Below are 277567 nucleotides of genomic sequence, written 5' to 3'. Positions count from 1 at the left end.
TTAGTGTTCTGCCTGACTAGTCAAAACCAACTTCTTTAAAGCAGGTCTGGTTTGTCTAGGATTTCAAAGATACATTGTGGTAGAGGGTCATAACATATTAATTCTATTTATCCATGTTGTCTTACTATATATTATATTTTTGTAAAACTGTAGTACTCCATACAACACCACTTTATTCTTGCAACCTATTTCTATCATGGGCACAAATTCCACAATCAGTGATGGACCCTCTGGCAGGAAATACATTATAATCTTCAGCCTATACATTTATTGGGTAGTTGCAAGTTGCCTGCTGTTGTCTAGTGAATAGAATTTGATAAATGGGTATTTTGAAGTACAGAACAAATCTTAAAAATGACCTTTAAAGAGATAATAATAACATATTTTTCAGTTTAAAATAATAAAAAAATTTTTTAACTCATGAACTTTAAGAAATTACCAGAATTTTGCCTATTGAAAACTAGTTCTTCTCTGCACATAAAGAAACCCAAAAGCCAAATTTCAGCAAGGCTGGAAGATTGGAGTTGAAGAAATGTAATATTGATCAATGCGCAAATGAAAGTAGGAAGTAGTGCTTACAGACTGCAATTTAGGAGTGCTTTTGTACACACTGCTATGCTTAAAGTAGATAAGCAACAAGGACCTACTGTATAGCACAGGGAACATTGCTCAATATTCTGTAATAACCTAAATGGGGAAAAAAACGTGAAAAAAAACATAGTATTCAGTATATGTATAACTGAATTACTTTGTTGTACACCTGAAACTAACGCAATATTGTTAATCAACTATACTCCAGTGTTAAATAAATAAATAAAATGCACACAAAATGAAATAGTAACAAAAGCTGCTCCATTGTGTTTAGAAACAAAATAAAAAAAGGGAGATAGATATATATTCAAACTTTGTATTCTTATTGCTGTTGTTTACAGGAGAGGCCTTCTCTGACCTGATTTGGCTTTTGATTTACTAATTGTGCCTTGGAGGTGCCCTTCAGGTACTGAAGTTATTCTAGCCCCACTGTGTGCCCTAAACCTACAAGTGGTCTGTCCTGCAGGGCAGCACTGGAGTCAGGGAACTGCCACCAAGGGTTGTGTTCACCCTTGAATTTAATTATTTTAAAGGTACTTTCCAGAATCACACTGCATTTCATGTTACTGTTTCTTTTCCTGCAGAGTATTTGGGATGTTTACCCACACAGAAGACAGAGAGACTGTATATGCCTGGTTTACCTTTTCACACTGGCTTGTATATGCCAATAGTGCTGCGAACCCAATTATTTATAATTTTCTCAGTGGTGAGTTTTCAACTGTTTCTTCTGTACAAACCACAGGACAGGGTGAGGGATTGATGACCAGAAGGTCTGAACACTTTTGAACGGTATGAAGATAGTAGTTGCAATACAATGAGAATATTTTTCCCTGATCTGACTGGTCTTGAGTTTTTTCCCTTATGAGAGGGAACATGTGTTACCTAACGCATCAGAAAAAATTATCTAAGTAATTTTTTCCATAAAATTTAGAAGAAAATTTGAAATAGGAGGAAGGTGAGAACTGTGAGAACTGAATAAGAGAATCTTGCTTGTCATACATTAAACTTATGATTTATAAAGATGTAAAATCATTTTATTTGAAAATAAAACAGCCTTGCTTGTTTCATTTCCTTTGCCAACATTTGTAGCCTAATTGAAATGGAATTGGAACTTTTCCACTTTTAGGTATTTCTATGTATTTACAATTCTCTTGTGGGTAACAGCTCTTGGGTTTATCTCAAGATTTCTCACTGACCATAAAAAAAAATTATATTCCTCCTAAATAACACATAAGCTAAACGAACCACACATACACACCTCTGCAATTGATTTCACCCATCTGTTTATGGAATCAATATAATTATAAAAATCATTTAACTAAATATTTTTTTATCTACCAACATTTTGTCTAATTAAGTTTTAGAATTGTGTTTTAATTAGCTATATCTTTACATTGCCTTCTTTCCAACTGGGTTAGCTATTTCTTTTATTATTTTTTTTATTTATTTATTTTTTGCTGTGTTGGGGCTTCGTTGCTGCGTGCAGGCTTTCTTTTTCGTTGAGGCAAGCGGGGGCTACTCTTCATTGCCGTACGCAGGCCTCTCATTAAGTTGGCTTCTCTTGTTGCAGAGCACGGGCTCTAGGTGTGCGGGCTTCAGTAGTTATGGCTTGCGGGCTGTAGAGCACAGGCTCAGTAGTTGTGGTGCACGGGCTTAGTTGCTTTGCGGCATGTGTGATCTTCCCAGTCCAGGGCTCGAACACATGTCCCCGCCATTGGCAGGTGGATTCTTAACCACTATGCCACCAGGGAAGCCCGGCTATTCCTTTTTTATTTCCATCTCCAAATATATGATGATTTTATATGAAAGAATAAGCAATTCATTTTATTGCATGCTGAATAAATTGTGTGCATTTTCTAACTTCATCTTTGGCCTTCCAGTTTATATAGGCTATTAAAAAAGACAATCAATTAGGCTTTTTGTTTTAAACAACTTTTTGTTTTTCAGTCATGGCATGTACCCTCTATATACCTGCTTTATTTCACCTTTTGGTGAATCAGGTGGTGTATATGTGAGGGGTGGTTTGTATTCAGTTGCCACTTTCCATGCCTTCCTCTGACACATTCAACCCCAGTCTCCAAAATAAAGACTACTTTCAGACTGGGATAAGCAGAGACCACCGCCCCAGTGTTATTTGAAGGGAGAAGTGCCTGAGGAGCTGTGGCTTAAAAAGCAGTGGGGTGGGGCTTCCCTGGTGACGCAGTGGTTGAGAGTCCACTTGCCGATATAGGGGACATGGGTTCGTGGCCCGGTCTGGGAAGATCCCACATGCCACGGAGTGGCTGGGCCCGTGAGCCATGGCCGCTAAGCCTGTGCGTCTGGAGCCTGTACTCCGCAACGGGAGAGGACACAGCAGTGAGAGGCCCACGTACTGCAAAAAAAAAAAAAAAAAAAGTGCAGTGGGGTAACACTTGCCTTGGGCTTAGAGATGACTAAGGCCCTGAGCTCTCACTAACCAGGGAAAATCTATTAGAGGGTTATAAGGAGAATTATATGAAGTAGAAGCCACAGAACCAAGTCAAAGTGCCATGATGGGGGTTAAGATGAGGCAAGAAGGCAACTGATAATCAGTGGGCAACAATTTTAATCACTCAACAACTCAGGTAGGTAATCAAAGCTTAGAGAAAAGAACTGGTGATTTCCAACACTGCCATTTACCCTTAGAGGCTTAAAAGGTCCGTGTCTCATCCTTATCCTTCTCCAATGTCACATCAATAATTTAAAGATAAAGAAAAAATTCTAAAGTTGTTTATTTTTCTTTCAGTTTGTTCTGCCTTATGCAGATTATGAAACATTAGAAAATTTCTAGATATTTTGTTGAACTGATTGTGTCAATAGAACAGTTTTTTCAGAGTACAATGCAGGGATAATTTCTGTGTACTTTTGACCATGTATAACTTAGGTTTCATCATTTTTTAAATCGTTAAATATCTCTGAGTACCTTTCTGCTGATACTCAGCTTTACTATAGTTATCTAGTTAACAATAACCCACATTCACAAGTATAGGAGGTTTGCCTCTAAAGGCATGAAACAAACTCCAAACATTGGGCATGAAAAGCAGCCTCACTATTTTATGGAAATGTGTCAGTGTTTCAAGAGTGTACCAGGCATTATTTCATTCTTTTTTATGGCTGAGTAATATTCCATTGTATATATTTGCAGCAAGATGGATGGACCTAAAGATTATCATATTAAGTAAAGTGAGTCAGACAAAGAAAGACAAATATCATATGATATCACTTATATGTGGAATCTAAAAAAAATTATACAAATGAGCCTATATACAAAACAGAAATAGACCCACAGACATAGAAAAAAAAATTATGGTTACCAATGGGGAAAGGGGCGGAGGGAAGATAAATTAGGAGTTTGGGATTAATCTATACACTACTGCTACTATATATAAGATAGGTAAAGATCAAAGTCCTACTGTATATCACAGGGGACTATACTCAGTATTTTGTAATAACCTATAAGGGAAAAGAATATAAAAAAGAATATACATATACATATGTATACATATATGTATATATATGTGTGTGAGTGTGCATATATATATATATATATATATATATATATATATAGCATTCACTGTGCTGTACACCTGAAATTAACATGATATTGTAAATAAACTATACTTCAGTTAAATAATTAATTAACTATTAAAAAAGGGTGTACCAAGCTTCCAACAACTAATTTCCTTTTCTAAAATAGGAGCCACTCAGTTGTATTTTATTCATGATTGGTTAAAACATGTTGAATTATTTTTCCTTTCATTGTCCCTGGTTTGCCAGGAAAATTTCGAGAGGAATTTAAAGCTGCATTTTCTTGCTGTTGCCTTGGAGCTCATCACCGCCAGGAGGATCCGCTGGCCCGGGGACGGACGAGCACTGAGAGCCGAAAGTCCCTGACCACCCAGATCAGCAACATTGATAACATATCAAAACTGTCCGAGCAGGTCGTGCTCACGAGCATTAGCACACTCCCAGCGGCCAACGGTGCGGGGCCACTCCAAAACTGGTAGAAGATTGATGCCTAGGACAGGGATGCCTGAGTACCACTCTTCTTTTTTTAAATCTCTGTACACAGAAATTTATTACTTTGTGGACCCATTTTTTTTAAAAAAGAAAATGATCTCTTACTCTTTGGAAATAAAGTCAGTTTAAAATCATTTCTCAACTTTTGATTGAGATATGTTAGAAGTTGAAACTTCCACTGAACTTATTTTCCAGTTGTCTCATTTTTAGCTTCATGTATTAGAATTTGTGTCAATTAAATGTATGAGCATTTCCAATTCTAATTGTTATTTTAATCTTACCTTCAAATTGGTGGCTAAAAGTTACCCAAACTTATCCTTTGGTTTTCTTTTGGCTACTAAAAGAAGTAGCAATTACTAACTCTGGATTAACAAGAGATATGTTAGTTGACTTTATAGTTTTTAAAAAATCACTAAAGAGAGTCATTATGGTGTGACATTTGAGAGTATATTTATATACAAAATAACATTATATTAGATAACTCAAAAGCTATCTTTCAGAACTATATAAACATGTATACTAGTCAACTTTATTTTCCATTAATTTTATAACTCATTTACAGTTTTCCTGGGTTTCTAACCTTACCATTGCTAACATTTATCATTTCAACATATGGCCAATAAGACTGTGTATTCATGTAAAAACTGTGGAGTAACTATAAACACACAATTTCCATCTCTAAGGAAAGATTTCAACATTTAAGACTAAGATATCCCATTATTGTATTCTTCTAACCAATAAAAATGAGGTAACTGGCTTTGCTAGATGAAATTAAGAATTCAATTTACAAAGAAAAAGGGTAGTAGAATACCAAATCACCTCTGGGTCCCATATTGGACATGGTAATGTCATGGAGATTTGATGGTAAATATTTGCATTTATTTACATTTTGTAAACATTTATCAAACACCTCCCAGAAAGCACCCACTGTGCTAGGTGCTAGGGTGTGAATGTGCCTTCAAGAGAGCTCCAGTCCACGGAGGGGGACCTGTTGGTAGAGGCTGCAGAGCAGCAAGGCATTCTGGGAGATGTTTCAGACTCAGAGCAGGAAGCAACCAATGATGGTGGTCCTCACCATGACATGGACAGGGAGGTTGCACTTTTTTGGTTCTATTGAATTACAGTGACTCTATTGATGTTAGTGAATTCTACCTGGGCCTGTGACTGAGAGCCAGGTGACTAGGAGAAGGGAGGGGTTTGCTCTTACTCACACACAAATGAACAGGAGTGCAGTACGTTCCATAAAAATGTAAGATCTGGGGTTCAAAGCACTGAATATTTTCAATTTGCTTCTCTGCAAAATTATTCTGATTCAAATAGTCACTTTAAAAGTAAAAGAGATGTTCATGGAAAGTTGCTCTTCTTCTTATAGTATAGTAGCAGGCATTCTTATGTTATTGAAACAAAAGGTATGGAGAATATTTAAGAAAGATTTTCATAGAACATAAAAATTATCTTGCTCTTTTCTTACTTCTTTTTTTCCCAACTCATCACTTTCAGAAAGAATATAACCAAATTATCCACAAATGTTTTTTGTGCTTTAGAACTGGGGATTACCTTGTGCTTTTTACTACTCAAAGCAAAAACTACCCTCAAATATGAGGTTTATTGAAATTATATTGCTAATTATCAGAACAATATCAATGAAAGCAAAGTATTGTAACTCTCTGCTTTCTCACCTTTGTACATCTGAGAACTTTTTTTTTCTTATTTATGCTGCATGAAAGACGAGTTGTGATTTTCACATTGCTATGGATGTTAGCACTTTCGTTTGAGGATAATGTTAAATAATATTGATCATATGCCTTAATAGCTAAGTAGATTTGTCAAATCAGAAGTTCTGAGATCAGAGTAAGAGCTAAATGTTTTAGATCCTAATATATCTAGTTATTTGTCATTTAAGAAGAGAGATTGAGGGAGAGAGAGAACAAGAAAGTGAGAGCCAGAGCTGGAGAGACAGAGAGAGAGGCTCAGAGAGGCAGTAGTTGTGTGATTTTATGAAGAACAGACTCAGAAGTCAGAATTCCTTTGCTCTAAATCAGTGATTTTCAAAGTGTGCTTCCTGAGCCATCAGATTCAGCATCACCTGAGAACTTATTAGACATGCAGATCTTCACCTTATCCCAGATTTACCAAATCAGAAGCTTTGAGGGTGGTACCCAAAGTTTGTGTGTTCACAAGCCCTACAGGTGATTCTGAAGGGCCTTAAAATTTGAGAACCACTGCTCCAGAGACTACCACCTGGCACTGATATACTAGCCCATGTGAAATAAAGCATTTTACTGCCCAGGTATCTACAACAGGGACCACCGTCATCACTACTGTCAACCTGATTGGAGGTCAGAAAGAAGAGGCTGAGTACCAATGTTGAAAGTCACTCAGCATTATCTCACTCAAAGAGGTAATGCTTTATGAAATAGTGTCCCTGTGTTACAAGTGCAGTTTGGAAGAAGGCAGGTTTTAAAGCCCTGGCATGCTTTATGGCTACTTGGATGATTTGAGTTTCTTTATTTTTTTTTTTTTAAGATTTTTTTGATGTGGACCATTTTTTTAAAGGCTTTATTGAGTTTATTACAATATTGCTTCTGTTTTATGTTTTGGTTTTTTGACCCCAAGGCATGTGGGATCTTAGCTCCCTGACCTGGGGTCAAACCCACAGCCCCTGCATTGGAAGGCAAAGTCTTAACCATTGGACCACCAGGGAAGTCCTTGAGTTTCTAACTAAAACCTTCAAATCTCCAGTTTTATTTACCCTTACAAAAACCTAAGTTTGTAGAAGCAGACAGTTGCCAAGAATGAGCATTGGCCGGAAGGAGAAAGCAAACACACATCAGTCCTTACAAGAAACTGTGGGAATGAAATAGCAGCTCAGGCACACTGCTGTCAACTTGTTGATACAGGAATCCTCCTAAGAGGTCTGGATTTAGTACTGACCATCATAGGGCAAATGGGAAAGAAACAGGTGTTCCCCAAACCTGCCAGTCTTATGGAACAAAGGGTCAACTACTTACCTCCTTACGTGCTAATAACACAAATTAGAAGACTTCTTCTGAAAGCAGTGTGTTGTGACTGTTTGATGCTACACATAGAATATAGATCTCTCTTGTTTTGCTATATTTCACAGATTGAATGTAAAATGTCATTAATTTTACTGAAATTTTGTTATCAATAAGAATGTGATAATAATTTTACCTAATATAGAATCCATTTGAACTTCATTATTTCTGAATTTCTACAAACCTATGATAATGTTGATATTTGAATTCATTCATTCTTGGCAAAAAGGTGATTCTCAGTTTCTGAGGAAAATGGCTTCTAAATTCTCCAAGGCTTGGAACATTTCTTAGGTATTAAATAACTGTCACAAATCACTGATAAGTTAATTGCAAAACTGTCAGGTACAATGATAATGAGCTTCACTCCCAGTGTACATTGTTTTAATGAAGATAAAGGAAAATATGCTTATAAAATGTAATCTGAATATACATAAACCTGAATGACAATATGAGAATGACAAAACTCATAGGTACTTTTGGACACAAATTGTGAAGAGGGCTATTACTATTTTAATGCTAGTGTAATAATAGATGTTTTACATTTGATATAAATAATAATAATCAAATGCATTTCAAAAACAATCTGGGCAGTCATTATAATTTAGAAAACTTTTCAATTCCAATTAATTTTACAACAGAAGATTTTTCTACTTCCTACAAGTTACAAGTGAAAAAAGAGTAAATTCTATTAGGTTGTGTGCAATTAGCTTTCAAATGGCATGAAGCAAAATTATAGATATTTTTTAGAGACAATATATATAAGCAGAAAATATTGTTAATTTAAGTCTGTTCTCTTATCTTATGCACATAGAAAGTGAAATGCAAAGGCACGAAAAACACTGTTATCTCCTCAAATTCAAAGGGGATTGTTTTCTAGAGAACTATTGCAATTAAAGAGGGAGAAAATTACTCCTGCCCTCTTGCCACGTATTTCTATGATCTCAAAATTTCTTTGTAAGTTTTCGAGTCAGAACGCCTTTTAAGTTTTTCATGAAATGTATTTCTATAATTGTTGTATGCCACATGTGTAACATCATGTCACTTGTTTAACAGTTATTTTATACATTTAAAGTTCTTTATGTCTGATTTACTGTGTCTTCAAGATGAAATTTCTTATCCAATCCAACGCGATTGCACACCAACTACCCTGAAAGATGCTGCTTACGTAGTTTTAAAGTAAAAACTATATCGAGAATTCTATAATCACATTCACACTGCCCTCTCTATTGTATGAAAAATCTTGCTCTTGTTCATTAGATAAGTTGGATATTCACTCATAACTAGTGTCAAGTCTTTGCAGTTAAGAATTGAATTAAGCCCTCTGGTGCAGTATTTAATGACCAAAATATTTTTCCCAATAAGTTTATATAACCAGGGAAAATCATGATATAAAAGGTTTTTAATGTTGTTTTTAAGAGCAGGTACTATAATAAAGATGGTTAGAATTAATAAATATTTCATAAAAATTATGTAAAACTGCCTACATAGAGCATTAAATTTAGGAGTTTTATCTGAGTTAAGAGATTTACTTAGTCTTGTTTTGACTTAGAGGAAATGATGACCTTGTGGTTTTCAATTTGTTATTAGAATAGTAAGTATGGCATTTACATAAATAAGCAATTTTTTCTTGGTCATTTTATCTAAACTTTTAGGACTATTTTAAGTTCATTGATAAATTTTAAAATGTATATTTTCTGCTTTCCATTCACCTAAATGATTCTGATAAATTGCAGAATCAAGGGCTAAGGATTTTAATTTAAAAATCCTTTTTTATTCAGCACTGTTGTTTCTAACTTTGATCAAAATGGAGCCATAGAAACTGGGGAAGGTCAATGCTTGGCTCCTTCCGGGAAAATAAGATTTGAATGTGGGGCGGTTTCAAAACATATAGTGAAACCTTCAGGGTGAAATCCCAGGAAAGACCAGCTGTTTTAGCAGTGAGGATTTTTGCTTTGAGTTATCCATTTCACAACCAGGTGCTTAGCCAAACCTCCTCCCAGAGTCATGAAGAGAGGTCACTCAGCTTCACTTTCATCGGGGCCAGTGGCCAGGAATGGGAAGGAAGTAACAGAGGAAAGTTCTCGAAGCGCCTCTTGGGCCTTGCCCTTCTGACGTTGCTGTCCCATTATCCAGCTGCTGTCCTTCCCCCAGGCCCACCCTAGACAAACAGGGCCAACCTCCCCCCACCGCTTGCCAGCCCTACATACCTCCCTGACCTTCTCCAGCCCAGCCCTAGCCAACAGGTAAATAGGTTTGACTCTTGTCTTGGGTCATCTCCTGAAGTGAATCAGTGGCAAGTGACTCATTTGAGAACAAATGAAGCAAAGCTCAAGAAAAAAGAAAAAAGAAAAAACCTTTACATTTCTATATATACAAATATTTACAATTTTACATCTCCCAAAACCCCATTTTTGGTCGCCAATATCTGTGTATCTGTGGTCTTCTGGATATGTGTTAGCTCCCTTTTCAAGCCCCCGCTAAGCTCGCTGCCTCAATTTAGAAGGGATCCCAACGTTGAGACTCTCAGGCCAAGGCCATAGCAGGTCACTAAGGATGTACACCTGATCAGGGGCTGCTGCTGCTGCCACCTTTGGAAACAAAACATCTCTTCCATTACTTTTCCTTGGTTTGGCCCCTGTGCAATGGCAGAAACATAAAACTCAATTTAAAGCAAACAAAAAACACGGTTGTTTATTAAGTAATCAATTTCTAATTAATTTCCCAATGTTTGAGTTAATATGTTAACTCAAAGGGAGAATAGTACAAACAAAATATTTGTGAGATTGGGAAATCCTCAGCAGACCATGGCAACATGAAGATTAATTTATTGCAGATGTGATAACAAGAGCATCTCCAGAAAGAAGTGCTGTTCCCTTTCACAGGGGCACAGATTTGGAAGCTCCCCTTATACAGTTCAAGTGGACAGAGTGGAACTTGTTTATAAAGCTGTGTCTAGATCATGTACAATATCCATTAAGGAATAGGAAAAATGGTCATTTTAGAGTATTATCAACACATATACATGCATTTATGCATGTATATGTATAACTGAGTGATATATACAGTACATCTTGCTTTGACTTAGAGGAAATGATGACCTTGTGATTTTTAATGTAGTATTAGACTAGTAAACATGGCATTTACATAATTAGGCAATGTTTTTCTTGGTCATTATATTTAAAATTTTTAGGACTATTTTAAGTTCAATAATAAATTTAAGAATGTATATTTTATATATATACATATAAGTATATATATGTGTATATATATATAAATATATATATATATATATATATATATATATATATATATATATATATATATATATATATATATATATATAACTGACCTTGAAAGACACAGATTCAAGCTATACAGGTCCATTTATGCTAGGAGTTTTTAATAGTAAATTCTACAGTTTTAGATACAGAAGACCGACTATAAAGTTATATGCAGATTTCCTACTGAGAGAGGGTGGGCACCCCTAACCCCAGCATTGTTCAAGGGTCAACTGTATATATATAGATAGATAGACAGGCAGAGAGCTAATCTCACTGAGTTATTTATTCTGAGAGTATTTCACGAAGTATATTAGTTTCATATTCCAACCTTTTAAAGACTTCCCTTCTTCATCTAGCTTACCCCTCTCTTAAATTATACCTTTTAGTTTGGTGGCTAGTTTTCCTCACTCTTACAAATATACAGGTTTCATTTCCCTGTTATTCTAGACAGCCTTTTACCTAAGATTATTATTTTTTCTTTGTTTCTTCCTTTGTAATTCCTTCCTTCCTTCCTTCATTCCTTCCTTCCTTCCTTTCTTTCTTTCTTTCTTCTTTCTTTCATTCTTTCTTTCTTCCTTCGTTCCTTTGTTTGTTTGTTTCTTTCTTTCTTTCTTTCATTTATTATTTGTTTGTTCATTGATTTATTTTACTAGCACTCATATAGTTATACCAGTTTGGGACAAGTGAAAAGAAGTCTGTAAACTATGTGTAAATTGCCTTTAAAATAATCAATAAGAATCTAAAGTCCTTGAAGCCACAGACCTTCTCTGTGTTTCTTACGGCTATATCACTTATTCCTGGAACAGTGCCTGCCACAGAGAAGTCCCCTGATAAATAAATATCTCTTGAATCAATGAATTAATAATAATTGCGTGGAAAATCTTTCCCCAGCTCATTCTTGTATTCCATGTTGTCCCAGTTCTTTCCATAGAAACTCCCTTTCCACTGTGAATAATCAATGCCCTATATTTTCAGTGTCTACACCACTCATGCCTTTTTTTTTTTTTTTTTACCAAAACTAAACCACATATTAAGGTTGACAGCATTGATTCCCATTCTCCTACCACCACTGAAGGGGGAGGTGACAACAGAACTGTCTTTTGTATCAATCCTAGGCCCATATGACTCCCCTTCCATCTGTAAGTGAAATCTAGCCCTTTGGAGAGCTTCATCCCTGTGGACCTCCCTCTGTTGCTGCCTTGTCCGCCTCTTGATCTCTCTTCCCTTCACTCATACACATTAACACTTGGATCTGTGTGGGTGATGCATCCAGGAATCCAGCTTCACATTTCCTGTTCTCGTTAATGTGAAAGGCTTGGTTTCCACACTTTTTCAAATCGCTCCCACAGTCCCGCATAGTGCATATCACAGGCTCCACCTTGTAACTTACTGTCTCCTAATACAATAGATCCTCCACTGAAATGCAAAACCCTCGTCATATTTTGAGCCAAAAATTGTTTATCCATCTTTCCATCTCAAACGACAGTCTCCCTCCTCAACCCCAAAGGGATGACTGGACTCTTTACCCTTATATTTTATCCCAGTTCATCTGTCTCATCCTGGACTTACCTTCTTCCCCACCCAAAGAAAAATAAGACCACCAGGTGGTACTGCACTCATTAGGAGACTTTTTTTTTGGTAGTAAATCCAAATTATTATTTTTTTGAAGTATAGTTGACTTATAGTTGTGTTAATTTCTGCCATACAGCAAAGTGACTCACTTATACACATATATACATTCTTTTTCATTTTTTTTTCCATTATGGTTTATCCCAGGATATTGAATATAGTTCTCTGTGGTATACACTAGGATCTTGTTGTTTATCCATTCTATATCTGTAGTTTGCATCTACTAACACCAAACTCCCAGTCCATCCCACCTTCCCTCCTTCCCCTTTACAACTGTGAGTCTGTTCTCTATGTCTGTGAGTCTGTTTCTGTTTCATGAGTAAATTCATTTGTGCCATATTTTAGATTGCACATATAAGTGATATCTTATGGTCTTTGTCTTTCTCTTTCTGACCTTACTTCACTTAGTATGATAATCTCTAGGCCTATCCATGTTGTTGTAAATGGCATTATTTCATTCTTTTTTTATGGCTAATATTCCATTATATAGATATACCACATCTTCTTTATCCATTCATCTGTTGATGGACATTTAAGTTGTTTCCATGTCTTGGCTATTGTAAACAGTGTTGCTATGAACATAGGGTGCATGTATCTTTTTGAATCATAGTTTTGTCCAGATATATGTCCAGCAGAGGGATTGCTGGATTGTATGGCAACTCTATTTTTAGTTTTCTGAGGAACCTCCATACTGTTTTCCATAGTGACTGCACGAATTTACCCTCCCACCAACATTGTAGGAGTGTTCTCTTTAGGAGACATTATTTACTTAAAAAAATATTCTTACATTTTGCCCTGCTGAAGATCATGACTGTTTTTATAAAAGAGAGTCTGTGGTCCTACAGCTTTGAGAATAAATGAGTCAAACAAGGCATAAAAGCCTATTGAGTTTGGTTGCTAGGCAGCCACTCCTCTCTCACTGGGGATTGCACTCCAAAGGTTTACATCTCCAGGTGGAAAGTGGGCCATGGCATTAATTACATCACCTTCTTTACCCTGTCTCTGCTATCATGAACCCTGACTGTTTTTCCTCCTGCGTCAGAAGCTGTTCTGAAAATAATTTCATTATTTAGAAATGCCTATTAAGACTGTATAAATTTGCTTCATTTGATCTTGCAAATCATCTCCACTCTTCCTTCTCCTTGTCCAATCTTCCCTTATCACCATGTGTTTGGGTCATCGCATTTTCTCCTGAGCTAGCTATGAATAATTTCCTAATTTATTCATCTTTTAAAAATAGTAGATTATCCTTTTCAAATGCATCTGTGGCTGGGATGCTTTTACTTTCTAAAACCTGCCTTCGTTCTTCGCGCTGAGCTGTTGTCATAGTGGAACTTACCTTACCATACACTGTGGCGTGACAAGGCAACAGTGTACCCTTCATCTGATTATAAAGCTAATCATGTTGCATTGTTTCCTACTCTAAGGGAAGTATTCTCCATGTGCTCTGTCCAATGTTTTGGCTTTTAAGAACTCACTTAATTAATTAAAATGTTTTTATTCAAAAACTGTACTTTTTTCTTTACAAATTATGCATCTTCCCTTGCATCTGCCAATTCTCAAATCTTACTTTCCTCATGTGAAAATATAGTCTAGGTCTTTAGCTTGTACTATTATAAGGAAGTATCTGTAAACCCTGTTTCATTTTGTTTTGTTCTACTGATAGAATCTGATTATTTCGTTTCAACTATTACTCCCTGGTTGTTATTCTCCTCTTGTTGAAAGGGGACATCTTTTCCTTACCTTCTTGACCCTAAATGGTGCTCTTATAATGACTTATTTTACACATTACTGGAATGGAGTGAGAAGGTGGAATTCAGAAGATTGAGAAAGACAAAACTGTTTACTCATTCTATTAGCAGAAATCTGTGGTTCAAAACTTAATAACATTCTAAACATATTAAAAGTAGCAAGGGAAAAACAACAAACAACACACAAGGTAATCCTCATAAGGTTAACAGCTGATCTTTCAGCAGAAACTCTGCAAGCCACAAGGGAGTGGCAGGACATATTTAAAGTGATGAAGGAGAAAAAACTACAGCAAAGATTACTCTACCCAGCAAGGATCTCATTCAGATTTGATGGAGAAATTAAAACCTTTACAGACAAGGAAAAGCTGAGATTTCAGCACCACCAAACCAGCTTTATAACAAATGCTAAAGGAACTTCTCTAGGTAAGAAACACAAGAGAAGGAAAAGACCTACAATAACAAAACCAAAACAATTAAGAAAATGGGAATAAGAAAATACATATCGATAATTACCTTAAATGTAAATGAATTAAATGCTCCCACCCAAAAACACAGACTGGTTAAATGGATACAAAAATAAGATCCATATATATGCTGTCTACAAGAGACCCACTTCAGACCTAGGGACACATACAGACTGAAAGTGAGGGGATGAAAAATGACATTCCATGCAAATGCAAACCAAAAGAAAGCTGGAGTAGCAATTCTCATATCAGACAAAATAGACTTTAAAATAAAGACTATTAGAAGAGACAAAGAAGGACACTACATAATGATCAAGGGATCAATCCTAGAAGAAGATATAACAATTGTAAATATTGACGCACCCAACATAGGAGCACCTCAATATATAAGGCAAATACCAAGAGCCATAAAAGGGGAAAGCGGCAGTAACACATTCAGAGTAGGGGACATAAACACACCACTTTCACCAATGGACAGATCATCCAAAATGAAAATAAATAAGGAAACACAAGCTTTAAATGATACTTTAAACAAGATGGACTTAATTGATATTTATAAGACATTCCATCCAAAAACAACAGAATACACATTATTCTCAAGTGCTCATGGAACATTCTCCAGGATAGGTCATATCTTGGGTCACAAATCAAGCCTTGGTAAATTTAAGAAAATTGAAATTTTATCAAGTATCTTTTCCAACCACAACTATGTGAGACTAGATATCAATTATAGGAAAAGATCTGTAAAAAATACAAACACATGGAGGCTAAACAATACACTACTTAATAATGAAGTGGTAACTGAAGAAATCAAAGAGGAAATAAAAAAATATCTAGAAACAAATGACAATGGAGATGCAATGACACAAAACCAATGGGATGCAGCAAAAGCAGTTGTAAGAGGGAAGATTATAGCAATAAAATCATACCTTAAGAAACAGGAAACATCTCGAATAAACAACCTAACCTTACACCTAAAGCAGTTAGAGAAAGAAGAACAAAAGAACCCCAAAGTTAGGAGAAGGAAAGAAATCATAAAGATCAGATCAGAAATAAATGAAAAAGAAATGATGGAAATAATAGCAAAGATCAATAAAAGTAAAAGCTGGTTCTTTCAGAAGATAAACAAAGATGATAAACCACTAGCCAGACTCACCAAGAAAAAAAGTGGGAGGACTCAAATCAATAGAATTAGAAATGAAAAAGGAGAAGTAATGACTGACACTGCAAAAATACAAAAGATCATGAGAGATTACTATGAGAAACTCTATACCAGTAAAATGGACAACCTGCAAGAAATGGACAAATTCTTAGAAATGCATAACCTGCCAAGACTGAATCAGGAAGAAATAGAAAACATGAACAGACCAATCACAAGCACTGAAATTGAAACTGTGATTAAAAATTTTCCAACAAATAAAAGCCCAGGACCAAATGGCTTCACAGTCGAGTTCTATCAAACATTTAGAGAAGAGCTAACACCTATCCTTCTCAAACTCTTCCAAAATATAGCAGAGGGAGGAACACTCCCAAACTCATTCTGTGAAGCCACCATCACACTGATACCAAAACCAGAGAAAGATGTCACAAAAAAAAAAGAAAACTACAGTCCAATATCACTGATGAACATAGATGCAAAAATCCTCAACAAAATACTAGCAAACAGAATCCAACAACACATTAAAAGGATCATACACCATGATCAAGTGGGGTTTATTCCAGGAATGCAAGGATTCTTCAATATATGCAAATCAAGCAATGTGATACACCATATTAACAAATTGAAGGAAAACAACCATATGATCACCTCAATAGATGCAGAGAAAGCTCACGACAAAATTCAACACCCATTTATGATAAAAACCCTGCAGAAAGTAGGCATAGAGGGAACTTTCCTCAACATAATAAAGGCCATATATGACAAACCCACAGCCAGCATCGTCCTCCATGGTGAAAAACTGAAACCATTTCCACTAAGATCAGGAACAAGACAAGGTTGCCCACTCTCACCACTCTTATTCAACATAGTTTTGGAAGTTTTAGCCACAGCAATCAGAGAAGAAAATGAAATAAAAGGAATCCAAATCAGAAAAGAAGAAGTAAAGCTGTCACTGTTTGCAGATGACATGATACTATACATAGAGAATCCTAACGATGCTACCAGAAAATTACTAGAGCTAATCAATGAATTTGGTAAATTAGCAGGATACAAAATTAATGCACAGACATCTCTGTCATTCCTATACACTAATGATGAAAAACCTGAAAGTGAAATTAAGAAAACACTCCCATTTACCATTGAAACAAAAAGAATAAAATATCTAGGAATAAACCTACCTAAGGAGACAAAAGTCCGGTATGCAGAAAATTATAAGACACTGATGAAAGAAATTAAAGATGATACAAAGAGATGGAGAGATATACCATGTTCTTTGATTGGAAGAATCAATATTGTGAAAATGACTCTACTACCCAAAGCAATCTACAGATTCAATGCAATCCCTATCAAACTAAGACTGGCATTTTTCACAGAAGTAGAACAAAAAATTTCACAATTTGTATGGAAACACAAAAGACCCCGAATAGCCAAAGCAATCTTGAGAATGAAAAATGGAGCTGAAGGAATCAGGCTCCCTGACTTCAGACTATACTACAAAGCTACAGTAAATCAAGACAGTATTGTACTGGCACAAAAACAGAAATATAGATCTATGGAACAGGATAGAAAGCCCAGAGATAAACCCACACACACATGGTCACCTTATCTTTGATAAAGGAGGCAGGAATGTACAGTGGAGAAAGGACAGTCTCTTCAATAAGTGGTGCTGGGAAAACTGGACAGGTACATGTAAAAGTATGAAATTAGAAGAGTTCCTAACACCATTCACAAAAATAAGCTCAAAATGGATTAAAGACCTAAATGTGAGGCCAGAAACTATCGAACTCTTAGAGGAAAACATAGGCAGAACAATCTATGACATAAATCACAGCAAGATCCCTTTTGACCCACCTCCTAGAGAAATGGAAATAAAAACAAAAATAAACAAATAGCACCTAATGAATCTTAAAAGCTTTTGCACAGCAAAGGAAAACATAAAGAAGACCAAAAGGCAACCCTCAGAATGGGAGAAAATATTTGCAAATGAAGCAACTGACAAAGGATTAATATCCAAAATTTACAAGCAGCTCATGCAGCTCAATAAGAAAAAAATAAACAACCCAATCCAAAAATGGGCAGAAGACCTAAATAGACATTTCTCCAAAGAAGATGTACAGATTGCCAACAAACACATGAAAGAATGCTCAGTATCACTAATCATTTGAGAAATGCAAATCAAAACTACAATGAGATATCATCTCACACTGGTCCGAATGGCCTTCATCAAAAATCTAGAAACAATAAATGCTGGAGAGGGAGTGGAGAAAAGGGAACACTCTTGCACTGCTGGTGGGAATGTGAATTTGTACAGCCACTATGGAGAACAGTATGGAGGTTCCTTAAAAAACTACAAATAGAACTACCATATGATCCAGCAATCCCACTACTGGGCATATACCCTGAGAAAACCATAATTCAAAGAGTCATGTACCAAAATGTTCATTGCAGCTCTATTTACAATAGCCAGTAGATGGAAGCAACTTAAGTGTCCATCATCAGATATATGGATATAGAAGATGTGGCACATATATACAATGGAATGTTACTCAGCCATAAAACAAAATGGAAATGGAGTTATTTGTAGTGAGGATGATGGACCTAGAGTTTGTCATACAGAGTGAAGTATGTCAGAAAGAGAAAGACAAATACCGTATGCTAACACATATATATGGAATCTAAGAAAAAAAAAACATGTCATGAACAACCTAGGGGTAAGACGGGAATAAAGACACAGACCTACTAGAGAATGGACTTGAAGATATGGGGAGGGGGAAGGGTAAGCTGTGACAAAGTGAGAGAGTGGCATGGACTTCTATACACTACCAAACATAAAATAGATAGCTAGTGGGAAGCAGCCGCATAGCACAGGGAGATCAACTTGGTGCTTTGTGACCACCTAGAGGGGTGGGATAGGGAGGGTGGAAGGGAGGAATATGCAAGAGCGAAGAGATATGGGAACCTATGTGTATGTATAACTGATTCACTTTGTTATAAAGCAGAAACTAACACACCATTGTAAAGAAATTATAGCCCAATAAAGATGTTAAAAAAAAACAACTTAATAGCATTTTAGTATTCTTGTAGGAGATTTTTTCACACTTGTTACTCATCAGCAACTTACATGCATGTTAAATCAGCCCTGAATGCAGTTTGTTCAAAAAACAAAATCATCTCCCTTTCTATCAAAACTACAGATAAGGCTGCTACTGATGCTTTACTGGCTCTGAAGATGAATATTTTCTTGAGTCAGGATATGGTAGATGGTCCCCTCACACGATTTTCCAATGCAATAGCATGTTAGTGAGTTCTTCCTCCTCCTTTAAGTATTTGAAAAATTTAGTTTAATACAACATTTACATCTAATAGAATATAGACTCCGTTTCCCTGTTACAGAGCACAGAGTAAAAGCCAATATTGTACATTCATGTGCCAAAATCATGTTGCCAGTAGGAGTATCCAGAATAGATCACTGAATCCGCTTTCCAACTACCATCTAAAGAGGCTTTAAATACAGAATTTTAAATAAATATCATTATTTTGTATAGCTATGCCCAAACAAGTCCACCAACCAATAGTTGCACAATTCAGTGCTCCTGCCCTAAGATTTTAGCTGGTGTGAAGCATGGTCATTCATACAGCAAGACACCTTATCCAATCATGTTGGTGTTTATTTTTCAACCAGGTGGTCTTGGAGCGTATATCAAGGTAGTGATGCTTAAAGAAGCTGGGCTTTCTGTGAATGATTTACTAGCGTGTTTTTAAATGGCTGCAGCATTTGATTATCTTTTGTTACAAAGCTAAAATTATTGTGGCTAGGCTTTTTGCTTCAGAATCCCCTGAGATTCTTGTTAAAAATGCAGCTCCCTGACACCACCCTGATACACCATTTTAGTTGGGTGACACTCAGTTTTTCTGATTCAGCTGGTCTTGACTGGCATTTGACCACTGAAGTATTACCTGGGACCCTCAGGGGTCAACTGCTCATGTCTGTTTTAACATTGACTCCATTATGTCTTGAGATTATTTGTTATCTGTGAGCCTGTCGGCCTGGAATGGGCAGCATTCATTCAAACCATTGTCTTTTTTGGGCTTCTTATTTGCAGAAATGTCAACACAATCCCAGTTTCATGAGAGCTGAAGTATACGGCTCTGTTCTTTTCTGGTTAACAAAGCTGCATTCCAGGTTCTTATCAAGATTTATGGGTACTTTCCTAGTTACAAATTTTCAGCTAACAATATTTGATAATGAAAAAGATATAAGCCAAAGCAAAACTTATTCTGCCACCACCAGATAGTGTTAATTTGGGCTTACCTATAAATATACTTCCGAATGGCCTTTTAGAAACTAACTGGAGATAATTAGAAGAACTTACAAAACTCACTACTCTCCTTTTCATATCAAATCCTATGACAGGAAGCAATACCTTTAGAGAGTTTTCTGTTGGATATGCAGTCTTTTTTTTTTCTCCAGTTAAATTAAAATCTATCCTTATTTTATTCCCGGTGGAACTGTGTTCTCTTATTCCATTGTGTGTGTGTGTGTGTGTGTGTGTGTGTGTGTGTGTGTGTATAGATAGATAGATAGATAGATAGATAGATAAAATAAATGGTAGGTTTGGGTCTTTGATTTAGGCATTTTCTTCCCTATTATCACATAAGATATCTGAAGGCAGGAGCTGGGCAATATCGTAAGATTTGTGTGACAGCCCCTGGGCTGAGCAGTCCCTCATAAGATGTAGGCACTCAATAAACCTTCATCGACTAAACCAGTAGATGAAGAACCCCTATTCAACATTGTACTTTATTTTGCTCAATTCTGAAAAGTGTTAGTAGCAATATGACACTTTGTTCAGGAAGGAAAAAAGATTCAGTTACTACTTACCTAAATACTGTTCTAAGAAGGGATATACAAATGAAAAGAATTCAACCCCTGCTCCCTGAAGTTAACCCTTCTGGGAGAAAGAATGTAAACAAAGTTTAAACATCACTTTTCAGGGAATTCTCTGGTGGTTCAATGGTTAGGACTCAGTACTTTCACTGCTGTGGTCCGGGTTCAATCCCTCGTCCAGGAACTAAGATCACACAAGCCAGGAAGCATGGTCAAAAAAAAAAAAATCACTTTTCAGCTTCTAGATATTGGGATGAAATATTGGCTCTCTCTAGAGAAAGGAGGCTTTGGAAGGAAAAGGCTTTGCTGGCATTTGAAGGCACAGCTGAGGAAGGTGTTCTGGGCAAAACGGACAAATCCACAGTGAAGTAGATGTGGTGGAACAGCATGAAACCTTCGGGGAACTGCACATAATTTAAAGGGAAAGAGGAGCCCATGGCAGGAAATGGTGGTAAATAGCTGGGAAGGGGTGGATAATAAAAGTTTTTATAATATTCAAGGAAACTGGAAACTTGTGTTATGTAATGGAGAACAATTTAGGAATTCTAGCCCAGGGAGTGTTATGATTAGATTTGGATTCTGAATAGTATAAGAATAACCCTGTAGCTGAAGAATTTGAGAGCCAGACATTGTAAGTTTATTTCTCAGATAGGTTTTTATGGAACTACTCATCTTGAAGAATAATGATTGGATCTAAACCAAGGCAGTAGCAATAGGGCTGGAAAATACACATTAGATTTAATATCTAGATGAAGATTTGGAGGGGAAAAAAAGGTCACATTCATGTTTAATTCTATTTACAATGGATCTGAGCCACCATCAACTTTAACAGAAGTGGTGCTGTTCCGGTAACAGTGGCGCTTTAAATGCATTTGTGAAATTGTCCTCCCCTTCTTACCATGCTTCTTCTGACTGTGTTCATGCAGGAAGCAAACTTAGGTGGACTTTCACGCAGTGAGCTGTCCTCTTTTATCCTCAGTCAATGACCCCCACTCCCTCCTTCTGGCATATGTTGCCTTGTGCATCCCAACACTGTTGCCAATATGCCAGTCTGACAGTCATGACTCTGCCCCCACCTGGACCACCACAGCCTGTTCTGCCAGAGGCTCCCCTGCTTGTGGTCGCCTTACTCTACAAGCACGATTAATGAGGATTCTCTTCTCTCCCACTCAATTTTCCAGTGTGTGTTTGTGAAGGTGAGGTTGTGAGTGTGGTTGTGTTTACTGTAAATAGGAAAGAACAGGCCACATTTTCTTCTCTTATGATAGGATCATCCAGGGCTGTTTCACATCAAAACTTGCCCCAGGCCCAAGTCTTAGAGCCTCTTTTGTGGTACAGCCTACATTTGGGCTGCTATTTATCAAGAGGCTACCCTGCTGTCAATTGAAATTCAACATCCGATTTCAGTGCTCCAAGTCTGTAGTCCCTCAGACCTTCTTGAATTTCCTGCCTAGACAGGAGCAGAAGTCAGGAGTCTGTGGGTCCCAAATCCAGAATGGATCAAACCAAAGCAAATCATTATGGGACATTTTAAAGAGTCTAGGAGAATATTATCCAGGAAGATAATTTTTTTAAATTACTTAAAGTAAAATTACAATTAAACTAATATCTGAAAACAGAGGAAAATAAAGATGAGAAGAAATGAGCTGAGCAATAAAATAGAAAAAGCATTTGTAAAATATTACATCATTTCATGATAAAAATCCTCAATGTAATAAGTGCCGTATATGAGAAACCCATAAATGATAGTCAATGGTGAAAAGTTGAAACCATTTCCTCTAAGGTTAGGAGCAAGACAAGGATGCCCACTCTCATCATTCTTGTTCAACATAGTACTTGAAGTCCTAGCCAGAGCAATCAGTAAAAATAAAGAAATAAAAAGCATCCACAAATGAAGCAACAAGGGATTAATCTCCAAAATATACAAACAGCTCATGCAGCTCAATATCAAAAAAACAAACAACCCAATCAAAAAATAGGTGGAAGATCTAAATAGACATTTCTCTAAAGAAGACATAGAGGTGGCAAAAGAGCACATGAAAAAATGCTCAACATCACTAATTATTAGAGAAATGCAAATCAAAACTACAATGAGGTATCACCTCACACTGGTCAAAATGGCCATCATCAAAAACTCTACAAACATTCTTTTATTTCTGACTTCACTTAGTATGATAATCTCTTAAATCAACTATGTTTCAATAAAAATAAAAATAAATCTACAAACAGTTAAGCGCTGGAGAGGGTGTGGAAAAAGGGAACCCTCCTACACTATTGGTGGGAATGTAAATTGGTACAGCCATTATGGAGAACATTATGGAGGTGCTTTAAAAAAACTAAAAATAGAGCTACCATATGATCCTGCAATCCCACTCCTGGGCATATATCCAGATAGAGAAAACCATAATTTGAAATGATACATGCACCCCTATATTCATTGCAGCACTATTTACAATAGCTAGGACATGAAAGCAACCTAAATGTCCATCGACAGAGGAATGGATAAAGAAGATGTGGTACATACTATACAATGGAATACTACTCAGCCATATAAAAGAGTGAAATGCCATTTGCAGCAACATGGATGGATTCAGAGAGCATCATAGTGAGTAAAGTAAGTTAGACAGAGAAAGACAAATATCATATGATATCACTCGTATGTGGAATTTAAAAAAATGGTACAAATGAACTTATTTACTAAACAGAAGTAGAATCACAGATGTAGAAAACAAACTTATGGTTACCAGGGGACAAAGCAAGTAGGGAGAGGGAGGGATAAATTGGGAAATTGGGGTTGACATATACACATTACTATATAGAAAATAGATAACTAATAAAGAACTGCTGTATAGCACAGGGAACTCTTCTCAATACTCTGTAATGACCTATATGGGGAAAGAATCTAAAAAAGAGTGGATATATATATATATATATATATATATATATATATATATAACTGATTCACTTTGCTGTACCGCAGAAACTAGCACAACATTGTAAATCAACTCCAATAAAATTTTAAAAAATGAAATAAAAGGCATCCAAATTGAAAAGGAAGACATCAAATTGTCATTATTTGAAGATGATAGGAGTTTATAAAATCCTAAATATTCAAAGAAAAAGCTGTTGGAACCAATCAACAAATTCAGTAAAGTTGCAGGATTCAAAATCAACATATAGAAATCAGTTGTGTTTCTATGCACTAACAGCAGAGCATCTGAAAAAGAAATAAAGAAAATTATCCCATTCACAACAACATTGAAAACAATAAAATATTAGGACTAAACTTACCAAGAAGGTGAAAGATATGTACCATAAAATCTTCAAGACTTTGATAAAAGACATTGAAGGAAGCACAAACAAATAGAAAGATGTATGTGATCATGAATTAAGAATTAATATTGTTAAAATGTTCATACTACCCCCAAACCATCTATAGAGTCAATGCAATCCCCATCAAAATTCCATTAATTTTTTCGAGAAATAGAAAAAAAAAATCCTAATATTTGTATGGAAACACAAAAGACCCTGGATAGTGAAAGCAATTCTGAAGAGCAAAACTGTAGACATCACATTTCCTGATTTCAAACTGTATTACAAAGCGGTAGTAATCAAAACAATACAGTACTGACATAATAACAGACACACAGATCATTGGAACAGAATAGAGAGTTCAGAAATAAACCCACACATGTACAGTCAACTGATTTTTTTTTTTTTAGAATTTCAAAGTAATTTATTTTACAAAGAATAGATATTAAGAGCCAAGAAAGGTTTGACAAGAGTAAAATCCTACTTTTAGTACTAGTGACTTTTTAAAGTGGGCAATGCTGATACATCTGCATGAGTGAATTTCAGTTATTACACAGTAAAGTAGTAAAAGATGTCTCAACTGATATTTTCCAAGAATACTCAATAGGGAAAGGATAGATTCTTCAACAAGTAGTGTTGAGAAACTGGATAACCACAGGCAGAAAAATGAAATTGAACTCCTATCTTACACCACTCACAAAGATTAACTCAAAATGAATTAAAGATGTAAATATAAGATCTGAAACCATAAAAATCCCAGAAGAGAATTAGGAAGGAAGCTCCTTGACATTGGTCTTGGCAATAGTTTTTTTGATATGATCCCAAAAGCACAAGCAACAAAAGCAAGAATCAACAAGTGGGGCTACATCAATCTAAATTTGTTTCATACATCTGAACATAGAAATATTCTTCCTTATGAAATAAACATTTCTAGTGACTGGTACTACAAAGAGAATTCTTTGGCTTGCTTCTTCCACATAAACCTCTTCATGAAACCTCTATGGATGATGTGCTGGATGAAACACAAGCCATTTCTACTCTGGGCTTACCATATTTATTCAGAATGAATGGGGAATATTTTTAACTAGTTGACAAAGAGTACTGCTTGGCAGTGTCAAAAACTTTGGTTGAGAGTGAAAATTAATAATAATGATGATGATGATGCCAGAAAACACATTAATGTAGTTTTCTCCAGAAAGATTCAGTAGTGCAGAAGCAGAGATCATTTGATTTGGAGATTGACATGTTTAATGTGTTTTGGGATCACAAGTAGAAGGCATCTGAGGGTACTAAAAAGTGTGAAAAAATTCCTTAGCATTAGCTTCGGGGTGGGAGGCATGGAAGTGAAGCCAGGCGAATAAAGAAAATAAGAAAATCATTCACGAATGGAGAGTATGTTGAAGCATAAGGCAATAATTAGAAGGAGGAACAAGATTTGAAAAGAAAGGAGATCGGCTTTCAGATAACATTTCAAAGATGGCTGCATCAATATATTTCCAATTCCACATGCTGTTTTTACACTGCTGTCTTGACATTCCTCCATCAGGAGGTGGGCGTCTGTGTTTTCTCCCCTGGAAACTAAGCAGAACTTTGTAACTTCCTGGACCAATAGGATGCAGGGGGAGTAAGGCCGCATGATTTCAGAGGCAGACTCATGAAAGGCCATCACGGCTTCCATCTGACTCTCTCAGGACACATGCAGCGGGAACCCGGAACTGGCATGTAAGAAGCCTGGCTATCCTGAAGTTACCCTTCTCAAGAGACCACGTGGAGAAACTACATAGGGACAAAATCTATGTTCAAGAAATCCCAGCTGTTCAAGTCTTCCCAATTCAGACTCCAGACAAGTGACAAAGGCTTCGAGAGCATCCCTTTGAAATGATGGTCTGACTGCAACCTCAAAGGAGTCCTGAGCCAGAATCACCCAGCCAAGCTATTACCAACTCTTGAGCCACAGGAACAGTGGGAGACAGTAAATAATTATTGCTGTTTTAAGACACTAAGTTTTGGAGTGGTTTTTACATACCAATAGAAGAAATAATGAATTGGAAACATGAAGAAAAATGCCAGGTTATGAGAAAATGGGGGGAAATAAAAGGTGAGGAAACTAATACTCTGCAGAAAAAGAAAGTGCAGTGGCCTCAAGAGGAAAGTTTGCTCTGAGCATCTCAATGAACAAAGGACCACATGACATGGAAGCTTCGGGTTCAAATACCATTAATCCCAGGCTCTATTTGTAGTAATTCAACTATAGGGAAATATGAACTGGAAATGAACTTTATATCAATGGAAGCGTTGCAGTTATTTAGAATTCTATAATAGGAGGGGGGAAAAAGCTGTTGGAAAAGTTTTTTATGATGACTTCATTAATTAGACAAAGTCCTTTTCAGGAAGGAATTAAAGGAAAGTGAAGAGAAGATGATCTGGTTAAAATGATATTTTAACAGTTCCAGTAACAGCAACAGACAGATGTAGAATACAGTTGAGAAAGAAAAACTAGGAGTAATACCACAACATGGGAAGAGAAAGCTAGCTTCAGTGGGGTGCTTCTAATTTAGAGACAGTAGGGCTGTAAGAAACAGCCAGTTATATTATAGATGTGACCCAAAAAGTTATTTGATTTTTATTTGCAGTTAGGAAAAGTGCTTTAGGGTAGAACAAAGATAATCTAATATCTCCAATATCTCCCCTTTGACCTCACGTTCTTCTCCAGATACTGTCCCAATTATCTGCTTCATTTTATAGTAAATTTCCTTGAAAGAGGAAATACCTATTACAAAAAATTATTCTGCTTTCATTTTACCATGAATCTATTCCATCTAGATTTTTGCCCCCAAAATACTCCTCTTATTATCATCACTTATGACCTTCACATTGCTAAATCAGTACTCTGTCTTCGTTTTACTTGAGCTATTGGTAGATGATTAAATACATATCTCAGAGGTACTCTAGACTAGTGGTACCCAACCTTTTAGGCACCAGGGACAAGTTTCATGGAAGACAACTTTTCCACGGACCAGGGTTGGGGGAGGGATGGTTCAGGCAGTAATGGGAGTGATGGGGAGCGGCAGATGAAGCGTCTCTGGCTCATCTGTCACTCACCTCCTGCTGTGCAGCCTGGTTCCTAATAGGCTGCGCACCGGTACCGCTCCACAGCCCAGGGGTTGGGGACCCCTGCCCTGGACCACAGCAACAAAGCAAATATCACAATAAAGCAAGTCACAAAATATTTCTGGTTTTCCAGTGCATATAAAAGTTATGTTTACACTATATTGTAGTCTATGTGTGCAATAGCATTATGTTTAAATTGTACTCCAATAAAGATGTTAAAAAAAAAACCTAATGTGCACACCTTAATTAAAAAAATACTTTACTGCTCAGAAAAATGGTGTCCTAGGGAATAAGGAGATCCAGAGAGAGGCATGGTATATAAGGTATATAGCTATGTATGTAAAAAAACCTAAGAAATATAACCAAATATTTACGTGTTACCCATATGTAGTAGGATCATTGTGACTTTTTTTCTTGACATTTACAGTCAGAAAAAATGACAGATACTATTAACATTTAAATTACAAGAGTGTATACAAATATGATAGCAATGATGCTTTAAAGGTAGTAAATAAAGTAAAACATTTAAAGAAAATATACCAAGAGATAAAATAGTGGCTACCTCTGTGTGATTTAAATAAAGATATTTTTATTTGTTGTTTTTCAAATGCTGTACATAAGTACCAAACCTTATAAAATGAAAAAAATTGTACCTTGCAAAGGAAAAGAAGGAAATTTAAACAGTATAAACATGTCTCCACTGGCCTCAACAACATATTAAAAATAGTAGACCCTTGTATGTTATTGCCAGCCTTCTCTTTCATGGGGTGTCCAGAGCCTTTCTTCCATACTTCCCTGGGGGATTTGACCTTACAAAATACTCCAGTCTAATTCAGCAGAAAACATCTTCTATTCTTAAGAATTCATCTCTGTAGAGGGCGATCTCTGCACAGCAGATGACCACATTTCAAAAACTACTAAGTCCTATCATAAAGGAAGAAAATATTAAATTTAAACATAAACGTATGTTGAAGTCATCTGATAACAAGTGGTCCCTTCTTCATTTAATAATAAATTTGCTGAACCAGCAAGTGCGTGACCTTTTTCCCAGAATGATTAGAATGTGCAATAGGCTCTATTATTAATATGAAATGTGAAGCAGAGAGCCGATATTAAGTTAGGAAAAGGAAATTTGAAGGAATTAAGGATATTTGTCAACAGTTGGTGTTTATAGTTTTTAGAGGTGCCACAAATTCCTGAAAAATCAGACTCAACAAATAGAAGTTCCAGAACAGTTCAGAGTCGGATATAGAGCTGCTCTCTTCAGATAGGAATATTAGCTGCTTTATAGATAAAACCTTGCATGGAATACATTTTTGTAGGAAAGGACATGATTTGACCCTTATATTAGCTCAATTCTAAAAGATATTCTACTATAATAATGTATAAATTATCTGTGTCAAAGAAGAGGATATTATTAGAACATTATATAACTATAATGTTGTTTCCCACGAGCTTGGAAGGAAGATTATTCTCCCAAAACTTAAAATAAAAGGTCAACAAGATACAATGCTGGAGAGATATTCAGTTTTATTTTGAAGAGGTAACACTGTGAGCCAGCTAAGATGCTTATGATTGAGGAGATTAATTTACCCCAAAATAGCAAGAATGTGACATACACTTCATTATCATTAACAGTGATACATGGGGGCTTTTCTAACCTGATGCCATTAAATATTAAGTCTATATAAGTTTAATTATAGATCTAATACTCTTTAATCAAAATCTCTTTTCATCTGTTGGCTTTCCCCTGTTGATATGCTACACAAAGAAAATAAAATGGCCAGCAGTTAGATTTCTTTTTATAAATAAAACAATTGGCAATATGATTAATATTTCCATTTCTCAGATCTTTTTTATTGTTAGTGAAGTCCTAAAGGATGGATCTAGTCTTGATCCCTTTAGACAAAGAGCCGGAACTTGTTCAACAATATCTCCCAAGGTGATGCTACCTGGTGGAGTTGTTTTGATCCTGTTGGGGACAGCCAGCCTGTCTTCCCTAATGACATGTGGACATAGCTCATAGGAGCTGTTGTTTCATTTTTTTAAATTTAATTTTTACTTTATATTGTAGTATAATTGATTTACAATGTTGTGTTAGTTTCAGGTGTACAGAAAAGTGATTCAGTTATTCATATACATATATCAATTCTTTTTCAGATTCTTTTCCCATATAGGTTATTACAGAACATTGAGTAGAGTTCCCTGTGCTATACAGTAGGTCCCTGTTGACTATCTATTTTATATATAGTACTGTTGTTTCATGCTAATGTTTAACCTCTTCAATGGACAAAATTCTACCAATGGACACAATTATATTGTATTTAGAGCATTGAATTGTGAGTCAAGTGCCTGGGTACATGTTAACAACCAACCAACACCAAGACACACAAACCAGAAGCATGGACATCTCCTTGGTTCCTCCTTCCCATCCCTTCTGTATCTCAAATGGTCCCCACATCCTATAAGTTCCAAATCCTTAAATATTTTGAATCTACCATATCCTCTCCATTGCCGTTACTTTTCAGTTCAGGCCTTACCCACATCTCTCCTAATCTACTGAAATAACCTCATAACTGGTAATTATCCTGTTTCCAAACCATCTTCCATAGTATTGCTGAGGCAATGTTTCAAAATACTGACCTGGTTGCTTCCTTTTTAAAACTCACCAGTGGCTTCCCTTTTCTCTGTGAATAAATTCTGGTTTCCTTGGCAAGGCATAAAGGCTGCCTATCATTTGCTCATTTGTCTATTTCCCCACCCACCATGAGTTTCAATGAAATTAGTTCACCTGAGTTCCCCCCGAGTATACCTCACAGTCCCATTTTTATGCTGTGTCTCAGCTTCTCCCCATCCTGTACCCCCACACATGGCCACTTCCCACGAGTTTGTAAGTGAGGAGACCAGTCCACTGGGAGGAGATTAAGTACATCAGCAAGTTGACCTTTTTTTTTTTTTTCTCCTGAGACCCTCCAGGAACAGGCTAAGAGACTCTCTGATTTTTTTCCCCCCAAATACTGGATAATGTCTTCCTTTATTACCAAATGTCTTAGAGCACTGTTTCCAGGCTTTATAGCTAAGTAACTCATCACTCTGTGTATGTGTATGTTATATTACATATATTATGTATTCTATATTCTACGTATAGCCTCTTTCTAGAGCTCTCAATTTCAGGTTGACTCTAAATCTGAGACTGTTCAGATTTTTTCTTTCCTCCAGATATAAGCATCTTACAAAATTTTAAGTAGACAAATTTAAATGCTAGTTTTTTTTTTTTTTTTCCCAGGGCAAGGCGGGGGGAGTCAAATGTCATTAAACACAAAGTAGTTGTCTTATGCTCCAAAAAGAAATGTCTTCTAATATATTTATTTTTCACTCATTTACTATGTTTTTATTTTGTTAACAAATTTTTCTTTCTTTCTTTTTATGTAGTTTCTTCTGCACCCTGGTTTATCTGATCCATGAAACTAGGGACCATGCCTCAGTTTTATTTTTTCATAGAGCTCTATGTAGGCTTTTAGTAAGTGTTGGTTGGATAGAAATCATAGTGTTTTCTGCCCAGTGATGAGGCTCGAGGTCTAATGTATTTCATTTAACTGTTATGAGAATGGATTCTTTACATGACAAAAAATTTGCAAACAGGTAAATGAGATAGGTGATTTTTGAACAGGCCTTCTGGAGTCTTTGGATGCCTCAATGGCAGCTGTGGATGGTGATGCAAAGCTCCCTGACCAGAGCTTGGGGCATGCCACCCAAATTTCAACCAGAGCAACTCTATTTTTTTCTGATTCATTTATTTGAGAGCATTTTATTCAAAACAGAATACATGATAAAATCACACACCCATTATCACTGGAAACTACTGAAACCAATCTTTTTATCATTTTCTCTCACCTCTAAAATATTCTGATTCAATTGCCAGTTTCCACGTCAGTAAATAATTGAGTTGAAGGTACTGTTTATTAATCTAGTGTGTCTATACATTTGCTTGGGGCAAAATTGTATTCTATTTTTACTAAACTCTAATTTAAAATTCAGTACTTCTTGTGCTGTATTGTCACAAAGAGAAATTACAGATATTTTTACATAATAGTGCATTAATGGAAAATATCTCAAATTAGTATCTATGGTCATCACTACACTGACATTACAGTCTTATTTGACCTGACTGGATCTTGATATTTGCTCTCTTAATAAAGAAGCATATGTATCACTTTGTCCCAAATGTGTTTAAAAATATTTTGATGAATATATTTCATATGAGTAATTTTCTTTGTAATACATTTTTTTTTAAATCTTCATGCTTTTTTAAATTGTTTTTATTTTATTTATTTATTTTTGCGGTACGCGGGCCTCTCACTGTTGTGGCCTCTCCCATTGCGGCGCACAGGCTCCGGACGCACAGGCTCAGCGGCCATGGCTCACGGGCCCAGCCGCTCCGCAGCATGTGGGATCTTCCCGGATGGGGCACGAACACGTGTCCCCTGCATTGGCAGGCGGACTCTCAACCACTGCGCCACCAGGGAAGCCCTGTTTTTATTTTATATTGGAGTATAGCTGATTTACAATGTTGTGTTAGTTTCAGGTGTACAGCAAAGTTATACATATACATATATCAATTCTTTTTCAGATTATTTTCCCATATAGGTTATTACAGAGTATTGAGTAGAATTCCATGTGCTATACAGCAGGTCCTTGTTGAAGTAATACCTTTTTTTAAAAACAAAAACTGCCTTTAAAAATATTCTAACTAGGGGGCAGTCTATGGAGAAAGGAGATTGATGGCACAATAAAATGCTAAAAATCCCTGCTTTAGATGGTGACACAGCTGACAATTATTATTTTGAATTAAACAGGAATATGACCACAGATGCTTTCTATACCTGTAAGCAATAGACCTCAGCAGCTGTACCTGTTTGGAAAAGATTAGCGCCATTCACCCTATGCCCTGCATTCAGTTCTGCATAGCACCACTCTCTAGAAAGTTATAACTAACCTTCCTTGAACAGGAAATAGTATTTTGGTATTCTTTTCTTTTGTTTCATCAGTTTATTTTTCTTGTGGTAGCCCCACATAAATTCAACATTTATATGCTTTCCTGAGTATGTTTTTTTTTTTTTTTCCTACCCAGGATTCCTTCACATGTGGCTCCTAACACCACAATTTTCCTTGGTAATGCACCCCTCTCCAACCATCAGTTCTAGTGGGTTCAGTGGGGCTGCTTCCAACTGCCTCTATGATGCTGGGCACCAAGTGAAACCAGTTCCACTTGGCAAGATTGATCAGCATGGGACCCATCTAGAACTGATGTGACTCAATTCTGGAATACTAATGGGAAGAGCCCCACTTCCCACTCTGGCTTCTAAGAGAGAAGGATGCAGGCTGAGAGCTTGACAGCATCTTCCATCAAGAGGAAAGAAGCTGCCTGTGAATAGAGCTGACAGAAGAAAGCAACTCAGAGGCGGGAGGGCAAGCCCTTCAGACCTTGAAGGTTTAAAACATGCAGGAAATCAGCTCTACCACTGGACTCTTCAACTAACAGAACCTCTTGGAGGAGGTCATCCAGCGGGTATTACTGCAGTTTGATCTATGAGCTGGACCCAGGCAACTGGAAGATCCTCCCTGCATCCTCTGTCCTCCGAATGTATGTTCTGTCCACTGTTCCCACAGCGTGGCTGTTCTGAAGGACTCAGCCTTGAGAGAGCTGTGTGTGGTTGAGACCATCTGGATGGAGCACATGACTGAACTTAGTTAAGGACTTTCTATAAAATTTTAAGATTCTGGTGGGTGGGTGAGAATATCTAATTGTCTGTTGTTCACCCCAAACAAGTTCTTTGTATGTAAATTCCTTTGCTTATTAAACCTGATACCTACCTATCTGGAGCGATCTGCCCCTTTTTGCAGATTCTCCTTGCCCTTTGTGCAAGGGACCAGTTTGTAAACCAACAGAGCCACCGAATCTTTCTTGAGCTGAAGCCATTTTTAGTCATCTTATATCAAAAAGAATAACTATCTCAACAAAATTTATAATGTAAGCTTAGTGACTCATTGCCTTTTAAAAGGAAATAATTGATTAATGTTATGACATTATAATTATTGGTTAAATAATAACTAAGCCAGTGGGTGCAATATAACTGCCATTTGTTTATCTCTTGTAATATGAACCTCATATACATATTTAACATTTATAGCAACCATGGATACAGTCAGCCAATTTTACAGAGTAAATATAAATAACTTCTGATGGAAAGTCATTTACATACACCTACAGAGAAAAATAGGGTTAAAATTTCAGTTTTTTGGACTCCAGAATCTGTACTCTTCCATCATGCATTCTGAAAACAAAATACGCTATAACTTATTTTCTAGTGTAAATTAAATATGGACAAATGCAATCAACAACTCTCTCATTATGTAACTTCGTACACACAAATGCTCCTCCCCCATCTCAAGATAGTTATCCATGCCTGTCTTTTCCTAATTTCCTGTTATGCAGCATTTTTTTTTTACTTCCTAAGCGTTCATTACAAAAATGTCTCAGGCTATTTTAAAAGTCAAAGCCCCAGGTAGATGATGTGCTCTAGATTCTGGTGAGGAAGAGCACAATCTAAGTAAGAGAAGATAAATACTGCCTGTCTAGTCCACTAAGGCTGTTATAACAATATACTGCAGACTGGGTAGCTTACAAATAACAGAAATTTATTTCTCACAGTTCCAGAGACTGGAAGTCCAAGATCAAGCTGCAAGCGCAGTAACGGTCTCACGAGGACCCTCTTCCTAATTCATAGCTGACAACTTCTCACTGTGTTCTCACAAGGTGGAAGGAGCAAGGGACTTTCTGGAGTTTCTTTTATTAAAACATTAATCCCACTCATGAGGGTTGCACCTCATGATTTAAGTAACCCCCAAATGCTCTACCTAATACCATCTCCTCTGGGGTTTAGGATTTCAACATATGAATTTGAGGGGACACAGGTCTTCAGATCATAGCAATGCCTCTCATTGAAGCTCAGAAAAATAGTGTCGAGTGGCAAATGTCGAGGAGTCATTTCGTACACATTGCCCCGTTTGAAGTGTCAGAGGAACTGTGGCTAGAGCTGCACAAGTTTTAGGCACACTGGGGTTTGGAGCACCTGTAAAGAACATTTCTTGTTTGGAAAGATGAAGTACACTGGTTTGATCCTAGTGGAACTTGAATTCCCCATACGTTTTCCTGGGCTTTGCTTATGCCTTTTCTCCTTTTTCCTATCCTCAAAGATATAAAATTGCCTGAATGATGCTAATTAATGAAGTAGAAACTGAGCATTCTCAAGTGTCTAGGAAAATTTTGAGTTATAGCTGGGAGGCTTGTACACAGTTTAGCATTCTAGTTGAATGGAAAAAAAACCCACCTTTTTCCTGATTGCACAGAGTATGTATCATTTCTTAGTATCTGGCTCTTGGGTTTTCTTGGAAGCATAATATCTCAGATCAGTACACTCAGAAGAGAATAATTGAATTTGGACCTATTTAGGAAAGTTCACAGCTCAGGAAAGATTGGTGAGGAAGTGGTGACAGGAAGCCGACTTGAATCAGCGATGTTTTTAGGAAGCAGGAGTAGAAGCTGAAGCCTTGTTGTGGATAGTTACTGTTAAGAAGGTGGTTGGAAAAAGATATCTGCTTTTCTTCCGGGTGAACAGCCCCAAGCTGGCTACCATGATAGTTTTCATTTTCTTCGGTAAGTGAATTATGCTTCCGGTTTATCTGAATTCATAACACCAATTCTCAGTGAACCAAATGTTGTCTCCTGCCACTTAACTGTCAAGCTAACAAATGTTTATAATATAAAGTATTAATTACAAATTTATACTTTAACATAGCTTCTTAATTTTGCAAAAATGTGCACCTACTTTTACTCATTTATAGATCTATAGAAAATGCACAATGTGAGAATTGCATTAACAGCTCAGGATGTTTCTTTTTTATATATAGAATAATACAATAACTTTAAGTAATTGATCAGGATTTATAGAATTGACATCTGTACTAGAGCCTTTTAGAAATGAAACCTTCCAGTACCTATTTACAAGTTAGAAGATGACAAATTTTGAATTATTATCTATTTTTCTTTGGTATTAAATTGAAATGAGATTAATTTAAACCATTCAATTTCCCTGATTTTAGGTGTTAATATTTAATAAGAAGGAGGCAGTTAGTAGAGTAACACAACACAACATCAAATGCTTCTTCACATTTCAGTCAATTTTTGTAACCTAGAGATAAAGTGTGAACTTATCTCTCTTGTCTTGGGTAGTGTGGATGCATTGTAAGATGTTAGTAAAAAATAATGTATACTTAAAAGTAGACTCTATGAATATCTACTTGCTATATGTGTTATCGGAGAAGCTATTTATATTTTCATCAGCACACAGTAGAATCTACAAATTGCATTCAGAAAAAGGGGTAGTTATAATTGTAGCTGAATATTAATAATTTACTCATTAAAACAAAGCCAGTGTATTTTCTGCTTACTCTCTGCTAATAGATATTGATGAATAAAGGCACACTTGTGGGCAAGAAAACAAAGAAATTTATTTCAAATTATGTTGGAAGTCAAAATAAATCTAGTCAAAAAAATAAAGGCAAGAAAGAAGAAATCATTTATATATTTTCAGGTTTGAGGGGGTTTAAGTAATCGTTATTCAAAATTTTGTTCCTTGCATTTATTGCTAATAATGTTTCCTTATTTCTATCACTTATAATAAGGAGAAATCTAGGAAACTTTAATTTTTGTAGATCAGGCAGCAATATAATGAAACACACAAAATAAATTACAACCTCATTATGGCCCCCATTGAAAAGGTAGTGATGACCTCTTGTTTTCAACTTTCACTTCTAAATTAACCTAGACACTAGGTTGCATGAATAAGAGAAATCATACCTAACACTGTTAGGGTCAAAATTGTGCTATTTGATAGGTTTAATCAATATTTCCCATAGTGCTTGCTTCAGAATATTTGTTCAACATCATTTAAATAGGCTTTGTGATGCGGGACAGTTCTGCAGCCAAAGAAATGTGAGACATAGTGAATTTTTAAAACAAAGCATTTAATAGCCTAATGAGTGTTATGGATCTTTAAAGGGTGATAAAATGTGCAATATTCTCCATCTTATTTATTTAAAAATAGAACCTGTTTCTCACTTAGCATTTCAAGATGATCCTTGAATACTCCTGGCTTAAATACATGGCCAGAAATCATAGTCAGGAATGGATAAGATTCTGGAAAGCTGAAGTTATTTTGAATTTTATGGGCCAAACCACTGAAGTGGTTTTCCTACTTGATTCAGTATTTCTTCTGAGTGGAAGGTGTGGGAAATCACGTAAAACAATCAAGATGATTATTCAACTTAAAATTTTAAATATGCAAGAAAATAAAACACAATTGGGAAAGATAATATGTAGAATTCATTAATGATCATTGCACTGAGGTACAAGTGAGGTTTGATGATATACCCAGGAGACCATCACCTATAAGCTTCCCGAGAGAAGTATTCACAAGATAATAGTGATCAATGAAAAATGAAACTCTAGTTGCTTATAAATTTACTTTCTGACATGAAATCCCTACTTCAGGATCTTTGGCAAGCTGGATTGAAATAAGTAACCTTGGGCCAGAATGGAAGTGGCTCTTTCTCTTTCTCTAGGCTTGCTAACTTAGAACAGGAGCTTGGCTAGATGAGGTTATCCGTGAACACATGAAAACACAGAAATCTGATATGTCAATTTCCACTTTAGCCCTCAACAAGAAAAATGTGACCAAGTCACATGCATGGGGTTAATCTCCAAATGCAGTGACTCAACCAGTAATACATATGATCCAATCAGTTTTCATGTATTCTCCTTAGGAGAAGAGGTTTGGAAAGAGGTAAGATTTAAAAAAAAAATATGTTGTGGCTTTACTTGAAGCCTATATCTCTATGTTGTGACAAGTCGCTCATAATAACATCATCTTTTTAAAAATTCAAATAATTTGGCTCTGATTAAGACATAGCTTGAGGTCTCTTGATTATAGTTAATATACTGTCTCTAGAACTCAATTGTAATTTCCATATTTTTCTATGGATTGATTAAGCAAGTGTCAGTTTGTATACTTGCAGAATTAGTTTGAGTAATTGGTACAATATACTAAATTAACATTGGTACTTTCTTGATATTTTTAAAAACTTGCTGGAACCTTTTCTCTTCTATCCAAAATAACTTGTAAATATCTGGAAGGTGTTATATTTATTTAATATTAAGTGTTATTTATATATAACTCATCCATAAAGAACGATTCAAGTTGGTTAAGTCAACATGCATTAATTGAATATGTATGATCCATCACTGAGTTGTTGATAGGGATATGATCATGAATTAATGCCTGCTGAGTAAAACCCCAGAACCCAGTGGTAAAGACAAAAATATATATACACTTTCATTATGGAGCAATAAATGCTATAGTTGGGAAATTCCCAAGATTGTAGTGAAACAGATGAGGGGTGTTGAATTCAATTTGAATGTAGGAAAACAGGTATTGAATTCAGGGAATGTTTCCCTTAAAATAGGTTGTTATTGTGTCGAGTCTTAAGTGACAGAAAAAGGGTTATTCCAGAGTAAAAAGTAAAGGAGTGACATACAGTAAATGCTCAGAGGTACAAGGCAGCATGGAGCATCTGAGAAACTATAAATGCTCGAGGACCTCCAGATTGCACATGATGAAGAATAGGAGAGTCATGCTAAGAGGAACCATTCAAAGGATGAAGCAGAGAAACAGCAGGACTAGAATGGTACATGAGGCAGATTAGGGGGTGTAAAGAACCTACCTGAATAAGATAGAACTGGAGGCAGACTGACTAACTGATGAGTTGGTCAAATATTCAAAATGGGAATCAATGAACTATACAAGAGTGGATATGGGAGAGTAAAGCTGAGGATAGAGAAGGAGCCTATCATGAACCCAAGGTTCCCAGTGTGGGTGCCACTGTGAATGATGAAACTGCTAATGAAGTAGGGTGGTCCAGCAGGGAGTGGTGATGAGCAGGACACTACTGATGATAATATTGTCTGGAAGTGTGTCTGGAACATTTAGGTGGAGATAACATCATCTGTAACTAGAATACTGGAAAATAACAGGATTGAATTAGATATTTGAGAATCATCAGTCTAGATATTTTAGATAAAACCATAAGTACATGGAATTGTCCACAGAATGTGTGTAAAATGAGAATAAGAAAAGTCTAAGGACAGAACCTAAGCTTCAAATATACTTTAATAGAAAAGTAAGAGGATCCTGGGAAGAAGTCTAACTGTGGTCAGGAAATATCAAATGAATAAGTATCAAGAGAATTAGAATAGAGGGTTGCCAAAAGAAAAGAGTTTCAAGAACAAAATGACAATGAAATGTCCAATGATAAAAGTAAGCAAGATGAAGTCTTAAAACTATTAAATTTGATGCTATGGAGGTGATTGGATCATTTTTAAAAGTAGTTTCAATGGATCAATAGAAATAACAATAAATTATAAGTTGAGAAATGAATAGGCAGTAAGAAAGAAAGAGGGCAAATACAGACTTTTTATTTAAGAATCTTATATAAGAGAAACAGAGATCTGTAGCTAGAGGGGAGGTTAAGATCCATTCCAGATTTGTAATGATTTTATCACATTTCAGTTTTCATAATTCTGGTCTTGATCATTAATAACTTAGTTTTGAGGTAACTGCCATATTGCTGTTGTTTTTGTTGTTCTGTTATTGTTGTTATTCAAGCTGTGGGGCTATGCTTGGACAATGAGTCCACTTCCCAAACCATTGATTGCACATATTTAAGAGAACTCTGCCTAAGTGATGCAGATGGATGTAAACATGCCTGGAGAATAATGGAAGATGCCTGCAATGTGTCAGGTAAAACACGCTCTATACTAACATAAAAAGTTTAAAACACACTCAAATAATTTCTTTTTACAGAGATTAAAAATAGAATTTGTTCTTTTCTTTCACTATCCTAGGAACTAAGTTTTTTCTCTAAATACCTTACTTAAACTTGGTATTCAAGTGATTCACCTACAATTACGTATTAGTGAATTTAGATACAAAAGACTGTTCTTAAATTACTCAAGGGCCCTAATGCATTGACACTGCAGGCAACTTTATGCAGGATTTCAGATTATTCTTTTACTTATCTCACCAATGATACAATTATACACATGCCTCTCAGAAGCATGGCAACAATTTTTCAAATAAAATGCTCTTTTGCTTACATGTTACTATGTCAGGATAACATAGGAAGATAACATTTGTCATAATCAAACACATTATTTATTTGCATGTACATAACATGAGTTTTATATTTTTGCAACCTATACACTATTTTCCATTCCAACTGTGTCAAGAACAAGTTAAAACATATTTTTTATTTTTAACTAGTCCTACATTCCAAACATTTGAGAGGATGCCCAATGGGTAGAGAGTACGAAGATTGGAAAGTCACTGTCATTTGTTTAACAGAAAAAAAAAAAGTACTGAATATATCAAATAACTGAATATATATTGAATGAGAGCATTATAGTAAGACTCCATTCACTAAAAACAGATAAACTTATTATGTAAGGGGACATTGCCCTAATATTACTATGACATAACTTTTCATAAAATCTTATACTAACATAAAAAGTTTTATCAACTTGTATAATGAATATGATAAAACTGTAAAAACCCAATAAACTTTCTGGCATATTCAGTAAGAGAAATCCAAAGTGAAAAATAAAAATATGTTCTTTCATGACTCACTTTGCTACTCCAACCATTTCATGAAGAATAAATTCTCTACTGCTCATGACCATTTCCTATCTGCCTGTGCTTCCTCCACTTCCCAAAAATGTAAGGTGGAGTGTGTTGGGTTAAGAGGCAACCACCCATAGTTCTAAAAATTTCAACATTCACAATCTCCAACATTAGAGCTCCTGTCCAGCCACAAGATTTCAAGGAATTACATAGGATGTAGACAAAGAGCAAGATTTCCTTTTCTTCCCTGCCCTTGAAAGGAGTGCATGCAATGTTCCTACGCCAAAGAAAGTTATAGGTCTCTAACCCAACATCCTCATTACAGTTCAGGAAAAGAATTTCAATTGCAAGTTTTCTCAAATAACATAATAATATTAAGATGAGAATAAAGGACAATGACAAAAAAAAGTCTGTTATTTGTTTTGATGATGAAGGTCCTTGTTACATTTTATAAGGAAATTTAAAATATCACATTCAGCGTGTCATGAATTATAACATATTTATTGATTTCAGTATGCAAATAGCAAGTCATTTGCAGTGAATGGTAAATTTGCATAATTATACCATGCATGAAGTTGAAATAGAAATATTTTCAAATACACAAATGAAATGTACTCAAGTAGTTTTATTCAGAAAATTGAATAAAAGAAAATTGTTGGGTAAATGAATATGGCCTTTTAAATTAAAGCAGAAAATGAAATATTTATATTTATGAAAGACGAACTATTCAATAATATTAAGTGCTTTCTAAGTGTCAGGACCACATTTTTTTCCATGACAAATTTAGAGTCACTTGCTTGTCTCTTATTACTATCTTAGAATGACATGTAAATAAAATAAGATTAAGACCAAACAGCTAATACAATTGCTAAACTGACAAAATAGCTAAGATTACAGAGCATTCTGGTCACCTCGTGTAAGGGCAGCCTAGATTATTATTAAAGAGAAAAAGTTGACATTCTAAGTGGGGACAAATCTTCTTTAAAATATAGAAAGTTTTATTCTATTTTAGAAAGTAAATATTGGGGTAGAAAACAGTAGGAATAGTTTTTGCTTGAAGTCAATTATATGGACGTGCTGTAGCAACCCCAGATAATTTCACTCTAATAATGAATTACTAAAATTAATACATTAAAAGCTTTGGGTAGGGGGATGCTCCTTAAAGCTTTAATGTACCTTGGATAGGAGGCCTCAAAAATTATATTCAGATTAATATCTAGAGTGTTATATGTTTGACTGTGAAATCCAGGCAACCCCTGCCAGATGAAGGATTCATCCATCTGTAATTTAAGTATTCAGCCTTTAGCAGAAAGCAATTTCCAATTTAAAAATTGTCTCTGCTCTGATGACCTCTACTGTACCATTAAGAAATTGCTTGGAAAAAAATGCATCAACAAATCAGGTAATACATTGTTATATGAAACATTTACTGTCATTGAAATGTACAACGTCAAAATGAACCACATCTATGTAATTTGATGAACTCTTGTTTTTTCTGGTGACTTGATTAATTCTTCATGTAATTTAAGGTTCTGTGAGCTGTAGATCTCAGTAAGTGCATAACATATTTCTGTAATTGCTAACCACAATTTCAAGTTTCATTATACTATAATTCATTAGTATTATAGATTCACTCGTTCACATATATTTGTGAGGCTCACTATGGCTTTGCACAAGACTTAAATGATAGAAGATAAATAAGGTACCAGTTCTGTTGGTAAAGAATACAGGGTCTGGCTTCCCTGGTGGCTCAGTGGTTGAGAGTCCGCCTGCCGATGCAGGAGACACGGGTTTGTGCCCCAGTCCGGAAGATCCCACATGCTGCGGAGCGGCTAGGCCCGTGAGCCATGGCCGCTGAGCCTGTGCGTCTGGAGCCTGTGCTCCACAACAGAAGAGGCCACAACAGTGAGAGGCCCACGTACCACACACACAAAAAACAAAAACAAGAATACATGGTCTCCTGAGGAAGACCAAAGTATAACCACTTACCCACAATTATGCTTGCCTTTGGATAGGAGAACTTGATTATTTAATATGCATTTATTTATTGTTTACTCAAAGTGCCAGCCTGATGGTGAAATAGTGGTGATCAAGCTTGTCGACATGTGTCCTGAGCTTACAGAAAGTTTTTCCAAAAGACACGTGGGATCCAATAGTCCTAATGTAATCAATTTCCATATCCTCAGTGTCCCTATGTACATTCTCCGAAAAGTGGTCAGCTTGGGAATGCACCTGTTTTCACAGAGTTCTCACCTCTTCTTTCAGAATCCTCCTTCCCCCACTTTGTAAGAGAAAGGTTTACCTCTTATCTATTGTGGATGGTTTCATTGCCCAACCCCTCCAATCATTACTGGACAGTTTTCTGTTCCATAATTTTGCCTTTACCAGAATTTTATATAAGTGGAATTATATCACATGTAGCCTTTTGAGCCAGTGTTCTTTTATTTAAAATAATATATTTGCTATTCATCAAAAAATTGTTCTCCTTTTTGAAGAGTAGTATTCCATTGTATGGTTATTCCATAAATTGGTTATCCTTTCACCACTGAAACTCATTTGCATTGTTTCCAGATTTTTAGAGATTATAAAGCTGCTATAAATAGTCACATATAAGACTTGTATGAATATAAGTTATTTCTCTTTGGTAAAAAAGTATTGGGTCATATAGCAAAGTGTATGTTTAACTTTATAAGGAGCTTTAATACTGTATTTCAGATTTGAAGTCACCATAAATGTATGAAAGTTCCAGTTGCTCCACATTCTCAGAAGCACTCATTTTTTTTTGCCATTCCAAAACATATTTAATGGTATCACACTGTAGTTTTAATTTGCACTTAAATAATAATAATGTTGATCATATTTTCATGTGCTTATGTAACACCTCTATATATTATTTGGTAAAGTCTCTCTCCAAAATTATGTAGTTTACATTCTATATTTAGGTCTATGATGCATTTTTTTTTTTTTTTTTGGTGGTATGTGGGCCTCTCACTGCTGTGGCCTCTGCCACTGCGGAGCACAGGCTCCGGACGTGCAGGCCCAGCAGCCACGGCTCACGGGCCCAGCCACTCCGCGGCACGTGGGATCTTCCCAGACCGGGGCACGAACCCGCGTCCCCTGCATTGGAAGGCGGACTCTCAACCACTGCGCCACCAGGGAAGCCCTATGATGCATTTTGAGTTAATTTTTTATATGGTGCAAGCTATGGGTCAGATATGTTCTTTTGCCATATGGATATCTAATTGTCCCACCACATTTGCTGAAGATATTTTCAATTTCACTTTTCTCAAAAGATCTCTAGGCTGTATATTGTTGGCTTTACTTCCAGATTTTCTTTTCCATACCAATTATGTATATTTCTATACTTTTGCTAATATTCCACAGTCTTATTTATGGTAATTTCACGGGATATCTTGAAGTAAAGTAGTGTAATTCCTTTAATTTTTTTCCTTTTAAATAATTGATTCAGCTAGTCTTCTTCTTTGCTATCCCATATAAATTTTACAATCAGCTTGTCAATGTCTACAGAAAAATCCTGCTGGCATTTTGATTTGGCTTACCTCAAAACTATAGATCAATTTGGGTAGCACTGACATATTTACATGTGAGTTTTCAAATCCATGAACGTGGTATATCTCTCCATGTATTTAGGACATCTTTGATTTATTTTATCAATATTTTGTACTTCTGAATATAACAGTTCTTACATTTTGTTAAGGTTTACAGATATGCTTCACTTTTTGATACTGTTGTAAAGGGCACTTTATTTTACATTTTAATTTTCAATTGATCATAGCTAGTATATAGAAATACAATTGATATCTTATATGGACATTTTATAGTTCTAGGGTTTTTGTTTGTTTTGTTTTTTGTAGAATCTGTAGGATTTTCTACATAGATAGCCTTGTTATCTACAAATAGAGAATAAAGAAAGTTTTATTCTTTGTTTTCCAATCAGTAAGCCTTTATTTCTTATTCTTGCTCTATTGTTCTGAGTAGAACTTCCAGTATAATATTAAATAGGATTGTCTGGTGTGGCCATTTTTTGCCTTTTTACCTATTTTAGGAGGGATGCATTAGGCTTTGCACAATAAAGAATGGCTTTTGCAGTAGTTTCTTTGCAGGTTCCCTTTACCAGGCTGAGGAAATTCCTTTCTATTTCTGGTTTGCTTAGAGAATTTTTATCATGAATGGATAAGTAGATGTTAAATTTTGCAAATGCTTTTTCTGCCTCTATTGAAATGATCATATCTTTACTTCTTTACTGGTATTTGGCAAATTTTATTATTGATTTTTGAATGTTGGATATAGCCCTTCATTCTGAGGCTACATACTGCTCAGTCATGACGTATTATTCTTTTTATATATTGTTGGATTCAATTTGCTAATATTTTGTTGAGGGTCTTAAATCTATGTTCATGATGCATATTGGCATGTTATTCTCTTTTCTTAGAAAGTATTTGTCTGATTTTTTTGTCTGGGTAATGCTGTCTTCAAAATGAGTTAGGAAGTATTTCCTTCTCCTCTCAATTCTAGAATAATATACAAAGAATTGACATTATTTTTTCCTTAAGTGTTTAATTCAATTTACCAATGAAGATATCTGTGCTGTTCTTCACTGGAAGGTTTTTAAATGTTCAGTGTGTTTGTTTCAAGACTGTTCTATTTCTTCTTTTGTAGTTTGTCTTTTAATGAATTTGAAAGACATTTGTTGGATTTATGTTGAATTTTTACTTTTAGAGTTTCCATTTTACCCTTTCATTTAGTTTCTATCACTCTGCTAAGTTGTTCCTAATATTCCCAAGTTGTCCTTTAAAAGTCTGAAGAAGATCAGGTGATGTCCTCAGTTTTGTTCAAGTACTGGATATTTGTGCCTTTCTTTCTCTCTCTTTCTGTGTCTGTTTCTCTGTATTTATCTCTCTGTCTCTGTCTTTTTTCTCTCAGTCTTTCTCTCTCAATTTTGCTCGACATTATTTCTTTTGCATTTGATTTGACTGGAAATTGATCATCACTTTTTAGGTTCTTAAGATGAAATCTTATCAGTGATGTAAGCATCTCATTACATGAATTTCCTTCCAAGTGTTATTTTAGTCACATCTACTAATTTTAATATCTTGTGTTTTCATTTTTATTTATTACAAAATATTTTCTTATTTCCCTTCTGACTTTTTGTGTGTGTGTGTGTGTGGTATGCAGGCCTCTCACTGTTGTGGCCTCTCCCGTTGTGGAGCACAGGCTCTGGATGCACAGGCTCAGCAGCCATGGCTCACGGGCCTAGGCGCTCCACAGCATGTGGGATCTTCCCGGACAAACCCGTGTCCCCTGCATCGGCAGGTGGACTCTCAACGACAGCAGGGAAGCCCCTGACTTTCTTTTTGATTCAAGGTTTATTCATAATACTATTGTTTAATTTCCAGATATTTGAGGATTTCTTAGATATCTTTGTTAATCATCTAATTCTAATAGCATTAGAGAACATATTTTGTATGGTCTCAATTCTTAATGAAAATGATAACTGCTAAATATCACCTATACAATGTGATACACGTGAGGTGATACACGTGAGATTATACACACACAATTACACACTTGAAGTTATACAGGAAGAAATAATGGAGACTTAGAAGCCTTCATAGAAGAAATAACAGACTTGGGCTTTTTAGGGTGAACTGGTCTCAATAGGGAGATGAAGTAAAATGGATGTTCTAGACAGAGGAAGTAGAATGAAGCAGAAAATATTGGAGACCAACACGTTCTTGGTAAAGCTGGATTATAGAACACAGGAGTCTTAGGAGATACTGGAAAGAAACCAGATGTTAATAAGAAGGAAGAACTTATTAAACTTACATATCTTTCTAAGGAGATTAGACTTCAAACTGTTGTTTTGAGGAACTACTAATGCATTTTAGACAGAAGACTACAGAATCAGTATTTTGAAGGATATCGTTTGTTGGCAGTGGTGTAAAGGATGGAATGGAGGCAGGGGAGGATGCAGGCCAGGGATATCAGTTAAAAAGCCATCAAAAGAGTTTGGGAGAGAGGTGACTCATGCTTAAACTACCACACTGGTGCTGAGGACTGTAAGGATAAGAGATATTTAAGAAATATTTGTAAATTACAAGCAATAGTAATTGGTTTCCGTTGGATATGAGGAGTATGGAATGTTGTTAAATGTGTGGTAGAAGTTGCTGGCTTGGTACAAGGATATTGCTGTACATGGAGACAGGACTGGGGACAGAAGTGGTGAGTTATATTTGGAGAGTTTGCATTGGGAGGGCACACTATGGCACATTCATGTTAGAAATGTTAGTATTTTTTTTACATTTCACATGATGAATATATAGTTTAAAAAAAGCAGTGATGGAGTGGACCTCAGCTGGCTGGCATTTGGAAACATGGGTCTTGCACTTAGGAGAGTATCCTAAATGGACATATAGATTTGGGAGTCAATGGTTTGTAAGAAACAGATACAAGCATGCAGGAGGATAAGATTGGCCAGGAAAAGATATGACATTAGAATATAAGTATTTTGATAACAACATTTGCAATCTAGTTGATGAAACCAAAAGGAAGTTTTTAAAGACAGGAAAAAAAAAAAACTACAGGAAGAATTTTGAAGCCAGTGAAAGAGAGAAAGACACAGAGGAAATAATTGACAATTATAAATGCAGAGAAGTCAAATAGGATAGAGACTAAAATGACATTAGTTAGCTAATGAGTAGGTCTTTACTAGTTTTAGGTTGAAGTAGGCTGAAACGAAAGTGTATAGAAATACTAAAAATATTTATTGACTTTTGTTTCAAGATAGTAGGGCTAGTTCATTTATATCTCCATTACCATTTCTATCAGACCAAGATGCTGGCAAAATGTAGTTACCAGCCACAGGTACATACAAATTTAGAGCAGTTAAACTGAAATCAGTTCACATTTAAACCATTTTTTTCCATAACAAATACTTGTTAAATGCTATTCTGTGGTAATGTTGATAAGCCAGGAATATAGAAACCCTGTACAGAGGACCTGAATGATCTCACAAATGCACTTCATGATGGACCTGGCCTGATCATGGTGTTTACCCAGAGCATCAGCTGCTTGCTTATAATTTAGCTCAGAGTGGAAAAGGAAATGATAATTGAAATCTTATTATTTCATCCTATTTCAACTGCAGCATCCTCCACCAGCTCTTTGGTCATCACTCCAACAAGATAAGATGTCTCTCTCTCTCTCTCTCTCTCTCTCTCTCTCCCCCTTGCATTTCCAAAACATTTCTCAACATATAACAGATGTGCACTTTTATATTCTTTATTATAGATTGTAAACTTCTTGAGTAAATCAGCTTTGACATTTCTTCCTTTTTTTTTCTTAATATGATAAATTTTCAACATAGTGCCTGACACCTAGTAACTGATCAATAAATATATCATTTATTTTTAATTTTAAACACATTTTGAGCATCTAAATTCTATATTCATTCATAAGATATTTATTATTCAGTTAATATGTGTAGATATCATATAAATGTTGGAGGATGGAAATAAAGATGGGTTAAGAGAGTCACTGTTCTTGGTTAGCTAAAACCATAGCAGAGTAAAATTGGCATTTAGCCAGATTATTTCATTTAGCCTTGATTAGTAAATATAAATATATATATAAATACTCATACATATATGTGTACTGTAAAAGAGATTGACATTTAAACAGATTTACAAATTATTTCAAAATATATAATTACCAATATAATAGAACTAATTATATATATATATATATATATATCTTATTAATTATACTAATTAATTCACATACATCCCATACACACAAGCCTGCATATGCTGGCCAAAAGGGGTAGGAGAGATGTTCTCTGTTCCAGTAGAGAAGCCTGATTAACTAATTATAGCAATCCATGTGAGCTGTTGTTTGATAAACGTGCAAAAATTTATCACAGTGCGTGTCTCCAAACCCATGCAGTACAGAAGCTGTACTCTGAACAGTGCTTCTAAGAATGCCCTGGCAGTTTTTAAGTAAATATTTTCATATCATGAAATAGATTATATTATCTTTATGTTGCATGAGGCATTTGTAAAAACTAAGGTATAAGAAAGCTCATTTAACAAACAAAAGAGAACAACATTTTTTTTTTTTAAGAGAAGAATACCCCAGGGTAAAAAGTTACTTTGGGAAGAATGGTAGGGTCAAGGAAGTTTTCATTGTGGAGATCCACATGAAGGACCTCAGAGGAAGATGAGACATTTTAGAATTAGTTGGTATACTTCTGAAAGCTTAGGTTAAGCAAGTAAGGATTCTTATACTGAGGTTGTTTTCTTATCTTTTTTTAATAAATTTTATATAATTATGTGCTTATTGGAACTCTCTAGTAGAACATGCATTCTCTATGAGGATATAACCCCCAAGGGGTGAAAATTGGTTCTTAGGGGTGAGTAGAAAACCTCTCACTTATATATAAAGCATAGATATACATACAGTTCCTAAACAGATGCACGATATATCTGTGGAATTAAAATTTCACGAGGGGGTAAGGGAATTAGGAAAAAAACTGTCTAAAAATGCTTCTTAAAGGGGAAATAATGAAAAACTGTGGAGAAACACTTTAGTATATGTACATATCTAGGATAAAATGGAAATTCACAAAAATTTATACAAGAGAAATAATGGATTATAAGTATTTTAAGTTACACATGATTTCTACCAATCATCATCAAAACGTAATGAAAAGACAAAATAAATGAGGATAAAATATTAAATGAAATTGAGCATTACCATTATGTTTAGTTACATAAACTATAAATAATCAATATTTTAATTTCAATTTTTTAAAAGAAACCCAGATCATTTGTAATAGCTCTCTTGCAATATTGTTTTCAATGGCTTTTGAAAGACAATAGATATTGGTATATTTATAAAATATATGTCTATACACTTTTTAGGAAACATTAAGAGGTCATAATATTTAAGTTTTAGTCATTTTTTATTTATAGAAGAATCAGCACTGTCCTCATATTTGGCTGCACAATCCAACATCACACAATGGCTCCATCAGAAAGATACATCATTAACGATTGAAAAAAAGATCTACTGCGTCATTGCAGAACATATATGCCAGGAATCTGAACATTGTGCTCTTTTGTATGAATATTTTAAGAAAGCCTGTGGGAGGGAATCAGAGCAATGCAAAACCCTTGATGGAAGCTACCTGTGTGCAGCGTTAAGAGAAAGTCTGAAAGAAACAATCTTGTGGAATTGTCAATGCAATGACTCTTCAGAAGCAAAATGCATTGAAATTTGGAAAAGCTTGTTTGAGGACATTTGTATACAGGATGCTCAGATGAATCCAGTTCCAGCCTTCAGTGAAGACAATGAAGATGAATTCAACCTAGACATTGTTTCAGGTCAGTATTCAAGGGAGGAATTTGGGAACCTTAAGTATAATCACAAATATGAGTTGACTAAAGACTTTGCCATTTCTGCCTGTGTTTCTCTTAGACAATGAAAATAAAAAAATGTAATACTATGACTATGTCTAAAAGGGATTATGAAGAAAGACATAAATGCTAAAAGGTTTTAGAATAATGTGAATTTTATTCATTCATTGAACAAATACTTATGAGACATTGACAATGTCCTAAGTCTTAAGTCTGGTGCAGCAGGATCAAAACAACACAAAACTGTCCTTCATTTAAGAAGCTTCTTATTTTTTAGGGGATTTTTAAAAATTAAAGAAATAGATAATGTAGTAAGGGATGATGATTTATTTACTTAATAGATATTTCTTTGAGTGCCTACCATGTCCTAGGCTATGTTCTACGACCTGGGGAAAAAGCAGTAAAAAAAGCGAACAAAAATCACAAAAACCATTGCTCTCTAGGGCTCTCAGCTGAGGAGTGTCTTGGTGAGTTTCCCTGGAAACAGACTCTGAGACAGAGGTTTGCATACAGAGTAGTACTGGGCTGAGGGCTCAGGAACAAAATCTAGAAGTGAGAAAAACAGGATTAGGTGGAGGGAGAAATTGAAAGGCAAGACAATGACCACAACAAACAGTTGATTCCACAAGACGTTTGGCTCTGTAATGGCCTTTTAGAGATGTTGTCCATTGAGACACGGGAGCTCCTCCTTTGAGCCCCTCTCATGGACGAGCTCTTTGATAGGAGCTGTCCCCTAAAAAAGTCTGCCCCCTTGGATGTGGCAACTTCCTTTGGATGAGGCAATGCTGGAAAAGGACAAGCAGATGGGGAAATGAATACTGGAATCACCAAAAGGGGGGTCTTAGTAGTAGGCTGTAACATCCAGTAAGAGGGAATTAATAGGATAAAAATTTGAAGATGTATATCTTAAACAGTATGAGTGCTACCAAAGGGGAAACATGGGGGGTGGGGAGCAATAAATTAAGACCTTGGGATTAACATACACACAGTACTATATATAAAATAGATAACCAGCAAGGACCTATTGTATAGCACCTGGAATTCTACTCAATATTCTCTAATGGTCTATATGGGAAAAGAACCTGGAAAAGAATGAGTATATGTATATGCATAACAGAATCACTTTGCTGTATAGCAGAAACTAACACAACGTTTTAAATCAACTATACTCCAATAAAATTTAAAAAAATAAAATTAAAAAATAAACAGTATGAGTGCTAAGGAGAAAAATAATACGGGTAGGGGAAAAAAGAAGTCTGAGTTGTTGGTTTGTAATTTTAATAGGATGGCCAGAAAATTGATCTGAAGAAATTAATGTTTGAGTAAAGATGGAAAGAGGCAAGGGAATGAGTCATGTGGGTATTTAGGGCAAGAACACTTCAGTCAGCAGAAACACAAGCTCAAGGTGAGCTGGGGATAGTCTGGAAGGTTGAGGAGAGCAAAGAAGACACTAGAGGTAGAGTCGAGAGATTAGGGGGAGAGATGCAGGAGATGAGGCCAGAAATAAAACAGGGGCAGGATCATGAAAGGCTTTGTAGGTCATTTCAAAACTTTCGGCTCTTATTCTGAGTGTTACAGGAAACCACTGAAGGATTTGAGCCAAGGAAGTGTCATGGTCTGATCTACATCTTTAACAGGATAATTCTGTTTTTTGTGTTGACAACTGACTGAAGAGAAATAAGGCCCAAGTAGGAAGACCAGTTAGGAAGCTTTTGTAATGATGGGTGATGGACCAGTGTGGACAGCTGTCAGATTCTCGATATGTTTTGATGTGAATGGATCATATGGGGATGCAAGGGGAAAAAAGGAACCAACATTGACTCCAAGGTTTTTGTCCTGAGTAGTTATAAGGATGTGGTTGCCATTATTTTCATTGACTAACATGGGAACAACTACAGAAGAAGAGGCTTTGGTGTGGACAGAGGAGAGGTCAGGATTCAGTTTGGGACATGGCAAGTGATAAATGTTAGATATCCAAGTGAAGAGATCAAGTAGACAGTTCTAGGTATAGAATTGACATCTAAATTCATTGCATGACACATAGAAGTGAGATCTGTACTGTAGGTATAAACTGGGGGTCATTCACTGATGGATTGCAAATGAGACCATGTCACTAAATGAGGTCAACAGAGAAATGCATGGTGTCTTGGACGAGAATGGTAGCAGGGTGAAAAGATATCAGAGTCTGCATATATTTTGATATTAATGGATCAAGAAGCAGGAACAGTGTGCATTTTTTAATGTGTATGATCTTACAATGCAGATGAAGTTCTGGTAGGTGCATGTTTTTCTGTGTTCCCATGACATAGTGCCCTTTAGCTCCTTTTCAGCAATTAAGCTACTGTTTAAAATATTCTCCAGAAAATGTGTATATACCTATGTATGCACCATACATTAGGATTTAATGTGGATTAGGATTAAGATTTAATGTGAATTAGGATTTAATGTGCAGATAATTTATTATAATGCATTACTCATATTATATAAATAGCATGGGTCCATGATAGAATTTGTTTCCCCATGGTAAAAGAATTGTTTTGTTGTTTTTGTAATAATTACTCATATTGTGAGTGTATTAGGCTGCCCTAGTTAAATACCAGATGTTGGGTGGCTTCAACAACAAAAATTAATTTTCTCATCATTCTAGAGGCTGGAAGTTCCAGATCAAAGTCCAGCAGGGTGATTTTCTGGTGAGAGCTGTCTTCCTGGCTTGTAGATTTCATGGCTCCTTGCCATGTACTCACAGGACATTTCCATTGGGGGGCAGTGTGTGAAGAGGGAAGAGTGAGGAAACACACTAATATCTCTTCTTACAATGACACAAATCATACCAGATCAGGGTCCCACTCTTAGGACCTCATTTAATCTTAATTACTTCCCTAGAGACACCATCTCCCAATACAGCCACACCAGGATTTAGGGCTTCAACATATAAATTTTGGAAGGAGACAAAATTTAGTTCATAACAATAAGTGAACTCAGTTTCTTGAATATGTTTTAGTCAGTGGCACAGCCATACCAAACAGTTCCAAAGCAGAGCTATTAACCTAACATAGAAGGTCTAGCCTAGACTTTTGTATGTTACAAAGGCTGTAGAACTCTCTGAAATTTGCTCATTGGGATTTCATTCAATATGGAATAGTAGCACAGAAGAAAAAACATCCCAGAAATACAGGAGAGTGTGTTCCAGAAGAGACAGTGATTCTTGAGCTGAGAATTAACCAGTAGAAAAATGAAAAACCATGTATAATGAGAACAGATGGAACAAGGAGTCTAGAAAGGCTGTGACACACCGGGAGGTAAAAAGAATTTTCCTATGATTGTACCATCATATATGTGCAGTAGATGGGCAGGCAGGGAGTTTGGACAGACAGCTCAAGTCAGGACAGATTGAAACATGAAGAGACACTTATGCCATAACAGAAATCAGTATCTTAATAGCCAATGGCAAAAATTGAATTTTTATTTTAAAATGAAAATCTGATAATTCTATTCTATCACTTTATGCATATGTCTATTAGTGCTCCATCTATTTTATTTTGATTTTGTTTGTGTGTCTCTATTTCCTAATAGGTTTGACAATAGGGACTGCCGATTTGTCTTCAATATGGCACCTGGTATATAGTAGGGGCTCAACCAGTGCTTCTTTTCCTTTCTTTATTTTTTATAAAGTTGAACGTTGAAAGAAAGAACAATTAAATGAGATTTTTAAATGTCATTATTTTAATTGAAGTATAGTCAATCTCTGCTATACAACAAAGTGATTCAGTTATACACATATATACATTCTTTTTTAAAAATATTCTTTCCCAATATGGTTTATCAGAGGATACTGAATATTGTTCCCTGTGCTATACAATAGGACCTTGTTGCTTATCTATTCTAAATGTAACAGTTTACATCTACCAACTACAAACTCCTGCTCCATTCCTCTCCCTCCCCTTTGGTGATCTAGTGGTTAGGATTCAGCTCTCTCAACCAATGCTTCTGGAATGAAATGTTTTAGCAGTAGATGGTCACCAAGTTCACTTCCATCAATGAGAGTCTTCAATTCTGTACTTACAATTCCTAAAAACTCTGGGAGGCTAAGATAGAGGTGGAAATAGTCTTTAAATTGCCTTTTAATCTAATTAAGACCTTACTGGGAAGAGTTTTTTGGTTCAGACAATATTCCTTCTGTTCTTTCTCTCCAGACAGACTCTTTGTTTACTTCTGAGCACATGGCCTAGTCATTAGCATTTGTTTAAATCTTCCAGTAACTGGATACTCAGAGCAGGGCTGTTTAACTGACTTGAATGATATTTCAGGGGTTTATTTTTCTTCATCTGTACCTCACTAATTTTGTGTATCAAGGGTTAAATAAGGGGTACATGAGCTTATAGGTACTTTTGCTTGATTATTCACTCATAAAGGTAGTCCACATGCTCCTATTAAATTTAGAACATTGTTCACTAATAAAATAGTCTCTTTGTTTTCCTTCTAGATAACATGAAAGAGGATAATAAATTCAAGAGGAATCTAACTACTCTTTCTTATCATGGTAATGTTTATAAATTGTTATTTTGATCTGCATTGTAAATACTGGACAATATAATTTAAAATGTAGTTACTAGGTTTCTTAAAGATATGCCATTACAAAATAAATTGTGTGGATATTTTTATCATTCTAATGCATACGAAATGCAAGAAAATCAAATCAACTATACTCCAGTAAAATTTTAAATAAATAAATAAATAAATATAATTTTTAAAAAACAAAAAAAGGCAACAAAATCATTGCATTTCTTCCACTCATGTGACAAGACATCTGTTTTGCCCATCCATCATTTATTCATAGTTATGCTGAAGAATATTTTACAATTAAGACCAAAGACTAGGTCTTCATTAAATGTCATAGATATTTTGATCACGTAAATTAAATTGAGGTCTTTTTGTGTATATGGATGTGTTGGGGGCGGGGCATTCACACATACCTGTGTTTTCCAGAATGTAAACATTTTTATATGTTGGAATAACTACAGCCTTTAGTCAAGATTTCCCCCCCCATATAAAAAGTGCAACAGAACAAGAACATTTTGATTCGAGCCACTGAACGCACCATTAGCTATATAGCTGAAATGCAATTTCTGAAGATTTACTGTTTACATTTGAGAAACTTGGACTCAAGAATTTTTTTCTGCAGCTCAGTTTTGGCCCTACACACTTCCCATCACTTCTGGATCACAATATGTAGCCAGTGTAGATGAAAGATGATTCAAATAGTCCACTATTCAGGTCCCAGTAAGTTCATACTAACTCTAAGGGGAAAAAAAAAGGAAAGTTTGCCAAAAATAACATACGGGTACATCAATGTATTTTGCTCATGGACTTCTCACAGTGTTTTGCAGATTCTGTATGTACAGCTTTTTGTTTACTTTTCCACGACCTGGGCATATCATTGCTTTTAGGAATCAGAGGGATCAGGTCCTGTTTGGAAGTGGTGGAGGAGTGTGTGGCGGATGTGCTCTGTAACACACAGTTGGCCCTTTACCTGAAAGCTTGCTCAGCAAATGGAAACCTGTGTGATGTGAAACACTGCCAAGCAGCCATCCAGTTATTCTATCAAAATATGCCTTTTAACACTGTCCAGATGTTGGCTTTTTGTGACTGTGCTCCTTCTGACGTACCTTGTCAGCAGTCCAGAGAAGCTCTTCACAGCAAGCCATGTGCAGTGAACAGAGTTCCAGCTCCAACTTGCCTCGATATAATTCACAGCTGCCAAAATGATGAATTATGCAGGTGAGTAAAAACATGCATACCTTACTTTCTGATTTTGGCACCTTATTTGTTACAGTCTATTCCCAACACTTGATCTCATTACATTAGCTAGAGTTCCCACCATCATCCAACATGATGTAAATAAAGCCAGACAATTCATAGTTTTGAATCCATGGTACATGTGTAGTATCCTTTTCAAAATTCAAATGCAGAATATGTTTTTGGAATAAAAGCAATTCAGTTTGTCAGGATTGGGTAGTCACGAAATAGCATTATTAAAATTTCATATTCAAGTGAGACTCATGAATTGCTTAACAGACCTGTCTTGTATGTCAGTTTTATTATTGTTTTTTGGGCATGTGATTATATAAGGCTGTTAAATGTCATAGAAGTTTGACGAGGTGACTCTTTAAACTTCAAAATAAATATTTTGTGTCTTAGGCTGGAAATGAGGAAGGAGCTAGAGTTTGGATTTCCCCAACACACGTGTGCCATGGTGTCAGGAATGCACCCTTTTTCTCTTCCCAAACTCTCACCCTTAATTCTCGAGGCGATGATGTTAGTCATGTATTTGTTCATTCAAAAAATAATTACCAGGGGCTTCCCTGGTGGTGCAGTGATTAAGAGTCTGCCTGCTGATGCAGGGGACACGGGTTCGTGCTCCAGTCCAGGAAGATCCCACATGCCCTGGAGCGGCTAGGCCCATGAGCCATGGCTGCTGGGTCTGCACGTCCAGAGCCTGTGCTCCGCAATGGGAAGGGTCACAATGGTGAGAGGCCCATGTATCGCAAAATAATAATAATAATAATAATAATAATAATAATAATAATTACCAGGCACTTACTATTATTTTAGGCATCAGGGTACAAGATACAAAAATGCCTGCCCTGTGGAGCACACACACACACACACACACACACACAATAAGGGGAAATGTGAATGGGCAAAAAGAGTGAAAGAATTGCAAAACAATGGGGTGGCCCCAGTAGAGACATTTTAACAGAGTCGAATAAGTGAGAAAATGAGCTTGTCTCAATAAATATCGGAAAGAAGAGATACCAAACAAAAGGACGAGCCAGGGCTGAGTAAGAAATGTGTGTGACATGATCTCAGGCAAGGAAGGTAGAGTGCACAAGGGGAAGAGAAATAGGAGAATGGATTTACTCAGAGAAAGAAGAGCAGTACTGGGAGATTTTGAACAGAGGTGTAAATGATGTGCTCAATTATTAAAATTTCCACTCTGGCTGCTAGTTGAGACTAGACTTTACCTTTGCAGGTAACTCCTCTTGGAAACCATAAATTGAAACCAACAACTTCGCTTTCTCTTCTCCTCACTGTGGTCTTCGTTAACACATTTCCTTATATATACAAGGTGAATTGATCTTTTGTGTGGTAAGAAAGCCACAGTTAAGTGAGCCTCTTTGGACATGAGTCAGAAGATGGAGGAAAGAAAGAGGATACTGAATAAACTTGATGAATCAAAACTACCTGTAACATTGATATTACCACATTAAAGGAGATTTATTTAACAACCAGCATTAATTGGGATGAAGCTTCTGCTTCTTCTTGGGATAATTATCCCAAGAAATTCATATTAATTTGTTTGCCCAGTACCTTCTATTAGGGACTATTTATTTAATTGTATTTAAATGAATAAAACTCCATATATAGCAAATTTCTTTAAAGGTCAAAATAAACGTTTAGTGTGGAGAAGTGGCTAGGTGTGATAGCTCAGGGCAAGATTTGTCACATTTGTCACCTTGCTTGAACCACTGGCAAATGAGATTTAATGACATCACTTCCTGAATGGGCTGATTCTTGGTGAACTGTTTTCCTTCCACCTTTTAACTATCCTCACACCTTTACTGTCAGTCATTCCAACTTGCAAAGTAGCTGCAGATCTTGTAAACATTTGTCAAGAAAAGAGAACTGCTTCCCTATAACACACATTCTGTAAGATAAAGGGTAAAGGTCTCAGCAGAATGCTAAAGCATTGACTTTTTTTTTTTTTTTTTTTTTTTGCTTCAACTTATATAGAATGTCAAAGTTCTTAAGAAAGTTTTATTTGCGGATCTTTTCCTGCAAATGTTTATCAGTTATTTTAAGTTTTACTAATTATTTCTCTTGAATGAATAATAAAATTAATAATAAAAATATTTTTACAATGAAATTAAAAATTTTCAAACTCATTTATATCTCAAAAATCCTTATTCAGTGTACTATTATATTTCATTGATTCAAAGACGCAAAATTTTTGTACATTTTAATATCCCTAACATGTTTGGAATGCATCTTAAGCTCAGTGACCAAAAAATATATATATATATATTAAATTAAAACAATAACAACTGCCAACAAGTGATTTTAGTGATTTTAGTTGTAATAAAATAATGGTATCTCCTATAATCAATTAAATGTGGTAAAAACATTTGATTGCACTATTTTTCTCATATCACAAATAAAATATTACTGTCTATCATCTATCTTCACTAACAGTGAAACCAAATAACATTTTACCCAGCCAGAGGACACTTTTTTTTTTTAAGTAATCCCTGTAAAAATGCCAGATGTCTCCATGGACGGTACCAAGCTTTACCTGATTCCAGTGCCAGAGCCCCGGATATTCTACATCATTATCTTTGAGTTATTAGTACTCAATTTTCTCAGGATGATATATCTAAGTTTCCCTATCAAATACCATATTTTAATGTCAAGTGATGGGATCTGCTGCTACAATTCTTGAGAAGCCCTGTGATGGATTCTGAAACACACACTCTTGCAGGAACTTTATTTGGCATCAACACCTCCTCAGACTGACTGACACAGAGTTGGTGATTTTCCTCCACAAGAACTCCTGGGTTTCACAACCTCTCCAAAGTGCTTGGTCCAGGGTCTGGAACATGATATGCTCTCAAAAGACTTCATCTCATTTCCCTCCACTTTTGAATATCTGTACTTTCTTAATTTTTATAATGTTTTAATATACAGATACATGTCTCTTCTTATGTAATTCCTGTTTTTATATATTAATTCAGGGAGTAAGGATTGTGTGTCTTTTTCTTTTCACCATGTGCAAATAGTCTCTGAATGAACACTTTATAGAGGTGATGGAAATATTATACAATGTTAGTTGTCAAGATGAAAAGACAAATTCTGTCATTTTCTCAAGCAGATTTTGCCTTAGGGAGATTTCCAGTATTTATATTAAATAATCCTTAATGTAATTCAGATGGAAAAAAAATCTCCAAATGAAAAACAACTTCTTCAGTGAGAATGTTAAGACTTTATCATGGATCTTTCTTGCAGAAGCACTTATACATGGGGCAAAGCAGAGCAATTGGATTTTAAAATACAACTTCTGTCCCTGTACCCGCTTACTCTTTTCATGATTGGTCTTGAAACTCCTCTGTTTATTTGAGAAGGCCAAAGAAAGTGATATAAAGAACTATTTTTTCAATTAATTTGCCCAATACAGATACACGCTGGGAGGTAAGATTATATTTTGCCAATTATAAATGTTTAGGAATTTACAGGAAATTACAATACACTGTTTTTCTATATGTATGAACTCCAGAAAGTACTGAAAAAAAGTAATTGCTTACAGGAAATTTTACCTACTTTTTAAAAGCAAAACTCTACAATAGACATATTTAAGTGCCAAGGAATATTCACAAAGTATGACTATATATTAGGTCACAGAGGCAAATGTAATACATTTTGTGTGTAGAAATTACACAGACCATATTCTCTTACATTTTACAATATAACCATAAACTTATAGCAAAACTAAAAACAAAATAATCAACTCTATTTTAAAAATTACTCTTTTAAATACTTAATGGTTCAAGTAATAAACCAGAAAAAGAAATTTCAGTATATCGAGAAAATAAGGATAATGAAACAGGTACACAGCAAAACATTTCAAACATAAAACAAAATTTCTATAATATAAAATATTTTGCCATATTTAATTTTTTCAAATAATTTAGATAGTAAGTATTCCAAAGTATTTTTATAATATTTTAATTTTTAATTAAATATCCTTCAGTTCATCATTTTTGCAAAATTTCACAACTACTTTTTTGAATGAAATAACTTTTATGAGGAGATAAATCATGCAACTTAAACTTTGTAAAACATATATTTAAGAAAGACTAAATGGCACCTGTCAACCTCATAGATGACAACCAATACTGCCAATGTTTACATCTAGATGACATCTTATATATAAAACCCTTAATTGCATTAAAGGAACATATTTGTTCCTCTGGATTCAGAATTATATGCTCAAAAACTTTGTAGTATTTTATTAAATATAAATTTTAATATATTAATTAAATTTTACCACTATTTAAAAGCTGATTCCTTTAAGATGACTTAAAATACAAGATTATTGAAAATAATGTGATTTATGGATTTAAGCAGAGTAACATCATGAAAGCAAATAAGCGCAGGACAAATGACATGTACTCAGAGAGTTTTCATGCATGTTTGATGGTGACATATTCAAGACAGGGAAAAAATAATTATACATAATAAATAGGAAGATTAATATTCTTGGTTCCACTAAGTAGATATTTTCTTACTGTGAAAGTTCCAAATATGAAATTATTGTACACTATCCAGATTTTATTCAAAGCTAATACAGCAAGAATGATATATGTAGTCAGAAAAGTTATGAATGGATATGGTTCTAATGTATTATCTCGACCATTAAATCAACTCATGTTTTGCTTTAAATTAGCTCATGCTGCCAGAGAACCTCAGAGCATTTTGTTTACTCTAATTAGTCTGCCTAGAAATATTGAGAAAGAATACAGTACCTCCCATCCTGTGGGAAAACTCTCTTGAAAAGTCAAGAGACTTTTCTGAAATCACTTGGTAGGAGTCAATGGCCAAATGCTAGTCTCAAAACCACATTCTGCTTCAGAAATTATTGTTAAAAAATCTCCCAAGGAGTTCTTACTGCAAATCATCTCCCAGTGAAATAAAATTAGTAGTGAAGGAAGAGTCATCCAGGGAATCCTAAACTTAACCTCTGTCTTTCAACACAAAAGGAAAATAATTCACAAGTTTTCTCTATGTTTTCTTCCACACTCTCTGTTGGGATGTTTGAATGTACAAACTTAGTTTTCAACTATGTTTAGAAGCATCTAGAAGGCATTTTGCTTTATGTCAATCTTTTGTTAGGTGAGGCAACACTACATGTTAGTGTGAAATAATATTATTCAGAGACTAATTCCATCTCTTGACTCTTTCTAGGAGGCGCTATAGAACATTCCAGGCAAAGTGCTGGCAGCGTGTGATAAGAAAGTGCCATGAGGATGAGACCTGTATCAGTACCTTAAGCAAGCAAGACCTCACTTGCTCCGGAAGTAATGACTGCAAAGCTGCTTACATTGGTACCCTTGGGACAGTCCTTCAAGTGCAGTGCACCTGTAAGACCGCTACCCAAAGTGAAGAATACTTGTGCAAGATTTTCCAGCATATGCTTCATAGAAAATCATGTTTCAGTAAGTTACCCAACTATATGTATATATATATATATATATATATATATATATATATATATATATATATACACACATATATATATACACACACACATATATAATATATTTCTTGTTTTTGCCTATACAGCACAAAGTAGTAATCCAGCACAGAAAATTTGGTCACAAAGTCAACTCTATATTTTTAATCTTAAAATTTATTTTCTGATTATGCTTTGCACATTTGCTAATTTACTCTTTTATCTGCAAGTGATACATGTTGTTAATTTATGTGAATGATCACTCCTAGGTGTCACATTGACTTCAATATCAACAGCATAAAAGGTTTATCATACCAGATAACTGAGTGTAACAGGTATCTATTGCAAGTAACAAACCAACCCAAATCTTGGTGGCTTGAAATAATTGTTTATTTATTCACAATTCTCACTGGGCTTGGCTCAGTTGGGTGGTTCTTCTGATGGTCTTGTTTGGGGTCTCTCATGAAGGTACAATCATCTGGTGGTGAGACTGAGGCCAGTCTGTTCAGGTGTTGTTTAGCAAAGACTGTTGGCTGGGATGGCGTGGTTCTCTTCCACATGACCTCTGCAGCAGTAGACCCTGGATCTTTCATGGTGATGGCAGCATCCCTAGCAGCTAATCCCCAGTGAACAAGTACTTTTCAAGCTTCTGCTATGTTTGCAAGTGTCCCACTGGACAAAACAAGTCACATGGCCAATCTCATAGTCACAGTGAGAAAGATGTGTATATCCAAAGCTGGATTCATCAGGGGGCAGTTAATAATCTACTATATGGCTGTCCCAACCTAAGTAAAATGTATTTACCCCTGGATTTAGTTATCTCCCCTTGGTCTTTAATATGTCTGCTGATCTACCTGTATGAGGGAATGGAAAACACATTTTCTAAAGTTATATGTACAGTATTTTAGGGATAAGAAAACAGATTTAGGAATTTAAATAATTTGTCTACAGTCTCAAAGGGAACAAATGGTTGAGAGGGATTTGGCTATTAAGTCTTCTAGGAAAAAGCCTGACGATGTGATCACACACTAATTCAAGACCTCTCCATCATCTACCTTCAAGGTTAATCCATGCAACTATGTGAGTCCCAAAACATCCCAGGCTCCTAAGCCCCTATGTGTAACCACCAAACCACAAGCACCATTTCCAGGAAGGAATAATAGACATTTACCATTTCATTGCAAAAAAATCTTTATATTTATATAAATTTTGACAGATATAGATCTGTATATATCTTACATATATCTATCTAACTATAAACAGATATGCACATTTTTTAAATTTTGTTCTATTTTTCTTTAAAGATACTAAAGCGATACACATTAGCCAATATGAGCAAATTGTGATTTGTTATGTATTAGATAATAAACATATGACTCAGACTGTATGGTTTGATTCCAACAGAGCTCTCTGTGGAATTTCTATAATTAGCACTACAGACATATTTCAATTGAAATCATGATAAAAAGAGGAAAATCGCATGATATATGTTGAGCCATATTTTCTAAATAATCTTCCTCTCTGATTAATACTTAGTGGCTAATTCTGTTGGAACTAAAGGTATTTGTAATGAATGGCTCATAATATTACAAAAGGAAATACCAAATAAAGTAACTTAAACCAACAACAATATATACAATTACACTCTCATGATTATTTATAAGTGGTTTTTCCATATTAAATGGTGTCCGGAAAAAAAAATGTAGTTTCTACAAGTTAGTGGTAATCAATTCCTTGGGCATAAATTCCCTAAGAATGCCAGTGCGAGCAACCTAATTCTACTTCCAAACTGGGTTTTCTCCCATGTGTTTTTAATAATTCTTATGTTTTGCTTTCATTGTATTTCACTACCTGTATAGAGCAAAAATACATATATATATTCATGAAGAAACAGTAGAAATGGACACAAAAATCCATAAACATTGACATACTTTATAATGTTTTAGAAAAATAAAAATTCAAAATGATTTCACTTTTCTTCACTCACTTCGGAAGACTAAACACGATGAGGTTTTCTCCTCAAACATTACTTACTAAAAGTAGGAATTTTAAGTGATGCATTTATAGAATTAAAGGAACCTTAAAGGCCTTCTGTCAGGGTTCTGAGTACTTGAATTAATAGGAAAAGTTTCAGACAAGAACACAAATTAAATCCTTAGCCTGGCTAGTTCTAACAAACCCTCATCCCCTGCCCCATATACTTGGGAAGTGGTAGCACATGGAGAGTTTTGAATGAACTCTAACCACTGCCTCTGAATTTTCACATCAGCCCAGCATGCTCACACTTTATCAAAATACACCTGTATCTAGCACATCATTGTTAATCAACTATACTCCAATATAAAATAAAAATTAAAAAAATATTAGAACATTTTATCAACCTCTCAAAAAAAAAAAAAACAGCTCTCATTACAGCTGGTTTCCAAAGCCCTTCACCTTCTGCTCATTTTACCTGAAAGGGGCAGAACTGAATAGAACAGAGAGGACAGTTGGAGAAAATTTTCCATTTGTCACTTTTGTTTGGCTTCAAGTCATTGTTTTTCAAACTCACTTGACCTCAGACCACAGTAAGCAATGCATTCGACATTAGATTTTTACGTGCTGTGTCTTCGGTTTTTTAAAAATTATTATTTGATTGCATTATATTTTTTCAATGCTGACTACCTACTAAATTGACTTCATGACTCAGTAATGTGCTGCTCTCGGAAGTTTGAAGAACACTTGCTTGAAACAAATCTGGAGGTCATCTACCTTGATGTATCCAAGTCAGAGTCTTATAATAATTATAAAAAATGAGAGAGTTGCTAGAATGAGTGCTTATCTGGGCTCACGTTCCTCATCTAACCTTAATCATTCCATGAGCTGGACAACACTATTTCTGCAGTTTCACACGGGAGATAAAGGCAGCTGAGAGGTGAGCTGGGTCACTTGGCTTCCATGTCCAGGATGCAGTGGATGCAGGATCCCAGCCCTGGCTGGTTGACTGCAGCCCACACTGTTCTCCTGCCTGTAACACCATGAGGACAACAAGCTCGTGTTCGTTCAGGATGCTCCACAGCCCTCTCAGGCAGAACCTCTTCATTCTTGTCTCAGATCTGAGCTTTGAAAACATGTTGAAGAGTGTGCCTTGGTTCCAGTCTGAAGGACCACATTTGGGCACTGAGCATCCTGAAGGCGCTGGGTATTTGGCCACCAACTTGCACTCACCTGTACACCTCTGCATCCACAGACTCACTTCTCTCTGGCATCCTGCAGCCCAGAGTAAATTGTTGACAGTTAGAGCCGAGAGAGGCATGAGAGAAACGGAAGAGAAAAAACTTGGTTAAGACAGAGAGGACCACAGAAATGGAAAGAATTAAGAGATTGCTGTTGCCTTTCCCTGCTACACTGAAAAATTCAATCTATAGATGTGTGTGTACCACATGCTGACAGGAATATTCTCTTTTCTCCTAGTGCAAAATTGTCTTTTTATGCCAACTGTAGACAAATCTCTTAAAGAGGTTTGGAAATAAACCCATTCTGCCCCTGAAGGCTCAGCTTCTTTTTGAAGAATTTTTTTAAAAAGAATAAATACATAAAAGGAGACTACCTATTTCAATTAAATCTTATAGGGAACAGAAAACATTATAATTGGGATACAAGCTTAAACAAAATTTAAAAAATATAGGAACAAAAATAAGTTAAATTCTTCCCCCAATCTCATTCTCTAGAGAGAGCCAACATTTACAAGATTGGTGTACATTCTTTCTAACACTATTTTTTTTTTTGGCTTGTAAGATATACGTACCTTATACATTTTGTACACACTCAAGCAGTGCCTACCTCTCCCTTACACACACGCACAGATATTTTTTAATGGAATCAAACTATACATCCTGATCTACAGCTCCCTTTTTAATATAAGAATATATGATGGACCCATTTGCAAGTTTGTACACATATGATGGCTTTATTCTTTTTAAAGGCTGCATAGTAGCCTCTCTCTCTCTCTCTCTCTCTCTCTCTCTCTCTCTCTATATATATATATATATATATATATATATATATTTTTTTTTTTTTTTTTTTTTTTTTTTTTTTTTTTTGCGGTATGTGGGCCTCTCACTGTTGTGGCCTCTCCCGTTGCGGAGCACAAGCTCCGGACGCACAGGCTCAGCGGCCATGGCTCACGGGCCCAGCCGCTCCGCGGCACGCAGGATCCTCCCAGACCGGGGCACGAACCCGTTTCCCCTGCATCGGCAGGCAGACTCTCAACCACTGCGCCACCAGGGAAGCCCAGTAGCCTATATTTAAAGGACCAGCCTCTTCCCAATGTGTGTCTCTTTCTCATGACGGACTTCAAAGCCCTCTCCACTCAGCTGGAAAGAGGGTACGACAGAATGCAGAAAGCAACATAGTCACAGAGGAGTATTTTATGGTTTGGTAGTGGAAGCCGTGCACATCACCTACACCCACGTCCTGCTGACCATGACTCAACCACATGGCCACAGCTGTCTGCAAGAAAGGTGGGAAACTGTAGTACAATTTTGAACCAGAAGAAAAGGCAACTGTGGTTATTAATTGACAAGTAAGGCTCTGCCACAATTCACCCAATGTCTATTTCACTCTTCTGTCTACAAAGAGAATGTACTTACCCTTTCCCCAAGGGAGATGACCCAGTGTTTCCCAAATGTTCATCCAGCGACAGTCACTAGCTCAAAGACCTGGATCTTGGGTGATGTGCAATCCAGATGATGTAGCACCATGGAGTGGACAGGCAGCCCATGAACTAGAAAGAGCAGTTATTCCCTACCATCCCTCCAACACAAATAACACACACACACACACACACACACACATGCATGCACGCATGTTATAGGTATATTAACAGGGACAGCATAACCTCAATAAAGACGTCCATTCAAAATAAGGCAAAAAGGGAGAGTTATAGCACCCAGTAATGAAATCCTGCCTGGTAGTCATTTGAAGCCTCTCTGACAGATACCAGGGAAGAACAACCCTTAAGGCTCCCATCTTGCCCTCTGGAAGCTTTTTCCTTATCCACCATCCTCCACAGCTGTATCTGCAGTAGGCTGGGGGAGAGGATGCCCTCCTTCGGGAACAGGAGCTCTCTTAGGGTCCATATCCTGCTCACGAGGTTTGAGAGACCGTGAGTTGCTTTAACATTTAGCAGTCACAGACTCTTTGCAAGCCAACCGGTGGCTTCCTTGGCAACATAATCTCTTTAAAATGTGTTAGGTTTCTAATATATTTGCTTTCAGTCAGTTCCATGTGCCAGTATCCACAATAAAAAAAGTGTTTTCTTGACTAGTTCCCAAGTCTGCCTTGTTGCCTGGCTTCTTCACCCCCATTCATCTCTCTCTTATGCAATGATTTAAGCTAATCTAAACAATGGACTTGGGTGAAAATGTATTCCCCTCAATCTGATTTTTGCTGCATAGCTGAGTCAATTTGTTTAACTCAGAAATACTGGGACTTTTATGACGGGACAATCTTGTTCAGTCGTATCTCTTACTATTTGGGACCTAAGACAGTCAGATTTTATGTCACAGGGTCCTCATTTTAATCTCTCTGATCTCTGCTTGAAAACCAGCCAGTTTCTACGTGAGCTCATATCTTTATTGTAAAACTCCGTACAATGCAGTCAAGAGGAATCAACTCACACTATCACTCCAGCTCTTTCAAGTGTTCCTGTTCCTTTTGGGACCTTCCAAGGTGCTTTGAGATATGCATCTCAGAACTGTCTTCATGGCAGAAGGACAGGAAAGACATCCTTTGGATTCTGTGTCCCATTTATCAGGGGTGGTCCCATGAACCTTGATTCCCTGGAAATTGTGTATTGTACATATATAAATGCTGAGTGGAGCCTAATGTCCATCTCATGCTGCAGGGACAGAAAAGCACTGAAGAGGGAAGGAGGTGTCCAGGGCCAGATCCAAGGGGAAGCACTGTCAGGTTGCATCTGCACAAAGATGGACTAGGCATTGGAGGAAGTATTTGATGGTAAGGAGCAAAGGCAAATCCATACCCAGAATAGGTATAAATTCCAGCAGGAATGCATCGCTGCCTTCTTCAGGGTGGAAGGGTTATGGTATCATCAGGCTGCCACCCACCTGCCAAACTGTGGGCTCCATACAGGTCTCTGCTGTTGCTGGGCTGTTTGGCATTCAGCACTGGCAGAACTTTGATGGGCCAGCCTGAGGGAGAGGGAGTCCAGTCTGTGGGGCCACGCATGACTGCCATCCTTGCCACCACATGCTCAGTGCACAGGCATTGCGTGGCTGAAGAGGGCGTGGTTGGCCTCCTCTGGGCAGGTCACCAGTTGACCTGGTTGTTGAGGGCCTACTCCATGGTGCATACTATCTGATCTGCCCACTTTGTGCTACTACCACAGCACCTTCCATACGCCTCTTCCCCTCATTCCCTTGTCTACAGTCTTTCAAGGATACTCCTTCCATCTCTCTGATCAAGCAATCTACCACTGCCCACCAGTCTTAACTTCTATCCATGTCTGTCTCTGCAAAGTGGGCAATCAAGAGCACTGCTCATGCTCTCCCTTGGAGAGGATGTCCCCTCACCACTGGTCTCTCAGGCCACATCTAGGTGGGTCTGTGGTGTGACAGCTGTCCATTTAGTTAGCAATGATATCCTGTACTCACCTTTCTGGGAACCAATGACTTAATGAATTTCTTAATACCCAGCAGCATGTTAGGAGCTATATTTTAAATGGCAAACGGGCTTCTCCTACAGAGGGTGGAGCTTTGCTCTAGAATTCAAGGGGTCTGTGCTGTACCTCTATTAGGGCTTGCCAGAGATGCCATATGCATCCAGACAGCTTGAATGAGATTAAGTGTATAAACTGACTGTTACATAGCAGATATTCTATACATTTTAATCACCCTGACTTTAGATACCATTGTTTTTTGGCCCTGGATTCAGGACTGGACTATTGGGTTTCTTTTTCTGATGTTTAACAAAGGCTATACCCATGTTTAGGAGTTTCTATATTAATGTTTCACTAAAGACAGCTGGTTCCCCAACTCTGTTAGGAACAATCTTTTCATTATTAATGAAGAGCCTGATTATCACAAAGAAAACCGCAAAGTACTGAGAAGATGGATATGGAATTCTTGTCCCTCAAACCTGTTCATCCTTCAGAAATATCTAAAGGTTTTGTTTAAAATATAGATATTTGATCCTAACCTCAATTATTCTAATTCAGTAGGCCTGAGGTAGATCTCAGAAATCTGTATTTTAAAAAAGTCACCCAAGTGTTTCTGATTTTCAACCAAGTTTGGGAACAACTGCTCTACTCCACATGTGGGAAAAACCCAGGCACTGGCCAGAGAACCCAGAACCTCTTTTAGCTCACACCTCTCATGGAATGAGAAACTCCTGTGCACAGAAAGGCAAGACTAATACCATGCAGCTCTTAAGTTGGCCTGCTTCACCCCAGTGCCTAGAAACACAGTTGGCACACATTAGTTACTCAGTAAACAGTGAGTGGATGGATGGATGGATGGATGGATGGATGGATGGATGGATGGATGAATGAATCAACGAATCAACTCTATCTCTATGGCAGCACTGCCTTCTGAATACCATTGTTCTTTCCCTCCTTATTAGACCTCTCTTCATAATATAGCTTTCCTATTAAGAGCCTCACTCATTTCTGTTTCCACTTAAGCTGGAATTTTCAATTCAAATATTTGAGCAAAAGAATCAGGAATTAATAAGACTGGGCTGCTACTGCCCACTTTAATAAAAACATTTCAGGCTCCTTATATTTTCCAATACTTTTCCTCTTCACAGTTCTACTTTCAAAAAGTCTGAATAGTGGGAAAATGTTTTACAGTTGACTCTTGTGTGGTGTCAACACTGAAACAGGCAATTGGTTCTAACACATTTTTGCTCTTAAATGTGTGTTATCCCCTTAATGAACTCTAGGATACAGGTAGCCCTGTCCATTAGCAACAAGGATGAGAAAAGACAGTCTCCAATAGATTTACAAAACTACCTGGCTTTTGTGAAATATTCATATAAAAACTCCTAAACATGGGTATAGCCTTTTAAGAAACTTGGAAAAAGAGCCCTCAGATTAGTAAGTATTTCTACAACTTTATTTCTTCCTGTAGCCACACTTCTCACCCATCTGTCTATTGAGGTCGCGTCTTAGATATCAACATTGCCAGTAAGACTGTCTTACATATTTGTCTCTGTTCAATGGATAGATTACTTATTTCACTGTTTTATCTTGCCTTACAATATTTCATCTGTCTATTTCCAGTGAAGGTCTTGATCTAAAAGTAACATTCCATTAATGAGCATTCTTATAGAAGGTCCTTTAAACACACCCACTTAGGTATAGAAGTGCTTAACACATAGTTTTGTATATTTTTCCTAAACTGCATAACATTTTACACTTATTTTCAGGAAAATAATTTAAAGACTGTGCAAAGTGGATTAATAGAGGCTCAAACTCACTTTTTTTCAATTCTTGTTTTAATTTTTATTATCATCTGGTCACTGGCTGTTTGAGAAAGTAAGGTTATAGACTCTAAATAAAACAGTGAGTGAAGTGAATTGTGAAAGACATTTCCATTACAAAAATCTCTCCCTCCCTCTCTCTCTCTCTCTCTCTTTCCCCCTCATATGCTCACACATATGCACACAGACACACAACACACACACACACACACACACTCACACCACTTTCTCTTATAGCCAATTCGTATAGGTTGGTATTCCAGGAGCTTTATGTTAAGTTTTGGCTTTAAATAAATCACTTCATCTAGCCAAAACCACTGACTTTTTCTTGGTTCCTACACAAAACTCTAATTCAAGTCCAGTTTCCTTCAAATTCAGTCCAGGTGCTAAAAAATCTCTTGGTTTTCCAAGGAACATTCAACATAATTTCTCTACTCTGTATTCATATTTATAACATAGCCTCTAAATTGTCCAGTATTTTGTATTTTCGGGATTAAAGTGGCTCCATGGTGAATTTGTAGTACATCCAATTCGTAGACACTCACTTATAAATGTATGTTTTTCCCCTTAAAAATTATTCCTTTAGGAACCTGTTTTTCATTATTTGCAAACTCTTTAGAACTCTTTAGAGAACAGCATGTGTGTTATAAGTTAGCAACATAAAGAATAATAAAAACAAATAAACCATTTCTTTAGAATGACTTAAGTTACCACCCAATGTAAAAAAATCAGACCCATGGTAAACTCTGTAACTCTAGGCTTTTATGCTACTTAGAATTCTGGATATTTCTTTGGCTCTGGGCCTCAGAGGTAAATCAGTGCATTAAACCTTTATTAACTTTCAAACCTAAAATACACACAGAGCTTTTTTCACCTCCCTTCTTCCTTGGCCCCAGCCTTGATTTTTTGATTAAAAACCATGATCAACAACAATGCCTCTAATAGTCAGATGTCATGTTTGGAAGTGTTAATAGACCTTATTCTAGAGCCTACTCTTAGAGAGGCAATATGGCACCAGCATGCTGGTTTGGATAATTTCTCCATCATTTACAGGATAAGTAACTGTGAACAAGTTACTCACTTTTGGCCTCAATTTCTTGTCTGTGAAATGGAAAATCAATGCTAACCCAGAATGTTAGTGCAAAGATTATATCAGTTAATTCATGTAAAGAAATATCCGTAACAATAGTAAAATTCAGCAAATATAAACTCTTACTATAGACTTTGAGGGATTTGGAAAATCACACAAATCAATAATTTTTCCATAACCATTATGATGTCACACAGATGATGTGGGAAACAGACTAATTTCCAGAAGTTCTAAGGTGTCATATTTTCTCAGAATAAGTGACATCTTAAATATATGTTTGAATGATTTTAGGTCAGATGATGAAGTTGGACATTTGATCTTAAACTTTAATGTGTATAAGAATCACATAGTTTCTAGTTAAAATGCAGATTCTGATTCAGTTGTTCTAGGTGAAGGCCTGAGATTGGCATTTCTAACAAACTCCCAGGTGATGTTAATGCTGCTGGTCCAGGGGTCATACTCTGAGTAGCATGGACCTAGATAATCTCTCAAAGACCTTTAAGGAAAAAAAAAGTATAATTTAATAAATATCAAATAACTTACATATCTCGTAAACTGTCTGCTACTAAGAAACAGATCAACATAATCAGCGTGGTATATTGTGTCAATCTAGTAATCAGTAGGCATCATAGTGTCATGAAAGATTCCAAACAGATGTTCTTATCATTCCTAAAACTTTTATTGAGATAGTGGCTTAGAGAAGTGGTTCTCAAACTTTAACTGCAAGAGAATCACCTACAGTGCTTGTTAAACACATTGCTGGGTTCCAACCCCAGAGTTTCTGATTAAGTAGTTCTGAGATGAAATTAGTGCATCAGGTGTTGCAGATACAGCTTGTCTGGGTACCATATGTCAAGAATGTCAACCAAGAAATGCTGAACACTGCAAGTAACAAAAATAGTTTGTTTGCGGTCTTAAGCATTGCAGTTTTGGAGGCACTGATTCGTGTAGCAACCCAAATGTGCTCTGAGGGAAATATAAAATGATCAGTTTCATAAAGGCAACAGACAAAGGTATCCCAGAGAAGTTACATAGGTTATTTTTACGGAACTACGGGTCGATGTCGGCAGGCATTCAGCCACTTGCTGGTAGTAGATTGGCTGCTAAACTGTTGTCTCTAGGGAGTAAAGAAGACAGGTTCCAAGTGGTCTTAGGATGCCTGGGTCAAAAGTATGTTGCGTTCAGGGCTGGATGTGTGTTTCACTTCCTTAATGGCCTTCCACCTCCACTTTAGGTTTCTTTGACATAAGTGACTACATTTTGCTCTTCATGGTCCACAAGAACACTGGCTTGGAGTACTTATTGCATTGATTCTTTTCTGAAGTCAGCCAAAGTTTACCAATGTTTTCTTACATGAGTCATCTATATAAGCATACACTATCTGCATTGGAGGAGCTTCAACGTTGGTTGTTTTGAGATACTGTGACCTTGTGAATTAGAATAAGCAATACATATAGCTGTCCTTCAGTATCTACAGAGGATTGGTTCCATCTAAAATCCATGGATGTTTGAGTCCCCTGCCTAAAATTGTGTATCAATAGTATTTGCATATAACCTACACACATCCTCCCATATACTTTAAATCCTCTCTAGATTATACTGTTCTGAAACAAATAGACTCAGATATTTCTTCCACAAACATGGGTTTATTAGGGATCAGCAGAAAATTGAAATTTGGGATCTACAATCACGGCAAGCCACATGCAAGTTCCCAAATGGCAAGGGAAGGAGAAGGCTTTTACAGAAGGGGAAAAGGAAGTCAGGAGGGCTGGAGTAAATAGATTCCATGGCTTTTCATTGGCTGAGTCCTTGCCAGGAAAGAAGGGGAGTCTTTCTTCTTCTTGTGGCCTCTGCTGTTGTAATAGCGTGTGAGAGCTCCCCATCCTACTCTCCCAACTCTATTTAATTGAGGTTTTTGTTTTTTATTTATTTTCTTTTTACAATTACTTATAATACCTAACAATGTAAATGCTTTGTAAGTAATTGTAAATACAATGGAAATGCTATGTAAAAAAATGGTACCAGCGTGCATCAAATTCAAGTTTTGTTTCTTGGAATTTTCTGTAATTTTTTTCCAAATATTTTCAATCCTCAGATGTAGGACCCAAGATACAAGGGTTTTGTCTCTACTGTATTTGGTCTTCAACCTGGACTCTGCTCTTGGCACAGAGCTCCTAAAACCCTGTGATAAGAGCAATAAAGGTGTCCTTTGTTATGTTAATGAGAAGACTTTGGGAATGCCCTTAGGTAATCTGAATAAGGGGCTGGTGGCCAGGGGAGCCAACCAAGGGATTAGAGGGTTGGAACTTCCAGCACCACCCCCACAATCTCTAGGGAGGGGAGAGGGGCTGGAGGTTGAAATCACACCCATGGTCAATGATTTAATCATTGGTCATGTTTATGTAATGAGGCCTCCATAAAAACCCAAAAGGACAGAGTTTCTATAGCTTCCAGGTTGGTGAGCACATGGAGGTGATGGAGAGTGATGCCTGGAGAGGGCATGGAAGCTCCGAGCCCTTTCCCCACACCTTCCCCTATGCATCTCTTCCATCTGGCTGTTCCTGAATTATATCCTTTCATAATAATCCAGCAATCTAGTAACTAAAATGTGTCTCTGAGTTCTGTGAGGCACTCTTAGCAAATTAATTGAGCCCGAGGAAGAAGTCCTGGGAACCTCTCACTTATGGCTAGTGGGACAGAAGTACAAGTAAAAATGTGGACATGTGTGGGGGGGAGTCTTGTAGGACTTTTGGAATCTGACGCCATCTCTGGGTAGATGGTATCCGAATTGAGTTGAACACTAAGACACCTCTCTGGTGACCCAAGAATTGCTTGTAGGTGTGCAGATCACCTGCCCATTGGAATTGGTTTCAGAACCAAAAAGAAAAAGAAAAGAAAAGAAAAAAAAATGCCATCCCTAGAATCATGATTCCTAAGTGTGTTTTAGTTTGCTTACCAAGCCAATGGAACAAAAGATCTCATCACCTCCCATTTATCCCCATGAGATAAGATATCCCAAGTCAATAGCAAGAGAGGTGCTGGTTTTGATTAAAGAATGGTGAGGTGATGCCTGTTTCTTATTATGAATAAATTATTAATATACCCCAGATGTATTAGGACAAAGATTGTCATGTTATAAACATGAAAAAGCAAACAGGGATCCCTGGAGGAAGTCTCATTGGTCCCACAATTTCACTGTCCACAGTGATAACCACTGATGTGATGGATAAAAGTCACAAGTCAGAAAACCTCAGAACAGTGTCATCACTTGAGTTACTGCACACAACACCCAATATTCAGAAAATAGTGCAGAACTGAGTGAAATTGTGTTTGGAGGTGAAGAGTAACCACGGGGAAGGGGGCGGGGATCAGCTAGATAAGGTTACTTGTTTGAAACTCCAAAATGAAACCTGAATATATATGAATAAGTCATATTTCCCACACTAACCTCCACACAGAAACATCTCAGGTTCCCTAAGTTCATTATCGCAAATTAGTCCTTGCCCCCCGATGCCAAATGAGAGTAACAAGGACTAGGTTTTGAGGACAAAGGAAAGAGAAATTTATTGATTTGCCAGCAAATGAGGGTAACGGACTAGTGTCTTGAAAACTACCTTCCTGCCTTCTGGGGAGAAAGCAGCAGTCTTAAAGGAAATTCTTGGTTTTCTATGGTTAAGATGAGAGAAACAAGCAAAACCAGCAAGAATGCCCACCCATGTTAATCAGTAACAAAGAATGTAAGTTTTTGTTCCCAGCAACGGAGGGAGGGATGGGCAAAACAGTTTCATATAAAAATCATCCATCAGTTTCATCCTTGTGACCTGTTACAAGTTCGCCCTGGATTTGCCCACCCTCCCAAGGAGAGTGGTGAGTAAGCAAGACTCAGTTTCCAGGTTTGACTACGTGGGATGCTCGAACCTCTCTGATGGTGTCCTTGGGGCTGCCCTGGAAGGCACCATCTTTAGAATAGGGATGTGGAGCCTATAGATGAGGTTTTCCTGTGCATTTGGCTCTATTGACATCACTTGTTACAGAAAGCAATGGCTATCAGGTGTTGGTGCTCTCCAAGCTCATTATCACATGCCTCAAAGAAACTGCAGAAAGAATGACTGATAGCCAGAAGCAGATTCCTACAACAGGGTGTTAAGATTGTCAGGATCTGGACCAATGCTTGAAAATAATCCTCCCATTTGACAAACTACAAAGAACATTTTAATGGATATGTTTGACAATTCACTTCAACAATGTGAAATAATGACATGGAGAAAACTGAAGTAATATAAGATACAATATCTTTAAGATGAAGGTTTAGGGAGAGGAATAGATTGAGAGTTTGGGATTGACATGTACTCACTGTTATATTTAAATAGATAACCAACAAGAACCCACTGTATAGCACAGGGAACTCTTTTCAAGATACTGTAATAACCTAAATGGGAAAAGAATTTGAAAAAGATTAGATACATGTATATGTATAACTGAATCACTTAGGCTGTACATCTGAAACTAACACAACATTATTAATCAACTATACTCCAATATAAAATAAAAATTTAAAAATAATTTAAAAGAAAAATGAAGGTTTAATAAACATCTAAAAATACTGCTTGCCAGTTTAAACCTGTCCCCTGACTATGGACACTAGTTTACTTATCTTTTATTTCCTTGGAGCCTTATGACCTAATTGAGGGCTTACTGTGTGTTCAACACTAGTCTGGTCATTTGATGTCTTGTTTAATTAATTTGTATAAGCAACAGATGAAGGAGATGCTTGCTCTTTCACCAAAGAAAAAGTTGGGGCAGCCAGAAGTTAGTAACTTGCTCAAGGTTCCACAGAAGGCAACAGAGGCAGAATTTAAACAAGGCCATTTGGGGCACCAGAAATTGTGATTTTTATACAACCATAATGTACTTCTCTCATGTAATGATGTGAAATTTATAATTGTCATTGATTATAAATGTTACATTTCCCAGGGAACATGTGTATAGAACAAAAGCATCCTTGAAAGTGTGTTTGATGGAAAGGGAGTATGTTGTAATGTAAAGAACAAGAGCTTAGGAAACAAGTTTGATCCCTAATACCCCAGGTGGTATGGAGGAAATCAGTTACACTCACCCTAGACCTCAGGTTTCTCACAAATTAAATTTTGGTAACAGTTTAACAGAAATAGATGATCTTTGATATTAGATGTACCCTAATATTCTTGGATTAGGTGACATGATATTTGAGGCCAGTACCTTTTTGGCAAACCTCCCTGCTGCCTATGTATAGGACCAGCTCTGGAGAGATTTTTTTTTTAATGTCAAAAAAAACAGTAGTCTGCCAAGAATTTTCCTTCCTATGATTATACTAAAATCTTATGAAAGCATGTATCCTTTCTTTCTTTGCCCTTGGAAAAAATGCTCATTCTTTCAGAGATCTAAGTTGAGATTTGGAGTAAAAGGGATTTCCTCTAGTGTTGAATTACCTTTTATTGCTTTGTTTTCCAAATTCTAAATAGCTTTATAAATAATGTATCCCAGACTTAGTAAAAAATCATCATCCTATGGGTTTCTTTGCTTCTATTCTTTATATGTTTAAATCTATAAAATTGCATGTTTTTAATGAGGAATACGGTAATTTTCACTTAAGACACAGTCAAAGTAGGATGTGAAACTTTTGCTATATACAAATCCAATAAGTAAGTCATTATTTGCCACTCTGATCAGGCACGTGTGTGTGTGTGAGTTTAAGTGAATGTGTGTGTGTTGGCTTTTGTGTTTGGAAGTACTTGTCTGGAGGGAATCATTAGCTGGTTTAATTGGAGTAATTTAAAATAAGGTTTCAGAGAGACACACAACTTCTCATCTCTGAAGATTTGGCTAAGAGAGACATCAGACCTGGTTGTACCTTCCATCTTCATTGGCTAAGGTTCCAATCAGATACTCTATGGAGTAACCAGGCAGATTTCTTTTAGAAACTTTCAAAATTCAAAACTCCCTTAAGGAAAGCGACATGGGGTAGGGGGGTTTTCCCTAAAGATGTAGCCCATTCCAGTGGAGACAAATTCTGGCTTGAGTTTCACCACTAGGTTTACTTGCATGCAAAAGTTCCCAATAAAATCCAGCTGGTTTAAATTTTGTCTGCAGACCTGAAAACCAGCAAATTTGGCTTGGCTTTTTATTTTGCAAAAAATGCTTCACACAGCTATAATCTGGATATACTGAAGTGTCCAAACCCTCCACAGAAACAACAGAACAGCTGTCCCCTACCTTCATTTTTTCCCAGCTCTATCCTTAAAGGCTTAGGTGTTAAGGGAGGGGAAAGACTGCCTCTGAGCATGATTCTATGAATCATCCATGACTACCTTTGTCGTTTGCTCTAAACCAAAAAGGGAAGATTAAAGAGTTGCCATTGATGAGTGAGACAACTCACATTTTGGCATCACTAGAGAAGGAAGGAGCATTTTAGATCATGGAGGGAAATGAAACAACAAAACAATACTGTTACAATTTGAAAAATCACAGACTCCAGTATGTGAAAGCACAGTGTTATCTTTTCCATTTTCCACCCTTACGCTTTCATTGGCTTCATACAATCCCCTTGTTGCCCATAATTGGGGATGGAGTTAGTGCCAGAGCTATATAAAACAAGCAGTCTTTCCTTTATACTTTCTTTGTATCATGATTGTGTATGTGAAGTCATAAAAATCATTTATTATGAGCATGTGTATTCCTGGCTTAAAGAGCCAAGTATTCTTGTGACAACAATATAATAGCATCAAATGTATTCCCATAAAACACCACATGTGGACACTTAATAGTTATTGCCCTGGCACCTACATGCTGGGATATCATCTTAAAGGAGGACTTCTTCAAAAAACAAACGTTTGGTACTTACACAGATAAAATCACCTAAGTGAGACAGGTTAGTAAGGGGTAAAGATTTAAGAATCCATTGATAATGACAATCATTCATCTTCTGTTAGTAACAGATTGTCTCAAATCTTCTTCTTGAGTTCTTTTCATGGGTTCAAGAAGACCCTTTACAGCATTGCAAACATCAGTAAATATTCTTCCAATCTCAAAGTTGCAAGAATGCCCTAACACTACATTGGTGTCTAGTAAACATAATTCTTATTCTTCTCAACCATTACTCTTTGGAAAGCATTTACTGGGGACTTGTGGTACAAATCATAGTAAACAAATTGGTTTTCAAACTAGGTAAAAGAATGTGGAATGGATAAAAGCTGATTTGTTGGGCAGTGTGAGTGTTTGGTGATGTTTTTAAAGTGTGTGTCTGTGACAGAGATTATTTCCACTATCTCTTGCATTTCTGCTGGCTTCCAGCTTAGGGTGGAATGGCTTCCTTTGGTTTCCACTGACACTGAACCCTGGGCTTTCCCAATTTGCAATACACTCAGAGTTTGCCAGAACTCTGGGACTGATGTTTTACTCTTGCATTAGTACCTGGGTCAGCTGGTCAGACACTGTAGGCATATGGTAGGGACTTTCAAAGCAACTCAACTTCAGAAAGAGGCCAGAGCCCACTAGTCCCTGATGGTACATCTACTTCAGGTGGGAATCAAGGCAATCTGAAAGGAGGGAAGTCATATAAATCAGACTGCAGAGCTTTTTTCAAAGGGCACCTTATCTTAGGGATACACTGCTGTGTGTCCCTGAGGTCTATGTAGGAAGATGCTGTGGGTGATGTTTTAAGTTTCCAGACCAGCCATCATTCCATACCTGCATCTCAAGTCTCTCACTCTTCCTAGTGTAGCAGACAGCCAGAAATGTACAATGGTATTTTGTTTGAAGTCCATATGGTAGTTATTATATTAAGAATGTACACTAAGCATATGTCTACAATCCTAATAGCTCCTTCCAACACTTCTACATGGCTGCATCAACCCAGTTAATTTTTCTCACTGTTCTTTGGCCCAAACTTCCATTCCAACACCCCTCCTCTACAATGAAAATATTGTTGGTTTTAACTGTTTTTGTTCTTTTAATGCTGCCAGGTAGCTGAAAGGGAACTTGTGAGGTGGTAAGGCCTCTTACTGATCCAAATATAGTTATTTTCCATTGGTAAAACTGGCTCGGCAGTGACTATCCCTATATCTGGTCATGCCCACCCATTCCTGATTGTTTTCAAAGCCGTGATCTATTAAAAAACATAATTCTCCAAACTCTTCCTCTCTTCCTCTCTAACAACTTCTATTCCACTAGCTCACAATACTGTGATTTACAATATGGTCTGTTTCTTTCACCTCCAAAACCATGTGTTTTCTACTCTCTACCAATGGTTCTCTATCGTGACCAAAACACTGAAAGCATCTAGAGAGATTTTGAAATTAAAAATGTCTACTACTTTAATTCTCTCTTCTCGCTTGGCCTATTAAATCAAAACCAATAGTGATAAGGACAAGGAATCTAATTTTAAATGATCCATAGTTAATGCTTATATGCAACCACAATCAAAACATACTTTTCAAATTAAAAAAAAATTATAGGTTCTATGTGGACCTTCTGCAATATACTTTATATGTCTTGTCTCACTTAATCCTCACAAGTCAATAAATGTTATTATTCTCATTGAATAGAATAGGAAAGTGGGTACAGAAGAGTTTTTTTGTTTAAGTACCTCCAGTCACACATTTAGCGAATTTTAGAGCAAGGACTTGAGTCTGTGGCTTGAAGCCAAAGGCTGGTCTCTTTCCACAATGCCATACTGCTCCTCACTATATTGTCTGTATTTACTGGTAGCCTCTCTTTATTTTCAATTCTCATTATGTCTTTGTGGGATTATTTAATGTGAAGAAACAGCTGGAAAATCCATATTAACAAAGTCCTACTATCTTGTGTTGTAATGCAAGTCAAAGGAGTTTAGGAATAAAAATAATGGGGCCCTATTTGATTTGGGTATAATTTAACCCCAGTAGAGATAATGATATTGCATCTCACACTTACTTTTAAGAATATGGTGAATGTGACATTAGTATTGGTGCATGAAAGATAAGGAGAGACTGCATGACTATACATCCCATGGTCCCATATTTCCCCCAAAACAGAGAAAAGCATTCTCATCCCCAAAATGAAGACCATTCTTCAATGGTCTCACCACCTTTCTCCAAGTGCCCTCTCCTCATTTCTCACCTTTCTTTAACCTTTTTATCACTTTTTTTTCTCCCTCTACCTACTATTCAATTGAGAGTTATAAGAGAGGAGAGAAGAAAAAGAGGTAATATTAATTAAGAAGCTACCATTTGTCAACAATTTTCATTTGTGGTACATTATTACTCCTGAATTAGTCAGCTTTTGCAGGGTTAGGCAGTTACATACAATCTCCAAGCTTCAGTGACTTACAAACCAAAAGACTGATTTCTAGGTTATGCCACAATTAGGCAGCTCTGGGCTGGCAGCTGAGGCTCTGCTCCCCATTTCTAGACTTAGGTTAAAGGCACAGCCACTCTTTGGAACATGACATTTTTGTGGTAGAAACAAAAACTAAGTGACAGAATCACTCAGACTTCTGCTTGAACATAACATACATCATTGCTGCTCACATTTTTTTTATATAAATGTATTTATTTTTTATTTATTTATTTTTGGCTGCATTGGGTCTTTGTTGCTGTGCATGGGCTTTCTCTAGTTGCGGTGAGCGGGGGCTACTCTTCATTGCAGTGCATGGAATTCCCATTGTGGTGGCTTCTCAGGTTGCAGAGCACAGACTCTAGACACAAGGGCTTCAGTAGTTGTGGCATGCAGGCTCAGTAGTTGTGGCACACAGGCTTAGTTGCTCCACAGTATGTAGTATCTTCCCGGACCAGGGATCGAACCTGTGTCCCCTACATTGGCAGGTGGATTCTCAAGCACTGTGCCACAAGGGAAGTCTCAACTGCTCACATTTTTGACTAACTCAAGTCAAGGTCAAGCCCAACGGCAGGGGGCAGTAAAACGGACTCTTCTCATGGAAGGTGGTTCTCTAAGCCACATGACATTGGGTGGTAGGAGTTTAATTCATTACAAAGAAAGAGGAGTGAATCCTCCTACAAAATAATACAATCTGGGGGGAGGAATAAATTAGGAGTTTGACATTAACAGATACACACTACTATATATAAAATGGAAAAACAACAAAGCCCTACTGTATAGCAAAGGGAACTATATTCAATATCTTGTAATAACCTATAATGGAAAAAAATCTGAAAAAGCATATATATATATATATATATATATATATATATATATATATATGACTGAATCACATTGCTGTACACCTGAAACTAACACAACTTTGTAAATCAACTATACTTCAATCTTAAAAATAAATAAATAAATAATATAATCTATTTCAACTCCCTTTCTACATGTGAACAGCATGAGGCTCAGATGTTAAACTAACTTGTCCAAGGCTACTGCAGCCAGTGGATGACTCAACTAAGATTGTGATGGAGTTCTGGTTCCAAAGCCAGGGTTCTTTGTTATGAGCAGTCAAGTTGAAAAGTAGAGAGGTAAACGTTGCAGTTCTCCCCTCTATGACTCTTTCATCTTTCACATCAAATCTATTCCGATCATCGTGTTGTCTCAAGAACCTAAGGGTCATCTTTGATTTAACTTTGCATTTTTAATATGAAATAAAACTCTAAATTATATAATATTTTTAAATGATGTAATTTATTGAGCACTTATTTTGTGCCAAACACAGTTCCAAACTCTCTTTATATATTGTCACATTTTATTTTTAATTAAATTTTGTGGTTGGCATTATCCGACTTTAAAGCTAAGGGAATAGAGGACCAGTAAGTTGCCTAAAATGACAGCTCTTGGGGGAGACAGAATCCAGATCTGATTCTGATGCTTCTGCTACTCTGATTTCTGATCATTCTGCTTTCCAACAGAAAGCTCTTTGTTTTAAATATGGTCTTACACTTCCTCTCTTCTCTACTCCAACTTCTCCCACCTATTTTTAGTTTTCATCTTCCCATGCCTAAACTGCTGCTGTAGCTTCCTTATTAAATCTCCCCATCATGGATAGACTAATTCTCAAACTTTAACTTGATCTTGTTATTTCTGTGTGCTCTCCACTGCCCCTGCTTTCGTCTTTCCCACATCTGAACGCCTTCATCCAATTTTCAAGGACACCCAAAATGTAAATCAGCCTTATTTCCCACCATTCATCAAATGCGTACCTTTCCCCTAGGTGTCCCTTATCAATTCCCACTGTGCTTGATTCACATTATTCACCTTACCCAAAATTCCATTGAGAACTTCATGAGAACAGGGCCACGTACCATCCCACGAATGTATCCCATGTTGATTGTCATGGCGCTAGCTTTGAAGTAGGAAATATTTACTCAACTGGAAAATCTTTACTTGGGTCCAAATATGCTGGTTTCTGTCCCATGGTCCTGTGGACATTTATAGGTGATTAGGTATAAATGATCCATGAACAATTAGCTCTGCTGGAATGGCTCTCCGAAGTAGAGGACAGACTCTAAATTCTCCATATCCCATGAGGACACATTGAGAAATTGAAGAATAGCAGATTAACTAGCAGCAAACCTGGAATTAATGTTGCATCACACCAACCACTCCAAGAGGCAATAAGAGTAGCGTTTGGGAGGTCAGACGTCTCCCAAACCACAGGGTGAAAATTTTGCTTGACTCCCAGGAGTAGAGAACAAGAGAAATTATGGTGTCAGGTGCTTGTGAATATGTGTGCTTAATAGAGGGAAGGGTTATAAATTAGAGCCTACATTGATGGGCACAAAATATTGTTCATATGGTGTTCTCTGAGTTTACATTGACTAAGTACAAATAAGAATCCTTAATAAATATTTGTGCCCACCCAAATACATAAATATTTGCCTCTAAGTCACATATGCCCCTGTTTTGCAAGATTTTTAAATGGATTCCCAGATATAACCCATGGAGAAAATAAATGTAGGTAAAGTATGCCCCACTAGTATAGTATATACTTGCAGCAAACAAGCACATAGTTTATTTTGTCTTACCTAGAATTTTACAAAGTTGTCTACTTCTGGTCTCTTTGATTTTTCTAGCACATAAAAGTATTCTGCAGAACTAGTGTTTCATGGAACAGCTTAGAAAACTCTGCCTCTTCTAACAAATCTGGACTTTACTATGTCTACCTGGAATCAGGTTTCTGAAATAGAAAATGACAGAAGGTTTTACTTCAGTCAGTTGGCCTCGGGAGATCTTTCTAAGGAAAGGGGACAAGGGAGAAAGGAAGGAAGGGAAAAGAGAAGGAGATAAAGAACCATAAAAGGAACCCCTTCTCTTATCCCTGTTTCCCTTCTCTTCATCCCCGCCTGTGCATATTTCTTCTCATGGAAGTTCCCAAGAGCTCTGTTATTTTAATAGTATTTTTCACTCTCAAAAATCTTGCAAACATAGGTATTACTAGTCTCATTTTACAAATGAGAAAACTGAAACTCAGAGAAATTCTCAAAATTCTCCTCATCCGATGACCAAGATGCTTACTCTTCGCCCATCAATGAACAAACTTGACTGTTAGAATTAATCACCAGGTGAAATAGTTTCTTAACAGATTTTTTTTGATTGGGCAACAATATGCATGGCAGTTGGGACACTGAATTTACATTTTAAGAAGTGGTGATAATATGTGAAAAATATGTGATTAATGTGAAGACCCTTGGCTAATGTCAGTTAAAGATGAGAAAGAACTAAACATGATATAGCTATATATTTCAAAATGTATGTCACTGCACAGGGACGGATGTGTTATTTCAGACATGAAACTTGCTCATACACACTTTTCGGCCATCAGATAATCACATGGGCAAGACATTGTGTCATCCATGTTATACTGTGAATTAGATGGATATGATGTCTATTCTCAAGAAGGTTGCTGTCTAAGAAGAATTAACAGTATATCTCATACTTTGATATTCAACTTTTTGCTGAAGATTCGCAAATGTATGTGCATTGAAAAAATACTACAAGTGTATACTTTTTTTATCATTTTAAAACTCGGTAACTTACAAACTTTTCTGAATCACCTCATCATTCCAAATGACTCTGAAGACTCTCCAAAAATGTACCTCTACCCTTTATTTTTTTCCCTAGCTCTCTTTTCCTTGGTGTTTTCCATCAGTGTATGAAAAAATTGTGTACACCTGCCAGGTAAATTCTTGTACATTTCCAAAAGTGTGCACACTAGTGAATCACTCAGTTCCAAACAAAGACATCAGAAAGCTATCTGGACAATTAATGGTATTGTCACGTATACTTTTTCATTAAAAAAAATTCTGTATGTTAAAAACCTCCAAACATGAAAACATAAACTTTTAAAATTGATAAATATAGTGTAGATTATTCCCATTCTTAGCTTACATTTGTCTTATTACAAGACTTCCTATATAATTCAAGGTAAAAATTCAAGATCTCCTAGAATGTAATTCACAGTAAAAATTACTGTTCAATTTTGGAAACATATTTTTGTCTATTGAACTCATTCCAGATATAGGCAGATTTAAACTGTGGGATTACTTTATATTTTTCATCTGAGACTCAGGTTGTATTGATGTAGACATACATTACAGCAACAACAAAAAATAGTTACACTGCTCTTTTGTGTATTATTCTTTGTATGCCCTTTGCCTGGTGAATACTCTGGAAAGCTTTACATATGGTCATAACTCTGCGTCTGTAAAAATGGAAAATACTCATATTGATATCATAGTCTAAGATATCACCTTGATAATTGCGGTATTCATTTTTTTAAATATTTCTGTTAAATGTCAAAGTTAAAGTGGTTGACTTATTTGATTTGAAATTGAAAATGATGAACGTATTTCAGAGGTGTGTGCAAGTTGAAAAATCCTACAGGTATATGTGAGGCATTTCAGATGCTTTAGTTTTTAGATTTTATGTCTTCTATTGTGATTTTCATCAACAGAAAATTATATATATGTATATTATATATATAACCATGGATATTTGTGATCAGATACTACTACTAAATGCTTCTTATTGTATAACACTATTAAACTCAACTGGTCCCTATTATTTTTCAAATCTATTTCCTAATCCATATGGCTGCCACATTAGAAAAAGCTGAAAATGTTTTACATGCTTTTGTGGTCTCCACGACATTTTTTAAAATATATATTTGGTAGAAAATTTTGCTACAAATTACATCTTTACTATTTATCAACTCTGTGATCTTGGACAAGACAGCTATTCTGAGTCTGAGTTTCTTTAAGTTGAGCTAATAATTCCTATGTGGCTAGTTGTTATAAAATTTAAACAGTGTTTTTCAAAGTGCCTTGTAAAGTATTAAGCACCATATACATGGAAGTAAGGCATTTTGTATGTTACATGAGTACGTACATGCATCTCTCTCTGCCATTCTGTATACAGATATATGAATATATATATTCTGACAGTATCATCATCATCACCTAGGAAGCTTTAAGAGATTCAGAATCTTGGCATTATCCCAGACCTACTGAATCAAAATTGGCATTTTAAGATAAACAGAAGATTCATATTAATGTTTGGAAAGCATTGCTCTGTGTGGTCTAGTGACAGTGAGACCTCTCTCTATCTATCTATCTATCTCTCTCCCAACAAACACACATATACATGTAGCAGCCAGAGAGCTATGCAGTGATACCAACAAAGGAAAGTAGATTTATTATCTTGAGTTGATAAAAGAACAGCCTAGAACGCTACTTCTTATTTTAATTAGAACTGACCTTCAATAGTAATCGAAGGGTAAAAAGTATTAAATGGCTCATTCCTGGAATGGTGATGACAGTCCAGAATGAGGCAGAATGGATCACTGCACTGAATTTTTGACTAAAATAATCTAAGAAGTCCCATCCAATTTTGTAATTCTACCCTACATGCACACTTGCGTATTTATAGATATATACCCTAACCACAAATATTCTATTCCTATTTTCGATCTATATCTTTAGATCTATTTTGTATGAGCCCCAAACTACAGATGACAGATTTTTTTTCTTACTTTCAAGCTTTAAAACATGGGCTTCTAAAACAATAATACTATATTGATCAAATCTAGTGTTAGTTTTCAGAAAGAGTATAATTTGCATTCCAATTGCCATCTCAGTGACTATTTCATTATTTGCAGAAACTATTAAGAAAAACATAGAACATTTGAAATATTTTAGTAGTGCAATTGAAACTCACCATAATCACCAAGCAAATCCATTAGACATATGAACACCGCTGTCATTCAACCACAGATATAGGAGTGGTTACCAGGCTTGTCAATGCAGTCATTTACTAACACTGAGCTTTTGGCTCATGACAAAAGATCTAGGCAAATATTCTTGAAGGTATACTTATTCATTTATATGTTTTTTGGGTTTGTTTTGGTTTTGTTTTTGATATACATAAAGCTGTACATATTTAATGCATACAGCTTGATGAGTTTGAAGATAAGTATACACCATGAAACCATCACCACAATCTATACCATAAGCATATCCATCACCTCCAAAGATTTCCTGCCATACTCTATTATTATTTTGTGTGATAATGTAAATGATCAGGACCCTATGGGGCTCTCCTGGGACAGACCCCTCCCCCATACCCTCTGCTTTAGCTCCTAGCATCTGATGCATATTTCCTGAGTTTTTCAGATGTTTAAACCACCACCAAATGGAAGAAATTAACTACTTGATGATCATGAGCATGTAGTCTGAAACTTCTGATGCCTAAGGATTGATAATGTTAACTGCCCAGTTACCTCAATATCAACCAATCAGAGAATTGTGCATGAGCTGATCACATACCCTGCAACCTCTCCCCTCATCTGGCCTTTAAAATGCTTTTCTGGAACCCTGCAGGGAGTTCAGGGTAATTTGAGTATGAGCCACCCGTTTTCCTTGCTGGTCCCTGCAATAAACCTTTCTCTGCTCCAAACTCCGATGTTTCAGTTTGTTTGGGCTCACTGTGTGTTGGGCACACGAACTTGCATTTGGTAATAATTTGAGCACTTAACCTAAGATCTACCTTCTCAGAAAAATTGTAAGCATACAATTCAGTATTGTTAATGATAGGCACTATGGTGTACAGCAGATTCCTAGACTCATTAATCTTTCATCACTGAAACTTTATACCCGTTGACTAATAACTCCTAAGTTTCTACTTCCTCCCCGCCCCTGGCAACCACAGTGTGTTTAGCCACAGTGGAAGAAAATAAACCTAAGACATGCTTTTATCTTATTTGAAGTTTGTGAACTAAATAAAAGAATATGCCTCATTGATGCATGCTATGACTGTTTAGGGAAAGCATATTATTTAGTTTGTTTAGTTTTTACTACATACATTTTAGTAAAAATGATGTTATATCCATGTTAGGTGTTTACACCTTGATTTATCGTATTACCAAAGTATTGGTTTTTCAAATTTGTAGATGCTGATATGTTTTCCCTTCTTCCCAGCAACAATGCTCCTTAGATCCACTTCAGCAGGACGTTTTCATACACTGATGATCAAAAGAGTCCATGATACATGGAATCTCAATCCTGATCATTAGGTGAAACAATTCAAAACTCACTTCTAATTTACATACCTTCAGATGAGACAATATTGACAAAATTATAAATAAAACTGACCCTGGGATACCCAAGAAGATCATCCTTGAATTTTCATTCTCACTAAGATGTTGCCATGGTATTGGTGCTTTTATTTAAACTTAGAAAGAAGACAATAGAATTTTAACTATGCCATGAGATGCATTAATGGGGATAAATTAGGATTTTGGAATTAACACATACACACTACTATATATAAAATAGATAACCAACAAGGACCTACTGTATAGCACAGGGAACTATATTTAATATCTTTTAATAACCTATAATGGAAAAGAATCTGAAAAAGATTTTATATATATATATATATATATATATATATATATATATATATATATATATATATATATATATATAACTGAATCACTTTGCTGTACACCTGAAACTAACACAACATTGTAAATCAATTATACTTCCATTAAAAAAAAACAGCTACAAGAATATATTTTAAAAACTGTTCTATGAAAATGTTCATTTTCATCAAATTTTTCCTCCAATGAGACTCTTCTAGATTATGATTTATTTAAATTTTAATTGAAGGTTTACAGATTTGCAGTTTGTGCTAAGTTTAATTTCTGTTTAAAGAATTCTGACACTTATTTTTAAATCATTACTTTGTGTCTGATTTACCACATTTTTTACAATGCATTTACCACTTCATATAAATTATACAAAGTAGAGGTTTGGTCTGCATCAGCTCTCAGCCACTGCTGTACAAGGCTTCTGGAAGAAAAAAGGAGAAATGATCCCATCTCTGAAGCTCATTTGGGGAGAATACTATATAAATTTGTTCTTACTGTAAGGTTGAAATTAATCTTGATTTCCTGTCAAATGTACAGGGATTTTACAATATAGTTCATAATAATGTTTAATTACTCTAGGGTAGGAGTTAAGATAAACAAGTCACTGACAGTGTTTATCTATAAATATAGCAGATGGTGTGGGACTGAGGTTGGTTATTAACTCTGCCGACTTTAATTTCATGGTTATAAAACACAGTAAATCTCACTGTTTATAAAAGGTGGGAAAGAATCTCCAATGGGCTTCAGTAGCCAAGAAACCTTCTGCAACATTAATCTCTCTAACTGATATTTGGTATCCTCCTAGGGTGCAATATTTAAGATTGTGGAGTGACTGCTAGTCACATTAAAATTTTCACTGGGATCATTAGCTAGCATTTCTGTCATTGATCTATTATAACTTTGTTAATGAGTTCCATGTGAGTGAAATTTAGTGAATGAGACAATTCTTTCTAAGCCTTGCTAGGTGAATGTTTAACAGTTACTTTAGGCAGTTATATATCTAAAAGATAGCCTAATTAATCAAAATCATACCTTTTTTCTTATACAAAGATGAATTGTAATACCTAACTAGGCAAGATGTACTGAATAATCAACCAGTGTACATTATATACATTTACATTTAGGTCATAAATCTGCCTAAAATATCACAAAATGCCATAAAATTTAAAAAGAAACAAAATAATTTATTCTTAATATTCCAACTTATTTAAATATAAGAGTTGATTATGATCACTTACTTCACTAAAAATCTGTACGCTTAATTTGATTGAAATTAATTCTTCCCCCCAAAAGGACCACTATTATAAAAATGGTATTATTTGAAATAGCTCAGTTTTTCCATTCCGACTTTCTAGTGAATAACAGAATTATTTTATAACCACAAAAGTGAAAAAAAATCACAAGCTCTACCTCTATTGTTTTTACATTCAGAAGAAGTTGATTTTTCACTTCCCAAGAAGGTCAGACTTTTATAAATATAGGATAATCTGATATATGAGTTGGGGATTAAAACAATCTTGAACTAAAAATGTCTTAACTGTGTTGGAGGTCAGACACCTTGAGAATGAGTTTCAATGACAAAATCCTCAGTAACTTTTCTAGCTCTTGTATTGGGCTGCTTCTCCTGGACCCGCCCTGAGAGTTTTATTACTGATCTGAAACAGTCTGGCTCCTGTGCTTTCTACCAATTAGTCTCAGCACAGATCTCAAACCTTGGCTTCCAAGGAGCTGGCTTCTGAAAACATCAGCCCTGGGTGGAGAGAGGCTGAATGGAACTGTTGGTAATATACCTTCTCATCTCCTTTCCTGCTCAGAGCCTCTTGTCACTCTTGTCATTGGATGCAATACCCCGCTACTTGATACACTCACTTCCACAAAAAACTCTCCACTCAGACTTAGACTTCCAGGTCTCAAAATGCATGAAACATCTATAAAAGACAGCAAAGGCTCTCTCAAGTGGAGGCTTTATCTGTTCCCCACCTCATTTTTTTAAGCCTCAAAACCCACCTGAACAAATTATCATCAAAGAAATTGGTTATTGTGTTATTGGTATGTTTGACAGTCATATATATGTGTTGACTTGAATCAAAACTAGGGAGGATTTCACTTCAAAGTTATCAATAAAGTCACCTAAAATAGATCTATCAGTTAAGTCTACAGATTACATCTTCTTGTCTTATGTGTTGTGAAGTGAGGGTGGAAATGTGTTTAGGAAAACATGGTCGAGAAGACAAGGGCCACAGAATGGCCAAGAGGATCCCTTCGGTAAGGCAAAAATAGGTAAAAACAATAGAAAGTGAAGGGGCTAAAAAAGGGAGACAGAATAGGGGAAATAACAAAACCAGATATTGAAGTGTCTAGGTAGAGAGGCAAAGAGTGTGATTTGTTTAGGGAGTCTCCTTTATGTACTTTAAGAATTCATAAATACTGTGGGTCTTAGGGAAATGAGATATTATTAAAAGCACATTCATACAATCACTCTTGTAAAGAAGGACTCTTTTTCTGTATCACAATGTGTAGCCTTAAATTACTGTGGTTTTTTTTTTTCCTAGTCTATGTATAAGGTACAATGAGCTGTCTTATAAAATGTAATCATTTTCCTAGTCATGGTTTGGGAAAAACAAACAAACAAACAAGCACACAACTTCTATTATGAAATTATATGATTAAAGGGTGAAAAAAAGCTGTTAAAATTGAATAAAAGTACGCCCCGTTTCACCCAAATCTATCATATTTTATTAAGATAATGTCATAGAAATAAAAATTGTTGCCTTATAATACAAAGCAAATTACAACCCACAGGATAAAGATAATGCATGACTTTTAAATAATTTCATCTCATTTTCATTATTTTCTTTCAGATTATGTGACACTGCATAATGTCAAAGGCATTGCACTGCATAAAGGAAAACATGCAAAGGAAATAACTCTCAGCCGATTTCATTCCCCCTTCAATGGTCAGTGAAAAATCCATCCCCTAAAATATTTTTAGTATTTATTCTCTCTAAAAATCCAGTAATTAAAAAAAATCTTTTGTTTCTAGAAGTCATCTATGCTGTCATGTGCATGACAGTCATCTGTGGAATTCTTCTCTTGGTGATGGTCAAACTGAGGTAACTGGATGCAATTCAGAAGGGAAGGACTAGAAAGGGACCAGCCCTGTGAAAGCACATTTCACAATGGCAGAGCTTACAGGGCTGAGAAGGAAAGCTTCTCCATTAAGACTTAGGAAACCATTCTTAATGTGGGATGGGTACATGAAAATGTTACTCTGTCTTCATATGTAAGGTAAATGTGATCACAGGGATTCTTTCATGTTGCATTTTATAATCACATATGCATTGTTCTCCCAATAAAATGGCTCCCAATCATTTCCCTGGTTTTCCTACAAAACCCAGATTGAACTTTGCTGCATTCCTTAATCAGATCACTTGCAGGATTAATCAGCTCATATAATGGACCTGCTGTGTACTTCATACACTTTACACTTAACTGAAAATTTACTCTTCACTCTAATTTCTTATATGCTAATGAGCTTTATTCATATTTTACCATGTAGTTATTAAATGAGACATGTAATGAGGCCTCACTGGGTATCCTTAGAAAGACGTATTACTATTGCCTGATGTTAATTCACTCTTCCCAAATCTTCTGTTTCCTTGGCTGCCTTCATTGTGAATGTGAGACCTCAGGTTAGAGACACATCAACTTCTAGATTTCTACATGTCTAGGGTTTAAAATATTTCTACTTATATAACACTTACAAATAGATATAAAGTGGTGTTCAGTTGCTTAGTTTTAATGTTAAAAAACCCTCATATTTAAACATCAATGCTGTTCATTTGCTTATTCATGATACAAATGTATACATTTTTGTATACAAAATGGAATACAAATATTCCATCACAGAGGTATAATTTGAGTATCATAAATGTTAATGAAGAACTATATATATTAAGTGTGTATATACATATATATTATATACATACACATAAAATATTCTTATCAGTATGATTAGGCCTGAGGGCAGCAGAGGTGGTGGACATTTCTCTGATCTCATGATGCTCAGAGAAGAAGTCAATAAACTTGATGGTGCTTGTACACATATGGTTCCTCAGACTCCAAGGCTTTGACGACCAGACAGATCAAGTGCAAGATTTAGTGGGGAAGGTGTATGGTGGTATCAAAGAGTTGGGCAGGTGATGAGTGTGTGCTCTGTCTACAGACATTCAAACTTACTTATTTTTAAAAGTAATCCCAGCTAAACATATTCCCTTGTTGGATCCAGCTTCTCTAACTGTTTAATTTAATGCTGACCAATATCAATACCAAACACACTGCGTCTCTCCAAGGCCTTAAAAGTTGTATTTGTATGAAAAGATATTCTTTGAGTTCCAAGATATAGTTTAAAGGCCAACAAATAAGAGTCAGTTTCAAGGGGGAAAAATAGCATTTGGAATTTATTAAACTTTCTTTTATTTGGTTTAAAATATTTGCGAGCATGGTTCAGTTACTGGGCCTGCCTAGATATTCCATCACAGAGGTATTGCTTGAGAGAAGCACAAAAAACTTTCTAGCTTAGGAAAAATCTTCAAGGTTTTCAATCTTTATTTTTTAGTCACTCACTTAATGTATAAAGTTCACATCTGCCACCTTGGTTTTTTTACAGATTACTGTTGTGCCCCAGGTAGATGAGGCCTATATGGCTACTCAAAATTTCCTATATATCAGCTGTTATTTAACCTCCTTTCTTGCCTGTAGAGAAAGACACATTTCTTTACTGGATGACAATGGGAATGTTAAAGGCAAAAATCTTGAATTGACTCTAATATGTATTTAAAAGCAAATCATTCATATTATATATTATAATATTTTTATTAGTTATAATATCACATTGTAATATATTATAATTATATTATACCATTATTATTATATTACATTTAGTTATCAATTATTTTCCATGCAATTTAAATTTGATCCTTACATGTAATCTGAAAGATCCAGACCCAAGGTTAAGAAATGACAAAAGTAAAAGCCATCATGGAAAGAAGGAACAAAACAAAACAGAAGCATCAGTAACAACAAAACAGAAGCATCAGTAACAACAAAACCTGTGTTACCTCACATTGGAGATCAATAATACCTTTTTCATAAAGCAGGCTGCTTGCCACTCACCTGGTGGGCAAGTCTAATCCATGTGAATACCTTCTGCAGTAAAGATGAAGGATTTTGCATTTGCTCCATGTTATGCTAAATTAAAACAGCCCTAAATCTTCAAAGAAATTTGCAGTGAAACCAATCATTAAAGTTTAAATATTTGAGAAAGAAGACTATTTTTCTTTTCGAAAATGGTTACTTGGAGATCATAGTTAAGTGCATGATACTTAGAAAGACCATAGAATATTCTACTTTTGAAACTTTATATTCAAAAACTTAATTATCTTCCCCTCCATGCATAGAATCCAACCAAAAAATAAGCACAGACGCATTTGTAAAATCCTTAAAATAGCTTATTGTTAACTTTTACTTTTATACAGAGCCTTCAGAATATCAAGTCAAAACAAGAGACCCTTCACCAATCCAAATACCTGGAGGACTCATGATTCATTGAGAGTCACGAATCATTAACAATCACTTTCTTTAAAGCAAGTCTTTGTAGCCAGTCAACAGAATATCCTATCCATTGTCAACAAAGAAAATATTAGGATGGATTTAATGATACTGGATCTTTAAGTATGTTCATGTAAGGTATAATAATTGGAATGATGTTAGATTTGTTTTTTCTTAGGAAAAAATTCAAGTATAAATTTACAGTGGTATCTTTGGACACTAGTATAGAATTACAGAATCACCCTTGTAGGCAAAAAATAGTGTTATTCTAAGCTACACTCTACGTGATTTGTTTCATAGTAAATTTGAGTCCATATAAGAGTAATTGGTTGTATCATAATATAACATTTTATAGTTAGCAGAGTATTTTCTGATCAATTTTATAAATACCTATTAACTGGCCAAAAGGAAACTGCTAATAAAAATAACCAGTATATGTGTCATTTGTATATCCATTTCTGAATCATCAACTATATCATTAGCATTAACTTTAAATTTCTAAGTATATTTGATTAGATGATTAGTCTTAAAAATCGGAAGTGATATCTTTGGACTTTTGTAATTTGAATACTATTGAACTGTACTTTGTTAACTTGATGTTTTTATGTCATGTTCATAAAGATGTAAAGCAACTACACTGGCCAAAAAAATCCATGTGCATTTCAATGATATATTTCATTTGTAAATTTATTTTTTCCTATGCTAATTATGATGAATTTCTGCAATAATAACATAACATGATAATTGTGACTTTCTATATTGTTACTATAATGTTACTTTTGGCCTGATTTGACATCAGAATATAAGTGTGAATAGAAAATTGTGGAAAAGATGTTTGTTAAGTTTTTGATACATATGTGTTTTTAACTCTCTGCAATCACATTATACCCATTTCTAAGAACACACATGAGTTAGTTTTATCTGTAGTGACACAGAGACTCAAATATTCAAGAACAGGAACATATATTTAGTGATCTATTTACAATTAAATATATCACTATTTAAATAAAACATTTAAAAGAAAACATTTTCTACCTGTTGGTATCAGATCTATTGCTCTTCACTATACTTCAGATCAAATTGTCTACATTAAATCAAATTTAAAGTTAACATTTGGCTATATTTACTTGGAATAATGGAAAAGCCATCCTTTGTCTTTCCAAACAGGGAAAAATAATTTGGTGAGTCACAAAGCTCCCTCAAGGAGCTCTCCATATTCCAGTGGCTTCTAATTCTCTTAGTTATGTGAAGAGAATGTAGGTCTTGCCATCTCAAAGTCACTGCCATTTGTTGCAGGCTTGCTAATGCCTGGGAAAAGAACTGTGCCCTAGAAAACAGAGGACGAAAGTCAAGTTGCTTTTAGAAATATGTTTGTGTTGAGCAGAAAAGGGGGAGATGGAGTGTGAAGTAATAACTAATAAAGAGATTAAGCAATTTCTCAGTCTCACACTAGTCAATATAAAAATTAGTAATTGAACACAGGTATAGCAGATTTTAGAATCTTTTATCTTAATTCCTAAACTCTACTGCCAATCACTTATCCCAGCTGTAATTGTGTCATTTTTGTACATAAACAACCAGGAAATACCTGTTTTAAATATTCTTCTCTAAAGTACCATCTATATCAACCTAGATTACATGTCTAGTAATTAGATGCTTTTACCTGTAATAAAATGTCTTAAACGATAAGGAATACATAATATTTCCTATATCAAGAGGTCCAAAGCAGAACATCTCAAAGGTCGGTTGACTTAGCAGTTCAGTGATACCTTCCAGGACTCAAATTTCTCTTTTCCATCCTTTTCATAGTCAATGAATGACTGGCACAGGTCAGACTTTATAAGAAGATGTGGAAATATAGGAATTCAAATTGCCATAATTGATAGTCTAATCCCTGAATCACCTGAGGAAAGGGTGAATTTCCAAGTAAAATCAGAGTTCTACTTAGCAAGGATGAACAGGAGAGGGATCTTGGGTACGTAGTCAACAGTTTCTGCTACAAAAGTCTAGACTATCTCCTTTGTAAATTAAATGATGCCTCTCATGACCTCAAACAAATAAACTAAACAGTTTGGGCTTAAGTTCTATTTTTCACTGGGCTCTTTGCAACTAAAGAGCCCAAATCTAAAACAGTGTTTCTCAGGCTGTCAAGGAGCTCAAGTTCTCCCAATTCAGGATTTTTTTTCTATTCATTAACGAACACAGTTTGTCTGGTAGAAAACAATATTGTTTGGTTTGTGTAGGCAAGAACATTTCATCTTCCAGTAAATCTTTTTCCAGAAACATGGAGATCATCCATTCGTTGGCAGGGGAAACACTTGAAGGCTGTACTACTGACCGTCAAGTTACAGGATCCGGTGAGTGATGATGTAAACACTACTGTCTGGGTTTTTTGTAGGAACTGACATCCAAGCAGAGGTGCACTTCAGAGGACTCATCTGTGTTGGGAACCTCTGACTCAGTAGCACTAGAAAGGTTAAATAAATGTTTCCCAGATTAGTATTAGTAGACAATGTATTAGTATACAATGTTTCCAGATATAATAAAATAAAACATCAGGGGTCCCTGATGCCAAATAAGTGTACCATCAGGACAGAAGGGTCATGCTTAGAAGGTAAAGGTGAGATACAAGCTCTGAAGAAAAACATTGGGAAACAAAATTTCCACAAAGAGGAAATTCAGAAGTTATAGATGTTCTGCTAAGAGCAAGCTTCAGAGACACCTATTCTTTTGGGATCATGCCATCAAAATTTTTCTCTGCAAACAATAAACAACTGGACTAAAACAGTAGAATTTAAAGGTATTTAATAGGAAACCAAAATTTGTTAATGCCCCTGAGACCTCAATAGTAGAGGTCTTCCGATGTTTGAAGATCAGTTTTGAGGTATTTGGAAGAGTGAAAATGTTGATGGGAACATGTTGTCTAGCATTTCATGTTTGTATTGAACCTTGTTAGAACTGGGGGCGTGCAGAAGGGGGTGTAGGAGTGAGGATCAGGAGTGAGCAGAAGGGGGAGTGCTCAGCATTGTTGGCAGAAGTATTGAAATTCACGAGGATTGTTCATTGTACAAATTATAAGGTGTATTCCACCCATGATGGTAGTTCTTATTTCAAGTGTACAACTAGGTAATAAAGAAAACAAAATATCATTTTACACATTCATCTGGTTGTCTTACAAATACTGTAAATTTCTTTCATCACAGGTATTAATCATTTTCCATATTTTCTCCCTCCACTCCTGCCATCTTTCTTTCCTCTAATGTTTTCAAGTTTCATAAAGGACGGGAGGGAAAGAACTTCAGGAAAGGAGAAATCAGCAGCAGAATGCTGTAAAATGGCTAACAAAGAGACACTGCCCATAAGAACATTCAGATCCACGCTTTTAGTCATTTCACATCCCATTCTCTTTCACAAATGCATTTCAAGTGAAATAACTTATAAAGTAACATAAGTACATTCCTTATCTCATAAGCTATCAGCCTGAAGACAATTAGACATTGAAGGTGATACCACCTCACACTTCTGAGAATGGTCATCATCAAAAAGAAAAGAGGTGAATGTTGGTGAGTATGTGGAGAAAAGGGAACCCTCCTGCACTGTTGGTGGGAATGTAAATTGGTACAGCCACTATGGAGAACAGTATGGAGGTTCCTAAAAAATTAAAAATAGATCTCCCATATGATCCAGCAATCCCACTCCTGGGTATATACCTAAATGATATGAAACCAGAATCATGAAGGCATATCCACACTCCCATGTTCATTATAGCATTATTCACAGTAACCAAGATATGGAAACAGCCTAAGTGTCCATCTATAGATGAATGGATAAAGCAGATACACAGACACAGACACACAGACACACAGACACACAGACACACACACACAGGAATATTATTAAGCCATAAGAAAAGGAGAATCCTGTCATTGGCAACAACACGGAGGGAACTTGAGGGCGTTATGCTAAGTGAAATAAGTCAGACAGAGAAAGACAAATTCCGCATGATCTCACTGATATGTGGAATCTAAAAAAGCTGAACTTATAGAAACAGAGGGTAGAGTGGTAGTTCCCAGGGGCTGGAGTCTGGACAAAATGGAGGCATGGTGGGCAAAGGGTACAAACTTCCAGTTATAAGATGAATAAGTTCTAGGCATGTAATGTACAGCATGGTGACTGTAGTTAACTATTCTATATGTTATACTTGAAAGTTGTTAGGAGAGTAGATCAGAAGAAATGGTAATTATGTGAGGTGATGAAGGTGTTAATTAACCCTAGTGTGGCAATCATTTCTCAATATATAATTGTATCAAATCATCACATTGTACTTCTTAAATTTACCCAATGTTTCATGTCAATTATATCTCAATAAAGCTATGGAAAAAAAAAGAATTAATCTTGATTTCCAATCATGTCTAAAAATACATGTTTGAGTCTTTGAATCATTCAGTAGAAAAAAAGAGAAAGTAGAGAGAACTATTAGCAAATAACTTATATTTTTATATAAATATTCAGAAAATTGGTAAGAATAGCCAGATTTTGGTTATGGGACTACCAAACCTATGGACTAAGCATGAAGGGAACATTGTTAGTGTGGGTGTCTGATGTAATGCATGTAACCCATGTTTGGACAGGCAACACCTAGAGAAGTTGCCTTCTGCAAGTTGTATTTCAGCTTATTCATCTTCTTTGAGTGACTGGGAGGCATAAGTATACAAAATTATAATCTAAATATTTTAGGGGTTGAAGAAGACAAATAGTCCCTCTTATCTGTCAGGATACCATTTTATAAAACCACATTCTCATCCTCTGCTGTTCAGAGTATGTTTCTTGGGGATATTCTTTGTTATTAAGACTAAATTTACGATAGTGGCAGCTCTAATATTTTAATTGGTAATTGGTCTCACATAGGAACATAGGAAACAGGTCTGAGTAACCAAAGCCACTTTAAAAACAGGAAAGGATCCAAACATTATACTATTGCCTTACAACATATTATAGCATGTATGTAATGGTAATGGATATTTACGTTTATTTATGCATGGTCTGGTCTCATTAAGCCCCAATGATGAGAAACATATCTTAAAGTTGCCAAGAAAGGTAACCAAAATGCTTATTCACCTGAACTCGGTCCTCTTGGAAAATGAATCAGCTATTTTAACTTTGAATTCCCAGTTCGAGGACATCTCACCTCTTTCTCTCCTCTCCCTCTCCAAGAGGGTATATTTATGAATGTAGAGTATGCTTTGGTATATGCGTGCTGCCTTCTGTATCTTTGCTAGTGTCTGCTGTGAGTGACCATCCTGTCTGGTCTCTGGTCACACTGCAGCAGAGTCTGCTGAGGATGGCTGGTCCACCCTGCTACTTTGGGTACCGTGGTTCCTTTTCATGGCTTTCAGTTTTGAGGCTCCCATATATGGCAGCTTTCTTCCTCTTAGGTTGGGCCTCTTCTGGCTCCCTAGAGAGGGCCTCCGCATTCTTGCATTCCTCTGAGGAGCAAAAAAGCCATCTACTTTCTTTGCACATAACTATATTATGCACCATGTTGCTGAAGCTAACTTCAAATCCTTCCTTCAGTCATGGCTCCTGTCCTGCTAGAGTTCCAGTGCAACTATATTTGGCAATATAATTAGTGTACAACTTTGCTGAGACAAAAGAAGTAAGGCCTCTTATACTGGGATTTTCCCCAAACTTATATGGGTGTAAACACTGTTCCTCATTTCCGCCCTGGTCCCTAACACCCAGTGAGATCTCTCATGGATGGGATGGGATTGTGACGGTGTAACGCGGGGAGTGGTGGTTAGGAAGGAGTTGGGGCAGGATGCCAAAGCTTAAACTCTCACCTATGCCTTTCTCTCTCCTCCATCTCTCCAAGGTCACCATCTAAAGTGGCCTTTTCTTGCCCTATGCCCTCCATATTTTTTATGCTATATCTTTTAGTGCAACTTTACGACTCAAGTTTGCCAGAGTTGGATCATGATATATACAAGGACGGTTTTATCAATAGAACTTAGAAAGCGTATTCTCTTCACAAAGCCTGGCTTTCAATGCAATTGTTCCTTTAAGTACTTGAAAAGGCTAGATTTTAAGCTCCAACTGAACAATGACTCCTTTGTTCTAAGACTGTACCCAGTCTTTTTCAGGAGTAATGGAGACTTGTTGCTTTACTGGTTTTGGAGCTGTAGAGAATCACGATTCAAGGAAAATGAAAAAAAAAATGTGATGGCTTAAGATTTTCCATTATGTTTCTATCACAGACATACAATGTTTCAACTAAAAACTAAAGTTATTAGAGAGGAAATAAAGACAAGGGAAATGAGAGGAAAAGAAATGAGGTGATGAGAAGAAATGAGAAGAGAAAAAAGAAAAAAAAGAGAACAAGGTGCCAGAGGGTTTGACAAATTGGCCCTGTTTCCCTCTTTTTCCATTTTCTGAATTATCTCCACTCTGTTGCAGGCAGAAGACAAGAGGGTGCCTATTACAGGGGAGAACCCCGAATATAAAACCACCTATGAGACCATGCTTGCAGGTCTATTCAGATTAGGCCTTCGGAGGTTGTAGTTTTGTAGATCACTGGAATTATCATCACCACAGGTCAATCAGAGAAGCCCCCAAATCAAACAATTTCCCCACATTGGATTTAATTTGCTTGTCAAATGTAAAATTTTTTTGTTAAAGTCCACAGGGCATAGTTGAGATTTCTGAACTAGAAGTAGTGTGATTCCCCTTAGGAACTGATTTACGTTTAAAGTACCTCTGGTTATACAGACTTTTATGATATTTTTATTTTCCAATATATATTTGAATTTGCCTTCATTATCTACCTTATTTATGATAACACTCCTAGTAATAAGTGTAGCAAACAGGATAGGTTGGGTTATCCTACAGTAACAAGCAATCATGAAATGTCAGTGGATTACAATAACAAAGGTCATTACACGGAAGCTCTGACGCCATAATGGGGAGGTCCAGGCTGACAAAGCAGTTTTTCTCCAGACTGGTACCAGAGGTAAATTAGAGATTGTAACAAAGTACATATTGGGTCTTAAACGTTCCATCAAGGATAATACCTGTCATTTCCACTCACATTTCATTGGCCAAAACAAGTCATATAGCTGCCTGAATCAGTGAAGTATAATCTTCCTCCAGAGAGGCCCAGGGAATATTTGGGGGTAACAATACAGTCTATCAAAATAGGTAGCATTTATTTAAATAATTCTTCAGAACCTGGCATTCTTCTAAAACAGGCATTCTTCTAACCCTAACCCTAACCCTAACTTTAGACACTATTTTATACCAGGTCTTGTGGTGGACCTGGACATGACAGCCAAGGGCTGAAAGTCAAGTAGGGGTGACTTAGACTAAATAATAATTAATATCAATTGAGGCAACATTAAAACATTTTGGCAACACATCCCTTTGCACTTTCATTACTTGGTATCCTGAATTTGACAGGAAAGCAACATGCAAATGTATTCATTTCAAGTTTACTATCAACAGAATGGTTGAATCTCAATGGAATGGTTGTATCTCCCCCAAACACATATACTGGAATACTAACCTCCAGTGTGATGGTATTTGGAGGTGGAGCCTTTGGGAGGTCATTTAGGTCATGAGGGTGGAGTCCTCATGAGTGGGGTTAGTGCCCTTATAAAAGAGACCCAGAGAGATCCCTAGCATTCTTTCCCCCATGGGAAGACAAGGCAAGAAGCCAGCAGGTTGCAACCTGGAAGAGGGTTCTTACCATAATCCAAACATGCCAGCACTCACATCTCACAATCCCAACCTCCAGAGCTGTGAGAAATAAATTTTTATTCCTTATACATCACCCAGTCTATGGTACTTTGTTGCAGCAGCCCAAACTGACTAAGACATATTATGATTAATTTATACTATATAATAGAAGGCAGGCATTTGGAGTCTTGTAGATAACTATTCATGCCCAGGCAGGGATATGGAAATATTTTTTATCAGAATTGAAAACTTATATCTTGAAGCTGACCATTTTTGAAGGCTTACAATTTTTAAAAATTTCCTCATGAAATTAAAAAAAAATTATACTTAGTACTTAATAGATTACACATCAACATTCAAAAATAATTTCATTTGTACTTATGAGTAAACATTAATGTAGAAAATATCTTTTGTTAAAATTTCTTCTTATGAGAATTGAAATTATGTTATAATAGACTTCTTTTAAAGTCTATGAAAATAAGAAGTACTATAAATTTAACTTTACTATAATAAAAAGCCTTACATTTTCTGGTTTCCAGAATATATAACCATACATTATGTTCATCCTTGAATATCTTGAAACATACATACTAGGAAGTTTAGCATGAAAGAAACAGGCCCTCAAGCAGGTGGATAACATAATTTTCATTGTCCTAATGTATACCAGAGTCTAAATTGCATCTTGCCTTCATTTGAAACCCAACCATTCAGTTTATGGTAAACTGACTTGATGGGAAGTTTATCTTAAGACTTATGTAATCTTTGCCCCTTGTGTATCGTGATATTTGGGGGAATATATTTTCTGGGGATAACATATGGTGGAGCAATCTTTCAGGTTACCACTTGTGACCCAGAGTTTGCTTTATGGGGGAAAAATATGCTTCCAATTAAAATTGTCATATAGGGACACTATTCTTTATGAATTCAGAGTGAAGAATAGCTAAGGACTCTGGTCCGTGTTTGACAGCTGGTGCAAAGCACCTTGAATCAATAAAACTGTTATTAATTCCATCCTAAGTACTTGTTATTTGTTCACCTTGACATGATTCTACAAAGAACTGCAGATTTGAAAACCTCTAATACAGGTTATTGTCCAGAATAAGGCCAGTATTCCTGAAAAAGGCCAACATAAAGACAAAAATATTATAACATCATATAAAGAAATTCACAACAGCAGTTTGTGATCACTGTTTTAGGTACTTTGAGGGTCACAAAGAAATTTAAAGACATACTTTATTTCCTTAAATGATACTTCTAGAAAACAAGACATAAAACTTTAACTTAAAGCTATGTAGACCAGGGCTTATAGATGTTCTTATCAAATACATAAATTCACTTTGTGTCAAATGATTCAACCATTCTTTAAAGATCTCCTAGGTTGAACCCTGCATAATGCTAAGTCTACTAAACATTCTTCAGAGTCAAGTAAAATCTAATTATGGGATAATTTATCCTTTTTTTTCCTTACTGTTCCCAAAACATAGTCTTTCAAGTTCTTCCATATTTAGTTTATCATCCAGTGCAAAGCAGGACAACACAAAGTCGTGTTAATTATTCATCATTTCAACTTCATGACACATCTCTAGTTTGTTACTATACCCTATTTGTTTTCTGAAACATATTTTACAATTTTACCCTCCGATTCATGACTGAGTATCCAGATCCAAAGAGAACATAATTTTCTCTTGTGTTACTAGAGCATCTCCAGGAAAAAATCAACTTGACAGGCAATAATGGGGGAGGAGTTGACCATTCATTCCCTTCCTCCCATTACAGGAATATCAAGGTAACTTTAAAAAATTTAAAAGATATGGTTCTCACTCCAAATGCTTCTTAACAGAAAGTCAATAGGAGGAAAGATACATCCGTCTCTTTTTTATATTTATTTAGACCTAAGGAATTGAGTGCGGTTTGAGAAACATTTACTGGAATAATGACATATCACATGGCAAAATTAATTCCTCTTAAGTAATTTAGCCCTTTTTAAATGTCTGCCTTCTTTTACCAAACAAATACATAGATGCAAAGATTGATTGCTATGTCTTATTCATGAGCACCTGGGTGTGGAAGAAGTTTGAGCCTCTAAACATAACTCCCAAGTATCTGCCCATCTGAATTTCTGCATATTATAATTTCTGAGCTCTTTATCAACCAGCTGCGTCCACACACCCACATTCCCCCATTTTCCCCTGTGCTTCTGCCATATTCTTTGAGTTTCCCAGATGCATCCTTCCTTCCAAAGGGTCTTTACACATAGTGTTCCCTTCAACATGAAATGGTCTTTTCCCTCCTCTTCTACTATTTAGCAACTTAATTCTTTTTTCAGGTCTCATCTCTTGAATCATGTCCTACAGATGGAAATACTTGACAAGGTCATACCTTCTACCATACAAATTTAAAGATTAGTTTCTCCTTCATGGCACTTATTACACATGTAATTGACACTTGATGATACTTTCTATGATCCCCGCCATCAGACAGTTCCATAAGGGACCACTGGTCATTTTGCTCATTATTATATCCCAGGCTCCTCTTTAGCCTGGTTGATATAGACAGTTGCTTTCCCGGGATCCAGTCTCATGCATGTCCATACAGAGAATTATGATTTTGTTTGGGGTGGAAATATACTCAAGTAAAATGCTTGAATTCCCTGACTTTAGCAGCTAAGCACAGTGATGTGGCACAGTTCTGGCCAATGTCAATGAGTAAGTTACAATTTTCCTGAGAAAAAGAGACAGATGCTCCAAGTCTTTTATTGTCTGTCCTTCTGGCCTTGAATGTGAATATAAAGACTGGAGCTACAGAAGCCATATTGGGACCATGAGGAAACCAGCATAAAAATGAAAAATAATCTGCTTTCACTGTGGTGAAGCAGGAAGATAGCATTACAGGGTGTAATGCTATCTACTCACATAGATGGGATGGGCCTCCACCAAAACGAGTTCAGATGTGGAGAATGATAATGCCAAACACACCAAGAGGGCATGAAGAGATGTATTTCTCACACAGGGATTCTTTCTGAGAAGATCAGGGAAGATATTCAAGCAGGTCTGAAAATGGCTTCTGGAAGGAAGGGGTGAATGGCCCTGGGCTTTACTGTGCTGGGGAGTAGAGCCAAGGGGCGGGGTGGTTCCTGCGCAGTTTGAAATTACCTGCTGGTGATGGCATGGTTTGAACTTCCCCTCCAGCACCAATGGACAGAGCACCAGGGCTTTCTTAAGAGCTTGACCAGATCCGGCACAGAAGGATAATGGGGTATGGGGGTACTTAAATGCTATCAGTGGTCATGTGTAAAAAATGGAGTCAGACATTTTATTATTTAAGGCATTAGAAAAATAACTGCAACCATGTACCTCTGTATTCTCATTAGTCACAGACATATACAATCCTAATTGTACAGTAGGTGCTCAATAAATACTTATTATTTTTTTATTGAGGTATAATTGACATTTTAGTTTCAGTTGTACAACACAATGATTTAATATTTGTGTATATTACAAAATAGTCATCATAATAAATCTAGCTAACATCCATCACTATACATAATTACAATTTTTTTTCTTGTGATAAGGACTTTTAAGATCTACTCTCAACAATTTTCAAATATGCAATACAATATTATTAACTACTGTCACCATTCTGTACATTACATCCCTATGACTTACTTATTTTATAACTGGAAGTTTGTGGCTTTTGACCCCCCTTTACCCATTCTGCCCACTCCCCATTCCCTGTCTCTGGCAACCACCAACCTGTTCTGTGTACTTATGAGCTTAATAATACTATATTATATACTTGAAAGTTGCTAAGAGAGTAGACTGTAAATGTTTTCATCACAAAATAGTAATGGTAATTATGTGACATGGTGGAGGTATTAATTAACACCATGGTGGTGATCATTTTGTAATATATCAGTGCATGAGGTCACTTCATTGTACATCTTAAACTTACACAATGTTACATGTCAATTATATCTCAATAAAGTTGGGCGGAAAGAAAGCAAGCTACCAAAGATAGGTGAGTACAAACAGAAATGCACCCAGGGCTAAACTTACAAAACCATGACTGAGGTTTTAAGTCCCATCCACCAATTTCATAGAAAAGGTTTTATTGAAATTCACTAGGTGGCTGCCATGTATATATCAGTTATTCTTACAAAGTTACCAGAAGAAATTGGACTTTTATATCTTAAGCAAATGGATTTTACAAAGAAAACTACTGGGGTTCTTGTTGGAAGGTTTTTAGACAAAGTGAAGGAGTCATTTTCCAATGTTGTCTTATAGTGAGAAGATAGGAAGTTTTTATGGGGGAGGCATATATTGTTTTTAGCAAAAATAAATCTAAAAATGGAAACATTTCCAAATAAACTATTTTCAGAAGGAAAGAAGGAAGGAAGGAACAAAGAAAAAAGAAGAGCCAGACACTGGTATTCCAATTTCATTGCTTCCCCTCTACTTTGGAACATACACACATTCAGAATATGAATTTTATCAGCTGACTCCCAGATGATCCAGTTACATCTAGATGAAGCTCTTGGGGGAAAAAAGAAAAGCAGGTGGTGCTTCTCAGAAAGCTTCCAGAATATCTGCCCAACAATCCAATATATTAGCATCCATGTACAGATAGAGAGGGGCCACTGTGAAACTATCTGATTGAGAGACAGCTCTTCAAGATTCAGACGACTCAGGATAATGGTGTGGTTAGCCGTGACATGTTGTTGGTCTACTTTACCAATGATCTTAAAGAACTAGCTGTAGAAAGGAAAGTTCAGATGAAACAGTTACCAGAAGTTGTAAGATATTACCATTTGATTCCTAGGAGGGTATAAGCCCTTCCCTAAGCCACATAAGCTTGGTACTATGGCTCAGGTCAGAGAATGGATGGCTCCCATGGAACCAAACAATAGTCTTTTTCAGCAAAGCTCACGACTTCATGATCAAAACATGTAGAATGATATTCTGTAGAATAAGGAGAAAAGAGAAGTCTGCCTAACCTGATAACCCACCAAGGAAACACTGGCAGCTCCAAGGTGGCAATAGACACCAATCCAATCATGCAACCATCAAAAGAGTAGGAATAAATTCCTAATGTTTGTGAAATTTCTGTCTTTAGGTGATTTAGGATATGGAGACTAAGGCTGTTATGATGTTCTTTAGACAGGGTTACTCAGCAAAAGTCTCATAGTAAGTTCCTACAGTAACTACAGTCCCATGAAATACAGAAAAGTCAGCTCAGAAGGCATAGTTCAATGATGTAGTGTAAGAAGTGAAGCATGGAAATTTGGTGCCAATTTAAGATTACATGGTTCTGGGGTTTAATGGTGAGCTGTCTCTTTTAGGATCATGGCAGACCTTTTAAGACAATGCACCCTTTTCATGGAACAGAATACAGGATGATCTTTTATGAGAGCCTCCATGAGGGTCAAACCACTCATAAGGGAGGAGGAGTTCCATTCCAGGGCAGTGCCCTAGAAAGGGGCAATAAAAATGATGATAGTTAACATTTATTGACCACTTATGGGCACTTTGCCAAACACTTGTAAGCATTATTTCATGAAATCTTTCCAACAGCTGTGTAAATAAGTGCCATTATTATCCAAGTTTTATATGTAAAGGAAGTGAAGTTTGAAGTGAGGTTTAAAGGGATTGGCAAATCGACTGAGGTTGCACAGCGGTTAAGTAATAGATCAGATGATGCCAAAGACAACTCAGGACAGATGGATGGGCAGTAAGTCCAGTACACCTCCTCTCTTCTGGGGCTGAGCATTTGGGTCAGTGTCTCCTTCTCACAATTGATGTGTATATTTTTATTTGCTGTTATAATAAGCTTGAGGGACACCACATATAGAAAATTGGTGAAATCTGTCTCCGATCCAAGCATCCTGGAGAAATCCGGATGATGAGCCTATACAATTGGATCTTTCCAGGAAACAGAGTCAAGGGGAGGAAGGTGGCAGGGGATATGACATCTGTGTCACATACTCCCCTTCTTCTCCTAACCACCATGTAATAGATAGCTATTACACCAGGCCCTAAGGAAGTAAGAATGTTAAACACAGCAAAGACCCTGCCCTCTTAGAGCATGTATTCTCTTGGGGAAAGAAAGAAAATAAACAACTAAATAAACAAGTAAGGAGTTAAATGAAACAAGTTGATGTGAGAGAAAGTAACTAAAGCCTTACTTTAGTTGGAGTTGTCTGGGAAGACTCACTAAGGAGGTGGTATTTATGCTGTCAGGACCTGAGTGACCAGAAATCACAGCCAGGGAAGGAGCATGACCCATGACTGGAAGAGAGAATAACCAGGTAAAGGACCTGCAATGGGTCCCAGGCTGGCTTGTTCCAGGAGCAGAGAAAAGACAACAGGGTAGGACACAACACACAAGGGGAAGTGCCACAAGGTACTTGGAATACATGGAGCTTCCAATACCTGTTAAATACCGGAGAGGAGGTGTCAAACTGGCAAGTGCTTCTCAAACTTTAATACACATATGAGTCCTGCAAGGATCTTGTTAAAAATGCAGATGGTGATTCAGTCAGTCTGGAGTGGAGCCCCAGATTCTACTTTTCCCAAAAGCTCCCAGGTGATGACAACCCTTCTGGTCACAGAATACATTTGGATGAGGGGGCGGGGTGTAGGCAATTTTGCATTTGTGAGTCTCTAGTTAAACACAATGGAGAGAGGAAGGAGACCAAACAATGAAAGAGGTGGTAGGACCTGGGACCAAGGATGTAGTATGGCCCAGGAGAGAGCAGGGTCACAGAAATCAAGAAGTGCTTCAAGTAGGGGGAAGTGTGTGGAACACAGATGTGTAAAGGTAGCATGAGGACCAGGAAGTGGACTTAGATTTAGCACATAACAGCCCCTGGAAAACTGTTATAGAGTAAGTTAACTTCCTTTTTTTAAAAATTGAAGTATAGTTGATTTACAATATTGTTAGTTTCTGGCATACAGCAAAGTGATTCAGTCATACGTATATATGTATATATCCATATTCTTTTTGTTCTATTCTTTCCCATTACAGGTTATTGTAAGACATTGAATATAGTTCCCTGTGCTATACCATGGATCTTTGTTGCTTGTTTATTTTACATATGGTAGTGTACATCTGTTAATCCCAAATTCCTAATTTATCTCCCCTCCCCCCACCTTTCCCCTTTGGTAACCATAAGTTTGTTTTCTATGTTTGTGAGTCTGTTTCTGTTTTTGTAAATAAGTTCATCTGTACTATTTTTTTAGAGTACATTAACCTCTAATACTGCTCTGGGTGGGTTTCACACGTTACCATTCTTCTCAAGCCCTCACTCCACCCCCAGTTGAAATGCTCGCAGATCTCACTTCCTACCTTCCTGAAAAATATAGAGACCAATTAGCAAGATGGACTACCTTCCCCTTGAAACCTACTCCTCTCACGTTTGAAACTTTTTCTATTTCCATCCATTCCTCCAGTTTCAGAGAACTTGGATACAACTCCTTCCTGAGAGGTGTCAGCTCTTCTGCCTTCAATTCTCCCACCCTGCCTCACCAGGAAACGTGCTCCTACAGGGTCCTCTTTCCCCACCACTGCACGGATCCACTCAAGGTCACCCATAACCTTGGCTTGTGTATCCTAATGGTCTATTCCGCATGTAAGTGGTTAAGGGAGGGGCACATGGTGATGTTCTGCCCAGTGAAACAGGAGAGGAAGTTTGAGATGGGGTGGGGGAAATGCTCTTCATTGATTAAAAACAGGCATTCCAGAAGAAAAAGCCTTCAGCAGAGGCTGAGCCCTGTGGGAAGGGTGAAGCCCAGAAGTGCTACAACCATCTTGCAACTCCCAGGTGCAGGAGCCCAAAGGTGCCAACAGGGAAATGGGCAGAAACTCTTATCTTGTAACATAAATGAGTCACGAAGCTAAATGATGGTGGAAAAGCAATATTTCTGAGATATCTGAGAAAACTGTTGCTGCTTAAGCCCATGGAGTTGAGGTTTTCTATTGCCTGCAGTTTAAAGCAGCCTAACTGATGCTTCTACCAGAACAGGAGATGCCTTCCACTGGAGCTGCTCACAGGCAGGACATAAATACAGTTTCTCAGCCCTCTCTTTCTCTCCCTCCCTCTCTCCCCACCGTCTCCTCCTCCTTCCATCCTGCATCCCCCCTCCCTGCCTTCCTCCCTAGCCCACCCATTCCTCCCGAGTTCTATACCTCCAAAACTATTCTTTTTAAAGTTTTAAACCTGCCCCACACAAGCATAAAACTTCTATCTTCTAGTCCACAAAAGCACTTTGCAAATGATCATGGGTATTCACAGCAATTCTTCACGTGCCTATTTAATACAGATTTCTGGAGGGTTCCCAGGCCTTATTTTATCTCTCCTTTACTGCTATGATAGGGATATTGGTGGCTTACGTATTCAATGCTAAGTAACCTGTCACTTTCATGTCTGGAGTTCATGCACATAAATAGAAATGAATAGCCATATAAGTGTAGCTAAAAGTGTATTTATTAAATGTTATAGTGATCAGAATAGAGAGCATAAAAGGGCATTCTGAATTTTCTCAGCAAGTCATAGGCAGTTTCCGTTTCTTTGCTTTATGAATTTCATGAATCCAGAATTTAGAAAATTTCTACGTTTTACAGTAGTCTTAAAGGGCAGATGCCATAAAAGTTTACTTCTATATGTATTTCATAATTTCTTTGCCATTCCTAAGCTTTCACCCAGAGCAAACCCGGGTGTGGGTTTATATGTGGGTGGGTTGTTTGGGTAGGTCCTACAACAATTCCAAAGTTTTCTGGTTAGTGGAAACATAGCTTTGAGGGGATTCTGCCTATGGACTTCAGGCAGATTTACTGATTATGTGATTTTTTCCCCCCAAACCAGAAAAGAAGCTCTCTTTAAGTTAGCAGAAGGGTTTAGATAGTTTGGGTGGAGAAAGGATAACAGATACCTAAAACACAAACTTTTCCTGTGCTGCATGTGATTAGGAATCTTCCAGGTGTTCTGGGATACGAACTGGTAGACTGATGTGTGTGCCATGTAAGTGTGTGCTAGGCTGCACCTGGGGTTCTCACAACTTTGCTCTGCCTTTTGGAGAGTCCGTGGTTTTTATTTCTAAACAACAAAGTTTGGTCCTTCACTGTTTCTATAAGCAGTTTGCATCAACTGATGCTTTGCCGAACATCTCAAAACTAAGAATTCCACAGTTGCATAAGAGAGAGGAAAAGTCAGTCTCCTCAGAAGATGGGTAGGTATCCTGCTGTGCACACTAGGGCACGTGTCCCACCCCTGCCCCCGGGTGCAGTGTCATGTTCTTCCTTTAAAAGAGACGATGTAACAGATCCACAAAGAGCTGCAATTTTGCTTGCTCTCTGCACTGACCCTGCCCCAGCACTAACCCAAATGCAAAGAGTCATTCAGTTCTGGTGACAAGCTCCTGCTCTGTCACCCATCATGACCTGAGCGTTAGCCTTCTCCATAGGAACTTAGTTTTGGTCAATTTCCAATACGCTTCCCTTGTGATCCTTTTCTTATGATTGTGTATCTTTAAAGTTAACGTAGTTATAATCAGTACTTCTCTTATTTTCTTGAATTTCTTTTTATTTCTGTGGTTTTGATGAATATTTAATAGAAAGCCCACAATGCTCACTTTCATATTTCAAATTCTATTCAAATTTATTCAAAGATAAGATCACCGACTATCGTTGGAGAAGTCTACATAAATAATAAAACTGACGATTCAGATCCACATGGAATAATACTGTCCCCATACGATCTGCATAGGTTACAGAAATGTTTCTTTCTTAACATAGCCGTCCTGTGCCTCTTCTCAACTTTGATATATTAATGTTTGCTATTTCTGGCAATGCTATTGCAAAAAGATATAATTTCAGCCACTTCAACATTAAAAGTAACCATAAAAAGCCAACCCCAAACAGATGTGATTTAATCAAACTGAATCACTGGAAAAGTTGTTTTTTTTCATGAATTTTAATAACTGCCTTAATATTCTTAGGATCACAGTGACATTTCTTGGACAATTTGGAAGTGAGCTGAAAATGATAAAAGTACATGTATCACTCTATTCTCATCACTGCAACTTAGACATTGGGATGAAAGTTGTACCTCTTGTTTCTCAAAAGCCGTGTAACATGATCCTGGTTTTCACTACAGCTCATGAGAGGGAAAGCAAGGTAAACTGGATGCATGTGACAAACATGGAAGGTAATATGTTTCCAGGGTGTGGCATCTTGTCACTGACCACAGCCTCTTGGAACAAGATAAAGCCACTGAAATAATTAACAGATTATTGAAATATAAAAGTTCTATCACTAAAAATTATGTAGGGTCAGATGGAGATTTGGCACTTTGTCCATAATTTAACTGACTTGGCAAATGGGACTTTGAGATCCAGAGGCACATAACATATAATATGGAGGCCACACACTTTGCACACCATGCAGGAGCTCATAAACTACTGATGATATGTACGCTGTGCTAAGCCAGCTTGATTAAGTATTAACACAGTTTTTGATACTTAGGGAAATCTGAAGCCAATTTTCACGTTGACTAAATTAAAAAGTTATTTCTATAAGAGCAAAAGAGTAGACTTTTCTTCAAGTTCAAAGCATGTCCACAAATTTTATTATTTAGCCTCGGCTTGCAATTCACCTGATGATTGGTGTATCTTCCCATCAATTTCATAATCTATCCAGCCTATTCTTTTTCAAAGTATCTCTTTTTTTCCCCCACTCTTGTCTATTATTTCACATTTCAGAACAAGTTGGCAGTAATGATTTTCAGATGAGTATCTGTAGCTGAAATGGAGCTTCTCAGCCTTAACTCACAAATACATTCAAGTCAAGCGTTGAATGAGGCTTGTGCTACTTTAGAGTTTGTAGTTTTATTCACAGCTTTGCAGATGAAGTCGCCAGCTTCCATCACTTTGTAAAGATTCACACCCTGGTGAGACAAAGATGACAGTGATACCAGGTGGGAAGGGGGGTTAAGGAGAAAGAAGACAAAACGGATTCCTTTTAATTGTATTAGTAGTTACTTAACCATTTAAAATTACTAAACAAAATGCTGTTCATTATTGATGGGGGGTGGCCACATTTATCTCCGTGAATTATGTAGATTTAGATTTTTCTGCTTTATTAAAACATATCTTGAATCTGACCCTATAAAACCATAGGCTAGTCACACCTGAATAACTCAGTGTAATTCAAGCTGATACCTAAACTCTACAAAGGACAACAGTGGAACCAGAAACATTCTACAAAATATCAGTGAAGGGCAATTAAAATGATAATCGTTTGGAGGAGTTCAAAGATAAGGACTTGGTGGGGGGACTCCTCTTAGTATATAAAGAAACAAACCTGATAAAGCTGTAAGAAATATGGGACAGATGAATGTATAATTTTTAATCATGTTTAGAAACACTCTTACTGGCATGAAATTGAAGGAGGTAGTCCAATAAAATGAAGTAGTATTTAGTACACATCTGGAACTTTTTTGCCTGAGAGCTTGTACTGTTTGAAAGCATAAGTAGGATCAACAAAGGCTTTGGTAAATCCATGGATGACAGATCGATAGTTGGGTATGAAGGCCAAGTTCAAGGCAGGCTCGTCATCTTGGGCTTGGTGGAGCCAAATATCACCATCGAGGTTTCCACCCTGCACCTGTGCTGTCACTGGTGGGGGAGGAGGGTGGAACGGGGGCACAGTGTTAGGTGGATTAACCAGAGATTTGCCCCATGTAGTATTTCATAAGCTCCTATGCCCTCCGTCTACACAGACTAGAAACAACAGGGACTTAAAATCAAACAGACTCAGGTTCCCTTGCTATTAAGGAGTAGTTTTTAAAATTTATGTAAGTTTGTCATTTTCTTAAAACACACAAGTATAAATACTCATAGGGGCTTTTCATACAAGTGATCAAAAAGAGGTCATCATTTTAATATAGGTAGTCATTTCTCTCTAGAAACTTTTAGGGCACTGTTTTCTTTGTAGTTTACTTCTGTTTAAAAATCATCAAAAATATTTTGTAAAATGACAGGTGAGTAATTTTCACTGTTTCTTTTTATTATGAAGTTGTTTTTAGGGTGCTAACATGTGCTTTGGTTTTGTCATGGTAATGGTTTTGGGTGGAGTATCTGTTAGGCAGATTTTGGTTTTACATCCGTAATCTAGTAATATGTAAATTTTGTAAATAATAAGCTACATGTATGTCTTTCATTTCTGAATAACATCTAACAAAAGATAACAAGATTTTAGTCAGCAGCATTCTTCTTTGCTTTCCAGTAATTCCATTTATAGTAATTATGCAGTGGGACATTTATAGTAATTATGCAGTGGGATTGGTTGGTATCATACTAAAGGATTCTGTTTTGGCCTTCCTCTACCGTTTTATTTAATGAACAGATACCTTTATGAAATAATGTTGCATTTATTCTTGAATCTTTTAGCACTTAAACCAGGTGCTTAAATATGTCTCATGTACTATGATCCATTTTGGGGTTTCAAGAACTTCTCGCAGAATATGGTTTCTGTCTTGAGGGTACCTGTGGTCAAGCAGGCAATATGGAGCCCTAAACAGGAAATCCAGCATTTCCACTACTAAAGTCACTGAGAGAGAGAGATGCTCGGATGATTGTGAGGGCAGAGTTGCAGGGTAGTCAACCCACTGAGGAAAAGGGTATGGAAACAAGTGGAGAGGAGTGTGTCAGGGAAGGGTGCCAGGGAGGTAGATCCTGACCTGAGGCTTGTACAGACAGTATGAGTCCTTGAGAAGAAGTAAGAGGAATGAGGCACTGTCAGCAGAGAAGAGTACGAGACATCTGAAAAATACCATGGGATACATGGAAAGTAATGGGCAGAGGTGACTGGAAAAGTTATAAAAGGTGTAGAACACAGCCTTGCTTTTCAGAAAATGGGAATCCACTGATGAGTACCCAAGTAGGAGCAAGGCATATTCATATTTGTATTTTAGATAAAATCTTTTATGGTAGCATGGAGGATGAATTTAAAGGCAGCCTGAAACCAGCAGACCAGTGTGGAGGATGAATATCCAAGAAAGAGATAAGAACTTGTGCTGATGTAGCTACAGCAAGGATAGTAAGGAAGGAACAAACAACCAGAATATTTTAGAAGTTGAAGCAGTAGCTCTTGGTAGTTGACTAGGAATGGGAGACATAGTGATACAGGTTGTACAGAGAATCTTGGCTTGTTGGCTGATATCCAATGTAACAACTGTCCTTGAACTGTGAAATTCTTAGGAATGGAAACATGGCTTATTTGCGTTTGGACCCACATGGCCTGACACATATGAAGCAGAGTTCATATGTTGACTCAGCTGAGTTCAACCAAGTCACTTAAATGTTCAAGAAAGGATTTCTATGAATTGGGAGTTTAGGATCAGCAGATGCAAACTATTATATAACGGACGGATAAAACAACAAGGCCCTACTGTATAGCATAGGGAAATGTATTCAATATCCTGTGATAAACCATAATGGAAAAGAATATTAAAAAGAATATATAGGGCTTCCCTGGTGGCGCAGTGGTTGAGAGAACGCCTACCGATGCAGGGGACACGGGTTTGTGCCCCGGTCCAGAAAGATCCCACATGCCTCAGAGCAGCTGGGCCTGTGAGCCATGGCCACTGAGCCTGCGCGTCCAGAGCCTGTGCTCCACAACGGGAGAGGCCACAACAGTGAGAAGCCCGTGTAACGCAAAAAGAAAAAAAAATAAAATAAAAATTTTTTTTAAAATAAAAAATAAAAAGAATATATATATATATATATAACTGAATCACTTTGCTTTATAGTAGAAATTAACACAACATTGCAGGTCAACTATATTTCAATAAAATAAATTTTAAGAAAAGAAAGGATTTCTACTTCTGTCACGGTCATACATTTCTAATGGAAATGACAAAAGCAATCAGGCTACTTTGTAATAGCCATTTCTAACCAGAGAAGAGAGGCTCCTGGTGTTTAGTGCCAAGTGGTATCAGTCTTTTCACTGAACATTATTGAGGGTCTCTAGGCAACAGGCACCTGTGAATCAGCTGCCATACTATATTTCTGCCTGCAGGGGGACCTAGACACAGAAAGAAGATTGTTCTACAACCTTGTGGTAGGTTCAGCGGAAGACACCAAAGTAGCCTGGAAACACGGAGGAGAGGAACCCAACAGTGTGGGCCTGGGAAATCAGCAGGGAGATGCTAGAAGGTGCGTTTTTGAGGATGGTGGTGCCTCGCTTTCCAGGTGAAATCGAGTATGGGCAGTAAGGCTATTCCAAGGGGTGGTGAAAGCAAGAGCAAGGGGTGGAGGTGAGAAACCGAATGCCACAGGGAAGGAGACTGCAGACAAGTTGGCTGCTGCAGGAGCATCACTCAGTAGAATGAGGGAAGAGGAGAGAGAGGAGAGATGGAGAGGACAATTCCATTCTGTAATCCAGGTGATGCTTTACATCTCAGAAAACGTTTTGAACTTCTGATAATCTGTGAACAGTTTTTTGCCTTTTATATTTTATCCTTAAAAAAAAAGAAAATCTGCCTTAGAGACTAGTAGGCCATTTTAACAACATGTGGCAAAACAAGGTACTAATTTTGGTGGGTTATTATAGAGCATGTGACTTTTTCAGGTAGCACTTGTAAAGAGAGTATTCTTGCTCACATGCTAAGTATTCTTAAGCTCTGGTCCTCCACTGGCCATTTTAAAAATGCCCTGGGCTCTCTTCCAGAAGCCCTACTTGTCACCATGAGAAAATCAAGATCTTAGTTTTCCTCCAAGGAAAACAAAACAGCAAAAACAATAATCATAATAGCAAAGACAGGCTCAAATTCACAAAGTGTGTGAAATCAAACTGGATACTAGATGAAAAAGGACTTTGGAGATCATGAAGCCCCATAAAAATGTGAAATGGTAGCATTATTGGTGATCTAACTGTAGCAATAAGTTACTTTATAAAACCCACCCCAAGAATTTTTTATTGTATTTTCCCACTATGCATTTTAGCAAAGAGCAAAAGTGTAGTAAAATTTGACCTCAAAGTTGCTTCCCAAATCCAAGAAGCATTCCAATTTGAATCTGCAAGGAATGTATGAATATTAAAATATGCTAAGTTAACTTACTGTCTTGACCCCCAGGCCATTAAGCATGTAGATCAAATCCTCAGTGGCTACGTTCCCAGAAGCACCTTTTGCATAAGGGCAACCACCTAATCCGGATACTGCAGAATCCACCACATTAATCCCCATCTGGAAAACAAACCCAAACACCCAAGGTTTGTCTCTTTATGGAATGTAAGTTGTTGCATTTCTATTTAACCTGTTCCAAAGAGCAAATAAGGAAAATCTGAACCATGATTCCAATCTATTCATTTACCCACCTACTGCTAGAACAGTCCCCGAGGTGCTAATTTCTTTTCTGACTAATCTCATCTTTTAGGCTAACAGACACTCTGCTAAGGATCTCGGGAATGAGAATAATCTTAGATCAAAATTGAAATGGTGTTTTCATTGATAACAGAACAAATGTAGGGGATGAAGACTGAAGTAAGATAAATACACACATGGGGTGTATTTTCCAACCTAATTTTGAGCTTTAGTCTAAAAACCTTATATAACCAACAGGAAAGATTTCCAACATCCTGACTGAAAATCAAGGTGCCTTCGAAAACAGACGGGGGGGTGGGGGGGTGGAGAGCTGTCCTTATGTCTGAACTTGTATTTTGTGAGCTCAACGTATTCACTCAATTCACCCAATCTTTATTGAGCCATTACTTTATTTTGTGCACAAAACCCTGCTGTTTTGGGAGAAGTGAAGAGACACTTACTGGGTCCTCACTAAGTGCTGGATATTATTATTAATACCTTATGATACTAACTCACAACTCCCACAAAAACCCAGGAGGTAGATACTCTTCCATCATCCCCAAATCACAGATGAAGAAACTCAAGTACAGAGGGATCACACATTTCGCCCAAGGTCACCCGTGTCTCCAGAGAATTCACATTCTGTTATGATTTGTGGCCTCTGGAAACATGCAAGTTGGTTCATGTTATGAGTTTGGGGATATCCAAGGTGGAGATCTCTGTGGACTGGAAAAGTTGTGAAAGACATGAGCACAAAAGGGTCTGAAAGGGACCCTGGGGATCAGATTTGAATAGCATAAGAAGAGAGGCAAGCAGATCAGCCCTCTGTGGAAAGGGACAATTGGGAAATCAGAAGCCACTAAGAGGCTAATCTGACTCTTAACTCCTGGACATTGAAGAAAAAGTAACATGACCTCATCTAAAATGAGAAGTGCTGGGAAACAGAGCCCTTGGCCAATCTGCTAGATCAGCAGTTCTCAGTCACAGAAGCAGAATCACAAATGGCTGCTACATCCCCAGAGTTTCTGATTCTGGAGGTCTGGGATGGGCCCTGAGAATTTGAATTTTTAACAAGATCCCAGATGCTGTTCTCACTGCTGCTCTGGGGAATCACACTTTCTTTCTTTTTCCTTTACTTTTTTGATAAACTTTTTATTTTAGAATAGTTTTAAATTTTCAGAAAATTTGGGAAGAAAATACAGAGCATTTCCATACATTACACACAATTTCCCCTATTGTTCACATCTTACATCATTATGATATATTTGTCACAACTAACAAACACATATAATATGTTTTTTTTGTTTTTGTTTTTGTTTTTTGTGGTATGCGGGCCTCTCACTGCTGTGGCCTCTCCCGTTGCGGAGCACAGGTTCTAGACGTGCAGACTCAGCGGTCATGGCTCATAGGCCCAGCCACTCCATGGCATGTGGGATATTCCCAGACCGGGGCATGAACCCGTGGCCCCTGCATCGACAGGCAGACTCTCAACCACTGTGCCACCAGGGAAGCCCTAATATGTTATTATTAACTGAAGTCCACACATCATTCAGATTTCCTTAGTTTAGAAGCTAATGTCCTTTTCCTTTCCAGGAACTCATCCGGGTACCACATTACATGTAGTTGTCTTATCTCCTGCTGTGGCTGGGACACCTTCTCCAACGTTCTTTGTCCTCATTGACCTTGACAATTTTGAATTGTTACTTGTCATGTGTTTTGCACAATGTCTTTCAATGTGGGTATGTCTGATGTTTTCTCATGGTTAGACTGGGCTCCTGAAGTTTTGTGAGGAGAACAACACAGGGGAAGTGCCAGTCTTAACACATCATATCAAGGGTGCTTACTGTATGGTTTACAACTGATGATGTTCACTTTGACCCCACGCCCCCTTTTCCATATGGTACTTTTTGGAAAAAAGTCACTATGTGCAGCTCACACCTAAGGAGTGGAGAATACCTACCTAAATTATTTAGAAATTTCCCATATGAGAGATTTGTCTCTTCTCCCATATTTATTTATTTATTTAAACATTTGTTTATATCAGTAGAGACTCATGGGTATTTACTTAGTACTTTGGGTTGTAATCCAATGTTCCTTTATATGTCTTGTCACTCACGTTGTTTGAGATTCAGCTTTTGGGAGCTCTTCAGGTGGCTCCTATCTCCTTTGACATGCCAAGGGGGCTGCACATTTTTTTAACTGAAATATAGTTGAGTTACAATGTCGTGTTCATTTCTGCTGTACAGCAAAGTGACTCAGTTTCATATATATGTATATATATATGTATATACATATATATACACACAAACATATATATATACAGATATACATATATATATACACACACACACACACACACATTCTTTTTTATGTTCTTTTCCATTATGGTTCAAGGGACTGCACAATTTTACTGTTCTGAATTTTCTCTGGTGAGACCTAAAATGTTTACCAAGGCTCTCAAGGGCAGAACCATAGTCCAAAAGCCATAGATGCCTTTGGGACTAATGCAAAGTTTACAGATATAATTGGTTTGCTTCTGTACCTCCATTTCTCCTCATTATACTACTCAACATGGGAAGGTGGCAATGGCCCTTCTTCCTTTATCACGACCTCTCTCAAAGCTCAATCATATTTGGGTGTTAATAACTGACCAGCTAAACTACTGCTCCATTTAGGACAGTCTACATTTGCAGTGAATCAAAATAGTAAGTTTAAAGAATTATGCTCTAGGAGTGAAATCTGTGGAATTGTCCAGTAGTTGGAAAAGACAAAGGTTCAGACACTGAGCTCATCTCTGGAAGTCTGCCAGGACATCAAATAGACAGAGGCATTTTTCACCTATAGGTTAATATTTATCTATTTAGTAGAATTGAATCTATCACTCCAGGAGAAAGAGGTTTCAGTAGTTCTCAATCCCTACCAATTTTAATCACCCGGGGACCTTTTAAAACTAACAGCCAAGTTTCTCCCCAGAATCTTTGTCTGGGAATGGGGTCAAGCATTGGTATTTCTTTAAAGCTCCCCCCTGGTGATTCTCTTGTGTAATTAAGTGAGAGAACCCCTGAGGTAAGGTTCTCATCCATCTCAGACTTTATCAACTGTGGGTTTGAGTGAGCTTTCATTTAGAGATGCTCTGTACCCTGGGGCAGCAAAGAGTTAATCAGGACAGATCAGCTTTTCAAGAAAACCTGTTTTTGAAAGAACACCCCAAAAAGTATGAGGTAGTGAATGTCAGCAGTACCAGCATGAGAGGTGAAAGATGGCTTTAGTCTACCATGAGGGCTTATGATTTGTGCAATTTTCTGTATGTGCATTAGACTTTGATAAGCATCAATGACAAAAAGCAGGTGTTGTTGGAACTGAAGGTAAACAAGAAAACTTAAACTGGTAGGAAAATAACCTGGAACACATTTTCTGTTGAGGAATTAACTAGTAATTAGTCTTAATTGTCAATATCCATTATCCTAGAAATTCCTATCAAAAAGGTACTTCCTAGGAATACTTCACAAATTCTAAGTAAATAATTAGGTAAGAAATAAAAACAAATAGATATATATGGGTGAGTGTATGTGTGTCACACATGAAACACACCCCTTATATATAGATTTATTACAGTATGTTTTATATGAATAAAAATTTGAAATCCATCCAAATGTCTGTAATAGGGACTAATTTAAATTAATTAAGGTGTAGCTGTAAAATGGAATGATAAATGCTATGTAAATGCATAGTTAAGGGAAAGAAACAATTTACAGGACATTATAATGGTGTATGGAACCATAATCCCATTTTCTAAAAAAAAAAAAGGTAGAATTTGGATGATATACCAAAATGCCAACAGCAGTGATCACTGGGTGGTGTGACTATAGGTAATTTATTTTATTTTAATTCTGTTTGTCTTTGTTTTCTAATGGCCCCACAATGAATGTAATTACATATATAATCAGAAAAGGAAAAAGAAAGGTTTCTGCAAACTGTAGCCTGTCGTAGAATAACAGTAAATAAATGAAAATGAGAATAAATAAACCTATGACTGAGTTTATTGACCAATTTATTTTGAAACTAACTGATCTTTATAGGGTGTAAGTGTGCAGGGCTAATCTGTGTGCATAATTTCGTAAAGGCAGACATGATCTGGGTGAAAGCCTCCCTGGAAAATGGTCCTTCCCTCTTTTCTACCATCACATTCGCTCTGGAACAGATTATATTTCTGTGAGTGCTAGTCACAAATCAATTGAATCAATTCTAAGAGCAGTATGTGGATTTAAAATTTCAATAAGCAAATTTAAAGAGAGTTTATTAAAATATACCTTAGCTGTGAAGGAGAATATTAAGATATGTGTTCCTTTTAAAGTCTCTCTTCAAAAAATAAATCACAGTACTTTAAAAATAGAACTTTCTACGTAATATCATCTCAATTCTGTCCTCTATCAAATATGCATTTCTGTTCCCCAGAGAAACATATCTTCTCAATGGATAGTGTTACCCATACACTAAGTTAGATGACTGTATTTTGGAACAAGCTGCTTTGTAAATTGCTAGTCATAGTCATATAAGAAAATTTGATTTCACTGTGTATGTTTTCTTTACCTCGACTTCCCTATTCCATTAGAAATGGTACATATTATGAAGTAAACAAGTTCTTAACAGAGCAGGAAGAAAAACATTATTTCTTCTCTTTTCTTTATGGTAAACAGAGAAAACATGTTTTTACTTTGCTACTGAAATCATAGTATTATAGAAAATGCATTGCTATAATATCCTCGTGTATTTGATAATAGTAGATGGGTTGCATAGCTGATTTTATCATACAAGAGACTGCATTAAAAGATTATTCTTAGATATTTCCTTACCGATGTCTCCAAATCTAAAACACTGCTTTTCAGATGGTCAGATTCCTGGCGGGTGTGTGTGTGTGTGTGTGTGTGTGTGTGTGTGTGTGTGTAAGCACACAAGCACAAATGTTTTTCTGCACCATACAGTATGTTGCAAAACAAAGCATTTGGATTTTGTTTTGAAGGAAATATCTTCAGATCAATAACCACAAGATGGCGATGTAACACCAAAATCCACCAAGTTAAAGTCAAGCATTGAACTGCCACTGTGTTCCTACCCAGAAACAGCAAATACGTAAGTAAATAGCTTTATATTATGCAAATAAATATTTTGTTACCTTTAAAATAAGGAAACTTTTACTAATGGTGCGTAGCACATCATCTGTGGTTCAATGTAGTCAGTATATTTTTTATTATTCTTCCTTTGACTTGAACATGTTTATTGAGCATGTTCTACATGCCAGGGACTTAGAATACATACAAAGCTCTGTAGCTCATGGAGATTAGTTTTAGAAATTAACATTACTATACATTTTGTCTGTCGCTGAGAAATAGTTCACTATTGCCAAATGAGAAACGATTCTCTCTAGAACTCAGGGAGCTAATTCTCCCTAAAATGAAACAAATACAGAACTCAAAGGGTGGAGGTGACTTTGGCTTCCACTTTCCTCAAAGCTCATGACCAAAGCCATTAACACAGTGACCCAGGTTATGAAAAGCCTGGTGAGTGCGGTTATGGGCTCCATCTGCTTGAGCTCCCAGATGTGTACTTGGACTTAAGGCTGAGGAAAATGGATAAAATATGAATGACCACTTCTCCTGGAAAATTGCAAATTAGCTGTAGATATAACACGAGCATTATCACTCTGTACTACAATCTCAGGTGAGCTATGAGGAGAGTTAACTTTGTTAATTTTGCATAGTGCTTAGATGCCCAGATCATGCTGATACAATAACTGAAAGTATCATCCCGACTTTTTCTCATGCTGTAAGAGCTTATTCTCCAAACAAAACTGAGAAATATGATAAGAAGAGGAGTCAAAGAAATCATTTTCCAAAACGTATAATCTTCTATATATGTCTGACTTCAAAATATTTAATGAAATCTACAATTTTAGGTATTGAAGTTAGTAAAGTATTAAGGAATATACAGAAGAATTTTGGCAATGTTATTTTTTGAAGTGACGTCTACTTTTTTTGCCAAGACCAAATTTTTCTTTAGAAATCTGTAATAATGTTACATTTGAATTAAAATAACAAGTAAATCTCTGACAGGGAAATTACTCATTTTGGGATTTAAGTTACTCATGAGGAAAAAGACAAATATTCATGTAGGATAAAATATTACAAATATACTAATTTTTCTAATATTTTTCCCTTCAACTTGTTCCTCACAGCTAATATTCCCTCCAACAGAGGATTGTAATTATCCACATGTGATGCACTACTTCTCCCCCAGCAGCCAGACCAGTGTCACTAGTGGGTCACAGCACTCTTTCCAGGGAGCCCAGATCTTGCTCTGAGATGCTACTCACCCAGCACTCTAAAGAATTACCATATATTGAGTTTTGGTACCAACTACTTGCCATTCATGTGTACTGTGAACATACCATGCTTTGTAAACCACAGATAGTGAACTATTGGCATGCATGAATAAAGCCCAGTGTTTTCATACACTGAAGTTATACACCAAAATTGGTGCGTAAAGCATGATACCTTGCTGTTGGGGGTGAGTAAGCTAACGTGATGGATTACTAATGCTTTCATAGACCCTCTCTCGTCTTTGAAAAGGGTTTCCTGCACGTTTCACTCCTCCCTGCCTCACCACACATGATGAGATAGATTATATCCATACTTTCATGTAGTATATTTCAAACTGAGATAGAAATGGGAGTGTGTACATAGAAAGAAATAAGGAAATGGAAAATCATAAGGAAATTCCCAATTTCCATAGACTGAGAAATAATAAATACTATTAGTGAACATTGATTGAAGGCTTATTATATCACAGATACTGTGCCACATACTTCACATATGAGAAAACTCCACAAAAGCATGGTAAGTGGGCAGTAATTCATGCTCATTTACTGATGAGGAAACTGAGGCTTAGAGAAGGGAAGTGACGGTCCGTGCTTCACACAGTTAGTATGAGACAGAGTTTAACAGGTATAACATTTGTGTGCTACTGTTCAGTATTAATAGTTAACTGACTATGTGCTAATTAAATGCCAGCTGCAGCACTAAACACTTTACACACTTGGTTGCATTTAATCCTTATAACAACTCCAGGGGTAAGAGTGTGAATTAGGAAGAGAGCCATTGACAAATCAAAAGACTTCATTTTCTGAAGACGTGGTATATATATACAATGGAATACTACTCAGCCATAAAAATAATGAAATAATGCCACTTGAAGCAACATGCATGGACCTACAGATTATCATACTAAGTGAAGTAAGTCAGAGAAAGCCAAATATCATATGATATTACTTACATGTGGAATCTAAAAAATGATACAAATGAACTTATTTACAAAACAGAAACAGGCTCACAGACTTCAATAGCAAACTTATGGTTACCAAAGGGGAAAAGTGGCAGGGGGGGATATATTAGGAGTTTGGGATTAACATTTACACACTACTATATATAAAATAGATAACCAAAAAGGACCTACTGTATAGCACAGGGAACTCTACTCAACATTCTGTAATAACGTACATGGGAAAAGAATCTCAAAAAGAATGGATATATGTATATGTATAACTGAATCACTTTGCTGTGTACCTGAAACTAACACAATATTGTAAATCAAGTATACTCTAATTTAAAATAAAAATTAAATTAAAATTTTAAAAAGAGGCTGAAAACAACAACAAAAAAGCTCCATTTTCTCATCATACTTTTTCAACTCTCTGAAAACGTTTCTACACGACTCAACATTATCAAGAAATTGAGAAAGTAAAGGATTGTTGTCCCAATGGTTGTATTTTTAGGAAGCTAGCCCAAGAAAATAGCCAGAAATGTTAATATAGACGTATGTTCAAGGATGACTATTCTTTGTATTATTATTTGTAACAGTGAGAAAAAAGCCCGTAAATGAAATGGACAAAAATAGGGAAATAATTAACAAGTTATGTAAGACAGTTATGAGACAATTAAATGGTTTTGAAGAATATATAATGGTATGGAAAAATGCTGATAAGAAAATGGAAGATAAAAGAGGAGAGTAACTATATTTGGTATAACTCATTTGTATTTCCAGATTGTTAACAATTATCTGTAATAAATATATACCACTTGTAATTAGTACAAATGAGCCATATTAATAAATGTGTACCCTTCTTTCTCAATCATTTCCTTCTTCTGCCAGGACAACATCCCAAAGTACACTGGCCGACCTCAGTCTCTATTTTCTCATTTCCTGGTTTCAACCCAAACCCTACAGATTACTCCTCTCAGAATCATCTCCTCTTTTCTGTTTGTGAGTGGATATCACTGGCTCCCATGGGCACTCCTTCAGTTACCATCCATGCTTTCCAATCTACTGGCACAAAATAAAATACAGATTTCTGTGCCTTACCCCAAAATCTGAATTTTTTTCTTGTAAAGCCCAAGTATATGCAATTGTTTCAAACGCCAAGGTGACTTTTATGGATAATAAAGTTTGAAGATCTGTAACTTTTCAGTTTAGCTGTTCATCTGTAGCAGACAGTACTGGCTTTTCACCCAAAAATCTGTCTCCTCTTCTTCCGGGACTCAGCTAGACAACATTACCTAACTGCCCTTCTGTGTAGGTGAGGCTGCATGACTGTGGGTTAGCCAATGGCATGAGAGCAAAGTGATGCAGGCCATTTGCAGAACAAGTCATTTCAGAAACTATGTGTCTTCTTCCTTTTTAATAGTCAAATGCCCATGACAATGAGGCCTGAGGGAATGGTGTAGCCACAAAATGGAAAGAGCCAGGTCCCTGAGCAAACACCTGGAGGAAAGATGCCCGCTGCCAAGAACACGTGCAGTGGACCATCTAATGAGTGAGGAACAAACATCCCTGTGTTTAAGCCATTATTTATGTTGGGGGGTTCAGGGTCTGCTATATCAGCATAGCCAAGTAGAACTAATACACCAACTGATATGGTTGGATTAAAATCTGCTAGCTATTTTCTATATGCTCTATTTGTTCTATGTTTTGTTTTTCTTCTTTTTCTATCTTTTGTTAATTGAGTATTTTTTATGATCCTATTTTATCTCTTCCTTAATATTTTTACCTCTTCTTTAAGTTGTTGAGTGGTTACCCTACGCTTTATAGTATAACTTAATACAATTAAATGAATATTATTTAATTAATAATAGCCTACCTTCAAATATCTATGCCACATGGAGGGAAGGATCTTACAGCATTGCATACAATATATTCTCAATTCCTTCCACCCATCCCTGGTGTTACTGTTTCCCTACCTTTTACTTTTACATGTGTAAACTCACAATACCTTGCTACTTTTTTTCCTTTAGACAGTCGGTTATCTCTTAGAGCAATTAAAAATAAGAAAAAAGTAATTTCATCTTGATTTATTTCATTTCTGAGTTCTCTGAAGGAACTTGTCTAGAAAAGAAGAGCAGAGGTTCAAATCCTGGTATTTAGTGAACACTCACTTTCTGGAATTAGGAGAAGGGAGATGAATTAGTGCAGGGGGAAGTTCAGTGTCATAGGACAGGGTAGAAATTTCCCTAAATATAGCACAGTGATGAATGCTGAAGGTAGTTAAAGAAAATGAGACCAGAGAAAATTTATTGGATTCATGCCATTGACAAAGTTTAAAATGGGTCGTTTCAGCAGAGGTAGAACAGGGGTGAGGTGGCAATAGATTCAAAAACAGAGAACCTACAGACTTGTGCTTTCAAGATCAGTTTCAGGAGACAGACTTCTGCTTGAACCTGCTCTGCCACCTGTTAGCTGTGTGATCTGGAGGATGCAACTTTACCTCTCTGTTCCCCCAGCTGTAAAATGAATTTAATAGTACTGATTCACGGGCTTGTTCAGGATACAATGTGATGTTCCACGGAAAGTGCATATCCCATAGCTTGGTACATAACATGTGAGAAGTCTTGGCTTTCACCAGTATACGACAAGGATATAGAGGCAGACGGAGGATGTGTGTGTGACAAATGAAGAAGAGAGTTGGGGCAGATTTCAGTGTGGAAGTATGCAAATGGAGAGACAGGTGAGTTGGCAGCCATGAAGGATGGGGTTCACTGAATGGGGGTAAAGAATGAGGCTGCACTAGAGGAGAAAATTAACCAAAAAAGCCTTAGGGAGGTGGGGATGAGTTTGAGGTTAGGCCAGAAACATAGAGCTGAGCCAGGAAATTAATAGATAAAACTGTGCCATGAGGTAGGGCAAAAGGAGAGGACAGACAGAGTGACAGAGACTCTTAAAGGAACAGTGACCCCAAAGCTGCCAAGGAAAATCAACAATCAATCTTCTCAGAAACACAGTAACTGAGTTCATCGGCTGAGAGTCCTGGAAAGAGTTGAACATCTCATTTCAGCTCCTCTTAGACCCAGCCTTACCCCGCTCCCATGATGTTCTCAACGTGTGCAGAAAAAGTGATGAATGGAGACAATGGTAACAAAGTGAGGGGGAAGAAAAGGGGACACAGATGGATAACTAACACTGTGTAAACATTAAAGATTTTGCACCTATAAAGGTAGAAGTCACCATGTATTTTAGTCAAAATCCCTTATATGATTAATTGATTAGTGGATTGATTCTGGTTTAAAGGGAAGGAGCTAAGCCTCAGAGCTCTTAGGGGTTTCCCCAAAGTCACAGAGGTCTTTGGCTGTAGAGACGGGTCTAGAATTCAGGACTTCATGATTCTGGAGTTGCACTGGTAGGAGATAAATAATTTCCAGTTCCAAAATGGATGTTATCGGGAGGCCTGCCTAATATTGTGAAAATACAACTAAATGTTCAGAAAAGAAAAAAGAGCATTAAGAGAGAGAAAGAAAAAAGAATTGAAAACACAGTGGTGCTGACAAAGAACTAACAGCATTATCAATATTCACAAACCAGGCAGGGCTTGTGATAATGGAAAGATTACAGTTTTTTTTTTTTCTTTTTTAAGTCAAAGCAACAAGAATATACATTAGCATCACGAGGTCAAGAACTTCACGCTACCTTACTCCATGATACCCTCAGTATATGGCATAATACCTAGAACAGAACAAGTTACTATTCAAATGTTTTTGAAAGTGTAATTGAACAAATTCAAATATTTTGAAGAACAATTGCAGGATTAAGGCCTGAGTGCAAGTCTGACTATACATGGTGTGAACTGAACTTGATCCAATCCAACTGAAGACACAGAACGATGCTCTGAGGATAGCAAAATCAATGAGCCATGTCAGTGGATCACTACCTACTTTGCTCCCTCAACCTTCTTCTCTTGGAAATGCCATAAAGATAAGTTTATGGTTCCTGTTTGTTTGTTTGCTCAGTGACTCTGTGAATCTTGGCAGCAGCTGTTGGAACCAAAATTGAGTCAATCACAGGCTCCTCCCCCAGAATGTGGCACAGAGACAAAGACAGACTCTATCTTTCTAAGAGGTGAGATGTACAGCACATGAGCTATGGACAAGAAATTTTTTCCATGGGTGACAAGCAGCAGGGTAATTTGGTCTGTAGGAGGGGGTGGAATAAGACATTTGAATTAGAGAAATGCCACCTGAATTCCAGGCAGCTTTTTGGTCCTTCCTGAGATCCAGCTTCATTTTCTCCCCACCTTTGTTTTTTTGTTTTTGTTTGTGTGTGTGTGTGTGTGTGTGTATATATATATATAGTCATCTTTATTAAAACATCTAGATTCTCATGGGCATCTGTTTTTCTCTCAGAAAATCCACGGTTTATTTGAGAATGGTAAAAAGAGACAATATCTTAATGTCATTATGACAAGTTTTCACCTCATAGGAAACCTGAAAGGGGTTCTGGGCCTCCCAGGTCACCAGAATGCCTTAACAGACCTACTCACACTCAAGTATCTTCTGGAATTCCTTATAAATTTCAATGTGCACCCAGGCAACAGAACATTCTATTGCTCTTCTGGTTTTTAAGGTGCAGGTCCAGGGTTATATATTGTGTCCAAACTTAACATTTTAAAATTGTCCAGGTTTATTTTCCAAAAATAGTGTATTACTCACTTTACCAAACTCCGTGCCAAATAAAGGACCCCAAAGCATTAAATGATAACCACAAAGAAGTTTGGTAAGCCTCCTCTTCTCTCCCCAAATCAAGTTATTTGGAATCCCAGCAAATGCTAGTACCACAAATGCAAGGCAGTAGTCTTTCCCAAAAAGCCCCACCTTTGTTTTTGAAATAACATTTAATGAGAGCTGTGCCAAGTAAACCTTGTAGTAATCTTAGGAAGTATGTACTATTATTATCATCCTCATTTTATATGTGAGAAACTTGAGCCACAGAATGTTTACTATGACCACACATAGTGACACATATTGGCTAAGTGGTGAGAGCTGAGATTCAGAATCAAGTGGGAAGGCTTCCAAATCTCTGCTCTTTGCTTGTCTTGTTCCTTTAAGAGGTTTTTGTGACACACCCCTATATCCTCATAATACAGTCTCTTTTTTGCTTAAAGTAGCTTGAGTTGGTCACTGTTGCTTGGAAACAAAGTAGTAACTAACACATCATTAAGTTAATGACCCTGCAGACAAGATATTCATAAATACAAAGAACTACAATGCAAAGTAGAGTGTGGTAGCTATTACGAAAATTATAAACGAAGCTGTCAGACACATCAGTGAGATGGTTTCTATATTTTATCATGAAGCAAGGATGGGTGGGGTACGGTGAAAAGTTTGATGACTAGTTTGGCTCTGAATTGGGGCTTGAAGGATGTTGACAAGTGGGGGATGGTGAGGGAAGGGATATTCTACGGGGAGGGAACAGCTTGAGAAAATACACAGATGATGAACAGGCCAAGGGTACACTGAGATTTTAATGAGACTTTTATTGTAGGGAGTGTTGGGGTGTGGATGGAGTACAGCTCCTAATCATGAGAGGCCTTGGATGCCTTTCTGTACGAGCTGAATTTTATTCTGTAGAAAATAAAGACCTACTTAAAGTTGATGAATAATCGTGCCATCATCAGCATTTTGTTTCAAGCAGATTTCGGTAGCAAGGGAGAAATAACTGAGAAGGATAAAAGGTTGAGAAATATCGAAGTAGAAATACTAGTCAGAAAATTAGTGCAGTGCATCCAATCAATGGTGGTGAGTATTTAAAGTGAAGCAAAAGTAAAAAAAAAAAAAAAAAAAAAGGTTTTTTGTTAAAGAATAAATTTGAGATAAATTTATGAGATAAAATGGTGTCTAAATAAATGAAGACTAATGGTAGATAACATACTAAGTAAAGTAAGCCAGAGAAAGACAAAAATCATATGATATCACTTATATGTGGAATCTAAAAAGATGATACAAATAAACTTATTTACAAAACAGAAACAGACACACAGACATAGAAAACAAACTACAGTTACCAAAGGGGAAAGGGGGGGATAAATTAGGAGTTTGGGATTAGCAGATACACACGACTATATATAAAGTAAACAACAACCACCTACTGTACAGCACAGGGAACTCTACTCAGTATTATGTAATACTCTATAAGGGAAAAGAATCTGAAAAATATATATATATTCAGTTTTATATATATATATATACATATATATATATACACACACATATATATATACATAGATACATATATATGAGGTGTCATTAACAGAAGCCCTGTGATTTCTAGCTTAATAGCTAGGTGGAACGTGCTTCATGAATGGGAATCATCAACTCTAGTGGAAGGTAGAAGCTGCTTTCTTGAAAATCATCATAGATAGAGAAAACTGGATATTTAATACATAATGTTTCTTAAAGCCTTCGTGATTGTTCCAAACCAACTTTAATTCCTTTTTTAATCTTTCATTACATACCCATTTCCACTTGCTTGTCTGCTTTGGGGATGATCTCATGGTTTGGTAATGCTCAAACTCATGATTCAATATTCTTATAACTCAAAGTATTGGTCTCCATGGGGCAGTAAAATAATTTTAAAAGATATAACCATGTGCTTCCCGGGACCCTGAGAAGAATCCAAGGTTCCTCCTCTCTGCTGAGTACCAGGGATGTGGTTGTGGGTAATGTGTGACAGAAATCCCAGACACATCTAGAGGAGCCCCAGAACAGAAGGTACTGGTTCTGCTTCCAAAAGGGTGGGCTGGAGGGGGATTACAAGACTCAAGAATCTCCCATCCAGCTGTGGGATGCCACGGCAGCAAAGGCTAAGTGGGCTGCCTGGCAAGTAGGACTCAAGGCAGCTGAAAAGACAATAGGGCACTCACGCCTGGCATAGAAAGTATACAACAATTTCTCATTTTCTCCGGTGGGGCTGAGAGATCACTGGTGGGCAGGAAGGAACTAGGATCATGACCAGGAAGGTTCAGAGAATAGGCCAACATCCACAGACCATGGTCACAGTACCATCACAAGGACAAAGGATGAGCAGGCTAGAGAACTCCATCTCAGGGTAACAAGGGAGGACTAAGATGCCATCAGACCAGGTGACCCTTGCCTCATGGCAGGATGATACTTCAGCTCCCATCAAACTTAGCTCTCCTGTAGGAACGAGAGGAAAAGGTGTGCAGGAGAAACTTGAGACACTATTTTAAATAAGAAATGACTGCGCTGATTAACAGTAAGCTGATGAATGTATTCAGCCATTTATTAGGAGATATTCATTTGGGTGCATTTAAATGGACAGATTCATTAAACTGGACATTGTCATATATTTACATGAATAATAGGGTTTAAAATATTTTATAATATTACATCACTGAGTATTACCACCCACCTCTTTATTGTTCATTTTCAATAGCTCAAGTTCAACTTGATTTCTAAATGAGTTACCAAGGATCTTGCTTACGGTGGAGCCACCATGATCAAACTATCTCACAAGATAGTTATGGTAACAATGGTATTAATTTTTCTAAGCAGTGAATACAACTTGAAAAAAAAAGAAAAAGCTGAGTACACATGAAATCAAGAATAGATTTCTCCCCAGTTAAAGCCAGTTATTCAAAAAGTTGAGGAAACAAAAATAGGTATAATTACAGTTAAATATATAGGAGATGAAGAAGGTTTGGAGCCAACCAACATATCTGGAAAACATGATACAACCAGTGTTTGAGGCATTTGTGAGTATTTACCTTGGATAAAAATTCAGAGGTAGATGACGGTTATAGTTACATAGTTCAAGATCATTACATGGGCAAAAAAATAGACACATTCTGTATAATTCTAGAGGAAAATAGGCACAGAGGTAGATTTTGGTTGATATGAGAAATAACTCTCTAGCCTTTCAAAGCTCCCCAAACTTAAATGAGCTCACTTTCAAAATAATTATCTCCCTGCCACTGAAGGTATTCAAAGACCATCTAAAGGTTGTAGAAGGAATCTCTTCTATGGTGACCGAAGCTTATTGACTTTGATTGTTCCTAGGGTTTTATCCAATCTTAAGGCTTTCTACAAATGCATGTTGAATGTAGCCTGTTCAATAACATCTAATTCTGTCATACAACTATAAACATAGCCAAATAAAAATAAAATTAAGGGCTTCTGCTATTGTAGTTGAGACAACACATCACTGCTGTAGGTCCATCCCTTGGAACATATGACAGGAAAATTCTAAGCAAGACAGTGACTTCTTGGGAAGGCCGCATGCCATAAGCCTCCAGATGGCATCCAACTGGGATGTCCAATGTTAATAGCCAAGAAAAAGTCATATAAAACACAGTTTTAAAAGAAAAACACTTGTTGAAGATTCTCCTTAAAGGTGCCAAACCCACACATACTTGGCATTTGTGGCCAGGCTGCCAAATATCATGGACATATAAAAGCTTCCACATGACCTGTAACATATTTTAGGATTTTTTTAACTTTAATACTTCTAAGCACCTAAAATTCAATGCCACCCTTCGTTAAGAATGAAAGTAGAAAAGCAGATGGAAATCTTGAGATCTGAGTCCAATTCAAAAGCTATTTCCCTCACTGGCAAGATAACATTCAGAGAAAAAAAAATCCCTTATGAGATATGCAGGAAAATACACTAAATAGCAATCATGAAAAAAAAAAAAAACAGATTGGCCAAATATCTTCTCTGGGCAAGAATACAAGTTAGACTTCTCAGCTTTCCCAACAGAACAAGAAAGGTGCCATTTGCACCTCTGTTCTCCAAAGGACACAGCCTTGTGACCGTCAAGCTGTTTGCTCCCAGAGGTCTTGCTTTTCCATCCCTGTTGTGCATCTTCTCAGGAGTCTGCTGGGCTCCTGCTGGATTCAAACAGAAGGCTCCATTGGATGGAGAAGAATAGCGCCCCCTCTCTGACTGCTTCAGGTGCTACCTCTGTGGCTCCAAAGGTCGCTGATGACCATGGTTCCAACTCCCTCCTGGTGACTCTGGATGAGGAGCTCCAGTAACACTGTCCTCTTCCTTTGTCCATCCAGCCTGGGGGCCTCAGTGCAGTGCCAGCCATTGTCCCCTTGCTGTTGTTAATCTCAGGAGCGCCTCCTTAGAAGTGAGGCACCCAGGGAGTAAGATTTTAGGAGACACTCTCAGGGCAGAACAAGGTCAACACCTTAACATGAATGCCTCCTAAATTTGTATCCTAGGTGCCTGGCTTGCCCTGCCCTAATCCAGGCCCTGCTTACCTCTGGGGTACCTCACTGTCTGCTGTTCAATTGTAGCATTCTCTCTTTGCCCATATAACTAATTCTCTATATTCCATTGCTTATATGTAGCCGGCTTTCTGGCTGGACCTTGACAAATTCTGGCATCCCTTTCATGGAGTTTAATCATGAATTTGCTTCTACCTAGCTTTTGTCAGAGGCATACTGAGAGAATATTAAGACACTTTAAGAAATATATGTCCATCCTTTTCTAAGTATTTCAGTTCTATCTTTATGTCAATCTAGTTCACCAGAAAGACAGATACCTGGATCTCATTAGCTCAGACTGCTGCAGAGATAGCTTCCCTGAATCCCATTTTAAGGTTATTCTCTTGTCTTTTATGGACAGTCAGTATAAAACATTAAAAAAATAGATGTCTTTCCCCACATTTATTCTAAAAACACCAGCTGAAGATATTGTCCCCTAATTTTACTATATTGTGTCATGTATTAATCAGGGTGACTAGGTTGAAATATTTGAGGGAAAAAAAAGAGGGAACATTTTTGGGTTCATTTAAGTGGAAAGAGTTTGGTGGAGCTGATCTTGGGAAAAACTAGACCAAGGACTCCAACACTATTTTTCTTCCTTCCTCTCTCCCCTTCCCTTCCCTTCCTTTCCCTTCCCTTTTCTTCCCCCTTTCTCTCTCCTTCTCTTTCTTTCTCTCTATCTCTCTCTGTCCCTGTCTCTGTCTCTCTCCTCCTCCCTCATTTCTTTGCTCACTGTGTTGGCTATATTCTTTCATGTCTACTATGCCAAAAGTTACAGGATCTAATATAAGAAAAGTGAGCACTTTTTCATGAGCTCCAGCCAGAAAATTCTTGGGAGAGGAAAATTTACTGACCTTCCTTGAGTCACATTTCCATCCCGGGACCAGTTACTGAAGCTGGTGCACACCCAGGAGGGGAGGGGAATGTGGGTGGAAATGCTGTGATTTCTAGGCCCTCCCAAAGGACCCCATGGTTGGAGTGATGAGGGGATAGTTTCCTAGATGAAGGGAGATATGGCTGTGAGAAGACCAAATAATAAATAGTCTCTAGATACCTTGTTTTAGAAGCCATTCAACATCTTCCATTTAAAGTTCAATACCATAAAACGTTTAATGAGTGTTAAGCTCTCATGCATCTCTTTTTGTCTTTGTTTTCAGGGGATTAAAAACATGATTTAATGCTTGGTAGTGACAAGTGCTCACTCTATCACTGAACAGATATTTACTGAGTTCCTACATTTTTCTGGGTGCCAGGTATACAGTAATGGAAAATAACACCTACAAAATCTGGGCTCTCGTGGCGCCAGCTGTGTGATGGAGAAGGAACCTACCTGTGATGGTCAATCAACAAGAAGAATGCAGGAAAGCAAGGGCAGAGATGCTCGTTTCGGTCATTCTTTCCATGAACACTGTTCTGCTAAGAGGTATTTGAACTGAAACCTGCATGAAGCAGGAAAGTGAACTAAGAATTTATCAGAAATAATAGTGTTATAGTATTATAGTGTTTAATGAAAAATAAACAAGGTCAGAACAGATGTCTTGAACAGGGAGGTTGCTGGGTATGTTTAGAGAGTAGGAGGGGACCATTAGGACTGGAATAGAAGGACCCAGGGAGGCAACATGAAAACATAACAGCAGACACGTGGCAGGGCCAGATGTTGTGGACTGATCTTCCACAGTATAATCAGTGTGTCCGTTTGGAGCCCCATCAGCATTTTTTCAATGATAGGAATAGAATAGAAAATATCTCTGTGCATTGAACTTTCTTATCTCAAAACACTCTGCTGTTTGACAGGCCACAATGTGTTGAATTAGTAAACCACAACTGACTAGGGAGCATGTTCTGAGCCAAAGCTCATATGAAGTAATTGACACATTCATTGGGGTCATTTTTTTTTAATTTAATTAATTAATTTATTTTTGGCTGTGTTAGGTCTTTGTTGCTGTGCACGGGCTTTCTGTAGTTGTGGCGAGCGGGGGCTACTCTTCCTTGTGGTGTGCGGGCTTCTCATTGCGGTGGCTTCTCTTGTTGCGGAGCACGGGCTCTAGGCACGCGGGGTTCAGTAGTTGTGGCTCCTGGGCTACAGAGAGCAGGCTCAGTAGTCGTGGCGCTCAGGCTTAGCTGCTCCACGGCATGTGGGATCTTCCCGGACCAGGGATCGAACCCCTGTCACCTGCAGTGGCAGGTGGATTCTTAACCACTGTGCCACAAGGGAAGCCCCATTGGGGTCATTTTAATGCTTTCTTGTCAAATAAAATATGTTTACTTGAACAAAAGTCTCCTGTATTGATTACAGGAGATTTGAGTTTCTCATTGGACTATATGAAATTCATAAATATCTACTAGTTGAACAAGTTCTAATTTTACAGGGAGACCTCCTCTGCTGTCAAAATTACTATGGAAGGATATAGCTCTTAGAAGCACATTCAGTTTTATGTAAGTCAAAGAATAAATCAGGCAATCAGCCACTATTGACTAATTATTTACTTTCAAAAGGCTTAGTGTGCCAATATATGTAAGATACAGTCTGACTGAAAACACTTATGCTCTAGTAGAAAAGACATGATGTATAGGTGAATACTTAAAATAAAAGGGAGACTGTGAGCAGTACTAATTTAGGTCAATTAGGAAAAAATTGTATAAGTTCAAGGAGGAAGGAAATTATCTCAGTTTGGGTTAATCAGAGCAGGTTTCATGGAGGAAATGACATCTGAACTTGGCCTTGAGGAGTAGGATGATTCTACAGAGTATGGGGCTTGGGGAGCAGTCCTTAAAAAACAACTAAAAACAACACCAGTGACTAAACTCATTAATATCAGTCTCCTGTTTGCTGTCGTTTAACATTAGCCCTGACATAACGCTGGATCCCCCCTGTGTGTAGCACAGTCTGGGAGAAGTATCCCAAATCAGTCACTATTTATTAAAACATATTTATTAAGTGATTTCTATGGACAACTCATCATGGGGGACACAAATAAAAGTAAGATGTGGTATTATAAATAATTCTAGATGCTTGATAGAATGGATTTTTAAGATAGCATTATGATGTATGTATGTCTTCTATATATAAGAATATATATATATCCATATATATTCTTTTAAAATTTCAGTCTGCTACAGTATTGAATCGTTTAAGATAGCTATATATAAATATATGTAGAGATAGGCATATCTATATTAGCTATCTATGTGTGTGTGTGTTTCAGCTGCACCACACAACAACTGTTTAATTTAGAAATTTTCACTTTCATAATGGCTAGTGTCTACAGGACGTCTGTAAGTACTATTGCATCTCCTAATAGAAGTATGTCTGTTCTTGCTCAGTATTCCAGGCCAGTACCTAATCTTGTATCAATTACTCACATCATCTCACGTGTCTAGGAGGGATTTACAACAAAGTTTGTGAGCCATCTCACAGACGCATGCGTGTTTCTCTAAGACACAGATGTATTAGAGGCTGTACAAGGAGGAACGCTTCCAGGCATCATATCTCACTAAGGATGAGAGAAATCCAAAACCTTACACAAAAAGAAGCACAGTACAATATAGTTATCTATGCAAAAAAGTGCTAGCTATTTACTTCAATATATATAAAACCCAAAATACTATTTTCAAGTTGGTATTTAGCTCTAAACTGAACCATGCACATATACAAATAATTCATTTTCACTTTACCACAGACAAATGCTAGACAACTGAAATTCATAGAAAACACTTAAGTCTAATTTCATTCAAGTTTTTGTCCCTTTCACCAACCACATATTTATAAACATGATTCAAAACTAAACAAGGTTTGATGGAACCCTATGAAATTGTAATAAGGGAAGAACAAATCTGGCTCCATATTAGATCTGTTTCTTGTTCTTTAACCTTTGTGCTTTGTGGCCTGTGCTTAGCCATGCTGACTCTGCACCTTATGTAAAAGAATGTTGCCTATAACCTGAAATATACAGGATAGCCTGTTCTCAGGGCTCTGACTTTTAAGAGTCCATTCATATAGAGATAAAAACTTGCAGAACAGAGAAAAACATTTGTCTTGGAGGTTTGCAGGAACATTGTGACCTGACCTATGTGGACAGCTGCAAGAACAAAGGATTCCGGCACCAAGAAGTTTGCAACAACCAACCACACTTCTCCCTCACCTGGCCTTTAAAAATGCTTTGCTGAAACCCTTTGAGGAGTTTTTTTGTTTTGTTTGTTTTAGGCAAGAGCCACCCATCTCCTTGCATGGCCCTGCAATAAACCTTTCTCTGCTCCAAACTCTGACGTTTTGGTTTGTTTGGCCTCACTGTGAGTCAGGCATACAATAACTTTCTTTCGGTAACAAAGATGGCCTCTGATTTTGTTTTCAATTCTTCAGTAACAGGATATTTGACTTTTGAAAAGTCACTTTACTTCTTTAGACCTCACTTTCCACATCTGCAAAGAGAGCTGCTGAAGGAATTCCCTTCGAAGCCTTACTTTTAGAGTCTATAAAATATTCTCAAAAAAAAAAAAAATAGGATCTAGAACAGAGTTCAAGTTTACTCTCTTAATTACAAAGGAAATGAGAGATGCTTAAAAGCTCCCTATAAAGTTTTAAAAAGATGGCACTCAAGGTGCTAATATTTACACTTGCCAAACATCACACATCTGCAGCACTGGTTTGCATATGGTAGGCAGGCAGTCTATAAATGTTGATTAAAGGAATATATTTTGTGCTTCTGATAGATTATTCTCTTGATAAAATATATGACAGTTAAAATGCATGTTTAACATAAAGAGAACAGCATGTTTATTGTGCTATAAATATTCATGCCTCTCAATAATACAAAGAAAAGCCCTTCTTCTTCTAAGTCACAATTCTAAATATTTCACAAGTCATGGTTTCCTTTAGGAATCTGAAGAAAACATTGTATCCTTTTACTAGAAAAAATTTCACAAAAAAGACACACTTGAAATTGTGTATATTGATCTGATCCAAGGGCAGAATGCTTTTCTTAAAGAAATATACTGAATTCATTATCACCTTTATTCAAAGGAGGAAAAACTTCCTGTTGTTACTTGTGAGCTCTGTAGCCCGTGTATCTAAACATTTTTGTGTCAGTCTTTTTTAACTCAGCAATTTCTGAAATTTAATATGAAGATAAGTTTTAATGTTGATTCCTTATTTATTGTTACAACACGGCAACATTTAAAGATTTAGCTGACCAAGTAAAGTAGGAAATTTCTCAGACATGTAAAACATAAGATGTAATAGCTTCTCATGAGAAACAACTTAATGTGTTTTATTAAGACTTTTGCCTTTATCATGCTGCTACAGGGTTTGGAACCAAAATCATTTAACTCCATGCCCTGAATATTAATATAATATAATATATATATATATATATATATATATATATATATATATATATATATATATATATATCCTAATTTGTAGAATCTATTCTGTGGTGTTTTGTTGCAAGCAGTGTAAACATCCTAAAGAATAATGACCCACTATATTTTTTACTCATCTAGACATTCTTTAAGGCAGTAAAGATTTGTTTTTTGAGAGGGTAAATTTTTTTGGAGAGTGAAAGAAGAAACATGTGGAAGGCATCCCTCTGCTTTCCAAAATCTCTAACTGTGAGTGACACATGCAATAGTATTTTGAAAGTTTCAAAAATATGAAATAAGAAGGCAAATCATATCGTAAATTCTCCAGATAAACAATATTATGTCTACCAAAGACTACTGCTATCAAAAAGGTTTAGCTAGTGTTTTGATGCCTACTAATTAATCCTGGAGCAGTGCTCAAACCAACTATGAGAAGATTTGCAAATTTTGAAATACAGTGAGGGTTGGGTAGAATATTTGGAACATGAATAGAACTAATTTTTTTATTTCATGTTACTTTGACTAGTAAATTCACTTACTGAAAACTGACTTATTTTGGTATTCTACAAAGTAATAGTTTATATTTTAAATATGGGTGCATTTGATTGGACTGTATGGCCTTAAATAAACTGAAGTACTCAAAATAGTTAATAAAAAGTTGGCCACTATGGTTCCTCCAAAATTCTTAACTCTAAAACATATTAATAATTGAACGATAATATTTGTAACTTTAGATAGGGAAGTTAAATAGTGGAAAAATTAAATAAGAATATAATTTGTGGGAAGTTCAGGTCTTTTGAGCATGAGCCACCTGTTTTCCTTACATTGCCCTCCAATAAACTCTCTGTTCCAAAATAAAAAATATGTATATATATATTATATATATATATAATTTAATATATATATAATATATATATTATATATATATATATATTATATATATATATATAATATATATATATATAAAATTTGGGCTGGCCATTTACTAATAGAGTAGAAGTTTGGATGATTCATTGCAATCCATATGAATGACCAACCCAGCAAATCAAGACAATCTTTCGGTCCCATCAAATATGCCATACATACATGTGATTCTGGGTCCTTCGGCATATCCTCATGCAAACTTCTGTCAAAAGGAAGACTCTATGAAAATACCTTATAAGTTTTTAAAAGGTTTGATAAAAAAGACCATTTTTTTTTTCTATGTTTGCTTTTCTAAAATATAAATTACTTCCTGTCTCAAATGCTGAAATCTGTTGTCCTGGGACCTTGCCTTCCTCAAAACTCCCACATTTATTTGTTGCAACCATATACAAAATCATGGCCTTCCTTCCTGTCCTGACCACGTGTGCTCACCTCTTGAATCTGTGTGTTGCTCTCTTTTTCAATTATACCGCATCATAGCTCCCTCCTTCCCACTCCTTGACCTCCAGAGCCCTCCTCTCTCTCACATATCTGCCTTCGACCCCTGTCTGAAGTAATAATTATCATTTTAATTTCATCTAGAGATTTAAGTTTCAAAATATAATCTATAATGTTGTGTCCATAGAATCTTATAAATTCTTTAAATTGATGTAAACTCGAGCATGCAAATGATCAATGAAAATGCCGGCCATCTTTATCTGTGCTTGGATAAACTGCTATAAGATGGCCTCAGGATTATTTTGGTCTCCGGATTATTTTGAGATAGAGACAGAGCCTGAGATAGAGCTGACTGTGCATACTCTCCCCATAGTGGGCACACCTGGGATGTGTCCGTTTTCTACACCTCCTATTGCTGCTGTAGGTTTCAGCCCACAGGCTTCTCAGGAGGGGTAAAATGCAGAACGTGTAGACATAATGTTGACTCCATCACAGTTAAAAACAATGTTTATGAACAAAATTGTTCATGGAAAATACAAAGAATCTCTTCCCAACTGGAACAATACGTGTGGTCAAAATTCACCAATTATGCTAGGTTTGGGGTGTTGAGTCCATACAATCTTTGCCTGAGGAGAGAAAGGACATGTGGGAAAAGTCGTCCTTGCCATGTGAAAAATTGTGTAGCTATTTTAAAGCATATGAAAAGGGGATGCTATAAATCATAATTTAAGTTATTTACACATATGCCTTAGTTTCCTTACTTTAGAACTCTCTACTAAGGAGAAAATTCCAGAAACATGTTAGAATATACACATTTTCAAAGCACTCCTGTAAGACAATAAAATATATTCTGCTACAAGTATTTTAAAATATAACAACAGAAGCATACAAATTTCTGGACTGAAACATTTGTGCAACTGCAGACTTTCAGGTATCTCAAATAAAATATTTACTTTTTTTCCCCTAAATGCTCCTAGGCATCTCTCCAGATGGAATCATCACTGAAGGAAAGTAAGCTTTGTGTTTTGTCCTGTTTCTGATTCAGCTGTTCATTTTTCTACTCCATATACTCCTGCTTTCCTGGCAGAACATATGGGGTATACTTTCAGGATAAAATATTTCCAAGCTCTTTGGAATGTTGTGAGTCTCACCTCCAGGGCGATACTCTGTATGTACAGGATCATTAAAAAAAAAAAAAAAGAGAGAGAGGGAGAGAGAGAGAGTTAGAGAATACAAAACAGGTGGAAATCAGGAACCCCACAAGGCTTTAGACTAAAATGTCTCATGTCATTTGATTTTAGCTTGTTTATTCCTCACTCTTTTATATACTTTAAAATTTAAATATGATATTGTAATGAGGCTCTTGTACAATTACCTAGAATTGAAATTTTTGTCAAGATGCACATTTCTAGAGATGACTGAACAATATTAACATTAAATTTCAAGAGATATCAATTCTCTTAACTTGCTAATGTGTGGTATCAACTAAAATATAATTAATCTATGACATTACATTTTCATAAAGATTATTTACTGGTTATAAAAAACTCACAAGATTATTAGAGAAAAAAATTAGACTCCTAGTTGCAGGTAGAATTCAAATAAAAAAGGACAAAATGAAAGATGTAAAAGTCTTATTCTGTAGCCATAACACTGACTAATGTAACTTTTCATGACTTTTTGAGTTTTTAAGAAAACATTTCTACTGTCAGGCCTCAATGTACCCACATGGAAAACCACCTAAAGTATATTTTTAATAGATATTACCTAAAACAAAGTTTTCCAAACAGAAACAAATCATATGGCAATAGATGAGCCTGATGTTCAGTTCTGATTGTAATGAAAATGCATTCAGATTCAAAACCTGGTCAGGATTAACAATAAAGCTAAATTTCTCTTGTGTGGATCTCCATAGGTAAAACCAAATCCCTACCAGAGTGAGGGCTTTGGCACTGAGAGCCCAGGTCTTCCCCTGCCCTCTCCTACTTGCTAGCCTTCTAGAATAAAGTTACTTTAAAAAAAATTAAAGTATGGTTAATTCACAATGTTGTGTTAGTTTCAAGTGTACAGGGATGTGATTCAGTGATTCAGTTAAGTTCTTTCTCAGATTCCTTTCCATTATAAGTTATTATAAGATACTGAGTATAGTTTTCTGTGCTATACAGTAGGTCCTTGTTTAGCTGTTTTACATATAGTAGTATGTATCTGTTAATCCCAGACTCCTAATTTATCCCTATACCCCTCCTGCTGTCCCCTTTGGTAACCATAAATTTGTTTTCTATGTCTATGAGTCTATTCATATTTTGTAAATAAGATCATTCATATCATTTTTTTTGGATTCCACATATAAGTGATATCATATGGTATTTGTCTTTCTCTGTCTGACTTACTTCACTTAGTATGAAAATCTCTAGGTCCTTCCATGCTGCTGCAAAGGACATTATTTCATTTTTTTTATGGCTGAGTAATTCCATTGTGTGTATGTGTGTGTGTGTGTGTGTGTGTGTGTGTGTATATATATATATATATATATATATATATATATATATATATATATATATATACACCACATCTTCTTAGAATAAAGTTTTGAACATAATCCCAGGCCTTGTGAACCTGCCTAGGACTCTGGCTAGAATCTGCTTTATCATAAAGAAGTCTTTCTGATAAAAACTTGATAAGGCAGCTTCTCCTATCTTGTTCTAAAATATTTCGTGTTTACTTTTTTGCTTTTTACTCTTCTGTTTTCTTTCTTTTTCTTTTCTAGCTTTTTTGACATATAATTGACATGTAACACTGTGTATGTGTAAGGTGTACAATGTGTTGACTTGATACATTTATATATTACAAAATGAATACCACCACAGCAGTAGCTAATATCTCTATCCCATCATACAATTACCATTGTGTTGAGAACATTTAAGATCTACCCAATTTGCAACTTTCAAGTATATAATACAGTATTATTAGCTATAATCACCATGCTGTGTAATGATTCCCAGAACTTGTTAATCTTGTAACTGGAAGTTTGTACCCTATGACCAATACTCCCAATTTCCTCTACCCCCCAGCCCCTGGTAACCGTCATTCTACTCTGTTTCTCAGAGTTTGTCTTTTCTAGATTCCACAGTTAAGTAACATCATACAATATTTATCTTTCTCTGACTTATCTCACTTAGCATAATGCTCTCAAGGTTCATCCAAGTTGTCACAAATGGCAGGATTTTCATCTTTCTCATGGCTAAATAGTATTCCATTTACACATACAAACACACATACACATGCATACTATCATCTGTTGATGGACACTTAGGTTGTTTCCATATCTTTTTTTTGGCCACATGCCCAGTTTGTGGGATCTTAGTTCTCTGACCAGGGATTGAATACGGGCTCCCTGCAGTGAAAGCACCAAGTCCTATCCATATCTTGATTATTGTGAATATTGCTACAATAAACATGCAATTGTAGGGGTGCAGGATTCTCTTTGAGATAGTGATTTCATTTCCCTCAAATGTACACCCAATCTTTTGCTAGATCATATAGTAGTTCCATTTTTAATTTTTTGAGAGTCCTCCATATTGTTTTCCTTATGGGCTGCACAAACTTACAGTCCCGCCAGTGGAGCACAAGGGTTCCCTTTTCTCTGCATCCTCTCCAGAGAGGATGTTATATCTTGTCTTTTTGATGACAGTCATTCTAAAAAGTGTGAAGTTACACCTTATTATAGTTTTAATTTGCATTTTCATGATGATTAGTGAGGTACAGCCCCTTCTTTGGGGAAAAACATTCTATTTAGTTCCTATGCTCTTTTTTTAAATTGAGTTGCTTTGTTTTTTGCTATTGAGTTGTGTGACTTCTTTACATGTATTGGATATTAATCCCATATCAGCTAGATGATTTACAAATATTTTCTCCCATTCCATATTATCTTTTCATTTTGTTATTTCTTTTGCTCTGCAGAAGATTTTTGGTTGATGTAGTCCCACTTATTTATTTTTGTTTTTGTAGCTTGTGCTTTTGGTGTCATCTGCAGGAAATCACTTCCAAGACCAATGTGAAGGAGCATTTTCCCTATGTTTTCTTCTAGCAGTTTTATGGTTTCAGGTACTATGTTTAAGAGTTTAATCCATTTCAAGTTACCTTTTGTGAGTGGTATAAATAGGGGTCCAATTTCGTTCTTCTGCATGTGGTTATCCTGTTTTCCCAACATGATTTATTTAAGAAACTATCTTTTCTCCATTGAGTATTCTTGGCTCTCGTATCAAATGTTTGTTGACAGTATACATGATGGTATACTTCTGGAGTCTCAGTTCTGTTCCATTGGTCTATGTGTCTATTTTTATGCCAGTATCATGCTATTTTGATTACTATAGCTTCATAGTATAGTTTGAAATCAGAAAGCATGAAGCCTCCAGCTTTGTTCTTTCTAAGGATTGTTTTGGCCATTGGGGTCTTTGGTGCCTCTATAGAAATTTTAGATTATTTTTTTTCTATTTCTGTGAAAAATGTCACTGAAATCTTGATAGAGATTGCATTGAATATACATTCTCCAGATTAGGATCTTGGGAATGAAGAGGAGCAGGACTAGAGATGAGGCTGGGGTGGCAGGCTGAGGGCAGCCTGCCAGGGGTTTGTATCTACTTTGATGATTAAGGGTACCATGGAGTCACAGAAGACTAAGCAGAATACGAGTTCTTATGTCTAACAATGTACTTCATAAAGTAACAATGGATTCCAGCTTCATGACTTGGGGATTATTTGAAAATGAATGACCCACACTCATCTCACAGACACACACACACACACATACATACACCCACAACAAAGTAACAAAACAACCAGTCAAGTCTAGCCCCTAGCAAAGAACAGTATCCTATAGAAGGTACTCAATAAATGTTGGATGGATTCCTTCAAGGAATACTGAAAAGTTCTTTCATAATGAAATATTGCCACACTCACTTAAATACCCATCTAAATTTTAAACTCAGGGTTGAGAGAAGAGAAGAAGCCAAGTTTCCAGTGGAAAGGTGGAATTCTTGAGTGATGTTCCCGATTCTGGTATGAAGGCAAAGCTGACTGTTAGCTGAGGAATGGAGCCAATAGGAAAGTTGAGAAAAGCTAACACTTCCAGTGTCTACTGGGGACCTACATCCATTTAATCCTCACCATCACTCACAAGTAAATACTATGAATACCCCAAATTTACAGATGAGAAATCATGGGGCATAGGAAAATAAAGTAATTTGCTCAAGTCAACATTGGAACCTAGAACTTAGACTCCAGAGGCCCTGCTTGAAACCTGTATGCTCCTCTGTCCCATTCAGAGGCAAAGATATCATACCATACCAACCACAAAAAGTACTATGTGTTGGCTTAGAAGCAATAGCTGTGCTTTATTACTTTAAATTAATTAATGAATTCATTTATGTATTTGCACATTTATTTTAATGAGAGACCCCACCAGATGTTTGAAAACAGGGAGAGCAAACATCTTGAACAGCATGGATTTAGTGGGGAATTCTGTAGACCTATATGTAGTTGTCTGTATTTCCTTTATTCACTAATTCATTTTATGAGTTTCAATCTAGGATTTTAGGATAATTTTTGTCACTGGAAAAAATATATTAATGCTGAAAAGAGGGATTTAATGATAGTAAAAAAGCTGGAAAAAAAACGACAAAAGACAGGTAAAAAAACAAATAAAAGACCTTCAAATAGCAGTTCAAAGTAAGGAAATGTGCTAGGTGAAGTGGGGAGTGGTAGGTAGCCCAAACCATCATGGAAGCTAAAGGGAGAAAAATCCAGTCCAAATCGTGGCTACAGTGTACTGCTATTCTTTATGGCTCATGCACACAATAAGATTGAGGTAGCTTCTACCCTCCACTGACCTTGAAGCCAGACATTTATACAGTGACACTAAAAGTCACTTATTGATAACTCGTAAATATATATGTGAAAATAGTTCTTTTGTTTTATTTCCTTGATTATTTGAAATATTTAATGCAATGGGAGGGAGGGAAGAAAAGAGGGAGTTCTTGATCAGGAGTGAGAGTGAGTGAGCAGAGACAAAAGGGAGAGAGAGAGGAGAGGGGAGGGAGAGGAGAAGAAGAAGAATGACTTGCTACTGTTCACTAATTTTCACCAGCCAAATGGAACACATGTAGAAGGGGACAAATTACAAAACCCAAGTGTAAACACAGAATCCAGGAGGCTTCTTAAGTCATGGGCTTGATGCAGGTGGATATCCATCTTTTGGCTCATGTGGGAAATGAAAATTCTATTCTTTATTCTAATGCCATTAAGTTATTTACAACTTGATCTGAAGGTTTCATATTTATCATCGTGAAGTATCAAGCCAAATGTCCCTTTTTCAGGAGCACCAAAGATTAACAGATTAGAATGTTTTCCACATGTCCATTTTTACTGTCAAGAGAGTTTTAAAGAAGTTTTCTAGCTTCCGCAACTAAGCCAGATGTCAGTGGGTCCCACGGTGAAACAAAATTGGCAGAGCAGCCTTCTCATGACCCCAGGGTTGTTTTATCAGGGATCAGTTTAACATCTAAGAGCCATTCTTTGCTGAAGACTGTAAAGTTTCTGGGGTCCAATCTGCCACAATTACAGAAATCTGCTGACTTGGTTGAACCTCTGAAACCCAGCATTTTTTGGTTACAACTTTTCTCACACAGAGCTGTAATTATTGTTTGTGTTGGCTCAAGAAAAGTAAAGGGTCTCATTTCCACTGTATGTTTCCGGTCTCTGGTTTCAGAAACATCCGTAGAGAATATTTTACCAGCCACATTTTTTGTTGTGTAAACAAGCCCTGGTGATTTACACTATTGGTCGCTCCACTGTGTTGACCATAGGCTGAAAGATATCAGATGAACACTTTCTAAAATAACTGTAAAATAATATCTTTTATTTTAATTGATAGCTTTGGTTCAGAAAATCATGGCCAAAAATCCAAATGTGGTTATACTGACATATCTTTTTCTTTCACTTCTCATTTCTGTTATTGTTGTGTGGGGGGGGGGCATTTTATTTTATTTATTTGTTTAACATCTTTATTGGATTATAATTGCTTTACAGTGTTGTGTTAGTCTCTGCTGTATAACAAAGTGAATCAGCTATACATATACATATATCCTCATATCTCCTCCCTCTTGTGTCTCCCTCCCACCATCCCTATCCCACCCATCTAGATGGTCACAAAGCACCGAGCTGATCTCCTTGTGCTATGCAGCTGCTTTCCCACTAGCTATCTATTTTACATTTGGTAGTGTATCTATGTCAATGCAACTCTCTCACTTTGCCACATATATACAATGGAATATCACTCAGGCATAAAAAGAAACTAAATTGAGTTATTTGTAGTGAGGTGGATGGACCTAGAGTCTGCCATACAGAGCGAAGTAACTCATAAGGAGAAAAACAAATACTATACGCTAACACATATATATGGAATCTAAAAAAAAAAAGGGGGTTCTGAAGAACCTAGGGGCCAGAGAGGAATAAAGATACAGACGTAGAGAATGGACCTGAGGATATGGGGAGGGGGAAAGGTAAGCATTTCTGTTATTGTTGATGTAAAATGTGAATTTAAAATAGACAGTTTAAAACATAATAAAATAAAACATACTTCTACTTATCACACAGTTTAAGAAATAGAGCATCACCAATAATTGTGAATCCCTGTTAGCTCTCCTTGTTAGCATGTCTCACGCCACCCACTCCCTCACAGAAAATTCTGCAAATCATTATTTTGTTTTTCTTTATAGTGTAACACTGTAATATGATTGCTAATTTTGTCTGTTTTTAAACTTTACATATCTGGAATATTACTTTATATATTCTTCAATAATTTGCTTTTGTTCATGTGTTATTAAGATTTGGAGATCAATTACATGATCACACAGAGCTCTAGATATTACTTATCAGAGAATACTTCCAAGTAATTTGAGGTGGAAATTAGAACTGATTCAGTTTTTACAATTATGAACAATTTTGCTACAAACTGTCTTGTCATGTCTCCTGCTGTACATCTACAAGAGATTTTCTAAGTATATGCCAAGGAATGAGCTACTGGATCACAGTATGCACATACTCAAAATTACTATAGAGAGCCAAACTTGTCCAAAAGTGGTTGTATAACGACATATTCTTACCAGCAGTATGTGAGATTTTCTGTAAATCCACATCATTTCCAACACTCGATATTGTCTGACTTTTAAATTGTTGCTGATATACCAGCATAAAATGGAATCATGTATTTTAATTTGCATTTTTTCTGATTAATAACAAGGTTAAATATATTTTATGATTACGTGGCATTTGTGTTCCCTTTTATGTATAACGGTCCTTTGACCGTTTTCCTGTTACTTTCTTTCTCTTTCTTTCTTTCTTCCTTTCTCTTTCTTTCTTAAGGAAACTCTTTAAGTATAACATGCATATAGAGAAGAGCACAAGTTATAAGTATACAGAACAATGAATGACTTCACAAAGTGAAAACACCACCCACATCAAAAAAGAGAATATGACCAACACAGGACGCCCCTCTCATGTCCCTACCACATTATCTCATTCCCATCCTAACATCTATCACTATGGATTGGTTTTGCATGTTTTTGAATGTTATATAAATGTAATAGTTTAATAAAGACTTTATCACATCTGGCTTCTCTTGTTCAACATTTTTTTAAAAATTTAACAATGTTGCATTGTTAAATGCAGTGTTTTGTTGGTTCTCATAAATGATAAATATAGATACCACAATCTCTACATAAATTCTCTTACTGATGTACATTTGAGTTGTTTCCAATTTGGGGCTATTACAAATAGTGGTAGTGTAAACATTCTTGAACATATCTTTCAGTGAATATGTGTACACATTTGTGTTGGTATATATTTACAAATAGAATTGCTGGGTTCTAAAATATGCATGTGTTACAAAGTGGTGTACCAATTTAAACTCTCAAAGCATCACGTGAAAATACCATCTGTTTCACATTCTTGCCAATACTTGGCAGCCTTGATAATTTTAGCAGTTCTTGTGGTTGTGTAGTGGTATCTTATTGTGGCTTTAACTGACATTTCTCTGATGAAGTTGAGTACCTTTTCATGGCTTAATGGCCATTAGCATACCTTCTTTTGTGAAATGCCTCTTCAAGTCTTTCGTTCATTATTCTTTATTTTTTCATAGATTAGTAGGATTTCTGTATATGTTCAGTATACTACTGCTTTGTTAGATACATGAACGTCCAATATCTTTCCCCACATTGTAGCTTCTCTTTCCACTCTCATAATGGATCTCCTTGCTTTTTGTTTGTTTGTTTTTTGGCAAGGGGGTTTTCTTTATTTAAGGAGGCACTGTTAGTTTTTGAGGCAAAGGACCCCAATGTACAACAGTACATGAATGTCGCAGCAGCGGTTCAGAATGCAATCCAGTGCTACTCGTGTCACCTATGAGAAAAAAAGAGCTACTACCCAGACATCACTGGATTGGTTTCTCAGGAGGGTAGATAGAATTGAATCCAGCAAGGAGCCAGAGCCTCTGTCATCAACGACAGGCATGAGTAAAATTGCAGCTTGCCCATGGATCTCCTTGTTTTAATAAACTTTTTATTTTAGGGCAGTTTTAGATTTGCTGAAAAAAAATGTAAAGATAGTACAGGGAGTTTTCATATTAACCACACCCAATTACCATATATAATTCCTCCTATTATCAACATCGTTCACTAGCATGTATTCTGCTGTCATTGGTATTCTACAAATATCAATTAGAACAAACTGATTGATAGCGCTGTTCATATCAACTACTGTATCCTTACTGATTTTCTGCCGGCTTGAGCTGTGAATTACTGCAAAAGGCATGTCTAAGTCTCCAACCATAATAATGAATTTATTCTTCGTTTTAGTTCTAACGGTTTTACCTCATAAATTTTGATGCTGTGCTGTTAAATGCATACACATTTACAGTTGTTATTTTTCCTGGATAATTATCTTTTCATCATTATGTAATGTACTTATTTATCCCTGATAATTTTTCTAGTTATAAAGTCTGCTTCATCTGAAATGAATATTGCTACCCCAGCTTTCCTTTGATTGATGTTAGCATAGTATGTACATATTTCTCTATCCCTTTACTTTTAACACTTCTGAGTTTTCATGTTTAAGATGGATTTCTTGTAGACAACAAATAGTTGGGTCTTTTATTCACTATGACAATCTTTGTGTTCAAATTAGTATATTTATACTATCACATAATATGACACTAATCATATAAATGATTACAGTTGGATCACAGGTGGATTAATATTTTCTTTGTAAATAAAAATGTTTTGTAAATGTTTGTAAATGTATTCTATTAATTGCATTTTTTTCTATTTTTCTCCCTCTTTTTCATCATTCTCTGGTTTTAACTGAGCATTTTAAATGATTTTTATACTTCTTTTTAAAACACTGAGTGATTTTCCTAGAGTTTCCCATACACATTTCTAACTAGTCTAATTTCACCTTCAAATAATACTATACCATTTCATGCACAGTGCTGATACCTTATACAGAGTATTCCCACTTCCTCCTTCCCATCCTTTATAACATTGTTATTCATTTCACTTATCCATATGCTAAAATTGACCTATATTTGGTAACTATTATTACTTTAAACAAAAAGTTTCCTATTAAATGAATTAAGAATAACTAAAACAAGAGACTCTATTCTATCTTCATTTATTACATCTCTGATGTTCTTTCTTTCTTATGTAGATCTGATTTTCTAACATATAATTTTCCTTTTCTATGATGAATGTCTTCAACATTTCTAGCAGGGCAAATCTGATGATGAAAGCCTTAGGTTTTTCTTTGTCTGAGAAAAACATTTGTTTCTTTAGCACTTTTGGTGGGGTTTTCTTTAAACACTTTAAATATTTCACTCCACTCTCCTGTTTTCTGATGAGAAATCCAACGTAATCCTTAGCTATGTTTCATTATATGCAAGATGTTTATTTTCTTCTCACTTCTTTCAAGATGTTCTCTTTGTCTTTGGTTTTTTGCAGTTTGAATATGATATGCATAGGTGTTGATATTTTTATATTTATCCTGTTTGGTGTCGTCTGAGCTTCCTGGATCCATGGCGTCAGTCATTAACTTTGGAATATCCTCAGCTATTATTGTTTCAAATGTTTCTTCTACTTTGTTCTCTTTTTCTCCTCCTGCTGGTATTCCAATGACACATTTGTTATACATTTTAAAATCGTCCCACAGTTCTTGTATAGTCCGTTTTTATTTTTCACTGTTTTTTTTTTTCTCTTTGCATTTTCCTTAGATCAAGTTTCTATTGACTTATCTTTAAGCTCCCTGACCTCTCCTTGGTCATGTGTAGCCTACTGCTGAGTTTATTAAAGGCATTCTTCGTTTCTGTTACAGTTACACTTTTTTTTTAAATTTCTAACGTTTCCTTTCAATTCTCTCTTAGAGGTTCCATCTCTCTGCTTCTATTTCCACCTCTTCTTTGTATGCTTCTACTTTTGCCATTAAAGACATTCATATACTCACAGTTAGTTTAAATTCCTTGTCAGAACATTCTAACAATCTCTGTTGGACCTGAATCTGGTCCTGATGCTTGCTTTTTCTCTCCAGGCTGTATTTTCTTCTTGGCCTGGGACCTGCCTTGTGCTTTTTTGTTGTTGTTGTTGTTGTTGAAAACCAGATATATTGTATCTGATGATAGGACCTCAGGTAAATAGGCTATGTAAGTGTGAGAGTTTGTCATTCTAGCTAGGAGTTTGGCTGTGTTTAATGTTTGTTGTAGCTGTAACAGCCAGAGGGTTCCAATTTCTCTAGTGTCTTTGATTTTTGCCTTCCCTCTTCACTGTGGGTTTCCCTAAGTGTATCTCCTCAAGGAGAGTCTGCATCTGCAGCTCTTTTATCTGTAAATAACTATATTGGGGACGTGTTGGCATGATGATAAGATGTAGGGGAAGGGAACCATTCTATAATCTTATGAGTAAATCTCAGATGTTTAGTTGGCCTGTGTCTCAGGAGGCGACTTTCACATGTGGAGTTGATACCAAAATTTAATAATATATCTTATTATGGACAGAAAATTCTAATTTTAATGTACCCTGTTTATCAATATTTTCTATCATTAGTCCCTTATTATGTAACACGCAATAAATCTCTGCCTATACAACATATTATCTCTCATGCTATTTTTTTCCTGACTTTGATTTACAATCCACCAGGACTTGATTTTTTGTACAATGTGAGGTAAGTGTTGACTGGATGAGCTGGATGTCCCCCTGGGCTCTTTTCCCACTGGAGGTACCACAGGCTCAGGGGAGACCTCACAGCATGGTACTGCATGGATCTGGAGAGGACAATGCAACTGGCATGTATTTGTTCCTCATACCCTTCTAATGTAATCTGTCTTGGTCTCCGTGGTACACTGCGGGGTGGGATGGTGGTGTGTGGTGCTTTAGCCTTACCCCTATGATCTAGGATTCTCTCAGCACTGTCTTGTACATGAAGTTGTTGACTGCCCTTCTTGTGAGGGGGAGCAAAGTCAAGAATGACCTACCTGGCCATCTTGATGATACCACTTCCCTAAACTAATTCTGATTTAGACTGTTCTCTCATGGGACTGTACTAATTGAAAGATTTCATCCCACTTAGTTTCTTTTAATGAAAAAAATATAAATTCAATATGTCGAGGGAGAAAACTTCCTCTAGAAATTGATTCTTCACTAGTATTTCTACCTAAATTTAAAACTTTGGAAGACCATGGATTTGAAATGCCCTCATGTCTCTCAATTTGTCTCCTTTTGTTTCCCTGATCTTCTAACAGTGAATGGAACTCTGCTTAACTTTAAGTGGCTTTGACATTCAATCAAGGAATCTTAGAGATCACTGAGTCAATTCTCCCATCTTCAGCTGAAGAAAACCAAAGTTATGGATGTAGGAGCCATCTTCACCCAGCTTGGACTTTGTATATGGATCACTTCCTGTGTGACAGGAAAGCTCTTTACCAACCTGTCCACATTCTCTATGGGGGGTTTACTGCCAGTCAGCCTAGTATCTGCTGAAAAAATTTTGCCAATCCTGTTGTCCTTAATCACATGTATGAAACACATAGAAATGGCACAATTTTCCTTACATTATATTCGTATTTTAGTGCTGCATATATGTTTACATTCTAACATATGTCTGAAAGTATGGGGTGTAGGTTATTTGAAATATGGGGTCCTAATAAAATCTAAGCAGGCTGAATAAATTTCCTGAACCATTTTCATGGAATATGAAATTACAAGTCCCCTGCCACTCTCATCCTACCCTTTCCATTTCTATAACTGCAAGTGATCCTCAGGCAATATTATCCTTTCTCTCCATCTTTGATATAAATGTTCTTTTTTTTTTTCACTTTTGTTTTTGCAGAGCAGGTCAGTACAATGCAGAAACTCACTTGTAGACATTTAATGATTTTCTTTCTGAACTAAAGAAAAGAAAACACTACTTCAGTGTATGGAAGCCTGAACATTAAAAGGATATACAGAAAGATAATTACAAGTGTACTTTGTAGATACATTCTACTCCTTGTAGAACATATCTACTTTGTAGATAGATCTATTCTACAGCTTTTCTTTTTTAACATCTTTATTGGAGTATAATTGCTTTACAATGGTGTGTTAGTTTCTGCTTTATAACAAAGTGAATCAGTTATACACAGACATATGTTCCCATATCTCTTCCCTCTTGCATCACCCTCCCTCCCACCCTCCCTATCCCACCCCTCGGTGGTCACAAAGCACTGAGCTGATCTCCCTGTGCTATGTGGCTGCTTCCCACTAGCTATCTATTTTACGTTTGGTAGTGTATATATGTCCATGTCACTCTCTCACTTTGTCACAGCTTACCCTTCCCCCTCCCCATATCCTCAAGCCCATTCTCTAGTAGGTCTGTGTCTTTATTCCCGTCTTGTCCCTAGGTTCTTCATGACTCTTTTTTTTCCCTTAGATTCCATATATATATGTTAGCATATGGCATTTGTTTTTCTCTTTCTGACTTACTTCACTCTGTATGACAGACTCTAGGTTCATCCACCTCACTACAAATATCTCAATTTCGTTTCTTTTTATGGATGAGTAATTTTCCATTGAATATATGTGCCACGTCTTCTTTATCCATTCATCTGTTGATGGACAGCTTTTATTCACTTTAACTCAACAGAGTTCAACAAAATTCATTTTAACCTCCATCACCTACTCATTTAATCCAGAATTCCTCTACTTACTAAAGACCACCATCTCTAGTTGTGTCCCGAATTAGTAAGATGCCCCAAGTTCTGTTTACCAATTTACCATGACTTAATCCACCACCACTATCTCCTCCTTCAATACTTAGATCATGTTTCTAAACCTCAAATGCTTGCAGGAGTAAGCAAATAACTGGGACACATGATGAAAACGAGATCTAAGAACTTAGAGCACACCCAGTCAGTCAGTGTGAGCTGGAAAGGCTGGCCCTATTTCAGGGGCTACTTGTACCTTAGTTCCAGCCTAGTTTTGTCAAGCCAGAATATGAACACACTTTGATAACCAAGTTAGCACTTCATGAAAAGCCACAGCAAAGCAGGATTTTCGTTGAGAATTCTTACCATTTAAGAAGGTAAACAGTCAATGGCTTTATACCTATTATCTGTTTGTTTAACTTTGTGCATCAAGATTGAAGGAAAAGGGCTTCCCTGGTGGCGCAGTGGTTGAGAGTCCGCCTGCCGATGCAGGGTACGCGGGTTCGTGCCCCGGTCTGGGAGGATCCCACGTGCCGCGGAGCGGCTGGACCCGTGAGCCATGGCCGCTGAGCCTGCGCGTCCAGAGCCTGTGCTCCGCAACGGGAGAGGCCACGATAGTGAGATGCCCGCGTACCAAAAAAAAATAATAATGATTAAAAAAATAAAGATTGAAGGAAAAAACAATACACATATTTGCCATATTTCCTTACTAACACTCTCTTTCCAATTGTACTTTTCAAGTCAGATGGCCAAGAGGGTCTCCTTTTCTGCTTCCTCCTTACTGTTTCTCCCCCTTTTTGCTCAATGCACATATAAAATTTCCTTAAGGAAACAGCGGTTTCATTTTCACTTCTTCATGATTTAGAGATATCTTCCCACCTAGACCACACATGAACTCACTTACCTGGAATTTCAGACAAGAACACTTTCCTTGTTTCCTGATATCGTGGTTTTAAATAAACACCATAACCACATTGGCAAACCTAGTAATATTTTTAAATCATAATTAACTTTAAATTAACATGGTTTCAGACACTGGGAACTCTTAATCCTTGGGGAATTCTGCGTCTTTATTTTTAAGCAAACAAGGCAACAATAAAGTATGATGAACTTCAGAAAGTTGCCTTTATCTCTTTAATGAAGTTGTCTCAGCAATCAAAAAGAATCTTCTTTCTTTTTAACAATTTTTTAGTAGATTTGCTATGGCTTTGCTATGGATAACACTGTTGGCCTTCTTACAGCTGATGTGGGTCCTAATTCTTTTCACTCTAAGGTCTGTTATCTATAAAGCCTTGTGTATTTTCAAGGGGAAATGTTCCAAAATGTCAATGTAGAAAAATAAATAAGATTTTTTTCCTTACAGAATAGAAACAGTATTCTTTTAATTTGGACCTTCAATGAAAACAGTGGGTTTTGGTTACTGCAGCGAATGTTTCCTTTAAGAATGTTTACTGAACTGCAAACATTTTACTAAGAAATGTGAGCTTTATTTAGTTATCTGTTGTTATTATGAGATCAAAGTAAAAGAATCTAATTCTCAAAGCATACTCTTCAAACCTCAACTTTTTTACCTCAGGAAATTGATGACATAAACATATTTTCCATATCCTGCAAGGAAAGATTTTCCCCAAAAAATTGCTCAAGGTATTCAAACATTTACTATAAATAGATTTAAATATTTTAAACACAACTAAATACAAGAATGCTCTGAGAAATTTGAAGAAGTACTATTGATTAATGAAGAAATGAGTCTTGGTGAGACATAATTTCTGCAAGGCAGTTATGTTCGCCACTATACCACTAATGTGAGACTTATAATTACTGAATCATGGGAGGAAGAAAGATTCATAGAACACAGGAAGAAGCATTTCAAAATCAGGAAGAACAACAGTAGCACATGTTACAATGATTCTCAACCAGGGAAGAAACCTAAATTCGTAGGCCTTCCACATAAAGAAAATCACCAAATTTCATTTTTATACAAATGAAAACCTGAATAAAAGGAAAAACCTGTCAATTTCTTGGATGGGGAGATGATATTCTTAAGTCAATCTCTCTAAATTAGTCTAGCTATTTAATAAAATGGATATTTGGGGGATGGAGTTTGGGACAAATTCAGTTTAAAATTCAATTAGATAAAGTATATAAAAATAATTTAAACAGGTTTGATAAAAAAAGAATAATAAAAGGGTCATGTGATACTAGATTTGAAATCTAACATAAAGCCATGTTAATTAAAAGTATGGTACTTACACGAATAAATGACCAAAGGGACAGGAAGAGGTAAGATAAACTGGGTTGTCATCCTTGTTCTACTACCTTTCAGATAAAGGGCTTTGGGCAACTGACCTAACCTTGGAAAGCCACAGTTACCTCATGTAAAAAGTTATAGTTATAAAAAAATTACTTCATAGGATTGTTACAGGGACAAAATAAAATAATGCATGTAAAACATAGTTTAAAAATTCAATAAATATCAGCCAATGTTATCACAGAATAGAAACTCTAGATATCAACTCAAGAATATAACAACATAGTATGTGTCATAACTGAATATTTTGTATCTCTGAGGAAAAAATAGGTTATGTAATGAAGCGATAACAATGTGTTTATATAAAATATAGATTCTCATCTTGTATCACGAATAAAAATGCAGTACAGTTGGATGAAAGATTTGATTATAAGAAATAAAGTCAAAGCAAAGGTAGGTAATCAGTTTATATAAGTACTAAAGTTTTGAAGAACTCAAGGTCCTGCTCAGCAAAATTCCAAAGGCAGAAGCCATAAAGTGAAGACAGTATTATCAGTGTTGGTCCCCATCTTCCTTTACCCAGCATTTCACACCGAGGATCACCTCCTCCTCTTTGATAGACTTCTTCCTTTAGAGTCTTGCACTCAAGACTGTCTTGGTTTTCTCCTACCTCATGAGTCACTATTTCTGTCTCCACAATATCCTGTTTTCTCTGATCACTTAATGATCAATATTTGGTGCTCTATCCTTTGTCCTCTTTCTTCTCTATCATCTCATGCATTCCTTGGAATTAAATACTATATATACTCTGTTACTTCTAAATTCATATCTTTAGCAAAGACTTCTCACCCCAAATCAATTCTTATATAACCAACTGCCTACATGTAAGGGTAAGGGGAGGGAAGGGAGTTATAGGAATCATGAAGTGCAGTTTATGTAGCTCAATATGCTATCAAATATTCCTTCATTTTATGTATATACATACACACACACACACACACACACACACATAACAAAGAGACAGACCTCAGAGATCCTGCAGATTTGGTTTCAGACAACCACAATAAAGAGAATATCATTATAACACAAGTCACATGAATTTTTTGGTTTCCCAGTATATATAAAAATGATGTTTACATTATACTGTAGCTATTAAGTATGCAATAGCACTATGTCTAAAAAAAAGTATGTACCTTAATTTAAAATTAATGCTGTTGCAAAAATGGCACCAATAGACTTGCTCAACACAGGATTGCCACAACCCTTCAATTTGTTTTAAAAAATCAAATCAAATAAATAAATAATAAAGCAAACACTAATAAATCGTAGTATGCCTATATACATACATATATATTCACATATATATGAATGAGAATGACCTATTTTGGTAGCTAATACTAATCTTCCTTCTGAGGTAGAATTATAAGTAATTAATTTTTCTTTATACTAGTTTATATTTTCCAAATATTTGAACATCAACATTATTTTTTAGCCATTGAAAACCAACCAGTAGGAGCAGTGATGTCACCATGATGACAACATAGGTCATTCCTGCCTTTGCTCACCCTCCCAAGAATAACAACTAACAACTATTCATAGTCAAGACACCACTGTGAGAATCCTAGAACACAGGGATGAGGCTGAGTACCCCTGCACCACAGACACTAAGAGAGACCTCATTAGAAGGTAAGAGAAGTAGCTACACACTGATCACCTTGTCTACTCCCCAGGCTGGAGCAGCATTATGTCAAGAGGTCCCTCCTGAGCCTATGACACCTCCAGTGGGAAAGAGACCCCAGGGAGACATCCAGCCTCCACCCAGTGTTGTGGGTCACTTTCTGGGAACCCCTACTTTGACTTCGCCCCGCAGGGATTTCAGAAGAATCTTCAGGGATCAACCACTGGGAATCTGACCATGACAGAGAAATTGGGTGGGGTGGGGGATTTGCAACAAGAGAAACTGGATCTTGACAGCTTGAGTTCCTACCTGCAGAACCTAAGCAGTAGTGCCAGCCAGCAGTTTTGCTCAACTGCAGAACCAAGTTCCTGTTGCAGTCTGACCAGGGAAATGGATGGGTGCAGGTCTTCCTAATTCAGGTCTTCAAACAAGGACCTGAGTTTTGGTGGCTCTAAGAGCGTGATATGCCCATTGCCAGGCAAGATAGCTGAGTCACAGCCCAACAAGCTTCAGAGTGTGACTGAAGGACCTGACCAGAAGGGCTGGTGAGAACACTTGGAAGCTTCATAGCCTGGCAACACTGGAGCCGAGAGGCAGGAAGGCAGTGCTGATCATCCACAGAGAAGAGCTATTACTGGACAGGGAGCTTTCCTCTGCTACACCCAGGCAGGGGAATTAATCCATAGCCTTGCCCTTGCCATTTCTATTCAACATAGTGCTGGAAGTCCTTGCCAAAGTAATCAGGCAAGAAAAAGAAATAAAAGACATCAGAATTGGAAAGAAAGAAGATAAACCATCTCTATTTGCAAATAATATGATTTTATATATTGAAAAGACTACACCAAAAAACTGTTACATGTAATTAACAAATTCAGTAAAGTTGCAGGATACAAAATTAATGTGCAAAAAATCAGTAGCATTTCTGTACACTAACAACAAATTATCTGAAAAAGAAATAAAGAGAATCATCCATTTAAAATAGTACCCAAAAAATACTTAGGAATAAACTTAACAAGGAAGTGAAATATCTTTACTCTGAAAACTACAAGACACTGATGAAAGAAATCTAAGGAGACACACATAAATGGAAAGGTTTCTCATGTTCACAGATTGGAAGAATTAATACTGTTAAAATACCAATACTACCAAAAGCCATCTATAGATTCAATCCAATCCCTACCAAGATTCCAATGACATTTTTTATAGAAGTAGAAAAAACAATCTTAAAATTTATATGGAAACAAAAAATGAAAAGCAATTCTTTGAAAGAAGAACAAAGCAGGGGATATCACAATTTCCTGATTTGAAGCTATACAATAAACGTATAGTATGGTACTGGCACAGAAACAGTATGCCAGTATGGTACTGGCACAGACACAAACAAATAGATCAATGGAACAGAATCAAGAGTCCCAAAATAAACCAAGTATATAAGTTCAACCAATATTTAACAAAGAACCCAAGAATACTCAATGGAGAAAAGAGAGTCTTTTTAATAAATGGCACAGGGATAACAGATATTCACAAGTAATAGAATTAAACAAGGCCCCTGTCTTAAATCATTCACAAAAGCTAATGCCAAATGAATTAAAGAGTTAAATGTAAGATCTGAAAATGTGAAATTCCTAGAAGAAAAAATAGAAAAAAATGCTTCTTGACAAGGGTCTTGACGTTGATATTTTTGGATATGACACATAAATATAAGCAACAAAATTAAATATGCACCCCAATGTTCATAGCAGCACTATTTACAACAGCCAGGACATGGAAGCACATAAATGTCCAACAACAGATGAATGGATAAAGAAGATGTGGGGTATATATACAATGAAACATTACTCAGCCATAAAAAAGAATGCAATTTGCAGCAACATGGATGGACCAAGAGATTATCATACTAAGTGAAGTAAGTCAGACAAAGACAAATATCATATGATAACAGAATCTAAAAAAATGATATAAAAGAACTTATTTACAAAATGAAAACAGACTCACAGACGTAGAAAACAAACTTATGGTTACCAAAAGGGAAAGGGCAGGGGAGGGATAAACTAGGAGTTTGGGATTAGCAGATAAACACCTCTGTACATAAAATAGATAAACAACAAGCACTTACTGTATAGCACAGGGAACTACATTCAATATCTTGTAATAATCTAAAAAAATAATCTGAAAAATAATATATATACATATATAGGTATAACTGAATCATGTTGCTGTACACAATATTGTAAATCAACTATACTTCAATAAAAAATAAAATAAACAAGTGGGACTACATCAAACTAAAAAGCTTCTTCACAGCAAAAATAAAAAACAATCAACAAAGTGAAAAACAACCCACCCACTTGGAAAAAGGATATGCAAAACATGCATCTCATAAGGAGTTAATATCCAAAATAAATTAAAAAGCTCATAGGACTCAGTATCAAAAAAAAAACCCAAACACTCTCATTTAAAAAATGGGCAAAAGACCTGAATGGACATTTTTCCAAGAATGATACAAGAATGGTCAACAGGTCAATGAAAAGAGGCTCAATATCACTGGTCTTTAGGGAAATTCAAATAAAAATCACTATGAGATATCACTTCATGCATTTTACAGTGGTTATCACCAAAAAGAAGGGATAACAAATGCTGGTGAGGATATGGAGAAAAGGGAAAATTTGTGCACTGTTGATGGGCTTGTAAACGGGAACAGAACCTAGACAAAACAGTATGTAGACTCCTCAAAAAATTAAAAATAGAGTTACCATATGATCAAGGGATTCTAATTCTGAAAATATATCCAAAGGAAATGAAAAACTATCTTGAAAAGATATTTGTACCTCCATGTTCTCTGCAGTATTATTTACAATAGTCAAGACATGGAAACAATCTGAGTGTCCACTGATGGATGAATGGATAAAGAAGATTGTATATATATATATATATATATATATATATATATATATATATATATATATAAATGGAATATATATATGTAATATTATATTATTTATTGTATAATGGAATAGTACATATAATATATAATATCATATATAATATTATATAATGGAATATTATATATAATATTAAATAATATATATAGCATACATATAATATATATTAATATATAATATATTAACATATATTTATATAAAACATATATAAATATAATGTAATATACAAATATATATTCCTTATTATATACTATATTAATATATAATCAATATATTATACATTATATATTATAATTAACATATTATATAATATTTAATATATAATATGACTATATACCACAGCAGTGGTAACTATAGTCATCATGTTGTACACTACATCCCTAGTACTTTATTTACCTTACTACTGGAAGTTGGTACCTTTTGACCACCTTTCTGCAATTATACATTATACATGTAATATATATAATATATAACATTAATATATCATTAATATATTAATATAATTAAACCTTAATATATTACATTATATCATAATATAATATTATTAATATAATATTAATAAAATATATATTTATACTATATAATATATGTTAATGAAATATATATTATATAGTATATTTCATTTATACACTGTATATTATATATTATGTATTATATATTATATATATTCATATATTATAATATATTAAACATTACATATATTACTTATATTTCATCATATACCAAATATTGATTGTATGTAAACAAAATATCAAATATTATGTGTAATATACAATATTATAAAATATAATTAATATATTAATATATGATTATTGTATATTAATATAATTATACAATGTATTATTTATACAATAATATATTTATGTATTGCATTATATTGTATATAATATATACTATATAAAAAATACATTTATATTATATAATATATTAATATATTATACATTATATAATATATTAATATTTCTAACATATATAGGTATATTAATATATATTATTTTATATTATTATAATTAATAATATATAATATGTAACATATTTTCTATAGTATTATATAATATATATTACATATATTATATATTATTCATAATTATACATAATTTGTATGTAATATATATTATATAATATATTATATTAACATACCTATATTATATATATATATATATACATATATATATATACCTATCACACAGAAGGCAGCTAATTAATATTTTTTGGTTAAATAAACATTTTTAAATAATACATAAAATAATTATAAATGATCACTGTTGATAGATATAATTTCCATTTTATATTCTGCTCTATATTGAAGGGATTTATAAATATATGGGAAAAAAACCCCACAAAACTTTGTAGCTTCCAGACTGGGATTCCACATGTTCGACTTGCACTTAGTAAGCTCCTTATCCTCAGTCATCTTTCAGTCTTGAATCTAACTTTTATTAATACTATTAAGTTCAGTATTCTAAAGTGACAATTTATAAAAGTGAACCAGTGTTTGCTAATAGCGTAGATCACTCCCACTTAATTCAGGCTCAGAACTAGAATATGTGGCAACATATGAGAAAGTTGTTCAAACATTAAAGCTAAAGCATTCTTGAATTTTGGTTATGATGTTTATTAGCAGTTCTAATTGTGTGTGTGTGTGTGTGTGCACGTGCACATACGCACACTTGTTTTTGTTATTAGTGGTGAGCCTACAACCATGAATTGGTTGCATTACAATAGGCCAAAAAATAGTTATGAGAATAGTACTTTATGTTCAATACCAAACTACCAATTTCAAGCCAATATTCTTAAGGAAAAAATCTGGGTCACGTTACATTAATGGGCAAGAGTATAAATATTCATAAAGTTTCCTTGTAAATAGATATTTTTGTGAGAGAAAAAAATAAGAACAAAAAACGTGAAACAATACTCAAAAAACAAAAAGCTTAATGTGTTTCTATACAAACAACAGAGCAAAACAGCAAGATTTCCAAATTAAAGGCGCATGTGCTAAGAAAGATGTGACAAGTACTTGATTGAAATAAGATATTGAAAACGAGATTAAAACAATCGGATGAGATATTTACAGAATGAATTAGAGAGGTGCTCGAAATGTAGTGAGTTCTGAAATTTCCATCTCTTACGTCAAAGGAAAAATCATATCATATCCTGGCCCTAATCCCCATCAACAATAATCAATTTTTGTAACATTTGCCTAACTGATCAGCATGGATTAATTACCATGGGAGAGGCAAAGCCGTTTGGGGCATCTTCTTTCTTGGTGAGTTTCAGGCTTATGATCTAAGTGTAACCCACTACATAGAGATTAAATACTTATGCTAAATATTTAGCATATTAGAATCAAATTCACGCGTATTGTTTTTAAACACTTATTACTTGAATTCCCGTTTAAAATTCCGTCTAGCTCAGAAGGAGGTTTTTTCTAACTGCCCCTTCAATATCTGCGGATATAGAAATAGATAAAAGTTATATTATCTCTGGAAAAAAACCTGACTGATTACCTATAGTCAAAATCAGAGAGAAGTTTATATTAATAAAAAGATGTTGGAGATAAACAAAACAAAATTATTCACGTTTTCTCATTTTTATCACGGATATAAGTAATCCAGCCACTTGCAAAAAAAAAAAAAATAGAAAGGAACTTTGTTCACCTTTTCTTACTGACATTTATGGCTCAAAGCCCTGTTTTTAAGCACTCAAAAATTGGACGGTATTAACTTCTGCTGGACTCCCTGTTCTCTTTTATTTACTTATTTTTGCCTTAAAAGTAGTTTTTAAATACTTGATAGTATAGTTGATTTACAATATTGTGTTAGTTTTATTTTATTATTGTGTTAGTTAATTTATTTTTCTATGATAACTTACACCTCATCCCACCTGAGAATATTTTCAACATAATACTGTACTGGAGAAAGTTAATTGTGTAGCAAAAAGCAAACAATCAGGAAAACAAACAAAAACAGAAATACTATTTCATACTCAAAAAGCTTCTGGAGGTACTGAGTTAAACTAAAACAGTTTTCTCCACAGCAGGACTGCTCAGAGATTTTACATCTGAATCTAACATCTAAAACAGTGTCTGATAAAATGAATATTTGTTGAATAAATTAGTGATGCATTTTGTAAAACCTATGTAGGAGCATCCAGTTTTCAACTTTTTGTTTTCTTTCTTGCTCGCTGATTTCTATTTAGCTCTTTAATAGATGTTGAATAAATGAATAATATCTAATGCATGTATTTACAAATTTACACATTTGCAAAGCAATGCTTTATGCTTCTGGTTCCTTGAGTAATAAACGTTATAATATTATTGCTATTAGTATATCAGCAGTAGTAATAGTTTTAACTGTAATGACGGTAATAGTATGAAGTATCAACCAAATGCAGTCACCAAGACAAATGTTCTAGAAACTCTGCACCTCATCTCAGTTTTGTAAAATCTGAGGACGTAGACATCATTGTACACATTCTATAGGTATAGAATTGAGAAGAGAATCTGGAATTCTAAAAATTTTCTTTGAGAACCTCAAAAACAAATGACATGAGGAAATTGTTTTGTAGCATTTAAACATGGTTTAGCAAGAGTCAATATAAAGAAATGAATGCTTTGTTGTAAAAATTAGGTAAATGATTTGGTTTTTCTAAAAGAGAATACTAAACATATGGAAAACATCATGAGGAAAGACACATTGGCTAAATGTCTATTAAGTTTAAGAGAAGAAAAAGGCACATGGTATTTCTTTAGGGGAAAGCTAAATATTGCCTGTTCTACTCTCTTTGCTACCAGTTAATGTGGTACTGTTACTGGTGATATTGGAACTCATTTGTTTACTCTGTTTTTACCCAGTTATGAAGACTCAGATCATTTGAGTGAAGAAAAACAGAGACTGTGCAATTGTTTAGTGTTAAGTAGATTAAGTAATTTGTTCACTGGTGTTTTACTTAGGTACTTGGGAATATGCAAAAGGGTGAGACTCAATTTTTACATAAAAAATTAAGACAAGTATATTGGGCCATGTACGTTTCTTCCATTACTGAAATACTGTACGTTTTGTCACCTCATTTTCTTGCTCTTTTGGGTTTGGGTGGTTATAAATATCCCCCACTCAAATCTATAGTGTCAATTATTTCTCTATATTAAAGAATATCTGATAATTATGAATTCTTGACTCCCATACTACCATGTACAGCCCTATAAGTCATATGTTTAAGTAATAAAAAAATACAATATACCTGGGAACCCAAGAATGATCCCTCTATTACATTATTAGTATGTGCTTTCCAGACTGAGGGGGATGTTCCATTTATAACTCTTATTTGTTTCCTACCATCATGGCCAAGTTTCCACCAACTACATGTCTCCTTGCCATCATTTTAACTTCCAGTTTGGAGCACTGTAAACTGTTTCCTAACCCCTAAATTAAAACAAATGATATCCACTCCACATGCACCAGCAATCTGACTAGAAGCCACTTCAAAGATTCCATTTTAAGGAGTGAAGTATGGCCACTGTTTCCTGAAGCCAGAGTTAGCCTAGTTCATAACCAAGTGGGACTTTCTCTGATTTCCCTTCTACTTAAACACTGGCAGGTTTGGTTGTTTTTTTTTTTTTTTCCTAAGACATTTTTTCTCCTCCACTCAAGGTTATCCTGGTTATTTTGTTGTTTCTGCTGCTTTTATTGGGAAGGGGCCCTGGAGGACTCTGCCTCACTCAGCGTTGCCAGGGACCAACCAGTACACATGTCTGCAAAGACATTCCAGGACAATGCTCCGCTCTCTGTGTGAGCATACACCTTCCCAAACATTTACAGACTGTCTCAGCTACACACAGTTTCAAAGAGAGCAGAAGTGTATATTTTTTCTTACACTGGCACTGGCTTATCAAACTGGATGAAAGTGGATGAAACTGTTTGAAAGTGGATGGCAGGAAACACAAACTCTACAACTCCAACGTTAAATTGTTCATTTAAACTGGCCACTCGGGCTGCATATTGCTTCTTACACAAGCTGCTCTTACACTCTCCTCCACCCACTTACACTGCGACTACAAGTCAAGGTCTGGGCAATGCAACACCACCACGCTCCAAGTGCCCTTTCCCAGGCCCCTCGCCTCCCTTTCCCTCCCGCCTCACGTACATGCTTAGAGCTTGTGCACATAGTAAAAGAACAGAAAACACAATGACAGATACTTGTGAACACGTTTCCTGCTAACTTGTACAGGAGCTGCCAAAGAGCAAAATATCCACCCTTCCCCGACAGACATACACATACACACCTAGACATACAGATACACATAGACACATACATACAAATACACATATATGTGTACACACACATGCATACGCACATATGCATATACACATACACACATACACACATGCATACACAGAGACACACACAGGCATACACACACAGAGAGACATAAACACACACATACACATACACACATAGACACATACACACACACAACTAATTCAGCTTAAATTGAAGATATGTTCCTTCTGGAAAGATTTACATTCTTCCTGACACCTGTAGGTGCTACTACTTCACACCCATTTGAAAATAATTTGCCTGCTTGTGTCTTTCACATTCTGCAAGCAATGTGAATTTCAACCCTAAACTCACAACAGGGTCAACAAAAAGTTATGACATATAAAGGGGGCTTGTGTATTTCTCCTTCACCCATAGCCAAGGCCATTAGAATAAATATCTTTGCCGCCTTCTCCCATTGTTAGGTGGTTTTTGCTGATTCACCCTTTTTGACTGAAGGTGTGGCGTTTTTTTTTTGCGGGGTGAGGGGTCTCAGCCTTATACAGGTTCTGGCCTGTGCTCCACATCTTGCTTGGGCCCAGGGTTCTTTCCTGTCCCCACGCCGTACTGCTGTTACAGTATGGATGGGCAAATGCCCCAGAATTGCAGTCCTCATCTCTTTGTAAATGGAGAGTCTGCAGTTCATCTAATTCAGCGAATGTTATAAAGCTCAGGTTCCCCTCTGAATACAATAGTCGCCTTTCAGCTCCTAGGACATGCTCCTCCCTCTCCAAGGCCTTTTGCCCGAGTGGTGTTTCATGCGCTTGAAAATTCTTTTCGCACATTGATGCCCATACACACACACAAATGCACGCACACACACACACACACACACACACCCCTTATTGAGGTTCCTTTCTTCTCATTCTTCATATCTGATTTTAAATCTCACTTCCTCAGAGAGCCTTAACTGTCACAATCACAATGGGGTAACAGCAATATTTTGCAGTGGGGCATTTTCAACAGGCAGAAAGTTTCCAGAATCAGATCTTTGGGTTCCCAGAATGTGCACTATAGCCCTCGATCCCAAACCCTAAACTATCACTCATTATATAATAAATATGCTACATGAATAAAACATGACTCAAGTGTTACCGTCTACAGGATATATCCATATGAGAAATGAGAGAGACACACAGACACACACACACTGACACACACAGAGACCTCTCCAGGAACTTGCTAGTGAGGAACACTTAATAAGTTACAGTTGCAGCTGAACACAGAATCCTGAAGTGATGCCTAGTTCTCTATTGTTTTAGAAACTAGAATAGAGAAGGAAAATTGTCAAAATGCCCCAAAGTCCATGGGATATCATTTTTTTCTTCTAATTCAATACAATGTTCCTTGCCTGCTTCCAGAGGACAAATAAGGATTTGTGCACATATGTTACAAAGTCCAAATAAGCCCTTGTGGGGCTTGATATTCACAGGTTTTTTTAACTTCTGCCAAAAAAACTGTGCACTGCAGGATGATGACATTAAGCTTTATGTATTGATTTTCAGCCTCACCAAAAAGCTTTCAGACACTCTTATCTTTAGTTGTCAAAATCTTGGACTCGAAGAACATCCAGTGAATCTATTTTTAGCCGAGTTTAAGAAATAACATCAATTTAAAAATAAATACCTTAAAACGCAATTTATATCTATTCCTTTCAATAAATATATTTAAAAGAACTGAGGTGTCATTAGAATGTAATAAGCAATTCTTAACTCTCCAACTTTCTAGCTGTCTTGTGTTTGATCAGAATATACTTGATAAAAACCAGGGGTTCTTTCAAAAGGATGCTTGCCAACATTAGGAAGACATCTTAAACAAAATAGTCTATATTTCAGCATATCTCCTCATCACAGAGCACCAAATTATCCAAAAGAGCATAAGTTACATGATTACAACACTACACGCTACTATCTCCATGCTTTGCGCTCCTCAAAAATGCCATCATTTTTCAGTCTATCAACTTTTCAGTCTGAGAACAATTGGGAGTTGAAAAAAGCAGACATAGCTCTGAGAAGATTAATACTTTTAAAAAGAACAAATTCAGGGATTTTATCAAATCAAATGAACAGTAATAAGAGGCATCATTGCCCTGAAAAGCATGGGCAATTTACAAATATTTCCTGAGTGCACGTCATGTGTAAGGCACTGTTTAAATGTCTCTTGATTTTTAATCTAGTTTTTCTTCTGTCATATCACACTGCCTCCCTTCTAATTTTCTACCAACCAAGTTATAGCTATTCAATGTTCTCCCTTGATTGTAAACCTAACCACAGCGTTCAAACAATGGTTCGATTGCTGTATATTTCTACAATAACAATTTCTTACTGGGTCAGCATGTTAGGAAACTAGGAGAGAAGGCTTGGCATGGAGTCGGGAGCCTCAGTCTCTGGTCTCAACTCCAGCACTTTGTAGCTGTGTGATCTTGGGCAGGTCACATAACCTCCAAATCCTGTTTCTTGATCTGTAACAGGTTAATGCTATGTATACTGCAAAGGTTGCTGTGAGGGTTAAATGAAATAATGTACATGGAAGAGGTGAACAAAGGGCTTGGAACACTGTGGATGCCCAATAAGTATCAACACTTGAATCTCAAAAAAAAAATGTTATATTCACAGCAATTTATAAATATTGTCTCACTAAAGCTCTTAATACGTTTATATGGCAAATAAGTATACACACTTTTACACATACACACAAATAATACAAAATACCTGAAGGGCCGTAAGGATATTTGCTAAGGCTTGTCCGTATGTGTCATGACAGTGAACAGCAAGAGCCCTGGGTGGGATTTCTTTCATGACACTTTCCAACATCCTCTTCATGCTTCCTGGAGTTCCCACTCCAATTGTGTCTCCCAGGGAAATCTCGTAACAGCCCATGCCATACAATCTCTTAGACACCTATCAAGAAAAGTGACAGCTAGTAAAACAATGGAAATGAACACACTCAAACCCTGTTGTTCCTTAGCAAACATCATCTAGAAGTAAACATCACAACTAAGATAACTTGCATATCCACGGAAAATGTATATTTTAGTTTTCTAGTCCTTTTGTTTGCTCATTAAATCCCAAGCATTCTATAAAACTTTGAATGACATTCCTGTAATCATCTTTCTCTAATATTCAAGTTTGCCTCAGAATCGTATCTATCTAAGTAGCTACATGTTCATTTATGAAATTATAAACTACAATTTCATTTATGGGAGGCTTATTTTCTCAGCCCTTTAATCAAAGAGAAGCATCACAAATTTACTTTCGAACTAGTATTTCTCAAGGTGGTCAAGAGATGTCAATGAAGTAGCTTTGTAATTGGTACAGACACTTGATATTTTTGGCTTAAATTTTCTAGCTCATAAATAGATGCTCTTGAGTCCGGTAAATTTTGTGCTCCCTTCAAGCCAAATAACTGATGTTACTTTCAAAGAGCAATATGAATTTTCATGAAGGCAGCATGGTATGTTGACAAAGATGGCTTCTGGAATCAGACAGGCCTGGATTGAAATCTCAGCTGCCACAAATGCTAGTCATGCAGAAGATGAACTTTTTGAAACCTCAGTCCCTATTCTGTAAAATACAAACAATAAAACACCATTATTTAGCATGTTTTCTAAGCCTTACTACTTAATTTTTCAAAATTACAATAATAATGATGAAGTGAGTGTTGACATGTTTGGTTGTGAAAATGAGAATATATAAAAATCACTTTGTGCAAAATCAGACACATGGTCACCCCTTAACTCACGCCTTATGTGTGTCTTTGGTGCTTATTTTACATCAGGTGCTGCCCTAGATGCTGGGATATGATGGCGATGCAGATGTTAAGGGTCCGGGCTCAAGGTATTATGGAATCTGGAGTCAAGTGAGGACAGACGCTAATCAATTCCACTCAGGAATGTGTAAACACAGCTAACATAATAATTTTGGAACAAAGAAACAGGATTCTAAGAGCATGTAGCAAAGGAAATTGACCTAGATCTGTCAAGCAGGAAGGGCCTCAATGACAGCCTGAGATCAAGTCAGCATCAACTTGTCGAAGAGGTTGCAGAGGAAGGGTGTGAGAAGAACATTCAGGTGGAATTTCAGGCAGCTGAAATATCAAATACTAAGGGGATTCCAAGTAGGAAGGAAGGTCATGGGAATTCCCTGGTGGTCCAGTGGTTGAGGTTCTGCACTTCCAATGCAGGGGCTTGTGGGTTAAATCCTTGGTTGGGTAACTAGAATCCCACATGCCACAGGGTGTGGCTAAAGGAAAAAAAAAAAAGGAAGGAAGGTCAGATGCCAAGGACAGATGTGACAAGAAAGCAAAAACTAAGGAGGGATGGGGCTCTATAAACCTGGGGAGGAAGGTCCGCGGCAGAGCATACAAAGAGTACACACAGCCTTGCAAACTGACCGGGTTTAGGATTTTGGTTGAGGAGTCTATCATAAGAGCAGTAGAAAGCCTTGACCGAATGTGGAGTAGTGGTGACGTAATGGAATTTATGTTTCAGAAAGGCAGTATCAATACAACATCAAAAATAGTTTGAAGGGAACTCAGAAGAGCTACCTAGTCCAGGTAGGAGACAATTATTGGATGGAAACTTGGATAAAAAAAGCATAATGCTGATTCTCCTCTTTCTTCTCCTTTATTTAAAAAGGTACATACATTCAACTGTTAAATATACAGGGCTTTGGAATCATATAGAAAGCATGTAGATGACTAACTGAATTTCTCTCTTCATTTCCATCTGTATGTTTTTGGCCTCACATAGATAGAGTGATTAATCACCTCAAAACTGCCTATTAAATGTTGGAATTTCTTAATGGCCACATAGAGAAGAATGAGGCTTCCATGAAGTGGCTGGAGGAAAATCCTAAGTGTGGGGTCAAGGCAATCCAAGGGCTACAAGAGTGGCCGGAAGGAGGGGATGGTCACTAGCTCCCAATTCTGCTGAGAAGTCAAGACAAGGACTGAATAGGATCTCGCACTTCTTGACCCAGGTGCTCACTAGTGATCTTAACAAAGAGGGATTTCAGTGGAGTGAACGGTCTAGATGTCATTTTGGAGCCTGATGGAGAGTTGGTGACACAAGGATAGATGGGCACCACTGCTGCAGGCAGCCCTTTGAAGAAGCGTAGATGTGGAAGGATGGAGATAGATCATCGACAACTAGCCAGGGATGCTGACTTAAGGAAGTTTTCACATGGAAGAGGCTTGAACATGTTCGAGTATCAGTGGGAAGGGCTCTGCAGTTGCATGTACAGGGGAGTAAGCAACAGGAAGGACTAGAGGCTTCAACAGAGGGAACACAGTCTGCAAGAGTCATTTTGGAAAGGAGACAGGGAGTTGTTCCACACAAGGTAGTGTGGAACAGAAGACCAGGTAAGGCTGCTGGTCATGAATTCCTAATGCTTCCAATCTGCCTGTTCCAGGATTCTCTTCAGCAACACCCTGGATATTATGGAGCAGGAATGCAGAGCCTGAGACAGTGTGTGGTCTGTCCAGAGGTGGCACAAGCCAGAAGGAAGAAAAGCAAGGGGTGGGTGTACAGGCAGAGTTGGATTCAGGTTTTGTAGAGTCTGAAGTTATACTATTTTGGAAATGTTCTTTAAGAAAAGAATATATAGGGACTTCCCTGGGGGCACAGTGGTTAAGAATCCGCCTGCCAATTCAGGGGACGCGGGTTCGAGCCCTGGTCCGGGAAGATCCCACATGTCACGGAGCAGCTAAGCCCGTGCGCCACAACTACTGAGCCTGCACTCTAGAGCCCGTGAGCCACAACTACTGAGGCTGCGTGCTGCAGCTACTGAAGCCCACGCGCCTAGAGCCCATGCTCTACAACAAGAGAAGTCACTGCAATCAGAAGCCCATGCACCGCAACGAAAAATAGCCCCCGCTCGCTGCAACTACAGAAAGCCCGTGTGAAGCAACAAAGACCCAACACAGCAAAAAATAAATAAATAAATAAATAAAAATTTAAAAAAATAATAAAAACAGTAAACTGATTTTTTAAAAAAGGATATATAGTTGTGAATACAAATTAATAACAGAGACTTAGAAGGGTCCCGTGCCAGCGAAGGACTGCAAAATTTCAGCTTCATAAAGATGCAAACTATTATACATAGGATGGATAAACAACAAGGTCCTACTGTATAGCACAGGGAACTATATTCAATATCCTGTGATAAACCATAATGGAAAAGAACATGAAAAAGAATACATATGTATAACTGAGTAACTTTGCTATATAGCAGAAATTAAATGCAACATTGTAAATCAACTACACTTCAATAATTTTTTTAAATATTTAAGTTTCATTATTTTATAGTATTGATATATCTGCCTCTGTGGGCAATTGTCTTGCTTAATTAATAGATGATGGTATATCTCTCACTGGAAACATCTGCAGTTCAAATGAATACACAAAACAGGAATGGTTTTAACCAAACTGAAAGTTTATCCTGTCTAAAGTTCTATATTCTAACAATCCCATCTTCACTGCTTCAGCACCACATTCCTAAACTTATAAAAATTAACCTTAACAGAAGTGCACAAGAATATGCTATTTCATATACAAATGAGTTTCTGAGTCTAATATAATTTCAAAGACAAGCATTTTGTATTCATTGGTATCAATTAAGAAAAAGGAACAGGAAGTAGAAAATGAACTTCAATAAGTAGGTCCTTAATGATTATAATCAATTGCTGTAAAATTGCTCTGGAATAATAGCAACTTGAATCTCAGCAGAAAGAGCTATAGAATCTCAAAGGAACAAAAACACGGAAGCAGTATGTGCTCTGATACAAATGCCAAAATACGCAGGAGACAACAAAGGGACATTACTTGAGCAACCAAGGCAAAGTTTGAGTGTATGTGCAAAAACTGCCCCAGAATTCAGATAGAAAGTAGAAATGTTGCTCAATATGTTCTATTCACATAAAAACAAATCAGGTGTTTTTATTCCCACAAACTTCGGACACCCATATGATAAGAATCAAATGTTAACTCTGGACAGTGATAGGCACTATCTAAGTCTTTAGCGTTAAAATAAAACTATTAGCTAAGTGATCAAATAAATGCCTCCCAGTCCATGGCTCTCCTTGGTCTAGTTGTGCAAATGCAATAAACATTAGGAAAAAGAGCGCACTTTTAAAAATAATACACATCATTTTACCATGAACCAGAAAACCAGGTGTATATCTTACTTCTGTTACTTTCTGCGGTGTGATGTTTCCTTCATATGGACAGCCCAGGGCACAGGATACATACCTAAATTTAAAATACAGAACCATATAAATATGCATCTGGTGGATAAGCCATTTCCTAATTTCCATTTTATAAAAATGAAGAACTAGCCAAAGAGTCATCAAGAAAATTTATTTTACTCTATTCCTTCATTATTATTCTCAGACCAAACAAAAACAATTGGGAACACTTTCAATTTAACTCACATTTTAATTTTTCTAATAATTACAATTTGATATATGTTATTTGATGGCAGATGGGAATAAGACAAGTGTTTATCTTGTGAGGTTGCTTAAACTATAGCAATACATGAACATTCAAAGCAGAAAATACCAGTGAAATATATTGTTTTATATCAATAAGTATATACATTCAACTGTTAAATATCCAGGTCTCTGGAATCATATAGAAAGCATGTAGATGACAAACTGAATTTCTCTCTTCATTTCCATCTGGATGTTTTGGCCTCACGTAGATACAGTCATTAATCACCCCCAAACTCCCAGAACTGAACACAACCTCAAAGTTCACCTTGTTTATCTCTCATGGGTGTACCTAAAAATCATCCCCAACAGAAGAGTGTCTAGTCTATGTTTAAAAGGCTCCAAATAAAGATATTCCATAAGCTTCTTCAACAATTTAATATAAAAAGTCAAGCTTTTCTTGCAAGGATGATGATACATTTCCATCTTAAAGTATGAAACTTTAGAAAAAGCCTCTTTTAGCTATTTTCAGCTCAACACCAATCCCATTTTATTAAAGTTTTCTCAGAGATTTTACAACACTTGTATTAAAATAATGCACCATGTGTCTGATCATCAGGAATGAAGCAATTCACATGAGGGAGAGAGGGGTTGTGGGGAAGAAGGCTGGAAACCCAGTTCTTTGGGCCAGAATATGAAAGCCTTTAGAGAGCAAGCCCTTGAATACTGTGCCATGGAGCTGTAACTTTGAGATCCCTGAAAATTATTTGGAGACATTCGTATGACAAGATCAGGTTTGTTTTCCAGAAATGCAACTCTTCATAAATTCTGGAAGTGGGTGCCAAAGGAAAGATGGAGGCAAAAACATGAGCAAAGATGATCCCATGTTTCCTTGATTGAATGTATATATATGTGTAACTGAATCACTTGGCTGTACAGCAGAAATTAACACAACATTATAAATCAACTATACCTCAATTTAAAAAAATGCGGTCAATTGGAAGATACACTAATTTCACAACAGGTTTTGGGGTAAAAACATGAAATATAGATTCAATAATTCAATACATATTCATTGATCCTAAAGATATAACCAAATTTTGAAAGTATTAAAATGTGAATAAAAATTGGGTTTTGGAATTAAAATAACTAAGCAGTTCCATAAGCCAGGCAAGCAGTTATGAGGACAAAGAAGGAGAAAAAGAAGATGAAGTCAAGTAAAATTTGAAAGCCTATGCTGGACAGGAAACTCATCTCTCTGCTCTTTCAATAACTATAATTTAAGCTTAATATTCAAATAATTTGTATAAATTTACTCAAGATATGCAGAAAAGAAACTGTTCTTATGTGAACATAGTACTGGAGAAGGTGGCAAGGGATGAAAAAGGATTTTCTTTTTTAACATCTTTATTGGAGTATAATTGCTTTACAATGGTGTGTTAGTTTCTGCTTTATAACAAAGTAAATCAGTTATACATATACATATGTTTCCATATCTCTTCCCTTTTGCATCTCCCTCCCTCCCACCCTCCCTATCCCACCCCTCTAATTGGTCACAAAGCACCGAGCTGATCTCCCTGTGCTATGCGGCTGCTTCCCACTAGCTATTTATCAATTCATGTACAATGATGATAATGTGTTGAAAAGAGAAGTACATTTATTCTGAACCCCAATTATCTAGATGTGATTAAAAAGAAAGTCCAAGCTATTCATTTACATGAAATCCCTCTAAATGCAAAAAAAAAAAAAAAAAAAAAAAACCGAGCAAAAAAACCCCAACAAATATAAGACAATACAAAACAAACAAACCTCTCTAGCATTCTCTTAACTGAAAAGTAACAACCTGGCTATAGCTACCCCTTTATGCCATGACCCTAACTCTCTCCATTTGCATTTTAATTCATTAGAGTTTTCCCTCTGAGTCCTTCCCTGGTCTATGGTTGGCATGGTTTTCATTCTCCATTGCATGTTATCTTCATATGTTCTTCTCCACCCTTCTTTAACCTATTCACATGTGTGGCTACTTTCTGCAAAGTGAGTGCAATGGTTCTTAACTGTGTTCATTAACTGTACTTTAACACTCGAAAGCAAGCTAAGTCCCAGAGACCAAATCCTGCTCATGGCTCTTTTGCAAATAAAAATTTTATTGGAACAAAGCCATGCCCATCTGTTTACCTATATTCCATGGATATTTTGCATTATAGCAGCAGAATAGTAGTTGCATCAAAGACCATCTGACTCACAAAACCTAAAATATTACTATCTGGCTCTTTACACAGAAAGCTTGCCAACCACTTGTAAAAAGTGAGGAATTTTTGTGAGTGTGAAATGGCCTCCCTCATGATGAAAATAGGCTACCACGTCTGCTTTGACTGGTGGCAGAAGTCAGTTTCTAGACCTCTGATCTTCTCTGACAATCTATTACAATGCTTCTCAATCTTGGGTGTACAGAATCACCTAGGGAGCTTAAAAAACAAAACAGACACTGGTGGGTAGGACACACTCCAAATCAATTAAATCAGAAACTCAGGGAATAGAATCTAACCATTAATTATTTTTAAATAATTTTCAAAGTTCCATTAAGCTGCCAAAATTGAAAACCACTCAACTGTTAGCAATACGTCCTCACCTGGATTGTTGGATTGACACCCTTATGTAAAAGTGATGTTACACAGCAGTGAGAGTATCTAATCTCAGGGATTTCCTCACTGCTACCCCACAGCATCTATCTTTGATTGGACCCACAGTATTCACTAAATTTACCCATCTTTAATTGGCTGGTGGTTGATTTCTTATAGACCTATTCCAAATAGTTTCTACTCGGCTGAAGCCCTGACCTGCAACCTCTCCATTTCTTTTTTCTTTTCATTCCTTCCTTCTTGTTCAATGTCCATTTTATTGGACTACAGCCTTTAGTAATTTTTTCAGCAAGGGTAGACTTTTGCAGACTACTTTGTCAACAAATGGCTTTATTTCACTTTTATCAATGTATAATAGTTTGGTTAGGTATGGAACTCTAGGTTGACAGGGTGGTTTTTTTTGCCATTTTGAACATATTATTTCACTATTTCTCATCTCAATTTTTGCTGATGAGAATTTTTCTGTCTAATGATAATTCCTTTATTTTTATAGTAATTTTTTCTCTACTGTTTTAGGATTATCTGTTTATACCTAATACTCTACATTTTATAATGAGTATGCCAGGACTTGTTATACTTCTTCAATATTAACATTAATGCTTTTGTTCTATTCTAGAAAATCATCAAAGTACTAGTTCATCAAAATATCTATTTTCCCTGTTTTCTCCTTCTGGGAATTCTATTAGGCATTCTCTCTTAATTTCACTTTCAAAATTTCTATTATCTTTCTGTGTTTCATGACTGCAGTTTCCTCAAATTCTACTTCCAGACCATTAATCCTCTCTTCAACTGTAATCTGCTGTTCAATGCAATTATTGTTTATATTTAGCACATGTATTTTTCATTTCCATTTCTTTTCCTTAAATCTTCATTCTTTTTTCCATAAAGACCTGTTCTTTTATTATGTTCTTCCTTTGCCTTTATAAATAGGTCAAGCATTAATTTACAATATCCTTTTCAAATTATTCTATGTCTTTCTTTCAGTGAAAATTCTCCTGTTTTTCTTTTTCTTCTGCTTATTTTTCTTAGGATATTTTGTTTCCTTATGTGGCCTGTAATTTTTACCATTAGTGCCTTTTCATGGTGATTTCAGTTTCTGTAGAAGTTCCTGAAGTGACAGTCCTGAGTTATTTTAATGTTCCTATAAAGGATATCTAATTTCCTTTTTCTCTTGCCTTGCAGACTCTACCAGTTCCCAGGCAAATGCCTACCTTCACTTCTCAGTTTGGGTTTCCACAATACTCATATGTCATAAATCCACAACCCATAACACTGGCACATATTTTAGTGACTTTGCACTGGCAAGGAAGTGCTTCCAGGCTCCAAGAACACTCAGTTCCAAATCCAGTCTTAGCAGAACATCCATCTTTTCCCATATAGATTTTAAAATCCCATTTCCAAGCCACCAGGGATTATATCTGGAATAGATAACCCCATGTGTTAGTGGCATCAGCCTGCATCCTTACCACACTTTCTTTGATGAAATCTGAGGACTTTCTTTTCTTTTCTGAGCTTGGCTATATGTTTTACAAGTTGTTATATTTATTTGTCTGTAATGGGAACAGAAAAGGGAGTCTCTGTATCAGCTCAGTCCCCTATAGTCTCTCTCTCTCTCACTATTACACAGATAATTCCAGGAACAAATTCCCAATATTCTTATGAACATTACAAATTGATTGCTTGACACATTCACATGGCATATGAAGCTCAATATATCCAAAATGATGCTCATTCCTGTTTACCCCACATTTGCCATTAAAAAAAAAAAAAGATACAGTCATTTTCAGCCACTAAATCACTTGAAGGTCAGCTTTGAGAACACGTTCATTAACCAGCATTGGCTGGTTCTTCCCTCCAGGCTCTAGAGCATATGAGTTCTGCCAGCGTCAGCCCACATGGACAGAACAGTACCCAAGCCCCTCCCCAGGATGGTCACAGATGTCACCTAAGTGCCCTCCTTGCCTCTAGTCTCACACCACTCCCTCATTTGCACTCCAATATCTGTTGCCAAAATAATATTCCTAGAGCATATTTTTACACTCTGAAAATCCTTAATGGCTTGCCATTGTCTACTGAATAAACTTGATATTCAAATTCAGCAATTTGTGAGGCCTCATCTTTCTACCTCTTTTGCATTTCACGGCCTCAAAAGCTCTTATACAGTAAATATAAACTTCTTCCTCTTATCCAAACATTTCTGGAGATTTCTCTTCACTATGCCTTTGCTCTTTGTAGATTTCCTACCCTGCCTGAGGAGGCCATCATTTCTGATTATGTTTCCATATTTTTACCCATTTTTAATGGTTTCACATTATTGACACCTCCATGAAGGCTTCTACAAATAACTCCAGAGAAATTTAATGCAGTCTTAATTTGAACTTTCATAGGATTTATCTGCATGTCTCTTAAAGTACTTGGCTTTTTTGACCATATAATAATTATCTCTGTACATATTACATCCCCAGTCTGCTGGGAACTCTTCGAAGTTAGGCTTCTTTTTTATTTTCATTATTACACATAGCATCACAAGAGAGCACACTATATAAAACAATATTTCTTGAATGACTTAATGCAAAAATATGTTAGTAAAGATGTCAGTTTAACCTTCTGAATAATTTCCTATGAAATTCCTAATCTTTACAATCAAGTAATTCTGTAGTCAGAGATGACAGCACATATTTGGGAGTTCAGACTTGGAACCATGTTTTCAACATTACATAGGATGACAGGGTAATACAGGAATCACCAACTATATTAAAGCCAATTGTACTAAAATTACAATAAACTCTGGATAGAAATGTGAGTTGTTTTATTTTTATTTGTGCTTGCTGAGGCCATTTATCAATATTCTGCAAAATCATGATAAAAGATAAAACAGAAGCATTCAAGTTTTTAACAACTTTACCTAGCAGAACTGAATCATGAAAAATAACCTACAGTTAGGCCTTACACAGGTCTACCTTCCCACAATTAGCCCATGTTCCTCAAATCATCCTGGCATAAAGGAACAAAAAGAGCTGAGTAAAAGCCTTGAATAAATATCACAAACACTTGGAGTGTAAAGAGTCAACCACTCCTATCCTCAGAAGAGAAAAACAATGCCAAGAGTGATGAGATGAGATGACATGTAATGTCAATTAAAGGTAATTAAGACATTTAAATATAGAAACAAGTTTGATGTACCCATGAAGAATATATCAACCTATAAACAATATAAAATGGTATTCCATTATTAACAAGCCACTTATAAATAAAGTTGAGAGCCCATCATGCACTTATCTCTGTGGATGATATAAGAAATAATGACCTTCCCTTGGTCTCAAAAAGCAATTCTGCTAAAATTCTCCTTTTGCTCTAAAATGCAAATTTCACAAGAAATAACAAAACACATTCTTGCTCAAAAGCTGTACATGAAGGCTATTTAGATGTAACTTCACAAACACAACTTACACATATTAACTGTAGCTGGGTATGTGTTATCTGGCAGACAGCCGTGACAGAATAATATGTTAGGCTAAACTAAGTAGAACTCAAACAAAACATATGTACAAAAGAAAATAGCTTTAACAGATGTCTCACTGTTAGAGTTTCATGTGCCATATTTTGGTAGATGATGATTTGAATTGCTCTTCCACGCCAATGCAAAGGTCTCAGTTTAACAGTAGAAATTGGAAAGAAACTTTGACCAATAAGCTGTCCACTTATAGGAAGATGGTGCCATATATGCAAGTGAATTCCACTGGGATAGATTACCTGATGGAACACATTTGCTTCATCAATGAGAAACACTGCCTGCCAGTCACTGTGTATATAAAACACTAAGCCCTAAACAAGGAGGCTCATTATCTTACTCAATAAGGCTGCTATTTCAGGATCAGGATCCATAATGACATTTTGCATGAGGCTGGGGAAAGATAGAAAATACATGTTCACATGACCTAGATGGTTTGGCTAACAAACAAGTAGGCTGCAAATTCTTGAAGAAACGTGTTGAGTTACAAATTCTCTCTCCAAGGGAAATCCAGTGAAAGCTGACCATTTTGAGAAAGAACACTGAGCCCTGACTTCACAGCTGTTAGAAATGGCTGCCATTTTCAAGGCTAGAAATTATATAGAGTTAGGCAACCAGTCAAAAATAACTAAACACAGGAAGAATTTCCTAACATTGAGGGTCTTTCCTCAAAGAAATTGGTCACTGATATAAATGATAAAATTATATTCAGAAGCATTTAAAAGCTGATTGGGTTTTCATTTGTTTTGTATAAGAAGAAAGTAGGTGATGAAGGTGACAGTAGGTGAAGAGCTATATAAAATATGCACCTTAGACTCATTATGGTTCTATGAAAACCTGATTCCTTGTCTCCTCCAAAATACCTATCAATATTAATCACATTGCAATATTAATCATATTACAAAACATTATCGCATCTTAAAACTGTCTTTGTTTTTCCATACCTAAAAGTTTTCTATGGCTATCTATATTAGTTTAATCAGTAATTTGCTTTTTATTCTTCCTTCTCATTATTTTGTATGTCTACTTTTTCTGGGAATTTGAGAATAAATTCAGCATTGACAGTTCACAGTGAAATATTTTTGCAATTTGTATTTTTTTTAACAGTGGGTGAATAATTTTGTTTGGCTCCTAGAAATGTTATCAGTTGACTTCCTTCAACTTTCAGTAGGCTCAGACTTTCAGGAAGTTAATCATGGATCAGATCATTCTAGGCCACTTTATAGAAGAGGCCTAAGATGTAATCATGTAAAAGCACATTGTTTTTATATGCACACCTGCTGACTTTGTGAATTTATAACATGTTTATAAGCATCTAATAATGAAATGAATAAGGCACCTTAGAGATAGTTTCCTTTCTAAATTAATATTTTCACAAGAAGAGTGAGCATGTGATTCTTGTGACATCATTAAAGAGAAGCTGATACTCACTTCAAACAAAAAGGAATAAAACCTGAATGCCTGAATTGGGGAATTGAGATTGACATGTATACACTGATGTGTATAAAATTGATGACTAATAAGGACTTGCTGTATAAAAAAATAAATAAAATTAAATTAAAAAAAAAACCTGAATGCCTTATATGATAGATGAGAACACTACTTCATATCAGAGGGATTTCAATTTTAAACAGATTTTGACAAACCAAGAGATAATTCTTTCAATAAATGCCATTGATAAAAAGAAAGAAAGTGATTAAATTTATAACAGGCTTCTATTTTTCTCTGTCTTTTTAATGCTTTAAAAATTAAACAGATAAGAGAAAAATAACCTATATTTTTTAAACATATGTGAAATACACATTAAAGAATGAAGTCCAAAATGTAGACATTTCATTGCTCACTAACATACAATGTATGTGCAGCAGTAGTTAGCTGACTCTGCATTTTATGTCAACGATCTGGCACCATGTCTTTCCCCAATGCGTCCCATATGTTACATAAAGTTCAGAGCATGTATAAAAACGTGTACATAGGCATATGTATGTGTGTGTTTCCGGGAGGGGAGGAAACAAACAATAGCCTTCATAATTTTAATAAAAGCTGCTATTTAGAACATATGAAACTTTACTGTTTTTATAGAAGCTTAAATGGCTTTAGTGAGCCTTTATAAAATGTGTCCTGCCTCATGGCCTTTAAATCTGACAGCAGCTGGTGATATACATTTTATGGGTGATGATCCATGTTGATGCAGCTGTTGCCATAGTAACACTGGCTGGAGCATCTACTTCAGGTTCAACTAGTTGAGCATGGCTCTTTCCCTTAAATGAGTACCAATGGCCTATGACTTTTAATAATGAATACCTACCATCTAGATTGCCAGTGAAAATAAAATCTAATTTAAACTCTGTAAAAGTTTGGGAGAGAAGATAATTTTCAACTGCACAAATAGTGAACTCATATCCATCCATCTGAAGGCATAGTTCTAAAAATGACTAGTGTTTCAGAAAATTGAGGGCTTGTGCTCCAAAGGAAGGAAGTCTGTGCTGGAAAACATACATCTGTCTACAGTATAACTACAATAAGTGTCTGATGTACTTTCACTGATTTCATTTGGCTGTGGGTGAGCTCTCGTCCATCTGCACTTCTGTACTCTTCTTATCAAAGCCTGAAAAACTTCTTAGTTGTAGCGTGGTTAGAAGTTTCTTTATTGATACGACAATATTAAATGTTCAGCAATCAGTATTAAAGGGGAGTTAGGGTTTCTATTAGCCTTATTAAGTTACCTATTCTATTTTATAAAAACTAAAATGATAAAATTTGTTATTATATAATTTTTTCACTTCCATCTTTCAACATTTAAAAAAAAAACACTTTCCATTTGAAGCATAAGCTTACATGTACCTGACTTCTTAGAGTTTTGTGTTTTTTTCAACTTTCCAATGTGAATTACTTTACTCCACATTTAAACATAAATTGAAATAGAAGAACAGCTTCTTCATTTTTCCCTTTCTTTTAAAGGGAAGAGAGACAAATCAACTTATGTATGTTTGAATTTAGAAACTTAAAGGACATCTCTCCTTTTTGATGGTGGTTATATAACTTTTGCCTTAAGAAGAGACATCCTTTATTTTCTGTCTATGGAAATACATTATCTTGGCTTTTAAACTTTCTTGCACGCCCTCTGCATGTTATGTATGCATGTCAGTTACAAAAATATCTTTATATATTTAAAAAGTCATGTTGGAAATTTACTAAGGAGAAAGGAAAAAGAAGTTAAAAAAAAAAAGGAAGCAAACCAACAAGATAGCTAACTATGGTGTAATCTGATTCTACTTGCTCTCCAAATGACCTTGGTTGAATTCCAATCCTTTTCTAATCCAGTCACTCCAAATTGGATCCACTTGTCTTTCTCATTAATGACTGAATCTTTCTTGCCACTATGAACTTTGCTTACTTCAACCATAGGAAATACAACAGGCATCTAAGCCCAGTGACAGCACTCAGCCTTCTGTTACAAACACTATGCATTTTAATTTATGAAGATGATATGGCATGTTTATCATATCTCCATAATTATAAAAATAGAAAATTAGCTAATGTCTGAGAAACAACTTCTTTCTTAAGTAACAGAGAATTTATTATACATTTCACAGACATGGCCCTGAGTATAGAGCCTGTTTGCACTAGATGCTCCCTTGCTGGCCTGGAAGCAGGCAAGAACCAAACCAGTTTCCTCTCTCTTCTCCTTCCCCAAATAATTTTCCTTTGGGGGTCACACAGAGAAAACCTGGAAGTCAGCTGTTAAGGGGAGGCTGAATGGGTAGAATGATGGGTCCAACGCCCCAGTGCAGTTCTCAATTTTACGTTTTACATAATCTATTGAATTTCTGTACACTATATCCTTTGAAGAAAAAGCATGGTTCTTAAAAACATTTAAAAATTTGGAAACCACAGTAGATGATTCCTTTCCAAATGCTACTATGAGTTCATAACAATCTATCCATTTACACTAGGCTGAGATCCAAAAATGACTGCATTTGGATAATTTGGAATTAATAAAATGAGTAACAATGTCAGTTGCAATCTTGGTCCCTCTGACCTCAAATGCATGACAACATAAGGGCTAGATATGCCCTCATAATTATCAGCTGATATTAATGAGGTAGTTATAGTAATAAGTATATAATCATGGCCCTGATCACATAAGATCAGGGTATAAATAATATGCCCTATGTATATTATTATATGTCATAAAACAATGTCTAGATAGTTCATAAAGAGTTTTAACAGTTGATGTTAATGAACTAAATAGAATTTGTGGGATTTCATAAGTACCCTCGTGTTGGAATATTCATGTGTCTTGCAGACTTAACGACCTCCTCAAACTTCTCCATACTTTCTTCAATAGCACAGTTAATATTCTTCTTACTAAAGGGTTCAGAGGCAGCACCAAAAACGGAGATCTCGGTGGCTCCTGCAGCAACCTGAAAAATACAAATCAAAGGCCAAAGCTAGTAATTCCAAAAACATAAACAAGAGCAGCAGAAGCAATGTTAACTATTCTATAAAGGAATACCTAAATTCTTTAACATTCTCCTTAAAATTTAAAATTAGATTTTTCTCAACTTGTTGCATACACCCTTCTGAAATGTAAAATTATTTTATGATAGCACAATAATTCCACAAACTACAACACTCATAAATCACAGAATATACAATGATGATGTTCCAATTTAATTTTGCCTTTCCTAAAAGTTATCCTCAGCAATATTTTAACCGTAATTATGGAAAATACTAGCACCCCAATGAAACCACTTGATATCTATGGAAAACTTTATTTTTACCTAATTATTAAAAGTGAGGCTAGTAAATGCTTTATGTTTTTCTTCTCTTCTTACCATCCAACAGAAAAATATTTTTTCCAAGTCATCATTTAGATTTTGCTCCAAATTTTCTCCCTACCCTTAACCTCACTTCCACTGTTTCATACCTTGACTGTGACAACCAAACTCTTGCGTGTCTTTTTTTTTTTTTTTTACAGCTTTATTGGAGTATAATTGCTGCACAATGGTGTGTTAGTTTCTGCTTTATAACAAAGTGAATCAGTTATACATCTGTTCCCATATCCCTTCCCTCTTGTGTCTTGTGTGTCTTAAGACCTTAATCCTCTTGCCAGTCTTCAAATCCAAAATGTCGACCTAATCAGTTCTCCCTTTTGCCCCTTTGGCCATCTTCTTTCCTCCCTCCAGGCTTCCCAGTGCTTGTTTTCAATGTCAAGCCTCCTAGCTTTCCAGCTGGATTTTTAAGACTTTCTATTAATATATCTCTAGCACTGTGCCTAGATTCCCCTTTCTCTCTGATACCCTATTAATACATTAAGAAAAAAAAATCCTGTCATCTCTCCTCCTTTTAAAAAAGTACTGGTTTCCACTCTTCCATCCAAAATAAATTTTTAACGTTTAAAATTAAAATTCTGTGGATAAACAAGTTCCTACTGTATAGCACAGGGAGCTATATTCAGTATCTTATGATGAACCATAATGGAAAAGGATATTAAAAAACAACGTATATCTATATCTATATATATATATATATATATATATATATATATAACTGAATCACTTGGCTGTACAGCAGAAATTAACACAACATTGTAAATCAACTATACTTCACTTTTTAATTTTTTTTAATTTAACTAAATTAAAGTACTATTTATTGAACACCTACTCTGTGCTGGTGTTGTATTTTGCATGCCCTATTTCTAATCCACCAACAATTTTGTAAATGAAGTATTATTATGACGATTTTACAGATGAGAAAACTGCGGCTCAAAGAGGCTAAAACACTAATAGGAGGTCCCAAGGCTAATAAAAGTTCTGGGGCCATGTTTCAAACACAGGCTTGCCTGACTCCCAAGCCAAGGTTTCTCCTATTACTTTCTAAGCTAACCTGAGGGTGTACTCTCATATCTTTCTCAAGGTGGTTACATTCCCTACTTCTTTAGGACTGGATGACAGCAATATTTATAATTTCTTAAAATGTCTCTTTCTTTACAATGTGATAAGATTTGTATTAATTCAAATAAAAGTGGTTTCACAAGATACACTAACAGGTGATACACCAACTAGCACCCACAATTTCAACTTCATGCAACCTAGTCACAAATACAAAAATGAAAAATATCCATTAACACCAAAAATAACTGCTGCTCAACTTTTACAATAAAACCATGTAAACATAACACCTCAAGCCTTTACTTAAAACTACACTGATTCTTCTAGTATGTGTAATTATGAAAGCTTCTTGGCATATAAATTCCCAAGGCACATAGGATTGGAAGAAACAAACCGGAAGACAAATAAGGAAAGTTGGTAGAGGCAATTCCAAAGACAGTGATTAGCTCCATGTAGAGGGCGGGAACAACAGCAACCTCAGAAAAAGTGACAAATATAATTACCCACTACAATAATATTAATAATTATAATATTGTATTGGGAAATCTTTGTTATATTTTGTATTCCTTGTTTAAGTGGGGAGCACAAAATATACTTTCAAAAGAATTTCATCAAAATGGGTAATTGTATTTCTGTATTTTAATTATTGAATGGTTAGACTGGAAGAGCCATTATGTGGAGCATTTTAGTCCCAACAATGCCACAAGTTCACTGATCTCCATGTACCTACATTACGGGTATTAGTGATAGTATTTATGCAGGATAACAAGGGAGTCACATATCACACCAATTTAACTTTGAAAAGATCTTTACAACAAGAAGCATATCAGTTTTAGAAAAATTAGTAGCACACTTACAGCACGGTGGAAACCCTGAAGATTAGGAGTAAGGACAGGATATCGAATTCCTGGATATTGACGAATGCCCTTCATCACTTCAGTGTGATCTGCCATCTTAAATACATAATAGTTATATAGAGATATGGGACTTGGAATATTCTATCAAGCATGTTTTTAGTTTTTCAGGAGGTTATAATAATACAGGCAATTATATTCTATCAATTCATGTTTGAAATAGCAAAACCATGCCAGATAAGTAGTTCTCAATGTCATAAATACATAATAACGAGATCTGGGTGTAACATCCTCACATAATAGGATCTGGTTAAGTGACTGATTACAGACAGTCAGGAATTCTGAACTCTGGTGTTTTCACTTGACTGGTCCTTATTCTCTTCCTTTCATTTTATGGTCAAGACTCCAATACCCCTGATAGTGGGAAGAGTTTGAAAGGCCATAGGCTGTGCATTTACCTTCCTCATGAAAGTTGTACATCCAAATAATTTTTAACATATGAAATTTTACAATATTTAGTAAAGTGTAAATTACACATGTCCATTAGAAGAATTTAACAAGGTTGAGACCTTAGTATATTATTGGTTTTAGTTAGTAACAGTCATAATGCTTTATGTAGTTCTATCCTTGAGTTACTATTTGTTCTTATAACGTGAACAAATAAATACAATGGAGCACACAGCAGGAAACTTACCCTACAAAGACTTTATTTTGTATATTTTCTATGAATCTATTAAAAAAAAGCCAACTTGGGCTTCCCTGGTGGCGCAGTGGTTGAGGGCCCGCCTGCCGATGCAGGGGGCGCGGGTTCGTGCCCCGGTCCGGGAGGATCCCACGTGCCGCGGAGCAGCTGGGCCCGTGAGCCGTGGCTGCTGAGCCTGCGCGTCCGGAGCCTGTGCTCCGCAACGGGAGAGGCCACAACAGTGCGAGGCCCACATACCGCAAAAAAAAAAAAAAAAAAAAAGCCAACTTTGAATTAAAATATCAAATTTACCAGTTTGCTACGAAGTCTATAATTTAGCCTCCTAGAGCAATAACTGATGATCAAATCCCATAATCATTCACCTAGAGAAATTACCATTGACATAACCATGAGCTTTGCATATTGAAGAATAATAAATTATGGCATGAACAATAAATATAAGGAATAATATATAAACAATGAAAAGTATACAAAATGAACATGGAGAAAGCTGTAAAAACATGCACCAAACCAAACTTTGTATCTTCAGTATGGGAACGGCTGAGGGAAGACTTGTTTTTTCTCTATATACCTTGACTTGTTAAAATAAGCATGTATTGTTTTTAATTTAAAAGGAAATAAAAGTAAATTAGAGTATAAATGCTTTTATTAGCATAGCTACACATTTTTTTTTTAATGTGAAATGTTACAATATTTACCCTTACTGGTCCATTAGTCTTATTGACTCTGAGTTAAATGCCAGTAGAATTCAATTTAATACTTTCAATGATTATTATTTGGAATAATTAAATGAATTTTTAACTACATTTTAAATTAAAATTAAATACTTAAGATGAAAAAAAGCACTTTCCACTGACTTCCATCATGCCTTGTTGACATTTAAGCTTTCATGTTTCATTCAATCCAAACACATTTATTTCTGTCTAAAATGTGATTCTTGCTCACTTATTTCTTAGGATCACAGCCAACATTGCCCACCCCATAGCTGCATCCTTCACAAAGATCATCCACCACAGACATCTACGATGCATAAAAGCCAAAGCTTATTTTATTCAAAGCCTATTTCACTTTACCCTAGAGGTTTATTGAACATCAACTGTGTCCAAAGCCCTATGCTAGGTCCTGTGGGAAATATAAACACTGGAAAGTAACATCCTTGCACTGAGCAATTTGCAATATATTTGGGGAGATCAAAGAGATGCACTAGGAAAGTTAACAATTCAAAAAAATATACTGGTTGTGAACAAGAGCACAGTTTACAAGAGTTCAGAATGTGGAAAGGTTGGCAGGGCCTATGCTAATCTAGGAAAGTTTAAAAGAGTATATGGGATAAGAACTACAGTCCCTAATATAACATAATGACAATTTTTTAAAATGGCCACAGCAGTATTTCCAATCCCACATGTTCTTCCAAAACCTCACCAATCTCCATCAAGAAGTGGATGCTATTTATCCTCCACTTGAACCTAGGCAGGCTTGTGATTGCTCCAACAAATAGAGCGCAGCAAAAACAATGCCACGTGAATTATGAGACTAGCTTATGAAAAAGGATAGAGCTTCTATATGGCTTTCTCCTTGGGGGGAGCCACCATGGGAAAGTCAGCTGATGTGCTCTGAGAAAAACTAGCTCCTGCAGAGCAGCCACAGGAAGAGGCCCACATGGAGAGTCCCATGTGAAGAGGAGGTGAGCCCCCGGCCAACAGTCAACACTAATCTTAATCCTAACCTTAACCCTAACCATCACCCTAACCCTAACCCTTAAACTTGTGATTGAAGGAGCTCCAGATGATTCAGCCTGAGGCCCCAGACTTTGTGTACCAGAGAAAACTTTGCTCCTGTACCCTGTTCAAATTCTGACCCTAAGATTTGATGAGCATGGCAAATGTTTATTGACACCACTAAATTCTCAGATAATTCATTACAAAGCCATAAAGGCTGAAACACTGAAAAATCAATAGGGTTGGAAAAGAGGAAGAGGTGGGTGTAGCAGTAGGAATACACTATCCAGCTAGAAAAGATTATTGGTAAACAGTCAAGAAATAGATTATAAATTAAGACAGGGGGCCACGCCACTTTGATGTGTCTTGAGTTAGGTTCACATTACTCTAAAAATTCAGGATTTATTGTGAAGACAATAGAAAGCCATGAAAAGTGGGTGTTGAATTAGCAAGGGAAGACTGGGGTAGATGCAGTATTTTAGAAAGATTAACTTGGGAGTGGTGCAGAGGGCAGTCAAGAGAAAAGAGAGGCAATTCTCAGGTAATGGTGAGGATGCAGCTTGTGAAAAGTTCCACTGCACTGAAATGGCACTGGGAATGGAAGTACCGGAGAAAAATTAATAGGACACAGTGGCTGGTAGTATAAGGAAAGTGACTTTACTCAAAAATGTAATCCTCACTCTTTTATAACTTCTTTTTAAAATAGTTAACATTTGTGCAGATTTCAACGCAGTTCTTGATTATATATCCACAAATTTAGCCTTTGTGTCTGAGGCTAGAGTGTGAGCTCTGTCTCTCTGTCTCTGTATCTCTCTGTCTCTCTCTCTCACACACATGTATATGCAAACAAGCACTCACAAATTATCATAAAAAATTTAGAACACTTATTCCTAATTTCAATCAGAAAGATAAGTAAAGTTGTTGCTAGTTTTAGTACATTGTAATGAAATCTAAAACACTCTTACTAGAGAATAATGTTCATTGATATTACTAATACTTATGTCTAACTAAACACAGTATGTTTATTTATGAGACACATTTACATTAACATGATAGCAGAAATCAATAAAGAGTGCTTCTCAAACCAATATGCGGTTAGAGAATAAGGTATGGCAGTGTATCACAGCATGAAGGAGACAAGACAAATTTTAATCTTCAAGAAATATAGGTCATATTAACCTGTAAGTGATTATTTCACTCTATATGTGGTTTAACAAAAATCTTGAATCATTATGTAGAAATTTATGTAATTAAACTGTGACTTAATAGATATTTCATTCAGCAGAACTAGAAAATAAGCAGAGATGACAGTAACCAAATTCCCAGGTCATGAAAGCTAAACTTTGATAATCATTGAAATATTAATGAAATTATGATAAATACTTTAATTAGAATCCAAAAAATCAGAATATTTTCCTTTTTAAAAACAGCCACACTATAATGAGGTCATTTAAGACATAATAGTATTCTGTCTAAATTTGGTCAATAAAGACAATTATGTAAAGAGCTTTAGGAAATCATGATAGGATATAATTTTATTACAGTGAATAAAATAGAGCAGGTTTCAATTAAAGGTATAAAATCCTTGCCTTACTTTATTTTTTTACTCAGAGAGTTTATATTATACTTCAATCTTGATGTTATTTTAATGTCTAAAGTCTAACTATTAGTCAAACAATAATAGAACTATTCCTTTACAGTACTATTTTGACATCTTAACAAAATCTTTCTACATCTGGTTTGATTTAACATATTTTTAAGATTTTGCTGTAACTTTTCATTTAAGATCATAAAAATTCCCATTATTTAGTTAGTAACAGGATTTGCCTTCATCTGGCCATGGTGTGGGAATGGCCATACCTACCTAGCCAATCAAACAGGCTATAGCATGGTGAATCAATTGTTCTAGATATCCAAATTTTGATATGGATTCAAATAGTCACAATAATTGTGCAACAATTTGCAAGCATCTTAAAGATATGCAAAGCATCACAAAAATTAGAATGTAATTTTTAGAGCTTTTATTTTACTTGCTACTAACTCGATCATGGGGTGATTATATTTGGACACTCCACATTACACATAGTTAGACATTTTACTAATACTTTGTCATTATCTGAATACAATAATCTCTCCTAAATATTTATGCTTTCAATGCATTCTCCAGACAACAGCAATGGCTAAAATATAGTTTAAGCATTGTTAAGTGCTCATCCGAATTCCCTGAGATTATTGGAATTTCAAAATAATGCATATGAGTATATATTTTACAAATAGACTATAAAATTTGTCATTGGTGGATACAAAAGCTAATTTTAAAATATCGTGAGACCTTAAAAATGGACTTTTTAAATGCCCTTCAATGTTTGAATATTGACTCATTTCAACATTTTATACACTTACAATATATCTAACATTATGGCATTAAAAAATGAAGCAGAGGCAGTCCATATACATATAACGCACAGGCTAGTGGTGAGAAATGTGTGTGTATGTGTGTGTGTGTGTACATACCAAAAATACAAAATAATACAAATGCCATGTGATCTGAAGTTCTATGAAGCAGGTAAGGAAGTACTTTTCTTTGCAACCTAAAGTAGAATAATGACAAATATTTAAGCTAACCCTTATCTAGGCCAAATGTAAATAACTCAGGAGCCTGTTTTTTAAAGGAGCAAAATATTCATAGAGTTTAATTGAGCAAGACTATGCATAAAGTATGAAATTATTAAAAAATAGTCATAAAGCACAACGATTCATATATTATATATGCAAATATAATTTCTATGATAAATTATACTCTAGTATACTATAAAAGGAAAGGGCTTAATAAGCCCAAACTTAAAACATAGTTGTTTATTAAAATTCTTCTGATAATTATGGAGTGAGATATTCTATAGAAATTAATTTTTAAATTCATACCCTTCTTTCGTTTTCAAGTCCAATGAAATGAAAAGTAAAAGTATCTATATGCTTTACCTCTCTTCTGAATAACAGTTGATAGAGAAAACAGAATATTCATTGACTAAATTTTGTTCAGTTCCAACTGAATATATGTTGTGTGAGACGTTCATTTAGAATCTAATCACTGATGAACATTTTTTTTCCTTTTTCCAGAACAAATATAATTACAAAGATATCACATTGTACAGGTCACAAAGTTCCAGAGGTGCATTTACTATAAATTTTTTATGTGAAAGTCTCACACACCTGTATGACACATAAAACTTTTTCCTTTATTATTTTAACTCAGTGAGTCAATAAGGAGAATGCAAGCTTCCTGAGAGGAGTTGAGCTGTTTTGCATCACCACAGAAATTATTCAATACATCATGGTGGCTCTGGTGAGGCAACTGTATTGTGTGTTGGAGTAGAATTACTCAGAGTTGAAGTTAGCACTGTTTTTAAATGGCAAATGTGTTTAGAGTAGAATCTAAAATCCATGTAAGTAGAATCTAAAATCCATGTAATCTAAAATCCAGGTAAGATACTCCATCTTTACAGCAATATCGGTAAAGTTATATAACTTGACCACCTCTTTTACCACTGGATTTTGCAACCTAAATATAAAACTCTGCTTTGTCTCTTCTCTCTGCCCTGGTCCAGTCAATATGACCAAGTCAAGCACCATCAATGGGTGAGCTTTACCCACTTTTCCTTCCTTCCCTCCACTCACCTGCTAAAGGACTCAAATTATTTCCCTCCCCTGCCATCTAACAAGAGTCCTTCTCCTGATTCTTTGTCATGATGTATGAAGGAGAAGGAGGAAGGTGAGAAGTGGTAGGAAAAAGAGAACAAGATAGCCAGAAAAATTTAAGTAATCTATAGAGCCATGATGTTGGAGAGGGACAGGATGGGTTTGGGAGCTTTGTTTTGGTGGCAAGATTATTTTACTGCTCTGGAGCAGTGAAGAACTGTGAGAAGAGAAGACAAAAGGACAATTACACACAGTTTTGCTCTAATCTATAGAGTGAGTCTCCTGTAATTGTCTTCAAGTAATGCACATAAAGATGGGAAGACCATTTAATTCATTTAGGTTGCTATATTATATTTCTTTTTAAAAAATATTCTATTTTATATTGAGTATAATTGATTTACAATGTTGTGTTAGTTTCAGGTGTAGAGCAAAGTGATTCAGTTATACATATACATATATCTATTCTTTTTCAAATCCTTTTCCCATTTAGGTTATTACAGAATACTGAGTATAGTTCCCTGTGCTATACAGTAGATCCTTGTTGATTATCTATTTTATATATAGTAGTGTGTATATGTTAATCCCAAACTCCTAATTTTCCTTATGTGTAAATCCAGGCACAGGCTTTGCTACTTGGGAGAATTCACAATGCTGTGCTCTCCAAGAATATTGGTGTAAATATTATCATATATTTAATATCTATAAAATATATTGTATAACATAAAATAGAGTATTCAACTGTACCTTCTATTAAAAGTGTCACTCTAGAGTTAAGCCAAGAGTCCTATGATATCTGGCACCAGAGGTATGTAAATATTTGAGGAAAAACAAGTTTCAAAATATACAGAGCCAGAAGTTAGTCTACAGAAAATTGTTCCAAACATCACATCTGTAAAATTGTAAGTGAATGAATCAGTTGGCATCAATGTCAAATTAAATGGAAGTCCTTTCTTATCAGAAATATATTCAATATATAGTATATACAATTATAAATAAAGTGTTCATATTTTTGCTTTTATTTTTTATGAAAATCACATAGAACAGAATATATATATCAAAATTCTTCACTGGGAAGGACAAAAACTACAGTAATTCTTCTAAAACAATATATCTGTGTATAAGGTTACATATCACAAAGTATTAGATTGCATCTTAGCATGATATTACAAATAATGAATTATTAAACTGAAATACACCCTCCTAACCTCTCAATAATAATAATAAAAAATCTTGATAAATGGTGCAAGAGAAAAAACAGTCTTTCTTAATAAGATACCATTCCTTCTTTTTTCAGCCAGTCAATTTATTTCATCCTCCAATATTCATAATATTCAACTCAAAAACTCCTCTTATAAGACATTCTCAACAACAAGCTTGATTTCCACATCTGTTTACTGCCATAGTTCTCTGTGTGTGTATATCTATCCATCTATCCATCTATCTGTCTATCTATCATCTATCTATCTATCTATCTATAGTTACTCTTATCTAATTTTGTATAATTTATACTGATTTATGTATCTTTCTCCCTAACTAAATTATTAGCTCCCTGAAGACTTCACTCAAAAGGGACATTTAATAAAGCTTGTCGAATTGAACTGAAATCTCTCCTCCTTGCCCTTTATTCTAGTTTGCATTCAATTTGAGTTCAATCTACTTTGAATCATGATTCTTTTTCTCCACTAATTCTAAGATTTTATTATTAATAATGATGGTTATAATGATAAAAGCAAACATTTACTTTATGCTGGTCTACATGGAAGGTCTCTACGTGTTGAGTCCTTTAAGTGTATTACCTCTTCAAAATTTTTTAACCACCCAATGAGAGGGACCGTTTCTGTAGAAGAAGTAGACAGAGATGGAAAGGATGAGGCAAATCACCCAGTGAGTGGGGGAGAAGGGACGGGACCCTATCTGACTGTAAAGCACACTCTCTAATTCCTCTTTGTTAAGCACATCCTCCATATTGTCTAAATATCTTCTCTCTCTTCATCTTAGTCATTGCTCAAGATTTTTCACACGACAATATCAAGGGAAGAATTTCTAGAAAGATCCCACCCTCAGGCTGAACAGTTTTGAGAGTATGTGTTTTCATCAAACCCCGTGTCTCCCAAACTGGATTGATCATCAAAACTATTTGAGGTTCTTCTTAAAAAAAAAAAAAAAAAACGGATTCCTTGGGCTCATTAGTACAGATTCTGATTCTGTTCAGCCAAAGGACCCAGGAATCTGTTGTTCCTAAAACTTCTCAGGAGATGTCAGACATCAACAAATCTGGGAATCGTGGTTTCAGTCACAAAGGCCACCAGTTAGGCTGAAGGGAGGTGAAATCAATGCATCCAAGCCCACCCACACCTGCTTCAAGATGGGACACCTCATTTTATTTTTATTCAGAGATGAATCCAGATTTTGTGGATCTGAAATTATTGCTATTTGGAAGGGAGCCTTTAAAAAAAAAAAACTCAAAAATCTCTAACTTTTGTAAATTTTACTGAAACACATGACCAGGTGAGCACATTGCTAGGGCCCCATCCAGGTTCTTGGGAGGAAACTATACAAATATTTTGTGGTAATTTTTCTGTCTGTATCGTATATTGAGGTTCTAAATAAAGTTTCATCCAGGGTGAAAAAAGTTCCGTTGATTAAAGAAAACTAATAACATTTTGGAGACTCCAAGCCTGGTTGAAATTTCCTACCTCGCTCTTAGTCATATCATCAAGATAGTTAAGAATTTATCTGAAATAAAGATCCATGGTGTCTACAGTATTTCTTTTCCTTACCATTTGAGTTCAGTTTGGCATGTCTTATTCTTGGTATATCCATAATATTTCTGGGTATATTTATTTTTATAAAGTCTCTGCTAAATAAACCATCTTAAATTTTGCCAGGAAATAGATTTATCCTCATGGACCTATAACCCTCACTAATACACTGTGCTGAATAATTTTTTTTAAATATATTTGAAGGAATTTTTTACCCCACCATCACCCAGGACAGCATTCAGATCTCTTCAAGATGAGCAGACAATATCAGAAGGTGTTTGCATACTATCTCCACTGGCTAGATGATATCTCACTTATGGTAATACTTGTCCTTATGCAGCAGGAAGGATGGTTACAGGATGTGCCATTTCTTCAACACATACCACAGATTACTATACAAATGTAAATAATGTGGTTTCAGAACCTATAACTCAAAACTCAATTTGAGCAGTAACTCCTCTTAAATGTAACACATTCGTAAATTCAGCCATGAGAAAAAAAAAATGGGACTAAGCACCCTTCCTGACAGCCATAAGTGAAAACGCTCTACCCAGCCATGAATAGCTTATAGCCTGGGTACTCTAACCCTGTCTCATTCACAGACTCTTTCCACAAACCCCATATATCTTAGCCTCAGTAGCACAGAGGAAATCTTGGTCTGCTTGAAGAAGTAAGACAGTTTTAATAAATCACAGTCTTACAATAATAAACACAGGAAATCTCTGGAAAATGGAACATCTAGTTTTTTTTTGTTTTTTTTTTTTCCTACCCAGTACCCTGTCTTGGCTGCCACTGCTAAAATGGTCTGACACCGTACTCACAAAACTTCTTAAGTCCAGAAGCCTAAAACTAATTTGGGCTGGTGTATAATTTCCTGTGCTTCCTTATTTAACATCACCTTTGTGTTCTAAGGGCCTCTGTACCGCCCTCTATGGGAAGGAATGCTCAGGCTTCTCAGGAGTGACCCAAGCAAGTAGCATACATGACCCACACTCTTTTACTGTGAAACCTGCAAGCCATTTTCATCATAATCTATTAATGTCTACAAATATTCATTTTTAAATTATAAAATAAACCCAATCTACCCAATGGATTTGTGGGTTATACACTGGGAGACCAATGTTCCAGACAGAGAAATCAGAGTCATCTTATTCAATAACATTTCCCATTTCCTAAGGCAAACATAACAAATATGCATTAGTGATTCTTTGTTCGGGTCAATGCCTTTGGTGACCACCCTCCTGGTCGTCCCATGTCAAAACAATCATGTTCCCAACATGAGTCTGAAGTAGGGGCAAGAAGTCTCAAAGCTCCCAGTATAATTTTCTTTCCATTCAACTGTGTTGCCTCTCATATATCATGCCTTTGTGTTTGTTAATAACACTGTCAACAGTGTTATTTCTCATGCATGGGAGCAGAAGTGACTTTTAAAATACTGTGTCTAATTGTATTCATTCTCAATGACTGTAAATGGACTTTCCCCTCTATACTTACACTTCCTTCTGGAAGCCCCCCTGCCCACAGTGGAGAGCTGTGCTGGTGAGCAGAGGGGAAGCTTGGGAGGTTTGAGGCAGACCATCTCACTGGCAATAAGAGGGCACTGTGGCAAAAAGTTCTTGTTATGCTGGCAAGCAATGCAGTCACAATAGCCTGGAAGATCTAACTGCAATGATTTGACATTGTATGGCTCTGAAGAGCTCTGTCTGGCTAAGCACTACAGAAGACAAAACTTAAAAAGCCTGGGCAGACAACCTCTTAAAGATAAACTGTTTAACATATTTGGATTCCTAGGTTCTATTTTATGACAGCTCATTTACAGATATTCACTTGATTTTATAACCCCATTATATGAGTCAATTTTTTTTTAGTGATTTCATTCCCATTACCCATTTTAACTTTACAATTGGATCATTATACAGATATTGCTATCAACCACACATTATTCAATTTTTGATTACAAAAAAGAATTCAATGCAGTGTTTAACAGAGACACAATAAAAGCAGTGAATGGGTGAATAAATGAATGGAAAGAATCCAAGGCATAAGTGGTGAAAATACTTTGCCAAATCCTATCAGAAATAAGTAAGAGTCAGGTCTCAGATTTTCTGTCAGAAAATGTGTATGTTGTTATTTCTAACCAGACATAATGATGTCACTGAAAGCTCAGGAAACCTACAACCTGGAGGACTTGTGAAGAAATAACTATTTTGGGATTACTAAGAAATATGTTTCTTACCATATACTATAAGTTGAATTCAATACAGGATGCATCAGTCTTGACTAAGAACAGTGTACAAATTTCTTGATAGTCCCACATCACAGCAGTACAAGGTCTGGAGTAAGTAGTATTAACGCTCTCAAGTTGTTAGCGTGAATTTGCTTCAATATGTTGATATTTCAAAGAGTATTTAATTTAGTTTATAAAGCAAACAGGAATGTGAGTGCCTAGAACAATTAAAGCAGCTCAGTTATAACCTCTGAACTTTTGCCTTTGCAAATTTGAAGTTATCCAAGATATTTATAAAATGAACAGCATTCTTCAAAAGAATGTCCTATACATTGACAATGAACAAATAGCTAAAATTCATAGATGTTACAAAATATTCTATTATTCTAAAAATATAATTCCAATCAGCCTTTAATTTGATAAATTGGATATTCAGGATAAATGAATTTGGATAAAAATTTTTAAGTATAAGAATGCAAATGCTTTATATTTACTCTAAGTGAAAAAAATATACATTTGTTTTCCTTTTATTTTATCAAATATGGAAGAAGTGAAATGTTAGCATATATATGTCTCATTAATGTGTCAGTTTGAAATATAAAACTAACTTATTGCTTAATATTATTTTTGGAATGTAATGTTACTTCTAGCATTCAGATTTATCTAATTTCCTATGTTTACTATTCCATATGACTCCTAGAGAACTTTGCAGCAACTTAACCAGGCAATATTAGATCAGTGTGCGTGTAGTGTGTGTGTGTCTGTCTGTCTGTCTGTCTGTGTGTATATTTAAAAATTAGGAAAAAATACTTTATTTTTATTTTAAAAAATTAACTGGAATAATAAATCTTTATAAACATATCAACAAAACATGTCTTTTAAAACCATAATCAATTTTAAAATAATTAGTATATGTTTCATTTTCAGTGTTCAACGTACAAGGATCGTGAATTCTTAAAAACAAGTGATGCTTGGCATACTTAAAACTTATGATCAAAACAGTCCACATTTAATCTTAACACTTTAAACTTTAAACCTGCTTTTCACTAATGGCTGTGATTCTTCCCGTGAGAGTCATAACCGTGGCACCCAGGAAATACTTTAGTTCCTTGGAGTCTGGTCCACAGGACAAACTCTGCTTCTCTTAAAGTGGATTGTGGGCTTCCCTGGTGGCACAGTGGTTGAGGGCCCGCCTGCCGATACAGGGGTCACGGGTTCGTGCCCCGGTCTGGGAGGATCCCACATGCCGCGGATCGGCTGGGCCCGTGAGCCACGGCCACTGAGCCTGCGCGTCCGGAGCCTGTGCTCCGCAATGGGAGAGGCCACAGCAGTGAGAGGCCCGTGTACCGCAAAAAAAAAAAAAAAAAAAAAAAAAAAAAAAAAAAAAAAAAAAAAATTTGGATTGAGATTGACAAACTAATCAGCATAATGCAGAAGATGCCATTAAAAAGTTAGAATCAAGTCTTTCTGTGCCAAACTGTACTCTATTCAGCTTGTATGCACTTGTATTATATGCAAGACCTTTCAAACTGTCTCTGCATACTGATAATTCATGGTCCAATTTTAATATAATTTTAATCAGATACAAAAATGGAATTTTCATGTGATCAAAATGCCTTTGAAAGTTTGTTTCTTTCATGGGTAAACTTAGAAAATTTGATAAACACAATATAATTGAATAAAAAGTGAGATAAAGTATTTTATTTGAACATTTTTGGTACATTTCATAAATCTAAGGACCAAAAAAACCAAATTTTTAGTCAAAATATAATTGATCAGATTAAGCAATTAGAAAAGCAGTGCATAGTAAATCTTTGAGCATAATAAATCTTTGAGTAGAATCATAGTCTTTGGCCTCATGGGGAAAAAAGTCTAAAACAATATTGAATTATACCCTACGATGTGAAAAAAATAATAAAATCTAACCAGTAAAATTGTGACATTATTGCTTTTCGTTAAAAGCTTTGCTTTTTGCTTTTTGCTTTGCACACAGAAGTGAAATTACATCTTAGGTGGAGAATGAGTTACTGTTGAATGCCAAGTAATATGTACAGTGCTAGCAACTCATTTTTTTTTCCAATTTTGTTCCAAAGTATAACCTTAAACAAGTTCAAAAAGAAAAAAACATGTAGTGCTCACCATCCTAATAAAAAGAAGAAAACATTTTCATATTTCCATGTTCCTTTCTGAGAGAGACAAAGGTGTTTTAAAAATCTGTGACTATGCTTTAGGCAATTTGCATGCCCTCTGTGATAACAGTAGCAATGACATAATTGAAGGACGGAACCACTTTAAAATATTGCATTTCAGGTTAATCACTCAAATACCAACCTGACTCCCATGTGAGGCAACACAATTGTATATAGGGAGTGGATAGGGGTCAGGTAAACATTAGCAGCCCTGAGAGTACTAAAATATCTATTTTTGGGGGGGGAATTTGGGGGTTTCACAATACAGAACACGCTTTTCTATCAGCTGTATTTATTCTTTAATTATCAGTAAGAAAAAACACATGCAGAACTAGATTAATTACTAGATCATTTTAAAAGACATAAGTGTCACAGATTAGAAAAATGGCTCCAGTGATATCTCCCCGCCCATGTGCTCCTCTACAACGCCCCTCCCCAGTCAAGAGGTGGCATGGATCCCCCCACCCCTTTGAAACTGGGTGGCTTTGTAACTACATCAACTAATATGGTATGGAAAAGTGATGCTAGAAAATTTATAAGGCTTGGCTATAAAAGGCATACCATATTTGCTTGTCTCTTGGAACACTCTCCTTTGCAATTCTAAATCACCATGTGATATCCAAACTAGCCTATCTGGGTGAAAGGACTCCTGTAACCCCACGAAATGGGAACTGCGGTCTTGTAAATTTCACCAGTCTCCTCTCTGGCCGATGGCAGAGGACAACTCCTCTGGGATATAGGGGATGAGACTCGCAGAAGATGAAATTACCCTGCCAAGGACACTGTGCCTTATAAGCAAAAGAATTCCGGGGCTCTCCCCAAAAGTTCTCCACACCAGTTCTTCCACTTTCTCTCTCCTTCAGTCACGCCCTCACACACACACACACACACACACACACACTCAACCTCTCTGCCAAATTACCCAGTTCCTTACCTCTTCACACACCCATCCTCCTCAAAAAGAGCAGAACAAGAAAAAGAAACCAGGGGGCGCTCAGGAGCAGAAGCGACTGCCTCCTGCACCTCATCCATGTAAATCTAAATCTTAAACTTCAATCCAGTAAATGTGTTTTCATTACCGATAAAGCATTAATTGCATCATCACTAAAAGGAGGGCAAGGAAAAGTTTACACATTCCTTCCTGCTTACACTGTGCTTGGGCCATATTTTTAAGTGTTAGACTGATTGGTAAATAATTTTTACAACCTTTTATGCATATTTCTTTCTACTTTACAGAGAAAATCTATTTCTGTCCCTTGCTGATGTGGCCAGACTTGGGACCCACCCATTCCAACAGTTAAAAGTTAATGAGATAGAGAGCAAATATTTATAACTGAGACTTTGTATACGACAGACATAAACATACAGTGTCTTGTACTTTTCATGTGTTCTTATTTTTAAATAAATGGTATTCACTTTAATCACTCATGTGAATGAGCGTGTTTAAAACAAAATGGCTACATTAAAGGTAGTGGAAAACTCTAGTTCACCTTCAAAAATTATTGTATTTATAATGATTTAAAAGGCTCATTACTGAGAGCCACATTCCAAAGTTGCAGTAAACCCATCGAGTTTTTATAAACACATTTTCTTTCTACTCTTACTGCTGTTAGCTCCACTGAAGTGAGGGGCTATGTGGACTCATTTCAAATGTCCTTAGATTATACGTCACTCTAAGGAAACCCTTTTCCCAGATAAGTTGTAAAGAACATGTATTTTTTAATGGCAAGTATTTTATCATCTCTGGTCATTTAGATTATAGGTGTGGGATCCTGTTTTATATGGCACCCTGCTACTGTGGAACTTTTCTTTCAGCTGCTTTAGTTAGAAAAGCTGTTGCCAAACAAAACAGTAGGAGGGAAGCTGTAAAAACGTTTGGAAATGCTAAAAAAAGAAATAAGTGAGCAAGCAGCAATCTAAACATAAACCGGAGGACTCTTCCCATGACCCACGTTTAAGGGAAAGAAACAGAAAATGCAGAGAATTAACAGAATACCAATTTTGAGTCATATTCAGGATCTTCAGAAGGATTAGAAATTATTCAGAAAATTACATGTAAGCTGGTGCACTAAAATCTTTCTGTCACAAATCTCAGACGTTATTCTGAGCTAGACAAGCCTGGTGTCATGACATTTTCTCAAAAAATGAGAGGTCATAGAACCTGGAAAAGAATACATATATGTATAACTGAATCACTTCGCTGTCCACCTGAAAACAATACAACATTTTATAAATCAGCAATACTTCAATAAAAAATAATTTTTTTTAAAAAAATAAGAGGTTATAATATAAAAGTTCAAATTACCATTATGAGTTAGTTCTGTTGATTTAAGGCCTTTTTCATTAGCATCAGAACAACGAAATCAGCAGTTACATAATGAGATAACCTCCAACCACAACAATAGAAAAGGCTCACTCAGGCAAGCTCAGTGAAATCTAGAATCCAAACACCACCATAGAAAAACAAATTGTAAAACATGGGATGCTCTCAAGACTGCTCTTTGAAAAACCCTTGATATGCTATGTAATATGTGACCACTATAACTTTGGAAGTTCAATCTGATATTATCTTTGATCCAGGCACACTGCTCTTTTACAGATATGTGATTTATTTAAAACACTCCTTTTTCTTTTTTTTTTCTTTTTTTTTTGACTTGGAATGCATGTAACCAGATGAGTATTAAAAGTGAAATATATAACATATTCCTTAGTATTTGAAGGATGAGTACCTTTATTTTTTTTTTCCGAGCCAATATTTAAACTAAACACATACTTCAATCTTTAAGAAAAAGGCTGTTTATCCCAGAGAAGGTAACTGACTTGCATGGAACCCGGAATAATTCAGTCAGTTGTCTGTCGGTCAGGCATACGCTCAGATAACACTGATGAGCCTGATTGGAGCCAGATGCCCTGGACTCTGGGCATCCACAGACAGGGACCCATTCATGAGCTTTATTGCCCTAAACCCTCCCAGGCTTCAGGCTTCATTTCTGGGATACCCAAGGTTCAATAAGGTTAAGTCACTTACTCCAACTCCAGACAGAGTATAGACAGAACACAGAACAGAGGTACCTCTGCCCTGCCACAGCTGTCCTCACAAGCTTGTGGGGAACTCCGTCAGTTATTCCATAATACTTTGAGCCTAAGCCGAGTTCATTACATCTCAATAGGTTAAGCCAATGAATCATGTTATTTTATAGTCCCATCATATGTATCTACTTCCTGTGAGGTCAGAAAGCATTTTCCTATTACTGCTCACAGAGGGACGGCCTTCCCTTTGTTTTGTCCAATTTCTTTAAAGTAGCTGTTCAAGGAGAAGAGTGGCTCTCTGCAAGGGGCTCTAGTCTCATCCTTTGAAATGTCCCGGGGTGTGTCCTAGATCAGACTGAAGAATAATCCATCAAACAATTCCAGTATTGTGGAATAAGAGAATTTCCTGAGCATTACTGTTGTCAAGAGGCGTATTTTGTAGGCAGCTTCACAAAACCATTGGGAAATAAAAGTATCTTGAAAAGGACTAGGAAAATATAAAATCTGAAATATAACTTTGGTTGGTCATCATTAACGTTACCTGTCCTTCCTCAACTTTACTCTGAAATTACACCAGCGTATCCAGTTTCTCTCCAACAATAATCAAATACGTGAAAAGAGCATTAACTAAATCAAATAAAGAGGCAATGTCATGAAGACTTAAAGATGATAAAGGGTCTCACATGACAGCTAGTAAAATAATAATAGCTCACATTTTACAAAATGACAAGTCAAGGAAATAAGTCTAGTCTCATCAAACTGTTTGTGTCTTCCTAAGGAAAATATTTGTGGCCTTCGTAACACAAGACCAAATACATGATCAAAAAGTAAGAGTCACTTGTCCATGCCAGAGAATTCAGCCGTGTTATTATGGTTTCAGGCTGATGGATTCATTATTCATTTCACAATATTTATTGAGCACCTACTTACTGCACCTAGCTCTGGGGATACAAGTGATGAACAGGAGAGACACGGTCGCTACCTCCATAACTCTCGGAGTCTGGGAAGCAGATCATCAGACAACATTTATAAAAAATATATAGGATTGTATACAGTGGCAACTGGGATGAAGAAAAATGACAGTTTGGGCTTCCCTGGTGGCGCAGTGGTTGAGAGTCCGCCTGCCGATGCAGGGTACACGGGTTCATGCCCCTGTCCGGGAAGATCCCACATGCCGCGGAGCGGCTGGGCCCGTGAGCCATGGCCGCTGAGCCTGCACGTCCGGAGCCTGTGCTCCGCAACGGGAGAGGCCACAGCGGTGAGAGGCCCGCGTACCGCAAAGAAAAAAAAAAAAAAAAGAAAGAAAAGTGACAGTTTGTTTTGAGGAGAAAGCAAACTAACCCTGATATTTGAATACTGACTCTGTGAAAAGTGATGTATTATTAATACTATTAATCCTTTTGTGGTTTCTGTTGTTTCCAACACCTTGTAATTAAAAGGGCTTTAATGTTTTAAGCCTTCTTACACCATCTTGCTATAACTGCAGGGCAGTGTAGAAACTGAGATGTACATAAATGAATATAGATAAAGTGCTGTATAGCTACAGAGGCAGGATGTAAGTAGGACCAAGAGGCAGTTTGGCTTGCCAGGAGCTTCTGCAAAAGGAAGTAGGGCCAGGTAAAGAGACCTTGAACCCCAAGCCAGGTTTCCAGACTTTTTCAACAGGGAGAAGGAAGGTTCAAAAGAACTGAGGTTGTGAGTTTGGGGAGGCTAGTATTTCTGGGAGATTATCTTAGAAGCAATAGGCAAAATACATAAGGAAGGGAGAAACAGTGCTTAGGAATATCATTGAAGGGACTATCTCAATAATTAGTCCATAAGGGTATGGATTACTAATACATCCATGGGATTGAAAAGAAGAGACTCAGGAATAGGCTCCCCTGAGGAGGAAGGATTTTTGTAACTGACCAGTAACTGGTCAGTAACTGACCAGATATAAAAGGCTTTTGAGAATTCCAATTCAAGATTCCCTAAGGAACAGTTAGGCTATGAGCATAAAGTAGGATCAACAATGATGAGTCTGACTTTGAACCTGCTGAGTTTCAGGTGCTAATGGCACGTCCAGCTGAAACTTATCAGAGAGGGCAGGACTGGAAAGATAGAATTGTCATCCGCTCAGAAGCAACTTTTGATTTTGGAAGGAGTGGCAAAGAGGAAAGCACAGGCAGAGAAAATTACTAAAGAATCTCAAGGGAAACTTAAACTTGGTGGTGGGGGAAATTATGTCAGGGGTGACAAAAAGAGCAATGGAGAGGGATAAGTGAAGAAGGATTATAGAGGAAACCAAGGGAATCACATGAAGAAATAATCAGTGAAGTTAAGTGCTGGGCAGAGACTGAAAGATCCAAGGAATGAGAACAGGGTCCAAGGAATCCAGAGATCCAGGGAATGAGAATTGGATTGGGAAGGGAGTGGTGGTGGGGGTCACTGTTTGCTAATTATTAATCACGTTTCAAAAATCAGGGCCAAGTCTCAGAAGTGATGATTGCTGCCATATGCCAGACAACTCTGGATAAGGCTCTATCCTCTTCAAGAGAAGATTCTGGATGACTACCTTTTCCTTGTCTTTGATGAATGTGTATACTTTCATCAATATATATGAATATATATAACCCTCTAGCAAATATAAGCATTAAAAAAAGAGAGCATATCTACATTTCTCACGTCTTAAAATAGGATTATAATGGGGAAGGTATCAGGCAACACTCAGCATTACTTCCTTCTAACAGACAAAAAAGATAAATCACCTGGATATACTCAGATCACTCATAAAGTCAGTAAAATGGTAAATGGAGGACAGGACCCTAAACTGTTATTAAGAGTCTTAGCCTCTACTCACTATATCAGATCATACACTCTTGCAGGTTTAGGATGGAGTTCCAAATAACTTTTTAACAACTAAGTCCAAATAACTTTTTAGGACTTAATTTATATATTTCATAAAAGAAGTTTTCCTTTAATCGTATCTTAATGCATGGGCTAATAATTACTAATTTTCTATGCTCTTACAAAATATATCAAGTTAATATCACAATGTATATCACACTGTTCACTAAATCTTGTCAATGTTGAATTAAGAATCTAGTTAAGGAATTATGGATTTGCATACCTGTGGTATCCATCGGGAAGACACAAAGCTTGTCACTTCTATTACAGGCAAGCCAGTTTGGGAAAGTTGATTGATAAATTCAATTTTTGTATCCGTAGGAACTATAATCTAAGAAAACATTAAGAATTATAAGCAATTTGCATAAATTATTTATTGAAACATAAATAGAAAATTAATTCCTAACTGAGAGCAAATACTATTTAAGATTTATAAATTCAAGTACCAACTAATAACAAATGTAATCATCTAATATATGAAATCCATATGTCTTTAGACTCAATAAATATTTAGATTTAGCATTTTTAAATAAATGTGTAAAATTAATATCAAGTTACCTTTTCATTCTGCAATCCATCTCTAGGTCCAACTTCTACTATTTTAACATATTCAGGGAGTCCAGATGGCTGGGATGATTCCTAAAATGAAAAATACAAGGCAAGAAAAAGAGATAACAGATCATCAAACTTGTTTATTTGAAAAGTTAAACAATTTCACTTTGTTGGATTATGTTCTCACCCTGGAAAGTTAAGAAAGGTAAGAAATTAATATAATGATATAATCCAAATACCAAGTTTATGTTATTAGCAACATGAGGTCATTTTTTTTACAAGCCAGTGATATTCAGTCTAATTATGATTAAAATCTAAAAGATGAATTTCAAAGATAAAACTGCGGAGAAGGTGACTTACTCAGGATCTAAAGAGACAATCTGCTGAGTAATTCTATGCGTGATGATAAACGTACCATTGTTAGAGTTCATTAAAAAATTAGATCTTTGTATTAACAGACTTCTACCAGGCACAGTCATCCAGATGCCATACCCTGAACTTGCCAAGTGTGAATTCAGTTTTCTTGCCTGTGTCAGAGAATAAAATGTGTTGTTTATTTCTTGTCTGTGTCACACAGCACAACCAGCACCTAAACACAGCTTCCTAAAAGACAAACTCCCCCCAGGAGGACATAATCCTTGATATTCCCCTCTGTTCCTAAACTAAGTATTATGGTCACGTCATGTTTAGAAGGACACTAGTTTGAAACAGGAAAAATTGAAACTGACTTTCTCAACTTCATATTGCAGTTAAAATCGGCAGTAGGCTACATCTTTCCAGACTGGACAAACATAACCTCCTGGTATCTCTGAGCCCAGTTAAGTGTGGGTAATCAATCATCAAGGTCTTCTAATGGATAGCTGATGGAACTGACCCAGATCAGCATGACCTGTACTTCAAAGTTATTTTTTTGTCTTGCCTTTCATAAAGGATGATGACTCTGGGCTGACCAATTTGCATTGTCTCACCCTGTCCTTGTAACAATCACAGGCACACACCGATAAGGTGGCTATTTTGGATGCACGACCCAGTTTGTTTCCATCACACAGCACAATGCTCCCTGCCCATTCTTGGGTCCATAGCTGTTACCTGGTTTTATTAGCATTCTGTGCTGACTCAGCAAAGGAACCCAGATGGTCCCTGTTACAATGTTTACATGCCACCCTCCACAATTTCCATGAAACCAGGCAATTCAATAAGCAAAAATTAACTGAGAAGGAAAAGAATTCTCATCTCTGCATATCCTGAGCAGGCTGTGATGCATGCAGTTGGGAAGGTGGAGGTTTGAGCGAGGACACATGGAGTTCCTCAGCTTTAGGCTCAGTTTTGGATGACAATCATGAAATCATGCCTTATTTACAGGGTGGCCATCATTTCAACCAGGCAATAAAGTAGAGGGATGGCATGGGAAGGCAGAGTAAAAAAGAGAAGCTCACTCCTCTTTCTTATTACCTCCAGTCCTAAAACTTCAGGGATGAAAAAACAAAAACAAAACTAGGCAATCTTAAGCCATGTGGTCCCATTATCACTGCTTGTTTTCTGAAACTTATTTTCAACAGCAATTAGCTTGGAATATACATAGATGAAGAATACTACTTTATTAAACAGCAGTGATTAACCCCAAAAAAGGAACATAGTGTTTTTTAAGGTAATAACAATATGCTGAGTACAATTAAAGAGCTTGGGCCCTTCCTCTGCATCACTGGTATAGCTGGCAGAAGTAACAATCTGAAGAAATTAAAGTGTAATCTCCCACTAATTATAGTCATTTAAGTCAAAGCAGAATATGTGCTTACTTGATATTATTTTACATTTCTTCTTGAACCTAACACTCCCATTTTGTCTTCTAGTCATGGGTCTGTATTCCCTCTATCTGAATACCCAAGAAATCAGAAGAAAGTTATAATGTGTTCAGTAAGTTCAAAGAGTAACAAGTTTCCCTTTAAACAGCATATAAAAAAATATATAAATAAAGTCAATACATACTTGTTGAGTATGTGTGATGTGAGAGCCCTATCTTGGTATTTTCAGTGTCATTCTGGGCATTACTATCTCTGTATTGACGTTTCTAAGCAACTTCAGCTTTACATAAATAATGCAATGCCTACTGAGCAAATCCACTTAAATGTTGTAAAAGCACATAGAATTCAGTGATGCAAAACTGATCTCATGATTTCCTTGCCTCATTCCTCTCCTCAGATATTCTCCCACCACCTAATATCCAATTCCATCTCTCTTACCACTTATATCTAATTGGTACCTAATTGGTATCTTTATTACTGGTTCTATTTTGGCATATACCCAACACCCAACACTTAGCTTGCACTTAATAATTGTTTGTTGATTGTATTAGTGAATCTCTTTTGTCACTGGCTTTATTTAAATTGTCATCCTTTTCTACTTAGTCTATTGCTGTAGCTTCCTAAGTATTCTCCTTAATTTTGTTTTTCCATGATTAAAATGCTTCAGAATCTACCAGTCACCTTTGGAGAGATCTATCAACCTAAGGTAAAAGATGATTCATGACTAGCCTCTCACCTTCTACCGCACTCTACTTCATGCATCCTGTGATTTTAGTCATGATAAAGTCATGTCCTGCCCACTTTCACGACTGTAGACATGAAGTTACTATTGGTTGGAAATAGCTTCTATCTGTGGGGAAAACTTTCCACCAAAACCTTTTCTCTTCTTCGCAGACACAGGACCTGACCTCATTTCTCCCCTAAGAGTTACGTTTGAACAAGTTCCAGTTGATGGAACATGAATGTGAATACTATGTACTGCTTTTAGTCTTGGCCCATGAAAATATCCCATGCACATGCTTCCATGCTCTTTCCCATCTAGCCAGCTTGATGCAGATGAGTATGGCAGACTTGGAAGGTGATAAAGACAAAAAAAAAAAAAAATTGAAGGAACCTACACCAGAATCACTGCTTTAATAAGAATTTCATGCCTATAAGAAACAATTATTTTGTCCCTCATAGAGATGAAAATAAATGTCAACTCTTTTACACCATTGAGAGTATAGGTATATCTTTTATAGCTCCTAATTGTGAAAAATGATGAAGGGTCTGAAGTTTTACCCTACTTTCAAGCTAACAAGTGAGCCTGCCATGGATGCTGGTGGAAGACACAGACTCATTGGTCAGAGAAGGGAAAAAAGGCTTATCACTCACAGCAACAGCAGTAGCTAGAAAATCAGGATTTGTGCTGGTTCCCCAAGCCCCAACTCCCAGGAAAAAAAGAGGACCATACAATGCTTGCCCAGACAATGGGTTGCATTATAGGAAAGGAACCCCAAGCACAGGGACCTTGAACCTTTGCTAATGGGCAGTACGCATATCGTTCCTTGGTGACAGAGGTAGACACTATGTTTATCATGCTTGACCATGAGTATGCCTGCCTTTGATCTGAGAGAAAGACAGTTCCCCTTGGCTCCAGAAGGAGACACTAGTTCTATCATTCAAAACTATTTTGCATTAAAAAAATCCTTGAAAAGATTGTCTGGAACAAAGGTAATTATGCCTCTGTTTGCAAGAAATACAGAAATTCAATAAACTCATGGAGAATTATTTCCCAATAATATCCACGGTTCATTTTTACACCATCCTGGGTTATGGCAAATTTTCCTACCAGTAAACCACTCTGTTGGCCCCTCTGATTAACGAACAGAGGCTGGAACCAAATCCACTCATTTTTATCTCAGAAAACATTTAATTAAGGCTACTCTCAACAGATCTTCAAGGAGCAGGAGAAGGCCAACCTGCAATATTGACTTCTGCCATGCCACTCCTCCCCAGGGTTCTGGATCCAACCAGCAGAACGAATCCTATACTGTAGTTGCCTCTGTATCAGAAGCTCAGCGTTGTTTACTTTGTGCCTATTTTATGATGGTGGATGTGTTACCATGTTCAATGTTATGATTTATCTAGGCAGCAACAGTGACAATATAGGTGATGGAGGCTTGATCCACAGCGTGATTCCAGTGTGCCTCATCAGAGTATGGGCTTCAGATGATCCACCAGCAGCCATAATTTATTGCCATAATTCATAGCCTCCCCCAAAAGGTGTCTTTAATATCTTAGTCTACAGTTTCCCAAATGGCAGACAAATAAGCTAGGCCAATGACCCCGACCCAAGAGTCAATAAAAACATGGCAATGGCCTCAAGTTCTGTTGGACAAGTAGAGCAATCACATCCCCTTTCAGTTCTGCATGGCAGCTGGAGAGGTTTTACAACTGCAGGAGCCCAGTGGTCATCATCAGATTTCAGTTCGGCCAAAACATCATCCAACCAGGCTAAGAAAAGCACTGTGAAGAGAAGGGCCCCCACTGAGCCGGTAGCTTTGTTCCAGGCAGTGGAACAGGCAACAGAGGGCAAGGGTTAATTTTTGTGGGTAAAGCTGAGATTGCACTGGGGACAGGCCAACCACTTTCTCGAATATACAATTTCCATTTGATTAGTGTGACCTGTTGAAAATGTCCAACCTCGTTAGTCATTGACTCCAAGTTGAACCCCCAAAATGGAAATAGGGGCCAGAGAGTCACAACAGCTTCCCTAACTCAGGTGTCCAGTTTCAAAAAGAGCTCCAAGACAAGCCAACAGCTGATTTTTAAGAGACTTGGATGGCTGTGTCATGGCAGTAAGGGATCCACAACCCCCCAAAGTGCCACCAGGTAGAGGCTGCCTGACTTTGACAGAAGCTCAAATTTGCAAAATCACCAGTCACAGAGACTTAGAGATCAAAGAGGTCAGGAGGATTTGGGGACCCCCAGAGTTATGTTCACTTCACTACATGCAGCTCTTCCCATTGAGATGATACCCTCTGGCACTTATGGGACAGAGAATTACAATCACAGCACACATCAGTTTTTACTATACATTCAGACATGCAAGCAACAACAGGAGAGTGTATTTGTCATGAAGGCCCCACCCACAAGGCTACGTCAGGTCCCCTGTCCCACTGAGAACACTGTCCAACCCCATCAATTGAATCAGGACTCCCACCCCCATGGGACTGATAGGATGGTGACTTGGATGCCTTTATCAGACAGAACCAGGAAGGTTAGAGTCCTTGCTCTCCCCACCACTCCCCGGCACACTCGGATGGATGATCTCCATGCACGAGTAATCATTTTTTTCCTTAAACAGCTGAAGGAGGAAGGTTGGGAAAGATGAGGGGATGCAGAAGAGAGCAATCAGCACAACAACTGCCCACTGGCTCAATCCAATTAACTTGTAATGTCTTTGTTCCACACAAAGCCCTGTATCAGGCAGCAAAAATAATCATTCCTGACGCCATCTATTTTAACCTTGGGAACCCCTGGCCTTAGCGTCCATAGCTGTGTTGGTTTCCAGCAGGATCACTGTTTTTTTTCTCCCCCCCTCTGGCTGTCAAGTGCTAAACTTGCACATGCTCCATTGTCAAGATACCATCTCTTAAGTCTTCATCCAGTTACAATACAAGGACTAAGGGAGTCTTGCAAGGTAGCAAGGTTGACTCTGAAATTCATCTACAATTCTTTGGGTCCTTTCTCATTCTCTAGTGGGTTGCTTTTCAGCACCTTATACATAACCTGGGGCAGGAGTACCCCACATACTAGTCAATGACTCACCTATGGCTCCTCACATAGGAGTTTGTCCATCCCAGTGAAATCTCCCCAAAATTTCTGTATAGTAGCCAAGACTCACGGCAGACCTTTTGCTGCCATCTCTAGTTGTATTAAGTTACGGAGGACAGACTGCTGGATGGGCTAAGAAGGTCCAGCTACTGTTATTCCTTATTAGCAAGCATTAATTATCCCATCCCATCACCTCCCAACTCAACCAATCAAAGCTCTTATGATTCACCTAGCTTCTTCCAATAATGCTGGCCAAATTTCTTCCTTCTACACTCCCAGTAATTTTTTTTTTTTTCCAGTACATGGGTCTCTCACTGTTGTGGTCTCTCCCGTTGCGGAGCACAGGCTCCAGACGCGCAGGCTCAGCGGCCATGGCTCACGGGCATAGCTGCTCCGTGGCATGTGGGATCTTCCCTGACCGGGGCACAAACCTGTTTCCCCTGCATCGGCAGGCGGACTCTCAACCACTGTGCCACCAGGGAAGCCCAACTCCCAGTAATTATTGATGGACAGAGAGAAAAGAACCTTCAGCCCACCCAGGACTCATCTTAGTGCTACTTTTCACAATGGATGGACCTGAGGCTGACCAGCAGATCTCCAAGGAAGTTCCCCATCTCTGAGAAGAGTTAGCACAACAAGGGCACCACTCAGTCTTTGAACCTACTTCCCTGAAATCATGGAACCATCTTTCCCAATTCCTCATCTTTAATAGACAATAAAGCAGAGGACCATTTGTTGCTCAGTTGACTAAAATCTGGGCAGCATGTTTGTTACCAATACCCATGGACTTCCCTCAAATCCCTTTAACCACCTGAAAAGCCCTCATTCTTCCTTTTCCAGGAAGTGTCTCTCTCAACATTCCATCTTCATCAACAAAACTGTCAAACCTGTGAAGGGCTGAGATTTTACCCTACATACTAAGTAATAAGTAACCCTGCCACAGTGTTCTGGCTGCTGGCAGAAGATATGCGACTCTTGAATCAGAGACAAGAGGCTTTACTACTCGCCTTAATAGCAGTAGCCAGAGCACCAACAGTTCTTGTACCAGTTCCCTAAGCATTGCAGGGACGGTGTTTGGGGAACCTGAACATTTCATAAGGGGTAACAAGCACATCTGCCCTTTGCTTCAAAAGGACACACTACTATCACCCAAGGCCATCTGCTACACAAACACCTTGGAAAGATATTTCCAAAGGAACTAGTAGAATATGCAAAAATGTGAGACACCCATGAAGAATCATTTCTCAACACTATGATTACATTAATTACCGTCCTCAATCAAAATGCTTACTCATTAACCAAGATTCAATCTGTCATCTACTCAAGACTTTTCTGACCTCCCCATATAGAATTAAGTACAGTTGACCCTTGAACAACACAGGGGTTAAGGGTGCCAGCCCTCTGTGCAGTCGAAAATCTGTGTGTAACTTACAGTCAGCCTTCCATGTATACCCAACTCCTTCCCTTCCACAGTTCCTCCCTACAAGTGGTTCCACACCTGCAGATTCAACCAACCGCACGTCCCATCAGGTAGCACTGCAGAATTTACTATTGAAAAAAGCCCACATATAAGTAGAACCCCACAGTTCAGACCCTGTTGTTCAAGAGTCAACCATAGTTTCATTTCTATGACCCAATAACACTTTGTAGAGACTTACGTTAAAATAGATCTGTAATTACTTCTTTGCCTGCCTGTTTGCCATTTTTCATTTTAAACTTTCAGGATGGACATATACTAAGTGCTTAATTAACACTGTTTGTTGAATGAATGAATGAATGAATGAATGAACAAATTCACATCTAAAATTTAGAAAAGCAAGGTTAACCTTTCATTTATATTGAATACTACACTTATTAGCCACCACTATTATAGTTATTGGATATATGGAAATGATCCAACCACACAAAAAATCTCTGCCCATAACAAGATTACATTTTAGTGTCACAGTGATCTGTGTGTTACCTTCTGGGACGGGGGTCATTGGGGATGTGGCACTGTTCTTATACATTGCATATATAAGAGTTGATGAATGACTTATAAGTTCCAAGGAATTGCATTCTAGTTTGCAGAAGTAAGCACCATCATCCTTAAACAGGTCTTTGGTCTAAATTTATTTTTATGGCAATAAAAGCCCTGTTACTGAGTTCACTGTATCCTGTTTAATGTGGAGTAGTGTATGATACTAGTGAACAACAAAAGATGTATTATCCAGAATGAGGGTTTCAAAAAGCCAAGTTACATGGCTGAATGTATGCCCACATCTGGCATCAGATTTCTAATGGTTCACTTTCACAGGGCAACAACCAAAGCAATACTATCTTGCATTTATATGTTGCTTTATTATTCCAAAGCACTTTTCTATCTTCATTTCATCTGTGGAGCTACTCTGTGGGGTAGGCAGCCTGAAAGAGAGATTAAATGACTTTCTAAGGTTACCTAACTATGGTCCCTGGCTCCTATTCTAGTTTTCTTTAGGATGAGGTTAAATACATCACCAACTATTGAAAAAACTTTGGTTGAAAAAGTAATAATGAACCATTCTTTCATGCAGAACATAAATGGGCTGCTTTAACTCACATTTTTCAATCTTACATAAAATTAAATGGAAGGCATATTTTGATGGGAATTTCTCTGAAATCTTTAGTGTGTGTGTGTGTGTTATTATATTATGTATGTTTTATATGTATTATATAATACATATACACATATATATGTGTGTATATGCATAGTTTCCCATAATGGGTGGTTTCTATATATACAATCAACCCTCCAGGTGGTGACAGATATGATTCCTCATTATTCACTCTACAAGCATGATTTCTTTTTCCCTAGGAAAATGATAACATCCACAGTAGAAATTTCTAAACAGAATTTTATATGTTCTACTCAGTTCATTTCTTGAGGAGTAATTCTATGTGTAAAAAAAGTCTTTATGGATATTGAAATACCCTGTTTCATAGCCAGTATTCACCTGGAGAACTGCTACAGTGACCAAATCAAATGCTCCCACTACACAGATGAAATGTCTGAATCAGAAAACTGCATGCTTTTCTTTTGAAATTAAATTTGACTTTTTAGGGGGCATTAGATTTCCACTTTTCCAAAAGAATCTCATTTTGCCATCTCATCTGACATATGCACATAGTGTATCTTGCAGTAATGGTAAACCATCCACATTGTGCTATTTGTTATTTCTTAGATATTAATTTATCTTTTAATGAAACATAGTCAGAAACACATAAAGCATTATCATAGGAACCTTGGTTCTCTGGAGCAGTCTAAAGATGGTTCTCTCCCTGGGTGCTTTTCTGGGATGAAGGGCTGAATCAACAAAGCTGATATCTGAAACCTTTCTTTCAGAATAACTGTGCCCCAAGGTCAATTCAAAGGCGATCTCTGACAGTTTAAGAAGAATTTATTTGTAGCCAAGTGAAAATTAATTTATAATAGACGACTAAGTCAAACTCCATGAACAACACACCTTATTTTCCTGAATCAAAAGGTAAAGGAAGGTATCCACTTACCTTTTAGCAATTATTGGACAGCCAGAAAGAAAATGTGCACTACTTCATTCCCAAATGCATTTGGTCAATGTTTTAACAGAGATTAAAAGCAAGTTCTAAAATGTGAACAATCCTCTGTATGTATGTGTACTAATATTTGTTCTTGGCACCAGATGGAAAATTAGTACTGAGTGTTAGTGTAGATATATAACATGATTAAATATGAATTCCCTCAGGAAATATATAAATTTTTATGAACACTTAAATAAATCAAGAGGAGTCACAATAAAGCATAAGAATATTATATAAGGGGCTTCTGTCATATATGGCAGATTGAAATGTAGTAGAATGATGGCAATATAAAATCATCCAAAATTATTTATTAAAATAAAAAAGAAGGCTGTTAACATCTGTGCCACATAATTCACTTCCTAATTAAATAAATTCCATTTTTAAATGTGTCTTGAGAAATAAATGTATACATATGTATTTAATAATCATCCATTAATTATTGTTTTAATACAAAAAAAACTGAATTTTAAATAAGATAGTGTATGAGAGCAGAAAATAGAGAATATTAAAATAGATTTTGTAAACAGTTTATGAAATGTAGATAGTAATAGAATAAGAGAAACAAAAATAAGATGAAACACATGTGAGAAGAAACAAATTGACGAAATCAAGAATAGCAATTTTTAATGAGAGAATTCAATAAACCATCCTATAGAAGCATTAACATAAACTTGTAAGTTCAAAAGAGAATAACTTCCATGTATTGATAGAGCACAAGACCCCCACATACCTAGTTATATTTCTTTAAATGGTGACTTTTATTGACATTATTTACTTTCAAGAAATGCCATTATTTATTCCTGCATTGAAGGCAACTTAAGAATAGAAAAAAATAAACTATGGGAAAAAAATAGATTTTTCATGACTATTATCAGTATTACTTAATTGAAGTTTAGGATAGTAATAAAAGTGTTAATTAGAAAATCAGAAGAAAATGTTTGACTTGAAATACTTTAAGTATGAAAAGTTTCCTTTTCCTCAATGTCTTCACTAATAAAATTTTTATGAAACCACTAAGATTGCTTTGCTTTTTGCAAACACAGAAGCAGTAAAATTGATTGAAAATATATGGATATTTTTGGAAAGGCTGAATCTCCGAGGATAAAATGCAGTATGTCATATAAGATACCAAGTTTCATCACAGAAATATTTTTAGAATAAATTTCTGAAAAGAGCGGTTTAAAATAAAAATGCTACTAACTATATTAAGCTAGTTATACAAGCAGCATGACCTTATAATCACAAAGTTAAAAAAAAAAAAAAACTACTGGGATATATAATTTTGTCAGAGTTTTAGAGTTTATACTCCCAAATGGTACAGCAATGCTTCTGCTGGGGAAGCTTGGCTTATTATTTGGTTAGGAAGACACAATTCATTGTCCTAAATAGTTATTTAAATTTGGGTTGTTATTATTAACAACAAGCCATTATATTGCTTTACATGACTTTTTTTATTATGCCATGTTGGTTGTATAACAATAACAAAATGGGCAATCATATAATAGATATACCATGAGTTTTCAGCTTTATAATGCTTTGCATTAATTTCAATAACCCTATTCAGCCAACCACAGAATCCACTCAGACTCTGAATAAAATTTTTCAGATCTTAATGAAGCCCCTCCATCAAAACACTCCTTTACGTAATATGTATTTTCTGATTGGTAAAAATCAATTGGAATGCATGAGTATTTGCATGGTTATATACACTAGCACCAAAACAGATGATCTAAATAATAAAGTGTGGTGTCTTACACCTCATGATGTGTAAACAGTTTTTGATATTTGATGAACTGTTGTGTGCTAAAGGTGGCAGAATAAGAGGTGGATGAGATACTACCATATGCTAGTGAAGTTAGGTAAAGTCTGTATCTTTGGAAATTTTTATTTCTATTATTAATGGATGTTCTGCTCAGATACCCCTTTCAGGACTGAGACATTCCCAGAAGCTAGAGGTTTGGCAGCCGATGCCATTTCACTGAGCCCTTTGTCAGGAATTGCCCTCAACTAAAGAAATCCACCTTACCCCAAGTCATGTCCCCTCCCCATGATCATCCACTGAGTGGTTGATGCAGGGTCATAATAGCCCAGCTCCTTTGCCTGAGGGAGTACAACTCACCTTAGGAGAGGCGTGAGGGATGGACTCAGGCCTCCCTCTGCTGGTCCTACTGCTCTTACTTCCCCACAGGTACCAAATCAAGGGCAACAACTTCCTGAACTCAAATCTTTATCTGAGACTGTTTTCTGGGAACTAGACCTAAGGAAATTGGTGCCAGAAGTGAACTGAGGAAGCAGTCTCTAAAATGGGATTTGGGAGCTACCTTGCTGGTTATTTTCAGTTGCTTCTCATTCATGAAGTAGTTTTGACATGAACATTCCCCGGAAACCTACAGCAATGTTTAAAGATTATTAGAAGACACACTACTGGGGGTACTTTTGCCTCACAGGGGACATATGGCAACATCTGGAGACAGGTTTGATTGTCACAATCACTGGGCACTGCTGTCAACTAGCTGGTAGTGATCAGGGAATACCGCTAGAACCATTACAGTGCACAAGACTGGCCTCCGGAACAGAAGTATCCTGCCTGAAATGTCTTCAGATCCAGGCACGCTGATCTATACAAGTGAAATAAACCAGGATGTAGTTGAGCAGTTAGCTGAGGTTAGCTGCCTCCATAAAAATTCCCTTGCCTGGTTTCCGTATTTGAGTCAATTTTCAGACCAAAACCCAACTGCCTGAAGAAAAAGCCAGATTCCCAGATCCTGTACTGCTACAGCAACTATTTACAGTAATCCATCTAATGCTTCCCAAAGGTACCTACAGCCACTTACTTGAGTAAATGCACACTATGCAAAGGGGATACCAAACATTACAGTCTCCTGGACACAGGGCCCAAGTTAACATTGATAATTGGGACCCAAAGTGTCATTATGCTCCCTTGTTAGAATGGTGAGTAGAGGGATCACATCATATATGGAGTCCTGGACCCTTATGTCCCCATGGTCATTTCCAGTCCCTGAACGTATAGTTAGAATAGACGTATTTTATAGTTGGAACATCCTGAACCATACATTCATTCCTTGACCTTATAAGACCTATCACGGGAGTTGTCTTTGTCATTATCATAAGGGCAAGTGGAAGCCTCTGAAAATGTTCATTCCACCCATTCAGCCAAGACAGGATGGAAAGGAGGGAGGAAGGGAGGAAGGAAAAGGGGATGGGGGAAGGGGAGAAAAGAGAAGAAAAGAAAAAGAAAAAAGGAAAGGAAAGAAAAGAAAAGAAAAATAAAGGAAAAAAAAAAGAAAACAAAAAGCATTTTGGGAGATCTTGGAGAAATGGCAGAGATTATTGCCATCCTCAAGTATCTAAAGAAAAGGATGCAGAAGTGATGACCCCATCATAAATCCATTTATTTTTCCAGCTTTTTTGAGGTTTAATTGCCAAAATTTTAAGACACTTAAAGTACATATTGTGATGATTTGCTATACTTATACATTGTGAAAGGATTTCCTCCATAAAGTTAACATCCATCACCTCACATATTTACTCACTTTTTTTGGTAAGAATATTTAAGTTCTACCCTCTTAGCAAATTTCCATTACATAACACAGTGTTACCAACTACAGTCACCATGTTATACATTACACATTAGATTTTCAGACAGTATTCATCTTATAACTGAAAGTTTCTATGCTTTACCAACCTCTCCTTATTTCCCCCACCCTCTAGCCCCTAGCAACCACTTTCCTGCTCTCTGATAAACCCCCTTTAATCACCAGTACAGTGGGCTACCAAACTCAACCCCAATTGTAGCTTCGGTGCCAGTAGTGGTATCTTTGCAAAAACAAATTAACACTGCCTCAGGTACATGTATGTAGCCACTGTTCGGGATAGCACATTGTTTTCTATAACTGATGGAAAGGAGACCATAAATAATTCCCATTTGTTTGGGACAAACCACATTAGACGTTTATAGAATTTTCCCAGGGCTATAATAACTCTCCTACCATGTGGCATATTTCAAGGGGTCTAAACTATCTGGACATTCTGCAGAACGTCACAACGTTCCACGACATCAATGAAGAGTTAATCAAAATTCTAACAGTATGAAAGGCTACTCAGTGTGCATTAAGAAATTGTAAAAGTGGGCTTCCCTGGTGGCGCAGTGGTTGAGGGTCCGCCTGCCGATGCAGGGGACGCGGGTTTGTGCCCCAGTCCGGGAGGATACCACATGCTGCAGAGCGGCTGGGCCTGTGAGCCATGGCTGCTGAGCCTGCGCGTCCGGATCCTGTGCTCCGCAACGGGAGAGGCCGCAACAGTGAGAGGCCCGCGTACCGCAAAGAAAAAAAAAATTGTAAAAGTAATTCAGGGGTCTTTGGCATTGTTTTTTACTGCAGGCATCCAAAAACAAACAAAACAAAAAAAAATGACTGCAGTACTCAATACAGAACTCAAAGCATCAAACAGCCTGATGAATACCATAGAAAAGCCACCTCCAAAGGACATTGTATTAGCCAAAAATGTCAGGCGTGAATATGACCACTCCTCCATTTCAGACTCAGAGTGGAAAAGGTAAATCAAACATGGCAGTTTCTCACAATGGGTCCTGGTATGGGCTCCTGGCTTTGCAGTATAGCCCTCTCCTGCAGTATCTCCGATCCAGGTACATACCATCAGTTAGATACTACTGTCCAGGTAGGGACCACTATCTAGCTCCAGACATCCAGAATTATCAATGATTGAACCCAGCACCCAAGACAAAAATCTATTTACCATCCCTGGTGTGATGGAAATGTTCTTCTCACCACTATGTACTTCCTTCACTCCTCTATGAAATGGAGATCATAATAGCTATAAAGAGTTGTGGCAAAGCCAAGCTTAGTGCTGTACCTATAATAGCCATTAGACTCATCAGAGATACAAGCAATCAATTTTTGTTCATTGATTCACTCACTTAATTTTGATTGGACACTTAACATATGCAAGACCCTATGCTAGAACTTGGTCAAAGAAAAGAAAGCCCATTTTGGGATGGAGATCAAATTTAAAAAGTGTTATTCTAGTGAAGACATTCCTAAAATAAAGCCTTAGTTACTCTAGTAGCTTTGTTTCTAACACCACTACTGAAGCAAATATCAGAAGTCCCTTAAAAATGAAGGTGTAGGGCTTCCCTGGTGGCGCAGTGGTTGCGAGTCCGCCTGCCGATGCAGGGGACATGGGTTCGTGCCCCAGTCTGGGAAGATCCCACATGTCGCAGAGCGGCTGGGCCCGTGAGCCATGGCCGCTGAGCCTGCGCATCCGGAGCCTGTGCTCCGCAACGGGAGAGGCCACAGCAGTGAGAAGCCCGCGTACCGCAAAAAAAAAAAAAAAAAAAAAAAAATGAAGGTGTAGTAAGCCAGCCGGAGTAGTGGCAAAAAAATCCTGGAGAAAAATCACCTGACTCCACATTGTCCCGGTGCTCAGACCTAAGAAAATCACTGAATTACTTGTCCTCATTCTCCTCTGTTTAAAGTGGGAAGTTGACTCTTCTCTGAGCCAAATGGCACTTGGCCCTTTGTTCTGTGAAAATTAAATGAGGGTGTGAATATAAAGCATTTCCCACAGTGCTTGGTGAGGGGTTAACACCTGATCCATGTTTATCTTTTGCCTTTCTTAAGGCTAATTTGAAGACACAGAAAGTATTTCTAATATTTTGAAAGGTAGGATAGCTTAAAATTATTCCATTTATCATTTTAAAATGGACCTACTTTGCTTAAAATGTGCAATTAAAAGATTCATGGTTGATAGCAGAGCAGATTACCTTATACAACCCGTATAATACATGGAAATTACTCAAGGTCTTTTCAGCAAGGAGCTCCAAACACTTTGGAGACATCATCCCATTCTGGAGCCCGCCAACAATTTTCTCCACCTCCAGTGCTGACACCACCAGCTCCACCCATCCTGTTCCACTTGGCAATGTCAACCTCAGTTTGAACCTTTAAGAGGCAACAGAGGGGCACTCACTTCATCATGAGGGTAAATAAGTGCTCATATTCAAAACCTGGCAGCATGATGCCATAAACGAGCATGGCGGTCACAGCTATTTACTTGTTGGAAATGTTTTTACGGAAAAAATACGAATTTAAAAGGCAAATTAAATGCATGAATAATTCTGATTGGCATCATATGCTCAGAGGCAAGAGTACCCCAAAAGCCCTCTATCCTCTTCACAAGCTAGATTTTAACTTTTTCTTTCACCCCAGGGAGCTTCATTTCAATTTCAAAGAGTAGTTTGGGGGTATAGGAGATCTACAATTTTTTTAATGTAGATCTTTTTGTGCAATCAGAGCTGGCAGATGGATGGTTAGACATTCATACCACAGACCACGGTTTAAGTGGACCCACACCCTTGTGCAAAAGAGACTTCACAATGCCTTAAAGTAACTCAATTACTCATTTTGTCATTATTCTTGGAGGACACTGATTACTCTAAATGTCACTAAAGCTAATGGAATGGAAAAGATTCTTGACCTCAAAATCTGTCAGAATTTTCAGAAACCATACTATTCGGGACATTCAAAATATGAAATAAACTGTGAAAAACTAAAGCAGTGGAGTGGGACTTCAGACAGTTTTGTAAAAGTTATGCCAATGGAGGCATGGAGCCCAGGCAGGGGCCCTACTTTTTCAAGTCCAAGAATACTTATGTCGAAACCTAAAACTTAGTTAATTCTCCTGAAACCTGTCCCCCTGAAGGCTTCCCCATCTCAGTAGATGGCCTATCTTTTCTTTTAAACTGCTTCTATAGCCTGGATGTTTTTGTTTCCCCCACCCACCCCCACAAATTCATATGTTGAAACCGAATCACCAATGAGATAACAGGTGGAGGCAGAGACTTGGGGAGGTGATTGGGTCATGAGAGTTGGAATCTCCATGACTGGGATTAGCACTCTTATAGAAGAGACCCTGGAGAGCTCCCAATCTACTTCCACCATGTGAGGACTCAGTGCAAAGACAACTGTCTACCAACTAGAAAGCAGGACCTCACCAGACGCCAAATCTGCCAACACCTTGATCTTGGACTTCCAGACTCTAGAACTAGAAGAGAAAAATTCCTGTGGTTTACAAGCTGCCCAGTCTATGGTGTTCTATGATAGTTGCCCCAACAGACTAAGATAATCCCTAATACCAGCCTACACATGGACTCATCCTGGACGCCCCTCTTCTTCTTATACCCTTTATCAGATCAACAAGCAAGCCATGTTCTATCTTCAAAATAATCACTTCTCCCCTGAATGACTGGGAGAGCTTTATAAGTGGTCTGTCTGCTCCTCCCACTTTTTTCGTAGCAGATGGACCTGCAGAGATTTAATCGATGTAGAAAACACAGGATTGTCACCAGAGTGGGTGGTAACACATGAGCTATCCCCAAAGCACACAGATCGATCCAAATAACAAAATGGACATTCTTCTATGTGGTAGACTGATGCCTAAAAAGTATCTGAGGGGGTAACAAGCAAATTGGATCTTAGTTTCCTATTCCAGGACAAAAAAAGGAGGGGTGGGATGGTGGAGAGTTGGTTCTATGTCTGTCTGTATTCTTGACACCCACTCTCCAAGGCTTATTCTTTTAAAACAGAAATCCAATCACATCACTCCTCTGGTTCAGTACCCTCCATGACTTCCCATTCCCATTAAAGAAAAATCCCATCCTTACCTCCATGACATTGCACAGAACCCCTTTCCTAAGCCCCTTGCCCAGCCCTCCTGCACCCCAGCTCTGGCCACACTGAATTCCTTGCTGCCCCTTGAACCCCTCGGCTTTTACATCACCCTCACTGGACTGTTCTTCCCCTGTACATCTCTGTGGCTCATTTCCTTCAGGCATCTGCTCTCTGAAAAGTCTACATAATATAATATGAAAAAAAAAATTCACAAGAACAACACTCCTCTCCACTTTCTCACCCTTAATCTTTATAATGATTCTAGCATTCATCACCACCTAGGATGTTGTACATGTATCTGTTCATTTGTCTACTGTCTACCATCTATCTCTTCCTATTAGACAAGCAGCCCCTTGAGGGTCCACTGCTGTATCCCAGTCATTAGAACACCTGGGATACACACCATGTCCAGTGAACACTTGTGGAATAAATAAACAGGTATGATTCATCCAACCAGAGTTCACAGAAGTTATATTACAGCTTTGGAAACTAACAAAAATCCACTATCCATAGTGCTCCCAGAAACTCTGAGGAAGACAATTAGAATCACTATTTGCACTCAAACTGTGCAAAGGAAGCCTTCAAAAACACTTGGAAAGGGAGCTGAATGGGGTGAGGAAGCTTCGACCAAAGAACAGTGGGCCAAACACCTGGACCACTGCTTTTCTAAAGTTCACAATATCCTGTGATTTAAAGGAATATCCATGTTTCTGCTGAACAGACTCCCTAGGGCAGGGTGGGGTAGAGTAGAAAGTCTCCATTGGCATTACTGGCTCTGATATATTAAGATAATTCATCAAGAGTCTTGACACCTGGGCTTCCCTGGTGGCGCAGTGGTTGAGAGTCCGCCTGCCGATGCAGGGCACACGGGTTCCTGTCCTGGTCCGGGAAGACCCCACATGCCGCGGAGCGGCTGGGCCCGTGAGCCATGGCCGCTGAGCCTGTGCGTCTGGAGCCTGTGCTCTGCAACGGGAGAGGCCACAACAGTGAGAGGCCCGCGTACCGCAAAAAAAAAAAAAAAAGTTTGACCCTGAGGGTCCAAATACCTACGAGTGTGCCAAATCTCTGGGAGGTTCTCTAAATTGGAAGGGGAAGAACTGTGATCACAGTTATCAGTATCCACTTACTAAGGGCCCCATGGAATTCTGGGAGTAATGATGAGCTGAGCTTTCTTTTGCCCATTCATTTGATGAGCTCTATAATATAGCAGTGAACAGAACAGACAAAACACCCTTCATGAAGCCTAGAGATTGCGGCCAAAAAAAAAAAAAGAAGAAGAAGAAGGAATAAAAGTCTGGGGAGGGATAAATTAGGAGTTTGGAATTAACATATACACACTACTATATAGAAAATAGATAACCAACAAGGACCTAGACTATAGCACAGGGAAATCTACTTGATATTCTTTAATAACCTACATGGGAAAAGAATCTGAAAAAGAATGCATATATGTATATGTATAACTGAACCATTTTGCTGTACACCTGAAACTAACACAACATTGTAAATCAACCATACTCCAATATAAAATAAAAATTAAATTAAAAAAATTTTAATTAAAATTAAATAAAGTAAAAAGTAAAATATATAATGATAAGTATTATAAAGAAACCAAGGCAAAAGGGGAAGAGGAATTTGGGTGACAGGAGCCATGCTACAATTTTCTATAAATAGGTGTGCTTTGAGAAAAAAACTGAAGGAGGTGGGTGATGGGGGTAAGTGCATAGCTCTACAGACATCCTTGGAAAGAGCCTTCTAACAGCCAGTGCAATGTTCACTGAATTGACATGGGAAATGTATCTCATGTATTAGCTGTTCTTGCAAGACCTGGAAGAAGAGTAAGCAAGGAGTAAAATAAAAAGATAAAGGGACCAGAAGTACAGAGAAGGCCCAGATAAAGACTCAGTCACAGGCTGATGGAAAAGGACTGGAGGACTTTGGAAGAGAGGAATGATCTAAGGGACATTGTACTGGGCTTCTTCTGGCTGCCGTACTGAGAATAGGCTAAAGGAGGCCAGAGTGGAAACAAGGAGAGCAAAAATTAGGTTACAGCAATAATCCAGGTGAGAGATGATGGCAGCGTGGATTAGGATGGTTTGGGTAGAGATGGAAGAGGAGACCTTGAGGGTTCAAGAACACTTCACCCTGACAAAGTCAGTCTTACTGGGCTGGGCAGGACAGGTAAGAACCTTATACCTGATTCTCTCTGGACGTTTGACAATGTAAAATTCAGATAAAGTCAGAATACTTAAAAGACGAAAATACAGAGTCCCAAATATAAGAAAAAGAAATTGTTAAATATATTTTAAAATCTGCTTCTCCATGAAACTCCATTCTAACTTCCCCCAGAATACTACTAAATATTTTCCCATAAGAAACTTTCTCACATTTTACATAGTTAAATTCAATCATCCTAACAACACCAATATTTTGCTCTGTTTTACTCCCTAGCATCCAAAATTGAGAGTTCACCTGCATCTACTAATTGATACCAAATAGTCTTATAAAAAGATGCATTTTTTTTCCATTTACTAAGCTTGAAAGTACCATATGGCTGTGTTGAATCTGTTTCCCACTTTAGGGGATGCCCTCCAGAGCCAGGGCACACACGCACTTGGGTCACACTTCTTATGACAGCTAATTCCAGGCCAGCCCCCAGCAACAAAGCCACATGCCAGGTTGCCTGGGGCATCTCCATCCTCCAGGACAGTATTTGTCATCAGCATCCCCAGCTCTGCATTTGGGGATTTCTAGATGGCTTCTCTCCCACTGAGGGCAGCACTTGCTAACACACTGACCCCTCCCGGCCCCAACGCTGATTAAAACGTTATATTGTGCTTCCCGAGAGGGCTCTGAGCCCAGCTGATGGGTTCACTGATGGCTTTATTATACATGCCTTCCTTTCCAGGTGGTCAATTTCATCTAGAGATGCTTTATCTCGAACCCCAGAAGTGGCTCTCATGTTGAGGCTGTGAGCAGGCTGGTGAGGGGTGGTTTGAATTTCTGATCCTTCCTAAATCACATCGTGTGTGTGTGTGTGTTCATTCCCTGTAAGCCAAAATCTTGCCCTGCTTAAATGTTCTCTGTAGACTGGGGGTGTAGGGTGTTACTCAATAAATTATGTTGCCTGAATACAGTACAGCTGGTATCCATACTGTACTTAACAGTGCTTCATAACCTTGAAGACTGTGCCTAATTCATTCCACAATCTTCTATTCTCAAGCTGAACAAGTGAGCAACAGGACACTTAGACAAAAGTGTAACCTATTGGAGTCAGTCTAAAATACCCCTGTCTCACCCAGGATTTGGTTGGTCCTCATTTAAAGAGACAGAGAACTAAGAAAATGTCTGCAAAGCAATTAAAATAGCAGCTTACAGAAAGGGTGAGAGAGGATAAAAAGCACTGGGAATATTTAACCTTGAATATAAAAACTAACGGGCAGTTTTCTAACTTACTATGTAAAGTGTTACCCTACAAAGACTAGTGTTTCTGTTGCTTTTCATTTAGCACAGGAATTAATTGAAACAGTAGGTTGGGAATGAAGATGAAATTTTCTTAAAGTGAGGGCTGTTAAATACTCAAAAGGGTGACTGTTAGATAAATTCATTATTACTGTCTTAAAAGTAAGGTGGCCTCGGGACTTTCCTGGTGGCGTAGTGGTTAAGAACCCGCCTGCCAATGCAGGGGAAATGGGTTCGATCCCTGGTCTGGGAAGATTCCACATGCCACGGAGCAACTAAGCCCATGCACCACAACTACTGAGCCTGTGCTCTAAAACCTGCAAGCCATAACTACTGAACCCTTGCACCACAACTACTGAAGCCCATGCACTTAGAGCCCATGCTCTGCAACAAGAGAAGCCACCCCAGTGAGAAGCACCTGCACCACAACAAGGAGTAGCTCCCGCTCGCCGCAACTAGAGAAAGTCTGCGTGCAGCAACAAAGACCCAACACAGCCAAAAATAAAATAAAATTAAATTAAATTAAATTAAAGTAATAAATAAAATTAAGGTGGCCATACATCCCTTTTAGTTTGAGGTGGTCTTGATTTACACCTGATGTCCGAGGGTAATTAATACTATTCCCTTTTAGTTTAATGTGCCTGTGTTTGAACCATATTATGTGATCATCTCACTAAAATTACCCCTGTAAATTTACTTGGAAGAAATACAGACTTAATTATATTCCACATCCTTCCTCAACACACCAGAATGCACAGTTTTCACAGTAAAGATCAAGCTTCCTGTCCCCCATGGCATATAATTCTCATGTGACTACATGTGACTACAATGACAAAGAACAACCACAAATAAACAAAGCCACCCCTCCCAGAATCCCTATATCTCAATACATGGACACCCCCCAGAAACTAAGCCTTTCCCAGTCTCTGCTTCTATAGAGCATTTCTCTGGAAATAAGGGTAAGCTCCAGGCAATGTGAAAAAGGAGCCCTATTCTCTACATTTCTTTCTACAGAGCTGCTTCTTGACTCTTTTTAAAAATGTTCTTTCTATCCCTCAATAAGTCCACCAGCCTCAGAATTATCCAAACTGCTGCTCCTTTCCAAATCTCATCAGAATTTGCCTGACCTGGTACTTAATCTGGCAGGACTATGATCCCGGTTATCTATCAGGGTTACAGGTGGAGGTAGCCCTGAACAAATGTTGGGCAGGTTGGCATTCCCATCTCTTTCACCTACCAGTGGAACCAACCCTAAGACACACTTTAGCAATCTGAGATGCCTTAGGTTTTGACTTGTCAGGGCCACCTGATGAAATGACTGTCCTCAGGGAATGCCAGTCTAAAGAGCCTGATGTTCACTGGGACTGGACAGGAGGAGAAGCCAGAGAAGTATTTAAGTGGAATTCAATGAGACTTTTTGTTCCAAAGTTTTATTGAGAAGCAAATACTACATATTCAGCCCTCTCTTTAATCTGCCTAGTTAGTTTGTCCTTGAAAGTGCCCAATTAGATTTACACTTTACTATCATCCAGAAAAAGAGCCTGCCTAGAGCTGTGACAGGAAGGTTAAGTCTCTCTGGTAGAGGCTACCATGCACACACTCACATCCGGTGGAACCATTCGAGTGAGTTCTGGACAATGGGGCAAAGCAAAATGTGTCACTTCACTCCGGAAGTGGTAAGAAGTAGATATGTCTTTCCCCTGGTCTCTATCTCCCTTCTCTAAATAGCAAGGACCTAGAGCAGGGCAGTGCCACAAGAAGAAAGACTTTGGCTCACTGATGGCCAAATCACCCAACCTGGACTTGAGCAAGAAATCACCTGTGATGATTTTGAGGCACAGAAAATGTGGAGTTCTGTGTTGCAGTGTTTACCCATCCTGGCTAATGAAACCCAACTCTTAGATTTTGAGCCTTGAGTAGAGATGGAGTCTTGTGTCTGCTGAGTCTCCATACATTGAGATTAAAGGATTTTTAAGTGATTTCCAGAAGGGATGACTGCGGGTAGAGCCAGGCACTCACTTCCATAACATTGCCTTATCTTTCTCTCTAATATCTAACTCTTCCAGATGCTCAAGTATCTGGCATCAAAAAGAAGAACTTGTATTCAGTGGAAACTTGATTTTGTTTTTAAGGATAAACATGAGCCTTTGGGAGAGAAATAAACTGTCTTTCATCCCGTATCATCTAAACTGAAAAAAGAATTTTATTCATTCATTCATTTATTCCTTTATTCACTCATTCATGCATCCCTTTATTCATTAATTCATTCATCCCTTTATTCACTAATTCATTCATCCCTTTATTCACTCATTCATTCCTCCCTTTATTCACTCATTCATTCATTTGCAGTTGGGAGTGGGGAACTGTGAGTAGGCAAGAGGGAAGGGCAGGAAGAAGAGATTGTGTAAAACAGTTTAAAGCAACTGCTGTCTTTACACATTATGAATGAGTTAGCACCAAACTGCTAAAGTAAAACCCCTCGCTTGATTAAAGCCTTGATTTCCATTTCCAAAACCCAAAACCCAAAATCTTAGGATTTTAAAGTAGGGCCAATATAATCAGAGTAAGACTGCAAAGGTGTAATAGCAGGATGTCTTTCCAATTCTAAGACGTGATTTCCAACGGCTCGGAATAACGAGACATCGCCGCTGTCCTTTACTGTTCCAAAAAAAACACGTCCCAGTATGTTCTGTATTATGTGAATCTCGTGTTCTATTTCACGTGATACCTCTAAGCCGGTCTGTCCAAATTCCAATTCCAGCTTTTTCTAAGTTCTGCTGTGATCTACAGTTCATTCTGTTAAGTCTTTTCCATAATCCCTCCACTCCATACTATATATACACATTCAGTGCTCCTCCCCTCTCTCCCATCCTAACACCTTCCCTTAATCGCCTCTTAATCATTTGCCTGAAAAGTAAAACCGTCCAGCCACTTATTGTTTCCTTCCAGATGCTGCCGTGAAATGACTCCCCATGGGCTTCCTGATTATTCCATCATGGTCAGTTGGCCGGGCAGACTGTGAGTGCAGCACTCCAAAGTTTTTAAGCTCTTTCTTTCCAAGAAAACTCAGAGCTAACACCATTGTTTCCTCACAAAAACAGCTAACATCTGCAGACTGGAACATCAAAACAAAAAAAAATTGTGCATGGTTCTGCTAAAGTTGGATGCAAACTTTCTCGGCCACTTTAGGCAATAAATCAATGTTCTTCTTTTCAATTTCTATTGAAAAATAAACTGTAGTGGCAGATTTTCAATTTCTCCTCAGAGGAATACTTAACAAACAGGTTACATGCAATGACTAATTAGTCTTTCTGCCTTCCATTTAAGCAAAGTCAGCTTCTATTTGGAAATCCTCTACTCTATCTTAAGCCAACTTAAAAAAAAAAACTATATGAATTATCTAAGAAACAGACACAGACACAGAGAACAGACTTGTGGTTGCCAAGGGTGGGGGAGGGATGGATTAGGAGTTTGGGGTTAGCAGATGCAAACTATTATATATAGAATGGATGGACAGCAAGGTCCTACTGTATAGCACAGGGAACTATATTCAATATCCTGTGATAAAACATAATTGAAAAGAATATGAAAAAGAATGTATATATGTGTATAACTGAGTCAGTTTGCTGTATAGCAGAAATTAACGCATTTTTAAATCAACTCTACTTCAATAAATTTTGTTTAAAAATCTATATGATTAAGCTTAAGTAACAGACCATCATCATCAACTATAAAATCAATAAAATCCCTCTATCAATATAATGTTAAACTGATAAAATTAAAATTCCAATTGTTATATTAATACCCATTCTAATTTTGTACCTTGAATAGCACTTTCTAACTTCTTCCTTTTAAATGCCACTGTTTTATTCCTAAGTAGAAATGATTTCTCTTTCCTCACTTGGACCATTCCAAGCTGGTCTTCTCAGTATACACTAGAGTCAAAAACGAATGAGATTTTAAACCATAATACCAGATTCTCAAACAATTCTATAATATCTCTTTACAAAGTTCACAAATCATTTAAACATTTTTTTATCCCTCTTTAAATGTCCAGTGGTATTTTATAAATACCAATAACAGGAACATCTACGTATATTAGAGATCACTAAAAGAAACATACACACACAGAAACTATTTTAATGCTGGGTAGTTTGAGAGAATGAAAGATGGTTGTTCAGAAAAGGCCTCAGGATCTGCTGTCCCTACCACCAGGCCACCTGCCCTCAAGGGGTCTCCTTTTAGTCCTTGTGGAGGGAAGGGGCTGGGACCTCAAACCTTAGGTGGGTTCAGTTAGCAGTCATAAGTGTCCAAAGTCACATACTACAAATCTAATAACTTAAAATGGTCATTTGAAAACTTATTTGAGATAATATATTGAAGTCTCAAGGACCCTCAAAGATGAGAGCAGAACAGGCTAAGCAGTCAACTACAAGGCAGGCAGAACAAACAGAGCTGCATTGTGGAAGATTCTATCCTAATGAACACCTTGTCCTACACGCCCACTTTTCAGGGGTTCCTCTCAGCTCTTATCATATCAATCTCATATACAATGTCCTCAACTACCCCAGGTCAGAATTTCCCCAAGTGCTCTAACTCCAAAATTTATGCTTTGATATATTCCCATTCACCCAACGGTAATAAATATATACTCATTTATATTCATAGACATAAACCTACATACTTGAAGACCTACATCCATGCACTTTCAGACATGTTTGGATACGGATGGTGTCTCTTTCATGCACAAGTTGAGATATATATATATGTATGTATATAGATAGATATAATATATATTTATATATATACATATATATATATATTTTTTACAACAACTAGTTCATGAGCCATAAATTTTTGCCTTCATGAAAATTAGAGCAACTAAAATTTATCAACACTTGAAAAGTATTCAAACTTTTAGCTAATAATAACTAGTAAATTATAAACTCGTGTTCTAGGAAAATATTGATATATGCTGGCAGGGATGTTAAAGCCAAAATGGAAAAAATAAAACACACAGCCTCTGGACTGAATATGATTACACTCTGCCTCGACAGTAATACAAACAGCAAAACTGTAAAGAATCTGTTCTGTTTTTCTGACTTTCAATTCCTGTGATTTCTATGGTATATGACATTTATATATTTTACTAATGATTAGGCACATATTCAATTTTTTTCACACTTTTCCTTCCTGGAAATTAATAAGATATCATTATGTTATAGCATGTGTCAATTCAGTTTAATTATTTTAAACTCTCTAAAAGAGCTCTCAGAACAGACTTGTGGTTGCCAAGGGGGAGGGGGTTGGGGAGGGGATGGAGTGAGAGGTTGGGGTTAGCAGATGTAAGCTTTTATATATAAAATGGATAAACATGGATAAACAAAGTCCTACTGTATAGCACGGGGAACTGTATTCAATATCCTGTGATAAACCATAATGAAAAGAATATTTAAAATGAATGTATATATATGTATAACTGAATCACTTTGCTGCACAGCAGAAATTAACACAACATTGTAAATCAACTATACTTCAATAAAAAAATAAGAGTTCTCAGCATTCACTTTTTACTGTCCCTACTGTTCAACAGAAAATACCTCCAACAATACTATGAATCTGAAAAGAGAAGATGGTTATTACATGTAGCTTGACTAGTTAAATCATTTGATACCAAGTTTTACATGTGGCTTCATTAAAACTATTGATAGCTAAATAGGAGTTCACACAAAATGAATGACAAGGATCGTCTTTGTCTTCTCCTTCCCAAGTTTGAGAAGGAGTTGCTGGTCTTTCACACTTGCTTTTAGGAAAAAGAAAAGTGGCATCAACTATCCAGGGACTTGCAGCTTCCCCAGAGGTGGATGGTGCAGCCTCCAAGCCTGAGCACCCCTGGAACCGAGGCAGCCCCACGTAGACGGGAAGGGGCCATGGGAGCTCTTGACCCCTCACCAAGCTGCACTCCCAGCCCAGGTTTGAGAAACGCTGAGCAGAAATGCAAGGATAGCAAAATTGCAGGAAAGCGCAGTGTGAGAGTGTTCAGTCCTAACTCGTGTTCAGTCCTAACGTGCCTGGGTCTGGTTCCTGAGTTACTCAGGCTGAGTTTCTCAAATGGAAGATACTGAAGTCCTTCTCCTGAGGGCACATTCTTGGCATTAGAACAACTGCCTTGACAAATGACAGAAAATTATCATTTTCTATGCTTCAAGCAACCCATGTCTTATTAATAAAAAATATTATTAACCTGACAAGAGTACTTCACAATATGTTAGGTCACTGAGTTGTTTTTTGCTTTTTTCTTTTGTTGCATTGTAGTATGCCTTTTCTCTACACACTATGGTCTTGGATGGCCACCGGGGAAAAAAAAGAATAAAGATTCAACAGTTAAAGTAAATAGATTTTTCTGACAGAAGTTATCCAAGAACTTTCAATATGTATATGAAGTCTGCATACACAATATTTGGTATATAGGCAACAATACATTTTAAATAAATCTGACCTTTTTGATATGATGGTACTTGCTCATTTGACCTACTTACTAAAAAACTAAGGAAGGATGCATGTCTCAGAAATATCCTGTAAAACTATTAACCTGAGCTAAGGAGAAAGAGAAGGCTGCTGGTAGATCAGAGTGAAAGGAGGAGATCATGAAAAGTCACAAAAGTCTTTGGAATACTCATAAAAAATCTGAATAACTTGTCTTTGAAGAAGAGTGATTTATTCAGGTCCATCCACCTCAGGCTTTAAATGCTGGATCTCAAAATAAACTACAGTTCAAAGCTAAGCTATATCATCCTAAGCCATTTGTAACCAACTGAGGTGATAGATTAAGCTAGAACTTTATTAATATGTTAAAAAGAAAACACATTAAACAAATGAGTACAAAATAATTTTCCTGTAACTGAAGTTCCTACTGTTCAATTGACTGATGTGATGTAGTGAAGAAATACAGGCTTTGGAACATTACACAGATTCAAATCCAGTGCCGCTACCAGGTACTTGGCCTGGAGAAAGTAAATATTATTCATTCCCTTTCCTCATATTAAAAATGGAAATCGGGGCTTCCCTGATGGCGCAGTGGTTCAGAATCTGCCTGCCAATGCAGGGGACACGGGTTCGAGCCCTGGTCTGGGAAGATCCCACATGCCGCGGAGCAACTAGGCCCGTGAGCCACAACTACTGAGCCTGTGCGTCTGGAGCCTGTGCTACGCAGCAAGAGAGGCCACGATAGTGAGAGGCCCGCGCACCACGATGAAGAGTGGCCCCCACTCGCCGCAACTAAAGAAAGCCCTTGCACAGAAACGAAGACCCAACACAGCAAAAATAAATAAATTAATTAATAAACTCCTATCCCCAACATCTAAAAAAAAAAAAAAAAAGCGTTCTCAGGCAACAAATGGCGGGCGAGGGAGGAGTGCTAAATTTGCTAGCCCCCTCCTTTCCTCTCACCCCACACCCAGGCAAAAAAAACACAAAAAAACAATAAAAAATGGAAATCACTGGACCTTCTTTGCAGGACTATAAGAGTTCAGAAAGTATGTAAATTCCTTAGCAAACTTTGCTGATAAAGAGTGTTTGGTGCCCAAATGTCCACTGAAAAATGAATGGATAAAGAAGATGTGGCACATATATACAATGGAATATTACTTGGCCATAAAAAAGGATGAAATATTGCCATTCGCAGCAACATGGATGGACCTAGAGATTATCATATGAAGTGAAGTAAGTCCGATGGAGAAAGACAAATATCATATGATAACACTTACATGTGGAATCTAAAATATGACATGAATGAATCTACCTATGAAACAGAAACAGACAGGCATAGAGAACAAACTTGTGGTTGACAAGGGGGAAGGGGGGTGGGGGAGGGATGGAGTGGGAGGTTTGGATTAGCAGATGCAAGCTTTTACATATAGAATGGATAAACAACAAGGTTCTACTATATAGCACAGGGAACTATATTCAATATCCTGTGATAAACCATTATGGAAAAGAATATGAAAAAAATATATATGTATAACTGAATCACTTTGCTGTACAGCAGAAATTAACATAACATTGTAAATCAAGAATAGTTCAATACCTATGTTTTCCTCTAAGAGTTTTATAGTGTCTGGCCTTACATTTAGGTCTTTAATCCATTTTGAGTTTATTTTTGAGTATGGTGTTAGGGAGTGTTCTAATTTCATACTTTTACATGTACCTGTCTGGTTTTCCCAGCACCGCATATTGAAGAGGCTATCTTTTCTCCACTGTATATATTCTTGCCTCCTTTATCAAAGATAAGGTGACCATATGTGAGTGGGTTTATCTCGGGGCTTTCTATCCTGTTCCATTGATCCATATTTCTGTTTTTGTGCCAGTACAATACAGTCTTGATTACTGTAGCTTTGTAGTATAGTCTGAAGTCAGGGAGCCTGATTCCTCCAGCTCCATTTTTCATTCTCAAGATTGCTTTGGCTATTTCGGGTCTTCTGTGTTTCCATACAAATACCAAAAGTAGGGTAGATAGCTAGTGGGAAGCAACCGCATGGCACAGGGAGATCAGCTAGGTGGTTTGTGACCACATAGAGGGGTGGAATAGGGAGGTTGGGAGGGAGGGAGATGCAAGAGCGAAGAGATATGGGAACATATGTATATGTATAACTGATTCACTTTGTTGTAAAGCAGAAACTAACACACAATTGTAAAACAATTATACTCCAATAAAGATGTTAAAAAATAAATAAATAAATTTATTAAAAATTAAAAAAAGAATAGTTCAATAAAATAAATTTTTAAAAAAAGAGTGGTTGGTGGTATCATCATCTTCCTCATATAATTTCCTAAACTCTTATTAATAATATTCTATTAACAATTAGCATAATATTATGTCTCTCATATATTCTTAAATTTGTCCCATGCAATAAGCCAGTTACAAATCTATTGCAAGTATGCTAAAATAATACTCCTGCCCCTAAATAATAACCAGTTATCACTATGGCATTCCCATGAAAAGGTCAGCATCTATACAATGCTTCGGAGAGCAAATAGATTTAAGAGATCCAGCTCTCTAGAGATGAGTGTTTATGCAAGCTTCTGTTCCATCTCCTTTAGCTCAAGTTTTCCCTTCAACATTTCCTAGAGCATACGCTCAGCAGAATTACAGTGAATTAAATATTAAAATCTTGTCATACGGGAATGGGAACTAAGTGACAGCAGACATTCACGACTGAACCTCTGAATCACTCCATCTGGTTCTCCACAGGTCCTGCAAATGTTTTCTAGACGCACCCCTAAAATCTAGGCAAAGAGAATTCCAAATTGCCCTCAGCTTTTATGTGTGATCAGGTCCACAGCTTTCTGCAAAATGCAAGGTTTGAAAGGTGACATAGCATTTTAAAAATCAGAGAATCCTTGGTCCCTCTGTAAAAATTCTCAGAAAGTAGAAATTGTGTCTAACTAAAATAAGATTCATATTTTGACTTCAACATTCAGCTATGATCGGCTTCTATTTCACAGTGAAATAAATATAGATTGAGGAAAGCATTTAAAAAGTGGATGCCAAACTCTGCACATCCAGTGGGTTACAGACATGCAAAAGTAGTGGCAGAGAGCCCCTCCACTTCCTTCAATATCCATCTGGAAGGAAACCCCAGAAGGAAAGACGTCTGACAGACATGTCCTCTTTGGAGTTTCCTGCCTTCTTGTCTTCCAAGCTTCCTGGACCCCATCAGTTGTTAATAAAGTTCACCAAAAAGACTTTCTGAAAGGGTGATTTCACAGTGTGGAACTTATATTAAAGACATTTTTCTCTAGTTGAAGTTTCCTTCCATCCGCATTTCCCTACTTCACAAATCCAAGAAAGCATGACTTGGAAAGTTGCAAGTGTAGGGTGACATTTGATGTGCTATCAGTGGGATACTCAGACCAAATGCTGAATCCAACACCGGAGACCATAGCTTACACACTGCAACAGAGAAGCTGCATCACCCTGAGGGTATCATTATACCCCTCGACGTCTCTACTCCTTCTCCCGTAAAATGGAGTTACGAGAATATGCATATCATACGCTGTGTGGATTAACCAAAAAAAATGGAAAGTGCACGAAAAGCTAGATTCTACTTTTTTTGTGTGACCTTTACAATGATAGCTGCTAGCCATGAAAGAAAAAAATTGATTTTCAAACTTCCAAAATGAACACATGAATTTAAAAAACAGACATTCTATTCCAATACAAAAATAATAAATAAGAGTGAAAGCTACTAATTCTTGTTTACAAAAATAATAGCTTTGATATAATTAAACACATATTTTTGCCAATTAGAAAGTCAATGAATGTGGCTTAAACCAGCTGAAGTTTACTCTATGAATGAATTCTTATCATATCCAAACTAATTTATTCTGCAAACATTTACCAGGATCTAAGTACTTAAGACTTCTGGACAACAGAAAAGGTAAATAAAACATAGTTTCACTCCTTGAGAAGACCTCAGTCTAGCACTGCAAATATTACATATTTACTAAAGAGATGTTTCTACCTACTCAACCATCTTTGGGAAGGAACTGGGCTTCAATGCAGAAAACAAACATGGGTCCACCGAGCAGTATTCAAGAACTGGGGTTGGCAGGGGCAGCAGTGAAGAACACAGAGAAATACTTATAAAGAAATGTTTCACCACAAGTAAAAGGTGAGTATCCATCTTCAAATCAAGTATGAAAGTAATAATAAGGCACTTTTTAAAATTAGGGATCTTTAAGTTATTACTTTTGTAAAAGATTAGATATATGAAAAATAGATACATACATATATAGATACATTGATTGATCAATTGCTTGATGGATGACAGATAGATGTTAGATGGATGATAGGTAGATTGATTTATTGATGGATGGATGGATGGACGATGGATGAAAGATGATAGATAAATAGGTAAATGACAGATGGGTGAAAGAAAGAAACAAAGAAAGAAACAAAGAAAGAAAGAAAGATAGATAGATGACAGATAGGTGATAGATAGATATAGTTAAGACAATATTTAACATTAGGGACCTTTAAATTATTTTTTTCTTGTAAAAGAGTAGCTTAGATATATGATAGATAGATGATAGATAATAGATTGATGATAGATATATAGATTGATTGATAGATGGATGGATGAGAGAGAGAGAGAGAGAGAGAGATGATATATGAATGACAGATAGATAGGTAGTTGATACAGCTACAGATTGATAAACACAGATACAGATACAGATTGATATTTTATATTCATACACATATATATTTACCACATAGACTACAATCATCATCATTAACTCCCCCGGCCCTGAATTAGAATAAATGTACAAGCTTGTGTTTAACTGAACTGCAAGAAAGGATTATGGGGGGTAGGGGGTGAGGGGAAGTGATCCAAATAAAAAGCAAAGCCAAGAAATGAGCTTTCAGAGGAGCACAGCAATGAAGAATGAAAATGTGGCCTGGGCTGCACCTCTGGGACAGAATCTCCAGTGATTCTACCTCCCATGTGACATTTGGCCCTCCTGCCCCACAGCATCCTCACCACCCAGCAAGCGTCAGGGCCAGGGTACAACTCTTCCCCTCCCTGGAGCAGGCGGAGAAGTGTCAGCTCCTCCTTTCTAGAGCATGATTGCAACTCACAGCTCCAGCTCCTTCATCACTACCTAGAAACAACAGCTTTCACATAAGTTTTATATTTTTCAGAGAGCTTTTCCATTCTTGCTAATCTTGGCTTTTACATAAATTACATGAAAAAAAAGTCCAAAATATACCTCTAGGAATGTGAATAACTTTTAAAATTATCCTCCAGTAAAATTCAAGTAAAAATCAGTCTAATTTCAGAATGAATGTGTTTAGGAATAATATCTGGTGCTCAATATTTATTTTCTATGAGAAAAGAACATAAACATTGGCTCCTGGTTAGATCCAGGAGAAGAAATCCCCAAACACCTGAGCCTTCATTTAGGAATGAATTCTGATCACTATGAAAAGGAAGATGGTCCCAAAGGGAAAAATGGCAAACTCCTGTAATTTAAAGACAACTTGCTTCCTGCTGAATGATTACGATTACACTCTACCCTGTTGGAAAATATGCCAATGTTTAGAAATGTCCTGGATGGTCTCATTAAAGCATCCCCATGTAATTGTCCAGTAAGGACCACAGAATCAAATATCCACATGCACAGGAAGATAACCTGGGTGCCCAAGGTAGCTAGTATATGAGTAAAGAGTACAAATCCTGTTTAAGGCATTCATATGTACTTATCTTTTTAGTGTAGTCTTGACCAAACAAAACATTTCCAGAGGTTAAATATGGCTCACCTGTGTAGCAGCAAATTTGCATCTCCTACTTAAACTAACAATCACAAGACCAGGAAACTTTTTTTCTTGTGTTGCTTTCACTGTGAGATCTTCAAGCAGGCTGGACAACACTTTCGAATCAGAATTTCTGCTAAAATGATATTCCCCACATATATGAGTTTGTACAATCTCTTTTAAATACCATCTGCTCCATAAAAGTGACCCATCAAGTTATGGGTCTGCACAGTCTAGCCCCTTAGTTGATGAGGGAAAATGAAAAGAAACAAAAATAAAAGCTAAACTTGCAAGAGGAAAATGAGGAAAGAAGAAAGGGTCAGGGAAAGTTACAGCCCAGGGTGAATAAGCAGAAAGGAAGCCAGAAGACTTGGAGGAGTTTAGAGCTAATGAAAAAAACAAGCACACAGGGCAGGGGGAGGAAAGATGTGAAAGCCAGCTGGAAGGAGAGAAAGCAAGGAAGAGAGGAGCTAACAGAAATCCAAGGACAGAAAGTATTGGAGATGGGAGGGAACAGGAAATTTATTGGAAACCAAGTTGTTTTTCCTTATGTATCCAATGCAATTCTATTCCAGGCAGAACTCTAGTCTCACCTTCAAAGAGGAGAGAAGGGAAGTCAAAACTCATAGGAGCCTTTCATGGGCTGGAGCCAGGAGCTCTCAGAAGACAGATTAGAGGAAACATGAGCCTACAGCTGACCCTTTGACAGAAGATACAGGGATGAAGGAGCAGCAGCATCACTCAGTCCAGCATTTCCCAAAAGGTAGGTGAAGCAAAAACAGTGAGAGCTGGGCTCCAACACAGAGCTACTGAATCTGAATTTCTAGCACATTTAATAAACACCTCCATTGACTCCTATCACCAGAAAGGTCAGGAAGCACTGGTATAGTGGTGAAAACTGGGAGCTCTGGAACCTCAGCTGACTGAATTCAATTCCTAGATCATCAACTACTGACCATGAACAAATTATTTAATGTTTCTATATCCCAGTTACTAAACCTATAAAATGGATTGTTTTGGGGATTGAGTTATGGCATGTAAAGCAGTTAGGAAGTGCCCAATATATATTGAATATGAACCAGAAACGAATCAAGACAAAATGAAAGACAGCATTGTAAAGAAAAGGTTAATAATAAGGAGAAAATGTTTTTACCCACTTCAGGGTCATTAAATAGAAAGATCCGAAATAATCTCATATCAATAGAGATAAAATACTGTAAATTTAATCACTCATTGATTCATTCATTCATTTAACAAATTTTATTGAATTTTGTCACACATAAAGAGGGAGTAAATAGCATACTGTTTCCCCAAAGAAAGATACTTAGTTTAGGCAGCATATTAATTTTTATCTTTAAAAAATATCTGTCACAATTTTTACTTATAGTGAAAATCATTATGTCAGTTTTTCTGTAAAATATTATTTTTCATGAAGCAGCCAATCTTTTAATTCAATTTTTCGACTTTAAATTGTTACTCTATACAAAGTTCAAGCTATAAGATGAATAAGTTCTAGGAATCTAAGGCACAGCATAGTGATTAACACTACAGTTAATAATATATTATATCCTTGAAAGCTGCTAAGAGAGTAAATCTTAAATGGTCTCAGCACAAAGAAGAAATGGTAATTATGTGATGAGATGCAGATGTTAGCCAATGTTATGGTGACAATCATTTTGCAATATATGAATGTATCAAATGCGTATACCTTAAAGTTACACAATGTTATATGTCAATTATATTTCAATAAAGCTTGAAAAATAAATACACAAATTGTTACTCTCAACAGTTTGCATATTACCTGGAATGTAACCACTTCAAAAGTTTTGTAATATGGTAAATGAATATATTTTTTCAACTCCAATTATATTACAAAATAGTTTTTTTTTAATATTTCCCCTGTTATATTAGTAATTTTTTAACTAACTTGTTCAGAACAAACTTCTCACAGAGAACCAGAAAATCTGGTGAAAATATTAGTGAAAAACACTTGTTTGATAGCCTTAGGAGTCTCCAAGGGAGGGTGTACTTCAGTGGCCAAGATACTCGCAGAAGAAAAACACAGAGGCTTGATACCAAAATTCAGCATGAACTTTCCTCTTGAGGCATTCACCAATTCTATGCAATCAGATGAGAAGCTGAGAAGAGCATCAGAGCTTCCAGGAGTCTTAGAAGTTGGGGAGGAAATATTTTTGAGTTCAGGTTCAACAAGGAGAATACATTCTGGTAAACACTCTAGGCTTTTAGTTAGTACCCCTGGAGAGCAACAAAATAAAAGTAAGCGTGAAGAGAAAAGACAAGCCCTCACAAATGAAGTAGGTCCAGCCTTGAATCAGCTAAACATCTGATTGGCTTAAGGTAAGATACCCTTGCACTTATTGCCTGTTAGAAGCAAAAGATAATCAACCCTTCCTGCACCTCACACCCATCAGAATGGCTATTACCAAAATGACAAGAAATAAGTGTTGGTGAGGATGTGGAGAAAAGGGAACCCTTGTGCAATGGGAATGTAAATTGGTGCAGCCACTATGGAAAACAGCATGAAGGTTCCTCAAAGAATTAAAAATAAAACTATCATATGATTCAGCAATTCTGCTTCTAGCTATTTATCCCAAGGGAAGGAAATCATTGTCTTGAACAGATATCTGCACCCCCATGTTCATTGCAGCACTCTTTGCAACAGCCAAGACATGAAAACAACCCAAGTACCCATTGACAGATGAATGGATAAAGAAAATATGGTGTATATATCTACACAAAGACATATTATTCAGTCATAAAAAGAAGGAAATCATGCCATTTGTTACCTGATGGACCCTGAGGGTATTATGCTAAGCAAAATAAGTCACACAGAAAGAGACAAGTACTTATATGTGAAATCTTAAAAAAAAAATTAGATACAGAAAACAGACTGGTGGTTGCCAGAGGCAGGGTGTAGAGGGTGGGCAAAAGGGAGTGGGGGAAGGTAATCATCTCTGGAGGACAGTATGACTCAGAGCCTCAAATTATGTCTATAACATTTTCATAACAGGTGTCTAAACTAAACTGAAAAATTAGTAGGCATTGCAAGAGGAAAGATACATGAAAGAGACCCACTGGAGATCTGAATATTGGAGTTACCAGACATGGAACTTAAAATAACTGATAAGTATTCAAGAATTCTTGATAAGATGGAGAATTGTGGCAGAGAGCTAAAAATTGGTTTTAAAAACCATATAGAAGTCCATTAATTCAAAAATATAACTAAAATTAAGAGCTAGCATTAAATCAGCAGCAAATTAAACAAAGCTAAAGAGGGTATTACTGAAATGGAATAGGTGAGAAAAAATATTCAGACTGACCATGGTGAGAAAAAAAGATTTAAAAATACAAAAAATGGGTATAAGAAATAAATGGGTCACAAGGAACAGTCTAAGATTCTTCAAGCTATAGGTCCAAGTTGGAAGGTGGTTAAAAAAGAAACAGAAGCAATAGTTGAAGAGAATTGATTGAAAGATTTCCAAAACATATGGAAGCCAACAAGCATCAAGATCCAAGAAGTGCTATGAACCATTATCAGATATAAAGAAACTACCTGTAGACTCATCATAGTCATACTGTTGGAAACCAAAGATAACAAGAAGAGAATGAAAGATATATTATCATCAAAGAACTAAAAGTAAAACTAACAGCTGATTTCCCTCTGGTTTGTCTCTGGTTTCCATTTTACCTGTTGAGAAATCTGCATTTCATACTGCTGTCATGTCAGGTATTCTAATTATTTATATGGAACATATATTTATACTCAATATTCACTACATTTATGCACATTGAACATGTATATACATAAATGTAATTCAGCAAAGAAAAACTGAAAGAAATTTTCACCACCAGATTTTTACTAAAGAAAATATTAAAGCAAATATTTCTAGTTGAAGGGAAATAATTTCAGATGAAAGAATGGAGATGAAGAAAGCAAAAAGAGCAAAGAAAAGTGTAAATATGTGCATAGATATAAATGTATATTGACTATAAATACATATTACAAATATACCATATAGAAAATTAATATATACAACAACAATATAGAAAGTGAAGGCAGTAAAGGGAGTTAAATTATCATATTTTTAATAAGTTGCAATAGAACTAATTTACATAATATTTTAATAAGTCAAGGTTGTACGTTGACCTCTTATAGGTAGCAACTACCAATTCCATAAAAAACAGTACATAACTAACAAGTCAACCCAAGGGAAAAATGAATTTTAAAATTTACATAATTTCAAAAGAAGTCATAAAAAAGAGAAACAGGGCAATAAAGGACAAAAGAACACCTGAGACAAACAGAAAACAAACAGTGGAAATGGTAGTTTGGTTCCTTTCTGAAAATTCCTCCCCACTCACTCTAGGGTATTTTGTAAATGTACTAACAGCTTCAGAGTTGTAAACTGAAAAGCATATAGTTACTTTAATCTTTTAATTAAATTTAAGCAAAAATATTATACATTCCAATTAAATTCAAGAGATAGTTTAACACTAAATACTTGGAATCATAATATTTGCTGACAGCAAATGTAACTTAAAGGATCAGGATATAATGTAAAATAACTATAAATTTAATCTCACAAAATCTACAATTTTGTCTTTAAAAAACTAATATATTTTAAGTGTTGTTTATGATAGAATTTAGGTCCTTAGGAATTTTATTGCTGTAATGGGGTATTAATACATGAAGATATTTAGCTACTGCTTAAGCAGCACTTGGAAATCAAAGAAGGACTACTTTACAGGGAACCTAAATTTTAATCCAAACCTTAAACCACCAGTTAAGCCAGCTTCATCATATCCATTTTAACCGAGACAAATATAGAAAATAAAACAGGCCCTAAGAGATAGCTTGAACCATAGAAGGATCAATTTTAACCTCCTGGTCTATTAAGGAAATCTGAAAAACCAATGCCATTAGATACAAAAAAAAAAAAAAAAAGAGAGAGGAAGAGAACTAAAGAATTTAATTAGTGGAGCTGTGGTAGTGCAAGCCTTTAATTCACATTGACCCATTTTATATTTGGTAATAAATTGCTAAACTTCAAATGTGTATATTTGTACTTACACACACACACACAATATTTAATTTTATCTTAATAATATATTGGTAGCAGAAAAAGGGCAAGGTTTTGAATCTTTCTATTGACGAGCACAGTATTCTTTCAAAATAGAGCACTCTGTCTGTCCCAACTGCAGCCAAATTATTTCAAAACTTGGGGGTCCTGCACACGATTCCCTCTGCCAGATTTAACAGTGGAGAAACAGTTAAGCTCTGTGCATCTTTTAACAGCTTCCAGAATCCATTTTCAACTCTTTCTCCAACAAAGTATGACTAGATTCTATAAGATTTTTAGATAACACACAACCCAAACGTCCATCGACAGATGAATGGATAAAGAAGATGTGGTACATATATACAACGGAATATTACTCCACCATTATAAAGAATGAAATAATGCTATTTGCAGCAACATGCATGGAGCTGGAGATTATCATACTAAGTGAAGTAAGTCAGAAAAAGACAAATATCACATGCTATCACTTATATGTGGAATCTAAAAAAAAATACAAATGAACTTATTTACAAAACAGAAATAGACTCATAGGCATAGAAAATAATCTTACAGTTACCAAAGGGGAAAGCAGGGTGAGGGATAAATTAGGATCTTGGGATTAGCAAATACAATCCACTATATATAAAATAGATAAACAACAAGGTCTTACTGTGTAGCACAGGAAACTATATTCAATATCTTTTAATAACCTAAATTGGAAAATAATCTGAAAAAGAATAGATACATATACATATGTGTATGTGTAACTGAATCGCTTTGCTGTACACTGGAAACTAACACAACATAATAAATCAACTATAGTTCAATAAAAAAAGGTTAAACACAAACAGTAATAATACCCACCTAACAGCACTAAGACCAAACTTTATTGACACCTGTCTTAATTCTCATCACTTTGGCATTCACATAACAAATAGTTAGCATTTTACTACAATGTGCCAATCATTGTTTTGGACCCTGAAAAGTGCTATGAAGGATTTCACGTTCCCCATAAATCTGAGATGCTTATGACCTAGAAGGAAAAACATCCATTCATTTGTTCATTCAACAAGTATTCATTGGCCATTAAAAACTAATCAGACATTTTGTTCATTGCTGAGGATTTTGTGGTGGAATTTTTCCTTACTTTTATGACACTTAGGGTCCAGTAGGGAATTAAACATAAAATGATCACAATAATAAATGTAAAATTCATATTATTTGTAATGAACAGTGCAAACAGTAAGATAACAAGAAATGCTTGCCTTGAGAGTCTGGGAAAGATTTCATGAGGAAGCAATATTTGAGTTAAGATCTCAAGGTTAGTTATTTGAAAAGAGTTCCTATCAGAGAAGAAAACAGGTAAAGATCATGTTTCCAGAGGAAAGATGATTGGAAAACTCAAAGAAGGACACAGTGGCAAGGATAAGGGAACATAGCTTAAGAGGATGCTGCAGAGAGATGCAATGAAGAGATCACCTGAGGCTTCCAAGAACACATTGAAGATTTTGCTTGCTATTCATTCCTAAAGCAATGAGAATTCACAGAAGGTTGTGAAACGGGAGAATAGCATGATTCTGTGCAAAACAGAGAACTTCTCCCAGCTAGCTGTAGAAACAATGGGTTGAAGGATCGCAAGAGTCTAGTAGTTCATTGGAGAGAGAATGCCACTTTAAAATTGATAGCAGCAGCAGAGTTGGAAAAACAGATGGATCTGTGAGAAATTCGAGGTAAAAGTGCAGGACTTAGTGATACTTTGGATATGGGGGAAAGAAGGAAAGGAGCCCTTGGTTTGTGCTCCCAGGGCTGAATGAATTGCAATGGCATACCCTGTGATAGGAAATTCTAGAGAATGTCTGGGGTTGGAAGGGGAGGAAGAACGTGAATCCGATTTTGCAAATGTTAGGTTTGAATTACTTTTGAGATACCCAAGTGATGATGTCAGGTGAGCAGGTGAACAATCAGGACTGGAGCTTAAGAGAGAGATGGTAATATGAATCTGGAAGACATGGGTATGCTAATAGTAACAGGAACTGTGAGTGTGGATAAAAAGTCATGAGGAATCTGAAGATTTACCCCTGAGCCAGTCTGGTTCTAGCCTGAGGAACCAGAGAGGTAGGGCTTAAAGCAGCAACAATGTTGTTAAACACAAGCAAAAGAAGAAGGTAAATTTCAGAGTGCAGTTTCACTGCTGCTGTGAATTCAATAGGACATGACCTAAAACATTACCATTTCACAACACTGGAACTAAAACAAAACTATACATAAAATGCCATGAGAGCACAGAAAAAGGCTAGCAACTCCGGAAAGAGAAAATGGTTGGTCAAAAGAAGTGATATTTAAGCTGTGTCTGAGGAATAAATAGGAGTTTCTCACTAAAGCAGTCCAGGGTTAAAAAGACAATATTTGGAGAATGTATTGCTATTTCTCCAAAAAGGAACAAAAAGTCTTTATTAGGCTGATGAAATGTCCAAAAACCCTATTCCCCGCATTCCTAGATCAGTCATCCTAGTCATTTTCTTTCTTTTTTTATCCTAGTCATTTTCAATTACCGTTTCTACATCCCTACAAGGCAAAGTAGACATCCTCACCTAGCAGTCTAGCCTTTGTCATGTTCCCCAAAGCCCGCAAAATCAGAATATAGGGGCCGCGGGAGAGAAAAATAATATTAACCCAGCAACAAAAGTCATATAAAGTCTCAGGCTTCGGGACTGGAAGGTAAGGATTCCTGATTCTGTAACAGAGTGAATATGAAGGTTATATTATCTTTATAATACAAAGATCAAATGAGATGGCAGGAAAATTAAATAGAAGACAAGAGAACATACAGGAAGATAAAGAATTATTTTCCCTTTCTGGATTGTCAGCAACAGTCTGAGTCAGAGGACCAGGGCCATCTTTTAAGTAATGAGGAGCAAAGTATCCTTTAGAGAATCCACAAACGCTGAACTCCAATCTGTAGAACTAAAATTACAATGCCACATATTGATACATTGAACTGAAAATACATTAAGTATAAAACTATAGAAAAATGGATGCCTAATATTAGAATAGTTGATTTAAAAACACAAACTTAAATTATGCTTACCCACTAAAATACTATACTTAATACAAGTTATTATTTTGTACATAGATGAATCAGGAATAAACATTTTTGTATCCACCAAAATGCGAAAAAATAATAGCTAAACCCTGAGTCTCCCTCCCTTTTCCCACGTTTTCACATTCACTTAACAATTATCACTGTTATTCCTTTGTGAAACTTTAAATTTTCAGCTCTTTTAAGGGAAAAGTCAATTTCTTTATATAGATTTTCTTCATTTACTTGCCCTTTCTGGTTGAGAGTGCATTAAATCACAAGTATGTGGATACTACTCACTTGCCTAATAATTGTCTTAAAATGGGCTTTCAGGAATCACATGGGAATACATTTTGGACTGAAATCGCTGTTATTTACCATTTTCCCCCAGCTTGTTCAAGTGTGTTGAAGCATAAATACATTAGAGATAATTAATGATATGACGGATGATTTCATCCCACCGTGTTTTCCCAACCTTCTGTGTTGGCTTTGTTCCTTTTTCCGCCTCATATTCTGACAAATTCGTCGTCTTTGTCACACAATAATCAGGAGAGAACTGAAAAGAAGGGCGCTATCCTTAGAGGAGTGCTGTATATTATGACTCATCCCTTCCAAGGGAAACACAGAGAAGGAACAGTTTCCTTTAGGCGACCTGCACGTGGCCAAGATAGGGATTTTAGTGGGTCTGAACTGCAGGGGCTGGTCTGCAATTCACCCCAGAGAGATGATGGGAAACCTTTTAAGGGGTGAGGTTTGATATTACAGAACTGTCGCAGGAAGGGCCCGGGGTGAGCGGCTACACAAGAAGGGGAAAGGAGGCCTGCGGGATGACGGGAGAGGGTGGGGACCCCCTGGGCCGCGAGGTGGTACCTGCGCGGGCTCGAACGCCCCTGCCACTGAATCCCCGATCCAGAGATGCTCCCGGAGAAGTTGTTGGTAGCTGAGGCAGTGCTTCACCGCGGATGGCATGTTCCCCATGGCCAGGTCCGGGGCGGCTGTAGGCGATGGGAGAGAGCGGGGAAGAGAGGGATGCGGGCCGGGCGCGCGCTGCGGTCCCGCGCCGGCCCCCGAGCGCGCCTTCCGCCTCCCGCGCGCGCTGAGCCCGGCCCCGCTCTGTGTACTGCGGCGGCGCCAAGCCGAGAGCGCCCAGAGCAGGGCGCGCGGGAGACACCTGCGCGCACGCGGGCCACCCGGAGCCGAAGCGCGGAGGAGATATTCCCAGCATGGCGCGCCTGCCGCACTGCACCCAGCACATAGAGCTGATCGCATCTGTACACGCCCAACTCACCGGCTTCTCACCTGGTTCAGAATCCACAGGGAAGAAAGGGTTAGGTCTCCATCAAAGGAAGAGGGTCTGCGTTTTCTTGTCTGGCAGTTTGCTAATTCCCAGCCTTTGGCGTCCACTGTAGATGCGTCCGGCCTTGAACTCAGCTGAGTTTATCTTCATGACAATAAACTTGACATATACACACAGATTTAAAAGATAACAAAAAAGGACCTACTCTATAGCGCAGGGAACTCTGCTCAATATTCTGTAATAACTTAAATGGGAAAAGAACTTGAAAAAGCATAGATGCATGTATTCGTACAACTGAATCACTTTTCTATACACCTGAAACTAACACAACATTGCTAATAAACTATACTCCAATATAAAATAAAAATTTGAAAATAAAGACATCAGTCATATTGGCTTAAGGCCCACCCAAACAACCCTTCAAATCAGAAAATCAACCTTGACACAGCACTACCATCCAATCTACATACCCCATACAAATTTCACCAACTGTCTCAACAGTGTCCCATTTGCTCAAAAAATAGCTCTATTTTTTAAAAGCTCGATTTTTAAATATTATGAGACAGGAAATATTTTGTAATAACCTGTAAGGGAATAAATATATATATATATATATTTTTTTTAAAAAATATATATATATACATAGAACACATATATGTTATAACTTAGCCCATACATTTATACTACATATGCCAAGCTTCTGTTTTTTGTTTTCTTTGCTTCTAATATTAAGGTTTTATATTTTGAAAAAATGATGCAGGTCCAAAGTCTTCATATGGAAGAATTTCTTTATGACCTTTCCTTTATTTCCTTGTTAGGGCCCCACCTTAGTTATTTCTGCAATGGTTTCTCTTTATATGAAATTATTATATCAATTACATCAATCTATGGAATATGCTAAAATAAATTTCTTGGAGAGTTAAAAAAATCTGAATCATTTTGCTGTACACCTGAAACTAACACAATATTGTAAATCAGCTACACTTCAATTTTTTTTTACAATATATGAACAAAAAATAAATAAATATTCTGAGGCAGTTTGCAAGGTTAGAACACTTATATACAATATTCTAATAAAGAAGAAAAGATAGAAGGTGGTAAATTAGGGGAGATGTCACAGATAACTCGGTAAGTCAGTCAGTTGTCAGTAAATGGGTAGTACAGGTTAAGCACTGAAATGGAGTTCAGTTGTTTAAAGACACACAGGGCACAAAATTATTGAAGTAGCTAAAGTCATTCAAACTGAAAAGTGTAAACATATCCTTACATCATTAGAAGAGCACTAGTCTTGAGTGGGGAGGTGTTGGGATGATGGTCCTGGAACAGACCACCTCCCTGAATCCCCCTCTTTCATAAGCACACCTACATCTACCCACTCTAAAATTCTTCAGCTGAGTTCAGCACCTGCAATTGAACGGATATCAAGAGCAGCCTTGTGCTGCCAAGTGGCATGGCCAGGGGTACCAGTCAGACGCACCGGTTGCTGCGGCAAATATAAATTAGGAGTTGGCTGATACCTAGTCAGCCAGCTCCTAATTACACATAAAAGGATTCACAGATTACTTTGTACATCATAGTATAAACACACAAGGAAATTAACACCCAGAATAAGCAAACCTTCATTCATACTTGTGAGGGTGGTGAAACTCCCACTGGTAATAGAAGTAAAGCAGTTAAGGACAGAAAAGGCAAACAATGGGAGAGGGATCTTTTGGATCCTTAGTGAAACAGGACTGGAAAGGCAAAGAGGATGAAGTGATCTTATAGCTCTCATCGCTTTGATCAAGGAGAGTTAACTTGGAGAACACGATCTGAGCTGCCAAAGTGAGGTCATGCAACTCTTGGAAGCCTTTAAAACTCTCTAATGCACCAAAAATTCCAATTATTATTTATCTGAACATGACTATTTTAGAGGTATATATTCATAGGCCTAAATCTCTATGATAAGTTGTTTTCGGTACAGCTCAACTGTTATTCTTCCAACACAGTTGAAATGAAGCTTAGAGGTTGCATCAATGCCTATTACCACTCTTCTCTCCTTTTTGTAATTCTATAACAGGGAACATGATATTTGAAAGAATTTGAGAGGCCCCAATTTGAACAACAGTAATTTAGCAAGGTAATTTTATCATGGAGTCAGCTGTTTATTTGTCATCAGTCAGACAATTAATATTGAAATCTAAACTTTTGGAGAATATAACTTCTAAGATAACCCAGATATTGTATGATTCTCTGCTGCTAAGAAAAAGAACACCCAGATATAAACTTTACTGCTTAATAGTTTTCTAAATGGGGAAATTTAGAAAATTTCTTATCTCAGTTAGGGACATCCCTGGTGGTCCAGTGGCAAAGAATCCACCTTCCAATCCAGGGGACAAGGGTTTGATCCCTGGTCAGGGAACTAAGATTCCCACATGCCTTAGGGCAACTAAGCCCATGCACCACAACTACTGAGACTGCACACCTCAACTAGAGAGCCCACGTGCTGCAAACTACAGAGCCCATGCACTTTGGAACTTGCAAGCCACAACTAGAGAGAAGTCCAAGGGCTGCAAGTAGAGAGGAGCCCGTGTGACGCAATGAAGAGCCCGCGCACTGCAACGAAAGATCCCGCATGCCACAACTAAGACCTGACACAGCCAAAAATATAATATAATATAAAATAAATAAAAAATGAAAATTTCATATCTCAATTAGCTCACCATAGTAATACAGGTTTGTTGTTTTTTACAGAGAAACTTTATAAACATAAAAATATTGAATACAGTTTTATTTGCATGCATTTCATGTGGAAAATCTATAATATCAAAAATTGAAATTATGATTCCCATAAATACCAAAACCGTTAGCAATAATAAGGACCAAATAAAGACTATCTTAAGAATGTTTAATCTCATATAAAAGGGAGTGAAAGTAGATGCACTTTTGCTGGCCTGTACTTTGATGTTAAATCTAATCATAAATGCTTAAAATTTATAAATCCAAAAAGCTTCAACTTATAAATTTGGATAATATTATGGTACATATTTTCTGTTTTATGATTAAAATGAAAATTCTCAATAGGTACCCCTGTTAGTGCAAATCTAAGAAGCTCTAAGGAAAATAAGAATATATATATATCTTTTCATATTATTTTCCAGTATGGTTTATCACAAGATATTGCATATAGTTCCCTGTGTTCTACAGTAGAACCTTGTTGTTTATCTATTTTATATATAATAGTTTGAATCTACTAATTCCAAACTCCTAATTTATCCCCTCCTCCTTTCCCCTTTGGTAACCATAAATTTGTTTTCTATGTCTGTGAGTCTGTTTCTGTTTTGTAAATAAGTTCATTTGTGTCATATTTTTTAGATTCCTCATGTAAGTGATATCATATGGTGTGTGTCTTTCTCTGTCTGCTTACTTCACTTAGTATGATCATCTCTAGGTCCATCCATGTTGCTGCAAATGGCATGATACATGCAAAATCATTCAAGTTTACCTGCCTCTCCTGAATTACCCGACTCCCTTCGCTCTTTAACCTCCTATCCCAAATCTCATCTGTCAACCAGGGAAGTTAGTTAACATCTTGGACCCACCCATCCACTGTCTCTTTCTGTTCTCGTATTGGCTTGTCTCTGTGCCCCTTCTCTTGGAAGGCATCACCTTAGTGCAGTGGTGGAGCTTAAGTGCTGGTTTTAGATTCTCCGTGATGGGAGTCTGGCTCCACCCGTTGGCAAATGAGTGACCTTCGCAAGTTCTTTATTTGTTTCTTATCTGTAAGAGGGCAATGATAAAAGTTCCTACCTGACAGAGCTGTTACAAAGATGAAACGGCTAGAATATGTAAAGTACTCAACAGAGTCTCTGGCACATAATAGACACCCAATGAATGTTAGCTATTATTACTACTGTAGCCTGGTTTTCTGCTTTATTTTGCATTCACAAATCTAACCTAAATAGCTTGAGAAATTTTTGAAAATACATATCTGGTCAATACTTCTAAGATTAAAATCCTTAGAGATTTTGCAGAGAAATTGTTTCTTAAAATAATACACTTTTTCTTGATGAGACTCTTAGTTATCTTTCCAGTCTTAACTCCTGCCCATTTTCTAAACTCATCCTTCACTCCAGAAATATCAAATAATGTTTAATTTCCCAAATTTTAGCCTCTTCCATGCTCTCAAATCATTCTAATCTTGTTCTTTATTATAGACACTTTGAGAAATACAGACGATGCATAAAGATAAATCACCCATCATTCTAATGCTAGAAATACTTTAATATATTTTCTTTTGAGAAAAAAATAAATTAATATTTCCTATCTTTGCCTTTTATTCTGCCCTTTTCATTTAACATTGATTTAAGTACTTTAAAACATTAGGATGCTAATGGCTATGCAATATTCATATATATATATATATATATAATATTTTCAATAATCTTTTAAAGTATAGCCATTTACTTACTTTTGAAAAGGAAGATTGGTGGCTAGACTGTGACCTTGTGAATATTTGTATAAATAATTATCTAATTAATGTTCCAAAAATAGCATGACTATGGAAATCTTCCACTACAGTTGTATTTCTGTCCATTTCTATTTCTATTTTTCACAAAGTTTTGCTTTAAATATACAGTATTTCCTTGGTTGGAGATTTGCTTGTGTAAGTTTATCTTTGGTGATGTTTTCTTGTTGTTTTGTCTTTTCTTATGTGGGAGGAGTTCTATGGGAATCTCATATGGATTATTGCAATATCCCTAAAGAATGGTTTCATGTTTGCTTGGCCAGAATTTCTAATGAGTTTTGTTTGACAGTTCTAGGATTTATTTTTTGCTAATATCTTAGCTTGGGGTACCATAGGATATTATGAATCTAAAACTTAAAACCGGCAAACTCCCTGGTGGTCCAGTGGTTAGGACTCCACACTTTCACTGCCAAGGGCCCAGGTTCCATCACTGGTCCGTGAAGTAAGATCCTGCAAGCTGCTCGGCACGGCCAAAAAATAAATAAATAATCTTAAAACCATACACAGTATAACTTGGCTTCAGTTTTCTTGCAGGGATTTAATTTCTCACTCACAGACTTAGGTGAACTTTTTCCATCTCTCATACATGGAACCACCTTGGGAGACCCAGTGGTTCATGATCTTGGCCCCCTACCCTCAGACGACAATTGGTTTAGGAGGACCTTCCCATGTGATTAAAGCTCCAGCCTCTGGCTAACAGAACCTGTGTCCTCTTGTGAGCTTCTTGGAAGTATGAAGCCCCTGAGTATAACCTTGATATCAGTTTCTGAGGGGAGGGAGAGGTATATCTCACATCAGCTTAGTTCTCCATATTTATCAGAATTGTAACTTGAACATTTTTCTGTGATTAGTGTTTGTGCATACTTTTGAATACATTCTGGAATTCCTGTACCCTTTAGGAAAGTAAGGGTAGGAACCAAGGGATGTTGAACTGAAGTGAGAACATTAAATTTATCTCAGAGGGCCTGAGGATCTTACAATATACGTCTGACATCTTGACTAACTCACAAGAAAGAAAACTAGACAAAAACCACATTCTCCCATCCTTCTCCTTATCTCTTTTCCATTTAAAATGACAGCAATAAATTATAGAGTGGTGCATTGCTTATATCCTAAGCAAAGTTTCTCAAAAATGGTGGAAAGTCCTTGGGAAAGAAGGGTCCACTTAGAATAGGTTATCATGTGAGTCCCTTTGGTCTCAAAGATGGGTATTTAAGGTTCTCTAAGAGAACAGGATGGATAGAATCAGAAGCAAGTGAAAAAAAATCAAAATTGTAATAGCAATAAATGCAAACCGGCATGTAGCCAAGGTACCTACCAGGCAGGAATCAAAGACACATATGGTAAGTCTCAAACAATGATGCCATAGAACTTTGGCAAGAATCATGAGAGTAATGTGCTCCAGCCTTAAACAATAAAAAGGAAAGAATGAAAACAACTTGGTTACCGATACTGGATGATACCTAAGGGGAAGCAAAGCTTTCATAATCTCAGTTTTATTGCTGAAAAATTTAGATAACTTCTCACAAGTGTTATGTCTGGCTGATCTAAATTGATGGAAGGATAACAGAGTGTTTAAAAACATTCTTGGCATTTGGTCACTAAAATCAAAGTTCCATTAACAATAGCATCACTCTGAAATAACACATTCTTTCAAGAATAAGTAATGAAATCTATTTTATGAAAATAGCACTCCACCCCAGGTGATGGATACATGGCATTGGATACAGAAATCAGAACAAAGCTGCAAACCACATTTCTCCAGATGTAGGAGTCTATTTATTCTTTCACTGATTCAAAAGGATCCAAAAGCACTAGCTTTGCCAAATATATTGTAAAATAAAAGATACAGACGTTGACAACTCATTAACTCTTATTAGTTCATTAGATGGCTGCATTGCACCTAATTTTTGTCAATAGATGCAAGAGCATCTTTTTATTACACTACCTACAAATTCAGACCCTATTTGAAAAATTGTTTTATCAACCAGTTGTATAGTCTGATGAGTTATAGTAAATGTGACCTTAACAGGTAATTTATATTAATTCTTACCCATGGACAGTATCATCCTCTGAATCTATATCAATTACTATTGAATGAAAAACAAGTCATTATGAGTACAAAACAATTGATTACAAGTACAAAGCACTTGGTATTTTGCTTTGCACATAGTACGTGCTCAATAAATCTTAGCTTTCTATCTTTTTCCTCTTTACAAATCAAATCAATCAGTCCACTGTTAAGAAGGGATATATGATGTTGCCGCAATTAGAGGGAATCTGTTAAACCCAAATTTAATGATTTCTATAGAACATTAGTTCAATTCACTGAAGAAATTTTGTTTTTTTTTAAGTTTGATACTCAGTAGCTAATGGGAAAATAAATATGAACAAATATATAAGATATGCCTTCTTGACTTTAAAGACCTCACATTCTAGTGGCAACACCTGATAAAACTAATTATAAATATTAGATGTAGCAGATATATCTTCATCAGAGAAATGTAAGAAATTAAATTCTACAGTTGTAAAATCTAGATAAGAAAATATTTACAGTAGAATTTGCATGTTCATCAAATGTTTATTGAATAATTAATTGCATAATAAATATAGGGCATTATAATACTGTGTGGAAGGTAATGATGAAGAAGGCAGTCTTTAACACATAAAGTCTTCTAATTTAATGGTGAAATATGATGTCGCTCAAATACCTACAACAGAGCATCATGTTGCTAATTGCCAAGTGATAATATAAGTTGAGAACCATGGAAGCAAAGAGAGTAGACTCCAAGTTCAGTTAGGAAAATAAGAGAAGACATCAGGAAGGGGCACATGTGAGGGGCTTGGGCAGACAGAGCCCATCATGGAGGAGGGAAGGGGAGGAGGGGAGAGATACATTAATATCAGTTGATAAGAGGCTGCATTACCACCAAAAACTATCAAGATGTGTAAATAACTTTCAAATAAAAATCTTCATAAAATTACCAGATTTAATTTTTTGTCCATGATTACTCCACTATGTATATTGTAAATAAAACGATCATTTCCTATTTTGCCACAGATGAATATAAACACATAAATCCACCAGAAGTGCTAAAGAGCTAACTTTAAAGTATTTATCTTGCAAGTCAGACTTTAATATACAGCTGTAGATTTTTAAAAATCATCCCTGTTTGTGTCTTTCTTGTTCTCCATGGGCAGGAGCGGAAAGATCATAATTATTAAGTGAACAGACCTTTGAAGCATTTTGCTGGGTATTTTAACTCAGTGCATGAATTATCATCCCCATTTAACAGGTGAAGAAACTGAGGCTCAGAGACCTTGAACAACTACACTAAAGTATAAGAAGAAGTATAAGAAATGGACTCAAATTCGTGCCTCTCAAAGCCTTTGCTCTTTCTCTTTCATCTCATGTTTTTCAAGAATAAAGACATTTAAAAGACATTGTTTAAAAAGACATTGTTCACACACAATCGTGTTCCTCAGAACGTCTTTCAGACACGAAAACCCTTGCTCTCGGAAGAGGTTAAAATATTTCTAAGGGAGGTTCTTTAGAGCTAGAACTTGAACTCAGTCTTCTGACTCTGCATTCCAGATTTCTACCGTATAGGGAAGAACCAATCTCTTCCTTGAAACCCAGGGACCTTTTCAGGTTTGACAACATTAAAAGTACTGTCCATGGGAACAATACAAGGTTAAAGAATTATCTTAACAACTTCAGCAGCCATGCCTGCTCTGTCTTATTAGAGGGTTTAAGCCTCAGCCAGAGGTCTTTTAAGAAAATTTGCAGAGGGCTACTTCATCTTGCTAACCATGGGTGGTGGTGAGATTTCACTTTTTATGAGCCATTTAAGCCATGGACTTATTGTGGCTATAAGTTTATCAAAACATACATGTATCTGGTGGGGATTATGATTTTCGAGTTCCTGCTCACTTTTTGTTTTCTTTCCATTATCTTCCCTCTGTGACCTGGACCACTTATTAGTATATTTCCTCACATATCATATGTTTGTTTGTTTGCTTTCTTTCCCTGAAATAATTAAGTTTTACTCTACCTCTTAAGGAAATTTTTCCATCATGGAAAAAGTAGTAGACTTGCCAACAGTTTCCCAGAGTTCTCTTGAGAGTCCAAATCTCTGTAGAATTCACAATTGATTGGATAATGGAGACCCTTTCTTACTAAAATGACATCATTCCAACTACATTTTCATTAAAAATTATAAGGGCAGAAAGTCACAAGTGTTTTAATAACTGGCATTATCCAATGCCTTGCACTTTTCTAGCCTCAAATCTCCACTAAATTCACAAATGCGAATGCATCAATATGAATCATATAAGCTTTCAAGGCAATAATCTACAGTTATTGTGTAATGAAATATTAATTTAGCAACTTTCAAAAACTCATATGTGATATTTGGATAACTTTTCACTCATTCATTTAAAGTTCAAAATTAACTAAAATGTTATAAACCCACACCAGAAGCCTGGGGGTGGGGGGTGAATGAACAGGAGCCCTCCGAGATTTTCCTCTTCCCAAAATGTTTTCCTCCAATGTTGTCTCTTTCACCTTCTTAATCTGTGTTGTAGGAACTCATTTGCTACCTTATATACTTTATTATTTCCTCATAAAATTTTTCTTACCCCATGATTATATAATCATGGAGATTTCTGATGCTTGGTAATTCATAGTTTGCTTAACAGAAGCTTAGAAGATAGAGAGTTAATGTTATGATTAATCAACATTATTTGCAACATTTTGAAAAGGTTCATTGGCCTTTAAACTTCACCTTCAACAACAGAATAACTTAAATTGATGTTTCTCAACCTCAGCCTTATCGATAATTGGGGCCTGATGAGTCTTGGTTGTGGGATCTGTCCTGTGTCTTGTAGGAATTTTAGCAGAATCCCTGACCTCTACACACTAGATGCCAGTAGTCTCCACCAAGTTGTGCAAACGAAAATTGCCTCCAGACTCCGCCAAATGTCCACCGGGAAGTAAAAGTCACCACTGGATGAGAAGCATGGGTTGAAATGATGAGGATGATGATAACAAAACCTTATCATGTGCTAGTAAATATTCTAAGTCTTTAACTGCACATTATCTAATTCACAGGAAAGGTTCTGTGATTTCCATGTTACAGATGAGACGTCTTGAGCCCAGAGAAGTTACTAAGTCACTTAGCATCATGTGGTTAGTGAGTAAGCCAGCTGGGATTCAAATTCAAGCAGTGTGACTTCGGAGCCTGTATTTTTAATTGTCAGGCTACAGCTGCTTTTTGAAATCACACAAGCAAGAATGAAATCCATCAAAAACATGGATCATTTGGGGTTTAAATTCTTTTCCATGGTGTCCAACATTTAAACGTTGGAAAATAGACCTTGCAAATTCAAAATCTCCCCAGATAAATAGGTTCCCTTATTTGCCTAGTCATGTTCACTGAGCTTGTGAAATTCTATCAAACTTGAGATTTCCCAGACAGAGAGTTAAAGCTCAGGTCAAGGAGTTAGAGTCCTTGGATCAGATCCTGGCAAAAACATGGTCATGTGTATGAGACCCATGTATATCATAGAAATGCTTACATGTTTTATTACTTTATAACATCATTCAAATAGTGAGGGTCTGTTTATGTTTATTATAATTAGTTTAGAAGAAAATAATTAAAATTACTTCATAACATTTATCCTATGTCCCTTAGCATTCAAATATCATTTTATCTTATTTATTTATAGTATTTGTACTATGAATAATAGCCAGCAAAAATTAAATTTCTTTTTCCACTTCTCTATATTAACTGTGTGTGGCAGAGGTGCTATTTTCACACAAAAGAAAAACTATCATACAGCATAATTTATAAACATTTAGCCTTTGAAGGTGTTTTCATAAAATGTGATTTCTCTCTTGCTCTAAATTTAATTTGTTTCAGGCTGACTATAATTTGTTAAGAGGAATATAGTGTAATACGCAAAGTTTTACATTTAATCAAGCACAATCAATTTATATAATGTTAAATAAATGGTATATATTATCTCCTTTCAAGCTTCTAGGAAAGTTGGTTGAAATAAAAGTAATGACCTATACTTACATTTATTGATTGATTTCTCTGTGCCATGCACTATCTTAACAGTTCTTCATGGGCTAACATTTAATCTTCATAACAAGCCCTTTTAGGTAGGTACATTTAATATCCTTATTTTGGAATGAAAGAATTGGACCCACAGAGAGATTAAAGAGCTTGATCAAAATCAAATAGCTAGGAAACGTTTAGCTGGTTTATCAACCCAAGTAGTTTGGCACCAAAATTTTGCTGGTATCACTTATGTATACTGACCTTCTAAAGTGGGGGAATTATCACCACATATAATATTATTCATCATTGTAGTAAGTAAATGAATTAAACTAGAAAATCTATCTTATACTGACACAGTTGGAAATACGTACTTGGTCTCTCAATCTGTGAAATTCTTGGCAGTGGAGGGTTAGAACACCATTTTATGAAGAAATGAATGAATAACTGCAAAAATGGTTTTGAATCCAACGATTCTAAATTATTCCTTAGACATTTCACTTAATTTCCTTCTTCCCCTCTCATTAGCTCAAATATCTGGATGCTCCATGTCCTTCACACCATCTATGTCAGTGAGACCAAGTTTCTCAGTTTGCTTGGTTCAGTCCTGGGTTATCCTTGTCCTGGTGTCCTTTACTATTTAGAATTTCCTGAATTTCTCATGTTTAACAAAAACTTTCATTTACCAATAGTATTAAAATAAGCCAGAATGAGTTAAGTCAACCTCTTCTGTGTCCTTCCAGCGCCTGCCATAATCTCGTCTTGCAGTGCCTGAGACATTTGTTCCGAGAATGGAGCTCTCACTTTAACAGGTGGTTAAATCTGTAAAATGACCGGCCGCAAACCTCTTTCTTTATTTGATCTTTTCCAGTTGCAACAGATAACTACTATCTCTCTTCCAAGGACAGAATGTGGCGTGCCAGCTGATAAAATAAAACGTGCTTTGTGAGAAGCAGCTATGGACAGCTGATGCCCTCTGCTCTCGGATGATGATGGTGAGAGAAGAAATCTGTCCATCTGTCTCTATTGGTCCCTTGACCTTGGCAGTTAGTTAGTTGCCCCATAACCCCTTCTTTGTCTTGTGAGATGCCTGAAGCTGTCAGGATACTAACCAACTTGGTCAACGGGAAACAATGAAAATTATAGGCTAAGCACACAGGAATTGCGTAAGGGAATGGAGGCTGGGCAGCTCTGCTACGGGGTATAATGAGTAGCGAACACTCTATATATTGTGGGACTTTTAAAAAATGCATTGTACAATGCAAATCTATAGTTGTTTACATTTATAGTTGTTATATTTATACTAATACTTTTTATTTTGAAACAAAGTCTTTAGATAGCAATTGCATGAGAAAATAGAATTGTGCATTTAAAGTAGTAAGTGCTGAATTTCCATTTCTCAAGCAAGTTGACAATGCACTTGTAATTTGAACAAAATGTGTTTCACTATTTACCATCTTACCATGAGAATTGTACTGACCACATGAAAATCAGAAGACATAAATTGACAATACAAGCATCAGCATTTTAAGAAGACAGTGCCCAAAGACAACATCTAAACACATGCAAGTGTAGAAGTGGAATATATATCAATCTATAAAGCATACTTTTTCATTTAGATAAATTACTATTCAAAATTAGTCCTGCCTATTTACATTCTTAGACTTTTTGGTATGTGTGTGTGTGTTTGTGTGTGTGTGTGTGTTTGTTCATGTGGATGGTAAAGAGAGGACTGTTAATATGTTCACTCCATGAGGAAGAGAGCTTGTAAAAGAAGCCTTACATTATTACTTTGTCTTCAGAGATTTCAAATAGAAAATCAGCTCAACTAATTACAACCTAAGTTTGATATTTTTTCCATCTGACTCATGGAATCAAAGCTGTCGAAATTTATTCTACCAAGGTAAAATATCTGACTTTACTGTGAATGCTATTGTACATTCAGTTAAAAGTTCAATGCTGGAGATACATTTTTTTCTTCCTGTGATAATAAAAATAAAAATTTTGGAGCACAACAGTATAGTAAAAGCAATGTTCTTTCTAAAGAACCTATGGAGAAAAAATGTACTTGGAATTGGCTGAGAAGCACAAATAATTCATGAACGTGGTCAAACTGGGGAAATATTCTACTAATCACAATTGAAGATATAGATGTCAAAATTTACACATATTAGGAAATATATAATTGGACCACAATTTTTTGCAATGAAGTGATGTTAAAAACAAAACAAAACACTGCAGCTTAATGATGTAGCATTTCTTCTTCACTGATAATCTTTGATCTGATTTTTTAAAATTAGAGCCTTTGTGTACAACTCTGTAAACCAGACTCCATCTCTAATATGTATAGAATATTTTTGTAAAAGATTCCTCTAAGTTGTGTTAGTATTTTGTTCAAAAACAGTTGGAAATCTTTAATACATATGTTCAATTAACGGAGTGGCCATGACTTCAACTTTTGAAAATTTTAGTAAACTGCAACTATAGAAAATAAATCTCACAAAGAGAATTCTTTAATATTTATCTTTACTACTTTAAGCTAAATGGTGAAATTTAAATGCTGTATAAAATTTAAATCCAAAATTGAATAACTGAGTTTTGTGATATCTTGAATTTGGGAAAGAATCTTCTGATAAAATTCTTATGTTTTCTTGCATAAATTTATACTCTGTGGGGAATTAAATTAAATGAGAAGGTTTATACTTTCCCAACATGTAATTTGGAAAACATTCAACTAAATAGATATTGAATAGGATATTGATATTTATTTTGAAAGATATTGAATTTGAATAAAATAACAAGCATTCATAGAGACAACTTGCTTGATGAGTTTTATCTTGCAAAATTTTTTTGTCAGAACGGAAGTATTCTATATGCAATTAAAAAGACATTACTTTAAAATTAGTTGGGTTAAAATGTTTTAAAATTTGAATAAAACATACAAATTAGAAATACCTTCTATCTGGAAGATATTATTCTGTGCTTGCCAGGCAGCAACTATAGAAATATTTTCTCCATTAAAAAAATATTAAGACCCATTGAGAAGAGTCCACTAAAGTGATAAAATTTCTATTTTATTAAACAAAATATATAACTTTGGAAAAGAATATAGAAATGTCATGGAAAATGTTGATGTTAAGTCTGTATTGAAAAAGCATACACATACACACATTTTGGAAAAAATCAGTGATATGCTATTAGAGGAAGATGTGATTAACAAATGGATTAAGTTCATGAATAAATGTACTGCTTAGATTTTTTTAAATGGTCAGGAAATTACTACAATGAAATCTGTTTAAAATATATGGGAGTATATTTTTATTTTTTTAAGAAAATTGAAAAGAATTTTTTGAAAAGCTATTTTATTGGTGACTAATATATTGGTCAATAAACAAATATAATTTTAATTACTTTTATGCACTTTTCAAATTCAAAAGTGTCTCAATTTGGACAGTAAAATCATATGGGCTTTCTATATGATTAAAACCACAGCACAGGTGGGAACTTGCAGTACGATTGTATCAGTTTTCTGTCACTGTAACAAATTACCAGAAACTAAGCAGCTTAAAGCAACACACGTTTATCACCTCACAGCTTGGTACGTCAGGAGTCTGGGCACAGCTTGACTAGGTCTTCTCCTCAGGGCCTCACAAGGCTGTAATCACAGTAAGTGGGCTGAATTCTAAACTGGGGCTTGTCGGAGAAGAATCGACTTCCAAGTTTATTTGGGTTGTTGGTAGAACCCATTTCTCTGTGGCCATGTGATTACAAGTCCTGACATTTGCTGGCTGGAGGTTGGAGGCTGCCCTCAGGTACAGGAGACCACCCATAGTTCCTCACCCAGTGGGCTTCTCCAACAGGGCTGAGGGCTTCATTGAACCCACAGGGGCATCTGCTCCAGTCTGCCAAGACAGCCCCTCAGACGGTATAATACAACCGCAGCAATGATGTTCCATCACCTCGCTCTGTCAGTTAGAAGCCAGCCTCAGATTCTGCCCACACTCGCAGAGAGGGAATTACACAAAGGTATGATCCCAGGAAATGGCATAATTGGGTGTCATCTTAGGGTTTGTTCATAACAAAGACGCTATTAGATATTTCAAAATTAAAAAATGAATGTTCTGGTGTATGATTGCATATTACTTATAACATTGTGATGGTTTTAAAATATGTCCATAAGTTCTTTGACACCCCAACCCTGAGAGGTGGTGTCTACACCCCACTTCTGGACTCAGGACCAACCTGCGTTGACTCTTTTCTAACCCATAGAACCCTGAGGAAATGATGTGCTGTCACTTCTTAGGCTAGGTCAGAAAAGGTTACACAGTTTTCACCTGATTCTCTTCAATCACGTGCTCTTTGAAGGACACACCCTTTCAGAACCCAGCCCTCATGCTCTAAGGACTCCCCATCACGTGGAGAGGCCATGGGTAGGTGCCCCAGTCAACAGATCCAGCCCAGATGCCAGAATGTGAGGGAAGAGACCATTTGGAAGTAAATCTCCAGGCCACAGCTGTTCAAGGCCACAGCCATCCCTAAGTGTTCCCAGCTGAGGTTCCCAACATTGTGGAACAAAGAATATTTGTCCTCTCTGTGCCCTTTCCTAATTCCTGATTCACAGAATCCATAAACACAATTAAGTGGCTGTTGCTTATAGTTCTGGGTTTGAGGTGGTTTGTTGTACAGCAATAGTAACTGTAATAGAATATATATTGAGGACTGATTTACAATTTTTGTTTAAACCATGAGGTCAGGAAATTCTGATATAACTCAAAATGTCTGGCAAAACTAATAATAAAAAAATAGTGAAAGTTTGGGAACCTCATAGATTTGCATTTTAAAATCCTTCCAAGTACATTTTCCCATATAAATTTAAATTACATACTTACATTTTATTTGATTTTACTTGATTTTCATTGTTAATGATATTTATTGTTTTCTTTCTAATTTTACAATAATACATGTTCATTGCAGGCAATTAGAAATACATAAAAGCATAAAGTAAAAAGTCACAATCACCCGTAATTCCCAACCCCTAGAGATAACCATGATTGGCATTTTGATGCATTTCCTCCCAGTGTCTACATAATTTTTTTTAAATCGAGGTAAAACTGACCTACATCACTGTTAGTTCCAGGTTACAACATAGTGATTCAATACCTCTACATATTACAAAATGATCACCATGATATGTCTATTACCATCTGTCACCATACAGAGATATTACAATATAATTGACCATATTCCCCATGCTGTGCATTTCATCCCTGTGACTCATTTTTTTATTTTGTAGCTGGAAGTTTGTACATCCTAATCTCCCTCACATGTTTCACTTATCCCCAAACTCACCTTCTGTTAACCACCTATTTGTTCTCTGTATCTACATACATACATACTTAATACATTACATACACACTTAAAATTTTTTTCTTTCAAATCTGTTATCAACAATTAGTTAATGAAGCTTACACCACTAGAAGCTCGATTTTGCTTTAAACTGTTGTCTGCCAAGTTAAGCATTTTACATTTAAAATAGCTGTGACAACTATATTTAGAAAGTAGATATTGAAAATCAATGACAAATACTAAAATCCACATAGCCCATAATGAAAGCCAGTTGTTAACTTATCAACATGGAAAAATATTTAAATACTACCAACGAAATGAAAAATATATTAAAATAACATGTGATGTATAAAAAGTACAATGTTATGTGTGAAACGCAATGATTCTTGATTAGCGACACAATGTGGGTATCATTTGCTTTTCCACCTTTCACTTGGGTTTTATTTCAAGGTCAAGTTGCAACATTTTGATGTTATGAATAATGCAAGATATTCCTTGGAACCTAACATAAGGAAGTAAAAATATTGTGATTTTTGGCTTTCATTACAAACCCCATGTCAACAAACTTAATAATAATTTAATAAAGAAATTCTGAAAAAAATCTTGGAATCACATGTACTTTTATTTTATAAAGCCCAAAATATGATGCCTCTATGAGACTTCCCCTTTCATCACAAGAGTACTAAAAGCATATTAAAATAAAAGGTTAAATATGATTTACAGCAGCTTTCTATCTGTAAAGACATAGCTTCTTCCATAACAAAACAGTTCTTATGTAAGAATTAATCCCAGATTTTCAAAGCTGTGTTTGAAAAGAATACAGAAGTTGTTAAGAGGGAATTGAAATACAAGATATATTAAAAACTCATAAAAGGAAGAGTTTGTAAGAACTCAGGGCTCATAGCCCAGAAAATTACATGTCTGGATTCTGTGGAAATCCAAAAAAACAAATCCCTCCATTTATTCCATTATCTTTGAGGAATGGTGGAATGGAACACCAACGACAATGGCAAAATTAAGAAATTATGTTCAAAACCAAGAGCTTAAAATATTAATTCCAGGTAAGATATTAACTGAAATTATAAATGGGACAATTTGTAAGTACAGAAAATGGAAATGGAAATCATGCCAGCACACTTTCACAAAAATAAGGCATTTTAAACTAAACACATTTTCTCTTTTTTTTTTTTGCAGATTTACTAGCCCAGTAAGACAAGGAAATGGAGTTGAATATCTGAATATTTCACCTTAATAAGACAAAGCACACAAAGGAACATGATAACTAAAAGCATATATTTGGGAAAATCTGTCATAAAAGGATGAGATGGGTTGTGTGTGACTTCAAAGATTAGAATCTGGATCAGTGGGTGAAAATCAAGGTTCAATGTAATGAAGAGTAGGTTTCCCACAATAAGAGGATGGTCAGCTAACCTGCAGGTATCCAGGGCATATAAGGCATATAAGGCCTTCTCACTAGATGTGTTCAAATAAAGATGAAAAACAACCCCAAAGCTAAAACAAAACAAAGTAAAAAAACAAAAGTAACACAAAAACAAAACAAAAACAAAACAAAGTAAAACAAAACCCAACTTTGCTGTAGAAGGACCTATCAGTTATCCATGTCATTAGGGTTGCCTTGTGTCCTGTATGTACAGAACATGTCCTGTATTTAATTATTTTGTTCTGTGTCCTGTACTGAATTTGGTTGGATACCTTAAATGCCCTTTATTCAGATTTTGTCCAAAAATTACAAAACTATGGCAGACCTATTTTTCTGCCACAGTATTGGTGCTTAAATCACTTAAATTGAGAACATTAGCTGAAAGCCATACCTCACAAATAAAGTTCTATACAATCGCTTATAGTTTTTCCTGCAGTTTTAGCTGAGGGGACTCAGAATTAATTAACTGTACTTATTTTTCATGTTCAAAGAAGGGGAAAAGAAGAACTTTGCTATGGGCAGAGTTCTAAGTCAAGTCAAGTAACCACCACTAAAGAGAGAGAACTTGGAATCTGTACACAATCTCTGATATCTTCCAGTCAACAACAGCCACACTTCTGAAAGGTAGCAAATGAATGAGAAATATGTACTACTACCAGAAACATGTTCTTATTCCCAAATTGCAAGCAAATTTTCAAGGGCCTAGACAAAACCTGCAATACTTAAAAAAAAAAGTACTGATTCCATTTACTATTACAGGGATTATCAAAGATATAAATGTCTCACTTTATTCCTGCATAGACCAAGGCTGCAAGTGATCACAATGCAAAAAATTCTCCCTTTGCCCATGAAATATTTATCTTGTGAAAAATCTTACTTATAAGACTTGAGAAGCAGTAGAAAAATTTCCAGAGAATCTCTTATTAAGTTAGCAGTTAATAAGAAAAAAAATATACTGTTTTTGGGGGAGGTGATACAAATATAAATTTGCGAATGTTAGCTTGATGATATAGAAAGTGTTTATTTGAAGTTGAAGCAAAGCATGAAAGGAAGGTGTTGGCTGTATTGCCCCTTTTCTAGTAATATATCCCAAGCATCATTGGATGTCCTTTCTATTGACATTGAAGTAATTGTTATAAAATTATTGTCTTACTTCTCTATTTGTCCTGTTCAATATACTGGATTAAAGAATTTTTTTGATTATGCTAGCATTCAGCATTCTTTAATTTTCTTATAATCAAAACCCTAGGGGTCTCTTTATCACATGCAGTTGAGAGAATCCTCAATTTAAAAGAAACTCTGAAATGTGTTTTAATTCTGAAGAAAAGTCCCCCAAAATTCTTACTGACATTTTTAATAATCCATTAAGTGAAGCCTAGAATATCTCTTTAATGATAGGATTTTGCAAATTGAAAGAAGAGCAAACCGTGTTATTGAAATACCCCTTTGTTTATAGGAATGTGTTGACTGTGTTAAAGAAAGAATTAATGAAAAATGTATCCTAAGTGTCAAGGCTATTCTCAAAAAAAAAAAATCAGTATCACTTAACAGGAAAATATTTCCCCCAAAAAATTCGTAACACTTAACAGAAAAATAAAGTCTGAGTTGAAGGATATAATTGTTAAGGTAGTTGTCATGGCTATTTTCTGAAATGGATTTCATCCCTTAAAGAATTCAATTCCTGTACAAGGATGTTAGTAAATACTCTTCCAACATGAGAATATGAAATCATCATGTGTAGCATTGAAGAAGAAGGGAATAAAAAATGATAACAATGTCCTCTATTGTTAATGGACAACATTTTAAAAAGTTGTTGATCAAAATATTCAGTGTCATCCTGAAGAATGGTAAAGCAAATTATGTCATTAAAAATAGTATTATGTGCTTCAAGGAATCACATTTGAAAATCAATTATCAGAATTGTTAACTTTACACAGTAAGTACTCAGTATATCAACTCATTATGCTAATGTTGACTGTGTTTTCTCAATGGATCAAAGAATAAACGTTGGGTATGATGATTATAGAAGCTATGTTACAATGGAAATAAAACATAGACTGCAACTGCAAGGTATTTGGTAGGCCAATTATGCAAAACAAGGAACTGTTCCATAGAGCCAAACCATAAGGGAAATATAGTTAAAGAAAGAAGTATATAATTTAGATACTTTATAATTTATTAAAGATAATTTATTGAAGATAAATAATTTATAATTATAATTAAAGATAAATAAATTTGGTATAGACATGCCCACACAAATTTTGTTTTATCTCAATGAAATATACATAGCTAAGTAGAAATAATTCAATTTTTTTTTTTTTCCCTATACGTGGGCCTCTCACTATTGTGGCCTCTCCCAGTCCAGAGCTCCGGACGTGCAGGCTCAGCAGCCATGAATCACGGGTCCAGCCGCTCCGTGGCATGTGGGATCGTCCTGGACCGGGGCACGAACCTGCGTCCCCTGCATCGGCAGGCAGACTCTCAACCCCTGCGCCACCAGGGAAGCCCAGAAATAATTCAAATTTAACTGGGCCTCTATTATAGTATCTTTATTAGCTAAATCTGGCAACCAAATGACCACAGATAACAAAATATCAGTACCATACATTTGTGAATGTGAATTGTGCTGTGAATTGTGAGTCTGCAGGTCAGTTGGAGGGCTCTGCTGATCTGGAAAAGGTTTGGTTAATTTTAGGTGGGCTTTCTCCAGCATCTGTATTCACTTGATGGGAAAGTTAAGGGCTGGCTGTTGGAGGATGGCCTCACTCACTTGTCTGGGTGTTTTCTAACTGTTGACTGGGGCTATTGGGGTGGCTGGGACACAAGACTTTTTTCATTCTGTAGGATAGCCCTGCCTTGTTCCCACAGCAGCTGGAAAAGTTTCCAAGAGAAACAATGGATGCATACAAGGCCTCTTAACTGACCCACTATCAATTCCGCTGCATTCTGTTGGCCAAACCAGTCCCAAATTTAATCCAAATTCAGAGGGCAAGGATATAGATTTTACTCCTTGAAGCTACTGATTCACCCTGCAAAAGGCTTGACTGTAGGAATGAATGGAGAATTGTGGCCATTATTGCAATATTTACCACTCAGGGATTCAAGTAGTTTGGCTCTAAAAACTATTTTTTCTCTTGGTAGGTGAGCACACTTTCTAATTATAAAATGTTCTTGATTAAAAGATGAATTGGATGTAAATTAATGCTTACGAAGACTGACTTCGCTATTAATTAGTGACTTTGACCAAATTTCATAATTAGTATGTTTTATAATGTTAATTTCTCAAATTAAAGGCTATGCAATATAAATATTTAAATCATAAGTAATATGATTTAAGCTTTATGATATAAATATATAAACCATAAGTAATATGATTTAAACTTAATATGTTTTCCTACTTTTTGGCAATTATTTTCTTCTTTTAAATTTTTTAATTTAATTTAATTTATTTTTTTATACAGCAGGTTCTTAGTAGTCATCAATTTTATACACATCAGTGTATACATGTCAATCCCAATCGCCCAACTCATCACACCACCACCACTAACCCACCTCCGCTTTACCCCCTTGGTGTCCATACGTTTGTTCTCTACATCTATGTCTCAATTTCTGCCCTGTAACCTGGTTCATTTGTACCATTTTTGTAGGTTCCACATATATACATTAATATACCATACTTGTTTTTCTCTTTCTGACTTACTTCACTCTGTATGATAGTCTCTAGATCCATCCACGTCTCAACAAAAGACACAATTTCATTCCTTTTTATGGCTGAGTAATATTCTATTGTATATATGTACCACATCTTCTTTATCCATTCATCTGTCAATGGGCATTTAGGTTGCTTCCATGGCCTGGCTATTGTAAATAGTGCTGCAATGAACATTGGGGTGCATGTGTCCTTTTTAACTATGGTTTACTCTAGGTATATGCCCAGTAGTGGGATTGCTGGATCATATGATAATTCTATTTTTATTTTTTTAAAGAACCTCCATACTGTTCTCCATAGTGGCTGTATCAATTTACATTCCCACCAAAAGTGCAAGAGGGTTTGCTTTTCTCCACACCCTCTCCAGCATTTGTTGTTTGTAGATCTTCTGATGATGCCCATTCTAACAGGTGTGAGGTGATACCTCATTGGAGTTTTGATTTGCATTTCTCTAATAATTAGTGATGTTGAGCAGCATTTCATGGGCTTTTTGGCCATCTGTATGTCATCTTTGGAGAAATGTCTATTTAGGTCTTCTGCCCATTTTTGGATTGGGTTGTTTGTTTTTTTTAATATTGAGCTGCATGTTCTGTTTATATATTTTGGAGATTAATCCTTTGTCCATTGATTCGTTGGCAAATATTTTCTCCCATTCTGAGGGTTGTCTTTTTGTCTTGTTTATGGTTTCCTTTGCTGTGCAAATGCTTTGAAGTTTCATTAGGTCCTATTTGTTTATTTTTGTTTTTATTTCCATTACTGTAGGAGGTGGATCAAAAAAGATCTTGCTGTGATTTATGTCAAAGAGTGTTCTTCCTATGTTCTCCTCTAAGAGTTTTATAGTGTCCGGTCTTACATTTAGGTCTCAAATCCATTTTTAGTTTATTTTTGTGTATGGTGTTAGGGAGTGTTCTAATTTCATTCTTTTACATGTAGCTGTCCAGTTTTCCCAGCACCACTTATTGAAGAGACTGTCTTTTCTCAATTGTATATCCTTACCCTCTTTGTCATAGATTAGTTGACCATAGGTACCTGAGTTTACCTCTGTAATTTCTATCTTGTTCCATGTATCTATGATTCTGTTTTTGTGCCAGTACCATATTGTCTTCATTAGTATAGTATGAAGTCAGGGATTCTGATTCCTCCAGCTCCATATTTTTCCCTCAAGACTGCTTTTGCTATTCAGGGTCTTTTGTGTCTCCATACAGATTTTAAGATTTTTGTTCTAGTTCCATAAAAAATGCCATTGGTAATTTCATAGGGATTGCATTGAAACCATAGATTGCTTTGGGTAGTATAGTCATTTTCACAATATCGATTCTTCCAATCCAAGAACATGGTGTATCTCTCCATCTGTTGGTGTCATCTTTAATTTCTTTCATCAGTGTCTTATAGTTCTCTGCATTCAGGTCTTTTGTCTCCCTAGGTAGATTTATTCCTAGGTATTTTATTCTTTTTGTTGCAGTGGTAAATGGGAGTGTTTCCTTAATTTATCTTTCAGATTTTTCATCATTAGTGTATAGGAATGCAAGAGATTTCTGTGCATTAATTTTGAATCCTGCAACTTTACCAAATTCATTGATTAGCTCTAGTAGTTTTCTGGTGGCATCTTTAGGGTTCTCTATGTATAGTCTCATGTCATCTGAAAACACTGACAGCTTTACTTCTTCTTTTCCAACTTGTATTCTTTTTATTTCTTTTTCTTCTCTGATTGCGTGGCTAGGACTTCCAAAACTATGTTGAATAATAGTGGTGAGTGTGGACATCCTTGTCTTGTTCCTGATCTTAGAGGAAATGCTTTCAGCTTTTCACCATTGAGAATGATGTTTGCTGTGGGTTTGTCATATATGGCCTTTATTATGTTGAGGTAGGTTCCCTCTATGCCCACTTTCTGGAGAGTTTCTATCATAAATGGTTTTGAATTTTCTCAAAAGCTTTTTCTTCATCTACTGAGATGATCATATGGTTTTTATTCTTCAATTTGTTAATATGGTGTATCACATTGATTGATTTGCATATATTGAAGAATCCTTGCATCCCTGGGATAAATCCCACTTGATCATGGTGTATGATACTTTTAATGTGTTGTTGGATTCTGTTTGCTAGTATTCGTTGAGGATTTTTGCATCTATATTCATCAGTTATATTGGTCTGTAATTTTCGTCTTTTGTAGTATCTTTGTCTGGTTTTGGTATCAGGGTGATAGTGCCCTCATAGAATGAATTTGGAAGTGTTCCTTTCTCCACAAGTTTTTGGAAGAGCTTGAGAAGGATGGGCGTTAACTCTTCTCTAAATGTTTGATAGAATTCTACTGTGAAGCCATCCGGTCCTGGACTTTTGTTTGCTGGAAGATTTTTAATCACAGTTTCAATTTCATTACTTGTGATTGGTCTGTTAATATTTTCTATTTCTTCCTGGTTCAGTCTTGGAAGGTTATACCATTCTAAGAATTTGTCCATTTCCTCCAGGTTGTCCATTTTATTGGCATAGAGTTGCTTGTAGTAGTCTCTTAGGATGCTTTGTATTTCTGCTGTGTCTGTTGCAACTTCTCCTTTTTCATTTCTAATTTTATTGATTTGAGTCCTCTCCTTCTTTTTCTTGATGAGTCTGGCGAATGGTTTATCAATTTTGTTTATCTTCTCAAAGAACCAGCTTTTAGTTTTATTTATCTTTGTTATTTTTTCTTTGTTTCTATTTCATTTATTTCTGCTCCAACATTTATGATTTCTTTCTTTCTGCTAACTTTGTGTTTTGTTTGTTGTTCTTTCTCTAGTCCCTTTAGCTGTAAGGTTAGATTGTTTATTTGAGGTTTTTCTTGTTTCTTGAGGTAGGCTTGTATAGCTATAACCTTCCCTCTTAGAGCTGCTTTTGCTGCATCCCATAGGTTTTGGGTTGTCGTGTTCTTTTTGTCATTTGTCTTTAGGTATTTTTTGATTTCCTCTTTGATTTCTTCAGTGATCTCTTGGTTATTTAGTAACGTATTGCTTAGCCTCCATGTGTTTGTGTTTTTTACATTTTTTTTCCCCTGGAATTCATTTCTAATCTCATAATGTTGTGGTCAGAAAAGATGCTTGATATGATTTCAATTTTCTTAAATTTACTGAGGCTTGATTTGTGACTCAAGATGTGATATATCCTGGAGAATGTTCTGTGCATACTTGAGAAGGAAGTGTAATCTGCTGTTTTTGGATGGAATGTCCTATAAATATCAACTAAATCTATCTGGTCTATTGTGTCATTTAAAGCTTGTGCTTCGTTATTTATTTTCATTTTGGATGATCTGTCCATTGGTGTAAGTGAGGTGCTAAAGTCCCCCACTATTATTGTATTACTGTCTATTTCCTATTTTATAGCTGTTAGCAGTTGTCTTATGTATTGAGGTGTTCTTATGTTGGGTGCATATATATTTATAATTGTTATCTCTTTTTCTTGGATTGATCCCTTGATCATTATGTAGTGTCCTTCCCTATCTCTTGTAACATTCTTTATTTTAAAGTCTATTTTATCTGATATGAGTATTGCTAGTCTAGCTTTCTTTTGATTTCCTTTTGCATGGAATATCTTTTTCCATCCCCTCACTTTCAGTCTGTATGTGTCCCTAGGTCTGAAGTGGGTCTCTTGTAGACAGCATATATATGGGTCTTGTTTTTGTATCCAGTCAGCAAGTCTGTGTCTTTTGGTTGGAGTATTTAATCCATCACGTTTAAGGTAATTATCGATATGTATGTTCCTATGACCATTTTCTTAATTGTTTTGGGTTTGTTTTTGTGAGTCCTTTTGTTCTCTTGTGTTTCCCACTTAGAGAAGTTCCATTAGCATTTATTGTACAGCTGGTTTGGTGGTGCTGAATTCTCTTAGCTTTTGCTTGTCTGTAAAGCTTTTGATTTCTCCATCGAATCTGAATGAGATCTTTGCTGGGTAGAGTAATCTTGGTTGTAGGTTCTCCCCTTTCATCACTTTAAGTATATCATGCCACTCCCTTCTGGCCTCTAGAGTTTCTGCTGAGAAATCAGTTGTTAACCTTATGGGAGGTCCCTTGTATGTTATTTGTCATTTTTCCCTTGCTGCTTTCAATAATTTTTCTTTGTCTTTAATTTTTGCCAATTTGATTACTATGTGTGTCAGTGTGTTTCTCCTTGGGTTTATCCTGTATGGGACTCTCTGTGCTTCCTGGACTTGGGTGGCTATTTCCTTTCCCATGTTAGGGAAGTTTTCGACTATAATCTCTTCAAATATTTTCTCGGATCCTTTCTCTCTTCTCCTTCTGGGACCCCTTTAATGTGAATGTTGTTGCATTTTATGTTGTCTCAGATTTCTCTTAGTCTGTCTTCATTTCTTTTCTTTCGTTTTTCTTTATTCTGTTCCACAGCAGTTAAATCCACCATTCTGTCTTCCAGGTCACTTATCTGTCCTTCTGCCTCAGTTATTCTGCTGTTGATTCCTTCTAGTGTAGTTTTCATCTCAGTTATTGCTTTGCTCATCTCTCTTTGTTTGTTATTTAATTCTTATAGGTCTTTGTTAAACATTTCTTGCATCTTCTCAATCTTTGCCTCCATTCTTTTTCCAAGGTGCTGGATTATCTTCACTATCATTATTCTGAATTCTTTTTCTGGAAGGTTGCCTATCTCCACTTCATTTAGTTGTTTTTCTGGGGTTTAATCTTGTTCCTTCATCTGGTACATAGCTTGCACCTTTTTATCTTGTCTATCTTCCTGTGAATGTGGTTTTTGTTCCACAGGCTGCAGGATTGTAGTTCTTTGTGTTTCTGCTGTCTGCCCTCTGGTGGATTAAGCTGTCTATGAGGCTTATGCAAGTTTCCTGATGGGAGGGACTGGTGGTGGGTAGAGCTGACTCTTTCTCTGGTGGGCAGAGCTCAGTAAAACTTTAATCTGCTTGACTGCTGATAGGTGGGTTGGGTTCCCTCCCTGTTGGTTGTTTGGCTTAAGGCAATCCAACACTGGAAACTACCTGAGCTCTTTGGTGGGGCTAATAGCAGACTCTGGGAGGGCTCACACTAAGGAGTACTTCCCAGAACTTCTGCTGCCTTTGTCCTTGTCCCTACAGTGAGCCACAGCCACCCCCTGCCTCTGCAGGAGACCCTCCAACTCTAGCAGGTAGGTCTGGTTCAGTCTCCCCTGGGGTCACTGGTGCTTCCCCTAGGTCCTGATGTGCACACTACTTTGTGTGTGACCTCCAAGAGTGGAGTCTCTGTTTCTCCCAGTCCTGTTGAGGCCTTGCAATCAATTCACACTAGACTTCAAACTCTGATTCTCTAGGAATTGCTCCCCCTGGTGCTGGACCCCCATGTTGGGAAACCTGACATGGGGCTCAGAACCTTCACTCCAGTGTGTGGACTTCTGTGGTATAAGTGGTCTCCAGTCTGTGAGTCGCCCACCCATCAGTTATGGGATTTGATTTTACTGTGATTGCCCCCCTCTTACCATCTCATTATGGCTTCTCCTTTGTCTTTGGATGTGGGATATCTTTTTGGTGAGTTCCAGTGTCTTCCTATCGATGATTGTCCAGCAGCTAGTTGTGATTCCATTGTTCTCACAAGAGGGAGTGAGAGCACGTCATTCTACTCCACCATCTTGGTTCCGCACCCCTAGAAATTATTTTCTTATACTTTTTTCCAATATAGACAAATGAAATCTATTCAATCCTACAGCTTTTCCCCTTATAGTCATTTTCTTATAACCTCTATGAAAGCTTCTCAACTTTAAAATGGGATTAATATGAGTAATAATATCTTATTAATAAAATAGCTATGTTATCTCTTTATTTCTTTTTACATTTGGTTCTAGGTCTCTTAGCTTGCTAAATAAAATATATGAAGATTACAATTTAAATAATTCCTAGCCGAATAATGAAATCAGCAAAAAGTAAGTGTGTAGAGCTTAGAGTAGTATAGAACTGGTATTTTATATTTGACTCTTTGGTATCAAAAGAAATTTCATAGATATTTTAGTTTGAGAACAATTGATTGAATGTTGTTTACATGCACACACAAAATTCGATAAGTAAAACTATAAGAGAGAATAGGGTTTTCCTACATTTGTTTTAAGAGTATTTCCATTCCCAGAGAGCCAAAAAATGTTTTACAACCTGTAATTATATTTCCTTTTAAATCACAATCTTTGATGATACATTTCCAAAATTTATACATTCATTTGTATTTTCTTCCACAATTAAACACAGAATCAGTAAGATTAAGTCCATAATCATCCAAGTGGAACTAAAAGTTTGTAACTTCTTATGCTTCTAATAATTTCGGGTATTGTTTCACTCATAAAAGTTATGAGAATTCTGTTTCAATAAGTAATATCAGTCCTTTGGTATTTTTCATTCTTTCTACAAAAAAAAAAGGTAATAAAAATAATCGTATTCAACAATCAAACAAGCAAATACTTACATACTATTTAAGAAATGACCCCAAGGAAGACAAACTATTGGCATCACCGTATGATGAAACCAATTGGTAATGAGTCAGCTAATGTCTAAAGTACATTTTATCTGAAATTCAAACATATGAAAATTTAGCTATCTATATAATTTAATAGAATGACATTTATTTTTTTAAATGAATTTTTTTTCTAAAACAATGGTTTTCGATCTTTAGCTTGCATCAGAATCCCCTGGAGGGCCTGTTAAGACAAAGAGTCACCCCAGTGTCTTTGGTTTTGTAGGTCTGGAGTGGTGATTGAGAATTTGCCTTTTTTAACATGTTCCCATATAATGACGATCCTGCAGTTTCAAGGACCAAAGTTTGAGAATTACTGATTTCAAAGGGACTTGATGAAACAGGATAAAAATTATATAACTCATTATCCTTGAGTCTCCAGTTTACCGTTTCTTTGGATCAATTAATCTATTTTCTAGGTACCTTAATCTAACTGGTTATCTCTCTGTGCTAACGTGAAAGCAGATGCTTTCAGATTAATCCTTCAGATTAAGGATGATATGACCAAGAAAAGTTTGAAATTTTTGTCATCTAGAACATTGATATCATGTCCTTAACTTATTCTTAGTTGATAATTTCATACACTTGGTAATGACTTTGAACTGCTTTATTTCAAATTTATTTAGGTTGTAATTTATTTTAGGTTTTATCTCTAGTTAATCTCCATTTTGAAATATAAGATAGGGAGAAATTCGTGAATGAGCGCCCTTGCTACCTGTGTTTATCTACTCATATCTGGGTTTCTCATTGCTCAACTTGGGAGAAGTTATAGTTTGCCATTTTAGCTGATAAAACCTCTTGTGTTCATTCAACACAAGAATGTACAGATTCTGAATGCTAAACTCTTCTCAGTGGTCTCAGTATTTGTTTCATTCACTTCATGATCTGGGGGATAGAAATGTCCATGCCACCAGCTTACTCAATTTTATGTCTTCTTTCAGAAAAATTGGTGATTTCCTTCCTATGGCTCGTTAGCTTTAGAGCTTTATAACATCTCATCAGTCTGAAAGTTATTAGGTTACCTGCTTAAGCTGAAAAACCCAAAGTTATATAGCATATTTATGTTTCCCTAAATTTTATTTTTTTAAATCAGTAATTTCTCTTGTATTTTATGATTTCTTCAACAAGAATGTTCTACTTTTTCTTAGTAGGGGCAAACAAAAGAGCAGAAGCATAAGAAGCAGTCAACTAAAAAAAAAACGTGATTTTATTCCATAAGTACATACAAAAGTTATATTTATTCAATATCTATTTCCATAGAAAAGTTGTTTGTTGGTGTGTCTAGAGAGTTTGGTGGAGAGAAAGGTCATTCATAAAATTGTCTCCTCCAAAATTTTCTGCCCCTTTTTCCTTTTAAAGTAGAAGAAAAGTCAAGTGCAGCAGAGAACTGGCCCTTTAGTGGACGGCTCCACCACCAGTGAATGTTTTATCTGCAGAGGTCTTTGCCAAGTTTCCTACTGACAAAGAAGCCCTGAAATATGAACCTTTAAGTCAATTCCTCAGAAAACAAATATTACATATAAATTAGTTTGAGGAAAAGAAAATCACACACATTCTTTAACTTCCATAGTTATTTTGAAACAAAACAAACCCCTTCTACCTCTGCCAAAGTATGTGACAAACACATAACCAGATACATTTTAAGCCTTAAGACTGAATTTGTATTTCTAGATTAGTTTCAATTAACTTTTGTATTGTTCAAGTTATCTAAGTGTGCATGTCATAATTTTTAAATTACATTCTCAAAGATTATACATTTAGCTTCCTAAAACTTTCAAAGACAAATGAAATTTTAAAATATTAGTGTAGAAACACTGATACTTATACTAGGGAAACATATTATAAACATAATGGAAAGTCAATGGAATTTTCGAGGGCTACTGGGATATAAAGCTTGCAATTTTAAGGCTTTTTTTCTGGTTTTTAAATTAATGATAAATGAAATGGTTTCCTTGAAAACATTCCAGTTGGCAGAAAACCTAAATATACAGAACAATTATTAGGAAGATAAAAGCTATGAAGACTTCACCCTCT

General features: G+C 36.5%; 3 protein-coding genes across 8 annotated transcripts in view; 2 read left to right on the top strand and 1 right to left on the bottom strand.

Moving 5' to 3' along the window:
• HCRTR2 (hypocretin receptor 2) overlaps positions 1–6962 on the top strand; it is a gene marked incomplete at both ends in the record, with an annotated part of 114690 nt that extends 107728 nt beyond the window's left edge. Inside the window, 3 exons of the mRNA XM_079713537.1 lie at positions 1176–1297; positions 4387–4612; positions 6920–6962. Of these exons, the coding sequence (XP_079569663.1) occupies positions 1176–1297; positions 4387–4612; positions 6920–6962 (391 nt within the window). The remainder of the gene's footprint in view (positions 1–1175; positions 1298–4386; positions 4613–6919) is intronic.
• A 27310-nt stretch (positions 6963–34272) lies between these two features.
• Positions 34273–92886, top strand: GFRAL (GDNF family receptor alpha like; the record flags this gene model as incomplete). Its single annotated transcript, XM_079712625.1, is given in 12 exon segments — positions 34273–34332; positions 34868–34997; positions 39064–39198; positions 41327–41479; positions 53998–54054; positions 54962–55292; positions 60534–60784; positions 90137–90234; position 90236; positions 90319–90388; positions 92813–92831; positions 92833–92886. Coding segments are annotated over 12 exon segments (1359 nt in total).
• An 18567-nt stretch (positions 92887–111453) lies between these two features.
• On the bottom strand, positions 111454–247689 carry HMGCLL1 (3-hydroxy-3-methylglutaryl-CoA lyase like 1; the record flags this gene model as incomplete). Of its 6 annotated transcripts, XM_079713016.1 has the most annotated exons (9): positions 111454–111555; positions 115732–115857; positions 168487–168675; positions 172961–173024; positions 183632–183780; positions 186108–186203; positions 205539–205646; positions 205874–205954; positions 247582–247689. In XM_079713016.1, the coding sequence occupies 9 exons, from the start codon at positions 247687–247689 to the stop codon at positions 111454–111456; spliced, it is 1023 nt and encodes a 340-aa protein (XP_079569142.1). The 6 variants fall into 6 exon arrangements, with proteins under 6 accessions (XP_079569142.1, XP_079569144.1, XP_079569143.1 ...); XM_079713018.1 differs by lacking the exon at positions 115732–115857; XM_079713017.1 differs by lacking the exon at positions 186108–186203.
• Between the last annotated feature and the right edge of the window lie 29878 nt (positions 247690–277567).

Source organism: Hyperoodon ampullatus (genome assembly GCF_949752795.1).
Source record: "Hyperoodon ampullatus genome assembly, chromosome: 10".
NCBI classification, from domain to species: Eukaryota; Metazoa; Chordata; class Mammalia; order Artiodactyla; family Ziphiidae; genus Hyperoodon; species Hyperoodon ampullatus.
The sequence above is the reverse complement of the archived record's forward strand: the minus strand, read 5'-3'. Positions and strand labels throughout refer to the sequence as shown.